This window comes from Choloepus didactylus, chromosome 4, assembly GCF_015220235.1.
Source record: "Choloepus didactylus isolate mChoDid1 chromosome 4, mChoDid1.pri, whole genome shotgun sequence".
Taxonomy (NCBI): Eukaryota; Metazoa; Chordata; class Mammalia; order Pilosa; family Megalonychidae; genus Choloepus; species Choloepus didactylus.
Window position 1 is genome coordinate 99,657,840 of NC_051310.1, and position 285,821 is coordinate 99,943,660.

Genomic DNA, 285,821 nt, shown 5'->3' on the forward strand with positions numbered 1-285,821 from the left:
CATCCCTTCCGCTCCGCCCAGGCTGCCCAAGGGAGGGTTTGGATTTTTTCTGCAGATTCACTTACTCAAGACTCCTATCTTGCATTAGGTGAATAGGGGGAAAGGATTGAATGGCCAGTGTTTGTGAGCTTTAATAAATTAGCTGAAATGGGGGCCAATGGATGTCACCTTCCAACCAGGCAAAGAAAGGCCAAAGCATCTTCTAGTGGGATTTCCTCCCCAGAGGAGCTTGTGGTAACGGGGCTGGAATTCCCTCAGTATATACCACAGACATTTTAAACTTAAGTCATATAAAATGTATACTCTCCTACCAATCATGTGATGTGGGGCCAAGGTCTTTCTTTGAGTAAGGATCTATTAATCAGAGTTTGGGATTGTTTTTCTTATATAAACTATACTCCTAGTGGATCACCTAAGATTTCATTTCCTGTTTTGTTTTTAGTGGTATGAAAAATATAAACATGCTTGGAGAGCAGTCTGCCTGAAAAATCCTCACTGATGTCTATGGTTTTTCTTTCTGTCTTTCATAGTTAATTGCCTACTAATTCTCAGCAATTGTTTTTAGCAATTAACCTTTATCAAGTCTTCCCAAAATATTCAATTTGATTTTCTTAGAAACAATAACTCTCCCTTTGTACTCCTATTTGGGTTTATCTATTTAACTAAATTTCATAATTAAAATAACAGGAGCTGCAACGTGTACTGGTTTGGGGACAAACCCAGGTAATTCTTGAGAAGCTGCAACCCAGTTGGTGGGAAGAGCCATGCTTGGCTCACTAGAGCAAAGTTTTAATATGCTCACCAGTCACCTGGGGGATCTGGTTAAAATGCAGATTCTGATTTAGTAGCTTGGGAGCAGGGCTGAGATGCTGCATTTCTAAACAGCTCCCAGGTGATGCCCAAGCTGCGGTCCACAGGTAACACTTTGTGTAGGGAGGAAGAGTATATTGTACTATGGCAAGGAGTCAGCATGCTGTGGACGTCAGTTTACCAGTCGAATGGCAAGGTCAGGGTTATCTGAGTTAGTGGAGGTTCCTGGAGAGCTTCCACTGTGACTAATATTCATATACAAAGCACTTCCACTGTATTAGTTGAGTTTCTCTAGGGAAACAGAATAAACAAGAGATATCTATAAATATAAGATTTATAGAAGTGTCTCACGCAACTGTGGGTATGCACAAGTCCAAATTCCATAGGGCAGGCAGCAAACTGGCAACTCCAATGAAGATGTTCGATGAACTCCTCAGGAAACGAACTGGCCACTTCAACAAACTCCTCAGGAAACACTTCGCTGGTCAGCCGAAGAAGTGAAGGTCCTCTCTCTGTCTCGCTTAAAAGCCTTCAACTGATTGGATTAAATCCAGCTGATTGCATTCTCCAATTGTGAAAGACACGCCTTTCATTGACATCTTCAGCCACAGCTGCAGCCAATTGACTGATGATTTAATGAATCAGCCTTCTGGTTTATCGAGCAGCCACAAACGTCCTTGCAGCAACGGTTAGGCCAGTGCTTGCTTGACCAGACACCTGGGTACCATCACCTGGCCAAGTTGACGCATGAACCAAACTGTCACATCCACATTTATCACTTCACATAATCTTCACATTATCTTCACATCATCATGGGGCATTGTTTAACCCCCCAGGGGCACACAGCTAGTCCGAAGCACAGCTGGGACTTGAACTTATGCACATCTGACTCCAGAGGCTGCCACCATCCCACCATTAGGTGGAGTTCACCTTGAGACCATCTCTAGATCCTGGATCCAGACCAGGGTAGCACCTGAGCTGATCCAAGCTTGTGGGTCTTTTCTGTATCTTTCGGTATTGCCATTTGTTGTTCAGAGGGTTTGCAACCAAGCCTTTACTGGTTCCTATATGTGTGTTAGGTAATCTCTCAATTTATTTGTTTTTTTGTTTGTTTGTTTGAAGACCTCCCTTCTGAGTCTCTGACTCCTAGTCCAATTTGGACTGGTGACTCACCTGGCCTACTGAACAGTAACAGTTGTGATTCTGGAATTTTCCTTTATCATTATTCTGGAGATTCTCTTCACTTTATGTTTGTGTTTGACCACCTGCTTCTTAGTTTCCAGGTCTTTCTCTATCTTGGCTTTCTTTTTCATTTTGCAAAGCAAATCCTTTAGTAACTCCCCGAGAAAGGTTACATGGAAGGCAAATGTTTTGAGTCCTTGTGTGTTTTACCATGTCTTTATTCTACCCTAAACTTGATTGAAAGTCTGGGAATTGAAATCTAGATTGGAAACCATTTTCCCCCGGAATTTTGAAGGTGTTGCTCTGTTGGCTTCTAGCTTGCAGTGAGTCCTGAGGTAGAGAATTCTGGTGCCATTCCGATTACAGAATCTTTATGACCAATTTCTTTTTCTCCCTTCTCTGGAAACTCATGCAGTTTTCTCTAGTACCAGAGTTCTTGTATCTCAAGATGTTTTGTCTTCAACCTTGTAAACGTAATTAACAGCAGTGAATTATTTATTCAAATGTGGTTAAAAGGGAGCATTTTAGGTTGTATACATGTTACTTGAATAAAAATTAAACAAACAAACCTAGATCTGTACAACACAGTGAACCCTAATGTAAACAATGGACAGTAGTTAATTGTACAATTATAAAATTTTCTTTCATCAGTTGTAACAAATGTACCATGCTAGTGCAGGGTGTTAAAAATTGGGCAGTATACGGGAACTCTGTATTTTATGCATGATTTTTCTGTAAATCTACAAGTTTTCTAATTAAAAAAAATAGGTGTGCCTTGGTGTGGGTGTTTTTTCATCCATTGAGCTGGATGCTCATGAACCCTTTCAAACTAGAAACTCATGTGCTTTAGTTCTGAGAAAGATTCTTGTACTATTTATTTGATAATCTTCCCTCTGTTTTCTCTGATCTCTGTAGGTCTTCTATTTTATGGATGTTGGATTTATGGAATTTTATGATATGGAGAAGTTTTTGCTTTTCATGTAGGTAAATCTATTAACCTTTTTCCTACAGATTTTGTTGTTGATTTCATCTTCAAAATATCTTTCCCAACCCCCAAATTATATAACCAAGTCTATATTTAATATTGATCATAGCAATTTCATAATAAGGTTCATGTTGTTTTTACTCATCTAAGCTCCACTGCAGGCAGCACAAGTGAGTATTTGTTGGATAAATAAAGAGTAAAATATTTATTGATTAAGAAAAGAAAAAAGAAAAATGACCCATGTAATTTCATTTTACCCAGCATCTTATTACCAGCAAAGATTCTGGTTTTTAAATGTTGTTTAAATTACAAAAGTTGAGAAAATACTAGAAAAAATGTTAAAGGATAAAGAATGACCAGAAAGAGTGACTAAACACACAGTAAATACAATAGGTAATCAAAAAGCTTTCAAATTATTTCCAGACACAAAGAACACACATTGTTTAAACAATGTCCTGATAAAGAAGAAAAACACAATTTAAAGAAGAAGAAAACAGCCAAGGCAATACCCAGGCTGAGTCAGGGACAGTAAGAGGCTTAAAGGTTGGGTTTGTGCCAGGGTAAGGCTGGGTCAGGAGGACAGGCCCGCACTTCCAAGGCAGGTTAGACTCTCAGTCAAGCCTTTCCTGAGATCCTACAAGGTGCCAGCCCATCAAACATGACCTGGCCCTCTGGGAGTTCACTGGCTGGGTGTAAAGACAAGATTTGACTGCAGGAAATTAATGTGATGGCCGTTACTAAGAGTCCTTTCTGGAAATCAGCATGGCTTTTGGCACCTGACACTTAATATATGTTCATAAATGAGGGTTTCCATGAATGTCCAGTGGAGGGGAAGTGACCTACTTCCCAGACATCTAGCTGTCTCCTCTAAAAAGAGGAGCATCGAAGAAACAGATCCTCTGATGACAGAAGCCGAAACGGGAAATCTTGGGGAGGCAGCGGCGTGTAGGGTTAGGGATCCAGGAACCGGAACCAGGACAGTCCTGGCTTACATCTCCAAATATGGGACCTTAGACAAGTTACTGAATCTCTCTGTGCCTCAGTTTCTCCATCCCTAAAATGAGGATAGTAATATCATCTGTTTCATTTTGGGAGGAGGGTGCATGACTTTGCATAGCACCAGCACACAGGATACAAGTGATCATTTAATACTGCAGTTCGCCTCCATCTGATCATTGTTCTCACTCCCTCAGTGACTGCTCGGGTGGCAATGGAAGCCAATCTGGGGCCTTTCTCCTGTCAGCTGATGGCTCCAAAATTTCACTGTGGGTAATGGACATGAACTCTTTCTGTGGCCTTCTCCCTCATGGCATGGGGGCAGGCTGCCCTCGCCAACCAAGCCACAGAGACGGGTGGCTGTGGCAGTGGGTTGGCAGGCGAAGGCTGTGGTGCTTCAGAGAATGGAGATTGAGAACATCTGCGTTTCCAGGGCTTCCAGAATAGTGGTTAATCAGGCCCCTTGTGGCAGCTCAGCATCCCCGTCCAAGACAATCATCATGCGCATCTCCAAGGCCAGCTCTTACTCAGCCCAGTTCTGTCCCACTGGAGGGGCTTTTTAGGGCATCTGTGTTTAGAAATCTGTACCCTAAACTAGTATTTCAAATTATTTTGCAATTCTTGCAATTTTGGGGGTGGAAGGGACCCTCCAAAAATAATACCTTTAATATGGCAATACCGATCTAGGAAAGTTATAAATACACATGCCCTTGGCACAAAGGATAGTCAAGGCAACAGATTGGAAACAATCTAAATATCCATCAGTAGGAGACTGGTTTTCTGGTGTATACACATAATGGAATATCAATCATTCAACATTTATTTGAATATCTATTGAGCACCTACAGTATGTCAGGCACTATTCTGAGTATTAATGATACATCAGTGAGCAAAACAAAGAAAGGCCAAAATTGCCCTTGGTTGAGAATCACTGTTCTAGATAACTTGTGAAATAGTGGAGTGGAAATCATCAACTCCATTAGATCGATAAGAAAGTTGATGCCCAAAGAGATTTCATTTTATTTTATTTGTATATGTGTGCCTCATTTTTCGTGGTTATCTAATGCATTTGTAATTTTAAATACACAGTGCTGCCCTGTACTTTCCTGCTTTTTAAGAAATCTGTCAGTATATAAATGGATATACAGAAGCAGAACAAACATATTTTCTTTTTTAAGTTTGATCAGTTTCTGACAAGTTCTTGGCTATGTTAAATTTTACCAGAAATGCTGAGTTGTGGAGCCAAACAATAATTTTAGGAATAAACACAATTATCTCTATCAAGATTTGAGGGGAAAACTTACTTAGATACTTGAAATTATGAGCCATTTCATCAGTTGTTGAAATATCACATCTCTCACTGTGCCCAAAATGTACACTTTGCCTCCCCCCAATTTGGAGTGTACTGGTTTTGTTTTTCCTGTTGGATTACTTGTGCCATGACAGCAGGACTAAAACTCATAATTCTTTTGTATTCCATGGTGTCTGCATCACTTCCCAAAGATGGTTTTTAAAAAATTTCCTTCCTTCCTTCCCTCTGTCCCTCCCTCCCTCCCTCTGGGCAGAGTAAAGGCAAGAAAGGACCAGAGACACCAATGGAAGCAAGTGGGGACTGCTGACAGCCTTGGTGCGTAAAAACACAAATTCCAAAGCTGCATTTCAGAAAAGCCTCTGAACTGTGTTTGGCCTTGGCAGCTTGCTGAGGGAGCAAGGGAGACAGTTTGTGGGGTTGGCTAGGGAGGGCTGTGTTTTCCTTCCCCGGATCCTCCTGATCTCTCAGGTTTACTGTGCTGGGGGCTGGAAACAATAAGACAAACATCTTACAGTGTGGTGGGGTTGACAGACCCATAAACAGACAAAAGCAGTATGGCATGATGGGAGCCATGATAGGGGTAGCAAAGGGTGCTCTGGGAACCCTGAGAAGGGGATTAGGGAAGACTTTCTGGAGGAGGCGACATATAAACTGAGCCTGAAAGGAAAAGTCCCATCCATTCCCTCTCACCTTCACATCATTGTGTCCTTCTTGTCATTTTGGTCTCACAGCTCAACTGTCCCCTCTTTCGGGAAGGCTTTCCCTGACCACCCCATAGAAAGTAGACCCCTCAGCCACTCCCCGTTTTATTTTCTTCATAGTACTTCTCAGTAGCTGGTCTTGTTTAGTTAACTGTCTACTTGCTTATTGCCCATTGCCCTCCTCCAGAGTGTGAGCCCATGAGAACAGAGGTCTCGTCCATCTGGTTCACCGCTGCGTCCCAAGTGCCCTGGGTGCACAGTGAACATGCAATATTTTCGAGTGAAGTGGGGATTTGCCAGGTGGACAATGGTAGAGCTGAGGAATAGGGAGGGGGAGAACACTTCCAAATGCATCGGGGAGGTTGAGGCCAATAAGGACTGAAAATGGTTCTATGGCTTTGGTGCCAAGGGGGATGGACGGGAGTCAGAAGGCACATGGGGGTGGGGTGGGCTGGGGTGGGGAGTGGCCTGAGGTACAAAAGGGAGGTGGGAAATCCAGACAACCCTCTGGATTAATTTGACAGAGAAAGGAAGGAGAGATGTGGGGTGGGATCTAGAGGCGCCATCCAGACAGTGGAGGAACAGTTATCAGTGTTTTTAATAGGAGAGAGACAAGAGTTAGGAGTTAGACTGAGGGTTAGGAGCCAATGGAGACCAAGGAAAGAAGGACATCCGGAGCAAAGTCCTTGGGGAGGCAGGCGGGGAGGGGACCACAGAGCCCTGGTGGAAGCATTTGTCTCTGACTGCCAGAGTGCCTTTCCATTGTGTCCAGAGGGAGGGAAAAATGGGTGGGTGTCCATTACAGATGCTCATACGGAGGCGGGGTGGTGGTGGTGGGAAGTGATGGTCTGAATTGTCCCTGCCACTGGACAGCAAGGCCAGCTGCTGTTAGGGGTAGGGGAGAAATGTTGGGGATAGGGGAGGTCAGGGGTGAGCAGTGAATGTAGCTAGGGAGGGAAGTAGGTGAGGCCAAGAGGAGATGGCAGGTGGGGAGAAGAGGAAGGTGACAAGGGCCTGGAGGGAGAAGACAGGGTGTGATTTTGAGGGTGCTGCAAGGATGGGAAGGGCAGCAGGATGTGGTCTGACAGTGGGGCATCTGATTTTCAGATTTCAGAGGTGGGGAAGGCCTGAGGGATGACACAGGTGTGGCTGAGGTGGAATGGAAGGTCTTTGGAGATGACATCAATGAACTCAGTGGCCATGTGCTACATGGGTCTCTCAGAAGACAGCAGGGCTTGGGGTGGAGAGGGAGCTGGAAGTGAGCCTCTGGGAATGAGGGAAAGTGCATGGGAGACAGGAAAATGACCACAACACAGAGGGGGGAGGAGGTTTGTGGGCCTCAGAGGGCAGGGGGCTTCACAAAGCCTGGTGAACGGGAGGAAGCTGGACAGAACTGTCTTGAGGGAAAGAAGGGTTCCTCTGGGCAGAGCTAGGTTTAGTGAAGGCAGGAGGTGTTGGGTGAGAGCCTTCCTTGAGGGGTCTCCTGGGAACCCAGGGGGCAGGGGAGCCGGAAACCAGAGCCAGGGCTGAGGCCAGCGGAGGGCAGATGGCAGATGTTTGGGGCGGAGGCTGGCCTGGGATTGAAGTTGGGGTTGGCTGGCAGCCAGGCCCCTGCTGAGAGTCTGTGGGCACTGGCCTGGGCGAGGCTGCAGAGCTCCCAGCGTGGGGGCCCAACGTTGCGCTGAGGTCCATTCAAACAGCCACTTGGAAACCGCTGCCCACCCAGGGGGGAGGGCCCAGGTCTCTGTCCAGATCTGGCGTGGGAGCAAAGCCTACCTCCAGACCCAAGGCTTTCTGCTGCTCAGCTCAGTGCCCCTGCGACCCTCGGGTGGCCTCCATGGCCCTTTTCCCAAAAGGGTCCAGTCTGCTTGGCCACGGAGAGCACACCGAGGGGCGCCTCCTTGAGCACAGTTCAGGTACAAGGCAGAAATTCCAGAAATTCCAGATTCTTTGGGGGCCTCCGAGGGCCCAGGGCGGGACGGCCCAGCCCGGTTCCCCCACCAGGGGGCGCTCTCGGCCCGGCGGGCAGTGGGGCGTCGGAGTGGGAACTCGGTTGGCGCCCAGCCGGGGACCCAGCCCTGCGCTCGGTGGGCGGCCGGCAGGGCCCGCGGGGTCGGCGGGGCGGGGCGAGGCCCGGCTGGGGAGAGAGGGCCGGGCCGGGGGCGGGGGAAGGAGCGCGAGGGGCGGGGCGGGGGCCGGCAGCCGCGCTTCTCTGCCTCTCTTTCTCTCTCTCCTTCGCGTTCTCTTGTCTTTTCTTTGCCTCCACCGCCAGCCGAGGGGGCGGGCCCTACAGCCTTTGTTGCCCGCGGACCGAGCGCAGCCGCCCGCCGGGCCGGAGTCGGGACCGCGACGCCGGGAGCCGCACGCGAGCTGGGCATGTCCTGAGCCGGACCCGGGATCGGGCAGCGACCGGACGGGAAGGACAAGAGTGTGCTCGTGGGGTCGCCCGGCCCTGGCCATGCCCCGCGGCCGGAGCCCTGGCAGCCCCGCGCCGCTGCTGCGCCCCCTCCTCCTGCTCCTCTGCGCTCTGGCGCCCGGCGTCCGGGCACCCGCACCAGGTGGGTGGCCGCCCCTCCCCGGCCGACCCGGCCCTGCCACCGCTCCCCTCTCCCGGTTCCCCCGGCCTCAGTTTAGCCCCTTCTCACCACCTCACGCCTTCTGATCTCGCGCTGGGTTCCTCCTCGCCTCGATCCCCCGTTCCCCAAGTATTAGGGACAGGGGTGGGGTCGGGGAGAGAGATCGTGCCGCCGGGGAGCCTTCCAAGCCCCCGGACTCTGCTCCTGACCCTGCCTGTGGTCTTAACCAAGTCCCTTCCGCTCTTTGAGCTTCAGTTTCTCCACCTCGGGGGCAGTAATGCGCGCGGCTCTCCCCGAGTATCTCTTGTCGAGATGCTGGACCGAGAGCGGTTGACAGAAGGATTCGGCTTCTTACCCTCCTCATCCTCAGGGTGCCTCATCTGGAAAGCGGGGAGGCCAGGACGCTGCGGGCGCGGGCACCGGGTGGCAGGTTACGCGGGTCCCCCGCCGCGCTCCCGGCCCTAGCCCACCTCATCTGGGCCAGGGCTCGCGCGGCCCTTGCACTTCCTGCCTCCCTCTCCCCCAAGTGTGAAGGCGCAGTGAGTGGGGCCGGGAGTAGGAGCTTCTCTCCCCAGCCACCCCTTCACCCCTGTCCTGGGCTTGACTTTCCCCGCTCCGTCCGCCCGGCCTCTGACGAGCCTCTGGCCGTTGTCCAGATTCCTGTTCCGCGGGCCAGGCCGCCGCGCTCCTAGAGCGTCCCGGGCAGCCGGCCTGGGAATTTAGCAGCCGGTGGTGTAGGAGGCCCCTGGCCTTGCGCTCTGGGAGCTCCGGATCTGACCGGGGCTGCCCGATAGCGGGGAGAGCCCTGCAGGCTGGGCAGTGGGGAAGGCTTGGAGGAGGAGGAGGGGGGACCTGAGGTTGGAAGAACTGGAAGGATGGATGGACTTTGGATAGGCTGGAAAGGATGATGTCCCCTCGGGGGCATCAGCCCAGGGACTGGGTAAGGCCGGTGAGCTGGGAATGGAGGAGACCTGCCTCCCCAGTAGGAGTGTGTCTGTGAGCTAGAAAAGAATATGGGCCAGAATACAGGGGACATTATAATCATACAATGTTTAAATCATTAAATGTTTGTGGAGCCATTGAGAGGAGTGGCTGATGAAAGTAGGGGTTGTAGGAGGGTTAAGTCTAGCAGCAAAGTGGAGGGAGTGCAAAGGGGGCAAACATTTAATGAGCACCTGCTATATGCCAGCCTCACCCTTACCACACTTATTTCTCTTCATCTCCACAACAATTCTGTAAGATAGGTGATGGAAAAGACCTTTTATGGATGAGAAAACAGACTCAGAGAGGAGAGTGACCCGCTAGGGTGAGACTCCTGGGCTGCAAGCTTGAAGCCTTGTTTTCATGCTGCACAGAGCTGGGGCTGATGAAGATGAACAAGATGGTGGGAATGAGGGGTAGGAAAGTGGCTCCCCAAGGAAATTGCCCCTGAGTCTGAACTTGGGTCCAGGCCCCCAGGCTGTTGTGGAAGAGGTGGGAGTAGGGTCTCCTGTGGTCAGGGGCCTCTCTACTTCCACTACAGATCAGGCCCATGTATGAGTTTGGCCAACTCCCGCTCCTCCAGGGCCCCTCATTTATTAAGTGGGGATAATGATACAATCTGCCTCATATAGTTATTGACAGGATTAAATGGGATATTGAATGTCAGTTGCTTGGAGAACAGAGCAGAGTGCCATTATTTTTATTAATTTTGTTAATCTGCCAGACAGACCCAGTAGAATTAGAGTCCTTGTGAGTCCTGCACCTTGGGCCTGCTATTTGGAAGTAGAAGCAAGACAGGCATCCCTCAATCTCATCTGGCACCCCCTTCTTCAGGGTGCAGTGTCTGTCCCTGTTATCTCCATCAGAATGTAGCCTGGGACCCTCCCCATTCTGCTCTCACTCAGGATCCTCCACCCTGAGACTGCTGAGTTGTGTGTTATTTTCTTTGCAGCTGTCCCGGGATCTAGGCTTGGGTCTTGCCCACTGACTGCTACCTTTCTTGAGACCAAAGGGCACATCCTGAGCTCACTTTTATGAAAGTGTATCCTGACTTCTTCTCCACCTCAGACAAACCCAGGAACTAGGACTGGGGCCTAGGCATGTGCTCCACCCCCCCTGCCCGGCATGAGCTATGGTCATTTGAAGAGCTGGATTGTAATTCAGGTTCTTGATAGGGAGGTGAGGATAAATACCATGTTGGCATTTCTCTGGTGGAGTTCCAGAGTGACAGTTCTGTCACCCAGGGGTGATATTCAAAATATTTAACACCCAGTGTGTCAGAAGCTCAGTCCAATTAGAATAGATCTCCTGGCCTGGTGGAATAGACTCGGCTGAGAACAATTGGCAGTTCAGCTGAATGACGCCTGCTACCATCCATTGTAGGCTTAGCTCTGCAGGCTCAGGTCTGATGCAGGTACATATCGTTCTAGAGAGTAGAACCTGCAATTACTCCTTGATGGCACTAGGTGGTGGTAGTTTCTGTCTTGCAATATTTGCCCAACATCTAGACCAGTGATTCTCAACAGGACTGCACATCACTGGGGACATGGCTGCCTCCCCAGGGATGATTTTTTCAAGCTCTTGGGGACATTTCTGCCCTATGAATCAGGTTCCCTGGACACATATGTGTCCACTTCCCCAAACCACACGTGTTTGAAGGACTCTGCTGTCACATGGCAGTGTTCCATGTGGCTCCTGTTCCTCCTGTCTATAGAGAACTTCAGGGCTGCTTGGCATCAGTGCCCCCCTACCTTCAGCTCGTTTTTAGTTCACTTGGGCATGATTTTCCATGTCCTGGGAGTGGCTGGTAATACTCACTTAAAACAAAGCTACGAGTGGAACTCGTGTCATATTCTCTGTCTCTATCATTTTCAGTACCTTATGTTTTCTGACCTGGATTCTCAAAGCAGATGGGGAAACTGAGGCCAGATGAAGTGACTGGGCGGGTCATACAACAAAGTGGCCAAGTTGAACTCTGAACCCCAGTCTTTCTGCTTTCAGCATCTATACTCTTCACAGTGTATCATTTTGTCACTCCATTGTCTCTGATTTCACAAAACACATGCCTTGGGCCACACATATCTTCTTGCTGTTCTCCTGGCTCCTAGTTTTTTCCCACTTTCCTGGCTTTGCTCAGATGCTGTCTACCACCAAGATGCACTCCTCGTCTCCATGGTTGAGTTTGTTTTGTATTCATATGTCAAGGGACATCGCAAATGTGACCTCTTTGATGAATCTTCTCTTCATCCCAATCCATCTGGTGGAGTGTCCCTTCCCCCAACTTGGAATTCCTTGAGCTTTGTGCCTGGGGTGGGGGTCGTGGGTGCCCTGCACACATTTCTCTAACTGATCTCTTTTGAGGGCATGGATTGTATCTTATACGTTTTCCTGGTCTTTGGAGTACTGGACACTCCCTCTCAATTAGTAGCCAAGGGTCAGGTTTCCAGGCAGACCATAAAGGAACAAACATGACTGGTGGTGAGATGGTATTTTCTTGAAACATGGGCCTTTTGGTCTATCTTTTGTCTTCCCATTTTTATTAGAGATTCAGTTCTTTACTAAGTGAAAGAACACAAGGGCAATGCCAAGGTGCAACCTACATTCAGCCACAGCGCTGGGAACACAATAGGGAGTGGGCAGATGGGAGTGCACCGGCCCTTTCTAAAGAAGGGCAGTCGTTGCTGAGCCCCAGTGACTTCCACCAGGTGGGAATTTAGGCCTGATATAGTTGGGTATTAAGACTTTTCAAGAAAAGACGAAAATTGATTTTTTTGTGGAGGATCACCTGATTTTTAAACATTGGCAACTGATAAAAACATTTTTCATTATCTGTGCCAGCCAAAGAAACCAAAAAAATCAACAAACGGACAAATTAAAAACAAATCCACAGGCTGTGATGTGGCGTTGCAGTCCCAAATGACCTTATTAGGATGTCACAGCAAGAGAAATATCCTTAAATTATCCAGTCCAGTGGCTTCCAAATGCCAGCCCCTGAAAATGGCTACATTAGAATCCCTGGGAAGGTTTAGAAAAATGCAGAAAATACAGATTCTGGGGCCACAAATACCTGGATCTATGGAATCAGAATTCCATAGGGCTAGCTCCTGGGCATGTGTGGTTTTTTAAAGTTCTCTAGGTACTTTAACCAGGTCCACTCCCAGTAAGGAATTTCCTAACTTCCCTGATGACCACAGTCCCCTGAGGCTCTGGTTAAAAAACACAGCTTCCCAGTGCCATTTCCTGGAGATGCTGATTCAGTGGGTTTGGGATGGGGCTTGGAAATTTGTTTTTAAAAAATATCTCCATGAATCTTATCTGGGATGTCTGATACACCCTGACGCTAGTGCCCTCCTGAAGCTCAGAGACAGGAAAGATTTGCCTGAAGGCACACAGCGAGTCATCCAGCCCCCCCTGCCCCCTGACTCACAGCGGGTTGTTGGAAACGCTTTTGAACATCTCTGATGGCCGGCCCGCTGGGGCAGTGGCAGGCTGTGGGGCTGTCCTCAGCGGGAAGTGCACCACTGGCGTGTGCAGGGCCCCCTACATGCGGTTTGACAGGAGACAGGCTGGAGGGAGGGCTGGGTTTCTGCAGCTTGACCAGGGTTGAGCCACAGGCTGGGGCTCAGCTTCCTTTACAGACGGAGCCTGGTGGGAAATCTACAGGGACCCCAGGCTCTCATGTGGGCTGAAGGGATTACTGCCTTGAGCTGCCAGGCTCCCAGGAGCCAGTCATAAACCCAGTCATTTGGGCAGGACCTGGGGCTGGGAGAAGCCTCATATCTGCCAGTTTCCTAATCGTGCTCCTCAGAGCCTGGGAACTGCAGAGGGAGAAGGAAGGACAAACGTGGGGGCCCAGGGTTCTTCACCCATAGCAGTGCTGCTCCAATGTGTTTATGTGTCCACGTGAGATTTCTTTTAAAGACCAGGCGTGGTGGTCAAAGAAATTTGAGAATCTTGATCTAGTCCAATTCCTTTATGTTAGCAATAAAGAAATAAATAGGCCCAGAGAGGGACCGACTGCTGAGAATGTAGAACAATATTATTGAAGAGACTGGAGCCATTTGGGAGACTAGGGTCCCAGTCTCAGCTCTGCCACTCTCACTGTGTGGCTCTAGGCTAGTCTCTCCACCTTTCTGAGACTCCTTTTGCTTTCTCACATAGGAGGTGTCTTCCCTGGGGTCCCTGACCTAAGCACTGTGGGTAGAATTCAGGGGGCCTGTGAACTTGCCTGGGAAAACATTACATCTTTGGTTCTCTTAATCTCTAGGTTTAAGTTAGCATTCTCTTCAATTATGAATTTTAGCATCAAACCCCAGTAGTATTAGCAGCACCTGTGACTTGATCACCAACAGGAAAAAAAGAAAAAAAAAAAAAAAAAAAACACACACACACACACAAATGTTTTTGTATCACATTGCAGTTGTTGCAGTTATCTCAAAATATAAAGTTTACACTCATCATTATTTCACAATTATGGTAGGTGTTAAATTTGCCATTAGATCTTGAATGCATTAATAAAGGAGTTCATAATTCTACACACCACTTTTTTTCACAGTACTATTATATATTTGTGCATTTATCATGCCAATCAATTTTTGAACATTTTCTATACTCCATTAAGAATAAAAATAAAAGTAAAAAAGAACACCCAAAGCATTCCATCTCCTTATCCCACTCTATTTTTGATTTATTTTTTGTCCCCATTTTTCTATACATCTGTCCATACACTGGATAAAGGGAGTGTGATCCACAAGGTTTTCACAGTGACACAGTCATACCATGTAAGCTACGTGGTTATGCAATCATCTTCAAGAATCAAGGCTATTGGGTTGCATTTCCATAGTTTCAGGTATTTCCTTCTAGCTATTCTAACACACTAAAAATTTAAAAAGGATATCTATATAGTGCATAAGAATGCCCTCCAGGGTGACCTCTTTACTCCATTTGAAATCTCTCAGCCACTGGTACTTTTGTTTCATCTCTCTTCCCCCTTTTGGTCAAGAAGATTTTCTCAATCCCACGATGCCAGGTCCAGATTCATCCCTGGGAGTCATGTCCCATGTTGCCAGGGAGATTTACACTCCTGGGAGTCATGTCCCAAGTAGGGGGCAGACCAGTGAGTTTACCAGCTGAGTGGGCTTGGGGGGGGGCACATCTGAGCAACAAAGAGGTTTTCTGGGGGAGACTCTTAGGCACAATTATAAGTAGGCTTAGCCTCTCCTTTGCAGTAACAGGCTTCAAAAGGGCCAGCCCCGAGGTCGAGGGCTCAGCCTACTGAATTGTTAGTCCTCAATGTTTGTGAGAATATCAGAAATAACCCAGGTGGGAAAGTCCAACATTTCTGCATACACACCACTTTCTAAAATATTTTTTGATAACTGCATTCCAATATAATTAGTTTTCTTGGTACTCCCACGTATTTTATTTTGTGTATTTAAAAACTTTATTCTGAGAAGGGGGTCCATGGCAGAAAAAGGTCAAGAATCCCAGCCTTACTGAGAAATCCTAGAGGAGAGTGACAGGAAGAGGGTTTTGCAAACTGCCAGGGCCTGAGCAAAGGTCTGCAAATTTTTTTCCAGCCCTGGACCCTTTCTTCAATTGAACTTTTGCAGGTAAAGAAAAAAATCAGAGCTGCTCCATTGAAGTGGTGGTGACAAGGGGGCAAGGAACCCCACCTGGGTGGTTCTCTGTCTCCCCATTCCAGGAGGCCTGGAGACATGTGCAGAGCCCTCAGTCACCTGAAGCACAATAATAATAGACCTATTAATCTATTAGCCTAATAATAGCCCTAATAATCATAATTTCCATCATGTTCCTCTAGTGGGCTAGGCACTCCTATATGGGAATTGGCTCAGGTCATTTAATCCTCACAACAGCCCCAAGAGTGTGCATTCCATTATTGGCTTCATTCTACAGATTCGTTTAACAGATAGTTATCGAGAAACTACTAGGTTCTAGGTACTCTTCTAACACAATCATGAAAATGCAAAGATTTGAAGATTTTTGCTCTCCACAAGCATATGTTGTGGGGGCAGGGGAAAAATAGACAAGTAGAAAAAATAAACATGTAAATATCAGTATGTCAGAAGTGCTATGGAGAAAAATAAAGTAGGGAAGGGGTATAGGGAGAGCCAGGGAGTTGCAACTTTAAAATAAAGAGATCAGGGAGGCCTCTCTGAGAAGTAGACATTTGAGTGAGGACTTGAAGGAGGTGAGGGTTTAGCCGTGTGGATATCCGAGGGGAGGTGTGTTCCAGGCAGAGGGAATAGCAGTGCAAAATCCTTGAGGCTGGAGAATGTCGGGCCTGCTCTGAGGATCATCAAGGAGTAGGGGGAACCAGGGAGGAGTCACTGGAGATGAGACTGGAAAGGCAACCTTGCATAGGGCCTCAAAGGTCATTGCCAAGAACTTGGTCTTTTGCTCTGAGTGAAATGGGAGCCACTGCAGGATTTTGAGCAGAGGACAGTTGTGATCTGAAGGAATCCCCCTGACTGCTGTGTTGGGCAACAGTGGAAGCAGAGGTTATTGCAATAATCCAGATGGAGAATTAGAGGCACAGAGAGGCAAAATAGCAGAACAGGCAGCACAGCGAGGATTCAAACCCAGGCACTCTGACCAGGCTGCCTTCCCTTGGCCACTCCTCCGTGGTCCCTGGCGACCGGTCAGGGCACCGTGTCCGCCCCGGGCCCAGGTGCCGTGTGTATGTGTGTGTTTTCTCCCCACAGGGACTGCATCCGAGGGCCGGGCAGCGCTGGACATCGTGCACCCCGTGCGCGTGGACGCTGGCGGCTCCTTCCTGTCCTACGAGCTGTGGCCGCGCGCGCTGCGCAAACGGGACGTGTCCGCTCGGCGGGATACACCCGCCTTCTACGAGCTACAGTACCTGGGGCGCGAGCTGCGCTTCAACCTGACCGTCAACCCGCACCTGCTGGCCCCGGGCTTTGTGTGCGAGACGCGGCGGCGCGGCGGCCTGAGCCGCGCGCACATAAGTGCCTGTGGCCCCGCCTGCCACCTGCTCGGCGAGGTGCAGGACCCGGAGCTCGAGGGCGGCGTGGCGGCCATCAGCGCCTGCGACGGCCTGGTGAGTGCCGGGGGCGCGCGTGAGTGGTGGGGGTGGCGGGACGCGGGTCTGCCGCCAGCCTCGCCTTGGACTGGTCTGGTGGCTTTGGTCACTGCTTTCCTCCCTGGACTCCCTTACAATGGGAGTGGCAGCGCAGGCCTTGTTCTCTGGGCCAGCAGTTCTCCAGCTTTAACGTGAGTCAAATCACCTGTTTTAACTCTGTGAAAACAGAGTTCTGATAGGGTAGGTCTGGGGTGGGACCTGAAAACTTGCATTTCTTGCAGTTTCCTAGGTAATGCTGATGCTGCAGGTCCAGAGACCCCACTGAGAACTACTGCTGGTAGACTAAGGAAATGAGAAAGCAGCTGAGCCCCTCTTTATTTGGGGCATCAGTTATGATATGTTCCCCTGGGAACCCCCTTAAGCTACTCTTCTCTGAGACATACACCTCATGGCCTTTAGCCATTCCCCAGGGAGTGGTAAAGTTACATCTCTCAGACCCTCTCTGTTCCCATCCGAGTTTTCAGAAGAGGAGATCTGGCTTCTGGGGGTATGTCTGGACTGCTTGTGATGCCGGCAATGGCTTGCCAAATGCCTCCCTCTGCTTGAGTGCCCAGTTACAGCAGCTCCCTCCCCAGGCAGGATAGGGCCCCTATCTTCTCTCTGTTTAGGAGCCCCCAACCCATCCCAGCTTGGGGGTGGGATGGGGGTGGGGGTGAGGTAAGAAGGAATGCATACACTCTTAGCCATCAGATGTTCCCAGGAGGGCCTTCAGCTCAGACTGCTCAGGCAAAAGCCACGGGCTGTGGTGAAACAGAGCAGCCCACCCTGCAGGCCCCAGGGTCTTTGGGAGCCCATCTGCCCAGCACACAGCTGCCCAGGGCTGCAGGGGTTTTGAGGGGACCCAGCAGGCAGATGGGCAGTTTGCTGATGTCCTATAGAGATGATGGCCACTTGGGGCAGCTTTGAGGAGTCAAAAGTCCAACTCCCCCGCCCCCAGAGCTTTTTCTTGGATGAGTTCATGGAGGTTGCTTTCTAATCAGCACTTAGTACTCACAACCACTCTATGCAGTAGGTGCTATCATTATTCCCATTTTACAGATGAGAAACCGAGGCACAGAGATGGGGATTAACTTGTGCAAGTTCACACAGCTAGAAAGTCAGTGTGGTGAGGAAGGGGCGAATCACCACACCTGGAGGAGTGGCAAGCCCCCCACTGAGCTGGGCCTCCCCGCCTGGGCCCACCTAGTCTCTGGGGCCTCCGTACTCTCATCCCCAGTCAGGGAATAACCACTCCCTCCAAAGGAGAGGAGGGGGTTTGTAGGTGCTTGGCAAACCCTGACCACCCAGATTCCAGGTGGCAGGATGTTTTTAGTAGGTGCTCAGCATGCGTTTGCTGAATGTATGGTATGAGCAAGGAGTGAGCCAAAGAGGGTGGCAGGAAAGCAGGCATGAGAATGTGTCTGACAAGAAAATGGAGAAACCTCCAGGAACTCATCCAAGAAACAGGCTGGGGTGGGGGCTTGGAGTTTTTGATTTCTTAAAGCTGTCCCAAGTGGCCAACATCTTTACAGGCCATCAGAGCTCCCACCCACCAACTCATTGTGTCACTATGCCCTCAAATCCCCTGCAGCCCTGGGCAGCTGTGTGCTGGGCAGATGGACTTCCAAAGACCCCGTGGACAGGATGGGCTGCCCTGTCCCGCCACAGCCAGTGGATTTTGCCTGAGCAATCTGAGCTGAGGGTCCTCCTGGGAACATCTGATGGCTAAGAGAGCACACACCCCTTCTTACTTTGCAGCCTGGGAGGGCAGGGTTGGGGGTTCCTAAACAGAGTGAGTAAAGGCCCAGTGGGAGGAAACATGTGTGTCAGAGGTCTGCTAAAGGTGGTGGGAGCCGTGTGGGCTTGGCTAGGCAGGAAGGGCCTCTGGGATGGGTGGGAGATAGCTGAGTGCTAAGCCTCCTGGTGTGACCCTGGTGCTGCTTCCAGAAAGGTGTGTTCCAGCTCTCCAATGAGGACTACTTCATTGAGCCTCTGGATGGTGCCCCAGCCCAGCCTGGCCGGGCCCAGCCCCACATGGTATACAAGCGCCAAGTTCCAGAGAGGCAGGCAGAGCAGGGCGCCTCCAGGGCTCTGGGCACCTGTGGGGTACAAGGTATGTCTCGCTGTTGCCAGCTTCAAAGTAGGGGATGGGCCAAGAGGGCACCTTCTGGAAGTCCCCCTCAACATTCCCACAAAGAAATAGATGCATCATCCCAGCCTGTACCTTCCAGATGTGCTACAGGCCTGCAGCCTCTGCCTGGGCCTGTCTACCCTCGCTTCCACCTCCCCCACTTCCCCTATCTTGGTCTCCTCCTGCTCTTTCTCTGCGTACTGCCTGGTCACCCCCAGCTCTGCCAACCACTCTTCCTCTAGCATGCAGGCAAAGCCGGGCTTTGTCCAGCCCTAGCAGGACAACTAGCTAGGAACCTTCCTCCCCTCCCCACCCACTCCCACCCTGGAATAGCTGACCCTACGGGTGGGACCTAGAGCATGGTACCCAGCACCTCTTCTGCAGAGTAGCTTTAGTGCCAGCCAGGCCAGGTAAGCAGCTGCCCACTAAGCAGCTAGGATATGGGGGCTTTGGCTGGCACACCAACCTCAGCACTGCTTTGCTGTCTCAGAGAGGCTCAAGGAGAGGCCCTTGAGACACGCGTCTTGGGCCAGTCCCTTTGGCAGCTCCCCCCTCCCCATCTGTGGCCCACAGAGTCCCCAGAGTTGGAGCTGCGGCGGGAGCACTGGGAGCAGCGGCAGCAGTGGTGGCCACGGCAGCGGCCCAGGCGTCTACACCAGCGGTCTGTCAGCAAGGAGAAGTGGGTGGAGACCCTGGTGGTCGCTGACACCAAGATGGTGGAGTACCACGGGCAGCCACATGTCGAGAACTACGTGCTGACCATCATGAACATGGTGAGGGGCTGCAGGGGGTGGGCAGAGGGTGGCGGGGACAGGCAGGAAGGCCGGCTGGCTGGACGCCAAGCAGGGAGAAGGGTGTCCAAACTCCTGGGTCCAGGAAGGGGTGGGGGCCTGGCAGGAGTCACTAGAGAGAGCCTGAGTGACGGTGGGACCTTCGGGGCTGCTGTGGGGACACCATGGGGCTTCACACCATCCACTGGCTCAGGAGGCGTTCGGCAGGCAGCTTCTACCCTCTGCCAGGACTAGAGCTGGGGGAGGGGGAGACCGAGGCAGCCTGGGCCTGCCCTGAGGGAGCTCGCAGACTGCTCGGTTTAGCCACACCCCTGTGAACAGACACCTCCCTCTTTTGTGCCAGGACCTGCGCTGAGTGCTGGGGACACAGAAATGCCCCACCGCACCAGCCCCTGCTTGAGACATTAGCACACATTAGAGTAAGAAGGATTTATAAGGATCTGTTCAGTTCTGCGGCCTGCTAGCTGGGGACCTGCCCCTTGGCCTGAGCCTCACTTTGCTCATCTGTGAACTGGGGATGACAATTGTGCCTTACAGGTCTGGCAAACTGCTCCCTGATCCCACATGACAGCTTAGATTACTGGACCCTGAGAGGGTGTGTGACTTTCTCAGGTCCCACAGTGATGCAGGGCAGAATTGGGTGGGATCCCGGGTCTCCTCAGGCCCACTCGGGGACTCTGGCTGATTGGAGCCGTGGGTTTCTGGAGCTGACTGCCATGCCAGCCACTCCCTCCCTGCCATCACCTGGCGCTGGGTGTACAGATGGGAGACCTCAGGCAGCCCAGCTGCTTCCTGCAGTGTCGGGGAGGAAAGACTCTGCCCTGGCATTCTCAGCAGGCCATCAAGTGGGGAGGCCACTACACAAGCCTGTTTGTGTCCTGGGCTGGGTTGCCGGGGCAAGGGCAAGAGGCATGTGCTCTGCAGCTGGAAGATGTCTAAGGGGAGCCAGGGGCCAGTATCAAATGCTACTGCTTCCCTTGTGCCAGCCCCTCACCTCCTACAGCCCTGAGATCATCTAGTGCCATTTGCCAGCTGGGAAGCCTGGGGCTCCGAGACAAGAAGGGGGCACCCCATACATGGCTGTTCTCCCTGCTTCTGGCCACCACATCCCCACCGCTTCAGTCTTCATCTGTAAGCTCAGCTCTGGGCCAGTTCTGCCTTGATTGACTCTGCCACCCTCATTGGCTCCCTGCTCCTTATGGAATTAAAGCCACAGCTCTCTGCCCAGCATTTGAGGCTTTAAAGGCCTAGTATGGGCCTTTCTGTTCAGCCTTGTCTGCCCAGAGAGGGGAAATCCTAAAGGCCAGGGTTCCTGGGGGCCTGGGGGCTGGACATCAGGATCTGGCCCCTGGACTTGGGGTGGTGCTGCAAGGCCAAGTTCCAACCCTGAGGTCCTAGCCTTTCCGTTCTCACCACTCAGGGGCTCAGCCTGAAAGAGGTCCAGGAACTTGGCTGGAGCCACTGATGGTTAACTGAGTTCATTTCATCTCACCTTTTGGGCCAGGTACTGGGCAAAGTAAGACCTACCCAGCCCTGCAGGCTCCCCTAGGCCATTCCCTGGATTACAAGGGTTGGACATTCTTTTCCAGGGCCTGACCCTCCTTGCCTCCACCATCCCAAGCTCACAGGACCCCATGGGAGAGGGGAGAGCCTAGCTTTCATATTCACCTGTCCTTGACAATATCAGGCTTTCCTGAGCTGACAAATCCCAGAATTGGTCAGGACAGAGCACGGGCACCTCTGAGCCCAACAGAGCCACTACAGTGGGGGCTGCAGGGGACATCAGGAGCACCGGATGCCATGCTGCCAGCCTCTGAGAAGGGCTGACCCGTGGGGCCCTGGTGGGTTCAGGGCTGGAGCCTTAGGGATACCTACGGCTTATCCGATGTTCACACCCAGCAGCTCCTCTAATCCTCACCCCCATTTTATAGGTGAGAGAACAAAATTTCAGAAAGGTCAAGGGACTTGGTCAAGGTCACACAGCTAGTAAACAGCAGAGCTGAGACAGGAGCCCAGGTCTGTCTGCCTTCAGAGTCCCACTCCATCCCCTGTGCCCCTCAGCCCACCCCAGGGAGGGACAGCTGGGTGGACTGTGGTGGCTAGAGAGGGCTGGAAGGATGGGGGACCAGTGTGGTGAGGATAGAGAGAACCTATCCCCTTTCCCCCTGGAGCAGATGTTTGTTCATTTAACCCTGATTTGCTGAGTAACAGCTCTGTGCCAGGGATAAGAGGATGGACATGTAAGAAGATCTCACCCTCAGAAAACTCAGTATCATTGTAGCATTTCCCAAAGAATAGTCTAGGGAGTACTTGTTCCAAGGGATACTAATAAATGTTCTGTGGAAAGGATGCTATTGTTGAATAAGCCTGGCAACACAGGATTAAACAAAGTAAAACAGACTTCTTACTGCTGGATTTCTCAGAGCCTTTAAAATGTGCATTGAAAATTACTAAGAGAGTTGGCAGGCAGCATTTTCCAAATTTAAGAAGAAAGAGCAAGGGCTTTGAAGGAGACAAACCTGGGGTTGTGACCCCAGCTCCACCCTCGCACTAAACCTTAGTTACTTCCTTTGTAAAATGGGATGCTGGTGTCTATCTCAGAAGTAAGAATTAAACGGGATGTAACGCTCCCAGCACAGGGCTGCACGAGTCAGGCTCCATCGCTGTTAGCTGCTGCTCTCGTGGCTGCTGTAACATCTGACCCTCAGCTCCACAACCACCTCAGGACAGCCTCTCACTGGGTCTCTAACAGGACCCAATTTATCAGTGTCCTCTTTGTGCCAGACCCAGATCTGTGTCCTGGAGCGCAGGTGGGTCTACCCCAGCATGTCAGGACTCCATTTTTAACCTTCAATTCCACTTATGCTCTCTGAGTCCTTTTTAAAGTGGTTCTTGTCATATTATCAGCTGGTGGTCACCTAGAGTCCCCAGATCTTACTTTCACAAACTGCTGTCCCTCCTGGCTTGCTCTCCAAGCCTGCACCAGAGCAGAGCTCAACTTCCCTGGGTGTCTTATATCCAGCTGAAATGCCCCACGCTGACCTCAGGCCATTAACAAATACTCCTTGGTTTAGTTAATCAGCCAGTTATGACAACGTCTCCCTCTGGGGTCTCCTAGCACCTATTTTGCCCCCATACTTCCTGGAAGACAGTGAGAAGTGTTGTGGTGGCCCTAAACTGTCCCCAGCCCTAACTCGGGATATGGGAGGGGGGTGTTGATTGCTGGGTCAGGTCTTAGCAGACCCTTGGGGGCTTCTCGACTTCTGCTGTGGCTTTGCTGGGAGCTGATGCCAAGTTCACCTTTCTGAGGTCTAGGAGACTTGTTCTTTGAATCTGACTTTCTCCAGGGTACTTTTTTCATTCTCTACTGTTTATTTTAAATGGGATAATGCATTGGAAATATTTAACACACTGTCCAAGACTGATTTATTCATTCAACAAATATGTCTTGCGTGCACATCGTGTGCCTAGAAGTAGACTGAGCACTGGGGTTATAAGAGGGAGCCCTGACAGATATGGTCCCGGCCTTCCCGGAGCTCACATTCTGGTGGGGAAGACAGATGTTAATCAAATGACCACCCTGCTGGATGTAAAGGTGCGATGGAGGTAGGTGCTAGGAAGGACAAGTTCATAATGCTTTGGAACTATGGGTTGAATAAAGGCTCCCCAGAGGAAATGATGGGGGATTGAGAGCAGGAGAGGGTAGAAGATGACTTGGGAAAGAGGGGAGGGAAAATGTTCCAGGCTGAGGGAATAGCATCTGCAAAGGGATTCTAGGATTTGTGGGATTCTGAGAGAAAGCCAGAGTGGCTGGAGCCAGGGGGGAGGTGAGGCCAGAGAGGTGGGCAGGGACCAGACCATGCAGGCCCTTGGGCCAGGTTGGTGACAGTTATCCTTACCCTGTCGACAGTGAAGAGCCACTTAATTGCTTTAAACTAGGGCAGGTGTGATTGGGTTTGCATTTCAAAGACAGGTGGCTCCAGCTGCTAGGCTGCAGGTGACCTGGAGGGGCCACAGAGTTTGTTAGGAGACTTGTTAGGAGGCCTTGTCAGCTGGCTAGACCAGAGATGGTGGAGGCTTGGACTGGGCAGTGGAGATGGAAAGAAGATTCGGGCAAAATGTAGGAGGTGACATTGGTCGGATGTAGGGGGAAGGTGGCAAAGGGGCTCCCAGGCTTCTAGCTTGTGATGGAGATAGACGGTGGCTCATTGTGTCACTCTTTATCGTCACCATTTCTGACCCTGGATTCTGAAAGTAATTTATCTCCTTTTCAGGACTTTTTGTGCCCTCCTAATACTGCCCTGTCCATTCCCATTTGAATATTATTTTTCTTGATGGAATTGCTAGGAGTCAACTCACACTCTCTGCCATCTCTGCCCACTGGGAACCTGACACCAGTCCCAGTTGTGGGCTGCCTCTTCCTTGTTCTGAGGGAGCTTTAAAAGAGCCCGTAGCTTTCCCTGCTCATTTTCCTGCCCCTTGGCCCACGTTCCATCTTCAGGGTGGCCTTCCCTCAGTGGGGAGTTCCCCTGTAGTCACGGGGGCCTCTGACAGACATACATACCTGTTCCCTTGGCCCTGAGGCTTTGTGGTCCAGGTGCCAGAGCCCCCAGGAAGCCGGGAGACCTGAGTGGTGGGGAAGCTTCCTGAGCCGTGTCTCATCACAGGGCTTACCCCTGTGATGCTAGTCTTGGCATCCCCGGGCAGGAAGGGGCTGCAGGGCTGCAGGGCTGCAGGCAGAGCTAGGGCCCCGAGTTGGGTCAAGAAACCAGCATTTGGAGGTCAGAACTGGCACTGGCTGGACTGGGTGGGGATAGGGGTTGGTACAGAGAAGCAGGTGCCAAACTGGTGCCAAGGACAGGCTGCAGGCCTGGGAGGCCTTTTGGTCCTTCCGGGATTCTGCCGTTGCTAAGTTGGGAAGTGTGTGTGCAGAAGTCAACACAGTCATGTGCGTTGACGGTCCTGTGTGCACAGCCTGTGGGCACCTGTGGGAGCATTCCTGCATGCCCATGGGTGTGCGTCACCACTACCCCAACCCCCCACTCCAGCAGGGGTGGGCATGGGCTTCGGCTCACCTTATCCGATATCCAGGATGGAGGCCTGACGCCTCATCTCTTGGCAGGTGGCTGGCCTGTTTCATGACCCCAGCATCGGGAACCCCATCCACATCACCATTGTGCGCCTAATTCTGCTTGAAGATGAGGAGGTGAGAGGTCATGTAACCCCATACTGTCTCCCTGGGGGGTGGGCATCAGCTGTCAGAGCCTTCCTGCCCTGCTGCTTGAGCTGCCTCATAAGGGCACAGCAGAGCCACTTGGCCTGGGCAGTGTCTCTGTCGTCCCCCCAGGCTCTGGTGGACCCTCTCTCAGGCTGCCGCCCCAGGAGGTGCCGCAGGAGGGGTCAGGCTGGAGGCTGCCCACTGGCCTGCTCCTTGTCCTCCCACTGCCCCCTCTGGGTCTCTGCCTCCCACCTTTGGATCAAGGGGAATTGGGTCTGTTCCTCTTGGAACTCAGGGGGAGGAGGCTTGAGTGACCACTCTCTCTGCCCCAAGGAGGACCTCAAGATCACACACCATGCAGACAACACCCTGAGGAGCTTCTGCAAGTGGCAGAAAAACATCAACATGAAGGAGGATACCCACCCCCTGCACCACGACACCGCCATCCTGCTCACCAGGTGCCACTGGCTGTCGGGGGTGTAGGCGGGGGGTGGGGGAGTCTCCAGCCGAGGTGCCACCTTACCCTCGGGGAAGCCCAGTTTGGGGAGACACAGGCCTGCTCTCAGGGAGCCCCATTTTGAGGAGAGTTTCGGCACACCTTTGGCCCAAGGCTGGATTCTGTCAACACTTGGGGAGGTCTTTTTTTATTTTAACTTTTTAATTTGAAATAATTGTGGATGCACATGCAGTTGTCAGAAATAGCACCGAGAGATCCCATGTAACCTTCACCCAGTTCCCCTCAGTGGTAACATTGCAAAACCTTAGTATAATATCACAGCCAGGAAATTGACACTGGTGCAACACCCAGGCCTTGTTCAGATTTCACCAGTTTTACAGGCATTTATTTGTGTGTGTGTGTGTGTGTGTGTGTGTGTGTGTGTGTGTGTTTAGTTCTGTGCATGATTATCATGTATGTAGGTTCATGTATCTACCTCCACAGTCAAGATACAGAACAGTTCCATCACAAGGATGTCTCATGCCACCCTTTTATAGCCCCAGCCACCTCCCTCCTTCCCCTCTTCCTAACCTCTGGCAACTACTAACCTGTTCAGATGCAGTAGTTTTAAACTCCGGGTGGAGTTCTTTTCCCTCTGCTGTGCTCCAGCAGCTTTTGTCAGCAGTCTAGCTGGGATACTAACCAAAACAGTCTGTTCCCCAAACCCGAATAGGCGACAGGCGGGTGGTGTGTGAATGAGAGCCGCGTGCTGGCAGGGGCCATGGAGCGGTGGGAGGGGCAGCCTTCTCATTCCCTTGGGGGCTGCAGGGGCCCTTTCCTGGCCTCCTCAGCCCTGGCGGGGCCTGGCCCTGGGCCGGATGAGCCTGAGGACCCACTTCTCTCCATGTGTGCAGGCAGGACCTGTGTTCAGCCATGAACCAGCCCTGCGAGACCCTGGGCCTGTCCCACGTGGCGGGCATGTGCCAGCCCCACCGCAGCTGCAACATCAACGAGGACACGGGCCTGCCCCTGGCCTTCACCGTGGCCCACGAGCTCGGGCACAGGTACCCTGCCCACCCCCACTGCCACACTAAGATCTCAATTTCATCTTCCCAATCTGTGGGTGCAGGGTAGCCAGGCCTGAGGGCCGAAAAAATCCCCAGGAAAGGAAACTGCCAGGGGGATGGGAGCTCTGACTCAGCCTGGCTGTGTGCTGTCCCTGCATTGTCCCTACCCCCATAACCAGGGCTGCTTCTCTAGTAAACAGGAGAGAGGTGCTGCCTGGGACACCTCTGGGCCTGGCTTGGAGTGTCGTTTTTGAAGGGGAGTTGGGATGGGCCAGAAAGTCACTGCAGGTCTTTAGCTGCCCTCAGTGCTTTCATTTTTGACTTTTGGTCTTCCCACTCCTATTCCTGCTTGCTGTATGACCTTGGGCAAGTGCCTTGCCCTCTCCGGGCCTGTGTGCTCCCTGTAGACTGAGGAGGTTAGGATTCAGTGATGCCCAAGGCTCCCTTCATCTGATACCTCTGCCTGAGGCTCTCATGTCCAGGGATGGCCCAGGTCCTCAGTCACTGTGCCTGGGCAGGAAGCAGGTGCCTGTTTAGCTGGTGGAGATACGTGGCAGCATCTTAGAGCCTCCACGAGCCGATGAGGGCAGGCATCCAGAGAGGCCTGTCGGTCAGAGGTGTTGGGGTAATCCTTCCAGACACTCTGGGTTCCCTGGGTGTTGGCCATGCAGGCAGGGCCTTTAGGCTGCTTGTGGCAGGGAAAAAGAGCACTCTGCTATTTCCTTAGCCTCCGTGAGCCTCACTGGGGATAATAGGGTCTCACTGCAGTTCTGGGGGATGAGAGAGCTGGGGTGTCTGAAAGTGCTTAGCATGGCACCTAGCACATAGTGAGTGCCCAGGGAATGTAAGTTTTCTCCAGTCCTTCCCAAGGAAGGTATCTTGAGATCTTTCTATGAAGCAGTAGGATCTCATTAGTTCTGAGTTCCTTAATTCAAATACACAGATTTGGGACAAGGACACGGGGGGTTGGGGGCCTCTGGTGCTGATGAGTTTGCTGGGATTGCAATAGGCTCCCATGTGCCCACCCAGCTCGCCATCGCTGGCCAACCCCAGGGCAGGAGCTGGGCAGCTCTGGGTCCCCTGGCACTCATCCACACTCAGGCTGGTGCATCTGGAAGAGAACCCCACGGGACACTAGCTGCACACCCATATTTCAGAGTAAAGCTTTGCGGCTCAGAGAGGGGATGTGACTTTTCCAAGGCCATACAGCCATTGGTTCCTGGGAGCCAGGACCTTACAGGCCTCGGGGGAGGGGCAGGCTGGCATCTTCCCGCCAGCTCACCCGCCCCTGGGGCCTGTGCTCTCACACAGTTTTGGCATTCAGCATGACGGAAGCGGCAATGACTGTGAGCCTGTTGGGAAACGGCCTTTCATCATGTCTCCACAGCTCCTGTACGACGCTGCTCCCCTCACCTGGTCCCGCTGCAGCCGCGAGTATATCACCAGGTTCCTCGAGTAAGTCCCAACCCCAGCCCTGGGGATCCACTCTGGGAAGTCACGATCGAATGGGGGAGATGAAGGCATTTGTCATTACAGTGTAAAGGCAGGGTGTAGTGTAGGGGACACCTGATAGAGATGGGAGCCAGGGTCCTGAATGTCCTCCCAGAGGGGCACCTGAGCTAAGACTTGGAGGATGAGCAAGAGATCACAAATGAATAGAAGGGAGCAGAATGGTGCTCCTGGGGGAAGAAACATGAGCAAAGGCCTGGAGACATAAAAAAGCAGGAATGGCAAGATGTTGGGTGAGGCTGCCTAAGCGAAGGCTGGATAGGAAATGAAGCTGGAGGAGGTGCAGAGCTGGCCACATAATTATCTGGATCCAGTGAAAAGCAGGAAAAATGTGCCATTAGAGGTACTAAATTATAAGTTAGAAAATCTAACAGTTTCCTTTTTTCCTGAAACTTTTCCTCAAATTCTGTTTGTTTTCCTGCTTCAGTCTAGACCAGATACTTTCTAGGCCTGTCCTAAAATTGTCGTGCAGTGTCCTCCTGTTTCCTGATTCCATACTACTGATTTTTTTTTGTATACTCCCTTGTTTTGGTGGAGCACATCCTCAAGTAGCTTTCTGAGGAAGGGTGCATGAAGGCTAATGGTTAGCATGTCTAAAACTGTCTTTAATCTTTCTTCATACCTGGATTGATAGTTTGATTTGGTACTGAATTCTAGGTTAGAAGTCACCCTGTCTCAGAATTTTGAAGGCATTTTTCTATTGCCTTCTAGGTTTGAACGTTGCTATTGAGAAATCCCACACCATTCTTATTCTCAAGCTTTTGCAAGTTCAAAATCTGAAAGCTTTTGGGAGTCTCTCTCGCTCTTTTTTCATGATTTGAATTTTCATAATTATGTACCTTGGTCTAATTTATTATCTTGGGCACCTGGTGGACCCTTTTAATCTAGAAACTCATGGCCTTCAGTTCTCAGATATGTTCTTGTATTATATATAATCTTCTCTTTCCCATATTCTCTTTCTGGAACCCTTAGTATTCAGCTGTCCTCTCATTTTATTTAAAAAATTTCTTTTACTTTTATTCATCTTTTCTATTTTCTGGGAGACATCCTTATCTTTACATTCTAACCCTTCTAGTCAATTTAAAATTTTTCTATTGTAATTTTAAATTCCTAAAATTTCTTATTCTCTGAATACTCACTTTTTTGGTGCAGTATCTTTTCTATCTGAGATTATTGTGTTTTATTTTTAACTTGTTCTATGCAATGACTTCCTTTCCTTTGAGTTTTATTTTTTTTCCTATAATCTCTTTCTTTCATGTTAAAGGTTTTCTTAAAATGCCTTGTCTGTATTGTCGACATGGGAAGGAGGCACCGAGATGCCAATTGGAAGGTCTGTGGCCTTGGGCAGGACTTCATGGCACTGCTGAGGGATGGAATCAAGCCAGGGCTTTTGCTCTGGGCCATCCTCAAATATCAGTATCCCAGAGTGTTTTCTGGGAGATTCAGCTTCCCCCGAGAGGAATCCTCTGGACTTTTCCTAGGAAGGTATAAGCCTGGCTGCAGCACTCTGGAATCCAAATGGGGAAGGGGTTTGGTGGGTGTCTCACCATCCATTGTGTGTACTTTACTTGTCCTCCTTTTCTCTGTAGGCCCCTCCACCTTGGACCCTCAACTGTGTCTGGTATTCTTGGCCAGATCCTCCTGGTTCACCCTGTCCAGAGAGTAACCTTGGGACCTCTTCCAGGCAGGGAGACGGCTGCCCCCTGGCTGTGCAGGGTTACGGAGGGGATCTAGGCTCACACCGGTTCTTACACAGACTTTCAGCCCAGCTCCTATCCTCAACCTTATTGTCCCCAGCCCCCAGGAGTCCCTGGGACCCTAATTCCTGAGCCTTTCCAAGGTTCTGCTTCTGGCCAGTTTTTTCCTGCAGGCATTTGGCTCTCAGCCTTCACTACCCCATCAAGTCAAATACTACTTGACCATCTGCTTTCCAGCTTCTAGAATTTTGTTGCCATCTTTCATCTGCCATCATCACCTCTCCATTACCCTTTGTGTGGATTTATGCCTTGTTTACTCCTTTACTGTCATCATCATGGGTTTGGGTAGTGAGCAGAGATAAATCTGTTTGCCTAATGTGCCATGTTTTTCTAAAAGTCCACTCACTCTAGAGTTGAAGCAGGGAAGTCCCCAGGTCCATCATGGATGTAGGAGCAAGGCCTCCATGGAGGAGGGATTACCTGGGGCAAGAAGCAGGGAAGAGTTTAGTTTGGTGGTTGAGAACCTGGACTCTGGTCCAGGCTCCCACCTGTGTTGGCTGACCAAGTTCCACCATCCTTTAAGCCTCAAAAAATGGCCATATGATGGGACTGCCTCATGGGTTTGCTGTGAGGATTAAATGAGAAAACGTGAAGTATTCAGCACAGTACCTCTAATGTGGTAAGCATTCAGGACATGATAACTATTTTTATTACTGTGGTTCCGGTTTGCTAAAACTGCCATTATGCAAAATACCATGCAAAGTGGCTTTTATAAGTGGGGTTTTATTAGGTACAAATTTACAGTTCTAAGGCCATAGAAGTGTCAAACTAAGGCATCAATAAGAGGATACCTTCACTGAAGGAAGGCCGATGGCATCCAGAACACCTCTGTCAGCTGGGAAGGCATGTGGCTGGCGTCTACTGGTCCTTTTCTCCTAGGTTCTGTTTTCAAACTGGCTTTCTCCAAAATGTCTCTGGGCTTCTGTCTCTTAAGTTTCTCTCAGCTCTCTGCTTGGTTCTCCTGGGGCGTTTCTCTAAGCATCTGGAGGTCCTCTCTTAGCTTCTCTGGGGCAATCTCTGGGCTTCATTTCTTAGCTTAGCATCTCCAAATGTCCTTCTGTCTACATCTCCAAGTATCAGGGTCTGTGTTAGCTCTTAGCTTTTCCCAGGGGCAAACTCAGGATTACATATCTTAGCTGCTCTCCAAGACGTCTCTCTCAGTTTCTCTGAGCTCCTTCTGTCTGTGAGCTCTCTTAAAGGACTCCAGTGATCTAATTAAGACCCATCCTGAATGGGCAGGGCCACATCTCCATGGAGATAATTTGATCAAAGTTCTCACCCACAGATGGGTGGGTCACATCTCCATGGAAACAGTCAATCAAAAGGTTCCACCCAAAAAGATTGGATTAAAAGATCACAGCTCTTCTGGTGTCCATAACAGTTCAAACCAGCACAACTATTTCTTCTATTACCAAGTGACATATGACATGGCCCTGAACTGGGGAAGTGGGTGCAGTGATGGCAAGGAGGGTTGAAAAGAAATCCCAAGCGTGTGTCTCCTCCCCCAAAGAGAGGCAGAGAATGGTTGGAAAATATGAACGGTAGCTGCCTCATAACACCCCTAGGGCTCGTTCTCTGTACCAGCTTCCCAGCTGCCCCCACTCAGGATGCTGCCCACCACCCTGGCTCCAGGACAGGCGGACAGACAGATGGGTCTCTGTCTTCATTCAGCTGCTGGAATGTGTGAAAGACTTGGCTTGGAGCCAGGGAGCCGCGGGCGAGGGTGGGAGGGGAGGGTAAGGGTCTGAGCCAGCCGGGGCCTCCCAGAGCCTTGGCACTGAGATGTCAGATGGAGGCAGAAAGACAGTGATTTGCTCCCCACCCATTTCAGGGTGCCTGGGAAGGAGAGGAGCCTCATCTCCACATGGTCTAACACAGTCACTTCTCTGAGTACTCTTTCCACCCTGGGAGTTAGGCACCAGAGGGATCACAGGGCCCAGGAAAAAGGTGGAAGGATTAGGGGATGCTCAGGAGAGTGGTACCAGCCTGTCTTCTAGACCTCGTGCCCCAGCCTCCTCGCTGGGGGTTGGGCAGAGCCAGAGGATGGGCAGGCAGCGTGGGGGCAGAATGAACGAGATTCATAGGTGAAGAAGGTGCTAAATGTGGGGGCAGGCAGTGCTTCTGGAGCTTGGGGTGTCTTAGAGGCACTCGCAGACCATTCCGCTGTCCCCACTGGACCCAATGCTCCCCTACCCCCTGCAGACAGATGTTATTGGGCCACACAGACCCAGACACGACAGAATCCCAGCTTGGTTGGGCTGTCGCTTTGTTAGCAAACACTTAACTAAGTGCCGATGCCCAGCAGGCCCTGTGGGGGAGGAGCAGGGGTAAACGAGACACATAGGGTGCCTGTCCTCAAGGCCCTTGCCATCTGGGGGGAGACAGGCATGTGACAATCCAGGGTGACTAACACTGTGGCAGGCGGCCCTTGTAGGGGTGGTTGGAATGTGGAGAAGGGCACCAACACTGCGTGGGGTCAGGGGTCACTCCAGGGATGTCACCTCTGAGAAGGAGTCTTGGAGCTGTCCTCTCAAGGCCAATTAGGGAAATCCTGGGGAAGGAGGAAGCTCTAGGTTGAGAGCACGGCATGGTCCAAGGTTGGAAGTGAGGGAGCATGAGGTGGGTTGAGGAATCTTCAAGAGATGGTAATGGGGCTGGAGGGAAGTTTCTGGAGCCTGTGGCTATTGACCAGTCCAAGAAGTATGGCCTGAAGAACTGTGAGAGCCTTTCTGTGCTGAGAAGTGCTTGAAGGGACCCTGTGGAGAGGCCATGGTGTTTCCTGAGCCTCTGCTGGAGACTCGGGGGGCCCTGCTTGCCCCCTCCTTGCAGCCACAGTCTTCAGGAAGAGAAGCAGGCAGATCCAGCCTACCCTGTCATGTGTCGGGTTCCCCTGCTTTGCTTCACCCCATGCCCCCACCATCCAACAACTCCACGACCAGAAGGGGCAGGGGGAGGAGGGACAGCACACAGGTCCCTCCCATGGTTGGCAGGTGGCTCTTGGCAGTCCTCAGGGTGGAAGTGAGGCTGTCAACCAGAGTCACCACCGTCTCCTCTGACCTGTTGGGCCATGCAGCCCGGCTATAATTAAGAGTATGGAGTGGCCCACGGAGGGGCAGGGCTGACGGGCTTAGGGATCCCGGTATCTGTCGGCAGCAGGAGGGGCCTGGCAGTGAGCCGGCCAGAGGAAGGAAGGGCTGGCTGCTGGCCCCCCGTGTGATTTTTTCCAAGTAGTCGCTGCTATTTATGCCTCTGCAACTTGGGCTCACTCAGGTCACCTCAGCCTCTTGTAGATGAGAATGTGAGGGCCCAGAGAGGGTGGGGGCTGGCCCAAGGCCACACAGCATCCTCACCTCAGTGGGCCATGTAGAATGAAGGTTTCTGACTCCCTAGTCAGCACCCTTTCCCCTGAATGTGGCCCTCATTCTGGCAGTGGGTCCTGTGAGAGCCACCTCGGGCCCCCCAACTCCCCCAACTGCCCCCTTGACCCCCAGATGGGCCGATAGGTTGCTGTTGCTCCAGCTGCCTAGGGGCAGGCCCACAGGATCTGCACACACGGCAAGTCCCAGCCGGGAACAGGAACAGCTGGGATTTAGCCTGGGAGCTGTCAGTGTGGGCAAGGCAGGGGTGGGGTTGAAGGGGCCCTCTTGGAGTGTCCCCCAGCCGGTTCTGAGTCAGAGGGGCGGTGAGCACCTCCACTCCACATCTGTGAGTCCCGGCCAGCCAGAGGGAAAGAGGAGGCCCTGTTCCAGCTGACCCTGCTGCCTCCCCAGCTGAGGTTCTGCCTCAGGGTGTAGGGCCAGGGACCCCCCAGCCCAGGCCATCACAGGGACACTTTCCTTTCTCTCCGCTAGGCCTCAGGTGCCATGTTTTGCGACTTGTATTTGGGGTGAAGTATTTCCAGCCAGGCTCGTAGTCAGACAACAGAAGCCCTTCCCTGAGGGGACATGGAGTGGACCCCAGCAGCCTGGGCCTGGCTTCAAATCCCTGTGACCCAGGGAGGGGATGTAGGCCCAGAGCCTGTAGGAGAAGATGATAATCGAGTCCTCTGCCTAGGATGTTGTGAGGGTACATGCCGAGCACCAGGCCAGCCTAGCAGCTGCTCATTTGCCCACCCCCAGGATAGAGGGATCTATTTCCAGCCAGCAGAGGTGATCTGGTGATTCCAGCAGATTCCTGGGGTCCCCTGCAGGAGCCGAGGTACTGAGGCTTTGTTCCCTGTAGCTCTGGAGGGGCCTGGGGACCTTGGGCCTGCTTCCCTCCTAGCTCTGCCCCCTTCTCAGCCCCCAGCCCTGGGGATCTGCTTCCTGTTTCTCTTTGCTCTTCTGAGCTCACTTTGGGGATCACCATGATGCCAATGCCGTCTTGTGTGGCCTCTCCACAATGGGCCCATCTCCTGCCCTCCCAGCCCCCTCGGGGGCCCTTCTAACTGCCTCCTCTGGCTGGGCTCTCCTTCCGGCCCCATACCCCACCCGGCCCAGCCCCAGTGCTCCCCCCATGCTGCCTCCAGAACCTTCTCCTTCTCCTTGCCCCATCCTGGAGCCTCACACTGTCTGTTCTTCCTGGATGGGCCACCGTCTCACTGCCCAGCTCCTCCCCCACTGCGTCCTCTGGCCCTAGGAGTCCTGCCACCGGCCAGGGGGCTTAGGAGACCACACTGACCATCCACCCCATGCCTGGGCTCCCAGCTCCCAGACCTCCACCTCTGAATCTGGGCTCCCAGCCTTTCCCACACCTGCCTTCAATAGCCCCTCCATCCTCTCCAGCCTGTCTGTCTCCTGTGGGGTCTCCTCCTTCCCTACCTGCCTGTACCCCAGGATCCATCACCCCTGCCCCCTTTTTCCTGAGCCCTCAACTCCAGCAAAATGAAGCCCTGGATTGAGCCATGTGGCTTCTCTGTGTCTACACTAGGCTGCTGGATACTGCTGAGCAGAAGTACACTGTTGGTGCTAGTGGGCACCAGCAACCCTGACCCCTCCTTCCCCACCGAAGTTGCTCCAATCCAGGAGAACATCCAGGCCTGCTGCTCATTGTACAGATAGGTAGACTGAGGCCCAGAGAGGCCCAGAGACCAGACCAAAGTTGCCCACTGAGCCAGAAGCCAAACCTGCCTGGGCTCTGGCCCTCCTGGTAGACACTGTCCCAGTGGGCATTGCCAGGCCAGGCTTGCTCATCCCCGGGAGGATGGCTGCTAGAACTGGCTTTGAGAAGGGTCCCCCATAGCCCTGAACTGAGGATGGGCAGCTGGGCTGGAGGGCAGAAGAGAACAGGCTGAGCATGGCATGCAAGGATCAGAGGAAGCATCTGGGGGGCTCTGGAGGCATCTCCCTGACCCGGGCATGAATCCAGCCCCATCACTTGCAGCTGTGGGGCCTTGGGCAAGTTGCTCAGACCCTCGGAGCCCCAGCTTCCTCAGTGTAAAATAGCAATAATAGCCTGCAGCTATTGAGGGCTTGTTGAGGAGTGAGTTCGTAAGCTGATCCTTGTAAAGCAGAAGGAATAGCACAAAGTAAGTACTTAATGAAAAGTAGTTATTAATGCATTAATAATAATGGCCTTGTGGGACTTCAGAGCAGGCGGGGAGAGCACATGGGCTGTGGAAGTGCCCTGCCTTGGGTCCCAGCCCCAACCTCATCTCTGTCCTGAGCAAGTTGCTGAGTCTCTCAGAACCTGTTTCCTCATTCAAAAAATGGCGGTCCTTCTGATGTGGGGGCGGTAGGTCCTGGAGTCTGAGCAGGTAGGGAAGGGGGAGACCCCATAGGAGGAGGAAAGCCTGAGAAAGGATGGAGGGGTCAGGTGTGGGGGAGGCTGGGAAGGAGGGTCAGAGCTCCTGGGCTGGGTCAGCCTGGGGTACTGACAGGATCAAGAAGGGGGCAGTTCAGCGTGGCCACGGCAGGCCTGGGGGCCGCAGGACCTGGGAGCAGGGGCCGAGCTAGGGCAGGTGGCTGGGCTTCTGGGCCTGGTGCCTCGGATGCTCTGAGATGGGCCAAGGCTGCTGCCAGGGCTGCTCTGGGGGAAGGAGGGCTGGGGGTGTAGCTGGAGAGGGAGGCAGGCTGGGTTGCCGACGCTCCCATATGTCTTCGTTTCATTGCACGAGTCTCTGGGGCTCGTGCCCCTCCCCTGCTTCATTCAACCAGAACAGCTGTGCTTTACTCTGTTTTATATTTTTATTTTAGTGGGGGGGAAACCCCAAACAGGTTTGGCTGCTAAAACCCAGAATTTCCTGGTGTGGGATTCTGTGGGAGGCCTGGGTTCCCTGCCCCAGCGGCAGATGTAGACTCTGAGGCAGGTTTGCGGGGGCCCCCCTGCGCCTCCTGAGCATGGCAGCTCTTCTGTGGCTCTTCTCCAAGGGGCACTAGGAGGAGTGATTTCCAGGCCCACACCGCCTTCCCAGGCCTTCTGCCCTCCCTGGTCTGCAGGGCTCCTGCAGGGCTCTAGTGCAGGGAACCTGGGCTGGAAGAGGTCTGCTCTCCTCCCAGCATCTCCTTATGACCCACAGCCATGGGTGGTTTTCCTCCTCCTGCCCCCAGCCAGCCTGGTGGGGTCAGTCGATCCCGGAGATGGATGTTCAGAGCCCAGAGCCGGTATGGGCTGCCTCTGTGGCCTGGGTGCTGGCTGGGGTGGCCGTGGGGGTCAGACTTGGTGAGCAGCCACGCTGGGTGGCTTAGTCCACGCCTGCCTGGGTGGGGCAGGACAGAGAAATGCATGGTCAGTGAGCAGCAGGGTGTGGCCGGGCCCCGGGCCCCAGGATGGCAGCGGCTGCCCGCCCCCTCCCCACGATGCAGGGCCCTTGTGATGAGGGAATGTTGTAAGTGGCATGGCCTGCTGCTCCTGCAGCCCTCCCTGTGCTGAGCCCCAGGCTGAGCCTTTCAGGATCCCCACTGCTTCAGGCATCTCTCTGGTCTGGGGACACCCAAACCTCCAGCTCCAATTGCAAAGCCTTATTCCCAGAGTGCCCCCAAATGCAACTGTCCCCTCCCCAACCAGGACCCTCTGCTCATCCTGGCTCCCTGACCTTGGCACTACCCTCCGTCAAACCCCCCAGACTGGAAAATGAGAGATTCTTCATCCGCTATCATACCTGGCCAGCGTCCCCAAGTCCCACAGATTCTGCCTCTCTCTGCCGCCTCTGTGCAAGTCCTGGCTGCTTGGGTTGGCCCCGCCCACCCCTTGCTCCCAGATCTGTCGTGGCTCTGCATGGCTCAGTTCTCTCCAGCCACCCCAGCCCTCGCTGCTCCAGGAAAACCCTGCCCTGTCCCCACCCCAGTTCCTCCAGGACAGCAGTGAGCACTGGTGCCTGCTCGTTGGCATGCTCCACAACTCATGCTGCAGTATGTCACTGCATTGGTGCTTGCTCAGGGCCTGGCAGGGGCAGCAAGATGGTCCTGACCGCTCCCTACCCCCCTACCTCGAGTCAGTGGCTCCCCACCAGCGTGCATCGGTGTAGAGATGGCCCAAACTGGGCCTGGGATGCCGTCCCCAAGGCCCTTCCATCTTCCTGTCTTGTAGCATAGTGTCTGGGACAGTCTTAACTTCATGGTGGGCCCCAGCAGGAGTGTGTGATGGACACAAATTGTGGCTGGCGTCTGCCTTTTTCCCCTGTCCCTGCCAGGACATGCTGGCTGGAGGAAGGCAGGAATAAATAAGGGAGTGAGCAGGTGGGGAGGCTAGCCCCAGTGGTGGGGAATGGGCAGGCAGGGCTTCCCCTGGGCTCATCTCCCAGCTTGGTGGCCGGGCAAGGGGCTGCTTTTAGTCCTTAGCCTTTCACAGATGACCCTAGGTCCTGGCCCAGAGTGGGGCCATCAGAGGCCCTCTGTTTTATCAGCTGTCATGTGATGTTCTCCAGATCCCTGCCTGAGACGGCCCTGTTGGGGGTTGGAGGCTGCAGGAGCTCAGAGCAGGGCCACTTGAGGGCTCAGCAGTCCAGGAGAACTGAGGGAAGGGTCTTGGGGCTGGAGGTGCGAGGAGAGCATTGTAGGTGAGGGGCCGGCGTGCACAGAGGCCTGGGCTTGAGCAGTGGGGTGAGTTGCTTAGCCCGGCTGGATTGCAGGGTGGGAGATGAGCTGGGAGCAGCCAGGAGGGCCTGTGACCCTGGGCTGGGGCTCCGAGCCTCGCTGGGGACAGGGAGTTGGCATTTCCTGTGAGATTAGGGCTTTATGCCCTTTCTCGCCTCACCTGCTCTCCTGGCCCACCAAGGCCTCCCTTCTAGTTCTCTCAGGCAGTCCCCTTACCTCCTGTTCCAGTTTGCTAATGCTGCCGGAATGCAAAACACCAGAAATGGATTGGCTTTTATAAAGGGGGTTTATTTCATTACAAAGTTACAGTCTTAAGGCCATAAAGTGTCCAAGGTAAGGCATTAACAATCGAGTACCTTCATGGGAGAAAGGCCATTGGCATACGGAAAATCTCTATTAGCTGGGAAGGCATGTGGCTGGCATCTGCTTGCTCCCAGGTTATGTTTCAAAATGGTGTTCTCCAAAATGTCAGCTTTCAATGGCTGTCTTCAAAATGTGTCTCTCAGCTGCAGCTCTTCTGAGGTCTTTGTGAGCTCTTTTATAGGATTCCAGTGATTAAATCAAGACCCACCCTGAATGGGCGGGGTCCACACCTCCATGGAAATTATCCAATCAGACTTTTCACTCACAGTTGATTCAGTCACGTCTCCATGGAAACAATCAATAGGTTCCAACCTAATCAACACTAATACATCTGCCCCTACAAGATTGCATTAAAGAACATGGTGTTTTGGGGGACATAATACATCCAAACTGGCACACCCCCTCATTGCATCCCCCTGTCCCATCTCTGCAGCCGCGGGTGGGGCCTGTGCCTGGATGACCCTCCTGCTGAGGACATCATCGACTTCCCCTCAGTGCCACCCGGGATCCTCTATGATGTGAGCCACCAATGCCGCCTCCAGTACGGGGCCCACTCCGCCTTCTGTGATGACATGGACGTGAGTGCAGGCGTGTGTGGGCGTGGGGGCCCGGCAGGCGGGAGGACTCGGGGGGCAGCCTGAGCAGCCTGTGGAGCCAGCCTCAGGGGACTCCGCCTGGCCCTGGGCTTGCCCTCTGAGGCCCAGCTCTCACGTGGCAGGACGAGCCACAGGCTGGGTGGCTACAGACCCAGATCTGAATTCTGGGTCAACCATTTACCAATGCGGGGACTTTGAGCAAGTCCTTCAACTTCTCTGAAGCTGTTTTATAAAAGAGGGAAAATAAAAGCTACTCTGTGGGTGCTGGGGAGATCACTGACATGACAGACCTGGGCTGATATGGAGACCCTGTGTCTTCTAAGGGGTCCTTCCAGACAGTGGGCAGTGGGCTTGGGCTTGGAGAGGGGGCTCGAGGCAGCAAACCCAGTCTCGGGGTCCCAGCCCAGGGCTCCTCACGCCACACATCCAGAGAGGAAGGGGGTGGGAGTAGGAGGCAGGAGCAGAAACAGAAGACAAGAGGGGCCTCTGGGAGCCCTCACGTAGCACCAGCCCCATGGAGGGGTACCCAGGGGACGCTCGGGGATGATGAGGGGTGGGGCAGGGCAGGTGGGAGCACCAGGAAGGGGGTGAGGGTGGCCCATCCCTCCTCCTCGCAGAATGTCTGCCACACACTCTGGTGCTCCGTGGGGACCACCTGCCACTCCAAGCTGGATGCAGCCGTGGACGGTACCAAGTGTGGGGAGAAGAAGGTAGGGGCGCCCCCAGCCCCAGCTGTGGTGGGGAGGGGCTGCGAGAGACCAGACTTCCTGCTCTGGGGTCGGCCTGGGCTCACCAACTCGCTTGTGCTCTCAGCAGGCCTCTGCTGTAAAATAGAGGCGTGAGGGGACAGGGCCTGATTCTGTGATTCTTGAGGAGAGTCAGCCCATGGGTTCTGTTGTCTCCCCTACTGAGCGGCACCAGGCGGCTTTGGTGTTGGGTGACTGGGGGGGACCCTCAGCCCTTCGCTCTCTCCCCACTGCCTTTCCAGCTCTCCCTGCCCGCCCTGTTCTCACTAGGTGAGGATGACGGACGGGCCTGGGGTGGGGCTTCTCCCCTCCCTCTGTCTCGGTAGTGGTGTCTCAATGGCGAGTGTGTCCCTGTGGGCTTCCGGCCCGAGGCTGTGGATGGAGGCTGGTCCGGCTGGAGTGCCTGGTCTGTCTGCTCACGGAGCTGTGGCGTGGGCGTGCAGAGCGCCGAGCGGCAGTGCACACAACCTGTGTAAGTATGGAGCTCGGGAGCCGGGAGCAGGGTGGGATTGAGGGCCCTGAGCAGAGTCAGCTGACTGGAGGGAGCTTGGCTCCATCCCAGACTCCCACTCTCAGAAGTGTTCCCTTAGAGAGCAAACCCGGAGCATCCAGAGCCACCTTGGGTCATGCCCAAGGAGTGCCCGGGAGGCTGGCAGGGTCCCCTCTGCTGACCCCATTGCAGAGAGGGCAATGTCCAGGCCCAGACACTGGAGGGACACATCAGAGGCCACCACAGAGCAACAGCTGGCTGCAGGGGGCAGTACACGGCAGTGGTTAGGGCTTAGACCCTGTGCCTTAGGTGGGTGAGGGTTCAAAGCCCCTCTCCTCCAGTCAGGCAGGGCCCTTAACCTCCCTGGGCCTCCGCCTCCTCCCCTGTATGTATGGGCAATGCAGCACCCACCAGGTAGAGTTGCTGTCGGGGTAAATGCAGTTAACGCAGTGAAAGCATTTACCCTGCACCTAGTCTGTGATGAGTGCTCAGTAAGCAGGAGCCGCTTAGCAGCCTCAGGGGTACAGCCCGGGCCTGAGACAAGGCTGGGGCACCTGGGAGAGTTGAGCAGCACCGAAGGGATGGTGTGGGACTTCACCTCCTGGGCCCCAGTTTCCCCACTTAAAGGGTGGGAAGAATATTTCCTCCCTTGTGGGGTGATGGGAAGGCTCAGTGAGATGCAGAGGCTGGTGGTACTGTGGACTGGGGGGCAGCCTGGTGACTTCAGATGAGCCCCTCTCCACTGGGCTGTCCCAGGGCAGATGGTGCCGGCCCCATCTAAGGCCTTTGACTGGGCCCCCGGGTCTGAGCTGGGGAGGAGGCGGCTGTACTGGTGCAGAAGCAGATGGGGTCCAGGTGCTGTGCTCAGACAGCCCCTCAGCCAGGTGGGGCACAAGGGGCTTCCTCTTGACTGGGTGCTACCAGGATGGTGGATCTCATGGACTAGAGACTCAGAGAGCAGACCCCTGGGCAGTGCCGGTCACGTCCACAGCTTGTTCCAGCCTCCCAGGGGCAGCACCAACCCATTTTATAGATGAGGAAACTGAGGCCCAGAGAGGTCGAAGATTGCCCAACATCACTCAAGGTTGAGGGCAGAGCCCAGCTTCCTGCTGCCCCCTTCCCTTGATCTTTAAGGGTGGGGTGAATGTGTCTGTCTGGGCTGGAGGGTGGGCGGCCCAAACGGGGAGAGCAGTGTGAGCAGAGGCGGGTGGCAGCAGTCTCTGGGTGTGAGGGATGCAGGAGGAGGCTGCTCACTCCAAGGGCCCATTCCTGAATCCAGGTATACAGTAGGTACTCACTGTGCCCATACTCAGCCTCCTACTCTGCCTCTCCCCACAGGCCCAAATACAAGGGCAAATACTGCGTGGGCGAACGGAAGCGCTTCCGGCTCTGCAACCTGCAGGCCTGTCCCCCTGGCCACCCCTCCTTCCGCCAGGTCCAGTGCAGCCACTTTGATTCTATGTTCTACAAGGGCCGACTGCACACGTGGGTACCCGTGGTCAGCGATGGTGAGTCCTGTCTCGACGTGTGGGGATATGCAGGCTCAAGGTCACCTGGGGTACAGGCAGGAGGCCCATCCCCACTCCCCTGGGGCTGCTGCTCCTTCCTAGCTCCCCAGTCTGCAGCCTTGCAGATAGCTACCAGCCCAGCAGGAGCCGCTGCTTGGGAGCCTCAGGCCTTCTGTTGATGCACGTCGCAGTGGGGTCTTCCCAGCAGCTTCGGTGACTCCTGCCCTGGCTGTCCCTGATGGCTCCTCCACTTGGGTCCCCAGTGAACCCCTGTGAGCTGCACTGCCGGCCCTCGAATGAGTACTTTGCTGAGAAGCTGCGGGACGCCGTGGTCGACGGCACCCCGTGCTACCAGGGCCAGGCCAGCCGTGACCTCTGCATCAACGGCATCTGCAAGGTGTGCCTGGAGAGGAAGAGGAGTCTCCCAGCACCACCTGCCCCTGGTCCCCCCGGTGGACACCAGCTCCTCCTCTGGGACCCTTCTGATCTTCTTCTGGCCACCCATCCCAGGCTGTCCCATTGGGCTTCCTGTCCCCAGCCCGTTAAGCCCCTCGATGGCCTCCTGTCACCTCTGGGGCAGAGCCCCTCCGTTCCTCCTGGCACGTAACACCCCTCACAGTCTGGCTTCACAGCCCCTGCTTCTGCTCTGCACCACCACCCCCACTTCATCCACGCCCGCTGTCCTCAGATCCTCCCCACGTGCCCGCACCCACCCTCGGTCGGAAAACCTTGGCTCTTGCTGGCTGGCTGAGCCCAGGCAACGGTTTCCTCTTTGATAGAAAAGGGGCTGATCTGTGCATCACCTCACAGGGTTAGACCAGGTGGTACAGGTGACATGCAGTAATGGTGGTGGCAGCTCCTCCCTGTCCTCACCCCCGGCCACCTTCTTGCTCCTGCTTCTGGGAAATGAATCCCCTGGGGGTGTAGAGGACTGGGCTCAGAGCAGGATCGGCAGGGAAGGTGCTAACCTCCAGTGACCTTGATGTTGAATCCTGAAAACCCCCGTACACCCCAGTGTGTCAGCTTCCCTGCCCACTCGTAGCCTTTCATAAAACTTCCCTGGTCTCTTGTCTCACGTGATCCTCAGAACACACCTTTAAGGTGCAGATGGACCTCCCATTTCACCTCTGAGGAAACTGAGGCTCAGAGAGGGAGAGGGGTTCCCCTGGGGTCAGGCAGCACCCCCAGGTGCTGTTCTGCGACTCTCTCCTCCGACCCCGGCAGGCCCTGCGGCCGGGCCCAGGAGAGGGCTGGCGGCCGGCGGCCCAGCACAGGGGGCGTCTCCTTCCGTGTGTTGCAGAACGTGGGCTGCGACTTTGAGATTGACTCGGGTGCCGTGGAGGACCGCTGCGGCGTGTGCCATGGCAACGGCTCCACCTGCCACACCGTGAGCAAGACCTTCGAGGAGGCTGAGGGCCTGGGTATGGGTGGCACAGCTGGCGGGTGGGGGTGCTCTTAACCCGGCAGCCCTTTCTCGTGTCTCCTGAGCCCCTCCCCTTGGCCCCCATGGTCCCCACCCGGGCTAGAGATGAGTCCAGGAGTCAGGGATGCTCCAGCCCAGGGACAGAGACCTGTCCTCATGGGAAGCCCCCTGCCCCAGGGGGACCTCAGGCTGGGTCACCCTGGCTTGTGGGTGGCCCTTGGCCCTTTCAGTGGGTTACTGTCATCTTACAAAGCTTCAGAGTGCCGCCAGCCCCACTCCCTCACCTTTGCACACCTTGCCCAAGTGCCACCTGTGCGCTAAGTGATGGGGACATGGAGGTGAAGAGCCCATAGTCTGGCAGGGTGTCCGAACAGACAGGGACCCTTTAGTGTGACAGATGTAGTGGAGGGAGGGCCAGGGGCCGGGAGGGCACTAAGGAAGAAGGTCCTGAGCTGGGGAAGTCAGGGAAGACTTCTTGGAGGAGGCAGAAGTTGAGCTGAATCATAAGTCTCAGGCAAGATGGGGATGGACATTCCAAATGGAGGAGAGAGCTGGTGCCGGAGCCCATAGGCAAGGGAGAACACAGAGCATGCTCTGTCTGGGGGCCTGTGAGGAAGGCAGGGCTGGGCTGTGGGGGCCTTGAATCCTGGGCCGAGAAGCCTAGGTTTCATCCCAGAGATACAGGACAGTGTGGTTGTTAAAGCGCAGACCCTGAAGCCTGGCCCATATTCCAGCAGGACCCACGGGCAAGTTACTTTGCCTCTCAGTGCCTCAATTTCCTCTTCTGCAAAATGGGGGTAACAATAGTACTTACCTTGTAGGGTTGCTACATACGAGATCACATCTGTAAAGTGCTTAGGGAGTGCCAGGCTGGTGGGGGTGCCAGACCAGAAGAAGGCCATGGGGTGGGGGTGGGGAGGAAGTCCCAAGGATAAGGCCGAGTCAATTTGTTTTCTAGAAAGGTCATGCTGGCGCTGGGTGAGGGGGAAGGGCCCAGACATGTGACAGCGAGACCAGCCAGGGCCTCCAGGAGAGGGGTGACGTGGGTCATGGGGGCAAGTCTTGAAGAGCTTTTCTGAGGTTTTGGTGCCCTAGGGCTGATCTAAGCATCTGCTTTTGCAGGGAGCTCAGAATCAAAAGCTAATGGCGGAAGGCAGGCAGGAGCAGATGGGAAGAGGTGGAGGGAGAGGGTGGGGACAGCCAGCCCTCTTACCCCTGAGCCCCCAACAGGGTACGTGGACGTGGGGCTGATACCGGCCGGCGCTCGTGAGATCCGCATTGAGGAGGTGGCCGAGGCCGCCAACTTCCTGGCCCTGCGGAGCGAGGACCCGGAAAAGTACTTCCTCAACGGGGGCTGGACCATCCAGTGGAACGGGGACTACCAGGTGGCGGGCACCACCTTCACGTACGCACGCACGGGCAACAGGGAGAACCTCACGTCCCCAGGGCCCACCGCAGAGCCTATCTGGATCCAGGTGCCTACCTCCCGGGGCCCGGGGCGGGGGTCAGAGAGGGACTTCAGGGGCCCAGATCCCCTCAGGGCAGGGCACTGGGCTTGGAGGAGTCAGCCTTGGGCAGTCACAGAGCCTGGCTCCAGGCCTGGCTCTCCTACTGGGGCCCCTGCCTCGGTTTCCCCATTTCTGAAATGGCTTCATGGTGTAGCCCCCGTTCACAGAGGTGCCTGGGGTGTGTTCCTATAGGGTGGTCCTCCTGGGTGGTAGGTGCTAGGTGGACGGAGAGGACGCCTCATGCTCACGGGGCCCCCACCCCCTGCCCCAGCTGCTGTTCCAGGAGAGCAACCCCGGGGTGCGGTACGAGTACACCATCCACAGGGAGGTGGGTGACCACAGCGAGGTCCAGCCGCCTGAGTTCTCCTGGAACTATGGGCCCTGGACCAAGTGCACAGTCACCTGTGGCACAGGTAAGAGGAGGGGCAGGTATGGCTGCTGCCCAGTGGGGCTTTGTCTCTGGGCAGAAACACTCAGCTTCAACCCCCAGCTCGCTGCTTATTTGCTGGGCTGCCATGGGCTTGGGACCGTGCTTCTCTGAGCCTCAGTTTGCCCATCTCTCAAATGGGAGTAGCAGTTGCCCCTGTCTCAGGTCTGTTGGGGGGGTTAAATGAGAGGAGGCAGGTAAAGCACCTGGCACATGGTGAGGATGTCTCAGCCGTTATCATCCTCCCTCTGGAGAGGTGCTCCCTTTGGTTCTCATTTCTCGGCTCTGGCAGGTCTTGTACCTGCGTCTCTGCTCCATACTGGCCCCTTCTGCTTCCCGTAGCCTCGCCTGAAGGCACCTGCAGGCTGGGCTCCTTCGCCTCCTCCACCTGCTGCCTGGGGCCTGGAGCTGGGCTGCTTAGGGGCTCCCTCCTCCCTGGGGCTCTCCAGCCCCTCCTAGGAGGCCAGGGCCTTGCTGCCTGGGCTGCTTCCCCAAAAGGGGATTCCCCAGAGAGGCAGAGGACGGGGAGCAGGGCCAAGGCTGCAGGGGCAGGAGGAGGGAGGCTGGGACATGGCGAGGAGCCTCTCAGCCCAAAAGCCATTCACTACGTTTACTTCTTTCTTTTAACTACTGAAAAAAGTTAGCAATTTCACTAACCCTCACTCTGCCTCCTCGCAGCCCTCCCCCGCCCCCCAGTCTCCCTCCTCTGCCCCTCAGACTCCCCATCTTTGACTCTTGGGGTCCAGGGATCTCAGTATCAGGAAACTAAGACAAGAGACATTTGAACATTCCTTAAAATGCTATTATGATGACAAAGTGAAAACTGGTCTGTTAAAACTTTGCAGAAATCTTCAAAAGCTTTCAAACTATTCTAGCCAGTACAAATGTCTTTAAATTTACAAATGTGTAAACAGATACATTTGGTGAACTAAACATTTGGGTTCAGCAAATTGGCTGCTTCCCAGGAGGAGCAATTAGGAACGTGTTGAGCTGCAAGTACCAGAATCCTGACCATTGGTGGCCGGAACAGATGAGGGTTTATTTGTTTCAGGCACTAAGAAGTCCCTTCATGCAGAGCCCAAGTTGGTGGGACAGCTGGCAAAGCCTTTGGGGACTGGGACCTTTCCCCCTCTCGGCTCCTCTGTCTTCCCAATATGGGCCTCTCCCCCCAGGCTCATCCCAAGGTGGCGTCCTCCCCCCCAAGCCTCTCACTCTGTTCCAAACAGGAAGAAAGAAGGAGCAAGGGGCTGACTCCTAGCAGGGACTTCTGCCTTTTCTTCCCAGGCCAGGACTGTGTCTCAGGCCCCCTAGCAAAAGGGATCTATGATGGGGGAGAGGAGGAAGTATTTTCAGCAGGTCCATTGTTTTCTTGAACAAAATGAGAATTCTGTTAGTAAGGAAGAAGAGGGGATAGACATGGGCCTCCCCTGGGGCATGGGGGGAGAAGGGGTGAAGGCAGAGCCTGCTAAGGTGGTTCTGCCGCCAGGCCTCAGCCCACGCAAAGGCCCTGCGGTGGGCCACGCAGACTGTGGAGGACAGGAACCATGACAAAGTTGGTGGTGGGTGGGCAGGGAACGGGGGGCTGTGGGGCTGGAGAGGAACACTGGCTAGATGTTCTAATGGCTTTTTTCTCCAAACTTTTTCTGAAAACTCTCTCTGTGTGTATGGGGAAGGGGTAGTGGGCAGTGGGGGGCAGTGTTTATGCCGTGGCTAGATTTGCACACTAGCAGCAACTGGCACTTTTTGAGCCCTTACAAAGCAGCAGGCACGGGGCTGAGCCTGCACATGTGATCCTCACAGCAGGGCTTTGAGGTGGTTTTATTACTCCCATTTTACAGATGAGGGAACTGAGGTTCAGAGAGGCTAAGTGAGCTGCCCCAGGCTTCCTAGCTAGGAGGTGATGGAGCTGGGCCCCCAACCCAAATCTGTCTCTGAACCTCCATCATCTGGTCCCTCCCAGGGACACCTCTGAGGGAGGCTGCATGGAAGTGGGCAGGGTGAAGGCTGGGAGGACAGTGAGGAGGAGGTGGTGGAGGCCTGCTCTTTCATCCTGGTGGAGGCAGGGAGGCCCTGTTCTGGGAGGGCCCCTGGCAGAGAGTGGTGGACAAGAGTCTGAAGGTGCAAGGGGGTTTGGGTGAGACATTCCGGGCACCAGGTCCGGGCTGACCCTCGTGGCCCCCCAGGCATTCAGAGGCAGAGCGTGTTCTGTGCTGAGCGGCAGGCAGGGCCCGTGGACGAGAGGCACTGTGACGCCCTGAGCCGGCCCGATGACCGTCAGAGGAGGTGCAGCGAGGAGCCCTGCCCGGCCCGGTGAGCCCCCACCCTGACCACTGCCCCCATCAAGTTCCCGACCCCAGGTGTCCTGGTCCTGCTTCCCGCCCCCATCAGGACAGCCCCAGAGGTCCCAGGGAACTGCAAAGAAAGACGGGCTCCTGGCTTCTCTTCCCAAAGCTGAAGGTTGTCCCCCCACCACCCCACTCTGTGCCTGGGAGCCCCTGGCAGCACACACCAGCCTGAGACACGCCTGGTCACTCCTCTTTGGGTCTGTAGACACAGGCCTCAAGTCTTGCCCAGGGTTCCTGGGGTGAGGGTGGCAGGGTTTAAACCCAGGCCTCCTTGGCGATGGGGGGCTATGCCACATTGCTGGGCACCCACCTGGGCTCGGAGCTCTGGGGGATTGTCCATTGGCTCAGAGCTGACCCTGCCTTGGCCCCGCGTGTCTGGGAGCCCAGCTCAGGAGCCTGCTGAGCCCCACACTGATGTCACCAGTTAACAGTGTACTCCACTCCCCCCTACTCCGCCAGGTGGTGGGCAGGTGAGTGGCAGCTGTGCTCGAGCTCCTGTGGGCCCAGGGGCCTCTCCCGCCGGACGGTGCTGTGCATCCGCAGCGTGGGGCTGGACGAGCAGAGCGCCCTGGAGCCAGCTGCCTGTGAACACCTCGCCCGGCCGCCCACCGAAAGCCCTTGCAACCGCGATGTGCCCTGCCCTGCCACCTGGGCTGTGGGGAACTGGTCTCTGGTGAGTGTCGGCGTGGGGCGGGGGGCAGGAGAACAGGACGAGCCCTCCACCAGCTCCTCCATCAGTCTGGGGCTGCAGGGAGGCAGAAGCAGACTTTGTGGAGCCTTTATTGCCTGGCACCCTGGGAGGGAGGGGGGTTGGATTTTGAGATCTGGCTCCAGGATACCCCTGGCAAGTCATGGCCACAAGCTGTGATCCTGAGCTGGGCAGGGTCACCCCGCCATGTCCCAGCTTGCCCTGGCAGCCCCAGGGCCAGAGTCCCTCACCCTGGCCTCCCTCTGCAGTGCTCGGTGACATGCGGGGCAGGCACTCAGCACCGGATTGTCCTCTGCACCAACGACACTGCCCTCCCCTGCGACGAGGCCCAGCGACCAGCGACTGAGGCCCCCTGCCCTCTGCCGCCCTGCCTGCAGTTCTTGGACATGCTGGGCCCAGAAGGCTCAGGCAGCGGCTCCCCCAGCAACCACCTCTTCAGTGAGGTCAACTTCACCCCCCGGCACACGGCCCCACACCCTTCACCCACCTCCTCAGCCGAGCTGACGAGCCTGGGCAATGCTATCACGGAGGACGACCTGGCGCTGGGCCCACCAGGGCCCGTGTTCATTGACGACTTCTACTATGACTACAATTTCATTAACTTCCATGAGGACCTGTCCTATGAGCCCCTCCAGGAGCCGGAGCCAGGCACAGTGGACGTGGGGATTTGGGCTCCCCCAGGCAGTCCTGCTGAGACCCCCACGGGCACCCCCAGGCCTGCCACAGGGCCACCTGGGGCTGAGGAGGAGAGGGTCCTGGGAGATTGGTCCCCTGCCCCCAGCCAGGCTGCCCACTCCCCAGCCCCAGCCTCAGAGCAGGCCCCTGGGAACCCCTTGATCAACTTCTTGTCTGAGGAAAATACCCCCACTGAGATCCCAGACCTTGGGCTCCCCAGCTTGCCTTGGTCCCCTGCTTCTGTGGGTGGCTTGGAGACACCCGCTGCCCCCAGGAGCCAGGAGGAGCCCCTGGGAGGGGAGGAGAGCCAGGCTGAGCCCCCACCATGGTGGGAGAGGACCAATGAGGTTTCTGAGGATGATGAGGAGGCCTTAGACCGCAGAGCACCCCACTTGCCCCAGAGACCCAGCCCCATGCTGCCTCCCTTGTCCTCCATCAGCCCCACCCACCCCTCTCCTAGCCCTGGTGTGGTGGAGCCGTGGCTGGGAGGTGCCATGGCCTGGGACCCAGCTCTGCAGGGGGGCCTGGGGCCTGTGGGAAGTGAGCCATGGCCCACTGTGGGGCCAGGGACTCCCAGCTTTTCAGCCTCAGGACCGGCCCTGCGGGGTCTGCAGATTTCAGCAGTGCCTGGGACCTTCCCCCCACCCTTTCTGGCTGGCCTAGTGCACACACCTTGGGTGACTACCCTGAGCCCAGGACCCTCGAGCTGGCCTGAGCCCCCCATCCCTGAGGTGCCCCTGAGTTCTGTGCTGCTGCCCTCGCCAGCTCAGGAGAGTCCCGCCAGCAGCAGCAGAGCCCCCGAGGCCCAGCTTCCGGACTCCAGCCCGGCTGAGGAGGGGCCCCCCGTGGACCTGCCGGCTGCCAGGAAGCCCAGCTGGGAAGTGGGAAACTGGAGCCAGGCAAGTGGCACAGCAGTCAGGGTGGACTGGGAATTTGAGCAGCTCATCAGTGACTCAGTTTTCTCGTCCGAGAATGTGCGAAGCAGGACACAAGCCCTGTCCGCCCTGCCTCCCAGGAGGGCAGGGATTCCTGGGATCAGGGAAATGACACCGCGGTGGGTGGAAGCCACATGAGGTGGGAGGAGAGCATTGCCCTGCCCAGTGGAGTTCTAAAAATGATCAAGTCTAGATGGCCCAGTCGTCCTGCCCACATGTTTGCCCAGTCAGGCCTCAGTTTCCCTTCTGAGCAGTGGGGTTGGGGCCAGGTACCCATCTGTCTCTGTCCCTATGGAATCCCCAGAGGCCCATTCCTGAGCAGCACAGGAGGCTGGGGGAAGGCAGTGACAGGAGCCAGTGATGGGAGGCCAGGAGATGTGAATCCCAACCCGAAGGGTCAGCTTGACAAGCCCGTTCCCTCGGTCTGGAGGCCTGAGGAGCCCCTCTCCTCACACTCTGGCTGGCATGTCCCTGACAGCTCTGTCTGTGGGGATGGGCTCCTCACATGGCCCCTGGGTGCAGCCTTGCTCAGCAGGGCCTGCAGGTTCAGGCTGCCCAGGGAGCTCCCCGGATCCTTGGAGCTGCCCGACCCCGACAGGGATCCCCGAGGCTCAGCTTGGCTCAGCCCTTTCCACCTTGTTCTCCCCTTAGTGCTTCTCCCCTCCTTTGTCAGGGGCCTGCGGAGGGGTCTGGGCTGCATGGACAGAAGCTGGCCTGCACCCCGCCCCAGGCCCCCACACTGTCGCTGTAGGATAGTGCAGATCCCTAATTTCGGGGTCAGAGGGGACAAGCTGAGGCCCAGAGGCAGGTTCTGCCCAGGGCTATCCAGTCATTTGCTGCTGGGGTTAGAACCCAGTGATTCTGGGAAGCAATGAGCCATGCCAGGACTGCTGGGTAGGGTGCCCGCAGGCTGCCCACACCCCACCCTGTCCCCTGGGAGCAGGGGCGCTTTGTTGCTAGGAGTATTTGACTTTTCATCCCCACAGTCTCTCTGGGAGGTGGGTAGAGGAGCCCATTTTGCAGAGAAGGAAACTGAGGTCCCAAAGAGGGGCCCTGGCTTGGCCCAGGTCTGTGGGCGACGAGATGGGGTGGGGATCTGCTGGCCCTCACAGGCCTCTGCCTGTCCCCCCAACCCTAGTGCTCCACCACCTGTGGTCTGGGTGCCGCCTGGAGGCCCGTGCACTGCAGCTCTGGCCGTGAGGAAGACTGTCCCCCCGCTGGCCGACCCCAGCCCGCCCGCCGCTGCCACCTGCGGCCCTGTGCCACCTGGCACACTGGCAACTGGAGCAAGGTGTGGGGCACGACTGGGTCGGTGGGGGTGGGGGGGGACTGGGGCACACTGGCTGGCGGGAGTGAGGCAACGTAGGTGGCCCCAGGGTGCACAGGGTGGGACCCCCATGGCCCCGTGTTCCCAGAGCAGCCGCAGCCACCCGTGAGGGCAGAGGAGGGCTCTGTGCTGAGCCCTTTTGTGCTTTATTCTTTGAGCCTCTTAACCTTCATTTCTTTAGTTTGACCTGTCCCTGCTCCCTTCCTCTACTGGCTGGATCCTTTTATCTGGATTTCATATTTACCGACTTCCCTCTGTCCCTCTCCCCGTCTGTCCCATCTGGTGGCAGCCTCTGGCAACACCACCCTGCTGTCCAGGGCTGGCCAACCTGGCCTCTCAGTGGGGCTCTTCAGGGACGTGGTCTGGGCTGGGGCGCTTGGGGGGGGTGGCCCGATGGCATGCACATGGCGGGGTGCCCACACGTGTCCCTGGGTCCCCAGTGCTCCCGCAGCTGTGGCGGGGGCTCCTCGGTGCGGGACGTGCAGTGCGTGGACATGCGGGACCTGCGGCTGCTGCGGCCCTTCCACTGCCAGCCTGGGCCTGCCAAGCCACCCGCCCGCCGGCCCTGCGGGGCTCAGCCCTGCCTCAGCTGGTACATCTCCTCCTGGAGGGAGGTAAGGTCTGGGGGCCCGGGAGGGAGGTGGGGGCACCCACAGACCCCGGCCGTGCCCTGGCCACTCCTGACCCCTCCCCGGCCCTCCCAGTGCTCCGAGGCCTGCGGTGGTGGCGAACAGCAGCGTCTGGTGACCTGCCCGGAGCCAGGCCTCTGCGAGGAGGCGCTGAGACCCAACGCCACACAGCCCTGCAACACCCACCCCTGCACACAGTGGGTGGTGGGGCCCTGGGGCCAGGTGAGTGGGGGCTGGGGGCACGTGCTCAGCGGGCACCTAAGAGGTCATCTGCCCCTTTAACCTTGAATTCTTGGTGTGTGCCGTGTGCCAGGCTCTCTGGGGCTGCTGCAGACGCAGTGGTGAACAGACGGGGCTGGGAGCAAAGGGAAGCCCACTAGGCCCAGGGTTGGCAGGAAGGCTTCCTGGAGGAGGCGGCAGCTGCCCCAGAGATGCCTGATCCCCACTGGGTGGCTTACCTCGGCATGGACACTCACCCTTTGCCTCACTGCCCTCAGTGCTCAGCCCCCTGCGGCGGTGGCGTCCAGCGGCGCCTGGTCAAGTGCGTCAACACCCAGACAGGACTGCCTGAGGAAGACAACGACCTGTGCAGCCACGAGGCCTGGCCCGAGAGCTCCCAGGCGTGCGGCACCCAGGACTGTGAGCTCACTGAGCCTCCGCGTGAGTGCTCCCACCCCCGGCTCCCTGTTGTGGTGGGGGTGGGGGATATGGTGGGAGAGAGGGGGAAGCATCAAATCTTCATCCCCAAAGTGCTGGCTGGTTCTGTCTGGTCTGGGCTCAGGCGCCACGTGACCACAGGTAACTGTGAGGCCTCACGGTGCCACCATGCTGGGAATCAGAGCCAAGGTGGTCCCAGCCACACGGGTACCTGGAGGCAGCTTTTTCCAGCCTCGGGAAGGTTGGAGGGAGCTGGGGAGGCTGAGCAGCTTCCACCCATCAGGTGCCGTATGACCTTGAGCAAGCTCTTTGCCCTCTGGGCCTCAGTTACCCACCCCCCCGCCCCCCACAGTGAGGCCAGGGATGTCCCCAAAGCTGTGTGAAGGCCAAGCCTGGGGAAACCCCTACCCCTAGCTCTGGCCTGCTCATTTCCTGCCCAGAAAGGGACTGCCCAGAGTGAGCAGTGGAGCCGCTGGAAGGGGCCTTCCTCCCAGGGTCCTGGCAGTTCCCACTGGCCGGCGGCTTCCTGGCCAGCTGGGTTGTCCTGGAGGAAGAGCCTGAGCCAGAGGTGGCTCTGAACACACACACATGCTTCCTTCCTGCAGCCCAAGCCGCCCCCAGCAGTGCTGAGCACGGGAAACAGTGTGGCCCCGAAGTCACACCTGGGCTCCCCTCACCAGCTGTGTGGCCTTGGGCTCCACTGCCCTCTTTGGGCCTCGGCTTCCTCATGCACAGAAGGGCTGTCACCCCCATACTTGGGGCCATGGTGGAGAGAGCATAAACGAGGCCTGGGGTGAAGGGCCCAGCACTGCAAGAACACCCAGAAAGGCTGGCCCCTTCCCCTTCCCCACTGTCACCCCCCAGCAGGAGGCTGGGCAGAGGAGACAGGGTGCCCAGCAGTGCGGGCCAAGGGAACCCAGACGCTGGGCCTAGTGTTCCTGAGGAGCAGTGGCTCCGGTGGCTTCTCAGCCATCTGCCCCTGCCCAAGGGCAGAGTATGTGCCTTCAGGCTGGCATTCAGGGCTGCCAGGAGCTGCCCCGATTTGCCTTTTCCCCTTGGCCCTGTCTACCAGCGGCTGGCTCCTTGGCAGCCCTCATCCAGACCCACAGTGCCCATGGCTGCAGAAGGAGGGATGCACTTCTTGTCTCAAATCCCCTTGCCTCAAGGCCCAGTGGAAATTCCACCCCCACCCCCAGCCCACATGCCCTCAGCATTCACTCAACAAGCATCTCTGGGAACAGCCTCGAGCCAGGTGCTGGCCCCACCACACCTGCCCGGCAGGCTCTGAGAGTGGGCCACAGTTCCTCTGCCCTCCCCTGGGCTCAGGCCCAGCAGGGAGTTGGGCATTTATGGCTCCAGGCAGCAAGGGCCAGATGCAGGGAGAGTGGGACTGAGGCCGGAGGGATCTAGAATCAAGGACGGGCCTGCACAGGAGGCCACCCAGGGGGCGGGGTGGGCTGGAGGGAGGGGACTGTGGTGTGGGTACTGAGGTGGCTGGACGCTACGCCAGCCCAGGTGAGGAGTTCTCTGAAGGGGCAGCTGGGGAGAGGCTTTGGATGCTGAGACCCTGGGATTTCCGGATGTTTTCATTGTTTGTGGGACTGTGTGGCGGGGCATTTGGGAAGCCTGGAAACCCCAGGGTTGCGGTCACCACGGTGCAGCAGCTGACACAGCACCACCACATCCGTTCTCCCTGTTGAGGTGGGGTTTATTTATAGAGAGGGGAACCGAGAGGTTAAGAGGCTTGCCCCAGGTCACACAGCAGGACTGGGATTAGGACCTAGCGGGTGGAGCTGCTGGCCTGAAGCCGGGAGGAGGAGCTCTCAGAAGGAAGCTGCCACCTGAGACCTGCCTGTGGCTTTGTGCCCTCTGCCTGGCTCAAGGGGTGTCCTGGGCCCAGGTCTGCCGGTTTCCCTCCTGTTCCTCCTCCCCTGAGATGTCTGTGCTGGAGTAAGCCAGCTCCGGTGGCAGCTGGGGGCTGTCAGCAGCAGCAACGCAGCAGCAGCAGCAGCAGGGAGCACGGCCAGGATGGCTGGAAGTGAGCCACTTCCCAAAATAGTGCCGATAACCAACCAGAGGGCAAGAGGGCCTGGCCAAGCCTCAACGCCAACAAACCCAGCCTGCAGCCTCCCTTCCTCCCCAGGGGCCTGGGCTCAGTCCCAGGTTCTGTGGCCCAAATCAGGGCTGGTGCTCTCTGGGTGTCAGTGCCCAGGTGAGAAGTGGGGGGCTGGCCTGGCCAATGGGACGTTGTCCTGGCCTGGGACCTGGAAGCTGGGGCTGAGTCAGGCCTGTCAAGCAGGGGGGTGGTCGGGAAGTCTGGGGGGACTGGTGCACTTGGCAGAGGGGAGGTGGTGTGGCAGGGAGGGGTCAGCAGCCCCTGCAAGCTGCAGAGAGGCACCTGGGACCTGAGTTGTGTCAGGGGGCCTCTGAGGGTGAGCAGGGTTGGAGAGGGGGAGGGGGCCCACCGCCCCTGGGCAGGCACTTTGGCTTCCTGTGGGCACCTGGGTGGTCAGGGGTGGAGCCTCGGGAACTTTCCTCCGGGGCCATTCTCAAGAGTCCTAGGCCAAGGACAGGTGGGACAGCGAAAGCAACGGCTGGAGACTTGCAACTCTGGGTCAGAATCTTTGGGGCCCCCGCCCTGGGGTGGCTGCTGCAATCTGCTTACAGCCGAGGGTGGGGGCTGCGGGTGGGGTCAGCCGAGGTAAAAGCCCAGGGAACTGGCCGATCCTGACCCGCCCCGCGCCGCCCGCCCCCAGGCTGCGAGCGGGATCGCCTGTCCTTCGGGTTCTGCGAGACGCTGCGCCTGCTAGGACGCTGCCAGCTGCCCACCGTCCGCACGCAATGCTGCCGCTCCTGCCCCCCGCCCGGCCGCGGCGCCCCCTCTCGCGGCCACCAGCGGGTCTCCCGCCGCTGACGCGCGCCCCGGCTCGCGGCCGGCCCACGACCCACAGGCAGACCGACAGACGCACAGACCTCAGCGCCCCACGACAGGCTGCGGCGGAGACCCGCCCCTCGCGCCCTAATGGTGCTAAAGCCCCAGTCTCCCCTGCCCAGCGCGCAGGCTGGGACACCCTACCCCCACACCTAGAAAAGGTATTTTTTTATTCTAAGTTTAACTAACATTTGTTGTTGTTGTTATTATTATTATTATACATAAAGGAATATCCACCTTTCCAAAGCACCGCCTGACTGCATCTTGGATTTGGGGAATTTCAAGTCAAACTCCTCCCCTCACTCCTCCATCCACTGCCTGAAGTTCCACCATTCAAGCCCCAGCAGATGTCTGTGCTCCTCTGGGTGCAGATTAGCAGGGGAGACGGGAACAGACTAACCCACCCAGAGAGAGTGGGAGTCTGAAGGGAAAGCTGGTTTCCGAGAGGAGGTGGTATCTGCAGAGACTCAAAAGATCGGGTAATGCGGGGGGTGGGTGGGATGTTTTTCTAAGCAAGGGGTACAGCCTTGCAAAGGCCAGAGGGTGGTGGCCCCTGCTCACAACTCCTTCCACACCCCTTCCTTCATGCCTCCTCTTGCTCAGGAATCCAGCCTTTCCCCCGACTCCCCTCCGAGGTCCTCAGAGATGGGTGTTTCACAGGGATGAGCCATGCACTCTCCCAAGCAGCAAGGCCTGTCTCATCATATGCAGGGACTGCGCCCCTGGGGTGATGGTGATGGGGTCTGGGGCCCCTGGCCCACTTCACTGAGCCTAATTCATCTGTACCAAGGGGGTAGAGGGGAGCATCATCTGGGCCTTTTACCCCTGTCCACAGGGGGTGATGGGGGTGGAGGAAGGGACAGTCCTCCTGTCCCCACTAATCTCCCCCAGTCTCCATGCTCAGGGATGGGGTGAAGCTGTGGCTATGACTCAAGGTGGCCCCTTCCCCACCATCAACCCCAAGTGCCAGGCTCTGCTACACTGACTCTCAGGCACTGTGGCCCAGCAGCTCTCTCCATTGCAAAGCCTAGCACCCTGGAACCAGGCCATGGTGGATGGGCCAGGGAGCAGATGGTGCTGTCCTGGGCCCTGGCCAGGGTTGGGGGCAAGGAGGTTGGGGCAGGAGCTGGACACTGTCCTCCTCCAAGGCCAGCTCCTGCTTGCTTATGTCTGTCCCCTATCTCTGGTCATGAGCCTTGGATTCAGGGTTCCCCTCTTACAAGTGGGTGAAAACCGACGCACACTTTCAGGGTACAACAATCACATTCTGTTCTATGACGCACATACCCCAGAATCAACCAAGATGGTGGCCCTGGAGCTGTGCTTGCGGCAGCCTGAGGGCACTCACCCCAGGCCACGTGGCTGCCTGCTGAGGGCTGCCTGTGCGTGCTGAGGGGCAGGCGGAGTCACTGACAATCACTCCCTGAGGTCTGAGTCCCAGAAACACTATCAGAAAAGCTGAACTGGTCAGCCATTGGCGCCTGTCCCAGGACTGGCCCCTAAGGGAAGGGAAGGGAAGGGAATGGGGGTGGGGGGGTGGGGGAGCAGAGGCCGCTGCCACCACTAGTAGTGGGAGTTCCGGTGTGCCAGCAGATCGCACCGTCACACTTCATCTCGTCATCAGGATGCCCCATTTTCAGATGAGATGCCTGAGGCTCCAGGAGGGAAGTGGCTGCCCAGGGTATATGCCCTGGTGATGCCCTAGGCCTTGTGCCCCCATCTCCTGCCTCGGAGCTCTGGGCACCCTCAGCAGCTGACCCCTCTGAGCAGGCCCCACAAAAGGCATGGCATGGAGAGGCAGCCTGTTTGTCAAGAGGTCACTCAGGAAAGCAACTGACTGGGGACTTGCGTGATTCCAAGCACCATCACACTCATCCGAGGGCGGGGGAGCGGCAGGCTTGTTTCCTGTCTGTGTTTGCAGCAGCCCCGCTGGCCCAAGGAGGCCCCGGGGATCCACACTCTGAGTAATGGCTTCCCAGGGCTACACCAAAACTGCCTGCAGCAGAGACTCCTAAGTAAAAAATGGAAGCTGGGGCTCAGTTTACATGCTCTGGCTCCTGAACCCACACCTTCAGCAGGGACTGGAGTGGTGGCAGGGCCGAGGTCCCAGTCCGAGCCCTGCCACTGCTGTTGCACTGTGTGACCTCAGAAAGCCCCCAGCCTTGATTCTGCATCCCTGGAGGAGACAGAGGCTCATCAGGCCCTGGCCTGCCCTGTCTGTCTGGGAAGCCTCTCTGAAGACTTGTTCCCTCCTCCTCCTTGTGGAAAGACATTTGGTCTTAATCATTCTCGTGTTTTTTTCCGATTATGGGGGGCGTGGTGTCCCCAGTGGCAGCTGGGCCTGAGCTGTCAGTCCAGCAGGAGGCAAACAGCCCCATGACTCAGGCAGGGCACATCACAGCTGGCTGTAGGAGGGGTGCCCACAACCCCCAAGCTGGGGGTGGGGGGGCACTCCGGACACAGGGGAACTCCTGGTTCTGGCTTGGGTCTGAGGCTCGGGTACTGGGCAGCTTCCACCTCGTGTCCCCAGCCTAAGCCCACAGCTTGGCTGTGGCTCTGAGGGCCTCCCAGGGCCACCGCTGCTGACAAAGGCATCCTATCCCACCGGCCCCAGAGCAAACCAAGGGCGGAGGCAGCCACAGACACCGGAGCACCATCCTGCTCTCCAAGCTCTTGGGGCTGAGCCTCGTCCCGGTAAGTGACCATAAGTGCATTTCAAGCCAGAATGTGATGCAAATTAGTTTATTTCTTCTTTTAGTATTACAATTCCAGAATGCAACTTGAAGATCAGCATAAAGACTGCTGTGATATAAAAGGAGAGTCACTTGGCAGCACTCCCTCGACTTCTCCAGTTGCCCTGGCAGTGGTGGGAATGCTCTGGGGCACGCACGATGTTGGCGGGCACCCTCCTACCTGCAGGCCCCCCAGGCAGGCCCAGCTGCCCAGAGGCTCCGTCACGTGCAGGGAGACAACACTGTACAAAGTGTGGGGCTGGGATTTGTGCAATAATAAATTTAGTTAAAAAAGAAAGAAACTGACTGGGAATATTTACCTAGAATACTTCCTTATATTGATATAATGTAGTTGAAACCAGAATCACTTCCAGCAATCAACTGTCTTGGCTGCTACCATACAGCTGTCAGCATTTCTACAAGTAGCACCAAGGCTACCTGGGGTAAGAAGTGATCCATGCATAAGTGAAAGTCAGTGGTGGTCAAGGCTGGAGGTAACAGGTGCACAAAAGAGGTTCAGGTTTACATAACTACACACCAGGGAGGCATGCACATTAACAAAGACTTGTTATACAAAATAAACATACATAATCTAGAAAAACCTTGATAACATAGCTTATGAAAATATAAACTGTCATGAAAATATAAAAAAGTATTAATGATGTTCAATCCATAAAAAACAAAAATCCACTAACTGAAAAGCTGTGTGTGAGGGAGGCTCCCCTCGGCCCCGGCATGTGTGTCTGGGCATGCAGCTGCAGGCTGCCCCTCGGCCCACCCTGCCAGCCTGCAGGGGCCACAGGTGAAGTCACGCGAGGCAGCCCATCAGAGGGGCCCTTGCCATGGAAGCGGGTGGAGGTTCAGGAGCTCTCAGGGGTCCTGGAGGGTATGGAGGCACAACAGGAGGGGAAGTGTTGGCTCAACATAGTGGGGACAGACTGTCAACTCCAGAGGAGTCAGTTCCATCCCCTGTTCCCAAACGACCCAGGTTGAGCATTCCCTCCCTCACCCGCTGCACACCCAGCACCTGATTCCAGGGAGGAGACCTCCACCAAAGTGTCCCCAGGCCACTCCCCTCTGCTCCCTGGCACCACTGATGGTAACAGCCCTGGAAATCCTAACACACTGCTGCCCCTTGGAGAATGGCAGAACCATGGCTTCCAGCCACACATGCAGGCCCCAGCTCAGATGCTTTTAAGATGCATCTTTTCAGGGCAAGCTGGACCACCTTGAGGCAGCATTTTAAGCCCAGGACAGGGTAGCTTGGACTGGCATGACCTAGGGGGAAATCAACTTGGAAACTAGAAAAGGAGGGAAGCTGGAGTGGATCCACAGGGCCCAGACCCCATTCTTACTGTACTTCCTCCACGGCAGCACTCCCCAGGTCCACGGCCTTCACTTCACAACATGGGGATGGGGTGGAGTGGGGCATCTCCACGCTTGATCCCGCAGCCCTGATGAAGTCCTGGCGGTCTGGGGCCAGCAGTGCAGCTGCTACATCCACCTCTGGGAGGAACCCAACTAGCACAGGGAGTTCTTTAAGAAGTCAGACCTTCAACAGCCACTCCCAAAGACAAAAACAATGATAAAACCCATTTTTTATACCTGAAAAGAGAACAAAGGCTTTTGGCTAAATACAGAGCTTAGCTTCCTCGATACAGTGATAAATCAAATCAACCAACTTAACTACAGACAGGAAAGTTGAGCTCAGCCCAATATATTCAAATACCAACTTAGCTATCGGGCTGCTAGAAGGCTGGCAGTGAAAAGTAAGAGAAAAACCATACTTATAAATAAGCACTTCTTGAAGTTACATTGCTTCAATTCTTAGTCTGAGTGTGTTTAACAGATACCAACTAAGGATTATTTCTGTTTTATTTTCCCAGGTAGTGTAAGGAATTCTACTTAAAACCGTTTCTCTTGTGTTTGAATAATACTGTGCCAGAACACGTTCTCTCAGGACATATACACATCAGGGATGATCCACAAAGGGATTAAGCAAAATAAGCCTTCTTGCTCGAAGGATCCCTCCAGGGCTTCAAAAGGCCGAGCTCCAGGAGCGCCTGGAAACAACCTGGTTGGCCTGATGTGCGGGAGGCATTAGCCTCACAAGCGAACGTGAGGACAGCTGCCGAGAACAAGGATGCTGCTGGGTGGCAGCAGGCAAGGGAGAGCTCACCGAAGCCTGGGTGCCAGGCGCTCGTAGCCCACCTCCCCATCCCCACCCAGCCCGGGGAGGAGACCCCGCAGCACTGGCTTTCCCGAGGAAGCCCCAGTTTCTGGTTGCCCCACAGCGTCCGCTCAGCAGCTGCACCCTCAGGGAAGCTTCCTCCGTCCCCTCACCCCAGGCCAACCCAGGGACGGGCCTGCTCTGCAGCGTGTTGATCCACAGTTTACTGAAGAACAGCAGCCCATCCACACTTGGAGAAGGACTTCTACAAGCCAACCCCCAGACAGAAAGAAGGGCTTTCTTCAAAACCCCCTGGAGATGCGGCCAGCCCGAGGGCAAGCTGGGGGCAGAACAGCCTGATGATCTATAAACACAGGCTGGCAGTGAAAAGGGAGGGTGGTGTTTGGAGAGCTGGGCCCTCTCAAAGCAGGCTGGGAGTCACTGGCTGAAAGGCTGTACATAAAAGGGCAAAGTCTATTCCAGAAATGGGGTGAGGGTAGCAGGCTGAACCCACCAGCAGATTTGTGGGCTTTATACACAAGCCATTTCTGAACATGGGATGTGCTTGCCTTTCTAAGGAAGTCCCTTTTTTTTCCCACTCACCTTGTGCCACCAGAAGCAGACACACTCTGGCCTAGGGGCATCCTGTGCAGGGCCACTGTTTTAAAAAGGTGTACAGGAGAAAGAAGAGGGGGGAGATGTCCAGCAAAGAAGTTTGAAAATACCAAGACAACTGATGGATGCTGTAAACGGGCTCTTGAAAATAGCCAAATGATAAGCAGGTTGATTCACCAATCAGTCAGAAAGCATGACAGTAATACATATAACCAAAATGCCACGGCATGAAAATGGCTGTAAACAGATTTGGTCCCCCATTCCGAGTGGAAATGAGAAAGTACAGTGTGGCTTTGGACATCTGCCCAGCAGATTCCCAGAGACCATGCAGGTAAATTCTGGCTTTTGACCAGGCAGAGACATCTCTGCAGTCCACCCTTTTGGCACACTTTGGTTGTGAAGACAAGAGCAGTGTCACAGTGGGTCCACTCAGGTGTCCTCTTCCTCGTCGCTGACCAGCTCACCCTTGTCAGGGCTGGTGTCTCGTTCACGCAGGAAGTCCTCGCGGATGGCCTCCAGCTCCGTCAGCTCCAGCCGGACCTTCTCCAAGTGGTAGGTACGCCGGTTCCGGATCTGGCGCAGGGGGAATGGGTTCAAGTCCCCAAAGGAGATACTGATGAGCTTCCTGGCAGGATGCAGGACAGAGATGGGGTATCAGTGGGCTCAGGCAAGCATTCACACACAGCCCTCACCTCAGCACAGCCCAGAGCCCTGTGGGGTGCAGAGCAGACCCCAGACCTGACTGCAACCAGGCAGCGCGTGCTGTGGGTTGTACACTGTGCCGAGGGCCCAACAGGAGGCCTGTCCTATCTCAGGCAGAGAGGCTGTGAATTTACCACCTGGCTTCCAATTCTAGCATTGCCACATACTCGCAGTGTGACGCTGGGCACGTTAATGACTTCACCTTTTCTGGCCTCGGATTCCTCATCTGTCCACTGGGAGGCTTGGGGTTACCTGAGTTAACACGTGACGTACTTAGAATCTCACACTGGCGCCTGGTCAGGGACGGGGAGGCGCTGTGTGGGTCTGGGTGCTCAGGACAAGCACGAGGCCGGCACAGATGAAGCGTTCAGAACTTGGCCATGGGGCTGACTGCCTGAAGCGGCACAAATGCCTGAGCAAAGCTGGTAAGAACCGCCAGACCCACCAACAATGTGACAAGTGCTGAGACACAGTCTACACAGAACTGTGCAGTTTGTGGGTTTCCACACTTGTTCTCAGGCTGAGGCACCAATTAACAACACAATTTTAAAAACCATGATAACTTGCCCCTAATCACTGAACAAAATAAAACTAAAAACTGTCCTGAGGCCTATGGATTTCCAGCACACACGGGGTCAGCAACACCAGTGTCTGGGGGTCACAACAGGGGGCCTGGCCCTCTCCCCTCTCTGGATTCTACTGGGCCCCAAAGACTTTGCTTCCCCACAGCAGGGGCTCATTCACATTCCATTGACCAAAGGCCCAAGAAGCTCACAACACTCAGGAGAGGCTCTGAAGACATGAAAATGTCACAAGGAACTTCTTCCCAGTCTACGACAGAAAACAAACCATTTTGTCTTGCTACTATTCAGACACTTTGGCTACTTTCATCCTAACGTATACATAACCAAGAAAACACAAGCCTTTAGCTTTTGTTCCTTTTACATTTGAAAACACCTATTCCTTAGATATGCTGAACTCCACACCAGAGGATTCTCCTGCAAGGAGATAAAAGGACAGAAAGGCCGGCTTTAAATGTCAAGTTCCCCAGAGTGTGTTCTGGAACATGTGACACCACAGAACAGCAAGCAGAGGCCTGAACAGGGCACTGCCCTGAAAGTGATTTATCAGGTCTGCCTGGGGCTCAGCTCCGGCCACCAGCCCTGGTCAGGCTGAGGACTGTGACCCAAGCACCCACACAGCCAGCCCCTCCTCTCCTACAGCTATTAGCCCACGGGCTCCACCGGAAACCTCAAATGTCTGCCCCTTCTTTGTGAAAGAAAACTAATACTGAAAGTACTAAATTAAATTGTGTTTCACTTACTCATTTGGTCGGTCAGTGCTGACCGAGGCCTTTTAGCCCGGCTGAGGGTACAACGGGAAGTCAGACCCTGCCTCTGCCCAGAGCCTGGATGGTCCAGGTAAGAGACGAGAAAGTGCCCTGTGGTCACCTAAGGTTAGGAGACGATGCTTAGCACTTCCACGGTTCCCAGAGTGTTGATACAAAGAGACCATGTAATCTCATTTCACCCAATATCCCCTGAACTCATCTGACTACAGAATTCCTTCTCTCCTTTTCTGTAAAGCCAATTAATGTACTGCAGAGCTGGCATTACTCAGAACCAGTAGTCCCAGGAGCTTATTAAAATACAGATGCTGGGGCCCTGCTCTAGAGATGGGTCTAGGGCATCTGCATTCTTAAAGACCACCCCCCCCTCCACCACCACCCCCCCCCACTCTGTCATTCTGCCGCAGCTGGTCTGGCCCTTGCTAATGCTTTGGGGAACCCCTCCTGCAGTGGACCTTCACTTTCTAAAGCAAACAGATGGGAAACTGTACCAACAGCCAGTCACAAGGTGGCGCTGCAGGACCATGCAAGCAAGCTAGGCGGGCCCTGGCCAGCTCGGTGGTGGGCACGAGAAGGCGACTGGAAGGCTCGGTGGGCTCTTGCCAGGCCTACCTCCCCTCGCATCTGAGCCACCCTGGCTGCACCAACAATCTAGCACAAAACTGGCAAGGGTGGAGCAGGATCAGTCTTTGGAACCAAGCTGCTCTCAACATTGCATTAGTTCTTGGCTTGAGATAATTCATTTAATGCCATTCTTAGTAATCCTGGCTCACTAAGAGATTAACAAGAATTCTCCAGGCTCATTTTAGGACTCAGAATCAATCTTTCGTGGGTAAATGTTTTTCCTGGTATCTTTTTTCAATTTGGCAAAAATCAGGTCACTGTTGTTGATATACTAATAAGCCTGAAAACATCTTAAAAACACACTCCCCAAGTAAAAGATCCCCCAGTGAGGACGTTGATGGTAAGACTCAGCCAGCACCTTCTGCTCCAATGTCCACGTTCCCGGCACCTGTGGCCTCCAGGGTGCAGTGATTCACTGTGGTCCTCACCTGGGGCCTTCACCCCAGCCCCAGATGCCCTCCGGCCACAACTGCCCCTACACCTCCTCCGGCTGACCTGTGGCCTGGGTGCTGCCAACTGCTTCTCACCACATCCATCAAGAGGGCACACTCCTGGGGAGCAGCTCCCAGGCCCCCTTTCCATCAGGTGAGCTTAAGTGTTTTTCAAGTATACTGTGACCCATTAGAGGATCAGGAAATCAATTTAATGAGTCATGATGAACATTTAAAATGATACAGAATGTAAAAGAAAATAGTGGAGTGCATATCACAGATTTTTGACAAGAACTGGAACACTTCAACAAATTTTTCTGCTTTACTTTCACACACTGTAGTATGTGTGTCCTAGATTGGGATAAATGTACTTCCTATTATGGCCTGTAGTCAAAAAAGTTTGAGAAACATTAATAAGCCCCAAATACTTCTTACGAAAAGGACTCATTTGGTTTTCACACATGCACACAAATTTGATGCAGAAATTCATCCCTGTGCAGGAGATGGCAGCCCACAGAGCCTTGACAATTCAAAGTGAGGTGCTGTCCTCATTTGCCAAACCAGCAGCGGGTCCACAGAAATCCCCGATAACAGTTCTAACCTCAGTAGGCAGGGCCAGAGCCACCTATCCCAAGCAACTAGTCCAGGGACCTATAGATACAAGGGAAGCCAACAACCGGCAATAACCGTGTGGCCAGGGAAGGAGGCAGGTGAAAAGGTTCCTTAATACTTCACTGCCCACGCCAGGAACCTGGGGTTCTTCAAGTTCAAATTCCTCCTCCTATATTCTCTTCATCGTGCTCCCTCTTCTCCACCTCTGGGAGCACTGGCTCCGAGCCACCATCATCTCTCCCCTGGGCCCCTCCAACAGCCACCACCTCATCTCCCAGCTGCTAGTCCTGCCCCAGTCTGATACATCCTTCTTTTCCGGAGCCCTGCAGTGACTTTCCAACACACTTAAGAGTATAAAATCCTCAAGAGAAGCTACAAAGGCCTTCCCAGGCTGGCCCGGCTGCACCCCCAGCCTCGATCCCAGCTGCTCTCCTCGCCCTCCAGCCACGTACGCGCCTGCCAGGCTGAACCACTTTTATCGTGTCCAAACCGCACTCTCACATCTCCGTCATGCTGCTCCTGAACACCCCCTGCCCGGTGGCCCTCTCCTCCCTGGACTCTCAGCCCTCAGTGCACCCAGCCTCTCCCCTGCACTCCCCAGTCTCCAGACTGAGCTTTCCTCTATCACAACACTGATCAAATGATGCTGTTAATGCCCCCCACCCCAAGTTCTTCAAGGACAGGGGCTATTCCTCACTGATTATCCCCAGTGTATGGCACAGAACCTGCCACGTAGTGGGTACTCAATAAATACTTAAGAGGACTAAAAACTCTGCTTTTGTTTGTTGTGATTTATGTTTATGAGATAAAGGACAAAACCATCTATATCAGTTCTTCCTTATCTTGGGAAGGCCACCTAGCGTGCACTCTCCTTCCCATTTCCTTTCCCCTCTCTCCCACACACAGCACACCCAGGATGGCTCTGAGTGGGACGACAGCAAGGACAGGCTTGTTCTCACGGGGACAGGAGTCAGGAGTCCTGCTCTCTTTGATGCCAGCCACCCAAGGCCTCACCTGGCATCAAGGACAGTGCGTGTGAAGTAACGGAGATACTTGAATATGGTCATCGAGTCTTGCAATTTCAGAATCTCTTCTTCCTTGTATTTAAAAAGTGCCAGGGCAAAACGGAAAATAACCTGCCGGAAGGACGGGAAATGTGTGAGCAGAGAAACACCACAACTCCAGACCCAAGCCTAGACTTCCGGGTTCCGGGTGTGAGTGCTGCTGCGCCGTCTCCTCGCGGGGGCAGGTCTACAAAACCCTCTCCTACAGAAAGTTAACTAGCTGGCAGTTTCCAACACTTTAGTTGAGACTAAAAAATTTCCTTATAAAGTTGACCTTTGTGGAATCCTTTCACATTCAGCTAACAATTTCACGCAATAAAGTAAAGGGAATTAGAAATCATTTTAAATAAAATCAAAAGTAGGGTTTTTTGATTCTGAAACTCCTAGAAAGTTTCCCTACCAGAGGCAGTTTCCATGTCAATTAGTGAACTAAGGTATGAATTACAGACTTTTGAATGTGGTAAAAGAGAACCAATTTTTTTTTTTTACTGATTTATTTTTGGGGTACTGAGTTTGATGCTAGAAGGAATGGACTCCTGGAGGAGTCCAAGCAGCTTTGAAACAAAGTGCTTTCCCCACATCTAAGGGCCTCGAGTGGCCAACACCAATCTGTACTTTTCCTTCTTTAGAAGGCATTATTTACACAGTTTCAGTTCATCTTTCTCTCAAAATTCTACTTATGGCTCAACAGGAAACTCTGTATAATAAGCCCTGGTTGAGAATTCCTTTTAATAACAACAGATTAGATTAAAAAGTAACTAACGTATTAAATTGGATAAAGCATGGGACAATACACACACTCAAACTTTTCTGGTGGGAGTATAAATTGGTAAGACACCTCTGCAAGGTAATTTGGCAGTACTTATCAAAACTACAGACACACCTACTCTTGACCCAGTACATCTACTTCTAAGACTACACTACTTCTTTCTATATTCATACACGTGTAGAAAGACATAATTATAAGGGCAGTCACTGCAGCACAGTTTCAAATGATGAGACTGGAAACAACCTAAGCGTCCAAATCAGGGGGACTATTATATTAATTTCTGGTTCATTTGTAAAAGGAAATACTATGCAAAGTTTAAAAAAAAGAGAAAGAAGAGCCAGATCAGTATATTCTGATATGTAACTATCTCCAAGATATAAAAATAAGATTGGATTAAATACCTTGAGAAGGATCTTTAATTAACTTAGAAGAGCAACCAGAATACTGGGGGTGGGGGTGGAGGGAGTTGATTAAAAATCTCCTTTTTACTTATACCCTTAGTTATATGATTTGAATTTATCATGTAAATGTATTACTTATTTGAAAACTGATTTTTAAAAAAATATACATCAGACTGGGGTGGGGTCATGGGCACCCAGGCTCTGAGGTTGGCTCCCGAGTTTGTTCCCTGATCTTCTGCTAATCAGCTCTCTGGGCCCCCGTCAACCTCATCCATGCAGTGGTGATGACACCACCGTCTGTTTTACGCGACTGCAAACCATCAAAGCTCCCAGTGCTTGGCGCAGGGATTGGTACCGACTAAATGTTTTTGATGAACGAGCAAATGATTGCTTCTTTCCAAGGTCTCAGACCACCCCTGGCAGCATGCTGTGCAGAAATCACTCTGGCACCAGTGACAACTCCCATAAGTTCTAGGGGAGCCGGACACTCTGCCAGCACTAATGCTGCCCACCAGGCATCAAGCATGTGCATCCAGGTCAGGTGGGCAAACCTACCTTTGGTCCTTCATAAAGAAAAGAGTCCCATATTTTAAAGAGGATGTCACTAACGACACTATCCACAAACACCACCAGAAACCAGTTGAACGTGATGAGGGTGTAGTCAACTTTGTACTGTTCGAAGTGGGCATGCAACCGAGGCAGCTTCTCACTCATGAGGTCTCTGAACACCCGCTGGTCCACCTGGAGAGGGAGCAAAGGAGAGAAGGGTATGGGGTTCATCACAAGGGGCGAGCAAATGAGGACAGGTGGTCAGTCTAGAACCCCACAAGCATAAGGCCCATTGTAATGCACATGGCACAGTTGTTCCAGACACCTGCTGTGGGGTGCACCAGAGACAGACTGCTCTGTGCCCCAGAAGCAACTGACCCAGCAGACTGCATGTGTACACCAAGGGCTAGCTGAATGTGGAGAAACAAATCAAGGACACCCTCTTTCTGCAGGGCATGGGGGTGTCTGTAGCCTAAAACCAGCTCCTATACTCAAAATGCCCTGTGAAAATAAGCAGCTGCAAAGAGAAGTTAGAACAGTTATGCTGATTCAAAGGGCCATAAACCTGAGTCCTGGGCAGATGCAAGTCTTGAGCAAAGAGAAAGCCTGGCATAACCACACTCGTCACCAAGCACTTACTGGGCTACATGGGGCAGTGAGGGTAGAAAGGACTCCAAAGTCAGCTCTACCTCTTACTGGCTGGGTGGCCTTAGGCAAATTATGTTCTTAACAGCTCTGGGCCTCATCTGGAAAACAGTTAATATCCTCCTTACAAGGAGGATTAAATGAGACTTAGGCAAACCAGCTATCAAAAGGTAGACAAGCAACAGGTGGTTACTACCACTCATGTCAGGCATGGTTCCAGTGCTGGGCCGAAGGTTGTCCAAAGAGTTAAAAGATGAGTGAGGAGCCTGTGGATGGGTCCCCTCCCAGCCTGGAGGAGGAAAGCACCCATGGCTGGAGGACACGGATCTGGGGAGGAGGGCTGGTTGGTGGGACAGCACAGCCTGGCCGAGGCCGGTCCTGGAGGGCCAGTGTGTCACACCAGGAGTCAAGGCATCATCCTGCAGGCTCAACCTTTTGTCTATGACCCATAAGAAAAAGTCCATTTTTAATCATCATCCCACCAACACATATCTGTGTGTGTGTGTGTGTGTAGAAAACAGAAACAAATGTGTTGCAAAACAATACTTAATCTTACACAGTAGAACATACTTTGATGCTTTCGATTCTAGTCTAATCAATTTCATTTGAAGAAATAAAAAACTAGTTTCAATCCACTAAACTGATTTCTCTACCCACAGTCTGAATTCACTACAGGCAATGACAAGCATTAAAAGGCTTTAAGCAGGGGAGTGATGGAGTTGAACTTGTACCTTGGGTCCACCTCTCCAGCTGCACCAGGGAGGATGCACCAAGCAGGGCTGGAGACAAGGAGCCCGGCTGGAGGCCCTGCCGGCCCAGGGCAGAGGTGGTGAGGGGCTGAACCAAGTGGGGTGATGGGGACGGAGAAGAGTACATGGATTCAAGAACTATTTTGGAGATAAACCTGTAGAACTTAACTTGCTGTTAGAGGTAGTGAAAAGAGGGTGCTCAGAATACCCAGGCTTCTGACCTGGGGCACAGGAGAGCGATGCTGAAGCTCCTCAGGAGCGGTGGGACCAGCTGAGCGTGGGAGCCAGCTCCCCAAAGAAGGCAGGCACTGGGGATGAACTGCCAGTTCTATAAGAACTGTGGAAAGATGTTAACCTCATTAGTATTCTAGGAAATGTCTGTGCTAAGAATGGTACAGAGGAAGTTCTCTTATAACTGCTAATGAGAGTATAAATTAGTGCGACCATTTTGGAGAGCAATTTGGCAGTATCTAAATACCCTACTGCAAGTCTGCCCTTAGATATTTTCTGGGAAAATATCCCAGTAACACTTGCAAATGTGTCAAAGGAGACAAGGGCAAGGATGTCTGCTGAACCCTGTTTATGGTAACTAAAGACTGGAGAGAACCGAGTGTCCCTCAGTGAGCATAAGTACGGGGTGGTATATTCATACAATGGGATACTATGGAACAGTTAGAATGAATGAACTACAGGCCTGTATCAATACGGATAATTCTCAGAAATACAATGAAGGAAAAGTAAGTTGCTCAATGACACTTCAAACAAATGTTACCATTTAGATAAAGGTTGCATCATTCAAAACAAAGCTACAAATCACAAATGGAACCAATATATAACATGGACATATAAAAAACAAGTATGGGAACAATAAACACATGGTGAGGACTGGGGCACCTCTGTGGGGGAAGAGAGGAAAGGGATCGGGGAGGGGGTACAGGGGGGACTTCAACTGTACCTCAACTTACTATTTTGTAAACAAGAGAAAAAATTTAAAGAAAATACGGCAAATACCAAGATCTGGTAAACTTGAGTGGTGGGAACGTGGGTGTTGTAGTATTTTATATACTTTTCAAGTATTTCATAATTTTTGAAAAGGAAATGAATTGATCAAAGCTACAAATTGGTCAAATCAGAGTATTTCATGTGTTTATAACTTTTGTGCACTGGAATTTCTTATGTACTGATAAGCATTTTTATCCTTTTTCAGATTTTTGTTAGAGAATTTTGTGCATAGGCTAATAACTTTTGTGACTTTATAACATCCTAGGCATTGGCCCTACCTATGTTTTTAGCAATCTTCTATACTATCATTCTTCTTTCCTTATTTTTTAAATTAATTTCAGCCAACAATGCTTGCCCTAACTTTATAAGCAATATAAACCAACCCAAGCAGTATCTAATTGCGTATCAGGTGACCTGGGATAAAAGGTGTGATATTCTTGGGATTACTGGAACACTAAAATAACTAGGAAAAAATCAAGACAAACGTTAAAATGAAATTTTAAAATGTTCTTTTTCAGGATAATCAAAAAGTTTTTAAAGTCAAATCTTTCTCCTTGTTGGAAGTTTTGTTTTTCTTTATAAAGAAACTTTCAAAAAAAAAAAAAAAAGCATGGTTAAATAGCTTCAAGTAGGTGTTACTGGCTGAAGTTAATTTAAAACACTAAAAGGCAAAATAATTTTTTAAAACCTAAAAGCCTTTGTTTTTTAGAAAAACAATTCTTAAAAAAGTTGTAAAATCACCTTAGGGTGAGTAAAAGGACCACAAAATACAGGAATTCATGATGGGGAACATGCACTTTTGAAAAACTTGTTTTCTGAACAGAATAAGAGACAAATTTTAAAGGTTTAAGTTGGCTGAAAATGAATTATATTTAATTTTTCTTAAGGACTTTTGAAAAACAAGAGGTTATAAAACCATCTCATTGGTTGCAAAAAGTATCAACCCTCATCCTCTCCCCTCCATAAAATTCCGACAACTGGACAAAATATAATGGCACTTTAAAAGCTGTTCAGACACACCCCAGTGCCCATGAGGTCCCTCTAAGTGACAAACCGTCCCCAATGTCCTCTTCAGTCAGCTCTCCTCGAAGCCCCGCTGCCCCCCAGCCCACACCCTCCTCTCTTCCCACTGAATTTTTCCCACAGGGCACAGAGTCAGCATCACTCACTAGCAACGGAACTTCTTTTCTGCCTGCATTCTTCCATTCCTCAGCACTCAAATGACAACTATACATTTGCACATACTTTATGCCTGGCCCTGGCTGGGGCTGGGGATGTGGATGACAGGGACCAGGTAGCTGCCATTAAAGAGCTGACCACAGGAAAGGGAGACAGATGGCTGACCAAAGAGGATGTGATTCGTTCTCCCTGGAGGGTCAGGGCTGAAGATATTCTAAACGAAAGGCATGCAAGCCTTCCTTGAGATGGGAGATGGTTGTATGTGCACATCTCTTCTTTCAATCAGGAAGAAGACTGTGCCTCATGGCCAAGGCTGTGTGGGGGCTTGGCAGAGGGCTGGGCGTGGAGCAGGCTGCCAGGGAACGCTTGCTCAGGCCACTGTTTCAGCCCCGCTCCTCCCAATGAGCTCTGGAAGACAAGAAATGACTGTGTCATTCATCTCGGTGTCCTCACTGTCTAGCAAAGCCTTGGCAGACAACGTGCACTCAAATGGAATGAATGGAAAGTTGGTAAGCATCTGGACTGCAGTAGCAGGGTGTGAGGGTCTTGGGGCCTGGTTCTAGCAGGAAGCAGTCTGACACGGTTTTGCAAGACAGCACTGGTGGTTGGCTGCACACACAAAGCTCTCCTTATTTTAGGATTAGTTTTATAAAATGTGCATCAATAGGAGAGTGAATAAATAAATTATATGCACCCACCAAACATGATAGTTAAAAAGTATATACTGACATAAGATGTTCATGCTATAATGTGAACCAGCCAGGATACACCATGCTATCAATTCGGATAAATACATGTACCCCCCTCACCCAGCCCCCCAAAAAAGGGGGGCATAAAGGATACATATAAAAATGTTAACTCTGGTTTTCTAGTTAGTAGGATAACAGGTGATTTTCATTTTCTTCTATCTTTCTATATTGCCCAAATTCTCTTTAGTGAGCATCTATTACTTTTATAACTAGAATACCACAATGGAATTTAAAAAGGTCAATGCTTCATTTTTTCTTACTCTGAAATACTGAGTCACTTGAGATTTTTAATTTGGGTCTTCAAAGCTATCAGCCTTCCCCACCTGGGGAATTAGGATACTCTCACAAGCATTGAAGACTACTAATTCAATAGGCCAAGCCCTTGATCTTGGGGCTTGCCCTTATGAAGTTTGTTACTGCAAAGGAGGGGCAGCTAAGCCTACTTATAATTGTGCCTAAGAGTCACCCCCAAAGAACCTCTTTTGTTGCTCAGATGTGGCCTCTCTCTCTATGTCAACTCGGCAGGTAAACTCACTGCCCATCCCCCCCACGTAGAATATGACTCCCAGGGGTGTAAATCCCCCTGGCAATGTGGGACAAGACTCCTGGAGATGAGCCTGGACTGGGCATCATAGGATTGAAAAAGCCTTCTTGACCAAAAGGGGGAAGAGTAATGAAAAAAGTAAAGTTTCAGTAGCTGAGAGATTTCAAATAGTGCCGAGAGGTCATTCTGGAGGCTTTTCTTTAGTATTATATAGATACCCATTTGTAGCTTTTAGTGCATTAGAATAGTTAAAAGGAAATACGTGAAACTGTTGAACTGTAATTCAGTAGCCTTGATTCTTGAAGATGATTGTATAACTATATAGCTTTTATAACGTGACTGTGTAATTGTGAAAACCTTGCGACTGAACACTTCCTTTATCTAGCGTATGGACAGATGAGTAAGAAAACAAAGTAAAAAAATAAATAATGGGGGGGTAAGGGGGGTGGGATGTTTGGGGTGTTCTTTTTTATTTTTATCCTTATTTTTATTTTTTGGAGTAATGAAAATGTTCAAAAACTGATTGTGGTGATGAATGCACAACTATATGATGATTCCATGAACCACTGATTGTACACTTGGATGATTATCTGGGTTATGAATATATCTCAATAACATTTCATTAAAAAAAGCTATTAGCTTTCAGGAACCTACTAATACATAATCCTTTACAGATTGTTCAAGTCCCACACAAATGTCACTGCTTCCTCTTCCTATTTGTTCATTCCCTAGTTTATTCACTATTGTGACAGAAAAAAGATACGTAGATTAACTAGTGAAGTGAAGTGTTCACAGGGAAACTGGATGAGCTTCTCCTGAAATCAGCTGATATCTGCAAAGCTGGGGCAGGAGACCCTGGGGTGGGGGCTGTGGGAAAGCGCACTCCCCACGGAGGCTGGAGTTCAGCACCCACGCACCATCCTCCCGTGATGTTCCTGGAGGCAGCAGGCGAAGTGCAGCAAGCTTGGGCCAGAACTGGAGAGGTGGGTGAGTGAAGGCAGGAAGAAAGGAGAGGAGGAAGAAAGGAGAGGAGTTGGGATGGGGGGTGGGTAGAAGTGGAGGGACAGACACGAAACCACCAGGCAGGTAGCAGTGATACAAACCGGTAAGTACACAGAGCCCACGGGAAAGGAATGAGGAGGAATCCAGAATGACTCAACTTTCTGGCCTAGAGAACTGGAGTGGTGGGTAGAGTGGCTGGTAAAAGGAGGCAATAACAAGGCCCCCATCCAAAGGTAGAAATGTAAATGCAAAGTCCCAGGAAAACAGAAACCATTCTAAATATATGTAACAGAGAATCTTCTCTGGGTAACTGATAACACTGGCGAAAGAAAAGCTGAGAAGCCTTCAGCTGCTGATGACAGCAGGGAGCCCCTGTCACCCACAGGCTGGAGGAACAAAGGCAGGAGGCGAGGACCCACCAGACAGGAGTGGGGGCCACGCAGGAGACAAAGCCACTGGCAGAGGCAGTGCCCGTGAGAGTGAGGGGAGAAATACCTTCACCTCCCTCCTGCAGCCTCCAGCCTCCTGCCAGTGCCGCCCACTGGCCGACGCAGGAACCTGGGAAGAGCCTGTGGCTCAGCCCTTGTGATCCTGAGCAGAGCAGGGGACGGGCTAAGAGTGGATCTGGAGCAAGCAGGCCAAGCACTGGAACAAACTTGGAAAGGCACAGACACAGGAACAGCTGGTGTCTAAGAGACAGAAAAGCTCCTGGGTGAGATGTGACTGAAGGTGAGACACACAAGGTGGCGTGGCCAGCCAGGAAGCAGAGAAAGGGGCCTTATAGATGCCTACTGGGCAGCAGCCCCTAGCCAGCCCTTGTGACCCAGAGCCAGGGGTCTAGTCCAGGGCCAGTACCATGCCAAGCAAAGAGACAAAATCTCTGGGCTTTCCCAGCCCAAGATATTCTTGCCTGTCTCCTGGCTTCAGACTCCAGGAGAACATGAAATGCTGCAGGGAGGGGACTGACGGCCCCAGCTGCTGCCCCTCTGGATCCAGCACCACATGGATTCATTCACTGAGGCCATGCATCCCCAGGGGCTGCTCCCAGCCAATGAGTGAGCATGGCAGGGGGACTATGGCAGGCCCATTCCTGTAAGACATGCGAGCTGGCCTCAGGATCCCCACTGGCTGGCCAGTACTTTCTTAGAGCTGTATGGAAGTCTGAGTTTTTCCTACCCAATTCTCCTCCTTTCCCCTGGTCTGTGGCTCCTGCCCCTTGATCCTTCACAGCTGTTTCCCCTCATAACTCTCTTGCACCTCTAACCCCTTTTTAGCATCTGGTTCTTGGAGAACCTGAGCTAGCACCCCAGGCAGGACTGTCCCCAGCGGGGGAGAGTGCCAGGCAGTGAACGTAAACGTCGGGTCTGCAGGACTGCTCGCCATGCCTTGTTACCCACCTCCTTCAGGGATCAGTCGCTGAAGTCACACACATGAAGCTTCCCCCACAAAAGCTTAACTCAGGTCACATTTGACCAGTTGGTGACTGAAGCACAATATTTATAGAAGTACCTGGGATCCTAAAAGAGTCTTTGTGTAATAGTCTCGAGGCATGAAAACTTCCACTATGGTAACTAGACACCAGAAAGCATCTTCTTGTTCCAGGTACAGGAGGGCCACTGCCACCAATCTACAAGCAAACGGAGAACAAGGTGAGCGCCGACCCCTGCGCCCGGACACGGACGGCTGCTGCCCCAGTCTGCAGAGGCACCTGCACCAGGCCACTTTCTCTCTCATGGCTGAAACTAACTGTAGTTCTCCAATGAGAACAGTTAAGTGTTCCTTGGCAAGGGAGGCATTTTCTAATGTTTGAGAAGCAAAGCTACATTTCCCCCTTTTCATCTGGTCTTTGTTCACAGAAGATCAGACTTTCCCAAGGATCAACCAGTCTCATTTTTAAAAAACTAAGCTCTGTTTTCATCATAAAATTTTTGCTAATGAAGCTAATTCTTTTAGTTTATTGTTCAAGAAGTTCCAACTATTTTATGCAAAAGAAATCCAGAAGCAAATGTGAATGTAACTGACAAAGAACACGTGACGCTTAAAAACAACTTTCCTGGTACCATTCTGCTTCTGCAATATCTTGCTGGAGAAATGAGATGGGGCATCAGATGAGGAACAAAGACTGAAAGGTCTTCTACAAGAAACGCACCACAGCAGGCACGTGAGCTAGGAAAGGAGGCTGTCCTGTTGCGGGGTGCCTGTGTAAATGTGGGTCCAGGTAGTCACAAGATGTCACTAATCAAGAGGCTACTTAACCAGTAACCCCACATGTCCCAAGGATGGCCCTGAGGGGACTTCAGGGCATCAGGGCAGAAGGACAGAAAGAAAGAGGTGAGAGAAAAGCCTCTTACTACACAACTGAAATCCAAGAACCTCTGCCCATGACATTAAGCTTATGTGCTTCCCTCATAGAAAAATCCCCGAAAGCCCATTCTCAGAACTTTTTTTTTGAACTTCCTTAGATAAAATTACCATGAATTCATCTCAAATTTAAAGGAAAAAAAAAAAAGATCTGAGGTTCTGAGAAAGCTGAGAAGGAGTTGCCTCAAGTAAGCGTGAACAGAATGGAGAGTGGAAAGGTGACAACTGGCAGAGATGGAGAAGAAAAGCAGGAAAGGCAAGCATAGAAACCAAATACCACAGCAGCTGAGGATGCCAGGAAAAAGGATTAAGAAACTAGCAAGGCAGCTACGCCTTTGACAGCACTTTAAATTATTACCTGTGTTAAAAATGATGGGCCTGACTCTCTAACTAAGCCACCTTAGCAGGCGATCTCACTGTCCTCCCCCCTACGTGGGACCTGACCCCCAGGAGTGTAAATCTCCCTGGCAATGCGGGATATGACTGCTGGGGATGAGTCTGGACCCCGCATGGTGGGAATGAGAACATCTTGACCAAAAGGGGGATGCTAAATGAAACAAAATAAAGTTTCAGTGGCTGAGAGATTCCAAATGGGAGTCGAGAGGTCACTCTGGTGGACGTTCTTACATACTACGTAGATAACACTTTTTAGATTTTAATATATTGGAGTAGCTAGAAGTAAATACCTGAAACTACCAAACTCCAACCCAGTAGCCTTGACTCTTGAAGATGATTGTATGACAATGTAGTTTACAAGGGGTGGCAGTGTGATTGTGAAAACCCTGTGGATCACACTTCCTTTATCCAGTGTATGGATGGATAAGCAGAAAAATGGGGACAAAACCTAAACGAAAAATAGGGTGGGATGGGGGGGGTGATTTGAGTGTTCTTTTTTTATTTTTATTTTTTATTCTGATTCTGATTCTTTCTGGTGTAAGGAAAATGTTCAAAAATAGATTGGGGTGATGAATGCACAACTATAAGATGGTACTGTGAACAGCTGATCACACACCATGGATGATTATATGGTATGTGACTATATCTCAATAAAACTGAATTTAAAAATACTTAAAAAAAAAATGATGGGCCTGAATCATCTAGAAAAGGCTAAAGTTCTACTAAAGTGCTGGGTACTCAGAAAGCATGGACATGGACAAATTATTTTAAGGAAAAATTCCATTAGGATGATTAAAACTTAGAGGCTTTAATACTGATGAGGGTAGAGGTGCAGAGAGTTTCAATTATCTGGAAAATTTATGTGTGGAACTGATTCCATGACAATACAAGATAAACAGAGCACACAGATTTTCTAAAAGTGTCCATACCAGGATCCCTTAGGTTTGAGATATTTTCAGCTTCCAGGAATTTTTAGACTGAGTATACAATGCGAATTGTTATTTCAGAAAAGCAGGTCTGCTTTGTTAAGCCGGATCCTATTTACAGGTTTTTGGGCTTTTGTTTTGTTTTGTTATGTTAACAGAGACTTAGAATCTAGGAGCAGCTGAAGTCCCTTTCACTTTCCAAGGGGCACAGAGAGAAGCCGCCCTCCCCTCTCCACTACAGAGGCGATGATTTCCTGTAAACCATTTCGTTTCATGCCCTAACCAAATAGTGTTACAGATTAAAAACCTTCTTCCTGCAATACTGTAGTTTCAGATGCAAATAGACAGCCTTTATCTGGAGGTCAGTGTCTGCTGCAGATCAGGATTAAAAAAGGCCTATGGTCCTCTCTCTCTAAGCCACCTCAGCAGGTGAACTCACTGCCCTCCCCCCTACATGGGACCTGGCTCCTAGGGGTGTAACTCTCCCTGGCAATGAGGATATGACTCCCGGGGATGAATCTGGACCTGGCATCATGGGATTGAGAACATCTTCTTGACCAAAAGGGGGATGCGAAATGAAACGAAATAAAGCTTCAGTGGCTGAGAGATTTCAAATGGAGTTGAGAGGTCACTCTGGTGGACATTCTTATGCACTATACAGATAACACTTTTTATGTTTTAATGTATTGGAACAGCTAGACGTAAATACCTGAAACTACCAAACTCCAACCCAGTAGCCTTGACTCTTGAATACGATTGTATAACAATGTAGATTACAAGGGGTGGCAGTGTGATTGTGAAAACCTTGTGGATCACACTCCCTTTATCCAGTCTATGGATGGATGAGTAGAAAAATGGGGACAAAAACTAAACGAAAAATATGATGGGATGAGGGATGATTTGGGTGTTCTTTTTTTACTTTTATTTTTTATTCTGATTCTGGGGTAAAAAAAATGTTCAAAAATAGACTGGTGATGAATGCACAACTATATGATGGTACTGTGAACAGTTGATTGTACACCATGGATGATTATATGGTATGTGAATATATCTCAATAAAAGTGAATTAAAAAAAAAAAAAGGAATGAAGTCCTGATGCATGAACAACATGGATAAATCTTGAAGAAATCATTTTGAGTGAAATAAGCCAGACACAAAGGGACAAATATTGTATGATCTCACTGATTTGAAACAATTAGAATCAGCAAACTCATAGAGTCAGAATCTAGAATATTGGTTGGTTACCAGGGTACAGGGAGAGAATAGGGAATGGGAAGTTAAGGTTTAAAATATACAGGGTTCCTATTTGGACTGACGAAGATTTTTAGGTGATGGTTAGTGGTGAGGGTGGCACAACATTGTGAACACAATTAACAGCACTGAAATTTATTATCAGAATATGATTAGTAGGGGGGATGTTAGATTGCATATATGGCAACAGAATAAATTTTTTTAAAAAATATCCATAGGACTACACAACAAAAACAGGGAACCCTAAGTTAAACCATGGACTTTAATTAATGGTATAATTATAAAAATGTGCTATCATCAATTTTAACAAATGGTCCACACCAATGCAAGGTTTTGGTGGTGGGGTTGTGTATTGGAATCCCATATTTTATTCATGAGAGTTCTGTAAACCCACAACTTGTCTAAAAAAAAAAAAAAAAAAAGATTGGGGTAATGAATGCACAACTATATGATGGTACTGTGAACAGTTGATTGTACACTATGGATGATTTCATGGTATGTGAATATATCTCAATAAAACTGAATTTAAAAAAAGGGGGGGCGCTATGAGCAGCTAGAATGAATGCCAGCATTCAAAACCTTGCGCTCATGCACTTAATTTACAGGAGAATTCCTTAAGTACACACACAGGGCTTCTTCATTCTTATTATATGCATATTTCTAACAAGTTTGGTTACTTAATTTCACTGCACAGAGAGGAAGAGAAAGGACAGCAGTTAAGTAGAAGCAGTAGAAAGTGAATCAGCCAGGGAAGGAACAGGTAAGTTGTAAAAGCCGTCACAAGCACTCAGCAAGCCCAGTGCTGGGGAGTAATTCACAGAGAGCAGACCTCAGTACCTCCTGAGGTCTTGTCCCATCTCCGCACAGCTTGAAATGTGGAGACTGAAGCATTAAGAAAAAGTAAGAGGCTTTTCAGCGTCCTCTGCTTAGGGAAGCAGGGAGGTATGCAAGATCTTTAGAAAGATTCTAACCCAAAAGAAAACAAGTTTGGATCCTTCAAGGGTTAGGTTTCAACCAGCTGACAAACCATTTGGGAAACTCCTTGGTGCACAATGATGTCATAAAAACAAGGAGTGAGCACCAGTTTTCATTTACGCATTATAAACCAATGAAATCAAACTTCTGATCAAAACCTGAGGTGATAAGAACAAGCAGAAAAAATGAGGAACTAAGTTGTTTAAAATGACTTTGATTTTGGAGTTCCTTCTGAAAGCAGGTTTGTTTCTCTCAATTACTCTAGAATTGGAAATACTGCATAGGTGAAACCAGTTTGTTGCAGCTAGTTCTTTTTCTTAAATACTGGCTTTTCTTGGCCTCCCTGGGAGGGGAGGGAGCTGCCAGACAGTGCCTGGCACCTAGAAGCTACCCTGATGACAAAGGGGAGCAGCCTGTGGGCTGAGCACCCACCTGTTTAGTCCTTGGCAGTAGCCGATATCTGGATTCCGCCAGGAAAAGGCAAGCAGGACGTTGCGTAACTTCTGTATGCCTTCCGAAGTGGGGCAGGAGTAATGTTTGTTGTTAGGCAAAGTCCGCAGCAGGTCTAACTCGATCTGCTTGGAGGCCGGGTTTTGTTTCTCAAGCGCCTTCTGAAGCAAGGTTTGGAAGTAACCAGGCTCAGTGCTGTCCTTGAACTTTCTCGTATGAAGGTCTACACACCACTTCCACACCTTGGAACGGTGCTCATGTGGAATTCCTGCACGGATCAGGTTTTTTAATTCTGGAGAACACATCATCTCTCTGTTCATTGTGCTTGCAAAATAGTTTTCCCATTTGACCCCAGTGGAAACTTCTTGGTTTTCTGTGAGGTAGAGAGTCTTCAGGTCCAATGCTCGAACTTTGGCCACCAACTTCTCTTCCTCGTCATCCTCAGGTACAGTCCTAAATCCATAAATATCATATTCACTGTTGATAAAAACAAAAGGAAATATTAAAATAATGTAGTCTTGGCAGGAAGACCAATGAAACAGAACAAAGAACTCAGAAACCACCCCATGTATATGAGGCACTTTGATATGTGACAAAGCCTTTGAAATCATTGAAGAAATAATGAACCTCTAGATGAACATAGCTGGGACAATCCATATGGGAAAAAAATTCAGATTCCTTCTTGATATCATATAGAAAAATCAATTCCAGGTAGATGAAAGCCCTAAATGTGGAAAGCATAAAAGAAGATACAGGCAAGCCTACAAAACAAGACCCAAAACAAGATGGGTAATTCGGCTACATCGATATGTGTATGTGTATGTATTTACATATCAAACACGCATGTGCATATAACTTCTCTAATTCAAAAGATATTTAAAAAGACTTGTTTGGTCAAACAGGATGGTGGTGTAACACGCACCAGGTTCTGTCCCCCAGAGAATCTTGAAACAACTAGCAAAAACTGACAGAGCCATCTTCCTCAAAATTACAAGAAACAGCTCAAGGGTTGTGGTATCTGGGTGAGTGCCGAATCAAGAAAATGCAACCTAAAACCAGCAAGAGAAAGCTCCCAGAGCCCTTGCTGTCCCCTCCCTGACTCTCTCCCTGCTGCAGACTGGAGACAGCCTGTGCTCCCACTGTGGGTCCCTGGCCCCTTAGACATAAGACAGCAGATTAATCTGTTCCAGATTAACCCCTATGTGCATACTAGGGTACCTGTATGTGGGTGCCAGTCTTTCAGGAGGCAGCTTGAAGGAGTGGCCCAAGACACTGGTCTCTAGTTTGCCCTCCCAGAATTTGACCTGCAGGCAGAAGCAGCTTGCAAACAGCTAGAGCAGTTAAGAAACAATTAAATCAAGGCAGCCTGAGGCAAAGGATTACCAGCTTTAAGACATGCAATACAGTACCAGCCACAGGAGGGTGGGAAATGGGGTGGGAGAGAGTCTATTTCATAGGGAGTAGAGGTGACGTTCAGATTTCTGTAAATGGGGGAATTCTTAAGGCCACGAATGAGAGCAAGCCTAGGACATGACACAGGCTCAGAAAAGACAGAGAGGACCCTGCACTCTATTTTTGCCTCAGGCTCATTTTCTGGATAAGAAGGCTAAACTCTGAAGGAGAACACCAGCCAATGCAGAGACAATTTGCAAAGACTGTGAAAGGTGTTTTCTGGGTTAGTTTGTTTTTTGTTAGTTCCTGATACTCAAGGAAATCTCTGTCATATCATTTCACACTCACTAGAATGGTTCCTATTTATAAATCAGAAAATAACGTGCCAGAGTATGTGGAAAAACAGGAAAGCTCATTGTCAGCAGGAATGTAAAATGGTACAGCTGTTGTAGACAATAGTTTGGCAGTTCCTCAGAAGGTTAGACATAGAATTACCATATGACCTGGCAATCCCACTTAACAGGTATATACCCCCAAAAATTGAAAGCAGGTACTCAAACAGATTTTTGCACACCAATGTTCATAGCGATATTATACATAATTGCAAAAGGATAGAAGCAACCCAAGAGTCCATCAACAGATGAAGGGATAAAGAAAATGTGGTGTAAATACACACATACATACACACATGATGGAATAGTATTCAGCCATAAAAAAGGAATGAAGTTCTGATACATACTACAACATGGATGAACCTAGAAAACAATCATGTTGAGTGAAATAAGCCAGGCACAAAGGGACAAACATTGCACGAAATGAAATAATTAGAATATGCAAATCCATGGAGTCAGAAACTGGAAAACAGGTTACCAGGGTGGGGGTAGTGAATGGGGAGATAATGCTTAACTGGTACAGAGTTTCTGTTTGGGATGATAGAAAAGTTTTGGTAAATGGATGCTGAGGATGGTAGCACAACAGTGGGAATGTAACTAACATCACTAAATTGCATATTTGAAAGCAATTAAAATGGGAAATTTTAGGTTGTATATATGTTAACAGAATAAAAATTTAAAAAAAAATCAACACATAGAACTCTAGAACACAGTGAACCCTAATGTAAACTATGGATTACAGTTAGTAATATGATTATAATAATATTGTTTCATGAATTCTAACAAAAGTATAATGCAAAGTGTTAAAAATCAGGGCATTATCTGGGAACTTTGAACCTTCTGCATGGTTTTTCTGTAAATTTGCAATTCTCTAATAATAATTTTCAAAAGACAAGGGAGAAAATATAAAGGATGAAGAGGAATTAAGATAAACAGAATAACTGCCTCCCCCAAGATGTCCACACCCTAAACCCTAGAACCTGTCAATATACAATGTTACATGATAAAAGAAAACTCTTCAAATTGAATTAAAGTTACAGAATTAAAATAAGGAGATTATCTTGGATTATACAGATGGACCCCATGTGATTATCCCAGCCCTTAAAAGTGGAAGAGGAAGGTAGAAAAATCAGTCAGAGAGATGTGACAATGGACAGAGGCAGGAGAGATGTGAAGCCCAAGAGGGGCCTCACCCACCAGCGCTGGCCTTGAAGACAGGGAAAGGGAGCCATGAGCCAAGGAGCAGTGGCCTCTAGAACCTGGGAAAGGCCCTTAGCTGACAACCAGAAAGGAAATGGGGACCTCAAACCTACAACCACAAGGAACTGAATCCACCAGCTTGAATGAACAAGGAAATACATTCTCCCTTGGAGCCCCCAGAATACAATCCTGCTGGCACCTTGATTTTAGCCTTGGTCGGACTCCTGTATCAGTCTTTTGACACACAGAACTAGAAAATAACAAATTTGTGTTATTGTGAGCCACAAAGTTTGTGTAATCTGTTATGGCAGCAAAAGAAAACCAATACAAAGGCTTTTCACTGTTGCTGAGTGTGTAAACTGACACAAGCACTTTGGAAAGCAGATACAGCAAAGGTGAAGATGTGCACTACTTATAGGTCAGGAATTTCACTTCTAGTATTTAACCTGGAGAAACTCTCTCACATGGACGCATGGAAACACATACTATGATGTGGGCCTGGAGAGGTAGAGTAGGAGAAGCAGACAGAACGCAGCAAGCAAGGCTACAGGATCTATGTCTGAGTGGCAAGAGGCACAAAAAGAAAATGAGGTTGAATTAAGTGAATTTGCAGATTTCTCTTACCTCCAATACTTTGGGAGTCTCATTTTTCAGGGAATAGGATATAACGATTCTTAACCCAAGATCCCAATGGGCTTCCAGGTTCTGGGAATTCCCCACAAAATATAAAAGCAGTATGGTGTGTGTGTAAACCTAATTCTAGTGCATTTGGGAGGTCAAGGTGTCTATGGCTTGTATCAGATCCTCCATGGGTTCTGGATCAGTGAATCAGGTTACCCAAGCATCTTTCTCTTACAAGGAAAACTCAGGTTCCCACTTAAGGACACTCTTTGCTTTCAACCATTGAAAATGCACGTGTGCAAGTGGGTATGGATATGTCTCAGGAAAGAGCTCCTACTCCTTGGAAGCCCGCCTCCTCCTGCAGGACTGAAGTAAGACTACCTTGATACAGTACCTAGGAAGAGGGCTTGCAATCAACAGACCTCAACTGAATTCTACTTCTATCATTTGATTATTGGGTGGATGATAATACCTGTTCGTACCAACTGGACAGGGGTTGTCGTGAGCATCAAACGAGACCCACAGGATTGTGTAAAACTCTGTGAATGGCTATTGTTGTTGAGAAAGGGGGGTTTCAGAAATGGGTTGCACTACCCCCAACAGTCACTAGCAGTCACTGGCACCTTTACCTGACGAGGTGAGGCTTAATGAATGCTTGCTCTGGCTGCTCCGGGCTCTCAACCTGCAGAGCATCCTCCAGCAACTGGGCTATGACATCCCGAGCAGGTCCCTGTTCCTCTGAACAAACTGGCGTCTTCATTTCTTGAAGTAATATCAAATATTTACTTTCTATTTGGCAGAGCTTGGCTTCTAGGCTAGAATACTGCAGAGAATGTGGTGGTTAGCACCATCCAGTCAGAGATATAGGAGAAGCTATCTGTAGATATCTCAGCAATCAATGCATGACAAGCCCCAAACTATTAGGACTTGAGCCAGAGACAGTCTATACCAAAAAGAAGAGATTAATTTATGCCATAGGCCACCTGTCCCCTTTAAAATGGCCTGGTGTGGCCACCACTCTTCCTTCTAGGGGACCTGCAATAGAAGGGGTGTTGGTAATCACAACTCTGGATACCAACACATGCATCAGCTCTGGGAGGGGAAGAGCAACAGACACCAGACTATGTGCCAATTACAGAGGTCAAGCTGGGGCCCGCTCAGCACAAGGGCCACCCCAGTGGCCACTTCATGCTCACCAACACTTTCTTCGGATGCTGTGACCCAGGACTAGCTCCCATCCACCACTTATCCCACAGATTAAATGCACCTCTGGAAAACTTGGAGCACAAGGTTTGGGAAGATACTCTCGAGGACTGTTCAAAAAGATATAGGATAACTGTCACATCACTTAATCTCATTTGATCATAACTAAGATATTTGTGGCATCTTAACACTTTGCAAAGCCCTTTCCATTCATAATCATAACTGACTCACACACCAACACCATCAGGTTCACAGAAGATGCATTAACCTCACCATCCCCATTTTACAAAAAGACTGATTTGCACAACTCAGTAACATAAATCAAAACCCAAATAACCTAAATTTGCGTGACTTTAAAACCGCACTTAATATTTTTCTTTAAACCATTGAGAATGCATATGTGCAAATGGAAGTCACATCTCAGGGTAATAGAAGTCTAAGTACATAATAGCTCTGTGGACTATATATATTTTAAATATATTTTGAAATTGGTAGCCACAAAGCACATCCATTTTAGAATGGTTTCCTAATCATATTCTCAGATAATAGAATATATCCATCTTGACCCACCTTTGCCATCAGATCTCTCTCCCTCCTTTCTGCATTTCTTCGTAGAGCCGAGAGTTCCAAAATCTCCTTATTTAGAAATTTGTTTTGGGTTTTGTACCCCTGTAGGTTATCCTGTTGGAAAAAAATCCCATCAATTCACCTTGGTCGAATATTGACCAATTATTACATGCAATTAATACCTTGCTGTGTTACCAATCAAAGAGCCCTGCTCAGTTCGAGTGAGATCTAAGGAACTGAAAGCTCTTTTCAGACACTTTCTGATTAATCCTAATGGCCACCCTTAGCAGTAAAACGAATGCAGGCATTACGTGCTGTAATGAAGGAAATGGGGAAAAGAATTTATTTAATGGTGGTGATTTTTCTCAACTGATTGCAGGAGAAATCCTTCCTTATTAGGACTTATTTCCTAAATCTATGCAAATATTTTATCTACCCACATTCATTGAGGTGGAACAATAAAGCAATACCTTTCACAATTTTTTCAACTACAGAAATTGAACATGTTTTCTGTAGGTTCTCATTTTTATCCACCCAGCTTATGTAGAAAAAGCTACACAAATATACAAAACCTCTTAACTAAAAAAATTACACTTGATAATGGATACCTATATGAAATGCTTAAGAAAACACCTTTCTCCAACTATTTAATGTTGAATAATTTCAAATTTATGGAAAAGTTCAAAGAAAAGTACCATAAACATAATATACTCTTCATCTAAATTCACCAATTGTGAACTTTTTGCTTCATTTGCTTAATGCCTTTAAAAGAACATATTAAGGCCAACTTAAAGTGCCAGTCTGGCAGAGGCAGCTGTCCTATGTTAGTTTCAGAACTTGAAACTCTGAGCAAGAAAAGTAAAAGGAGCCAACAAAAAAAAGGGGAGAGTTTTCAAGTGATATGCTGTGAAATAAAGTTCAGGGAACTTCATGAGACCAACCTAATAATAAAAACGACAATGAATTTAAGAAGCTTCTAAACAAATTCAGACAACTTAGAGCACTGATTTCTAAACATGCTCTTTACCAGACTTAGTCTTGTATAAATGTGTTTTCCCCGTTTCTATTTCTCTTTTATAATCTGCCAGGCTCGTGCCTGGAGTTCCTAAGAAATTTCTGATCCCTCAACCATGGGAGAAATTCTGCTTGGAGACAGCTCCCAGGGCAGGCCAGGGATGGTCGAGTACTGACTCCCGGGCTGTCATAGGAAGGAGACTGCTGACCTTCCCCAGAGATATGTCTGGAGATGTCACCCAATCTGTAACTAGATACCATAATTTATCCATAAATACTAAAGAACTAAAAATGTTTAAATGCTCTCTTTAACTGCTAACATAAATTGAGCACTTGTTAGGGGTTCAGGTGCCCCATGCCAAGCACTTTAGAGTCTTGATCTTATTTTAACCTCACAACTCTTAGGTAGCCATTATCCTATCTCCATTTCCCAGAAGAAGAAACTGAGCCATAGAGAGGATGCAGCTACTAAGTGTCTGGGCTGGAAACCAGATCTCTAAGAGCCAGGCCCAGCAGGCTCTTAGTTCTGCATGCTCAGCTCCACCTGAGCTCTGATATGCATCAGACCTACTCCAGTCTCAGCAAGGTCACATATCACTGCAAGTATTCCAAATATCAAACGGCAAACCCAAAAGGAGAGGTCCACTGCACTTCGTTTTCTGACCTCAAATCATAACATTCCCCTTTCTCCAGCTTCTTAAAGAGCTCATATTTGGAAACACTGAACAAACAAACCCAAAGGAAGATGAGCTAGAAGGCAACTAAAGAATATAATGAAGAAATGATGGACAGAGGCTGCGTGATCAAGGTGGGTCAGTGAAAGCCAATCAACTTAAAATTTTTGTTGCAGTCTAAATAAACTGGATCATTTATCTTAAGGACATTTTCTCTAGCATGATGATAATAACAGCAAGAATAATGCCTGACAGTTAAGAGCCTATGAGATGTCAGGCGCTGCATGACGGCCTTACGTGGATCACCTCCCTTAATCCTCACAACACCCTAAGAGGTGGGCACTATTTCACAGATGAACACATCGAGACACAGCTCTAGAAGTGAAGTGGCATGCCCATAGTCAGGGCCCATAAACGGGAAGAGCTGCATCTGAAGCCATTCAGTCTAAACCACCACCTTGTACTGTTCTACTTTCCCTTCCTTCCTATTACTTACTACAGTTGTAACCCTATTTTTATTTCTGTGCTTTCTAAACTAAACTAAACTAAACTAAACTAATGAGATCCTGGAGACAGAGACTGGGTCATCTTTGCTCTGTACTGTGTACCTCGGGCAGAGAACAAAGCCTGGAGCCTGGTGGCCATATGGGTATTTGCTGAATGAATGAATGAAGTAGTTAAAAGCAGGAAAAGTTGTGTGCGTGAAAATATTCAAGAAATAGCAAAACACGGGAAAGCAGTCAAAGATTGACTAAGTAAACAATGACATAGTCAAATGATGCATAATTCTGAAATCATTAATGGTAACAACCAAGAAAGGAAAAGAAAAAGGCTATAATGCTGAATGAAATAATATAAAATTCCATCTATTCCAAGAATGAAAGGATTATGTATACATGGAAGAGACCTAGAGGGAAATACAGAATAAGTAAAGTACTTTGATTCCTAGGGTGGGTAAAAGTTTCTGCTTCGAAATACTACAGAAACAAAAACTGACCATATTTTAGACGACAAAGGGAATATTAGCAAACTCCAGAAGGCAGACATCTTTACAGGCCATTTTTACTGACTTTAAAGCAAGAAAACTGGATAGTTACTTTGTAGTTTCCAGTGTGTCGGAATGGCAACCCAGTGACCTTGATTCTTGAAGACGATTGTTTAACTATGTTGCTTACACAGTGTGACTGTGTGATTGTGAAAACCTTGTGGCTCACATTCCCTTTATCCAGTGTATGAACAGGTGAGTGGAAAAATGGGGACAAACATTAGATGAAGAATAGGGTGGGATGGAGGGGATGGAAAGATTTAGGTGTTCTTTTTTGCTTTTATTTTTTATTTTGGAGTAAGGAAAAGGTTCAAATTGAGTCTGATGATGAATGCACAAAGGCATGATGGTGCTATGAATAGCTGACTATAAACTGTGGATAACTGCAGGGTGTATGAATATATCTCAAACTGTATAAAAAAAGTAAATGAACAATGAGGGGAGGAGGGGAATGGGATGTTTTGGATGTTCTATTTTAATCTTTATTTTAATTTTTGGATAATGAAAATGTTTAAAGTTTGTGGTGATGAATGTACAACTATATGATGATACTGTGAACTGATTGTACACTTTGAATGACTGTATGTTACGTGATTATATCTCAATAAAACTGCATTAAAAAAAGAAAACTGGATAGTAACAGCAACAATAAAAAAAAAGATAGTCAAAAATATATACCTGTTCACCTAGACATTTTAAAATGTGGCTCAAAAGAAGAAATCATTATGGAAACCATGCACTGTTTAGAAATGAAGGACCATGACACAAAACATAAAAATACCCACTTTGGCCCCAAGTTCCCTACTTTCCTCGCACACCTCTTCAATTCTTCCACTGCCAATGCAGAGGTGCTCGGATTAGGTGTGAATGCCTTCCACAGAGTAGAAGCAATGCCTTGGCACCGCAATAACAGGCCCAGGAAGAGCAGGGTCAGAAAACGTGAGGTCCCTGACCCAGGCAGGACTCGCCTGTCCCACATGGAATCCACAGGCCATGGGTAGGTCACCTAACAACCACTCTGCCTCTCCATAAACTGTGTCAATACTTAACCTGGCTGCCTGTTGCAAAATTTTGGAGCCAGAGGCTTTCAAAATTAACATGAGAAACGGCAGGGAAAAAAATTTCATGACTGATTCAAACCCACTCCACCTATCAAGCTGCAAAAAGAAAAGGGGGAAAATGGAATTCTGATCAACTCTGTCAGCTGTCTCCAAAAGGAGCTCTGCAGAGCTAGTAACACTAAAGGGACAGACCCTCTTCACACACAGCCTGGCTCAGTGAAGACATGCTCCACGTGTCCCTTCACAGCCAAGTAGCTCTCACCGCAACCTGGAAATCAAAACCTTCCCTATTATTTTCTAAACACTACAAAAATAGACATGCTTGCAAAATCTGAAATTCAGCTGACACGAAATAAATACAAAATGTGTATTACTGATAGAATGTATATTTAGAGTCACACATATTCCAGGTGGCATATATAAACAAAACTGACTCCTATTGACAACACTAATCAAGATCTCTTTTTTATAAAACATCAGCTATTTTTAGAATAGATATAAGTACAAAGTAATGAGATTTTTTAATTGTTTGTTGTTTTGATTTTTCTCATTAATAACTCCTTCTGACCTCACATGCCTAATGGATGTCATCACTTAGAATTGGTCACTACGGGAGACAATATACAGATTTCAATAGCTCAGTGTTTTAAAACTTCCATTTTGAAATTATTTTCAAGGCCCCTAGTATGTCCATCATTCATGTATTCAATTCCTTGCCAGTGTGTGAGCATGAAGAAAATGTTCAGTAATAACCTCAACAGTAGAAAATCTTTGCCCTTAAAGATAAACTGCATGTGTGTATGTGTGTGGGGGGGGGGGGCAAACACTCTAGGAGCTAAATTATTTGTAAGAAGTGGGTAGCCAAGTAGAAAGACTTTGGGGCTAGGTGGGACCTGCAGTCACAGACCCATGTGGGGTCACAGATTTCTCTTGGCTATACCCGATGCCTTACCTGCATCCTAGGAGACACTTCCCCAACCAAAACTTCTCCATCATTCTCAAGAATGAATATTAGCAAGAATTTTACAACCCTCGCTGGCCTCACTGGCAGTGGCCCAAAGCCATTCAGCTCTACCCTCTGGACTGGCAAACTTCTTCACAGGCACAAAAAAGTAAGGCTGCCTCTGCCTCCCACAACTGCCATGTGCTCCTCCTACCTCATCAGCTGGTCGCCACCCCAGGTAAGACTTGGAGAGTTACCCTGAGCAGGAGATAAGCCTCTTATCCCCAGTGCCAGCCCAGAAAGGGACACTGGAAGGAGAACTCTGTTTTCCCTTCTAAGAATGTTAGCACCCTCCCCTCTCGGGTGTGGGGGCACTGACACTGAACAGATCCTCCTCCCAGGCTACTTGGAAGCTGGGTCCATCTCCCCAGCTCACCCTTTACTAGCTACTGGGGACAGTGCTCCCTCACCTGACCCCCAAGAGGTCCTAAGACAGGCAGTAAGTTTGTGTGTGCATTCATATACACACTTAACCTATAGGTTAAGTGGGTGATAAAGTTCAAGTTCTCAGGGTGTATAAATAGAAGGCTGACCTGCCTGAAAGCAAGAGAGGGGAAAGAAACTGTTCCAAGGAATGGCAACATCAATACACTAAGAGGTTCATTTTCCAAGGAAGCTCCTTAGAAGACTGATAATTATTTCACTGTAAGCCCTGTTATACTTAACAAAAAAGAAGAGACATAGCTGATCCCCCATTACCCTACACTGGCTCACTGAGGCCAATATCTCTAAGATGACATCAGGGGAGATAATGGGTTTTGTATGTCTCATGCCACCACTCAGAGCCCACCCCTGCTCTTACTTTCAGCCTGTCCAGCTCCAGCTGGTCCCTGATGGCTGGGGCGGCAGAGGGAGAGCTGGGCACAGAGGCTGGAGAAGACGCGCTGCCCTCACACTCACTGAGCTGCCGCGAGAGCTTTATGATGACCTCGTCCTTGGCTTGGATCGTTTCCATCAGCATTCCCAGCTGCTCATTGAGCTCACCCACTTTGCTCTTCAGCGTTCTCACTTCCTGCTGAAGACTCTCTTTTTCCAGGTTGAATCTCTCGAGTTGGCTGTTGAGGCCCAAAATCTGATCATCCTTTTGATGCAGAAGCTCAAGTGTATCCTTTGGGACTCCTTCGCAGAGTCGGCTGCTCGTGAAGTATTTGTCATACTGGGAAGACCGGACTGTCTGCTGGAGCAGCCGGACCAGCTCCTGAGAGCCAAAAGGAGGATGGATTGAAGGGTGAGGACAGCAAGGGAAAGGAGGAAAAGCAGACATCATGGCAAGTCTCTAGAGAATAATCATTGGGACTTGAGGAAATGCAGAAACTTTACTGGAAACATTTTAATACTGAACTTCCTCTTGAAGGAACTCAAAAATAGAGAGGAAAAAACTATTTACTCCATAAAGACTGTCTGTAGAGAACAATAATAGGAAATCATGAACAAGCACACTAAAATTAGCAATGGTTCCCGGTAAATGTTCATCAGTATTAAAAATGTGAGCTCTAGAATTATTGATTTTGAGCAATTAAGTGTAATGAGGTCTGATTAGCTCAGAAGGAAATTGTGCTGCTTAACATGATACGGACATTCTTTTAATGACTGTTGAAGAACTCTGGGCTGAAGGTATGTTCAGAGAGATTCAATTTCAGGGGCAGGACTGGGCGTGGATGCAGACAATGCCCTCCTCTGACTTCCTCTAAAGGGTCTTCACTTGCTTTATAAATCCAAGCACCTTTGAACAAAAGATCAAGCAAAGCAGTAGTGCCTAGGATGGCAATCAGGGCAACATAACATTTTTAGGACAAAAGCACATGTTGGGAAACAAAGCTGCCCCCTAAAAATTCAGAGAAACATAAAAGCCAGACTTTACTCCTCTGGTCCTTGGCCTGCTAATTTAGGATAAGACAGAAGATTAAAGAAGAAAAATTACCTTCTGACTGGACAGGTCCTTCTTTAACCGTTCTAGTTCCTCTTGCTGGTTCTGAATCTGCAGCTGCATTTCGGAGGCTGGCTTGCTGATGCTGCCACTGCTCAATGTCCCCTCAGCTGAAGGGTCAACAGTACTGTGACGGTTTTTATACGACCCAATCATGTCTTTCAAGGGACGCTTTCCTTTGTACGGAATTCGTCCGAAATCAAAGGGGAATCCCACGCCAGTTCCTCCTATGTAAACACAAAACTTGTTTTTTAACTGCAGGCCAAATCTTCCTTTTGGAAACTACAATAAAACACACTAGCATCCTCACACACCAGCCTCCAAGTAGTTTTACATTCATTACCTAGAGAACACAGGGAGGCAGAGACGCCTGTCTGTGCTCCCACCTTGTTCTTGATAATAACCAACACCATTAGTCACAGAGGATGCCTCCCACCGGAGTCTTCCTTACAAGAATCTATCATGTGATCACTTTGCGAAGGAAACTTTCTCTATTTGACTGCTCAATCTATGCCCTAAGACAGAGGAAAAAAGGCAGACTGTAAACTGGCACTAGTGAGGAATTTCTGACAAAACTGTATCACTCCTCTCTCAAGATTCTTTTGTAATACTAAGCTTATTTTCCAAAATCCACTTTCAAAAAGCTTGGCGATACACCTATGTGTTCTCATTGCCATTTTCCCATTCCAAGCACCTTCAAGACCAGAGAGAATGGAGAAAAGGGCCAGGGAAACCATGGCTGCTCCAAGCTCCCACCGCATTAATGAAAAGATGGACATGTCCCTTCCCCAGGGCACCACGGTGAGGACAGGGTCCCTGTTTACAAAGTTAAACACGTTTCAAGTATAGGATATACTAGGGATCCTTGGTTTCCTATCTTTGCTAATCTATCCCTAGAAAAAAAAACAAACAAAAAACCCCACAAATGTATGTCTTTTAATGTTAAATGCATGTTTTAAAGCATGACTATATCCTTTTCCTAAAAACATGGGGATTAAAAACACTGTGGGAGTCAAACATATTTTAATGTAGATGCATTCAAACATATACTTAAAATACAAAGGGGGACACAAAAAAGTGCATACTACATAGATTTCATTCATATAAAGTTAGAATCCAGGCAAAACGAATGTATGCTGCTGGAAGTTGGGACGGGGTCACCCTGGGGTGAGGCTGTCTCCTGAGGTGCTGGTATTTCATGGTCCTGTTTCTCCAACAAAGTGCAATTTACATGCATGGGTGTGTTCACCTTGTGAAAACTCAACTGTACAGTTCTGATCTGGGCACCTTTCTATATGTTATACTTGATAAAAAGTTTACATAAAAAGGGCAGAAAACTCAGGAAGGATAGTTCACTTCCTGTAACTAATATGGGCAACAAGCTGATAGGCTGATTCTTAGAGACATTATTGGAAATACCCGGAAATCAACAAGATCTAAGTCCAGAGACATCTTTCGGCCTCTCCAGGTCTTTCACACAAGTCCCTCTCCGAGGGGATAAGGGGCTGGGCAGCAGGCTGAGGAGGCTGTTACCAGTCAACAAAATGTTTTCCAGTGGTGCTGGGAGTGTGTCCACCCCTCCCAAGTCACTAAGCCCTACTGATTCTACCTTCAAAATCTTGCTCATATTCATCTTTTCCATTTCATTCCTAGAGTCTCTACTGGAGGTCAGAGCCAACACTATCTCTCTTCATTCAACAAACCAAATCCCCCTTCCTCCAGGAAGCATTCCCAGTTTACAATGAGCTCCTCTCGTGGCTACACATCCAGGTTATGCCTACAGTGGGTAATTAAGCATATTCAGCTTGGCCACATATCGCACCATGTCAACCTCGACCAGTGAGCCCCACACCACTCTCTTGTGGAACTCAGGTACGCGCCCCCTCAAATCAACTCATGGCAGTCCTTCCCCAGGGCAGAGAAAAAATATTTCCTTTAGTAAGTACTCTCTCTCCCAATAAAGACTTCCTAAAATCCTGCCTCCTACTCCTGCCAGTCCATGCCAGAATCAAGCAAAGGTGGAATTCTCAAAATCATGTATTTTATGCTTGAAACATCAATATTCTCTTAATGAATTAATGAATCTAGTTTCATCAATGGCTGCTAAAGCCATTAGGCAACAGGCTGATGAAGAATTTTTGACTGAATCAAGCTGACAGCCCCAAACTCTGATCAATCTTAGTATCACAAAAAGAGAGGGAACCAAACATTATGTGGCTCCAGATGTGATACAGCAGGAAGCACAAAGCCTACCCCTACCCCCTGCCCCCTGCCCAAGTATTTTTTCCATAATCAAAAGTCTACCCTGAATCTGTGCAGGCCTCTGAATTTAACCACCAAAATACAGGAAATAGAGGGGAATGAGGAGCATGTTAAATGGCACCAAGGAAATACGATTAGCAAGCTCCAAAATGTGGGAAATTCATCAGCACAGAAGAGCCTGTTTATCCAACAGATATGGCAAGGGAAAGAGAAGGATAAAAAAAGACAGGAAATTAAGAATCTAAAAAAGCCTATTGATTAAACGTAACGTGTTGACCTTGTTTGGATCCTCATTTAAAGAAACCAACTATAAACAGACATTTATTGAATAACCGTAGTAGTTGTAATATTAAGGTAAGGACTACTATAACTGTTTTTAGGTGTGTTAATGAAGCTGTAGTTAAAATTTCTTTTAAAACAGAGGCTCTCTCTTAGAAATACATACTTGAGTATTCACAGATGCAATGGATGGCTGCCTAAATTTACCTTACTATGATCCAGCTGATAGTGGGGTACAGGGAGGGTAGGAGTTTAGAGGAGATATTAAAGAAATGAGAGAGGCGAATGTTCAAAATTGTGGAAGCCAAATGATGGATACTCCAGAATTCATACTATATTCTCTACTTTGGTATACATTTCAAAATTTCTATAATAAAAATTATTTATTTTTTAAAAATCAGTATTTCTGTAAAGAGCACCATGACTTCTGTGTGCACTAGTTCCTCAAAAAGCTTAAGAACCAGTGGACTAGACAGTTATTTACTCCTTGTAATACCTAATTTTTTGATATTTTATCTCCCCAATAGAGAATGCAAACCCCCATTGAGCCTTACACTTCTAGAATATCCTGCTATTCAAGAGTCTCCCTCGGCACTGATGGCTAACAGATGGAGCAGAGGGTGACAGACACGGGAGCCACAGTGTACCTTTGCTTCCTTCAGGGGGCTGCTTCTTCTTTTCTTCCTGTGCCATGGACTCCTCCAGGTCCTTGGGGGGTGGGTCTAAAAGTTCCCACTCTTCATTGGTATAAAACACACTTTTTCGACTATCATTATTCCCTCTGCCAGGTCGGAGAGAGGACATGGAATTTCTATTGGGAAAAAAAGAAACGTGCTACTTTAAAAAAAGTTACAAAACAAAACATAATTTCACAGTATAGGATTGGCAAAAATTCAAAGATCTGATAACACCAAATGTTTGCAAGGATATGACAAAATGGGGACTCTTATACACTGCTGGTGGGAGTATAACTTGCTGCCATTACCATGGTGAGAAATTCAGTAATACTCGGCTAAGTTGAAGAGGCACCTGCTCTAAGACCGAACACTTTCTAAAGAAATTCTTGCACATGTGCACAAGGAAACAAGCAAGAACATTCACTGCAATGTTCAGATTGGTGAAAAAAAGTGCGACAGCCTAAACATCCGCCCAAAGGAGAATGGATATATTACCGCATTCATGTAATCAAATACATACAGCACTTCAAAAGAATTCATGTGTTTGAAAAATATTTATTGAGTGACTATTATGTGCCAGGCACTATTCCAGGTGCTTAGGATACACTAGCGAACAAAACAGAGCAAGACTGTTATCCTTGTGAAATTCTAGCTAAACCCACATGTATAATAAGGATAAATATTTTTAAAAACCTGAAGAATGAAACGTACAGCATGATATTGTTTTAAACCTTCAAGTCAACACTACCAGTAGATATTATTTATAGATGCATACATACATAGTAAATGTATTTTTTAGAAAAAACAACTCTGCACATGTATGATAACTATCAGATACAGAATAATGGCTACTTCTGTGAAGGATAAGAGAAGAATAAGATCAAGGAGAAGAGATGATTTTTAACTATATAATGTTTTAATTCTTTATTGCAGCATAAATAAGGCAAAATTATGAAGCTGAGGAGGGGCTACTCAGGTAATCAATAAAGTATATTCTATATTTTCCTATATGCTAAAAATATTCCATTAAATGCTTTATAAGCTAGGATGGGTCTTTCCACTTCCAGCTAAGATGGAATAACAGGAACAGGATTTACCCTTTCCACTGAAAGGACTAAAAAGCTGAGCAAAATATAAGAAATAATGGTTTTCAGACACTGGTTCATCAGGTATCACCGGAATGATCCCTGAGAGAAGGGAGACAAATGAGATTGGCCTGGCTTCTGCCTGGAGCCAGTTTCCCATTCACAGTGCAGGCAGGGGGAAGCCAGGCAGAGCCCAGAATCTCCATGAGTCGAGAAGACGGAGCTGGGGTTCCCAAGGCAGTCAGAGTTCACAGGAAAGCATACTCAAGAGAAGAGAGCTGCACAGAGAAAGCAGCACAGATCCTCAGAGAGTCCCAGAGTCCAGCTGAGTACTGATTAGGGCTGAGAATTAGGAAGCCGAGAATGGGGCAAAACCACCTGAAAGGGGCTGAGGGAACAATCTCTGAAGCTCACACAGGGGCCAGGAATAGTACCTATCCTGGCAGCCAGAGTGGAAACCTCATAATTCACAGGGCATCGAATAAAATATTCAGAAAGGTTACCAAAATTATCCCTAGACACAAGACTGCTCTCATCCCACCTGACAAAGCTTAAAATCAAGTTTCAAAAGTATCAAACTGTTTCTGAGTAATTTAATTGCATCCCAGAACAAAGCTCAAGAATATTTATGCAAATACCAAAGGGAAAAAAAAAAAAAAAAAAATCTAGTACCCAAAAAGGTAAAACTCACCATATCTGGAATCCAATAAAAACTTAACAGGCATTCAAAGAAGTAAAAAAACCCAAAATGAGGAGAAAAATTAATTAACAGAAAAGAAACAGACCCATCAAGACTCATCAATGACAGATGCTAAAATCAGTAGACAAGAACTGTACTCCCCCTGTTCAGGAGGCTAAAGCAAGACTGAGCATGTTAGAGAGATAGAAAGTGCAAAAAAGGCCCTAGTCAAACCTCTAGAGATGAAACTACAATGTCTAAGATGAAAACACGCTGAACTAGATTAACAACAGATTAGACACTGCAGAAGTAAACATGAGTGAACTTGATGACATCACAATAGCAACTATCCAAAACGAAACACAGAGCAAAAGATGAAAAAAAGAATGAAAGAACATGTACTTGGACTCCCTGAAGGAAGAGGAGGTGAGAGATCAGAAAAAAATATGTGAAGAAATAATGAATAAAATTTTTCCAAATACAATGGAAATTCTAAACCTACAGATTCAAGAAGCTTATCAAACCTCAAGCACAAGAAATATGAAGAGAACTACACCAAGCACATCATAATTAAATTGTCTAAAACCAATGACTGAAATTGTTTTCATATAAACCTAATTTGCAAAAAGAAAAAAAGGGATAATCAAATAAATTTTTATTGTTAAAGTACCGAAAGGTAAGTGCTATGTATTTATTATAAAGAGCCATCACAAATTAATTTGACTTTTCAACTAAAAATTGTCGAGCAGTTAGTGACTGCAGCACCAAGGAGGGCCCTCCCACATACCTTACCTTTCTTACCCTCAAATCACTGGGACATGGGAATAGCATTCTCAGTCAACAGATGAAGAAAGAGATGCAGAGATTACCTACTTTGGTCTAAATCATACAGCTAGCCAGTGGCATGATTAGACTGAACCCACACTTTCCAACTCCAAAGCCCTCTTTATCACACCATGCTAACATCTAATAGAGCACCCATTGAGTACGAAAAACAGGACTAGATCTGCTGTAAAGACCAAGACAAGCAAACCAACACTCCTGGGAGGAATGTTCAACAAGAAGCCTCTGCTCCCAGGGAGGGGGGTGGCCTATGCCAGGCAAATTTTTCGCTACGCTGCATCCAGTTTCCTCTCTGGGATTTGGAACCTCAAAGCTGGCCATGACATAAGATATATAATTAAAATCAAGGAGGAATTCAACTTAACTAAGGGCTTCTACAAAAACCTTCAACCATGTTCATCAAGAAAGGCTCGATTCTTTCTACCAAAAAGGAACAAAGCCAGGAGGACATCCACTCTCATTACCTTTATTAACATTATGGTGGTTCTGGCCCATGAAGTAAGGCAAGAAAAAGAAAATGCATAAAGATTGGAAAGGAAGACTTAAAACGCTATCTGTAAACATCATGATTGCGTACTTAGGAAACCCTAAGGAAACTACAAAAAAGCTAATAGAACCACTACAAAGTAACTTTAGCAAGGTGATAGGATACTAGGTCAGTATTTAAAAATCAATTCTATTTTTATATACTAGCAATAAACAATTTGAAAATGAAATTTTTAAAAATTTCATTTATAACAGTATAAAAATTACTTAAGAATAAACTTAAAGACTGATGTAAAATGTAAACAATGCACAGGGAAATTAAAGAAGACCTAAATAAATGAAGAGATATACACGTTCCTAGATGAGAAAACTCAGTACTGTTAAGAAGATAATTCCCCAAAAATTGATCTATAGATTCAAAGCAAATCTAATAAAAATCTTACTGAGCTTTTTGACAAAATTTATAAGCTAACTAAAAAATTTACATGGGAAAGCAAAAAATCTAGAATAGCAAAACAATCTTGAAAAGAACAAGGTTGGAGGACTTACACTACCTGATTTCAAGACTTACTATAAAGCTAGAATAATTAAGACCACGCAGTACTGGTATAAAAGTAGATATATAAATCAGTGGAATATAATGAGACTCCAGAAAACCCTTACATTTATGGTCAACTGATTTTTGACAAGGGTGCCAAGAAATTCAATGGAGAAAAGACAGTCAACAAGTGGTACTAGAACTGGTATGGAAAATAATGAACTTCAACCCTTTTCTCTCACAAAACATAAAAATTAACTCAAAATATATCATAGACCTAAATGTAGAGCTGAAATTATTAAACTTCTAGAAGGTAACATAGGAGAAAATATCTGTGACATTGGGTTAGGTGAAGATTTCCAAAACAAGACACAAAAAGTATAATCTACGAAAGAATAAAATGATCAAACGGACTTTATCAACATTCAAAACTTTTGCTCTTCAAAAAACATTTGTAAAACATATATTTGACAAAGGGTTTGTATTTAGAATATATAAAGAACTCTTACAACTCAATAAGAGGACAAATTAAAAATGGACTCAATTAAAAATGGATAAAAGATGTGAACAGATACTTCACAAAAGGATAAATAAGAATAGCAAATAAGCACTTGAAAAGATGCTCAACATACTAGTCATCAGGGAAATGCAACTTAAAACTACAATGAACTACACTAACTAGAATGGCTAAAGTTAAAAAGACTGGCAATACCAAGTGTTGGGGAGGAGATGGGACAACTACAACTCTCATGTACGACTAATGGGAATGCAAACTGGCACAATCATCTTGGAAAAGAGTATAGCAGTATCCTATAAAGTTAAACATACACTTGACCCATATATATATACCATATGACCCAGAAATCCCAATGCCAGGTATTTACCTAAAAGAAATGAAAACATATCTACACACAGGACTAATACATGAATATTCATAGCAATTTTTTTCATAATAGCCCCAAACTGGAAACAACCCAAATGTCAATCAATTGATGAAAGGAAAACCAAACTGGTATATCCATACTTACAGACTACTACTCAGCAATAAAAAGGAATAAAATATTAAAACGTTCAGTATGGAAGAATTTAAAAAAAACATGCTAAGCAAAAGAAGACAAATATAAAACACTACATATAGTAAGGCTGCATTCACATGAAATTCTTAAAAAGGCTAAGCTATACTAACAGAAAGCAAATCAGAGATTGCCTGGGGCCAGGGATTAAGGCAGGAGACTGAAAAAGGGCGTGAGGGAAGTTTCAGGGTGATAGATATATTCTATATATTGATTGTGCAGGTGATTATATGACCATATATAATTTCTAAAATTCATCAGCTTGTACATCTAGAATAAATAAATTTCATTATAGGTAAATCATACCCCAACAAAGTTATTAAAATGGATGAATTAAAAAGAAGAAGAAAAATTTTGCATTATTTGGCATTTCCTGAGTTGGATGCAAAGCAAGGTGGGGGGGGGAAGGCTTCACCTTCAGTTTGAACCAGATAGCTGACACATTCTCATGTAAAATAGTCATTTCTCAATGTGTTTTTTTATGCATGACCTTTTTTGCCTTTCTATTTGAATTTCATTAAATTACTTTAAAAATTTAGAATAAAGCAGAGAAATTACATAATTCACCTGTGTTCCCATCACGTGCCCACATTACACAGGTGCATGAATTTTTGCTGTTTTAACGAGGAATCACCAGGAATGAAGCAATTACATCTGTTTAAGATACACTATATGTTTTCTTACAGTTTATCTATTTGAGGGAAAGGGAGTTACCAATAAACAACATAGAGCATCTTACAAGTGCTATTTCCTAAGTCTCTCCTAGTGCCTGGAATCTTCACAGTCAGCTGCATGGAGATTCTAGTCAATTCCCTACAACAGCCCAGTGGGCAAGGCAGATGTGGTCAAGTCCGATTTCACAAAAATTATAGAATCATGGAGAAAGCTATTTCAAAACAGTTGCTGAGGAAGAATTAGGAAACTCGCACAAATGCTTGATAAACTTCTGCTCACTTCTTTGGCATGACTGGTTTGGTCACTGGCTAAGCAGGGACCACGGGGCCCAACACACTACAGAACTGCAGGAGCCTTGCCTATGGCAAGGGTTTCCTGGTAGCCTCCACTCACGTATGGGATGTTGCTACCATCGCCATCAATTTTAAGAGTTAAATTCTCCTTTCTATCTGCCCCAGCCTTCAAACTGTGCTACTCAGCTCTGGTTCTAAAAGGACAGCCGGTGGAAGGAGAAATAAGAGAACAGGGAAGACTCAAACAGGGCCTGGGAAGAAAAACCAGGTATTTAAATGACAGAACTTCCATACACCCCCTTTCCCCCACCAAACAGTTTTGGATTTCTACCGTCACCAGGCCCACCCGCACAAAAGCCAAGTTCTCACCTGCAGCTGTGGGACCGAGCCTTGGTGGGGTGCGTGGCACCTACCATCTGCCAAGCTTTGAGTAAAAGAGAAACGGGATCAGCCTCAAAGCGCAAGCCTCTTTAAGCTGAAACCCTATCTAGCCAATCTGTGTTTTAGATCTTAGGTGAAGAAACCCAAGTCTGTGACTGCAGGAAGGGGTCACTGGTGCACACATTTCTCACACACACTGGTCCTATTGGCTCAGGCTGACAGAGGTCTCAGCGGTGACCACCCACCCTGCCTGGACACTCGAATTCAGTTTCAGAGTTCACAACCAGTCTCAGTGGAGCGCTTTGGCTGATGTTAGAGGCTGCTCTTTGACAGCACTTGCTCTCTCAAGTCCCCACTCTTGTGTGCCAAGTCCTTGAGCAGGCCTTCTGTGTTCCAGGCCCTGTGCTAGGTGCCTGCTGTAGTGTTCAATAAACACTCCTGCTCTCATAGGAAAGGGAAACAGCTGGACATCACCAGGCAGCAAAACAACACCCTGACAGCTGCAAGTTCAGCCTGAACTTTTGTAAATGAACAGCAGCAATCTGCATCATCGCTAAAAAGAATATCTTTTTCCCAGTTTATATATTTTGGATTGATTTCTGCACATAGATTTTAAAAGGTCCAACTGAAACTAGTGATTTATTCAACATTCATTTGAATTCTGATAATCAGCTAGAATTTTTGTGTGTTGGTTTGTTTTTTAGTCTTTTTGTTGAGATATAATTTACATACAGAAAAGCAGATAAAATATAGTATGTAGTTGAAGGAATTGTTTATTGTTATAAAGTGAACACCCACGTACTCACCACTCCAGTCATGAACTAGAGTGGCCATCATCCCAGAAGCTTCTCACATATTGTGCCCAACCACAATCCCCTCCACATACACCCAAAGATAACCACCATCCTGATGTCTATGTTAACCACTCTCTTGCATTTTTATCAGACCTACTACCTATATCTGTCTCCTTAAAAATAATAGTGTAGTTTTGCATGAGTTTGAACTTTATATGAATGGAATCATGTATTTCATTTTGGAACTGGTTTCTTTTGCTCAGTATTATGTTGGGGTTTTTTTTTTTTCTTTCATTTTTTAAAAAACTTTATTTTGAAATACTTCAAATTTACAGAAGTTTAAAAGAAAACAATACAAACCCTATACAGAGAACTCCGACATAACCCTACCTAGCCAGGTACCCAGATTCACCAATTTTAACATTTTGCCACATTGTATCATTTTATCTACTCATATACCTGCCTGTTGACCAATCTATTGTCTGAACACCTGAGTGTAGGTTGTATACATGATGTTCTCTGAACACTGAATACTCTCATGTATGTTTCCTAACAACAAGGATATTAACTTACGTAATCACTTTAAGTGCAGGTATCAAGTTAAAAAAACTTTAACATTGATATAAAGCTTAGAGTCTATATTCCAATTTCTTCACATGGTCCCTATAATGTTCCTTGAGCCCTTTTCCTCCCTTGCTGGAGCTCATCCTGGGTCATGTATTGTGTTTAATTATCATTGTCTCTTCAGATGCTCTTTCTTCTTTTTTAAAAAAAATTGTGGGCATATATATACAACACAAACTTCCCCATCTCAACCACTCCCAAGCATACCATTCAGTGGGATCAGTCACATTCATAACACTGCGGTACCCCAACCAAAACTTTCCCACTTCCCCAAAAAGAAACCCTACATCCATCATGCATAAACTCCCTATTCCCCCTGTCCCCAGCAACTTGTACTCTAATCTCCATCTCTATGAGCTTGCACATTCTCCAACATTTTCTCTGTAGTTAACGTGGGGCTAAATTTAACATCCAAAATTTATAACAACCGCATTTGCCTTGATGCCAGCTTAACTTCAACAGTATACACAACCTGTGTTCCCATACCCCTTTCCCCCACCTTTATGTAGTTCTTGTCACAAATCACATGTTTATACAATATGGTTCAAAACCACTGATTTATCATTACCTTTTATACATTTGCCTTTTAGATCCTGGAGGAAGTAAAAAGTGGAGTTACAAACCAAAACTGAAACCCATGTTGTTACCCTCACTAGAGATCTTTATTTCTTCATGGGGCTTCGTTCTATTGTCCTTTCTAAAATTTCAACATGAAGCACTCTTTAGATCCCTTGTAGGGCTGATCTAGTGGTAACGAACTCTCCCAGCTTTTGTTTATCATGGAATGTCTTAATTTCTCTATCATTTTCGGAAGACAGTTTTGCCAGATACACAATTCTTGGTTGGCAATTTTTAGCTTTCAGCACTTTAAATATATCATCCCACTGCCTTTTTGGCTCCATGATTTCTGATGAGAAATCGACATTTAATCTTATTGAGGCGTCCCTCTCTTGTGACTTTCAGAATTCTCTTATCTTTGGCATTCGACAGTTTGATTATAACATGCCACAGCATGGTCTATTTTGGTTTATCCTATTTGGAGTTCACTGAGCAACTTGGATGTGAATATTCATGTATTAAATTTAGGACGTTTTCAGTTATTATTTCTTTGAATATTCTCTGCCCCTTTCTTTCTTCTCCTTCTGGGACTTCTACAATACATATATTGGTAGGCTTGATGGTGTCCCACAGGTTCCTCAGGCTCTGTTCATTTTTGTTCATTCCCACCAGGTTTGGTGGGAGTTACCTGAAATAACTATGTATCAAAATAGTGTGTGTTGCATGATCCCTTCTGGGTAAAACACACACAGAAAATGTCAGGATGCATACCCAAGTGACTTCAGTTCTTGTAGTTACTTCTGGGAAGTAGACCTAGAAGGACTTTCAGTTTTAACCGTATGCCCCTCAACAATGGCTGATTTTCTTTTTACAAGCATGCATAACTTTACAATTAAAAACACACAACTAAGAAGGAGGCCAAATGTTCTGAAGCGATGGCAGCAAGTCGCCAAGGCCAGAGATGGCTCCTTGCTCTTCTAGACCAGAGGGCTGGAAATCTAACTGCAGGGGGAGGAGGAGGCACTCTCAGGTGATGGAAAAAGCTGTGCCCTCCTTCTCCATGCCTGTCCAACACTCATCACAGACCAGCACTCCATTACAGAGTCAAGAAGTGACTGCCAAGGAGGCAAAAAGGACAAGGAGGGAGAAAGGACCACTGTGGTGGGCTAAACAGTTCTCCCCCAGATGTATGTGTCCTACTCACCAGAATCTGTGAATATGTTACGTAACATGGCAGAAAAGGAATCTGCAGATGCAATTAAGTTAAGTATCTTGAAATGGAAAAATTATCCTGGGTTATCCAGATGGGCCCTAAATGTAATCACAAATGTGGGAGGCAGAGGGAGATTGGTAACAGATGAGAAGGCAATGTGATGAGAGAAGCAGGCACTGGAGGGATGTGGCCACAGGCCAAGGGATGTTGGCAGCCTCTGGAAACTAGAAGAGGCAGGGAAGAGATTCTCCCTTGGAGCCCCCACAAAGAACCAGCCCTGCCGATACCTTCGCTTTAGCCCAGAGAAAGAGATTTTTGGACTTCTGGTCTAACTATAAGTGAATAAATATGCATTGTTTTAAGCCACCAAGTTCGTGGCAATTTGTATAGTAGCCTCAGGAAACTAACACAACCACTCTCCAACAAGCTACTGCCCTTACAACCAAGGATTTTGATCGACGGCTTTTTGCTGTGGTCCAAACCTTAGCAGACATCCAAGCCTGGAATATCAATATATCAAGTTAAAATATACTTAATTCCCATATGATGTCATCCTGTTCTGAAGATCACCTGGGAAAATAGTGTTATAACAAAGACTCCAAAATCCCCTATATGTTAAACATGGATGGATCAGCACACTGTCCTTCCAATTCTAGAGAAGTTAGGGGAAACATCTAATAAAATGTGCACTGCCTCAAAGAAATCAAAGCAAAAATACTAATTGTAGCACTTTCAAACAGGTGTAGTTCCACTTGCTCTCCACTGCCCAAAGGACAGACACCACCCCTCATCTCTTCACCCTGGGGCCTCCCTGGCCTCTTCAGCTCCTCTTTTATTATCAACTCCACTCAGTACCCTAAGCTCCTGCAATTGTCACTTGTCACCACGTGAACCTGTCACTGTTCTGACTTCCATGCCTTTGCACAAGCGAATCTCTGTACCTGCCTTTCCCTTTGGCAGGACCCTCCTCATTCTTCAAGTCCTAAGTCAAAACACATCTTCACTGCAAAGCCTTCCCTCACCATCTTCTTCCCTCCACCTCCAACCCTACCAAAGAGTCAGCCATTTCCTCCTCAGTGCTCCGAGGGAGGCAGGGACATGCAGAGTTTGGCTCTCAACCGTCTCCTACAGTTCCCTGTGACAGGACTTACTTGCTCATCTGCTGCCCATTTGTCCGTCTCTCCTGGGGACTGTGAGCACCTAAAGGGCAGGGAGGAACAGTACTTATCCAAGGGAACATCCTCAGCACCTGTCCCACAGCGGCGGTGAGGAGGGAGGATGCAAGGAGACTGGAAGGAGAGCCAGCTACACAGCCCAGCAGCCTTTCAGAGCACCGTTTCAAGCTACAGGCGATGACCCATAGCGGGCCATGAAATCAAATTAAGGAGTCATGAAATCAAGTTTGAGGGCCATGGTGAGCACTTTTTAATGGAATGGAAGAGAAAATAGTAATTAGCTTTACTACATATAGTAGTGAAAGTTTTTATGAAATTTGTTTCAGTATGAATGCACACCCAAACAATATATACACTTATATATGAATATGTATATTATCTCCTGAGGGTTCCCAGTCAAAAAAGTGAACAATACTGCTTTAGAAGATAGCCCCTCTTCCAGAAGGCCCAACAGAAAGGACAACAATTAGAGGAACTACACTCCTGGCAGGGAAGGGAGCAGGGCACAAGTGCCATGGGTGTGGGACAGTGCCACCCACACATGCATGCAGAGCAGAGCAGACAACCCCACGGAGCAGGAACAGGGAGCCTTCAGAGTCATTCATTCATCATTCACTTCTCAAACACGTCCTGGTCACCCACCACATGCCAGCCACCATGGGAGGTGCTAGGGATACACCAGGGACAAGACAGACAAGGTCCCTGCCCTGGGAGCTCCCAACCTTGCTACACAAAGAAATGTAATAAATACAGATGGTGGTTAGGGCTGTGAAGGAAAGGCACAGGGGTGAGGGGTAGGAGGAACAGGGAAGACTTCCCTGAAGGATGAAGAAAAATATCCAGGAGAAGAGAAGAGCCCTGTGTTCAAAGACCCATAAGAAGCCAAGTGTGCCTACAACAGAGGAGACGAGAGGGGACAGACCCCACTGGACCATGAAGTCCAGGTCAAGGAGTACAGCCTTCAGCCTAAGGTGTCAAGAAGCCTCTGAAAAGCTCGGGGTAGTGGAATGAATTGATGTGGGTCACTCAAAGTAGGGTCCCTGCAACAGGTGGGCCCAGGACTGGCAAATAAGCCCCTCATTCCCATCCCTTCCTACCTCTAAATACAATAAGGAAAAACAAATCCCAGGAGACCTTGGCAAAGCTCTGCCCTGGTAGCCACGGACAAGGCACTGACATTTTCTCAGCCTCAGTTTCCTATGCTGCATCAGGTGAGCTACACTTCCCAGCCAATGTTAAAGGTCTCTGGATATACAAGCCAAAGTCCTCGCTTCTCTCAAGACTGCAATGATTTTCATGGAACAGGGTCATTGCCTTCTGATGCTTGGGCCCCTGAAAAGTTTGTGCACAGTATGGAGAGGAATGCTGGACAGAGAACTGCTAAGCACAACCTCACACTCCCTGGGAGCCGACAGAGAAAACTTGGCAGTGATGCCAACAATGTGCAAAAGGCCCAGCCAACCTCCCTGCCAGCATCAAGCTCCACAAGGGCCAGAAGCTGGTCACCTCCCTTCCTGCTTTCCTCTCCAGGAGGCTTGGCTTTTAAAATGCCTGTTGGGGGGAGCAGCATGGTGACTAAACTCACTGTCTTTCTTGGCAAAGATACAGGTGTACCTTACAACAAGGAAAACCACAAATAAAGACCACTTACAGCTACTGGGCATGAATGACTTCCTCAAATGTGCCAAACATCTGGTACCTGCTTCGGGCTGGGCTGGCCCTCTGCTATGAACTAGGGCTGAAGAAATGACTCCTCAGGCACAGTCCTAGACAGCAAAACCGTTAAGTTTCCTGGGAACACCAGCCAGGTACACAAATACCACCAGGCCTGAGGGAAGTCAAGAGGGCAGCAAAAACGTAGGGCCCAAGTGAGGCCACCCATGGGGCTGGTGGAAGACCCATCAGAGGCAAGCCTGGAAGGATGAACACATGGTCCCAGCCTACGTAGTCTGTACATCTACCCTGGAGAAAGGCACCCTCCCAACCTGATGGATAAGGATGCAGAGACTCGCTTGACTTACTGGCTCCAAGGAGTACAAACAGCACTAGCAGCAACACTGGCTGAAGCAGACTGGATTGGCCACCATTTGTTGTGACTTACAGTGAGTCAGATACGGTGCTGGGCAGTTCTTATTTATAACCTTAACACCCCCACCCACCCAGTGGGGTAGGGTATTTTCTCATACCCACGTACACACACATGCACGCCAATTTACAAATAGAGACAATGAAGCTCAGAGAAGTTTAAAGAGCTGGGATTCCAAAGCCCAGGGCAGCCGCAAGGAACCCTCACCAGGGTATGCCCACCCCTGAACAGAGGCAGACTTGTTCAGACCCAGGGAGCTGCCGAGCAGGCATCAGGTGCAGCCCAGCACCCAGCGGTGGACCCACAGCCCACGCTCACAAGAGTCAGACAGCACTGCTCTCTGCAGTCATGTAAACCTGCCACACTGCTGCAACTGCCCAACATGCTCACAGGCACAGGCTCCAGGGCACACACTCGCAGGTGTGCTTGGACATGTGCCTTCTCACACACTCATGCTCACACTCCCGGCCCTGCTGGAGGTTAATTAAAAAGTTGGTTAAAGCAGAACATCATTTAAAAATAACTTAAAACAAATACATGTACCTATAAAGGTATACGTAAATGTGTGTGGATCTGCCACTAATGTAGGGCAGCCAAGGCCTTTTCTTTGAGGCTGGGCTACGGACCGCAGTTCTGTTATCTTCCTGTATAAACCACACCCATAAGACATCATCTCACTTTTCCAATTTTGTTTTCCTTCTTGTTAAAAAAGTGGAACAAGGACTGAGAGCTGAGAAACAATGTAAGCAGAGAAACTTCACAGGTTTTTATCATTTTTTCCTCCAATCTTTCGAAGCTGTCTCACCCACATCCCGACAGCAATTATTTTTAGTGGTTCATCTTCATCAAATTTCCCCTAAGCATTCAACTTATTTCTCATAGAAACAATTCCTTTTCATACTTTATGGCTTTACTAAGTATTTTGTTAAATTATGTAATTGCCAAAGCAAGTTCATCAGACATCAACTAGTAAGGAACCAACCCTGCTGACTCTTGGCAAGTTTGCAGCTTGGCTGAGTGAGCAGAGGACAGGGCACCCTGAAGTGGCCCATCAGCTCTGAGCAGTCAGTGGGAACCATGGCTCTACCAGAGGAAATCGAAAACATCAATTACCCAGGGGAGCTGGGGAAGTGGAAGCTGGTTAAGAGAGTTTCAGCTGAGTGAATAAATAGAATAAAAGCACAACAGACAAGTATTCAATTATCCTTTGAGCCCTATCTTTTAATTTTGGTAATGTTTTTTGAATCTATTAACAAAAGACAATTTTTGAGCCATTAATTTATAATACAGGAATAAAATAATATTTTACTATTTCTATGGTCATTAAAATCTCTCTGCACCAAAAACATTTCATTTAAACCTTCCTAAATTTTGCTATTAAAAACAAAAAAAAACAAAAACAAAAAAAAAAACCCACAGACACCTAAGATCTATATGCCAATAAGCATCGGAGTTTCTAAGGTGAGCAGCCCTGACCCACGTGGTGAATGGCTTTGTCAGTCACACATGGGCTGTGTCTCCCCCAACAAAGGCAACACTACCAACAACTAATCCTTATCAGTACTCAGTAAGTACCAGGTACCCTTCTAGGCAGTTTACACATACTAACTCATCATTCTCACACCAAACTCATGAAGTATACATGACTATTATCCCCATTTTACAAATGAGAACTGAGGCACAGAGAGTTAAGCAACTTGCCCAAGTTACCCAGCTAGTAAGTGGCATAGGTAAGAATTGAAACTCCAGTATCTGCTCTTAATCACTCGGCTACACTGCAAAGGCAAAGCTGAAAGAAGATAACCCCCAAGGACGTTTAACCCTGAATGTGACCCGCCAGCTGTCACAGGCACTCGTGACATGTGCTCACTTTCCTAGGCAGGATGCACTCAAGATCGCCCTAAGCTCAACACATGGAAAAATCCCAATGCAATAGATCTGCCTCCATCTCATTCCATTATCCAACTCTGGAAGGCAGATGACGCTGGTTAGATATGAGAATCTGGCAAATCAACAATCCCCCAAATATGTTCTTGTTATGAAAGGTGATCTGGTTTGGGAGGAGCACTGGGCTCCCAGCCAGGGACCTGGGTGTGCATTTCAGCTCTTGCTGTGTGATCTTGAGTAAGTCACTTTACCTCTCTAAGCCTCAGCTTTCTAACCTGTAATATGAAGGAAGAGCCCTTCACTGGCTTTCTAACATTTTTAGGAGCACAAATCCTTTCTTTACCAAGAAGCCTGCTAGGTTAAAACATGAAAACAGAGCAGCTCTAGTGGCAGGCACCCTGGGGAGGCAATCCTGCCCCCCTCTCCCTCTCACCTTCCCCTGGGTGTTAGATGAGTGGAACAGAATCAGAGAGAGACAGAGCACACCAGGCAGACGGACACATGGCGAGAAAAGGCCCGGGGCAGAAGAACAGGGTACAGAACAGCTAGAACATACAAGCTCAGCAAATGAGAATATAGGAAAACAGACTAAGATCAGACTAGAGAGAACCCCAAATGTCAGACAAGGAGCTGGGAGCTGACCCTGCAGGCCATGGAGTATCAGCAACACTTCTGATACAAGGTGACAACACGATCAAAGCTCCATTTGAAGATGAATCAATGCAGATGGATAGGAATGGAGCAGTCAGGGCCCGCTGCAGCCGAAGCAGGGTGTGGAAATCTCCTTCACAAGTACTGATTTATGAGGTATGGGTTCCCTGCCAGCCTTGCCACAGCCTATTTAGTTGCAGTACCAATGTGAAGTTTATAAACCTGACGACTTATCTTAAGATCTAAAAACACACAGAGAATGAATTTTTTTTTGGTCAAAGTGTATTCAACCAGAAAGATACAAAAGAGAGAGCTTTATAAAAATCATACAAAGCATGCTCTCAGACCACAGTGGAATTAAAGTAGAAATCAACAATAGAAAGACAGCTGGAAAATCCCCAAATATTCAAAGATTAAACAACACACTTCTGAATAACACAAGGGTCAAAGAAGTCCTCTCAAGAGGTCTTCTTTGACTACATGAAAATGAAAAGACAACTTGTCAAAATTTGTAGGAAACAGCAAAAACAGTTCTTAGAGGGAAATTTATAGCATTGAATGACTATATCAGAAAAGAAGAAAGATATAAAATCAACAATCTAAGCTTCCACCTTAGGAAATCAGAAAAACAAGAGAAAATTAAATCCAAAGTAGGCAGAAGAAAAGAAATAATAAAAAATAGAGAGAGGTTAAAGTAAAGAGGTCATTTTCAAAATAGTGTCCCTGGGTAAATTCTAAGGCCATCTCCTAAGGCCCAGAAAACCCAGTGGGACCACTGAAGGAGCCAGCTGCATACTGACCAGTAGGCCGGGCCTACAGGAGGGCAAGAAGCTGCTAAGTCTCTCCAAAGAAGATAAACAAATGGCTAAAACACATGAAAAGATGCTCAACATCATTAGCCATTAGGAAAATGCAAATCAATACCACAATGAGACACCACTTGACACCCAGTAGGCTGGTGAGAATCAAAATATCAGATAATAAGTATCAGGACATAGGGAAATTGGAACCCTTATACATCGCTGACGGAAATGTAAAATGGTTCAGCCACTTTGGAAAACAATCTGGCAGTTCCCCAAAAAGTTAGACACAGAAATACTATATGACCCTGCAATTCTACTCCCAGGTATAAACCCAGGAGAAATGAAAACATATGTCCACACAAAAACTTGTACACAAATGTTCATAGCAAAAAGTGGAAACAACGGATAAATAAAATGTGGCATATCCATACAATGGAATATTATTCAGCCATAAAAAGAAATGAAGTACGATACATGCTACAACGCAGATGAATTTTAAAAACACTATGCTCAGTGAAAAAAGGCAGTCAAAAAAGAATACATATTAATGATTCAATTTATATGAGATATTCAGAAAAGGCAAATCTATAGAGACAGAAAGTAGATTAGTGGTTGCTTAGCAATGGAGGGGATGGGGGATAGGAGGGTGATAGCTAATGGACATCAATTTCTTTTGGGGTGATGGCTGCACAACTCTGAATTTACTAAAAAAACACTGAATTGTACCCTTTAAATGGGTGAATTATATGTTATGCAAATTGTATCTGAATAAAGCTGTTATTTTAAAAAGACAGAGACAGAGCAAACAAAAATACTTCACAAACAAGGATGGAAATCTAGAGCACAGAACCCACGCAGGCCTGGTGTCCTAAAAGGGGGCTGGCCCTGAGGGGCAAGAAGCCCCAGTGCTGTCCCCTGTGAGCCCTGGGACCTAAGATAAGTACTCTCCCTGCAAGTTTCTGTCACTATAAAATGTCAAATATGATCTACCTCACAGAGCTGAGCAATCAAATTAAACAATAAGTGTGAAAGTGTTTGGGAACAGCATCAGGCACATAATAGGCACTCTATACAAGTTAGAAGAATAATGCTGTATGTGAAACATACTATAAATGACAAAGACCTTCACAAATAAAAGGTGATTTTATGATTTCATATATAAAATTATAACATATATTATAATCCATTCCCAGCTCCCATGTTGCTTTCCGAAGACTCACTTGAGCTCGGTGCCCCATTGTTTCAAAGAGAAATTAATGGGATTTGGATGGCCTGGGGCTGGTTGGCTTGCAGCCTGTTCTCCCACCAGCTCTCCGGGGACAGTTTCCACAGCTAAGACATTTCTGGCTTTTTCTGCAGAAGCATTTGGATGTGGGTAAATTAAATCTGAAAGAAAAACAAATGTTAGTCAGTCAAACATGGATTTGATATATTATATATGTCTAATAGACATATAACGGTATGCTTTAAATGTCTGCTATATAAAAATACAATCTGTGGATACAGCTTCAGCGTTCTGAAGCCATCTTCATCTACAGATGATCCCTGTTTATCAAAGGAAGGTTGTGACATGCTCCAAACCACCAAGTTGTATTAGCATCAACCCAGGAAGAAGAGAGACCAGGCTGTCCCTGTACTTAAACCCGGAACAGAGATCTATTCACCTGCAAGGAAAAGAAGCAATTTCCAGGATATATTGTTAGGTTAAAAAAAAAAGCGAAGTGCAGATAAGATGATACTATGCTATCTTTTCTAGAAGAAAGTGGGGACAATACAATTATACATACATCTTTGCTAATTATTTGTAAATAATGACACTGGAAAGATAAGTTTTCATGTTACAGAACAGGAGCTTAGTAAATTCTAAGGGAAATGCACTGATGCTAAAGCATAATCAAATTTTAGAATACAATGCCTTTAAAATTTAAGTTTTTGAAATATTTAAAGTGGAAATGATATGATATCCAGGATTTGCTTTAAAATAAGATGAGAGGATAAAGAGGATAGAAGTATCACTGAAACAAGATGAGTCACAAGAAAAATGTTGAAACCACCCAATAAACAGGGAAGTAATATCACGCTACTCTATCTTGCATACATACATTTAAAATTTCCCATAAAAAAGTTACCTTTTTTTTAGTTTTGAGAAAAACATTTCCAACTATAAATTCATTGTATTCTTCCAAATGATATAATCTCACTGGGAATAGGGAGTGTTGGTAAATGGAATTTAATATTACCACTCAATAATGAATTTTGTCCACACTCCCCTGTAATAGAGTCCTTACATCAGGGATATCAACTGTTACTCTTTCTGTGACAACAAAAGCAGAATGGAACTAGTGAACACTGATAAGGAAGGGAAATTTTCCAAGGAAAAATTATTTGTTAACCAGAGGAGCACGCAATCTGGGGTCATTCAGGTTAGACCTCTGCAAAGGTCCCTGAACTCAGGGAATCCTGGCCTGAGGGGCCCCTGGAAATCACTGTCCTACCTGAGGACACCTGCTAGGGGCTCGCACTCTGTAGACAGGTTACTAACTGGATCACGGTCAGCAGTGGGAGGGCCCCAAGAACACACTGCGGGAAGTATCCTGGGCATAACATGAGTAAGTCACTGCTGAGTACCTGTCAGGGAAATCTGGCTCTGGCCAGAAGCTCCAAAGCACCGCTTACAGTAGGGTTTGTCAGGAAAAACAAGAAGGTGTGTAGCGGGGACAGAAGACTTGGTAATAGATTACAGGCTTGAGTGAAGAAGGCAAGCAGTCATAAACCACCACAGATTCCCAATTCTTAGCTCAAATGATTATCCCATACCAAGCACTAGGCTTTGGGGGCACAACCACCAATGAGACACAGTTCTTGCACCAAGAGAGTGTGTCTAGAAAACAGACATAATATAATAAAACGTCAAGCCACAAGTCACCACAGAATACACCGAGTCCCTGGGATGCAGACCCTTCCTCTGAGCCCTAGGATTCCAGGAGATGGATTGGAGACTGAGGGAGAGGTGGAAGGGGGTCCCACCCTCAGCCTCAACCAGAGCGGTTCCTCTTTTCACTGTTTTATATATTGGCGCCCCCTTAAGATTTCATCTGAAAAAGGGATTCCAGTAAACAGTTCAAAACCACTAATCCAGTCCAGCCTCCTCCACACACTGTATTTGCCAGGATCCTAAAGCCCAGAGTGGGGGCCAGCACCCAGCCACCTGCCCCTGCAGCACACATGCACAAGGTAGGAGGGGTGATGTACTTACAGAGCAGGCACTCAGCATCTGCAAGAGCATGTGCCGTCCTCCGTGGGCACACGGGCACCTGGGAGGCTCCCACGCCTCTATTTCAGACAAAGGTGAAATGCCATACAGGTTTCACCAAGGCTGGTCTTTCACAGACCCCTCAAGGGCAAGGCATTACAATTTTAAGCCAAGCCAGGAGACAAATACAACAAACTGAATTCGTTTCTGTAACGAGCCGAGCCCAGTCCCTTCTTCCTGTGTGGGCTGGTGGCAAGGTGATAAACTGCTCCTCTGCAGGCACAGACTGTTAATTGCTCTTGTGTGGCAAAGCGCTTATTACCAAGAAAACCCCAGACCTTGCAGCAGCCCTCAGCCCCTACTGGAAATACTTCCTGAGGAACTTGGAGGCCCTGGGGCATGGGGTGCAGACCAGGAAGATGGTAGAGAAGCAGACAATTTCTAAAAATAATTATTTCATTTGAAAAAGGCAATTTCCTAGCATAATACATTTTTTGCTGTTACTGGTTTTTTTGTTCGGCTTTTGGTTTCAAAAGACCACGTGAAATTTACTTAATGAAAAGCAGAGCTATGGCTTCTCCTCAGTACGTATCCTAATATTAGCATTCAGGGAATTGCCTCCCGACGAACATTAAGAGAAAACACAAACAAAACCAAGGCAACATTTCCTTGAAGTCTTTCAGAGGTTGGACTTTGAGGGGATGGACCACTGGAGTTCGTGAACACAGGCTTTATCTTGCAGCTTTGGTAGTGGGAAAAAGTCTGTGCTTGAGGCTTTTGTTGTTCAGTGCTCGGATCTCCTCTGTTCCTTTAAAATATTTTCAAATGCCTAAATAACATTTCTGAGTTTTAGACTGTAATTTTTACATTTCCTAGGTTCTAAGTCCAGCTCAGCCTCTTAATTCCAGTGTGACCTGGAGGCAAATTCCTGCTCCCCTCCCTGGGTCTTAGCATCCCTGATCTCCAAGAGCCCTTCCAACCTGACAATATGCTGACATGGGGGATTTCCTGCTCACACCTGGACTGCCTCGGCGAGTCTTCCCTCTCCTGTCCCACCGCGCTTTCTTCAAACACGCACAGGTCCTCACCAGCAACTTCTACAGCCAGCGGAACTGAGGATCATGAGAGAATACCCCATAAAACCAAACCCAGAGCTGCAGGGGCCTCCCAGAAACGAGAAAAGAGCACTGGGAAAAGGCATCCCCACACGTGCCAAAGAACACTGCAAAACGGCTTGGTGGAAGAAGGACAGGGTGGGGTTAATCTGAAAAACACCTTGTTTTTTTCTGGATCAAAGTGAGTTTTCAACCAGATTGTGAAGGAGTGGTCAGGAGCAGTAAAGATTATCTTCTAAGGGCATAATGTGTACCTAAGCAAAAGAGAAAAACAGGCTGCCTGGGGGAAGCAGCAGGTTGCCAGGTTCCGAGAGGCCCCAGGGTGAGCCAGTCCACCTGTCTAGTTACTTGTCTTTTCATTCTCCTCCCACCCACCAAGGATATGAATTTTGTGAGAAATTTTGCTAACAGATGCATACCTAACACCTAGCATAGAGAGGTACTCAATAAATTCTGGTAAAATGGCCAAATGAATAAACAAAAGATGGTAACCAGCTAACATGATATGGCAGGGAAGGCCTTCTGGGGTTGAGGCAGGCAGGCAGGATGCAGCAGAAGCCACTGCAGTTCTGTAATGGGGTTAGAACTTCTGTCCCTCCTGACCTCCCTCTCTCCTCTTCGCCACCTCACCTCTGACAGTCTCCCTGAATTGGGGTGAGGGGTGAGTACCCGATTCTTTGACTTCCCTCTCTTACCCTCCCTGTTACCCTGCAATCTGGCTCAGGCCTCCCTCTCCATAGCAACATCAAGCCCCTAGGTTCCCGTGTACCCACCTAGATCTAGGCTCAGGGGTCTCTTGTGGCACCAAACCCCAACCCACTTCGGAGTTCTCCTTTCAGACCCTTCTCCAGCAGACTTGTAGGCAGCTCCTCCCAGATAGAGCTGGAATCTAACCTGGACATTGCCTCCCTCCTGTCCTTCCTCTCATATACTCACCCACCTTCACAAAACCTTCACACCAGAAAGAAACTCAGAGAAGGAAAATGAGTGATGTGTTCCAGGCCCCAGAAGCTTTCTCCACTATATCATGCTGCCTCTCAGATACTATGCCGGTAATGATATGAATTACTCTTTGAAATAATGCACAGTATTTTACAGTATTTACAAAAGGAATTACATAGAAGCACTACTTTTTTGATCATTTATGGGATCATGGCATTAAATGATTACATGTAACCCTGTGGCTCGGCCTAGGCTAGGTCTCTACTCCGCCCTGCTTTTCCTCTGGTACATCTCGTAATGCACACAGAGCACCGCATGGGCTGCAGGAGATGAAAACAGCAGCTACTTCCCCTCCCTTCCCCTTCTCCACCCCCTGTCCCACATCAGAGCTTAACAGTCACACTGCAATGCTACTGCTTCTGAGGAGGAAAGGCATGGCTGTCACTCAAACCGTCTTCACAATGCAATTTTCTGCAAAATACGCCATCCATATTCAAACCCAGTCACTTTTAAGCCTACTGGGATCATGAGCACTTTCCTGTTCCTGAACTCTCAAGAAGTCTTAAAAACAAGGTCTTATACCTGGTATATTTTCTTACTAGTTGGTGCAGGAATGAAGTAAACAGAACATGCTGGACATACATCTTGTAAGAAGGCAATTAGCTCTTTACAGATGCCTCTTTGGGGCTCTGGCACTCTCATTCCCAACAGCTATGAAGGTGCTGTTTTTAAATCTTGGCAAATTATTCCTCTGTGCTTAATCTAGGTCTTTTATCTATCCAAACACGGAAGACAATGCAGAATGATGTTTGAGGCATGGCCTACTTTCAGAAGCCAGGCTGTAGAACAGAAGGCAGAGCACAATAAACAGACTACAAACCCATCTTACTTTCTAATACTTGGTGACTAATGTAAAGATGCAAATTCCAATCACATAGGTAAGTCTCTTATTCTGAAGACATGTATCCCAGAAAAAAACTTTTTAATGTTGGCAATTATGTGACAGTGCCAGTTGCGTACCCAGTACCCATTCCAGCTGCTTCCTTACTCACAGAACCCTGATTCTGATGGTGGGTACACGCTCAGCTAAAATACTTTCCTCTCCAGGGGAAAAGACTCCCTTCTAACCATGGATAGCCATATGACACAGTTCTAGCTAATGAGGCATAAGTTCAGGGTCGTGAGAAAACTGCCCCCAGAGACAGCATGAGAATAAGTTCTCCACACACGAAGGATGGAAAACGAAAGTTAGAAACAGCCCGGTTTCTTCAATGGCACTCATGAGTTAACTACAGCAGCCATGGACTGTCTACCATGTAAGACAAATAAATCCCTATTTGCTTAAATCCCTATTAGTGAAGTTTCCTGTTAATTGCAGCTGAACATAATCCTAACCAATTCAAAATGATAATATCTGCTCTCTATACATATAGCTTTTTACACTTAACGCATTTTCCCATTGAGTTTCCCACTTGATCCTCGTAACAAAGCTATGAAGAGGGAAGTCAGAGAATCAGGTACTCACCCCTCACCCCAATTCAGGGAGATGGTCAGAGGTGAGGTGGCGAAGAGGAGAGAGGGAAGTCAGGAGGGACAGAGGTTGTAACCCCATTACAGAACTGCAGGGTCATTGTTAGCATTTTAAATCCCATCCAGCCTGGGCCTGGGTGGCACACTCTGACCTCTAGATCCTCCTATTCTCCCACCTTGGGATCTCCCAAGTCTGTCCATTTCTTTCCATCCTCTCTACCACAACCCTAGTCGAGACTGCCATGATTTCTAGCCAGGACCACCACAACAGTCTTCTAACCAGTGTCCTTGCCTCTAATCCATCCTCTACCACTCAGCCATCATTCTCAAAATGCACATCTGACCCTATCGCTGCCCCCCTCGCCATGCGCCTGCCTGTCTTATGAAGCCCTTCCAAGTCTGGTCCCTAATCATCTGTCCAGCTTTATCTCTCTGTCACCCCTGCCCACCCATCAGTCCACACTCGACCCAGGCCCTTGGCCTCTAGTACCTCTGATCCTTTCCTTTCCCTGATTCACAAGGCTGACTCCTTCTTGACCTTCAGGACTTGGCTTAGGACTCCAGTCCAGGACATTTTCCCTGATATTTCCCATGTCCTACATTCCAACACTCCAAGTATAGGCAAAGTACTTGTGCTCATCATATTGCATTTTACATATTTCTTTCCCTGTCTGGGTCACTCACTAGACCACATGCTCCTACAGAATAAGAACTATGATTTATTTGTCTTTATATCCCAAGCACCTGGCACAATACCTGAACACATGAATGCCTGGAATGAAGGACTGAATGAACAGAAGAAACTGAGGCTCAAAAAGACACAGATGTGCCTATAACACTAGGATATGCCTAAGACACTAGATTAGAGGTTAGTAAAATTTTTCTTAAAGAGCCAGATAGTAAGTATTTTAGGCTTGTGGGACATATGGCCTCTGTTGCAACTACTCAACTCTGCCCTTGTGTGAAAGCAGCCATAGATAATATGTAAATGAACGAGCTGGGCTGTGTTCCCGTAAAACTTCATTTCCGCAGCCTGTAGTTTGCCAACTCCTGTGCTAGAGGATAAATGACTTACTTGGAGTTAACAAGTAGGAAATATCAGAGCCAGGACTTAAATCCAGGGCCACAGGATTTCTTCCACCAATTGTGCAGCCTCCCAAAATATACAACTGGCTATCAGTGGAAAATGTTCATTCCTTACGTCTTTTCCCCATACTGACTTTTGGTGCTAGGAGTGACATCCATCAGACAACAAATCAAAGTGTTCCAAATAACTGGGAAACTAGGAGGGAAAAGTAGGCAAGTTTTATTTTTTAATGTAGCTCTGAGTTAAAATCCCATTCATCTTCAATTCTAGCTAGAGTTAGCATGGCTAGGCTAAGCTATGCAGATAATTACAAGCAGGGCTTAGAAACATCACACAGCACTGTCACATAACAAGCACCATCATAACACAATTCTTCTTCTAACCAGTTTTGAACTCTGATGATGAAACAAAAGGGCTTAAATAAAGCCTTTTATTCCTGACTTTCCGCTTTAGACTTTTTGACTTCCTGATTAATTATGGTGTCACAAATTGCCCAGTGGTCCAAAGTCTCAACATTTGCTCCTAGAAGCTATCTAAAAATCGGCAGAAGTCTGAAGTGACATTCATTTCTATACACAAAATCTCCAAAGGCTCTCCACTACTTTCAGGATAAAGTCCAAAAGCTAAACCCAGCCATCAAGGCTTTCCCTGCTCCGGCCCTGCATGCACCTCCAGGCTCAGCTCACACTCTGCCCTCACTGCTTTCTACCTAGAGCCACGTTGGCCCTCTTTCAGCTCCCCAAAGGCACCATGCTCCAGTTCTCTCACCTGAAACTCCCTTCCTCCCTCTCTTTACCTGGCTGCCTTCTACTAACCTTCAGGCCCCAGCTTAAATGTAACTTCCTCACAGAGGACCCCCACCACTCCGAAGCTATGGCTGGCCACTCATGGGCCCTGCACTCTCGTTCCCTTGCACTTATCTCGCTTTTTCTTCACACAACCACCCTATTTGACTAGAAGCTCCAAGAGCGGAGGGACCAAGCCCATCAAGTCTGCCTACCCTGCCGAATGAATGAGTAAATATCAGACGGCACAGGTTCTACAGTCTCAAACTTAAAGGGTCCCAAAAACAAATGAAAAGAACTAATACAGGCTTCAGATATTTCCTCTGGCTCTCTAGCCACAAAATTTTGGCTTAAATGAAGAAAGAATATGCCTTTTAAGAGACTCCAGGGTTAGGTGCTGCTTCTTTCCCTCCCTTCAGTTGAACATCTCTGAGTCTTTGGTTAGAGAGAAAAGCACTTTCTATCCTTGGGATAAAGGAACTGCTGAGGCAAGTCGAGTGGCTTCTGCACCAAAGGCATCCACCACCATCACGAATGCTGCAGCTCCCTACAGGTTTTCAAATGTTCCAAATTATTCAGAAACTAAGAGAGTTTATTTGATCAAAAGCACTGTAACAGTGGGTTTTAAACAATTCAGTCAACAGCAAGTAGAATCCTAAACTAAACACAGAAGAGAATAAACTTGAAAATGAAAGTATCACTTCAGCTCCTGGTACAGAAACCCATGAAAATGACTTAAGAACTCTCAATGGACAACATATCAACAGGTACAAAGAATATACAATAATTGCTCACTGGCCAGAGAGTTGACCTGCTGAAAAATACTGTGAATGGTAAAACCAAGGCTGGCAAGACAAGGAGTCATAAGAAATGGAGGATTTGGAGAAAAATAATAGCCCCAGAAGGCATTTTTTCCCAAAACAAATCAGTTGCATGTATGCCAACACCATCTTTGGCTTGACAAGGAACACGAATGTAGCACCGTGTTTTGCTGAGCAGAGGGTCCCACAGGTTTTATGAAATGCAGACCATACCTTATTATAAAAAGTGTTAGAACGAGTCCCTACTGGCTTAAATTTTAACAGGCATTCCTTTGCGTCCTTAAAAAAAAAAAATGCTACTACAATGGCTTGGCTTTTCCACACCTTACTCCAGGACTCAGAAGCATATTTTCTTCTCGGACCGTTCTTCTGCAGTATGAAAATAGAGGGCCACAAAAACAGGCCCACCCCCCATAGTCTTTGCGGGGGGAACAAGGAGGGGGAACAGAGCAAATAGTTGTCCTGTTCTTCTATTTAAGAGGGTTGACACAATCAGTCATGAGAAAATCATGGGTTTTAATTTCTCATATCCAAATATAAAACCACATTATCTCTAACCTACAATTGGCCAAGGATTACCATGAGCTATGGAAATTCCTGAATAAAATGGAATCAGAGTGTTTGCGAGTTAATGTCTTCTACCTAAGAAACACAACTGAATCACAAGTAGAATATTTTGAGAATCCTTTCCAGTGTATTCAAACATCTGTAAACTCTAGCAATTTTGTCCAAGCATGAATATGCAGGTGTGAGTACATCTTCAGGAATGGTGGAAAGCAGCTTGCCCCAGAGCCAGACCTGGGGTTACAACCATATTAACTCTTCAGTGCGCTTAGTGCTGGCTTTGCCTGACTCTCAAGATCATGATTAGGCTTGAATATGTCTCTGTATACGGAAATACACAGAAAGGTATGGAGTGCTGCACATTCATTATCTTCATTCTAAATTTCACTACTAAGTTGACTTGTTGTGCCAAGGGTCCCCTCCTTTCATAACTTACCTGTGTTATCTCTGGCTACAAGACCCTTAGAAAAGTCCCCAGGAGTTGGGGAGGTCTTGCTGTCCCACTTCACCATGTCGAGACCATTGCAATATTCCCATCTCTTCTGCTGAAGCTCCTGTAACCAGTAAGTCATGAGTTGACGATTAGGAGCCTAGAAAGACAAAGGAAAAAGGGTAACGGCCATCAATAAGAAGAGAAACTTAGGGAAAAATAACATTTTGTGAGGATGAGCTGACTGTACACCTAGCTACGTGAAAGGGGGAGTAAAGAAGAACATGACAAGGAAATTTCAGTTACAAGATTAACAGCTTTTGATTACAACGAGTTGGTCAAGCCAATAGCAATTCTAATATAAAGAATTTAATCCTAATAAGAAATCTTTTTTAGTTCTAAAAAGTAGAGAATGATACAATGTGACATTTCCCCAAATGAGGAAGGTTTAATAATCCTGCTCCCTTTCACGTCGAGCACCTATAAATTCCATCTCAAGAAATCAAATCTCACGTAAGTATGGATGACATCCTTGCTGTCATGATAACATCAAGTAGTTATTTCAACTCTGTCAGCATCTGGGAGAGTGTGCAGATGACTGCAGATTAAAAACTAGATGGCATACTTATTAGAATGGTTGAAATTTTTTAAAACTGACAATCTCAAGTGCAGACAAGAATACAGAGCAACAGAACTTTCATACACTGCCAGAGGGGATGAAAATGTGGCAGCCACCGTGGAAACGGTTTGGCAGTTCCTTATAAAGTGAAGCACACGCTTACCAGCTGACCCAGCAATCCCACTTCCAGGTATTTACCCAAGAGAAATAAAAACATATATTCACACAAAAGCTGCATGGGAATGTTTGTAGAGGTTTTATTCATAAGTGCCCTAAACTGTAAACAACCCAAATGTCCTTCATCTGATGAATGGATTAATAAATTGTGGCACATCCATACAATGAAATACTATTCATCAATAAAGAGGCACCAACTATTGATTACAAAACAACATAAATAAATATTAAATGCATTTTGCTAAGTGAAAAATGCCAGATCCAAAAGGCTACATACTGTGTGATTCCATTTATGTGACATTCTGCAAAGGGAACATTATTGGGACAGAAAACGAATCAGAGGTTTGCAAGGAGTCGGGGATCAGGGGAGGGGCCGCCTACCAAGGGACAGCACAAGCTAATTTTGGTGTGATGAAACTGTTCTCATGAATGTAGTGGTGGATACATGATTCTATGCATTTGTCTAAACCAACAGAACTATACTCCAAGGGTGAATTTCACTCTAAGTACATTTTTTAAAAATTAGCCAAGATATGGGGGGGGGGGGGTGTCCAAAACAATGAACCTAACTGTAAACAAACAAATTAAATGGTAGATGTGGGTCATAGGTCACCAGGATGCCCCTCAAAAGGAGTCTCAAGAAGGCTACTATATGGCACGATTATGGGGAACTCACCAACAATGGCATTTGGGCATTCACCGAGGTATGTAGACCTCAGACAGTGGTTCCCAGGATCAGAGAGTTCTGGCCATCTGGAAAACCATTCCACAGGCCTCACAGCAAGTGACAGACCTGGAGATCAAATCACCACTGTCTATAAGCAAAGGACAACCTCTGAGTGCTGCAGCTTTGACCTGGAGTCTTTTTAGTAATGCTTCACACATGGCCCCAGAACAGGAAAACCATCCACCACAGCCACCATTTCATCCATTCACTCAGCCAGCATTTACTGAGCACCTATCATGTACTTGGAATTAGGGCTTCACCCTAAAAATAATCTAGTGTGAAAGACAGGAAAAACAAACCAGTAGTCTCAATAGTACATTAAGTGCTATAACAGAGGTCAGTTGGGGTCAGGTGTGGTTGGCATTTAGGAAACCTGCCACTGTAGATTCAAAAGCTTCCAAGTACTGGCTTAATATCTATCTTCCCCAATAATCACAAAATCTAGGATGTCTCCATTTTCCTAGCATCTAGTTCAGTGCCAGAGACATAGTAGGCCAGAACGTCTTGAATAAAGAAGTGAAGGAATAAATAAATGAATAATCAGGAGGTGACACAGGAGTTTGATCTTAAAAGGGAAGCAGGCATTGGCCAGAAGGACAAGGAGGAAAGAAGGGGGTTCCAAGGCAAAGAGAAGAATGTCTGCAGAGGCCCATGGGCAAGAGAGCATGAGTGAGAGGAGGCTGAAGGGGACCAGTGGGGAGGTGAGGCTGGGATGCCGCAGGGATCAGGCCTCAAAGAAAACTCACGCATTACCCTAAAGTGATGGAAGAGGAAACTGCTGCGGGCTTCTTAGGAGGGCAGTGACATGATTAGACAAGGTCACTTATCGAAAAGAGTGAGGGTGTGGGGAGTAGCACAGCAGGTTTTGGATTGGGGAGGAGATTAGCACCTGCTGAGAAGCTATGAGCACACCTGAGAGACCCATGAGGCTCAGCTTGGAGTTTGAGGGGTAGGTGAGTTGGAGGGTGGATGGTGGGAGCTCGGCCCGGTCCAACGGCAGGACAAAGAGAACACAAGCCTTCCTACAAGAGGGGAGAGGAGAACTAATGGATAGGTGATGGACTGAGAGGCACAACCATACCCAAAGTCAGAGCCCAAAGACCCCTTGGTCCACCTTCCTCCTTTCACAGGTGCGGTGACAGAGGCCCAGGAAGGGCAGTGACCTGTTCAGGTCACACAGCGAGTCAACGATAGAATCAAGATGGAGACCTCAGTCTCCTGACCCCCAGCACGGAGGACAGGGGGGAGGTGTCTGCTCCTCCCCCTGCTCCCTGCCCGCCTGCCCCTCAGTCCAGCCACATGGAGAAGACCAGAACAGGGAGGGCCAAGCCCACAGGTGCCTCTCTGAGGAGGAATGAGGAGCCCTGGAGCACCACCTGGAGTCCTCGGCTCAAACCAGAGAGGCTGTCAGACACTTGAGCGACTTCCTCTCCTCCAGCCTGTTCACACTACTCTTTTTCTATTTGTGCTCAGTAGCAAGAGGCTGCTCAGAAATTCTGGCACATGCTCATTTGGTCAGATCTCTTCTAATCTTTCTAGCTGTCTCCTGCAATACAAGAACCATGAAAAATCTACTTTTTCACCAGACACTCTTTCCCTTTAAATCTGAGTGTTAAATCTAATTGGGAAACAATCAGTAATATGTTAATCATCTCTCACTAAATTCCTGAGCAAAAAAAAACTTTCAAATCACATGCTTCCAATGTCTAACATATTATTCATGTTATAGAAATCTGGTCAACAACAAGGCAAGCATAACTAACGACCTCAAGACACTGATTAACTGAGGTTTGGTTCCTTGATAAAAATCTACAAATTCCTAAGAGCATCTCGTCTTTAATCTCCAAGCAACCAGCAGAAGGCCGCCAGGGGTGAGGTAGAGTCTGCACATGGCTCTGGTCTTATGCTACCAAGGAGGCAGAAAACCCAGAGAAAAGTCCCTACCAAGAGAGCTGAACCCCAAAGAAACACACAGGCATCCAGAGGCAGGGCACCATTAAAAAGTAAAGCACAAACAAAATCAGCAGAAATCTGAAATGCGTCTGAGTTTTCCCCTTGGTATCTTTCAAAAAGGTACCAAACTTTCAAAAAGTTTCCTAACATGTAAAATTAGTCTAGATCTGCCCTGTCCAACACAGTAGCCACTAGCCACATGTAGCTGTTGAATACTTGAAATGTGGTTAGTACCACGTGTTGAAATAATAATATTCTGTATGTACAGAGTTAAATAAAATATATTACTATTTACTAAATTAAATTTCACCCATTTAATGTGTGGCTATTTGAAAACTTAAAATCATGTATGTGGCTCATATTATATTTGTATGGAACAATGCTGGTCTAGATCATGATGTCAAATAGATTCCACTTTGAGAGTCAAGGTTAGTGGGAGAGCTGGCTTGGTGGGAAACCCAGATGGACGGGATCACTGATGATGTTGGCCAGGAGCATGAGGACATGCGGGTAGGGGGCCAGTAACACTATTCTTCCACAGGACTTTATGAGTCAAGATAACTTATTTAAAAAGGCGTCCCCGTATCTCCAACATCCCATGCTCCATTGACGTCTACGGAGAGGCCAACATGCTTTAATGACCCAAATACATGCTGCTTCTGGCTGATAGCACAGTTTCAGTATCTTTATTGTCCTCTCCCAGAGTGGGGCAAGTAGGACCGCAGAATGATCTGAATTCACAGCGCCTCAAAAAATCTAACACTAGGTCTTCCCCTCTGTTGGGCTCTAGCTTAACTGGTGACAAATGAGCCAGTCAGCACTGAAGCAGACTGCCACACCACATAGTATTCACCAAGCACCCACTGGCCAGAAGGGGTGAGGAACATGGCTGGCATACAATCAGTATATGTGTACCACCCCATGCCCAGGACTGGCCATTAAAAATGCTTTAGTGTCAAGTTCTACAGAGTCAGGCAGACATTCCAGTCATGCTGGAAGGGGCAGAAACCAGGTAAAGCTCCACAGCTCAGCAGACAATTGAGAGTCAATGCAAGGCAAACATCCAGGAGGAGACCAGGTGACAGCAGCTGCTGCCTGCTGGCTCACCAGGCCATCCCCTTAGCCAGAGATCTACCCATGAGTCTCCCATCTCTCTGACTTCTAATCATCTTTCAAGGCCCAATGCAAATGCCACCTCCTCAGAGGAGGTTTCCCTGCACTGTGCCTGCATGGTCTCTCCACCCTTTGAATGGGGACTTCACACCACTCTGCAGCTCAGGTTACCTCCTATTTTAGTTTGCTAATGCTGCAGAATGCAAAACACCAGAAAAGGACTGGCTTTCATAAAAAGGGGGTTTATTTGGCTACACAGTTACACTCTTAAGGCCATAAAGTGTCCAAGGTAACACATCAGCAATCGGGTACCTTCACTGGAGGATGGCCAATGGTGTCCGGAAAACCTCTGTTAGCTGGGAAGGCACGTGGCTGGCATCTGCTCCAAAGTTCTGGTTTCAAAATGGCTTTCTCCCAGGACATTTCTCTCTAGCAAGCTTGCTCCTCTTCAAAACATCACTCACAGCTGCACTGAGTTCCTTCTCTTTGAGTCAGCTCATTTATATGGCTCCACTGATCAAGGCCCACCCTGAATGGGTGGGGCCACGCATCCATGGAAATATCCCATCAGTTATCATCTACAGTTGGGTGGGGCGCATCTCCATGCAAACAACCTAATCCAAACGTTCCAACTTAATCCCCACTATTATGTCTGCCCCACAAGATTGCATCAAAGAATATGGCTTTTCTGGAGGACATAATACATTCAAACCGGCATACCTCCCCATGTGGGTGTGGCATTCTCTGCTTGTTCCCCACTAGTCTAAATTCCTCAAAGGCAGAGGCCAGTCCTGCCGGTTTCAATGTGGTCCAAGATACCTAGCACAGTGCCTTGCATAGAGCTGATCTCCCAAATATCTGACTCAGTCTCTCCTTAAGTTTAACTGTTGCTACTGCCTCAAGACTGCTAAAATCCCAATTCAAATACGACACCAGCCCCCAATAAGAGACCAAGCCAAACACCTAGGAAAGCCATTTTGTGGTCTCCTACAAGGCTGCATGAACACCCAGGGGGTGGGGGTGGAGGGAGGTAGACAAGGACTGGGTGGGCACTGTGCTGATCCGTCAGCCATCTGCTGCCCTGAGGTGCCAGTCCAAAGAATGAAAACCAAGCCATCCCTCATCTAGCTTGAGGTGGAATTTGGTCCTTGACAGCTGGCTGAGAAGGACCATGCGAGACCCCAGCTGCTCCCACAAGCCTTTGTTCCCGGGCCTCCTATAAACCAAAACCCAGAAGCCCACTCAGGTTAGAAAGGCCCCAGTCACCTGTCCCTTCTCTTGGGCCCTAGGGATACTCCCTCTCCCAGCTCTCTCCTTGGAGCTCAGGATAGTCCCACAGTAAAGACATTTGAGGAAGAGCTAATTTATTTCAATACATTTAAGGGCCCACTCTCAGCAGGGCATTATTGGGATAAGGGGGACTGGAGCAGAAATCCAGTAGCATATAGCGGGTGTCAGGCCTCATATCTAATTACATTCTCCAGTATACAACCAATTTTTTTTTTTTTTAATTCAGTTTTATTGAAATATATTCACAAACCATACAGTCATCCATGGTATACAATCAACTGTTCACAGTATGATCATATAGTTATGCGTTCATCACCACAATCTATTTCTGAACATTTTCCTTACATCAGAAAGAATCAGAATAAGAAAAAATAAAAGTGAAAAAAGAATACCCAAACCATCCCCCCATCCCACCCTATTTGTCATTTAGTTTTTACTCCCATTTTTCTACTGATTTTTTTTCAATTTTTTAACTTTGTTTATCAAAAAATTAAAAACAAACAGGCAAACAACAACCAAAAAAACCCCACAACATTTCAAACAAAGCAATGGATTAAGGAAAACAAATAACCTAAAATAACTACTTTGCTTCCAATATGTTCCTACCATACCCCAAGAAAATTAATAAACCATGTCCAAACAGAGGAGTAAGAAAAACAAATAATCTAAAATAACTACATTGCTTCCAACATGTTCCTTCCATACCCCAAGAAAATTAACAACCCCTAAGAAAACAAAGGAATAAGAGAAAAAAAAAACCTAAAATAACTCTATTGCTTCCAACTTGATCTTACTATATCCAAGAAAGTTTACAAACCATAATCATTCCTGAGCATTCCCATAACATTGAGATTACCCTCCATAGTTTATCTGTTCTTATTAGATTATCATTCCCCCTCCACTAATTGGTATCTCTAGGTCCCCTACATTCTACAGTATAAAACACTGTACATTTTTCACAGAATTCACATTAGTGGTAACATACAATATCTCTCTTTTTGTGCCTGGCTTATTTTGCTCAGCATTATGTCTTTTTTTTTTTTTTTTTTTTAAATCTTCATTTTATTGAGATATATTCGTATACCACGCAGTCATACAAAACAAATCGTACTTTCGATTGTTCACAGTACCATTACATAGTTGTACATTCATCACCCAAATCAATCCCTGACACCTTCATTAGCACACACACAACAATAACAAGAATAATAATTAGAGTGAAAAAGAGCAATTGAAGTAAAAAAGAACACTGGGTACCTTTGTCTGTTTGTTTCCTTCCCCTATTTTTCTACTCATCCATCCATAAACTAGACAAAGTGGAGTGTGGTCCTTATGGCTTTCCCAATCCCCCTGTCACCCCTCATAAGCTACATTTTTATACAACTGTCTTCGAGATTCATGGGTTCTGGGTTGTAGTTTGACAGTTTCAGGTATCCACTACCAGCTACCCCAATTCTTCAGAACCTAAAAAGGGTTGTCTAAAGTGTGCGTAAGAGTGCCCACCAGAGTGACCTCTTGGCTCCTTTTGGATTCTCTCTGCCACTGAAGCTTATTTCATTTCCTTTCACATCCCCCTTTTGGTCAAGAAGATGCTCTCCGTCCCACGATGCCAGGTCTACATTCCTCCCCGGGAGTCATACTCCACGTTGCCAGGGAGATTCACTCCCCTGGGTGTCTGATCCCACGTAGGGGGGAGGGCAGCGATTTCACCCTTCAAGTTGGCCCAGCCAGAGAGACAGGGCCACATCTGAGCAACAAAGAGGCATTCGGGAGGAGGCTCCCAGGCACAACCACAGGGAGGCCCAGCCTCTCCTTTGCAGCAACCGTCCTCCCAATGGTAAAACCTGTGGTAGAGGGCTGAACCCATCAAACCACCAGTCCCCCATGTCTGTGGTCATGCTAGCAACCATGGAGGTGGGGTAGGCGAATACCCCTGCACTCTCCACAGGCTCCTCAAGGGGGCACCACATCTTTTTTTTTTTTTCCTTTTTTTTTCCCCTTTTTTTTAACCCTCCCTTCTTTTCTAAATCAACTGTATGAAAAAAAAGTTAAAAAGAAAACAAACATACAATAAAAGAACATTTCAAAGAGACCATAACAAGGGAGTAAGAAAAAGACAACTAACCTAAGATAACTGCTTAACTTCCAACATGTTCCTACTTTACCCCAAGAAAGTTACCTAATATAGCAACATTTCTGTGAACTTGCTCCTACTATATCCATCAGAAATTCACAGACCACAGTCATTCCTGGGCATCCCCAGAACGTTAAATAGCCTATCTGTTCTTCTTGGATTATTGTTCCCCCTTCCCTAATTGCTCTCTATTGCTAGTTCCCCTACATTCTACATTATAAGCCATTTGTTTTACATTTTTCAAAGTTCACATTAGTGGTAGCATATAATATTTCTCTTTTTGTGCCTGGCTTATTTCGCTTAGCATTATGTCTTCAAGGTTCATCCATGTTGTCATATGTTTCACGAGATCGTACAACCAATTTTTGTAAGCTTTTTTATTTTTTTCGTCCCCAACACTTTAGTAAAGAATCCCTCTCAAAGCTTAGCTCATTTTACAAGTAGTAATGCTTACCTTCTTTAACCCACAATCCCATTCTTGGGAATCTATCTAAAGTAATCCAAAAAAAAAGGAAAAGGGAAAACACCTGCACATAAAGACATTTGCTCATTCACATGACAAATATTTATTAAGAGCCTCTCAGGCCAAGTCCAAGCAGTTAACACCATGAGAACTGGATAAGAGCTGATCAATTCTGCCACTGACACACTCCCAGTGAGCGAAAGTTTTCCTTTACATCATCAATAAACATTAAGACAACATGTTCACAAATACAATCAAAACATAAAATGTATAGGAATACATTCAATAAAACTTATACATTACATAAATTTTTAAACAGTACAAAATACTAAAAGGTTTTCTTCAAAGCATGACAAAGAGATTATAAAATTCACCTAAAGTTTCAACTCTGAGAATTTTGTAAAAATAAGTTAGAGGTGGGGGGGTTTGTCCTGAGACAGTTAAACATATTATAAAACCACAATAATTCCTTGTATTACCAAAGATTCAATATACAGAGCTAAGTACATATAAAAATATTTATGCAGCATTTCAAATCAAATCAGTAGGAAAAAATATTATTAAATTATGCCATGAAGATAATGGGCTAACTATTTGGAAAGAAATAAAACTACAAGGAATTGTGATCTAGGTAAAAAACCTAGGTCATAATATAAAATAAAAACAAAGTTGATTAAAGATTTTAATATAAAATAAAGCCCATTAAATTACTAGGGAAAAAAAACATATAAATAAAACTAAGTTACTGTCTGTTCAGCATCTTGTGACAACAGCTGGTTCTGCCCAGTTTTAAAGGTACACAAGGGATTGTCCAACTTAAAATGAGGCAATGTGGTACAGCAGCGATTCTCTCTGTAAGGTTTTAGCAGGCACTTCAGAACACAATCAGTGACCACAAGACTCAGACTCAGAGAATGAATGCCATGCGCACTACGATGCCATGGACAAGGAAGACAACCCACTATTTCAAAACTGAATCCCAAACTGAAAGTTCCAAGGACAGACCAAACACTTCAGACTGTAAGTGACAGAGCTGCTTCTCACCTGGGCAACTCTATGGGGCTAGCTCCAGGCTGAGCAGCAGGCAGTCATGGATTTTAACAGGGTTAATTATTCTCCCCAACAATGGAGAACAAGCAGCTGATGTTACCTTTCTAGACTTTTGAAACGTAGGTCTTCCTAAACCCACAAGGAAAGAAAGCAAAGAAAATTTCTACTTGTCCAAAATACTATAAATAAACTTAAAAGACAAATGACAAAGTAGAAAAAGACCAAGCAACTTCCAAGTCTCTGAGCATGGAGTTTTATGCCTCTGTAGCTTTGCAGAAGCTCTTACTCTGTTTGCTTCATGAGCTTCTATATTCATCTCTACTATAAAACAAACAAAAACAACAAAAATCCATAGCTTAGACTTTCATTTTAAAAGATTATAACAGCACATTTCCGTGGAAAATTTGGAGAACACAAAAAAACAAAATAAGACAAACTAAAAAATAAGATAAAATAAAATGAATATAACCATATCACCAGAAATAACCCCTATCAACCCTCTGGTGTGCATCTTTCCAAACTTTTTCTATTCAAAAACATATATACCAATTTTCTTTACAAAATTAGAATGACTGTCTAGACTCTTCCATGATCTTTATTTTCTTATTGGTAGTAATATTAATTACACCATTAATGGAACAACTGCCATGTGCCAGACACTGTGTGCTAAACACCTTATAACAATCTCATGGGGTTCTTGCCCAGGGACCATGAAGCCTGACAGCCTGGGTTCAAATCCCGGCTCTGCCACTTGTCAGCTGTTTTAGACAAGTTATTTAACTTGCTCAGGACTTGGATTCCTCATCAGCAAAAATGGGAATGATACTAGGAAGCTACTTCATGGTGTTGCTGGGGATTAAAAGAGTTAATACATGTTAAGCTCAGAATAGTGCTTGGTACACAGAAACTATCCATATTACCACCATTGCCCAAGATTTCACAGCCTGTTGGCACTACAAAATTCAAACCTGGGTCTGTGTTATTTGCTGTGAAGGGGAAGGATGGGAGGGCATGTCCAAGGACAAAACCCCTACTCTCAGCATTTCTGCAGGAATCAGAAGTTCCTCTATGGTTTTTCTCAAATACTGAAATGTCTATGACCTCACTGAACAGCAAAGTTCAATCTAAACCCCTGTAAATGTGTTGGCTTCAGGGACAAGGACAACTCCCACATCAGAGGCTGGCTAACCCACCAGTGAGAAAGGTCCTTTGGACATCAAATCTACAGGGGTCAGACAGAGCATTAGTCTATATAGTGCTTTTACTGTATGCTTTTAGCCATGATTCTGCTCTAAGGACATTTCTTAAAAACTGACTGCAGTGAAGGAGAGGCTAAGCCTGCTTATAATAGTGCCGAAGAATCTCCCCGAGTGCCTCTTTGTTGCTCAGATATGGCCCTCTCTCTCTAACTAAGCCACTTGGCGGGTGATCTCGCTGCCCTCCCCTCTACGTGGGACCTGACTCCCAGGGGTGTAAATCTCCCTGGCAACGCAGGATATGACTCCCGGGGATGAATCTGGACCTGGCATCATGGGATTGAGAACATCTTCTTGACCAAAAGGGGGATGTGAAATTAAACAAAATAAAGTTTCACTGGCTGAGAGATTTCAAATGGAGTCGAGAGGTCACTCTGGTGGACATTCTTACACACTATATAGATAACACTTTTTAGGTTTTAATATATTGGAATAGCTATCAAACTGCAACCCAGTAGCCTTGACTCTTGAAGACAATTGCATAACAATGTAGTTTACAAGGAGTGACAGTGTGATTGTGAAAACCCTGTGGATTGCACTCCCTTTATCCAGTGGATCACAATCGCTTTATCCAGTGTATGGATGGATGAGTAGAAAAATGGGGACAAAACCTAAATGAAAACTAGGGTGGGATCGGGGGGTGATTTGGGTATTCTTTTTTTATTTTTATTTTTATTTCTTATTCTTATTCTGACTCTTTCTGGTATAAGGAAAATGTTCAAAAACAGATTGGGGTGATGAATGCACAACTATAAGATGGTACTATGAGCAGCTGATTGTACACTGTGGATGACTGTATGGTATGTGAATATATCTCAAAATCAAAAAACAAAAAACAAAAAAAACAGATTGCAGTGAAGCAACAAGACCATACATAGACAAATACGAAGAAGACAGAAACCATTCTCCAGCGTAACAGACTTGCCAGGTCTCCAAATCTTAAAGTCCCCTTGTCAGTTTCTCAGATTCAGAACTCAGTCTTTCCCTTCACCAAACCTTCTGGCAGCTAGCTAATGAAGTCATTTGTATCCCATGCTTAAAACTCAGATACCAAGAAATTCGAGGTGGTACTCTGGCCCACACTGCCCCACACAACACAGGACTATGACCTTACTCCAAACACAACAGGCACGCTAAAGCCAGTTCTGTTTCCCACCCCTTGCCCCAACTGCACCTGACAAACTCTTACTCATTCCTCAAGACCAGGTCAAACATCATCCCATCTATGAGGCTGCCCCAACTTTCCTTGCAGAACCTTCCTCCAACCTCCCTCCAACATGTTATTTATGCTGACCATATCTCCTCAGTCACCACTAGGGGTGTGGACTCTGGGTTCCTCTCTGTTGCAGTTTGCTAATGCTGCCATTATGCAAAATATCAGAAATGGATTGGCTTTTATAAAGGATATTTATTAGGTTACAAATTTAAAGTTCTAAGGCCATAGAAGTGTCCAAACTAAGGCATCAACAAGAGGATACCTTCACTGAACAACGGCTGATGGCGCCCAGAACACCTCTGTCAGCTGGGAAGGCACGAGGCTATTGTCTGCTGTTTCTTTGCTCCCAGGTTGTGTTTCAAATTGGCTTTCTCCAAATGTCTCTGGGTCGCTCTTACCTTCTCCAGGGCAAACTCTGGGCTTCATCTCTTAGTTTAGCATCTCCAAACATCCTTCTGTCTGCATTTCCAAGCATCTCTAAGCATCAGCAAGCATCGCAGTCTGCTCCTAGCATCTCTGTCGGCTCCTAAGCATCTCTTAAAGGATTCCAGTGATCTAATTAAAACCCACCCTGAATTGGTGGTGCCACACATTCATGGAAATATCTAATCAAAATGTTTCACCTACAGTTGGGTGAGTCACATCTCCATGGAAACAACCTAATCCAAATATTCCACAGTATTGGATCAAAAGATCATGGCTTTTGAGGGGACAGAATAAATCCAAACCAGCACACTCTCCAAAGGGTCAGGTCCTACCACGTTTGTAAGCCGGAAGACCAGCATAACCAATGGTCATAAAGCGCCACAGAGAGGAGGATACTGATGGGTTAGGTTTGCATACCTCATAAAAAGCAAACTGCACGGACAGTCCTACTCACCCACATTTCCTAAAAGGATGCAACCACTGCACATAATGAAGGTTTGTTTCTTAAATCTAAGGAAGGATAGTTCAATTTCTGAGAAATATTTAAGACAATTCTTCCGCAAGCACTAAAAAGCACAAGAATATTGAAAGCAGTCTGATACTAAAAACAGAACTCGGATGGAAAACAGACTACAACCCTAAATCTGATAAATAACCTTTGCTTCCAAATTTTCTTTTGAATGTTTCAAAATCATGAGCCTGAGAACAATCTCAAGGGATCACCTGGCTTAGTCCCAACGAAAAAAAATACGATTTTTCTCTGGGAAGGTTTTGAAATCTTCTGTCTCAGCCCAGCAACTGAGACAGAGAAGGAAAATAATACTGGATCTCCCGATTTCTCAGAAAATGGAATGCAATTTCATGAACCTCAATTCCTCTAGTGAACACAATATGTTCTCTTTTTATATCTTTTAAAATTGCTATCTTAATACAAGCATTTTCACCCACCTGGATTATAATCTGAATCCTTTCCAAAGGCTGAGCAAAAACCTAGACTGCACCCACAATCAATTTCCCTGAACAGTCCAAGTCAGGGGTAGACATCCTTTAACTGGAAGGTTGCCACACTTCTCATCCATTTATGGGGGTGGTAGCCTGAAAAGTTTTGCCATCTGTAACACTCAAGCACAAACCCCTTTAAAAAGCAAACATCTTGAGAGAGAAGCCATTTCTTAAACCTATTTTCAGCTAACAACATTTTCAGCTGTTACCAATTTAAGAAATTAGCAACTAAGTACAGTGCATTAGGAGAACAGCACCTACAGAGAGAACAGAGAAAAGCAAATGCATGCTTAAAGGAAACCAGACAAGAAAGACAACCCTGCCTGTGAGTGCCTGGCTCACAAAGCTCTTGCAGCACAGGCCACCCACCTGGACTGGGTGAAAGATTTCATCAGGACAAGGGCAAGGACAAGGCCTCTCTCTGGGCCTGTTCTTCCCTACAGGAAACGTGGAAGCCTGTCAGAAATGCTTTCTGTTTCAGAGAGAAAGGGAGCACGTGGCCTCCAAGTGACCACAGGGCTACATTCCTTTGGTTCCCTATCAGCTCTGGCATTGCACAATAAGAGAGCACCATGGTTTTATGAACACAGGAGAAATAAAAACTCCTGCAGCCACAGCCAGCTTACTGGAGGGGCTCACTCCACCCTGGCCTGTGATGGTTTCCATACCATGCAGCACTGCATGATCCTGGCTTCATGCTTTTTAACTTAAAACCAGGACACAGGAATGACTGACTTAATATGAAGTCTTAGGAACTAGGGGTTGGGGAAGGACAGATTCCCAGGCTCCACCCATCAGAGATTTGGGAGGGGCAGGGGAGCCAGATACCAGGATGTGCCTGGCTTTTCTGTGAATTTACAGGCACGTTTCAGAGCCATGCTGATTTCTAACAGTCTTCTAAGGTAGCGGTGTCTCAGGAGAGAGTCAGATGGTTCTCCTCCTAAATCATTCCGTTGTTCACCCCTCTGTGGGTAAAAAATGGCAATTCCTAAAACTCACCCTCCCAGAAGGGCCCCGAAAGATGCCCAGCAAACACGACCACCCTCTAGGAGCCTCCTTCTGCATCACCCTGGAAGAATCTAGCATGTGGGTCCCATCCACCACTAAGTGGTCTGCACGGGAGACAGGCACCCAGATGGGCCCACTGGGGGGTCTGCAGGCCGTGGCAATAGAGGTGCATGGTGGGACAGAGAACCTGGCCAGAAAACCACTGCTCGGGAGCATAGAAACTCAAAATGCAAAGAAGATATGCAGATACAAACCACAGAGTGTAAAACTAAGGATAAAGGGCTCATGCTTCACTGGTCTCTACCCACGCAGTTCAGATATTTCTGCTCCACTTAGAAAACCATCATCACACAGGGCTACTCTTCTCATCATAGCCAAAGAGAAAAGTCATTCAAGACCTGGACAAAAGCAGTGTTTCTCAGAGAGGCCCACAGAGATCTACAGCAGAAGGGCCCAGGTTGCTGGGTAAAAATGCAGATTCCTGAGGCCCACCCCAGCCCACCAGAGCAGACTCTCTGGGGGTGGAACCTTTAATCTGCCTTTTAACAGCATCCCAGGAGGTTCTTCTCCACAATGATTTTGAGAACCACAGTTCTGACTGAGACGTTTCCCTTTTAAACAGAAATGAAAGAAAACCTATCAGCATGTTACCTCTGGACATATGTGAGAGAGCTGTGTAAACTGTAAAGCTTAAAAAGCTGGTGCAGCAAGAGAAAATTCAGCCAGCAGCCAAGGGTTTGTTTTCTTAAGCAAAACCATTCTCTGGCGAATCCCTCCAAAGAGAAGGCCTCCAGACAGAGCCGCCCAGGCCCAGTCTCTGCAGGGTAACATCATTAAGGTTCGTCATCACAGCAACCCCCACTGGAAACTTATAACCCACACTTATATTTAGAACTTTCATGTGACTAAATTTCTCAAATCTATGTCCTGATACAAAATAGTGAAATGTACAATTTAAGTATCTGTATGAAAGCAAAAACAGAATAAGCCTAATTTCCTACTAATGGATTAAGGAACTATGAAGCAAATATCATCATACTGCTGGGTTTAAACCAGTAAAATATTGTTCACATGTCTAGAAAACGTTCTAGAGCCAGGGCTGCCATTAACCAGCTGTGGGACTCAGATTCCTCACTGAATCATAAAGGCACAGGGCAGGCTCAGAAGAAACATACCAAGTGACTTCCTGCAGCTTCAGGGCCACTTAATGAAGTGTCCTAATCACACAGAAGGCGCAGAGGACAAGTTCCCTGAGGCAACACCTGACTCCTGCTGGATGTCGATCATGTACTTGCTCAACACAGGTCTGCTAGGTGAAGGGCTGGCTAGCTGCATCACATTGCAAAAGCCAGGCCACCTTCTCTGCAAGCACAGCCTGCCCTGGACATCTGAGGGCTGGAAAGGGAAACGAAAGCTGGGCTTGCTGCCTAGAAATAATTCCTATAATCCAAGATCAACATCTCTGATAACACCGGCCTGCCTGCTTCCAAAGTACTGCCAGGCCTGTGATCTGATACTCACAGGATGAAGTCCTGGCCTGGGCGGCAGTCTGTCCAAGAAAAGCCTGTTTTCTCAAGGAGGGCTAGCCCAGGAAATGGGCAGAAGAGGAGCCCAAAGGAATCTCAGCCCTTGAATCTCATCCTTCTCTACCAACCCCAGTTCCCCCACCCAATCTCGGCAAAAGTTAAGCAAAAGGCCAAGCATACAAACTCACCCATCTGATTGGGAACACATCTTGCTGACTCAAGAAGAACTAAGCCTTTAAGCAGCTACACAATTATAATAAAACCTACCAATTTCCTCAGTCCCATCTTCACCAGAGAGTTTTTCTTGATAATCAGTCATACAGAACTTTCCAATTCTGAAACACCCTCACAAATTATTATATAAACCAAAGATTTCTGGCTCTAGGCCATATCCAAATTAGTACTTACATACAGGATTCCCCCTCCCCTTCATTTACCATGGAAAGATTCCAGACCTCCCTCAGAATCAAAATATTTGCAGACATTTGATATTTTCTCCCAACACAGAATACTATAGCAAATATGGTATCTCAACCAAACTTTTTTCAAAACTTTTGCAATTCTTCTGATGCTACCAAGTGCCAAACAATTTTCCAAGTCTTCTTAATATTTGGTAAAAAAAAAAAAAATCAATGGAGTTTTTTACTCTTCTATCTGCATCAGGATGCATAATGCTTAGAACATGGTAGACATGCGATAATATTTGCTGAATGAATAAATAAACACTGCAAACCTCCTTTTAAGCATAAAACAAGAACACACCATACACACACACACAGACCAAGAGGGCATGAAGGCCTGAATCATTCATTCAGTTAACAGATACCTACTGAGCACCTTACATGAGCCTGACATTCTTCTAAGAATTCAGCAGCAAATAGCACAGCAAACAGCCCTGCCCTTATGAAGCGTGTCTTCTAGTCGGACACAACAACAGATGCTCAAGGACAGGAAGAAGACTAGACTTGAAATCAGGGAGCTTAACTCAAGTACACTGTAAATATGAAAAGCCATCCTGAATTTGGCGCTTCTTGTGTTGCCTGGTGTTTACTGAGCAATCATGAAAACTTCAGTTTTCCCAGAGACCATCTCAGCTTCATACCCCTCAGAGCGCCTCATACATACAAGTACCCAGTGTGTTTGCTGAACCGAGTTATCCAGGTAGAGTATTTAACAGGACACTAGTTAAAAGCAGCATAACCCCCCAAACCACCATTTCCATATGGCAATCACTCTATGAACACACACAAAAACCTGCCAAGGACTCTGCCTGGTAGGATTTGGTAAATATGGCTCAAGTGTCATTAAGATCCTACTACATTCAGTGGCAGAGAGATTCCAAAAGGAGCCGAGAGGTCACTCTGGTCGGCACTCTTATGCACAATTTAGACAACCCTTTTTAGGTTCTAAAGAATTGGGGTAGCTGGTGGTAGATACCTGAAACTATCAAACTACAACCCAGAACCCATGAATCTTGAAGACAATTGTATAAAAATGTAGCTTATGAGGGGTGACAATGGGACTGGGAGAGCCATAAGGACCACACTCCACTTTGTCTAGTTTATGGATGGATGAGTAGAAAAATAGGGGAAGGAAACAAACAAACAGACAGACAGACAAAGGTACCCAGTGTTCTTTCTTACTTCAATTGCTCTTTTTCACTTTAATTATTATTCTTGTTATTTGTGTGTGTGCTAATGAAGGTGTCAGGGATTGATTTAGGTGATGAATGTACAACTATGTAATGGTACTGTGAACAATCGAACGTATGATTTGTTTTGTATGACTGCGTGGTATGTGAATATATCTCAATAAAATGAAGATTTAAAAAAAAAGAAGAAAAGATCCTACTACATTAATTTCTACTAGAACCAGAAATTCCTTATCAAAAACTCCTTCCTCTACCCCAAACTGAGAGTCATTTCTACAATATTAGGGTTCTTGTTTTTCTTTGGCAGGAAGGAGGGAGGAGACAGAGAGGGAAGAGTTATTTTCTGTATTTTGTTCTAGCAAAAACGTGCACACAAAGACAGATGACTGGAGATGGGAAGGCTGTAACCTAGCGGCTGACAGGTAAAGGCACCTGACCAAGGACATTTGTCTCTGAAGCCCCTAGAAAGCTCAGTGAGGTGGAAGCTGGTATTCAACCTCTGCATTTGACTCCTCCCTCCATTTCTCAAGAAGCAGTTAGTTACCTCCAAGAGGGAAGGAAATTGGCAACCCGCAAATGTGCAAAGCAAGAAAGCCTGAGAGGTCAATGAAGGTGGCCATCAAGAATGCTTCAAGAAAAGAAGTCCACCAAGGCTGGGCAGGCCCTGGCCACACAAGCCCCCCAAGCCAGCTTCATAAGACCACAGTGCCCCAACACTCAGCACACCCTACTCAGAAATAATAGCACTTAAGAAGCAATAGACCAAGATATTTTCTACTTTGCATGTATCTACTTCTAAACCTGTGTGTCAGTACATAACAAACACTTCAACCCTTAATACACAGAAAAGAGAAAACTCCAACACAGGTAAAAACACTTAATGTGACCCAATCATCAGTTTAAGAGGTAAAAATGCAAAAAATGCAAAAAATGCAAAAAATTGTCAATCTCTACTTAAAACTCTTCATTGATTCCTACTCCTCTTAGGACAAAGACCAAAATCCTGCCCTGGCCCTAAGAGCCTGAGCAGAGAGGCCAGACACCCCCTCCCCAAGGCCCTGTCCCCTTCGTTCCCAGCTGATATCTGGCACTACTTGAGTTCATGCAAAAACAGCCTTCCCATCCAAAGACCTCTGCTCATGCCATCTCTTCTCCCTAGAACTCTCCACCTCTCCTCCCCACTCCCCAATTAACACCAGCTCATCTTTTGTATCTCAGCTCAAGTGTCACTTCCTCAGGGAAGTCTTTCAATCAGATCGATTTGCATCTCTTTCCTTTCCAACTTCACAGCCCTGGTCAGAGTTTGCTATATTTTTATTAATGTCAGTCTCCTCCTTATACTGAAAGCACCACAGGGACAGAAGCTGTGCTTGTCTTGTTCTCTCTATATTCCCAGGGCCTAAAGCACACAGTCAGTGAATGAATGAATGATAAAAGTCATTGAAGCTCTCCAATAACACCAGAGTCAGCAAACTACAACCTGAGGGCCACATCAAGTCCACTGCCTATTTTTGTATGACTTACAAGCTAAGAATGGTTTTTACATTTTTAAAAGGTTGGGAAAAACATGAAGGAGTATTTTATGACATGTGAAAATGATATGAAATCAAATTTTAGAGTCCATAAATAAAGTTTTGCTGAACATAGCTATGCTCATTCTATGGTTGTTTCAGTACTACAATGGCAGAGTAGAGTAGCTTTGACAGAAACCATATGGCCGGTAAAGCCTAAAATATTTACTACCTGGCCCTTTATATAACAAGTTTTCCCACCCCTGGTATAATAGTGTCCTCAGACTCCAGGCTGTGAATAAGAAATATGAGACCTGAAAATGCGGGACAGTCGTACTCTCTGGGGAAGAGTGAATCATACACTTTTATTTTTTTGTTGTTGTTTGTTTTTGATTTTTTGTCTCTTTCTTTAATAAACTTTATTTTTTTTAACTTTATCAAAAATTTTTAAAGAAAGAGACAAAAAATCAAAAACATTTCAAACAAGACCAAAACAAAGGAATAAGAAAAAATAAATAACCTAAAATAACTACATTGCTTCTAACGTGTTCCTTCCCTACCACAACTCAAGAAAGTAGACAGACTATAACCCAAAAAAGATACACTTTTAGATTTCTGATACCTATTACACTCGGTGGGCATTTGCTGAACGGCAGCCACTTCCATGACATGAGGCGAGAATGCCATTTAATACACCAGTGTACTTGAGAATTCTGGCTGATCACTTCTAAAAGGTCGGAGCTCACATGATAAACAATGCTTACTGGACGATCATGTTCTACTCATTCATTCAACAATGTCTTCCTGGATGCCTACTTAGTGCTAAGCACTGTTCTAGGAGCTGAGGAGATCCCCCAGCAGTCCTCATGGAGCTTACACTCCATGGGCATAAAATAGGGTAGAGACTACCCTATAATGAGGCCCTGTGTCACAGGCAATGGGGGATGGAAAGCCTGTGTGGTATCACAGGCATGATACCATATCTGCCTTTGGGGAACTTACTAATTGGGAAGCTATGGCAAGCCCATGAAAAGTTAAGTCTCCATGAAAGACTTAATACTTCAAGACCCCTGGGCAGATGCCCCAGAGCTGAACAGCTTAGCCAGGAAGTTGGGTCACCACATCTACTTTGTACTGAATGCACTATGATTAACGAAGTTAACAAATGTTTGTCATTAAGCTGAAAGCAGTTTCAACACCAGAGAATGTGCATCCTTCCCAGAAAAAGGGGACTAAGAATAGGAACGCATGACTGCTCAGTTACATGTATGACTCAGAAACCAACACACACATGCATTTCAACACACACATGCACTTCAGCATCAAATGCCTTCAAGAAAGGGAGAAAAACTGATTTGTCAATAGCCTGATGACACTCCTTGCTCTGGAGATGGCAGAGATCTGGCAGGGCATGGTTGTTCAAGCTTTCCCCTCAGTCAGTTATATGCTTTCCTTCCCTTAAGGGCCAGCTCACTCCAAAGCTATCTCTGGTGCTCAGATCCCAGCAAAGCTGGGTTAGCAGCCAGCATCTCCCCTACATATACACATCACAGAAAGCATCAACCTCTGCCTGATCCTTGCAGCAGTTTCCAAATGTCCAGTAACAATTACTACACATTCTGGTTAAAAAAAAAAAATTGGGCAGTAAAACGTCCCTGGTACTTTCTAACTCATAAAATGGGAAGAAATCTGTGAATTCAGTTAAGGGGAAAACCACCACTTGATCTAATCCAAAAGAACTGATTTCCAAAGTCAAAAAAAGTAGATAAGTCAGGACAGATATATAATTAGATGCTCTGCATTTCAGATACTGACTGGGGGTTTCCATCTAGTTTCATGATCTCAAACAAATCACTTCCCCTCTCTGGCCTCCTTTCTCTCATCTGTAAAACAAGGGAATGGATTAGATCCCTGAATTTAGAAATAGAGAAGTTTACCAAAAAATTCCAATATTGGTTTTCATTAAGACTCAAGCAGTAAAACATTTTGGGAAAGCCCAAAAAACCACAGCTTCTCCAAAGAAGGCTGAAAGATGCTTTAAAATAAGAAGCATATGATAATACAATAAGCAAACTGCTGAATTTCCTTTTCTGTCAAAAGAAATGGCATCTGTAATATTATATACAACTAGCTCAAGTTTGGGCAGGCTTTAATCCTCACTAGCCTACAATCCCCTTTGAAAATTAGGGTCTCCTCTTTGGCTGGGAGCCCTAAAGTGACATATTAAAGCTCATGGGAATCAGTTCTTGAATCCAGATGGTAAGAAGGAAGATAAATGGCTAATTTTCACTTTCCAACAAAATTTTTACTCCTGCAGCTCAAAAGGAATCACAGTACACTGAAACTCATCCCTGTTAAAATGTGCTCCTACTCTGAAACCTATATGTTAACTGCTTCCTTCCTTTGGAAGGCCTTGCCTACATTTTCATGTCCACTGCTTTTGTAAAGCAGACACTTGGCCTTGGTTATTCTGTCTTATTCTGTGACTACTTTAACTTTACATATCAAAATATTCCTGCATAGTTGGTAACCCATATGAAAATGGATTTTTTAAAAGAAATATTCTGAATATACAAAAAGATGGATAGAATAATATAACTAACTAGTGTACTTACCACCCAGCCTAAGAAATAAAACATTGCAAAGACAATGGATGCACTGATCATATTGCCCTCCCTTCCCACCAGATGCAACCACCATCCTGAATCCAGGGTTCACTGCCCCCATGCCGGTCTCCACACTTACCACATGGCATATATCCTTAAATGATATCTAGTGTTGTTTTGCATGATCTTCTTGATCTTCATATAAATGGTATCATTCTGTAACTTTGGTTTTCTTGGCGGATTTTGTTTATTAGATTCATTCAGGTTGACACATAAACTTCTAGTTCCTTTACGTCAACTACTGTACAACATTCCTTTATATTAATACACCACATATTTGGCCAAAGACTCTGTTTATTTTTTCATACAGCTGCCATTTGGTGCCTACTATATGTCAGCCATTTTCCATAACATTTTCTGGGATCTTCACAACCACCCAATGCTGGGGGTGGGGTGGGGGTATAAGATTCCCACTTGACCAAAGAGGAATCTGGGACAGAGAGGTGGTGTAACTTGCCCAAAACATATGAGTGGCAGACCTAGGCTGCAAGCTCAAGTCCATCCCATCCAAATCTAAAGCCACACTCCTGACATTAAGCTTTACAGCCTCACTTGTATAGATAACTCCATTATCAGATTTTTTTTTAAATGAAAATCTGAGAGAGAGCTCCAAAGTCACCTGAGAAGATCTGAATCAGAATGCTGTTTTCTTTTTTAAACAATTCCACAGGAAATTCATCTGACACAGGGAAAGTCCACATGTTCACTGAGGACAAGCCTCTGCCTTTGGCCAAAGTCCCTGTGTACTCACTCACTAGGGTCGTCCTGAAGTTTATATAAAAGGCTCTCTAAAAAAGCCTGAGACGAACTGCAACTCAGCTTGGTTTTCTTTGGAGAAAGAGGCTGTTTGCACTCACTTAGTGATGGAAAGGAGAAGAAGCCTGAAGAACATGGGAATCAGACCCTGCAAGCAAAAGCTGAGTTAGCAAAGCCCCTAGAATGAACTCAGGGAGCAGCTCCTGGTGCTGTCAACTCTGGAGGTCCCAGGGCAGTAGGCACAGCTGTTGCTGCTCTCCACTTGGCTGGCCTTGCCAAGAGTTTTTATATACCCCAGCCCAGCCGTGCTGCTCTGCAGAAGGCCCGCTTTGCTATATGGAAGATACGGGAGAAGCAGGAGTGAGGGTGGAGACTCATAGCAACCAGTCAAGGAACAAAGCAGGGAACAAGGCCTAGAGCTGGGCTGCCTTGCCAGAGTACTCTAAGTGAGAGAACCCCTAGATGATGGAGTCTAGTCCCCTAGGAACCCCAAGGACAGGGGAGGCCTCTCTACCCCAAGAGTCCCCGATTCTACTCCAGTGTTTCTACACTATACCCCCCCCACCACCAATGTGTCTCTCTGCAAAAAGATTAAGGAAGTCTGGAATGAGCAAGGCATAACTGATCAAAGCAACCCCTTCCCACCTCTCCCAGACAAAATAAGAGCAAGAGAACAGGTTCTGCCACTTACTGACTGTGTGACCTTAGCTGGAGCATCCCTGCCCACCCTAGAAGGGATTGCAGTAGATATCTCTAAAGATCCTGCAATCTCTGATTTGCTCTGCCTATAGCAAACTAATTACAATATTTACTGGGCACTTTACAGCATAATTCATTTGATCCCAACAACCCTATGTGGTAGTTCCTACTGCTATGCCCATTTTACAGAAGAGGCAGCTAAAATACAGAGAGGTTAAGTAATTTGCCCAAGGGTCACACCCAGTAGTGGTAAAGGGGCCCCTGGGCGTGAAAGCCTACAGTCGTGGATGTCTGGGAGCCTTGGAAAACATCCACGGGGCGGGTAAGTGGAGAGGAGAGGAGGGCACGGACAGAGGGGTGGGAGGGAAGGCGCCAAGGGAGATGATGGATCAAAGTGTCTGAGGAAAGGGGAGGGAACACTCTGGCATAAACCCGTATAAAAGGCATGAGATGGGGACACGGGAACGAAATCTGGGGAAAATGTGGGAGGCGGCAGACCAGAACAGGATGTGAGGAGGCTCTGAGAAAGGAAGATGGACGTAGAAAAGTCCGATGGGCAGAGCTAGCCTGAGCTGGGGGGGTGGGGCAGCCCCGGAGGTTAAGGAGGGGGAGACAGCTGAAGGGCATGTGGCGGGTTCCGCCGGCAGGGATAGGGTGAGGGGCTGCAGAGCGCGCGCTGTCCCACCTTGAGGACGGTGACGACTCCCGCGCTGTGCACCTGGAAGTGCGCGGGCGGCTCCGCGCCGGGCTCCGCCGCCTCGTCGGGGCCCTGGTAGCTGAAGCAGGCGTCGGCGATGTCCAGGTGACCGAGAGGCAGCGCGTCCTGCGGGCTCTTGAAGTAGTAGAGGTAGCAGCGTCGCGCGTCGAACACGAACCAGCGGCTTCGGTAGCCGCGCAGCGGGCCCTTGCCCGACAGCTTCTGCAGGTAGCCGCACAGCCGCGCCGGCTCCCGCCCGGGCCCCGCCCCGAGCTCCGCGGCGGCCCCCGGGGCGGCGCCCTCGCTGCTGCTGCCGCCGCTGCCACCGCCGCCGCCCTCCTCCGTCTGGGCTCCGGCACCTGGCATTGCCTGCCTGCCAGTGCGCGCCAACCGCCGGCGCCCGAGCCCCAGCGCCGCCGCCGCTGCCGCTGCTGCGCCCCTTCCCGGCAGCCCCGCCACTCCGCCGCTCCGCACGGCCCGCGGGCGCGCAAAGAAGCCTGGGACTTGTAGTTCCACCCCCGCCGCTCCCTCCCACCCACCCCCGGGAGCTCCCGCCCCAACCCCGCCGGGTCCCCGCGGCGCCCTAGATGCTAGGTTCGCAAGGGATTCCTCACCGCTGCGCCTCAGTTGCCGTCGTGGAACGCGGGGTTCAAAATCCCCGCCCTCCCGGGCTGAAGGAAATGTTCTATTCCTTTATAGGGATATGAATTACATAGGAATATGCATTTTTAAAAACTCATCAGACTGTCTACTTAAAACTGTGCATTTCACTGTATGCAAATTATACCTCAATATAAAACAATTTTTAAACCTCGGCCCTGACAGATTCACAGGCTAATATTGTAAAAATGAGGCAAGATGAGGGAGGCTATTGCCAGGCCCTGAGTGGGTGGGTGCTCAGTAAATATTTGTAGAATGCATGAATGAAAGCCAAAGTATTTCCCGCCTCTCCAGACCTCAGTTCCTTCATTGAACTCAACAAATATTTGCTGTGTGCCTTCTGTGTGCTGTTTCAGGCGCTGGAGAATACAGCAGTGAACAAGCCAATCATTTCCTTACCCTTATGGAGATCATATTCTAGTGCCGGAGAGAGACAATACACAAATAAGCAAATAAATAAAACATATTATGTTGTATAAATGCTGTAGTGAAATAGGAATGCTTTAAATAATTAATAATTATTTAACACTAATTGATTTATAATTAATAAGTGCCAGTAATAGCACTTATTACTTACCAGTGTTTTATATATTAACTCATTTGAACTCTCCCAGTAACCTCAAGAGGAGAATACTATTGTTTTTGCAGTAAAGCAAAGCAAGAGGATGGGAGTTGACAGAGGGCAGGGCTTGCCAGCCATTTCCCAAAGGGTGTGGTCAGGAAAGACCTCTCCGACATTGATCGGAGACCTGGATGATGTGAGGAAACAAGCTATGCAAAGATCTGTTGGGAAAGTCTTCCAGGCAGAGGGAACAAAAAGCAAGTACAAAAGCTCATTTATCCGAAGAAAAAAAGAAGGTTACATACATTTGTCAGAAGACCAAGAGAAAACAAACAAATATCCTACCTTCATAGTTTTGCATGTTTTTACACAGACACAACAAAAGGCACAGGTAGAAAGCCAAGCTTTCTGAGATGGACAGGGATGCCAAATTAGACTGCCTGCTTGGAGCCAGTCAGGTTGGAAGAGCAAGCTGCGAAGTCTCCACCTGCCATCCATCCACAGGCCCTACCTTAGTTGCCACATAAACACCCCTTTCCTGGGGCCTGGTCAGGATGGTGTCTCCCGTGTTAGGGCGCCTCAGCTTCTTTGAGCACAGTATAGAATAGTGCTAAGAAATGGGCTCTGGAGCCGGACAGTCAGGATTTGTCTTCTAGCTCTGCCACTTACCAGCAGTGGGAACTTGGGCAGGTTGTTAACCACTCTAAGCCAATCACTTCATCTGTAAAATGAGGATACTACAAGCAGCCACCTCATACCATCATTATCGTAAGGAATAGGTGAGAAATGCATGTGAAAGCACTTAGCCTAGTGCCTAGCACAAAGTGAGGGCCCAATGAGGGTCAGCTATTATTATTCTTATGCAGATAACATTGATGTCCTCCTCACTGGCTCGGTCAGCAGACCCCAAGAGGGGATCTTGCCACCCAACCAGCCCCTACACATAGTAGACCATAGAAAGCATGAGTAGGATGGGCCAACCTCAGGAGTGACGGGACCAGACTCAGTTCGGGCCTCACCCTGTGGGTAAGAGGGGCTGTGATTAATTGGCTTGTGGGGGAGGCAGCCAGGGTGGGGTATGACCAGGAAATCCTATGGAAAGGGGAAGAGCAAGGAGAACTCGGTACGTGTGGCCAGGGTTCTGAGAGGCTGAGGGGCAGTTCATCTGTCCTCAGCAATATCAGTGAATTGTGAGACAGTAGCCTGTGGTCCCAGAGGAGACAGCCAGGCCCCAGGTAGGATCACATGGGGGCAGATACCTCCTGCTGTGCATGAGGAAGGCGTTCCTAACCAGCAGAGCTGAGGGAGTGAGGGAGTGAGGGAGTGAGCCCCTCTCTCTGGGGGTAAAAGCCTGGGGGGCTGGCCAGCCGCTCAGCAGACGGTACTGGACACTGGAGCTCCGGAGTCCCTCCTGGAAACAGTGTCTGTACTTCGCAGTGGACAAGCTAGGCCACAGACCTGACCCTCCTGCCCTTGAGCCTCGACTCTGCTGCCCGGTTGCCACCATCCCCAGGCTCTCAGCAGAGGATCTGGGGGCCATTTTTAAATGCTTGCAGGACCCCTACATGCTTCTTTTTGGAAGCCATGCCCCACATGATGTCAAATGCACCCATATCCCATAGTAAACATATATGCAATTTTATTTTTGCACTAAAAATGTTTTAAGGTATTTCTATAATTGTGCTCTTGATATTATCTAATTATAAGTGATTCATTTTGATTTACTATTGACTACAATTTCTTGGCAATCATCATGCCTAGGTGGGAATTGCAGCCAAATGAGAAAAATCTATCCTGTGAATTGTTTTTAAAGGTAATGACATTTTTATGATTATTATGAATTGATATAATGTTATACTTTGTAGATATTTTAATGTTTATTATTTTGATTCTGCTTGGGTTTTGGTGCCAATACAATTTTTTTCAGACCTCAAACATTACACAGGCCTCTGAAAAGCTGGCAGGTCTGGGTGCTGAGCCTGTAGTACCTAAAGGATAAACTGGGCTGGCCCCTGCCCTACTCTGGCTGAGCCAAGGATATGGGCGTCAGAGAAGGCTGCTCAACCACAGACCCTGGGACCCCAATAAGAGGAGCAAAGTACGGAGGCCTCAGAGTTGGTACAACATGTCAGCAACAGCCCCTGGAGGGCTCCGAGTCTCTGTCCGCCCATCTGAGCCCAGGAGCAGCAGCCCAAGCCTTCCAAGTCTCCCCCAGCGCCTCCAGGATCAACGCCAACACCCTCCCGAGCCTCCAGGTCTCTCCCAGGCCTTCCTCTGTCCCCCAGCCCAGAACTCTCTCCAGGCCACTCTGGGATGCTGGTTATTTCATGAAGAAACCCCACACCACCCCACCGCCTCATTCCTAGAGTCATGAGTTTCCCTTCTAGGGGCTGAGCTGAAGGGGGCTAGGTGATGGGGCTTTACCTCATCTCTCCGAGCATCTCTCCCCCTTCTTTGATTCAGAGTGTTTTTATAGTTTCTGGAAAGTGCTAAGCAAAAGCAGCTTCAATTTCCCATTTCCAACCAGATCACACACCCCCACGTGGAAGTTGTGGAGCTGCCTTTGGTTGCTTCTAATGACTTAGACTATTTCTTAAATGGCTTGTTGACATTTTGCAGTGCTCGGGGTTTCTCAGATTAAATGTCAACCTCCTTGTGGTCCGGGCCCAGCTTTGCACAGCCCTGTGTGCCTCCCCTGTGTCTGGTACCATGGTGTGTGTTGCCGGAGTGTCTACCCAGCATGCCTATATGTGTCCCTGCCCCCTCGAGCCTCCCAGGAAACCAGTGACCAGAAGGAAGCGGCCAACTGAGGAGGAAGTGGCCACTGTTCACCGAAAAGGGGAAATGTGGGCAGTGAACTTGCTCCGACATGGCCAGCCTCTGGGCAAACCCTGGAGGAAGACAGAGCCAGTGACTCATCCTAGGCCAGCTTCTCCAGAGAAGGGTGGGATGAGCCCAGATTCCTCCAAAGAAGCCACCCCACTACAAACTGCCTTTGTGTTTGTGGACTTCACGGCCTGGGGTGGGGGGTGGGGGGATCGGGGGGTTGCCAAAGAGGAAAACAGGCCTTACCACCTGCCATGCTGTGTGATCCTGGGCGTGCCCATGCCTTCTCTGGGCCACAGTTCCCCACCTGTGCAATGAGGGAATGGGTCACTAGGTGATCTCCAAAGGCCCTGCCCCTACCTGCTCTGAGATGAAACAGCCCCACCAGGGAAAGCTGGGAGCACCAGCAGTCATTCCTCGTGCAGCTCCCCCAGGCCTCACAGTGCCACATCTCCTTAAGCATCCCCCACCTGCACCCCATGCTCTAAGTCCTCTTGATTCTTCCCCAGCCATCAAAACCCACCTGTCACTTCCCCTCAGGGCTCTGCTCCTTCCTGCAGGCTGGGCGGCTCACTGTGGTTAGTACAAGCATTAACCACTTTAGGGGACCACATATGTGTCTTTCCTGGGCCCTGCTGGAGAAACCACCCTACCCCCACCCCCAGCCCCCCTGCACAAATGGCACAAATGGAGGCTTTCAGTCACTGTGGCAAGGGTGCAGGCAGAAACGACTCTGTAATTTGGGGGGGGCGGGGGAGGGGATGGGGAGACAGCAGGACCCAGTCCTGGGAGGGCCTTGCTAAACCCAGAGCACATTCTGAGGAAGCTGGCCTGGATGGGGAGGGGATGGAGGTTATTGGGGGGGTGGGGGTAGGGGAGGGTGGGCAGCTGGGTAGGAATAATAGGCCTGGGGAGCAGAGCTGTGAATGGGGCCGAGTACTACCAGGCTGGGGAGATGGCAAGGAGGAGCAGGGCTACTTGGGTACAGAAGCCACTTTGACCAGAGTTGGCAGCTCCCGCAGGGCAACCCCTGACCAGGAAGAGGGCTTTCCATGTGCTTCCACACAGTGCCTTAAAGGGACACTCTGCACCACACCACCAACCCTGTGCAGGGTGGGTGGCAGAACGAGCTGGGCTGCTGGGTGGGGGTTCTAAAATAAGACTAACTATGCCAGGAGGGTGTGTGTGACCTTGGGCCACATATCCAGCCTCTCTGGGCCTTAGTTTCTTCATCTGTAGAATGGGAGATAATAACAGCATCTACCCCCTAGAGCTGTTGGGAAACTGAAATGAGAAATTTACTGGTAAATCCTCAGTATGGTAGTTAATTCACTCAACAAGCATCCATTCCCAGCCCCTGCTATTTGCCTCCACCTGGTATTGTGTGATGCTGAGCACTCAGAGAAGGACTGGACCTGGCTCTGTGGCTGCAAGGTAGGGTGAAGTGAACCTCAGAGAAAGGATCCCCACCAGGGGACCCAGGGCTCTCAGATCTTCTCAGCCTAGATTTGAGGTCTCTGGCTTCCAGTGGCATCATTTCCCTACCAAATTGGCAGGCAAATCTACACACCTTGTGGCTCTCTTCCTGAGAGAGAAGGCATCTGTAGTGCTGGCCAAGCCCTCAGCCCCAGGGCCAGGGGACCAGGGCTGGGACAGGTAGAGGCCTGGGTGACCCTGGGAGCTGACAGAGGGTAGAGGGTTGGCCCCATGCCCAGGACACACAAGCCCCACTGCCTTCACCACCCCCTTTTCTGGAAGCCCTTGTGCTCGCCCCTTCCCAGCTCCCCACCCACACACCTCAGTCAAACCTGATCTCAGATTCCTCCTACTCTCACACATGCACTAGGGCTGCAGCCCCCTTTGAGGCTCAGTCTGGGAGGCCAGGGCATTTTAACTGGAGCCTGAAGAGATGATGTTCTAATGGTGGAAGTTCAAGCACGAAGGGGTCTACAAAAGGCATAAAAATGTATTTATAAAAGCATTGAAATAAGGGGACAAGATCTTGGAGAGAAGACTCCAGAAGGCAGTCAGGGTTTGCTAATGGGCAGGGAAGAATCCTGGAGGATGGGGGAGGGGAGGATGTATTTTTAAATTTGTTTTGTATTTTGAAGTTTGAACATATGAACTAAACACTTATTAATTTTGATTCAGTGTGTTTAAGTCCCTACAGGATTTGGGTAACAGGGAAAGGCAGGAGCAAAGACATGGAAGGCAGATGCAGCTTGTGTAGGGAGAGGCAGGATGGGGCACCCATGTGTGTGTCTTGGCCCTGCCACGGTCTTATTCTTTGTCTTGGGTAGCCATTTCCAGCCCTGAGTCTCAGTCTTCCCATCTTTAGAATGGGACAAGTGGGGCGAGTATTACTTAACCTTGTAGGGCTGCTGCAAAGATGAAAGGAAATCATATATGTATGGATTTGAAGTGCTTGGCACATGGCAGGGGCTGAAAAGTCATTAGTGATCTACCCTGGGTCTCTGTTTTCCCAGCTGCAGAGTGAAGGGAGAGGTGACAGGGACAGGACTAAGTGAGGGGAGCCCCTGGGGCCCTGACTGTCCAAGCTGCCAGGTGCACCCGGCCTGGCGGAGCCCCAAGGTGGCTGCCTGGACTCCAGGAGTCTGTAGAGCAAGGGGTCCCAAGGACTGGTCCCCAGCCCCCTGATCTCCCCAGCGGGCTCTAAACTGTTCCCCAAATGCCCGTCCTTTCTTCAGCTCTCATGAGCTAATGGCGTGCAAGTCCACAGACTTGCGGTTTTACCTGGGTCTCAGGATGGCTCACTTGTCAGGCCAGATAATCTATAGAGAAATTAGTGTCTTGTTCATGCTGCCCAAACTGAAAGGTACCCCCATAGGGGAGCCTCTCTGATCTGAGGGCTGGTTTCTGTTTTCTGTGGGGAAGTCGGGAGCCCACAGACCCAGAACACCCCAGCTGGGGTGCGTCATGGACAGTTGGGGCTGGCAAGTATTTTTAAGGCCTTGGTAGGCCCAAGACACTCTTACCTTTGGGGTCCTCATCTCACTACATATCAAACTTTTTTTTTAAATGACAGTCATGTCTTATATTAAATATATATATATATAGTTTTTGCTTTAAACCCTTTTGAAAGGATTATTTTATAATTTTGCTTTTGAAATTATTCGGCTTGGAGGAATTCACTTAATTTACAATTGGGAATGACTTCTTGGCAGTCTTCCTGCCCATATGGGGATTCCTATGAAGTAAGATAATCTGGCCTCCAAACTATTTTCAGATGTGATGGATCTTCTATGAATACCAAATGAAGCTGATGCAATGTTGCATCGTACAGACATTTACTTGTACATTTATTAATTGTGATTTTTGGATCTTGGAGCCAATACTTTTTTTTTTTTTTTTTTTTTAATTTCAGGTCTCAGACATTTTTATAGGCCCTTGCAGAGTTCCTAGGCCCTGGCTATCATCCTGTGAGCAGAACAGAAGAGCCTGTGTTTGTGGGGAAGGATAGCTGTGAGGGGAATCTCTGGATACTGCTTCTTTGCGCCTGCAGCCATGCCCAACAGACGACAAGACGAGCTTGCTCAGTGGTCTCAAGGTGCCAAGTCACAATAGAATTGGTGACCTTGCTGGACCACCATCAGCCCCCTCCCTGTTTTTCTTGCATGCAAAATGACGGAGCTTGAAATTATTCATTTATTACATATTTACTGATCTTAAATTAATACAGCTCCTCCAGAAGGCAATTTGGCACTGTCAAAATTACAACTGCAAATACCCTTTGATCCAACAATCCCGCTTCTGGAAATGTGTCCCATAGATGAACACTTGTGCATAATGAAATCTGTATGAGGTTATCCATTGCAGCATTATTGGAACAGAAAACGATCATCAATAGGTGACTGATTAAAAAATTCTGGCACATCCATACAACGAAATATTATGAAGCTGTGAAAAAAATGACAGAAGCCCTCTATGTACTCTTAAGGAAGGATTGCCAAAATATGTTGTTGATTTTTTTTTACAAGGCAATGTGTAGAACACTGTATAGTATTTTCCCTGTGTAAGAAAGGAAGGAAAATAAGAATATACATATTTCCTTGAATATTCATAAGGAAACCCAAGAAGGAAATTAAAGAAACTAATCATAATTACCTGTGAGACTAGGATGGGGAAGGGAACTGGATAGGTGAGTTTTAGTGTTGGAATGAGAATACTTTTGCTGATACATTTTTAAATTTTATTTTTTAAAACATGTAGATGTATCCTCTTTTTGAATAATAATGTAAATATACCTATTGAGCCTACATCACTGTTCAAGGCATAGAGTTCAATGGAGAGTGAGGCAGAGCATGTGAGAAAAAATTCTCCACTGCCCAGTATCATGGAACAGATTCATGTCTACAGATTCATGCCTAGTAAAGGAATGACTGTGCGGTATGAAAACGTGGTGTTCTAAAACTGAAACAAGCACACGACTAGAATTTATTGAAAAGACCACTTTGGCATTCTACCCGAGCAGCTGGCTGCCAGCAGCACTTGGCCATGTTCAAGGTTCCCACTATAAATGCTCAAGAAAGGAGGGATGGGAGGCTGGGAGCTGGGGTTTGGTCACACTTCTGGGGAGTATGTTTCAGCTGGGGAGGGTTTATTTCTGAGCATCTTTCCCAAGAAATCTCAGCCCCAGCTCCCTGAGAGGGTGAATCAAGCTGAATGCTCACAGGAGAGAGTAATTTATTACATAATCCATTACCATTTATTAGTCCAGGAAGATAAAGACCTTGAGGGAGGAAAACCCAGGACAGGGAAGTTTTGAGAGGGACAGAGACTTAGAATTCTGGGGACTTCCCAGCCTGCAATGCCTCGGAGCCAGGCGTGAGTAATGATCACCTGCTGAAGTCTATTGCATGGGGACGGTGCCTCCCAGCCACTGTACTCCACGGATTAGCTCATTCAATCTCTAAGCCCTCCCCTCCATTTTTATAGATGGAACAACTGAGATGGTGTGAAACTAAGTGCCTCACTCAAAGTCATGAACCCAGCAAAAGGAGGGACTAGGATTCTAAGGCTGACTCCAGAGCCTGGAGCCTCCTAATCCCCTGTTAGGGGTTGAATCATGTCCCCCATAAAGACATGTTCAAGTCCTAACCCCCAGTCTGTGCGTGTGAACTGATTTGTAAATACAATTGTCCAAGATCCTATTAAGATGAGGCTGAATTGAATCAGGGTGGGCCTTAATCCTATATAACTAGAGTCCTATAAGCAAAGGAAATTTGTACATGGAAATAGAAGCCGCATGTGACAGAGGCAGAGATTGACAGCCGGCAAGCCAGCATAGACGCTTCAGAATTTGGAGAAGCCATGACCTGCCAATACCTTGATTTTGGACTTCAAGCCTCCAAACTGTGAGCCAATAAATTCCTACTGTTTAAGCCAAGAAGTCTATGGAAAACTAAGACACGTCTCTCCCTACCCCTCTGGACACTCAGGGTGGAGAAGTTGGGCAGGGATGCTCTGATGTCCTCTCCATATGCCAGAGCCCAGCACCCAATAGGTGATGGCAAGTAATGGACTGAGCAGTGGAATGTGGAACAGTATCAGAGACAACTCTGCCTACCCCCCAGTCCTTCACAGAGCCCACCTAGTCCCCCAAACTGCGCCTCGCCTCTCTTCAGCCCCACATTTCCTCTGAGTTTAAATATAGACTCCCTGATTTGCCTGCCTTTGTCATCTTCACCGCTGACCTCACAGCTGTCCTGGACTCTTTCCCCTCTTTTACACAAAGCCTTTGTCTTCTTATGCAAATGACCAGGTTCAGCCCATAAAAGTTTCTAGTCTGAAAGGGAGGTGGAGAGAGAATGCCTCATGGAAAATTATAGAAATGCATTTCTTTGTATTTGAATACTTCCAGGACCTCACTTTGCAGAAAGCCAACTGTGGCTCAAACCCAGCATCATTAGAAATTTTTGTGTCATGGGCCTCTTTGGCATCTGGTGAAGCCTAAGGACTCCTTCTCAGAATAGTGTTTTTAAGTGCATGAAACTAAATACATAGGATCACAGCAGAAATCAATCATACTTAAATAGGGGATGATCAAATATTTGCAATGTAATAATATGATGTACTTCTTTCTTGGGATGTTATATATCAAGATCTCACAGTAGGTCCCTTTACTGGAATTCTGAAGTAGCAATGAGCAAAAATTGTATCTCGAGACGTCTTCAACAACTATAATGTGATATGAAAACATCTGTGATTTCTGTTATTGACAAAGTCACAGGTATTGCTAACACTGAGGGGGTTTGTTGCCTGTATCCACAATGGACGGAAACACTGAATTTCAATTAGAAGTTAGGGAAAATAAAACTGTACTTCCCCACTCCATCCAACCCCTGATTTAGAGAATTCCAGTTCTTGTCCTTGTCTTTCCTCTAAACTAGTTGTGTCACATACCCTGCCTCAAATGATTTGAGATGACTCATGATGAAGTTATAATAATAGTAATAATGATAACAACTACCAATGGGGGAGGACCCACTGTACTTCAGTCTTTAAATCTTCATCACCTTCACATCAAAGTAATGGCTAATATTGATTGCTGAAGTAATTCAAACACTGTTCTAAGGGCCTAAGTCATTGAACCTTCCTAACAGCAGGTCTTATTATTGTCCCCATTTCAAAGATGAAAAGACTGAAGCCCAGAAAAGTTAAGTCATTCACTTAAGGTCACACAGCTGGTAAGATGGAATTTGAACCAAGTAAATCTGGTGGTATCACTCTCATTTTTTTAAAAAAGTAAATTGTTTTATTGAAGTAGAACTTATATAAAGAAAACCGTGTAAGTGATGAACTTAGAACTCAATTAATTTTCACGAAGCAAACACACCCATGTAGCCCAATGCCCAGATCAAGAAATAGAATGTCTTCAGCACCCCAGAAGCTCCTCAAGCTCCCTTCCCATTCATCACCTCCCCCAAGGTAACCACTATCCTAACTTCTATCCATCGATTACTTGTACCTGTTTTTGAAGTTTGTATTCACACTCCCCCAATTCTTAACCATTATACTATTTCATTTAATCCTCAACCCTAGAGTCTAGAAGTAACTTCTTATGACTCCCATTTTGCATATGAGAAAATCAAGGTATCAGCATCAATTTGGTAACTTTCCTGAGGCCCCAAACCTGTGTGGAATGGAAGCAGGATTCTATCGCAGATTGTTGGGGCTGACTCTTTTTGCAACATCTGCTACCGCATTGTGAACTAAGCCTGGATTTCTGCTGGGCAACTCAGAAGCACATTAGAGATTCAGGGACATCTGCATGAACAAATGGTCCCCTCTGCCCTAACCAGTCCAAAGCTTCTCTCAAAGGCCTTATCCCAGCCCTTCTGGGGGACTTGCTACTCCAAAGACCTCCCTCTGTTCCAGCCATGAGGGCTTCCGTTTTTTCTTGGGAATCTCCAGCAAAGTTCCACGTCACAGTCCTTGCACATGCTGTTCCCTGCCTGGCAAGCAGCATGTTTTCCCCTATATCCCTGCTTGGCTCCCTCATTCGCTGCTCCAGGGTTGCCTCCTGGGTAAGGCTCTCCTGAGCCCCAATGCTTGACCCCTATCTAAATAATTCACCTCCCACACTCTCAATCTTCTTCCTCTGCTTTTTTCTTGAGTACTTATTCTACTTGATGCTATATTCTCTATATATTTGTTCATTGTCTATCTCCTTCCTATAGAATGGCTGTGCCCTGTCGTTGGCACAAACTTCTGACCTCCACCAACATACAAGGAGCCTCCCTGCAGAAGTATAAATAGAATTTAGATTCACTCTTTGCTAACGGTGGCAGTGCTATGGACTTTAGACATAGCTAATGTTTAATAGGAAAGCTGCTCATGTGACCCTCCCCGCAGTTTTTCCAAGGTCCCCACCCCGAAGCTACAGAGAGTTGACAATAGGGCCCCTGTGTACCACGGGCAGTTGGGGAAAGCATGGGCTCAGGCAAATGAGCTGGAGCACACACAGATATAGAGACGTGGTCTGTCCGGGCTCTGCTTCCACTTCAGTGCTTGCCAGAATGGAAGGCAGCATTGAGCAGCTCAGCCTTGGGAGGGAACCCGAGGGGGTGAAGGACAGCCAGGCCCTGGCCCAGCTCCAGGAGTTGGCCCTGGAGTGGTTCATGGAGACGCAGGCCCCCCTCATTCTGCAGAACGGCGCCCTGCCCCCCTGGTTTCATGGATTCATCACCCGCAAGTAAGGCTGCCCCTATCCACATGCCCAGTGCTGCCCATAGCCCCATGAGGCCAAGGAAAGGGTCTGGGGACTCTGGAACAAGACTGGTTCCTGCCTTCTCCCTGGACTAGGCAGGGACCCCCAGAAGTGGTGGGTAGGGAACAGATTTAGGTGTTCCATGTCCTCTAGTGGCCACTTCTGTGGGTAGGGTGGGTGAGGACATGGGCCTAGGATGGGCTGGGGCTGCCAGGCTGCCAAAAGGACAGAAAGAGGGGCAAATGAGGGCAGGATATGTTGAGACCAGCTCTTTGGTGAATAACTAGAGGGGCCATTTCACTTACCATCCCAACTGGGTCACTATTCTTGATTAAGCTAGGACACCTGTCACAAACAGGGACTGTCCCAGACAAACCTGGATGCACAGTTAGCCTAGGAATAAAGGCTAACGTGTGGGGTTTGGCTTTCTGAATGGGAAGGATCTCCAAGCTGTCAAAGCATTAGATGAATGAATGACAAATGTAGCCAGTCATTAGGGCCTGGCACAGCATGGGGCATAGAGCCAGGACCAGCTTCATGGGCATCAGGCCTTTGTAATCACACAGGGCCCCAGGTTCAGAAGGCTCAACTGTCTCTGTCTTGAAGTTCTTAATGCTTTTTGAACAAGGATCCCTGCATTTTCATTTTGCACTGGGCCTTGTGAATTATGTGTCTGATCTTGCACAAAGCAGGCACTCAGTAAGTGGTGAGTAAGTGGGTGAGGGACTATCTGGTCTATATACTGCCAAGCCAGAAGACAGGTGGATTTCCACCATGCTCCTCAAATACTTGGCACCATGTAGAAATATCCACAGCTGACTGAGGCTGAAGGAGACACAAAGGGGAGTGGGTCCTGTGAGCTGCTATTGTAGCCAAGCTCCAGATATAGCAGTACCTACTCCTCCAAGACGCTATTGTGGAGTGTACAGCCTGCACAACTGCACACCATGGCCCTGAGGCAGAGACCCCCAAAACTTAAAAATCTCCAGCCATATGGATTCATCCAGGTGGAGAGTGGTGAACAGAGTTAGTGGCTAGTGTGTCTGCTGATGAGGATGCAGTGGGGGGGTTGCATATGGCCTCAGACTCCAACCCAGCCCCAACGTGAGTCTTGATCTTCCTCAACTGAGCCCAGACAGGACACAGACTGAGCCCTAACAGCCTAGAGACCCAGCTGAAGGTCTGAGGGAGTTCCCTACATAGGTAGGGTTAGCGATCTATATATTGGGTCTGGGACTTAAGGATGTGGCCAGCAGGGACTCTGAGGTAGGTCTAAGTCATACAAGTCCTGCTGATATAAGGGCAAAGACTCCAGCTAATGGTATGTCCTCTGCCCAGGCAGACGGAGCAGCTGCTCATGGACAAAGGTCTTGGCTCTTTCCTCATCCGCCTCAGTGACCGGGCCACCAGCTACATCTTGTCCTACAGGTAAGAGGGGAAGCCCTCTGCAAGGCAGCAGGTGGGCTCAAGCACCCATAACTCAGCCTTGCAGATAAGCACAGAGGCCCACCAGCCCACACTGCCTGGCTTTCCCTGGGCCCTGATTCCCTCACTCCCTCATTCATCTAACACGTGCTCAACAGAGACTTCCTAAGCACTGGCCCTATGCTGGAGCTGAAGCCCCAGCCTTCAAAGGGGATAGGTGGGGAGCAGGGGAGAACATCCTTCTGGTGGCCTGGGAAAGGCTTCACAGAAGTAAACTTTAGGCTCAGGATAGAATTTGAGAAGGGGTTGTGTTTGGGGTTTAGGAGGGCATTTCTGGTTGATGGAACTGCATGTGCAAAAGCAGGAAGACATAGAAGACAGAAGAGATAAAATGGGGCTGCACAAAAGATATGCACACAAAACAATGGGACAGAATAGAGTTCAGAAACAGTCCTACATGTTTGTTCACCTGATTTACAACAGAGGCACCACTTCAATTCAGTAGAGGAAAGAACAGTCTTTTCAGCCTAATGCTGGAGCAACAGGCTCTCTAAGTGGGGAAAAAAATGACACCTACCTCACACCGTACACAAAAACTAATTCCAGATGGAGTACAGGCCCAAGAGTGAGAAGCAAAACAATAATATTTCTAGAGCAAAAACATAGGAAAACATTTTCATGAGTAAATGAAAATGCCTGTGAAAATAGGATAGGCAAAGATTTCTCAAACAGGACACAAAAAGCACTAACCATGAAAGACAAGATTGATAAATTGGATTTCATTAATATTAAGAACTTTTGTTAATCAAGATACCGTTAAAGTAACAATGTAGATTAGAAGGGGTGACAGTGTGATTGTGAAAACCTTGTGGATCACACTCCCTTTATCTAGTGTATGGATGAATGAGTAGAAAAATGGGGACAAAAACTAAATGAAAAATAGGGTGGGATGGGGAGGATGATTTGGGTGTTCTTTTTTATATAAGGAAAGTGTTCAGAAATAGATTGTGGTGATGAATGCATAACTATATGATGGTACTGTGAACAGTTGATTGTACACCATGGATTAGTGTATGGTATGTGAATATATTTCAATAAAACTGAATTAAAAAAAAAAAAAGATACCATTAAGGGAAAGAAAAGGCAAGCCACAGTTGTGGAGAAGTTATATACTGTAATACCTGTGACTGACAAACGACTCATATCTAGAATATATGAAGAACTCCTACAAATCAATAAGATAAAGACACTTCGATAAATAAATGCAAAAGACTTGAACAGGCAGTTCACCAAAAAGAATATCCAAAAGGCCAATAAGTATATGAAAAGGTGTTCAGCATCATTAACATATCAGGGAAATGCAAATTAAAACTAAATAGCTAAAATGGAAAGACAGATTGTACCAAATAATTGGTAAGGATGTGGACCAACTGGAACTCTCATAACACTTCAACAATTTTGGAAAATGATTTGCCAGTATCTACTAAAGTGTAACAAAAATATACCTTGGCCCATCAATTCTACTCCTAAGTATATTCTCAACAAAAATGAGTATATATATTTACCAAAAGACATGTACAAGAATGTTCAGAGTGGCTTTATTTATGGTAACCCAAATCTGGAAATAACCTAAATATCCATCAACAGAATAGGTAAATTGTGGTTTTTTCATTAAAGGGAATTCTACACATCAATGGAAAGATATAATGTTGAGTGAAAGAACCCAGAGACAAAAATAGAAATATGGTATAATTTCATCTGTAGGAAGCTCTGCAATGGGCAAATCTAATCCATGTGATAGGGATCAGAATGGTGGTTACATTTGGGGGGTATTGACGAAGGGTGCATAATGGAGTCCTCTTGGGAGCTGGGAATGTTTTATAACTTGACTTGGATAGTAGTTTATGGAGGCATTCATATGTGCAAATTCTTCAAGCTGCACAATTATGACTTGTGTGCTTTTCTGTGCATAAGTCATTCCTCCATAAAAAAAGAAAAGGATGGGACTTTACAGCTGGAATGAATGAGGGTGGGAGCTAGAACTCCATCTTCTTAGCAGGGCTGGGTTTAGGGTGGGGAAAGTGAGGTTGGGTCAGGCAAGAACAGGGTCAGATCTTGTCTTTATTTAAAACTTTTATATTTTGTTCATCATGAATTTTTTGCATCTTGATTTTAAAAAATATTAGTACTTTATTACTGAGCTTTTTGGCACCCCCCTAAATTTTGTGCCTGAGGTGAGTGACCCACCTGCCTCACCCTAGTCCCAGTCCTGCGCTCCCTGATCCACCAGAGCAGCCTTAGGTAATTCCCAGTAATCCAGGGCCCCATGGTTTGTAAATTACTCCCTAATTCCCCATCCATTCCCAACCACCCTGCAAGGCTGGGCTTGCCAGCTAACAGTTTCCACTTAGAGAGGAGTCTCCCAAGGCTCCACGTGAGGCAGAGCCCCAGGTCAGCCTGAATCTGTACTGGAGGGAGAGCAGAGGCCCCTCTCCTATACCCAAGCCCACAGCTTAGACACCCAGGGCTGAGGCTAGGCTGCCTGTGGCCAGCAAACCCCCAGCCACAAGTGCTTGTGTTGCAGGGGCAGCAACCGCTGTCGGCATTTTGTCATCAGCCAGCATCAAAACCGGCGCTACTTCATCTCAGGAGACACCCACAGCCATGGCACCCTGGCTGAGCTCGTCCGCTATTACCAGGAAGTGCAGTTTGAGCCCTTCGGGGAGACCTTGGCTGCTGCCTGCCCCCGGGCAGGCACCCCTCTTCCCCAGGTGAGGGTGATGGGGCAGGCGGCCCAAGCCTCGGGCGTCCATCACTCAGGCACACATTTTCCCTCCTTCCCTATTTACTACCATTCAGGGGCATTCAGTACAGGGTAATGGTCCCCGTTTGAAAAGGGGAGACCAAGGCAGCATCTTACCCGAGGTCAGGGATCTGGTGGGAGTGTTTCTGTCCCTTGCTGGTGGCCTCTGGCAGATGGCTGGATGTGGCCAGAGGTATATGACCACACACCTGCTGTGCCCCTGTTGCCCCAGCTCGAGGACAGTGATCTGTATGATGCTATCACTCTGAGTCTCCACCAGACCAACCCAGGCTTGGAAAATCATCCTGGCACTGCAGCCCCCATGGGGATCCCAGACAAGGCGGCCAGTCCCCACCCCTCTCCAAAGCCTCAGGTTTCCTTCCTCCATGCAAAGAAGAGCCTGGATGCGAGCCCCTGGAACCTCTCCGAGGAGGAAAGCACGGAGGTGAGGAGGATTCTGCGCCACGCAGGGTCAAGGTCACCAGCCCAGGGATTTGGGGGCCATGTCTACAGTCAGGCCCTGAGAGGCTATGCTGACCAGTCCCTTCAGGCTGTGGATGGTGAGCACCAGGCCCAGAGGGGAACCCACTTGGAATCACCCCGTGGTTCGCCCACACCCATGGCCTGCCTCTGGCAGGCTGGAGTTGGTTCAAGCCTTGGCTCAGCTGGTTTCTAGCTCCGAGCCTCAGTTTACCATTCCTGAGGTTGCTATGAGGCTTGAATGAGAGAATGGATATGAAATGTCTTAAAATCCCTTTCTAAACTTTAGAGAGGGGTGCCTATGAGTCAATACTTTATTCTCCTCCGCAGCACCTCAGAGAGATTTTTCTTAATATATTCCTGATCACAGCAAGCCAATGGCTTCTCTTCACTTTTAGAATACAACCTAACATCTCCACAAGACACTCATCAGGTGCCATACTGCCTCTCCCTGATCCTCACTCTTCTCCAGCTTCATTGGCCATCTGCATCATCCTTGAATTCACCAAGCTTGTTGCCACTGCAGGGTCTTTGCACTTGCGGAAGCTTCTGCCTGGAATGCTCTTCCCACCAGCTATCTGCATGGCTCACACTCTCACTTCCATTCTCTGCTTAAATGTCACTTCCTCGGAAAGGCCCACCTTAACTAGAGACATCATCCCCTTTCCCTGCTTTGTTTTTTGTAGCATTGATCCTGGCCTGAGACTATTCTATCTTGTGATATATTAGTATATCACATATTACATAAAACCACATTATATTATATAACAGAACTGTGAATGCCCATCCCCCAGCTTAGAATGTAAATCCCCTGAATTGGTCTTGCACCTGAGTCCTTGGCTCCCAGAACAGTGACTGGCACACAGTCAGCACTCACTAAACATTTGTTGAATGAATACACTTGACTGATGGAATTTGGGATGGGCCATTCTGGTGGGGGAGGGAGCAGTGAGCAGGTGGGTTCAGAGGGCTCTGAGGGACCAGTGGACCACAATGGAGCAAAGAGGAGCAGGGCAGGATGAGCTTGATGGAAGGTACAGCTGGTGACCCAAGGCCTTGAATGCCAAAATAAATAAAGATAGTATCCAGAGTCCTAGAACATGAGAGCTGGCAGGGGTCCTGCATGTGACAGTCAGGTAAACTGAGGCTGAGCCCAGCTTACCTGACAGTGCTTCAGTTTACCTGAGATCATCTTAGAGGGTACCCTTTAAGAGGCTCTCTGACCTTTCCCGCCAGGTACCCATCAGTGTGCCCCCGCTCCCTGAGAGGCATGCCTCCCTCATGGACGAGTCTCTTGGAGGCCCCAGTGACATCATGTATGCAGACCTGAGGAAGATGAACAAGGCATGGCTGGGCCCGGACACAGCAGTGTCCAGTAGGCATAGTCCAGTTCCTGCTGGCAGTCAGGCCTGCTCCCCAGCCAGGGAGGTCCCACAGGGACTCTTGGATGGAGACCAGAACAGGCCCGAAGACCTAGGGCTGGCCTTCTCTGGGGTGAGTTCAGACCAGGGCCCAACAGGGTCTTCCACTCTCACTCTCCGGGGACTCCTCCCGCCCCCCAGTTCTGAGGCCCTGGGATCTCCAGCTGCTAACTGGAGCCATAGGTCTCCGAAGCTGAGCTACAGGGCTCAGCTCTACTCCCAGGGCAGTTCTGCAGACACCTACGAGCTCATCAGTAGAGTAGGCCTCCTACAGGAGCCCAGCGATGCCCCAGACCAAGGAGAAGGCAGTACCTACGAGCAGATCCCAGCCTGCTGGGGCAGCCTGGCCAGGTCCCCACATCCTGGGGCCAGCTCCACATACAGCAAGCCGTCGGGGCCCACGGACTGTGGCTACGAGAAGATTCCGGAGGCCCGGGAGCTCCCAGAGCCCAGGAACACCTATGAGCAAATCCCAGCAGCCAGGATCAAGGAAACTGAACGGACACATAAGGTGGGCTCCATAGGGGGAGGGAGGAGGGTGGTGCCAGCCCTTAGGGAGTACCTGGTGGCAGGAGGGGACCTCTGGCCCTCAGGCATGGGCAGGCAAGGTCACTGTCCCTGCCTAGAAATGCTCAGAATTGTCCAGCTATACCCAATGCCTGGTTTGAGTTACGGTGGGGGCTTCCAGGCCCTTCTGAGGGCTTTCTGTGCAGCAGACCAGGGCCTCTTTGCCTTTTCCTTCTGGCCACTGCAGGGGGATCTCAGAACCTCCAAGAAGCAGAGAAGGGGGCCTAGTTCCGGGTCTGGCTTGCCTGTGCTCCAGGCACTGCTCAGCCAAATCCTGGCTACGTAGCTTCTGGCAAAACAGACTCCCCCCAGAACTAGGACTGCCAGATTCAGCAAGATAAAATAATTACCTTTGAATTTCAGATAAATAAGTACTTTTTTTTACCATAAGTTTGTTCCAATCATTGCAATTATTCCTTGTTTATCTGTAATTCAAACTTTAACTTAGCATCCTGTATTTCTTATTTGGCAACCCTGCCCAGGACCTCCATTTCCTCGTCTGTAAAATGGGCTGGTCCTCTGGCTGTGTCCCAGGGTGGCTGCCCAGAGGAAAATGCAAGTTGTCTTTGCTTGCTCCTGGCACAGCCCAGAGACAGCTCTGTTATTTATGAGGATTTCTGATGAGGAAGGAAAAAAGGAAAAACAGGGATCAGGAAGGCGGCAAGAGGTGACCAGAGGGGGACTGGCCCCGGGTTCCCAGGGAGGCAGAGGAACCCTCCGGAGCCCTCAGCACCAGCTGCTCTCCTCCTAAACTTGGAGATGATAAAATGGGAGCAGAGCCTCGGATCTCAGCTCGTACCCAGACCTCCTGGTCTGAAAGGCTGAAACCCCAAGAATCCCAGCTGAAATCTGCCAGCCTTCACGGGAAAAATGCCAAGCCCTCCTTCTGGGCAGGGCTGTGCCCATCCACCCTGGGGGCAGGGAGCTCACACCCTCCAAGGTAGCAACTCTCCCCAGGACCTCAGACCCTGCCAGAGAACAGTCCTTTCAGAACCAGAAACCACATCCATGTCTGCTCTTTCCCTGGCTGCAAAGTCCCCCGCCCTTTATCACCCCTGGTGGCATCATTTACAATCTCACCTCCATCCTGGGTAGGACTCCAGTGCATCCGTGAACCCAGCTAAGGTAGAAAGCTCTGGGGGCCAGGAGATCACCAGGGCACTCCAGTGAGGCAAGCCTGGGGCTACACCTTTATTCCCCTCTTCTTTCCCTTAGCCTCCTTAGCTAAAAGAGGGCAAAAGCTTCATCCACACATGGAGGGTTGATGGTAGAATTTCAGGCTTGTGGGAGGAGGTGGAGTAACCATCAGTAGAACCAACTTGGCCTCATGTCCTGGGCGTGGGCCCACACCCCAGGTCAATGCTGAAGGAGCCTCTCAGCTAGGGTCTCTTCCCTGCCCAGGGAACCCAGGTCCCAGCATCTTCTCCCCCCTTGCAGCCTGACAGGCTCCGGAGGCTCTTCTTCACGGACAAGAAGCATAAATCCTGAGGTCCTAGCTTCCAGCATGGTGGGTTTCCTGCTACCTGGACTGTACCAGGGGCTACAGGAAAGACCCCAGCTCACCTGAAGTCACCTCTCGGATCCTTGGACTCAGCAATTCTGCGTGGAACCAGGCTCAGAGACACAGCCTACGGTGCCTTCCTGGAGAGGGGCTGCCTGCAGCTGCTGGCTGTGCCTTGCTTCCCCAGTGCCTGCCCCACATCCAGGAAACCAAGGCCTGCAAGGCATGGGGATTGGCTGAATGCAGGGGTCAGCAACCCCATTTCCCAGATAAGTATACTGAGGCCTGGGTGACTGACTGAGCCTGCCTCCCACCCTTCCAGACCCTGTGCTAGGACAGACATTTTCCTAACTGGCTGAGGGACAACATGCAATTGCTCTTAAGACCAAAACCAGTTCCCCTCTTCATGCCCCTAGCAGCAGGAAGGAGGGGGACGGGCAGGAACACATCCCCTGCTCCTGCCCCATGAGGACTGGGCAAGAAGCCAGGGAAGTGGCAGCAAAAGCCCGGTCTCGGAAGTGACGGTTCTGACCCTGGAGCAGGCCAGGTTCCCAGGGACCGTTGTCTTGGTTCCTCTCTAAGCTGGGCAGACTCTAAAGGGCATCCTGTCTGATCCCTTTGTGCTGCACATGGGGAAACTGGGGCCCAGAGAGGAGCAGCAACCTGTTTGGGGTCACACAGCTGGTCAGGGTCTGAATAAACAACCCCAAGAAAGGCAGGCCCAAGCTTGGCTGGTTGCTTTGGGGTGAGCCTGGAATGCACCATCAAATGGTTTCTGGAGCTAGCCAGGGGGTGTGTGATCACTATTGCTGTCTGCCCAGGTCACCTTCACTGCCCTCTGCCTGCCAGGCTGGTCTTGACCTTTACAGGTGGCTCTCAGACCCCTCCCATGGGACCCAGCCCAAGCTAGGGGCCCTGCTCTCCCTGGCCTGTGGGCTGGCTCCTCGGGATCATCCCCATTTTGTCTCCACCTTCATAAAGACGAGCAGTTGGCCTGCTGCCCCCATTGCCTCCAGGCCCAGGAGGAAAACAGAACTCACCATTCCCAGATAGAAAACCATAGGTGTCCCCCCACCCCCACCCCCCAACCTCAGCTCCTTCCAGTCCCTGCAGAATTGGCCCAGTTCACATTTGCAGGGAAAATCTTCCCTTCGCTGCCTCTTGGCTATGCAGCTTCTCCCTCTGAAAAATGGGGTTATGAGTCCCTACCTCCTAGGGGGGTTGCAGGGATGGATGGTAAAACAGCTAGCCCTGTGCCTGATATGTGGTTCCATAAATGTTAACCGGAGTTACCTTTATGGGGGCAATGGAAACAATTCTCACTCAACGTCCCTGATGAGGCTCAAGTAAAGACTGGGGGCACCGGCATTGAAGAAAAGTTCATGCCTCAAGTGAGAGGGCGATGCTTAAACCAGAGAGGTGAAGTGCTAATGGTGGGGTTTCAAGGGCCAGGAGAAGAAGAACCAATGAATGTTTCCTAACATTGGCAGACATAGGAAACACAGGGACATGAAAATGTTTTATCACCAGGAATTCACAAACCTGTGGACAGTACACACCAGTGAGGATTCCGTGTCACGGGGGAGGGCAGACAGGGTGGTGCTCATGATCTGGAAGCAGAGACAGGGACAGAGCCCTTGACCCCACTGTTCACACAGCTTCACAGTGGGTGGTTGGAGGGAGAAGGAGAATGAGAAGGGTAGTGTGGCCCAGCCTTGGGTGTTGGAGAAAGATTGCATAGCTCATTAAAACCCCATCTTCTTTTTTTTTTTTTATGTGCTCTGCTATGGGCCCAGCACTTGAACAAGTCAGTCCCCCTCACCCCACCCCACTGTTAGGTTTTCTGCCTTCCCCTCCCAGTGGAGACATTTCTGGGTGGGGTCTGGGGGAGGTAGGGGGCCAGAAGGAGGGCTTGTGGTGGGACCCTGGGTCCAGGGCCAGACCACAGGGTGGCCCGGGAAGAGCACTGCTCCTCACATCCCCCTTTCCCTGGTTAAGTTTTTTTTTGCTGAAAGGGCCACAGGAAATGTTTTTGGTCTAAACCCCATAGGCCACAGCTCCTTTCCTGGGGACCTGGAGGTCCCACCTGAGTGGACAACCAGGCTGGATGGTGGGCTTCTGGGCCCCTGTAGTCTCAGCAGTGTCCTCAGATCCGGATGTGAAAAGTGCTGGAAAGAGAAAAGGGCAAGAGAGGGTGAGTGCTCTGGGCTGGGCAGGTAAAGACTCCTTGGTGAAAAGCTACCTAGGTCCCCAGACCAACCTGTGCCAATCCCTCAAGGAACCCTATAGGGAAGATGCAATTAATCTACTCTGAGGGAAGGAAGGCTTAGAGGATCACCTGTCCCCAGGGAGCCAGCCCCAATCACAGCCACAGGCCTCCTAGGTTCTCATCCTGCAGAGGGGACTTCCCAGTCACACGTGGAGGGGAGGTGGGTCTACATGTGGCCTCCCGCCTCCTGGTGCTGCATGGGGTCTTCAGAATGCCACTGCTGCCACCAGCAGTGCAAACAGGGGCCTCAACCCGCGGGGTCCCCTGAGGCCAGGCCCCCTGGCTGTGGCCCCAGCATTCAGGCCTGCCTTGTCCAAGCCCAGCCCCCCTGGGTGGCAGCACCTGAGAAAGTCAGGGGCCTTGGCAATCATGTCCTCAAAGTCGGCGAAGCCCAGCTTTCCGTCGCCATCCAGATCGGCCTCCTCAATGACCTTGTCACACACGAGCACCACCTCGTCCTCATCCAGCTCTGACTTGGTGAGCCGGGCCAGCATCAGCTCCAGGTCCTCCTTGCAGATGAAGTTGTCGGTGTTGAAGTCTGTGGGGCAGGGTCGGAGATGCTCAAGCCCGGGCTGGGTCCCCTCAGGGATCCCCAAGGGTCCTGACCTCCAGCACCCCTTCCTCTGAGCTGCTCGTGCCTGAGTCCCCCGCCATCCTCTGGAGTCCCCAAAGTATCTCCATGCACATTCTGGGGACACTGGATTCTTGCCCCCAGCTGGATAGGGGTCAAGGGGGCTCACCAGCAAGGCATATCTTAAACACCAAAATTAAAAAATTACTATTCACAGCACCCACAAGGACTGGATGCACAACCTCATCCTGAGACAATTCAAAAGTCCAAATCTGAGGCTTCTTGGGAGTTCGGGGCTCAGGCCAATGGCCCTGCTGATCAGTCAATAATGGACCTTGTTTTCCTTCTATAGCCAATGAAACCAAGGCCCAGAAAGGCCAAGTGATTGAACCACAGTCTGGGAGCTGCTCAGAGATGGGACTGGAATTCTGGCCTGGGCATGTGTTTTCTAAATTGCACCACACTGCCTTGGGCAGACCCTTGATCACACATCAGGTCAGGAGGCTCAGAAGCCTCTCAGAGGTAAGCCTCAAGGCTGTACTTTGTGCACACACACACAAGGGAACATGGTTTCATTCTATCTGGCAAAAGGTACTACCACTGTCCAAAGCAGAGCAAGATGGTTCAGAGAACCGAGCCATGTCAAGGCTCATCACAATGAGTTCTAACACCCTTCTTACCATTTTCCCACCCACCTACCATCTCTTTGCAGATGCTATTTCTTCTGCCTGGGGTGGGTACCCTTCCCATTTATCTGTCCAGCAAACTTCTATTCATCCTTCAAGTTTAAGCTCTACATCACCTCCTTGGGGTCTGGGGTGGGTTTCCCAGAAATGGGGTTCCCCTACCACTGTGAGCTCCCTTTGCCCACTGACCAAACCCTGGCATTAAAATTAGCAATGAAGATCATAACTACTAATGTTATTGAGAATTTTCTGTGGCTGGGAATGTCACATGCTCTATCTCATTCAATTTTCAAAACAATACATCAGGAATCCCCATTATACCGATACAGAAACAAAGGCTTGGAAAGGATGAGAGTGACCTGCTTGAGGTCACATCCATGGTCAGTGTTGGACCCCAAGCCCAAGCTCTTGACTGGTGCCCTGCACTGTCCCTGTCTCACGCTGGCCTGTGAATGCCCCCAGGGCAGCACTAGGTGGGGTACATCTCTGTAGGTTCTCTGGAAATATTTCTGGCTGGCGAGATACCGGTAGGGTTGGTGAGATGGGGATTACTGTGTCCATTTTAAATGAGGAATAGATCAGACCCTGAGCCTCCCCAGCACCAGATCCCAGGACCTCAACTGCCTTTCCCCACACCACCCCAGCCCAGGACAGCAACAGAGCCATGGTTCCTCTTCACCTGTCCCCATGCCAGCCTGGCTATGTGCTCTACCTGTCCTCTCTGGCAGACAATCGCCCTTCCTTGGAGCAATGTCTGCAGGGTCAGAGGCTAGAGGGACAATGGGCTGGATTTGAGAAGCTTTGTTTGTAGTGGGTAGACAAGGTGGTTACTATTTTCTGAGAAGCAAGCACAACATGGGTTTGTGCACAGATGCATCTAAGCCAAAGTCCTCTGAAATAAACATATGAAAACTATAAAATGAAAAACAGCCAGGTAGAGAGGCCCTGTTGCCTTGGGACCCACTGGTTGAACACAATTGCTGAGAAGGGAGATTTGTCCGTGGCTCCTAGGGCCCAGGACGTATCTCAGCCCCTCCCTGGGCCTTGGGGTCCCCTGTGAGGACTGAGAATTTACCTGCAGCCCCTGCAGGCCTGGTGGCTCACAGCTCCGCAGTGAGTTCTGCTGGTGTGAAATCTCCCCATCACTGTTGGAGAACCATCTCTGCACGGGTGCCTGGCGCCACCTGGTGGCCTGTGGGACAGTGGTCCCGAGGGCTGGTCCAGGACAAAGTGAGGGGGCCCATCTCTGAGAGCATTTGGAAGGGGGGCCTCTGGAAGCCTCCCTCCCACCCGGGAGACGTAGAGCTGGATGCTTGGCCTCACTCTGGCTCTTCCAGTTCAGACCTCCCAGGATTTCTAGGTGGTCTTTCCAGGATACAGAAGTGCCCTTCCCCATATGAAAACCTGCAGTGGCTCCCCAGTACCCTGTGCACCAGGGCAAAATTCCTTGGCTGATTCCTCACAGCCTGGCCTCAATTTCCCTCTTGAGACTCAAACTACCCCATAGTCCTACCATGTTCCAAACCTCTCCCATCTCAGCTAGCCCTGCACTTTCTCGAGTCCCTGAATCATGCTGCTCCCTTTGCCAGGCGTGCCTGCCCTTCTCAATTGATATATCATCTCTTGTCCTGCCAGGCCCCTCTTAAATGTCATCTCATGGGAAGCCTCCTCACACTACCCTCCCCTGCCCCCAGTGGGGCGTGTCCCTCCCTCTGTTCTCAGGACCCCACAGGTGCCTCTTGTGCAGGTTGTCCCCATTGGCCACCCCTCCCCAGGTAGGTGCTCTTCAGGGGACAGATCCAGCTCACTGCTCTCAGTGTCACCAGCATCCCCCAGGGTGGGAGCAGCAGCGGGTGCCCGAAGGACCCAAATCCCCCCACCCTTAGAGTCATGACCCCCTCCTCCAGGCCCTTACCATAGATCTTGAAGGCATAGTTCGCCTTGAGCTCACGGGGGGCCGACTCGCAAAGCACGGAAAACATGTCCACAAAGTCGTTGAAGGTGAGGTTCCCTTGGCCATCCTCAGAAAAAGCCTCCACAATCCTTTCCTTGAAGGGATTCTCCTGTAGAAAATAATCACAGTGATCACTGGGCACAGGTCAACAGGAAGGGCTCCAGAGAGAGACCTAATCCCTCTGAGCCTCAGTTTCCTCATCTGTAAAATGAGAATAATAGTAATATCCACCTAATTGGGTTGTTAGGAGGATTGAATGATTTAAAGTACATAAAGTGCTTGGGATGAGACCTGGAACAGGTAAGAGCTCAGCAAGCCATGTCATATCATCAAGATGAGCACTCAAAGCTTAGCAGACCCAACCTCATCTGAGGCAGGAGCAGGGGGATTGGTCCCATTGCCCAGAGGAGCATATGGCGGCTTCTGCCTCGACGTACAGGGCTCTGATGCCAGAAAGAGATGGCAGCACAGGGCACCACAGGCAGCCCTCAGCTCAGGTGTGCCAGGCCAGGATCGTGGGCGGTGGAAGTGGGGTTCAAAGGATCAGAAGCAGTGGGAGCCACAGAGCTGGCCGTGGTTCAGACTCCAACCACCCCAAAATCCATGAATTCTCCTAGACCAGATCAGATGTTGCCTCCTGCTGGGACCTGTACCACCTAGTCCTTCCTCTGCTCCCAGAGCACTTGGGGCCCACCTCTCCTGGAGTCCTTCCACTCCAACTGAGCTGGTGCGCAGCCAGCCCCCACGCTGTGCCCGGCCCCAGCCCAGCGCAGGAGGCCCCAGAGACAAACCACTTGGTCCCACTCAGGGGTGCCTCACACCCACAGTGACCCAAGCCTGGTCTCAAGCCCCTCTCTGGACCTGGTGGGGTGCTTTTCCAGAGGTGAGCTGGGGTCTCCCTGTCTCTCTGGACTGAAGTACCCGTTCACGACAGGACACAGGCCCCAAGTGGATGCCTCATAGAATTCTGATCTTACCTTTAAGCCACACACCCCAGGCCCAGTGAGAGGCTATTTGCAAAGCCCCACATCAGTGTCAAGCTTTTCACCAAATGCCCAAAGGCTTTCTTAAGGTCAGAGTGCACTTCACATAATAAAAGTAGCAGATTCTTAAAATGAAACTTTTCTTTTAAATACGTATGTGGTCTGCAGACCAGACAGCATCAGGATCACCTGGGAACTTAACAGGAAAGCAGAATCTTCGGGCCCCTCTCCAGACCTGCTGAATTGCCATTTTGACAAGATCCACAGGTGGTTCATGGGCATGTTAGCTTTGAGAACTGATGCAATGGATAACTGGGGTGACTTCAGTGAGAGTTCACTTTTTTTAATCTAAAAAAAAAATGACATGAGGTCTGCCAAGTGCGCCAGGCTGGGGCCTTTTAACAAAAGAGCAATCAGGTGCACACAGGCCAGCAGACAGCCAGGCCCTGGGGCAGCACTGAGTCTCAGCACCCTTACCCAGTACCCACAGACATAGCTTATTTATGGAGTGCAGAGGAGGAAACTGAGGCACAGAGGGGTTCAGTGAACCGGGCAAGGCCACAGAGCCACTAAGGGTAGAGCCAGGGTTCAACCCAGGCCTGGCTGCTTCTGCTGCCCAGACCCAACCAGAAGCGCAGACGCCCTCCTTTGACCCCAGCCCACCTGCCTGGCCTTCTCTAGCAGCTTCTGCTGTCCTTCCCGGCAGCAGTGGCCTCCCACGTACCCGGAGCTCAGGCATCTGGATGATGAGGCTCATCGGCACGTGGACAATGGGGCTCTTCCTGTAGTCCATCGGGACAAGGTTGGGGGCCAGCTCGTAGAACCGTGCATGGAGCCTACGAGGGAAGCAGAGAAAGAGCACCAGAGGGGGCGTGACCCCTAAATGCCAGTGGCCTGATGCTGTCCCGCCTCAGGTGCTGGAGCTCCACCTTGGCCAGGACCTGACCAAGGAGCCGAGGGGAGGCCATCTGCTCTGCCCACAGGGTGTGGGGTTTGCAGAGAGGCAGGTTCTGTCCAGCCCCTCTGCTGACAACCAGGTTGTGACCTTGGACTGTTTTGACAACACACACACACACACACACACACACCACCCTGGGGGCCTCAATAAGATCTTTTTATTTTTTCTCCTTTGGGCTCTCATAAAGACCTTCTATGTGCCAGGCACCGTGTGCAGCACTTAACACACTTCACCTCATTTAATCCTCCCATGACCATGTGAACCAAGGCATCATGACCTCAGTTTACAGCTCAGCAAACTGAGGGCCAAAGAGGATAAGAGTGATTTGTCTAAGAGTGCACGACTAGGAAGTACCGAGGACCATGCCTGGAACCCAGGACTGGAAATCCACAGGAGAAACTTAACTGCTCCCTGTCCTGCCGCTCCTGCCACCTCCCTTCTCCCGCGGCTCGCCTGAAGGCTTGGCCCAGTTCCTGGGCATCCCGAACCAAGGCCCATAGGGTTGTGTGTCTGCAAGACCTGCCAGCAGCCTTCACATCCTCTGGAAACCCCTATGAATGGGCCACCCACAACCCTGTTCCAGCTGAGAGCCACTGGGACCAAGTCTGCAGCCCTGGGCCTGGCCCTCCCCACTCATGTGTCAGGTTTCTCTGACCTCATCCCATCTTTCTGCCTCTACTTGACAGCCCAGTTCTCAGGAAGCCCCATCCTCCTGGAACCCAAGCCCACCGCATCACTGTGGGTGGTGCCTCAGGAGTGTGAGATCCTGGCACCATCTCTTTTAGAAGCCACCCCACCTCCACACACAGTCCTGCTCTGCCCTGTGTCTCCTTCTGCAGGTCTCTGCCATCCCAGAGAAAAGCCTCCCCCACCCCATCGCAGGCAGGTACAAAATGTGTTCAGATGAAATTGTGTCCATGAACTGCTGCTGGATGGGGGACTAGTGTGAAGGGCATCGACTGGGGGCTGAGGCAGGTAACCTGCCCAAGGTGGGGCCCAGGGCTGCTGGCTACTGGACGAAGGTGTGACCCCCCCTTATCTTCCAGGCCTGGTCCTGTCCTGCCACCCCCAATGCCAGATCAACTCACCTTCCTCTAAGTGGCCTGACCCAGTGATACACCCCCAGGCCCACGCTCAGTGGGCTCTTCAGCACAACCACCCAAGCATCCATCAGGTCCCGCCCTCTCACCATCCTGCCGCCTTGCCTTCTATAGCAGAGGGAACACAGAGAGTTTTACCTACTTGCCCAGGTCACAAGGATAATAATATCAGCCACTGTTTAGCAAGTGTACACTCCACTGTATGGATTACTTTATTCAATCCCCAAACCACCCTGAGAGGATATCAGTATCTCCATTTTCCAGGTGAGGAAGCTGAGGGTCAGAAGGCTAAGATCCCACCCTAGGATACAAAGCCAGTAAGCAGTGGGGCAGGGCTTGAACCCAGACCCTCCAAATTCCAAATGCTTGGCTCCTCCCTGCAGATCAGGACACTTTGTTGACTACATCAGCACCTGGTTCGGAGCACATCTAGGGCAAACACAAAGCAACAAGCCCAATTTCTCAGTCACGCATCCGTGCAAAAGAGCCTGGAATCACCGGGAAATTCCATGGGCTATGTGGAGGTGGGGAAAAAAACAGTGACAAAAAGCTATCCTTTGATGGGAAGGGGTCAGCAAATACTAGGGCAACAGGATTAAGCTGGAGTTCTCCATAAGTCAGCACTCAAGGCCTTCCTTTGCTCTTATTTTCTGTGTTGAGGACATTTTTGCCCTTTTGATACACCATCCTCAAATGATGGAACCAGGATTTCTATTTCACAAGTAGGCGTGTGGTTTCATGTTCTTTTGACAGATCCACTGTGTTTCCAAAGATTACATTCCCCACCTCACCTCAACCCCTGCCCTGTATGTTGGGGTATTTTCGGGAGATGATTTACCCCTTCAAGGTTATGTGGGGTGGCTGCAGCAGAAGCTTGAAATCAGGCCCTGCCTACTCCTCTCACTAGCTGTGTGGCTTTGATAAATGGATAACTCATCTGAAAATAAATTTCCCTATCAGTAAAAAGAGATTGTCGTACTTTCCTCACACTTGTAAGGATTAAGTCGGACGAGGCTAATAAAACCACCTGGCACTCAAACAGGGGGCTGTTAGCAGTGTCTGCCAGGGCAGGGGCTCCCTGGAAGGGTGGACGTGGGAGATGGGCTGTGGGTGCTCTGGCAGGGTTGAGGAGGTTTCTTCTCGGATGGGAAGGCCAGCATCTGCCCTGGTAAACATGTCCATTTTGAATCTGACTGAAGCAACCTTGGATTGTTAGGAAAATAAATGATCACAACTGACTCGAGAATTTGAGAATCTGAATCACTGTGGGAGAAACTCCAAAGATTGTCAACCAACTGCCTCCCTGTCATCCCTGACACCACCCCCCCCACCCCAAGAAAGGGCACTGCGGGTGTGCGGCACTCATGGGCAGACCCGTGTGGTTTGTCTCTGGGGCCTCCTGCGCCGGCCTGGGGCTGGGCAGAGAGGGGCTGGCCAACACCAGCTCTTTTGGGGTGGAAGAACCCCAGGAGGGGTCCCGAGTGCTCTGGGCCCACGGCACTTACACACACAGATGCAAGAACCTTATAAAGTAACAAATTGGTAAATCAAGCCAACAGTTTTCAAAAGAATATTATGTTAGGACCAACTAGGATTTATTCCAGGAATGCAAGGATGGTTAGATGTTTGGGAATCTGTGACTATAAATCATATTAATAGGCAAGAAAATATTTTATCAAGTTGATAGATGCTATAAAAGCATTTAAAAGACTGAACAGCCATTTATGAAAAAGTGTCTGAAAAGTTATATACCACAGTGTTCCCACTGATTGCCTCTGTGAGGTAGGAGTGGAGAGGGGTGATAAGAGAGAAGTCAACTTTTATCTATTATTTTATCTATTTCTGAATTGAATGAATTTTAAAAAGTAACCATGTAGTATTTTTATCAATTAAAAAACCACTAGAACTCTTAGTAAAACAGAAGCAAAAGGATACTTTCTTAACATGATAATGATCTCAAATCAATATTCAGCATCACATTTAAATGAAAAAACTAGATATATTCCCAATAAAAGTGGAATGCACACTCTTACTATTAATATATAATTTTCCCTAGAAGTGTGTTATGGTTGAGTTCATATGTCAACCTGGCCATGTTATGGTGCCCAGTTGTCTGGTCAAGCAAGCATTGGCCTGATTGTTACTGTGAGGATATTTCATGGATTTAAATTATCAGTACCTTGATTACATCTACAAACAACTGAAGAGACCGTCTTCAACAATGAGAGAAATGTCATCCAATCACTTGTAGCCCTTAACAGGAGAAGTGATGATGTCAGCAGTCAGAAGAGAAAATTTCCGTCTCTACTTCAGCCAGCCAGCTTCTCCGGGGAATTCATCAAAAACCTTCACTGGACTTCCCAGCTTGTGGAATCCCTATGGAATTTGGACTTTCCCAACCCCACAGTCACATGAGACAATTCTTATAAAAGTCTCATAATATCTACAGGATATAAATATACACCCTGCATCCCAGGTTCTCTTTCCCTAATACAGCTTTGGTACCAGGATTGGTTCTTGAGAATTTTAAGGATGAGATTTCTGAATTGGTTCTGGGGTTTTGGGAATTGTCCTCTAATCTGATTAGATTGAACGGCCTTATTTCCAACAATCAAGATGGCACTGATAGTCCATGTGTGAGTTGGCAATGGAGATATACAAAATATCACCACTGGATATGGCTACAAAAATGCTTGTAAGAGGCAAGGCTCTGGGTGAGGGTATTTTTGATACCTTAACAGAGTTTTGTGGAGTTAAAAGGTATAATGATGTTGAATAGTGTTCCTAAATACACTGGAAACAGCTGTAAAAGAAAGGGATGAGCTCAAGGAATCAAATTCTTCTCATGACCTATCCCTACCACCCCTTTTTTCTTCTAGACCTACAACTAAACTGAAGTCCCAACAGGCCCCAAAATGTTAGATAAAAAGTGACCCATGAGGACGTACACTACACTCAAAAGAACCTCCTGATTTTTCCAAATTATATAGACAGAAATTGGGGGAATATGTATGGGAATGGATATTAAGGGTGTGGAATAATGGTGGAAGGAATATAAAGTTGTATCAGGCTGAATTTACTGATTTGGGACCACTAAGCAAAGATTCTGGATTCAATGTTGTAGCTCAAGGGGTTAGAAAGGGCCTAACAATTTGTTTGGGTGGTTGGCTGAAGCATGGACCAAAAGGTGGCCTGCACTGCCTGAGGTCAAAATGGCAGAGCTCCCTGGTATAATGTAGATGAGAGGATCCAAAGGCTAAAAGAGATTGGAAGGTTAGAATGGATTTACCATGTAAGACTTACACACCCACTCCAGGAACATCCAAAGGACACACCTTTCACCAGGACTGTAAGGAATAAATTTGTAAGACTAACTCCATCATCCCTGAAGAGCTCTGTAGTTGCTGTTCTCTGTAGGTCAGATATTACTGTGGAAATGGGAACTACTGTCACTGAACTTGGATTCTTGAACACAGTGGGAATGATCAGATCCCGGGTTGGCAGAAGCCAAGTGGCAGCATTTAATGGCCAAAGACAAGGTGTGTGTGGCTACCATAATGGTCAGTGGACTCAAAGCAGTAATCAAAATAGTCTGACTCACAGAGACCTATGGCATTGGCTAGTAGATCATGGGGGCTAGTAGAAGTAAAATAGTTGGGGCAGTCTACTAAATTCTTACTTGGTCTGTATAAGCAGAAGAGGTCTAGGTCAAGTGAACAAAAGTCTAACTTGAATTATAAAAACAGAGAGTCACAGTCCCTTAATCAATTCCCAGACTTGAGATAGTTTACAGACCCAGAGCCCCTTGAATGAAAGGAAGGCCGGGTTGTCTTAGAGAAGAGAAGGTTGTCTAAGATTATACTCTTAATCTTCCTCCCAGCCTTCCCCAAAGAGACCTACAGCCTTTTTCCAGGGTGCATTGGGGAAAAGGAAATGATCAGATATTTGGGGGATTATTAGACACTGACTCAGAAGTGAATTAATTCTAGGTGACCCAAAATGTCACTCTGGTCCAAAATCAGAGTAGGAGCTTATGGAGGTCAGGTGATCGATAGAATTTTAGCTCAGGTCAGTCTCACAGTGGGTCCAGTGGGTCCCCGGACCCATTCCGTGGTTATTTCCCAAGTTTCAGAATGCATACTTGGAAGAGACATACTCAGCAACTGGCAGAATCCCACACTGGTTCCCTGACTCATGGAGTGAGGGCTATTATGGTAGGACAGGCCAAGTGGAAGCCACTAGAACTGTCCCTACCTAGCAAAGTAGTAAATCAAAAGCAATACCAGATTCCTAGAGGGATTGCAGAGATTAGTGCCACCATCTAGGACTTGAAAGATGTAGAGATGGTGATTCCCATCACATCCCCATTCAATTCTCCTGTTTTCTCTGTGCAGAAAACAGATCTTGGAGTATGACAGTGAATTATCATAAACTTAACCAGGTGGTGACTCCAACTGCAGATGCTGTTCCAGATGGAGTATCATTGCTTGGGCAAATCAACACATCCCCTGGTACCTGGCATGCAGCTACTGATCTGGCAAATGCTTTTTTCTCAATGGCTGTTAGTAAAGACCACCAGAAACAGTTTGCTCTCAGCCAGCAAGGCCAGCAATATATCTTCACTATCCTACCTTAAAGGTATATTAACTCTCCAGCCTTATGCCATAATCTAGTCCACGGGGAACTTGATCATCTCTCCCTTCCACAAGACATCACACTGGTCCATTATATTGATGATATCATGTTGACTGGACATGGTGAGCAAGAAGTAACAACTGTTCTAGACTTATTGATAAGGCATTTGCATGTCAGAGGATGGGAGATAAAGCCAACAAAAATTCAGGGGCCTTCCACCTCAGTGAAATTTCTAGGTGTCCAGTGGTGTGGGGCATGTCAAGGTATCCCTTCCAAGGTGAAGGATAAGCTGTTTCATCTGGCTCCTCCTACAAACAAAAAAAATGTACAATGCCTGGTTGGCCTCTTTGGACTTTGAGACAACATATTCCTCATTTGGGTGTGCTACTCCGGCCCATTTACCTAGTAACCCAAAAAGCTGCTAGTTTTGAGTGGGAAGTAGAACAATAGGAGGCTCTGGGACAAGTCCAAGCTGCTGTGCAAGTTGCTCTGCCACTTGGGCCATATAATCCAGGAGATCCCATGGTGCTGGAAGTGTCTGTGGCAAATAGAGATGCTGTTTGGAGCCTTTGGCAGGCTCCCATAGGAGAATCACAACACAGACCCTTAGGATTTTGGAGCAAAACCTTGCCATCCTCTGCAGATAACTGCTCTCCTTTTGAGAATAGCTTTTGATCTGCTTCTGGGCCTTAGTAAAGACTGAACACTTAACCATGGGCCACCAGGTCACCATGAGACCTGAGTTGCCTCTCATGAACTGGGTGTTGTCTGACCCAACAAGCCATAAAGTTGGGCATGCACAGAAGCACTCCATCATAAAATGAAGTGGTATATAAGAGATAGGGCTCAAGAAGGTCAGGAAGGCACAAGTAAGTTACATGAGGAAGTGGCCCAAATGCCCACGGCCCTCACATCTGCCACATTACCTTCTCTTTCTCAGTCCACAGCTATGGCCTTTTGGGGAGTTCCTTATGATCAGTTGATTGAAGAAAAGAAAACTCAGGCCTGGTTTACAGATGATTCTGCATGATATGTAGGTACCACCTGAAAGTGGACAATTGCAGCACTACAGCCTCTTTCTGGGACATCCCTGAGGGACAGTGGAGAAGGGAAATCTTCTCAGGTCAGGGGGTGGAACTAAGAGCAGTGCACCTGACTGTTCTTTTTGCTTGGAAAGAGAAAGGGCCAGAGGTGTGTTTGTATCCTAATTCATGGGCTGTCGCTAAAGGTTTGGCTGGATGGTCAAGGACTTGGAAGGAACATAATTGGAAAATTGGTGACAAAGACATATGGAGAAGAGTAGGCAAAAGGCATAAAGATATTTGTGTTCCATGTGAATGCTCACCAAAGGGTGACTTCAAAGAAGAAGATTTTTAACAACCAAGTGGATAAAATGACCCGTTTGGTGGATACCAATCGGCCTCTTTCTCCAACCACACCTATCATTGCCCAATAGACTCATGAACAAAGTGGCCATGGTGGTAGGGACAGAGGTTATGCTTGGGCTCAGCAACATGAACTTCCACTCACCAAGGCTGACCTGGCCACAGCCACTGCTGAGTGTCCAATCTGCCAGCAGCAGTGATGCCATTCCCCAAGGTGATCAGCCTGCTACCCAGCAGCAGGTTGATTACATTGGACCACTTCCATCCTAGAAGGGGCAGCTTTTTGTTCTAACTGGAATTGACACAAACTCCTTCCCTGCATGCAATGCATCTGCCAAAACTACCACATGTGGACTTATGAATGCCTTATCCACACAGCATTGCTTCTATCCAAGGAACCCACTTCATACCAAATGAAGTGCAGGAATGCGCACATCGTCATGGAATTCACTGGTCTTATCATGTTCCCCATCATCCTGAAGCAGCTGGATTCATAGAATGTTGGAATGGCCTTTTGAAGACAATTATGGTGCCAACTAGGTGGCAATACCTTGCAGGGCTGGGGCAGTGTTCTCCAGGAGGCTGTCTATGCTCTGAATCACCATCTACTTTTTGGTGCTGTTTCTCCCATAGCCAAGATTTATGAGTCCAGTAATTAAGGAGTGGAAACAGGAGTGGCACCATTCATTATTACCCCTAGTGATCCACTAGAAAAAATTTTCCCTCCTGTCCCTGTAACCTTAAGTTCTGCTGGTCTTACAGATCTTAGTTCCAAAAGGAGGAGTTCTTCCACCAGGAGACACAACAAGGATTCCATTGTACTGGAAGTTAAGGCTGCCACCTGGCCACTTTGGGCTGCTCATGCCTCTGAATCAACAGGCAGAGAAGGGAATTACTGGAATTGGCTGGAGTGATTGATCCTGACTATCAAAGGGAAATAGGACTGCAACTACACAATGGAGGTAAAGAAAGAGTTTGCCTGGAATACTGGAGATCCCCTAGAGCATCTCTTGGTACAACTATGCCCTGTGATTAAAGACAATGGAAAACTGCAACAATCCAATCCAGACAGGACTAATGGCCCAGAAACTTTGGGCATGAAGATTTCCCCCGCCAGGCAAAGAACCACGGCCAGCTGAGATGCTTGCTAAGGGTAAAGGATGGAATGGATAGTGGAAGAAGGTCGTTATAAATATGAGCTACAACCACATGACAAGTTACAGAAATGAGGACTGTAATAGTTACAAATGTTTCTTCCTTGTTTTGTTGAGTATGTCTGTATTATACATAAAGTAAATGTCTTCATTTTCTTCCCTATCTTATCCCCTTATCATATGACATAAGTTGTATTAACTTCACGTCATAGTATTTAAGTTATAGGATATAAAGTTTCACAGTGAATATTACCCAAGGACTTGCACCCTATTCTGGGGAAAGTTAGTGCATTTATGGTTATATGCAGGATGGTTGAGTATTCTATTTTTACTCAGATTATGGTTTAAGGAGATGTGTATGGATGCCAAACTGACAAGGGGTGGACTCTGATGGTTAAGTTCATGTGTCCGCTTGACCAGGTGTCCAGTTGTCTGGTCAAGGAAGCACTGGCCTGATTGTTACTTCAAGAAAATTTTGTGGTTTTTAAGTCATCAGTTCATCAGTACCCTGATTGCATATATGGTTGATTACATCTACAACCAACTGAGGAAATTGCCTTCAACAATGAGAGACATCTCATCCAATCAGTTGAAGTCCTTAAAAGGAGAAGTGATAAATGTCAGCAGTCAGAAGAGAGAATTTCCATCTCTACTTCAGCCAGCCAGCTTCTCCTAGGGAATTCACCAAAAACCTTCATTGGAATTCCCAGCTCGTTGCATGCCCTATGCAATTTGGACTTGCCTGTCCCCACAGCCATGTAAGACAATTCTTTAAAAAAATCTCATAATATTTACATTATATATATCTCCTGTCATTTCCATCTCCCTAGAGAACCCTGACTAATACAAAGTGCTAAACAATTTAGTCAAGAAAATAAAATAATACATTTAAATATTGAAAAGGACAAGACAAATAAGCATTATTTGTTAGAAAACCAAAAATAATTAGCTTAAAAACAATTTGAATTAGAAAGAGCTCAGTAGCTTTTCTACACAACTTTTTTTCTACACATCAGCAATAGCCTTTTCATAAATATGATAAAGAAAATAAATCTAATTCACAATACAAAAATCAAAAACAACTAAGGATAAAATAAATTAAAAACGTATATGAAGAAAACCATGAAGCTTTACCAAGGAATGTAAGATATTTAGGTAGGTACGTAAATATTCTTATTTTTCTGATAAGAAAACTTTAATGCTATAATCCTCTCTTCATTTTCCTGTAAAATCAATATAATCCCAATCAAAATCCACAAAGAATCTATTTGGGAACTTGCCAACATGATTCAAAAGTTTATGTGTTGAGGGGGTGATATATGGGAACTCTGCACTTTCTACATGATTTTTCTGTAAACCTTCAACAGCTCTAATTTTTTTTTTTTAAAGTTTGTTTGGAAAAACAAATGTGGGAGAGTACAGGAAAAAAGAACAATTGGGGAAACATTTGCCCTATCAGATGTTAAAACAGTTTAAAGCTATAATCAATAAATAATAAATAAATAAAACTGCCTAGACATCCCTGAAGATAGGGAAAGTTATTAAACTAGTGGAAGGGTTAGCAATAGACAGGATGAAATTTAACAAAGGATTATGAATACTGAATCTCTATATAATTTGCTTTTTCTTAATTGCTAGGGTATTAGAATAGTTAGAAGGAAAGAATTGAAATGGTGAAACTGTAACACATAGCATCCTTTGAAATGTGTTCTATAGCTACTTGTTAAATTGTAATTTGAAAGCTATATATTTTTGTATGTATGTTGTATTTCACAATAAGGAAATAACTGAAACTATGGTACTATAACTCATAACAACTTTGGAAATTTCCAAAGTTGTTAAATCATACTTTGAAAAATATCACCTTTTTTTGTATATATGTTATATTTCACAATAAGGAAATAACTGAAACTGTGGAACTGTAACTTATAATATTCTTTGAAATTTATTCTCTAACTACTTGTTAAATTCCACTTTGAAAGTTATCACTTCTATGTATATATGTTACATTCTACAATTAAAAAAATATGATAAAACAAACAGTATGAAACAGACACTGGCATAGACAAGGCGGACTAGAGAAAGAGGCAGGTCCAAATATAAATGAAAATTAGTCCATGATAAAGAATATTTGAAATCAGTGAGGAAAGGATGGATTCCTTTGGAAATTACAAACTGGTGGCCCACATTCCTTCCTGGCTTTCACACAGCATTTTAAAATCTGAAATTAGTTGTCAACATTTACAAATTAAAAGATTTTACATTAAAAACCTGGATTTTCTGATGACGCTGGGTCTTGGGCTTAGGAGCAGCTGTTCCTGCAAATACCAGTTCTCCAGTGTTCCTACTGGGCTGGATGGCTACCTTCATTTACAGTGCATGTTGGCCTTTATAGGCAGCTGAGTTTGAGATCCTTGGATTATTCAACAAATAATTTGGGGACAGAAGCCAAAAAACATATAATAATCAGTGAGATTTAGGAAGCAGGGAAATAGGAAGTCATACACAGCTGCTGGAGGTGTATATCAGTTCAGTGCCTCTGGAGGCTAATTTGGCAATAAAAATATAAAACCTTAAAAATGTCTATTTATAGCATATGGTCCAAAAATCTGTTAGAAATTATCCTAAGGAAATAATTCCAGAGGTGTGCAGTTATTTTCATGGTGCCACAAGGATATTCTCTGTAGTGCTACGGAAACAACCCAAACATACAACTAAATGAATTAAGGAATATCCATTAAATGCAGCCATAAAAAATGATATTATAGAAGACTATTGACCTTGAAAGTTATTCATGAAATGTTAAGTGAAAAGAGCAGAATGTACAGTATGATTCCATTAAAAAAAAAAAAAGCTCGTACACATTTATAGGCCTAAAAGGAAGGCTGTTCACTAAAATGTTAGTGATTATCTCTAGGGAGATTTTTTTTTTTCTTTTTAGCTTATCTATTTTTACAATTTGTCTAAGGAAAATCAAGTTTAAGTAAAATTACAAAACAACACGATCTGACTTTTTGATAAACACATACAAAAGTACTGGCAGGATATATACCAAATCCTGCTATTTGCTATTTCTGGACAGTAGGATTAAGGATCATTTTTTCTTTTCTTCTCTTGGATTATTTTCAAATTTTTCTACAATAATCTTATATTACATGTGTAACAAAAAAATTACAAGTAATTAAAATAGACTATACAAAGTTTTTTTTTAGAGATTGAAAAAACAAAATAAATAATAAAGTATCAATAGGCAAACGACTTGGGGCACTGACTGGGTGTGCCTCTGTCTATATAAAGGGTACACGGACTCCTGACCCACAGCCTAATTGTGGGGTAGTGGAGAGTCTAAGCCTTAAGCTCTTATCCACAGAAAGATGAGACCTGGATTGGATGCGGTGGACTGTCTATCCAGGCTCAGCATGAGGCTGGAAGACCTGGGCCCTGGGGAGCAATTGGATCTACCTGGAGTGTGGGGAGGCAGGGGCTGGCCCGATGGCTATCTGTGACTTGGTATCTGTGACCTAAGTCTGCCAGAGAGCTGGGCCCCAAGCTGCAAAGACGAACCTGCTGCTCAAGTGTCCTCCTCGTCATCTGGTCTGTACTCAGGGTGCAGCTTACCAAGAAAACCATCCAGTCGGTGGGGGTGGCGGGGTGGGGGATGGGGGCAGTAGCACTGAAAGGCTCTTCTGGAGGAAGGCAGACAAGCAGAGGCCTGGGTCTGGCCTGCCTGGCTCTGCTGCTGACCTGCTGTGTGTTGCTGGGAAGGTCCTAGGTCCTTGCTCCTTGCCCTCTCTGGGCTCTGGGCCTCAAAGCCTCAGTTACACCCGGATGGAGGAGGATGGACTGGAGATGAGAACAGTGGAGGGGACTCGAGGGGCAGGATGGTCAGTCATGCTGGCCCTTGTTGTAGGCTGGGGAGAAGGCTGGAGAAAAGTGAAGGTGTAACTGAGAAATTAAGATTTAACAAATAATTATGACAACTGAATCATTATATAGACCCCTTTCTCTTACTTTCTAGTATATTGTGGAATAGCCAAAAGGAAATACCTGAAATTACTGAAACCCACTGAACTGCAAATTGTAAAAGCCTCCTGACTGGTCTGCTTGTACCCCTTTATTTTAGGATCACAAAGAAAACCCACTAATGTTCATGAAGGAACTTGAGTCAGCCTACTAGTAAAGGGCTGACTGCAGTGTAGTTACTTGTTATTATAATGTTAATCTAGCTTAGTTCTATAGCTTAGGGCCACTCCTTTACATTTGTAAATTGGAGTTGTTTATACTTGTTATTGTAATAGTAACAACTCCCTCTCCCCTTGCTTAAATCCATAAAAACCCTAAACTCTTGAGACAGTTTTTAGGCCCATAGGCCACATCTGTTCTCCTTGATTCCTTGCAATAAACTCCTTCTCCCTTTGAAACCCCTGTGTCATGGACTGGCTGTAACGGGAATCAGAGGGGCTGAAACTGGAATCAAGCTGTCTTGCCCAGCCTGGTGCCTCCAGGGGCAAGTAATCCCACACCCTGCCCATCTCACTATCCTCCCCCGAGGGTGGAGAAGTGGGCAACAAAACTTTCAGTAGACCTTTGCTGTGTTTAGCCAGCACTGTGGCTCTGGAACCTGCAGACACAGGGGTGTATGAGAAATCAGCTCCAGTGAGCCCTGTCACCCTACACGTCAGGGGCGGCAATAGAGGCACAGAAGCTGCTGTGTAACAGGGTCGAGGGAGCAGGAACCAGATTCCAGGACTTCTGTTCCCACTGCAGTTTCACCCCCCCCCACCCCATGTGACCACTTTGCAGAAAAAGCACCAGGACTGAGTCCCTTGGGTCCCCAGTGAATGCTAACAGAGGCAGACCTGAATGAATGCGTGAAAGAACAGCAGGGGAGGGGCCTCAGGAATGGGTGTCCAGCTGCCTGGAGGAGTCCTTTTCCCCCTTCTTGGACCCCAGGCTTGTCCTCTGCTCCAAGCTCAGCTCTGAGGCCTCCGAAGCACCTCCAGCCTCCAGATGTGGAGCCACAGAGGCTGAAAGGGGTGCTAAAGGGTCAGAGTTGGGCAGGGCAGGACTATGGGAGTCAGACCACTCCCCACTCCAACCACCACCTCAAGTTCTCCCTCCCCACCAAGGCCTATTACATTTTCATGTTGAGTCCAAATCCTGGCCCTCTGGTCCTCTTTGGCAACCCTGCTGCCCTAACTCTGACCACTCAGGGATGTGGGGAGAGCAGGCCCATGCCTTTGACATTGATGGTCCCCGGCGTGGAATGCTCTCTCCTGGTCCACCCTACCCATCCTTCACCCACCCACTCCTGGCTAACTGCAAGGCATGGGGGGCTGGTACTGGGACCCACCTAACTGCAAGGACCTCCCAGTATAGGAAGGAGCTGGGCACAAGAGCCCATGATGAGCCCATGGAGCTCTAAAAAGCCTGGAGGAGCAGCTGTGTGAGAGCTGGGTGGCGGAGAATTGGGGGACATGGCTTTGGAGCTGGATCTTGAAGGATGCATTGGAATGTTCCAGGTAGAGGAGATAAGAAAGGGCACACCAGCGGGCAGTGCAAAGACCTGGAGGCAAGGGGGTTTTGTTGCCAAGATGGAAATGGTCATAAGTCTCAGGAGACAAGCAGCCTGTGCTTGTCATCGACGGAGGTGGGCAGAGTAGGGGGAACTCCCTGTGGTGAGGCTCAAATGAAGATTTGTGCCAAGAACTCTGAAAGGTAAAAGGTACCACAAGAATGCCAGGGGTGATGGTAGTGTAATTATAGTTCTGAGAACCATCCTGTTTGAATACGGACCCCACCCCACACAGCACTCAAGCCACAGACCAAATCTCATTTAACAAATAACATACCCCGTGTTCCTGCCTTTCAGCAATGCTATAAAGACAGGTAACATTATCTCCATTTTACAGAAGAAGAAACCGAGGCCCAGGGAGGGGCAAATGCTTGCCCAAAGCCACAGAGCCAGGAAGTGGGAGTCCAGCCAGGTCTACTGATGCCAAGGCCTGGGGCCTTTGCCCCTCACCTTCCTCTCCCTCCACCCACCCAGGGGACAGCCTGGGGGAGCTCAGCCCTTGCGGGAAGCTGGAGCAGGCTCCAGCCCAGCCTGTCCATCGATCTCCAGGAAAAGTGATCCTGAGACTTGTTGGCTTTCAGTGCTACCTGATACCCTGGGCAGAGGGGCTGAGCAAGGCCTGTGGGGGCCAGGTTTCCTGCATTCTGTGATTCCTGCCCACTGAGGCTGCCAGCCTCCCTCTTCTCTCCAGTCTGGGCCCACCTCCCACCCCCAAGGAGAAGGGTTGCTGGAGAGGGAGGAGACCCCTGGTGGACAGCTCAGGGGTGGAGGGGGAATTTCAGTCCAAGCCCCTGACTTTCAGGCCTTCCAGGAATGGGAGGATGTCAGAGCCAGAAAGTCCTTAGAGACCCCTTGCCGTAACAGACAGGGATTCTGCTGACGCCCTGGGACAGTGGTGCACGGTGGTGCATGATGTTGGTCAATGGCTATGTGATTTTGGCCAAGTTGATAAGCCTAATCTGTAAAATGGGAATTAAAGGATTCCCTTTCACAAGGTCACAGTGAGAATTAAATGAAAATGTGCCTGAAACCATCCCCCACAGAGCCTGACAGCCAGTAAGCAGGAGCTCAATTTCTGGCAGAAAGATCTGGGGCCTCCCCCGCAATGGGGCAGGAAGTTCTTGAGTCCACACAGCAGCCCAGTGGTGGAGATGAGGCCTGATCTTGGCCTTCCAACAGAAACTGATGCATTTCCTCAACTCCAGCTCATAACGGACAGCCTAGCCCAGGTCCCCTAGCCCCACCCTCCCCCAGGCCCAGCGCCAAAGGGGTGAACAAGAGGCTAGCACTTACTTGAGGATGTCCTTCTTATTGAAGAAGGTGCAGTCCTGTTGAAAGAAAACACAAGCACACAGTTGGTTGTGCATGTCCCAGCTCCTTCCTTCCTCAGAGCCCTTGACAGGGCCTCACGGGGACAGCCCTGAACTGGGGGCAGAAAGATCACTAGTACCCTGCCTCCCCCCCCACCCCTGCTTCCACCCACTGCGGACAGCAGATTCTAGTGGGTCCAGAAGGTGCCTCCTGAGGCTTTTGACAGAGCTAAGCTGGACCTGTGAGTTGCGTGCATGGGGAGCTCGGCAGCATGCTTGGAGGGCACATTTAGAGGGAAAATGGAGAATTCAGAGGTGGATGGGTCAGTTTAAGCGCCAGCAGGGTACCCTGGGGAATAACAGGGGAAGGGGCTGGGAGACAACTCAGGAGATAAACTTAGGAGTAAGGACGCCCAGGGCCACCACACTGTGCAGGTGGTGCCACTCCCTCAGAGCCCCTGAGAACGGTCTCCCTGGAGCTGGGCGGTATGTGTCCCAAGTGGCCACGGGCAGCAGACCCGCACTCAGAGACTGAGAGGCCCAGACACATAGACAGAGAAGCATCAGCAGACACCTGGTAACTGAAACCACAGGAGTAGATGAAGTCACGCAGGGGAGTGGAGAGGCCTGGGGTGTGGGTGAAGGAGGAGAGGAGGAGAAGAGGGGCAGGAGAGAAAGAGGGTCAAGCCCTGAAGAGGAACCAGTAGCCTCTGGACACAGGCTGAGGGCAGCAGCTGTTGGGGACCCCAGGTAGGCATTACTCAGGGTGGGGGCAGCACTTGGCTCCCAAGCTCATCCCAGATTATAAGCTCATTTTGGGGGTCCTCTCCAGAATCACCTGGGGAGCTTTTAAAAAATCACTGAGCCCCAGTCTGAACCCAGACCCATTAAATCAGAATCCCTTAGGGTAGGATCCAGGCATCAGCAGTTGGCAAAGCCCCCTAGGTGACTCCCATGTGCAGCCCAGGTTGAGGACCAGAGCATGGGGGCCTGGCATGGTGCTGGGGGTTTGGAATATCCAAGTGTGTTTAATCCTCACCACCAGCCTATGGGAGCAGACATTAGCTCCTATTTCACAGATGGGGAATCTGAGGCTCAGCAAAGTGGAATAACTTGCCCTAGGTCGCACACACAGCTTGGGAGGGTTGAGACTGGAATTTGGGCCTGTGTGCGGCTTGACCACTGTCTCAGGACCACAAACAGAGCTGCAGCCCACCCATGACCACTGCACACCAAGTACTCCATGTTCTGCTTCTGCTGTGTATTCCTAGTACCTGGCACACAGTAGGTGCTCAGTACAGACTTGTGGGATAAGTGAACAGACCATTTCCACATATACCATCCAGAGCAGTCATATTTTCATTTCAGTGGCTGCAGAACATCCCACTGAGGGCATCTGCCCCTGCTTAATCTAACCTCTCTCCTCTTTCTGAGCATTTGTCAACAGTAATGTCCACGTTTTCACCGTTACTGTTAAAGCTGCTATGAACCTGCTCATAGACTGATGTTTTACTTTTTTTTCTGTTGTCTTGTTTCCCTGGGACTCATCCCAGGGAGGCAACTCACAGGGATTAACATGACAGATGCCTTTAAAAGCTTTTCAGGCATCCAAGTATCTGACAGCACGGCAAAGGAAAAGGACGGTAGGTTTACATCAGATTCAAATTCTAGTTTTGCTTTGGGCCTTTATGCATGTCATTCTTCTTTCTGAGCCCTGGTGTCTGCATCTGCCAAACGGGGATAGTGGCTCTCTGAAAGGGACATGTGAGGGGCAAGTGAAAGAAGGTGCGGGAAGCCGGAAGGTCACGGCTGGTGGGGGTTCTGTCTTCCACTTTGGTGCAACAGCCCTGTCTACCCCATGGCTGGGGCATCTCCCCCGAGTCTGTAGCTATGTGCATGATCCACTCTGGAGTTATCAAACAAAGATCCTGCTCCCCTCCACCCACTTAGCTGCCCAGGGAGCTGCAGCCACATGTCTGCAGGAATTCCTGCTTACACTTCTCTCAGAGAGCAAATGTTCCCATCACTGCGTGGCTCCTGGCAGTTCACAGGGATGGGCCTTCAGGCAGGTCAGGGTTATGAAGGCTGGGAGTGGGGTAGGGAGGGAGCCTAGCCCAGGAAAGGGGGCCTCTTAGGACTCTGGCAGCAGAAAATAGCCCAAGAGGGCAGGCTGGTTCTTATAGTAAGAATTCCACTTAAGGCTTGAGTTCAGCCTCCAGGCCTATCCACCACCTGAAGTGCCTTACCCTTTTTCCAGCTTGTCCAAAATCCTTCTCAATCTTCAAAGCTCAACTCAAGGGCTACTCCTTCCAGGCAGTCTTCCTGCCCTCATCTCATACACACAGGGTCGCCTGTGCCAGTGGTCAGGAGCCAAGCCCCAGCCAGTGGCTGCTCTCAGTGGAAGCCTGCTCTCCACCCAGCCTTGCCAGCTCAGGCTTCACATTGCCCACCTGACCGCCACACCAGCTCTCGGTCAGGCTCCAAAGTGGTCTCAGTTTATCCCCACAAGAGTCTTGTGATGTGAGCATAGTAGGGTGAGCAGTTATTTCCATTTTAGAGGTGGCGACGCTGAGGCCAATGTGCTGGTTTGAAACTGTTATGGACCCCAGAAGAGCCATGATCTTTTAACCCAATCTTTTTGGGTGGAAACTTTTGATTGAATGTTTCCATGGAGATGCAACTCACCCACCAGTGGTTAAATTTTGATTAAATTATTTCCATGGAGTTATGGACCTCACCCATTCAAGGTGGGTCTTGATGAGTTCACTGGTGTACTTAAGAGAGTTCAAGAGCCAACACAGACACTGACACTTGGAAACACTTGGAAATGCAGGCAGAAGGATGTCTGGAGATGCTAAGCTAAGAAATGAAGCCCAGAGTTTGCCCTGGAGAAGCTAAGAGAGGACCCCCAGATGCTTAGAGAGAAACACCCTGGGAGAGAGAAGCAAGGACACACAGGAGCTGAGAGAGAGGAGTGAAGACAGAAGCCCACAGACATTTTGAAGAAATCCATTTTGAAACACAACCCAGGAACAAAGGACCAGCAGACACCAGCCACGTGCCTTCCCAACTGACAGAGATGTTCCAGATGCCACTGGCCTTTCTTCAGTGAAGGTAGCCTCTTGTTGATGCCTTAGTTTGGACACTTTTATGACCTTAGAATTTTAAATTTTAACCGAATAAATCCCCTTTATAAAACACCACTTCTGGTATTCTGCATAACGGCAGCATTAGCAAACCCGAACAGCCCAGAAGGGGACAGTGACTTGCTAAAGCCTACAGTATCAACAGCCCAGTGATGACTTGAACTCAGGACTTACCCTCCTTAAGGCTGTGCCTTAACAAGTGTTCCTTTGTTCATTCATTTTACAACACCCTCCGAGAGCCTCTACTGTGCCTGGGCAGGGGACACACTGGGAGGGAGGTGAATTGTAAACAGATGGTAATGACCTGGTATGAACCATTCTGTGGCCACAAGAAGCATGGTGTATGTGCGTCATAGGCCCACTGAAATACACCCAGCCAAATGAACAAGCATAGGATAAGTCAGAGACACCTTCCCAGGGAGGCAAGGCCCGGCCTGGGCAGTCTGGGCTAGTCCAGGTTATTGAAGAGCTAGGAGGAGGCACTAGGGGATCAAGGGCAGAGCTGAGGGAGGGCTTGATTAGAAGTCCTCAGTGTATCTAGAACCTGAAGTGCCAGGGATGGGATGAGAAAAGAGGCTGGGGGCCAGCTGAGCCCAGACCAGGCTGTGCCAAGCACTGCTCTGGACTTCACTCAGGTGGCTCTCCCAAGACAATGGAATTACAGGGAGAGGAAAGGGTCATAGCTGTATTTTAGACAGAACCTTCCCCCTCGACCCTGCATTTCTGTTCCCAGGCATCCTAGACAATTCCCTAGGGTCTTCCAAGGCAATAGGGTTAATAGACACACATTGCAACTCTTTGTCCATGGGTTATTTTTATAGAAAAAATTGTTTTATAGTGGTGATGCATATTGTATCTATTGAAGGAAGGAAGGGAGAGAGGAAGAGAGGGGAAAAGAAAGGAAAGAGAAAGAGTGAGCGAACAAGGACTGTGGCAGCCAGAGGAGAAGTGAGGAAGGAAGCAGTGATAATTTCAGCTCCCATGAGACTGAGGAGGCCTGGCCCAGGGCTGTGGCTGTAGAGATGCAGAAGAGGTGACTCCAGGTGAGATACTGAAGAGGCCAAGCCACAGGTCTTGTTCTTAACTGAAAAAGTGGACTTAGGGAGAACAGAGAGTTGGGACACAGGGTTCTGGGGAAGGCTGTTAGGTTTGAGGGGTCTGGGGGATGGATCTGGAAGGCAGAGGAGTAGTCTGGGAAGAAGACTTAACTTTGGAAATCATTACCACACAGGGTCTGGGGAGGGGGGCGCCCGCCTTGGGAGCCCATCTACCACCAGGCTGGGAAGACAGAAGCAGCCTTGGAGGTCACTCCAGAAAAGGGGTGGCTACAGCCCAGGGTAACTCCCAATCTCACCTGGCCTGTGGCTGTCTGGAGAGCCAGAGGGAGGATGTGGGGCTCTCAGGTTTCATAGCTCTCATTTCTCCCACCCTGCTCTGGCAAAGGATCAGAAACCAACACCAGACTGGCTCCAATGGGTAACCCAATGCCAGGCTGGTCTGAGTCCCTGCCCCCATGGAGCTACTCTTCACTTCTCAGCACCGTCTGCCTGCCTGCCTGCCTGAGCCCACCTCCAAGCCTTTATCCAGGCTGATCCCTCCACCTGCAATGCCTCCTTCTGGGCCCCTTGGGCAAAATCTCATCTATCTTTCAAGGGGTTGCTCAAGTGAGGCATCGTTTCTGAACCTGAACTTGTCAGTCAAAGCACTGCCCACCAGCCTCTCCTAAAACACACTCTACCACCTGCCTCTATCACAAGGGCTACACTGGAGGCCAGGGTTTGTCTTTCTAGACTGGAATGCTTTGAGAACAAAGTACACATAGGGCACATCCCAAGTGAGATGTGAGAGCCTTGGATTCACCATTCAAATTCCCATGTAAGCTCTGACCTGGCAGGGTACTGAAGGCTCCTTGGCCTCCATTTACTCCTCTGCAGAATGGGGTTAATACTCCACCTCACTGTGTTGATCAAATGAGTTGATGTATGCAGGACATCAAAGTATAGTGCCTGACACACATAAATGTGGCTGCCCCCTTTCTTCCCAGGGCCTCCCATGGGGAGCTGACCAATCTGTACCACTGACAACTAGGCTTCCAGGAGGAGAAGGGGCCTTTATCTTATTTCCACCTACATCAGAAGACCTACATTTCAAGCCCCCTTTGGCAACAGGCATTTTTGGAGACCCTGCTGGTGCTCATCTCTCCTATGTTCACAGGAGCCAACACAGTCCAGGCCCTTCTGAGTTGGGGAGTACCGAGGAGGCATGAGAATTGGTCCTTGAAGGATGAGAAACATATCATGGAGAGAGAGGGAAGAGGCATCCCAGGCTGAGGAATCAGCATGGGCAAAGGGAGGGAGGAAAGAAACAGCCTGGCGAGTCAGGGGAACTGCAAATAGTTGTGGAGTGGCTGCAGTGCAGAGGGCAGGGGAGAGTCCTGGGGAGGCTGAGACTGGGGGTGGGGGGTGGGGTTGGGGCTGGTCTGGTCTGGGCCGAGGCTTCAGGAAATGGACAACCGCAGAAAAGTTTTTACATGGGCGGGAGGGCATTACAATCTCTGATCTGGAGAGCTGGCTCTGGAGGCAGGGAGATCTGGGTGCAGAGGATGTGTGTGGGGGGTGTAAGGGGGTGGCTGCTGGGGGCCTGAAGAAGTTTGGAGAAATGGCCATGTAAGGCGGGTACCTGACTTGACCTCTTGTTCCAGTTATTTCCATGCTGCCAAGAAGCTCTTGGGGCAGAGAGAGAGACCCCAACAGAAAAAAACAAGATGCCCCCAACTTAAGACTGCATTTGGGGGCTGATGCATCCCACTCTCATCCACATATGGCCCCAGCTGATTTCTGCTTCACAGAAACACTCTCCTGGGCTGCCTCTGCCTTCCCAGGATAAGGGGGAGATGTGGGGGATGGGGGAGGGTGGTCTACGGTCCAGCCCATGTTTCCTAATCCTCCATCTGCGTGCCAGGGTGGCCGCTGGGATGAGCGGCTTGTAAGGGATTCTGGTCCAGCCTGGGGCCGGGAAAAAGAATGCTGAATGGGGGAGAGAGGTGGAGTAGCTGGAGGGAGGCGCGCCTGAGAGAATCTTCCAAATGGAAAGCGCTCATTCCACAGATGGGGAAACTGAGATTCGGCAAGGGGAAGGCACAGGCCCAAGGTCATGCCGCGAGCAGAAGGCAGAGGCAGGATGTGAATCCAGGTGAACTGCCTTTCGGGAGACCTCAGCTAAAGGCAGGGGAAAGGGGGGAGGGGGGGAGGGGGCGTCGCTCTGGGGGTCCGAACGCGCCGGGCTCACCTGGTAGTTGTCCAGCTGCTCTTCAGTGAAGATAGTCTGCTTGTTTCCCATGGTGGCTGCGGCGCCGTCGCTCGTCCGCCCGGGCGCCGCCTCCCATCAGCGGCCGCCAGAGCCCCGCGCCCCGCGCCCGCGGCCCTCGCCAGGCCCACAGCCGGCAGCATCCACCACGGCCCGACCTGCCGCCCCGCCGCCCTGCTCCGCCCCTCCTGGCAGCTCGCCCGGAGCGGGGCGGGGGTCTCGGAGGTGGGGACGCAGACCCGGAGCAGCGGCGACTCCGCCCGGCGGCGGGGAAAGCGGGAGCGGCCAGCCCCGCGACTGCTGCGCGCCCCGGGCCCGCCAGGGGGCGGCCTGGCCGCGGGAGTTGCTGCCCAGCACGCTTGGTGCCGCGCGCGCGGCTGGAGGAGCGGCCCGGGACTTCCGGCCGGGGGGAGCTCGGATTGCTCCGGTGGGGATGCTGGGCCTGGGAGAGTCCCTCGGAGGGTGTAGTGGAGGCGTGTGGAGTGATCCTTGGCGACCTGTGACCTGGAGCGGAAGGAGTCAGTGAGGACGCGGAGTGAAAGCCTTGGACCAAGAGTGAGGAGACCTGGCCCGGGCCAAGCTCCGCCACCGTCTCGCGTAGCGACATTGAGCAAGGCCTTCCTTGCACCGTCCCTTCGCAGAAAAGGAGGGTATCGGTCGAGCTGACCTACAAGGCTGGAGAAAGCTGATCCACCCTTTGACCACGGCCTGGGCAGGCCATCTCAGGCCCTCTGAGCCTCTTAGGTTGGAGGACAGAATTTGCTTGGCTGTCTATGAGTCCTTGGATACAAACGTGAGACTTGAGAGGACTTAAGGGATTTAACTGTGTCCAGAGAAGTGTGACAAATTCCAGGACGTTTTCTGGGGTTTATAAACAAACGCAGTCTAGGCTAAATACCTTTTAGTGGCACAGTCCGTCCATGTGTTATTTCTAACCTCAGGGCAGTTGATTCCATAGGTATTATCTCCCTCTTGCAGGTGAGCAAACTGAGACTGAGAGCAGTTCAGCTACTTGCCCAGGTTCCCACAGCTGGGAAGTAGCAGAACCTGGTGCGGACTCATGCACTGGCTCAGCCCAAACCAACCCCAGGACCTTGATGAGCAAGTCAGGACTTTGTGCTTTAAAAGATGTTGGTAGTTTCTTTAGGATAATGGTTCTCGAATTTGAATATGCATCAGAGTCACTTGGGAGGCTCCACTCCCAGAGTTTCGAATGATTTCCTGGATCTGGAGTGGGGCTGAGAATGTGGCTAACAAGTTCTTGGGTGATGGCAATTGAGAACCACTGCTTAGGCTGAAGGCAAGGAGTTACAGTAGAAACCGGGTCCAAGTTTGGAAGGTGATCACTGGTGCTTTTAAATTTTCCTTTGATACTGAAGTTTCAAGGGATTTTGGTTGGGGTTTTCTGACATTATTTTGTTGCTCTCCAGCGATAACAGTAGCCATCAGACAGGCCGTCCTTTATTACTGACCCTCCATGGTTTGGGCCCTGGAAATGGGTCTCCTATACGGTGTCGCATCAATAGAAAGAAACGAGATTTGGTGAAGCAAAACAGAACTTTAATTCTTTGGTCAAAGAATAGAGACAGGTGGAATCATCCCAAAGGCAACCTCTCCTGAAAAGGAGGTGAGTGAGATTATTTTCTCTTTTTTTCTTTTCTCTTTTCAATGACTTGTTTATTGTGCCAATGTAAGGTCACATAGGACCTGATCTTCCTTGAGGTTCTGGTAGGAGTTCTCACATCAAAGGGAGGGAGGAGACTCAATTACAGGATGATTACTAAGAGGCTTAAAATAGTACATATACTTTATTCATGATGACAGTGAACATTTATGCCTAGATATATGGGTAAATATGTATGAAGTTTCTCAAATTGTGGAAGTGTTAGCATCGATCATTTTTGTCCAGTGGGTACCTGCGGTTGCAAAGAAACCTTTCCCTGCAGTTCCTCGACATTTTACTTGCCAGAAGGGAAGGCAGGGAAGACATACACGAAAGTCCTAGTCTCCTCACCTGGGTTCAGCAACAGTTCTTGGATCATCCAGAATGCCAAGGACATGATGATGGGTAGGTGGAGGCAATCGTTTTCCTAAAAATGCTTTTGTTCAACTGAGCTTTGGCCCATGTGTCCAATGCCCGGTGTCCATGGTGCCCCCAGAAGTAGTTTGGAGCTGGGAAACCATCGTTTACTCAATGAAGTCAATAGAGAGGGCACTTGCTGACTACAGGCCAGAGTCAAATCCTCCACTGGGTGTCTGGGTCATTTCTCCTTCTCTTTGGCTTGGAATTGAGTGAGATTATTTTATAGGGGATGAGGAGGCATGGACTGGGCATGTACAGATGGTCGTTCTGTGCACTTGGCACCATCTGCACTCAACACCTGGTACCTTCCATCCACGCTCATCACTTTAGTACTTTCTGTCTGCACTTGGCACTTCTGCACACAGTGCATAACCGTGATCATTTGGGCTGCTCTTATGGTTACTGGCTTCCTGCACTTAATTTCTGAAAGCAAACATAGCTCAGACAAAGGTTAGGTGGAAATTCTTATGAGTGCTGATCCTGGGGTAATGCTTCATCTTGGTAACACTGTTACACAATCAGCTCTATCAGATGGGCAGGAAGCAGTTCAACAGTTCAAGGGATTTTTAACCGAGCCTTTAGAGGCCTCCCCCCCATTCTTTGTTCATTGTGGACTAGTGCTGTTAGAGGCCTCGGCCATGGGAAAGAGGGCAGGAATGTGACCAGAAATTCAGAGAATGTGGAATTTTAGACCAGAATCAGATTTTTTAAAGATTCCACCTGCACCGTTCCTTTCTCCTGTGTTAGAGTTGGGGAAACTGAAGCCCTTTCCAAACCACACATCATTACTATCATGTAATTTCACTTGGATTAGATTCCCCATGGCCTGTGCACAGGCCAGAATTCTGTGTCTTCTGTTCCTGCTCTGGTACATTTTTTTTTTGCCATTTCTAACGTGCTGCTCATTTGCATACCAAGTGTTCCAGGTAGACAAGCCAGAACCTCTGCAAAGAGGACTATGTTTTCAGTCCTAGGAACCTCTTCTCTCACAGGAGATGAATAGAGGCAGCTAACCCAGCCACCAAATTGCCTTTAAAAATCTTTTTTGTTCACTATTACCACTGCCTTAATTGAGGCCCTCTCTCTTGAACTATGACAACAACCCCGTGAGAAAGGCAAAGGTACAATTCCCATGTTACAGTTGAGAAACCTGAGGCTCAGAGAGGCAAAGTGACTTGCCCAGTGATACCCAGCTAGGAAATGGCACAGCAGGGCTTTAACCTGGTTCTGTGATTCCAAATTCTGTGCTGCTTTGGCTCCCAGGTGTTGGGTCTGGTCCCCGAGGAAGACAGTGTATGTGTTTGGGGGGAAGGCGGAGAGGGGGAGAAGAAAGAAACATTACTGATTATCTCCTCTGTGACCAGGATCGTTTTGGATGCTCTGCATTTACTGAATATGTTTATTCTACAAAAACTTCATAAATCTGTTGAATTTGGTATCATCCCACTTCCCAGATGAAGAGTATAAGAGAAGGTGACTTGCCCAAGGTCACACAGGTGGTAGTGGGTGGATTTAAAGGAGCACCTTGAATTTTCTCTTGATCACACTGCCTAGGGCAGGGGAACATGGGGTTACCACTGTTTAGAGGGGACCAACTCCTAGTTATCTCAGTCTTAAAATTATCTAACCAGCAGCTATCGCGGTTAGCGCCTGGCACTATTTTCAACTACCCACTAAATGTTAGCTTTCTTCATTTTGGACTCACACAATAAAGTTAATTTTTAAATTTGCAAGGAAAACAAGAGGAATAAGTGCTACAAAGTACCCAAGGAGTGAACTTGACAGGAGGTAAATGGTACGAGTAAATATAATAAAACATTAATTTCTTTCCAACTCAAAGGTGTCCCACCTTAGCTGGCTGCCATTCTTTTAATATTCTTAAATTATTTTATTTTTTATTATAGAAGTTGTAGGTTTACAGAAATATCATGCAGAAAATACAGAGTTCTCATATCCCCCACTCCCCCTGTACATAGTTTTTCCTGTTAGTAACACTTTGCATTATTGTGGTAGCTTTGTCACAATTGATGAAACAAAATTATTATAATTATACTATTAACTATATTCCATAGTTTACATTAGGGTTCACTGTGTTGTACAGTCCTATGGTTTTTAAAAACATTTTTATTCTAATAACATGTACAACTTAAAATTTCCGCTTTTAACCGCATTCAAATATATAATTCAGTGGTGTTAATTACATTCACAGTGTTGTGTCAGCTGTGATTAAATGTTGATCTGCAAGTTGTCCTTGTAAGACTTAGACTCTAAGTGGATCTTCCTGGCATAGATGCAGTAGCATGGGCCCAAGGCATCTCCAGGAAAAGATGCAACAAAATTTGAGGAGCAAGATTCAGACAACCTTTAATTTGGCAGAATTAGGCAACAGCATCCTCATTCAGCGGCTTGAACCTGAGATCAGATGGGCTTCTGAGGTCTAGTGCCCCATTCCGAGCTCACTGGATTCTTCTGTGCTGCTCGGGTGATGGCAGAGGCCCAGCGACAGAATTTCACGCATCTGGAAGGCTGCTTGTTTGGCCAGTGGACAATTGTTTCAGCCATCTGTTTTGTTAACAAACAGTCCCTCCTGCTCTGATGACATTAAGATAATTGGAGCCCTTGGGGAAGTGCCTCTGGAGGGTGGAGGCTTCTGGGTCAAGTCCCTACCTGCCTCTTAGGCGCTTGTTCTCGAAGTGTGGTCTAGGGTCTACTGGGGCCCCTGGGACCTTTTCAGAGAGTCTGTGAGGTCAAAACTATTTTCTTAATAATACCAAGACATTATTTGCCTTTTTCACTCTCACTTTCACAAGTGTAGAGATTTCCAAAAGTTACATGTGTGATATTCTGACAGATTCAGTGGAGAGCAGACGTGAGAATCCAGCTGTTTTCTATTAAGCCAGACATTAAAGACATTTGCAAACATGTAAAAACAATGCCTCTCTTCTCACTAAATACTTTTTATTTTGGAAAATATCGTTATTTTTCATAAAATATGTTAATTAAGCTAATAGATAATGGGCTGTTATTTTAACATTAATAAGTAATTTTAAGTTATCTCAGGTTTAATTTCTAATATGGTAAATATCGATAGCTCTAATACCTGTTAACAAAAGCTCTTTGGGGTCCTCAGTAAATGGGTATAGCTGTGTTCCAATAAAACTTTATTTATGGACACTGAAATTTGAATTTCATATAATTTTCATATCTCATGAAATATTATTCTTTTGATTTTTAACAACCATTTAAAAATGTAGAAACCATTCACACTTCCCATTTCAAAACTTAACCACAATGCTACATTAATTAAAATGGTGTGTTATTGGCATAAGGATATACATATAAACCAGTGGAAAGGAATTGAGAGTTGTGCCAGTTTGAATGTATTATGTCCCCCCAAATGCCATTATCTTTGATGTAATCTTGTGTGGGCAGACCTATCAGTGTTAATTAGATTGTAATTCTTTGAGTGTTTCCATGGAGATGTGCCCCACCCAACTGTGGGTGATGACTCTGATTGGATAATTTCCATGGAGGTGTTGGCCCACCCATTGAGGGTGGGTCTGAATTAAATTACTGGAGCCATATAAATGAGCTGACAAACAGAAGGAACTATGTGAGTGACATTTTGAAGAGGAGCTACAGCCAAGAGGGACACTTTGAAGAAACCACAGGAGCTGCAGATGAGAGACATTTTGAAGATGGTCGTTGAAAGCAGACTCTTGCTCCAGAGAAGCTAAGAGAGGATACATACCCCAAGTGCAACTAAGAGTGACGTTTTTGAGGAACTGCAGCCTAGAGAGGAACATCCTGGGAGAAAACCATTTTGAAACCAGAACTTTGGAGCAGACACCAGCCACATGCCTTTCCAGCTAACAGAGGTTTTCCGGACACCACTGGCCATCCTCTAGTGAAGGTACCTGATTGCTGATGTGTTACCCTGGACACTTTATGGCCTTAAGACTGTAACTGTGTGGCCAAATAAACCCCCTTTATAAAAGCCAATCCATCTCTGGTGTTTTGCATTCTGGCAGCATTAGCAAACTAGAACAAGAGTTCAGAAATAAACCCACACATCTATGTCTAGTTGATTTTTGGCAAGGGTACCAAGTCTGTTCAATGAAGGAAACAATAGTCTTTTCAACAAATATTGCTGGCACAACTGGAAATTCACGTGCAAAAGAATGAATTTGGACCCCTACTCTCACCAAATATGCAAAAATTAATTTGAAATGAATCAACAATCTAAATATAAGTGCTAATACTTTAAAGCTCTTACAAGAAAACATGAGAAATATCTTTAGGACCATGTATTAGGTAATGGATTCTTAGCCTTTACACCAAAAGGTGAAATCAATTTTAACAGTGTTTTTATTTAACATGATATATTTAGAACATTATTTCAATAAGTAATCAATTTAAAAATGATGAATGAAATGTTTTACATTCTTTTGTTTGGACTGTTTTGGGATCAGTGTGTATTTTACACTTACAGCACACCTCAGTTTGAACTAGCCAGATTTCAAGTGCTCAATAGCCACTTGTGGCTTATGGCTTCATTATTAGACAGAGCAAGCCTAGAATGTTCATTTGATGATGGTATCAATGACTTCCTCTTAGAGATGGTTAGGTTGGTCACTGCCCTGGGAGCAAGGAGGACTTTTATAAAGGTATTTACATGTGGTCTTGGATGTAAGTGATGAGCCTCAAGTTTGCTCACTGTCACCTTGGGCAGGTAACTGTCCCTCTCTGGACACCAACTTCTTCAGCTGTGAAATCATTTTTATGGTCCCTCCAAGGCTTTAGTATCAGAGAGGGAGGTGGGGTGCCATGGGAGTAAAATTGCTCCCCAGATGCCTTATCTCACCACATATTTAAAGAGCAGGTTGTTCTCCAGCACTAAAGGAGCTCTTATCACACAGCAAGTCGGTCTTGAAGACCTCTGGGAGAATTCCAGTGAACTGGGGGTTTCTTTGGTCATGACTGAAAAGTTACCTGTCTAGGATCCCTCCCAAGCCCTATCAGCCAGGACCACCTGGATGCCTCCCGAGCAGCCCCTTCCTCCCACAACCATCTCCCAGAACTATCTGTGTAGTTCCCCCTGCAGACTGTGGGTTCCTCAGAGGCAGGCCCCACAAAATCAAATATCCGTTACTGTGTCTGGAGGATTGTTTGAAATTCTGTGTAGAAGGATTCTGATTTAATTCACCTTTCTGGTCAACCTGGGAGAATGGGGGATTCAGCAGGTTTTTACAGTATTATTAGCCCCTGCTTGCTCAAGCATTTTTAAAGATTTATAAGTTGCCACTTATATTATTTGTAGAATCTTAAGAACGCTCTTCAGGGTGTTTACTTCATTTTACAGATGAGGGAATAAAAGTTCAAGTTCATACATCTAGAAAGTAGCAGCATGAGCACAGGGACCTAGGTTTGCCTGAATAACTTTCTGCTATAGCCCTGGTACCTTTGCTGAGAGTGGACATTTGAAAGTGGTAACAATTTCTCTATCTACCCCTGCGACCGTGGGAATGGGCTTACAAATGTTCAGTCCATTAACCTCATAGCCCAGGGCTTGGCTACTCTAGAAAGAGCACTGGGAGTCATTATCTGTTGCGGGAAGCTTTATCACTGTTTATAATGCAACCTCTGTACTTGACTTGTGTACTTGGGCAGAGAGAGCAAAGCCAGGCCCTGCAATGTGAGCAAACAGGAGTTCAGTCAGGTCAATTCAAATCAATCAACACCCCTGGATTGCATTTCCAGCCCTTGCTTCTGGGCCTCACAGGGACAAATGTTTGGCCCAGATTCATTAAGCAAAATGATGCACTTACAAGTAAGACAGAGAGTGTATTAGATGGCTCCCCATTACCTCCCCAGGACTGAGCCCAGGTTGCATACAGTGACAGGTGTGCGGCCTCGTTCTCCGGCCTCTTTCCACTGGCCCTTTGAGCTTCAGCCCTGCATCTCCCCACATACCTTGTAGATTGTCATTCACCTCCATTCCGTTGCTCATGCCTTCCCGTCTGCCTGCATCCTTTTTCCTTCCCTTCTTTCTGTTTGAAAAACTGGCCTCCCTAGAATCTCGTCTGCTTGTAAATCTGTCTGCATTGAGTCCTGTGAGCCTCTTGCCTACTTCCTCTTGCCTAGTTCCTAGATACCCCAGCTCGGAGCTCCCGCACTCCGTGGAATCTGTTTTACAGCACATGTTACCCTGGCTTGGGATAAACTGTTTGAAGACTTCCCTGGTAGACCAATGTTATTAATGGAAGGGATCCTGCTCTGGCGTCTTGAACTGCGTGGGGTGTTTTGGTGGATGCGATGACTGGTGGTGCTGATGCCACATGTCGCACGGGGGCTGGCGATGCTGGATGCCCTGCAGTACCCCAACAGTCCTGCCCAGTGGAGAACTGTGCCATGTCCTGTGGGCACAGTCGGACACGCCTGTAGGTACAAAACTGTTTATAATTATCTGAGCCTGGAACCTAATTCTGTTTTACAGAGTTAAATTCTAAAAAATTTCTTACATGGTTTTGACATACGCTGAATTTTCCAGGAAGTCAACTACTGTGAAAAATCAAGGGAGGTGTGAATTCTGCTTTGTTTGCAACTTTAACAAGAGTTCATCATCATTTTGGAAAATTATGCTGTCAATGGCAACATAGCTCATGACTGAGAAAGAAGACATTACCCAGGATTCCTGCTGGCAAATCTAATTGTTTGTGAATTTTGCTTGACTGTGCTGTGAGTCCCTAGACCCCACTCCTGTAATAGTCTTCATTCTCTCTTTGCCAGAGTCGTGGTAGTTCATGTTAAGTGTTGCCTGAATATTATCTTACTTCTCTGAAATCCACATTTATTCATTACAAGTAGGTGCAATCATCTGACTGCTTCATTATGTCTTCTGCTGTTTAGGTCTGAGCACGTACATATAGAAGTGCATATTATTTTATTCCAATATTCCTTTTATTTCTCTTTTATATTGAAGTTTTAAAATTTAATTGACTTTGTTTTTTCATTATGCATATAAATAGTTTATATTATTCTTGAGTTCCTTTTCAGGAAGATAAAGAGGATATTCCAAATGTTTGTTATACAAAGTAGACATTGGTTCTGACCAGTTAGAACCACTCAAAGGTCTAAGAGGGCAGGGACTTCACTTCCTGGTGTCATCACTTTCTCCCTGTGTCTAGCACTTCTAGCACAGGGCCTGGAATATAGTAGATGCACAGAGAATCTTTTTTTTTAATCAAATGATGGCGTGGAGGGTGGTAGCCAGGCTTAGGTTTGGACACCTAACTATGTAGTTTCCTAGGGCTGCCAGAGCAAAGAACCATAAACTTGGTGGCAGAAAACAACAGAAATTTATTCTCTTACAGTTCTAGAGACCAGAAGTCCAAAATCACAGTGTCAGCAGGGCCACTCTCCTTCTGAAGGTGCTAGGGAGAGTCCTTCCTTGCCTCTTTCTAGCCAGCAATTCTTGACATTCCTTGGCTTGTAGCTCCATCACCTCAACTTCTGTCTCTCTGTGTCCTCTCCTTTCCTTGTAAGGACACCAGTCATTGAATTTAGGGTCCACCCTAAATCCAGGATGCTTTCCTCTCAACATCCTTAACTAATTATGTCTGCAAAGACCCTATTTCCAAATAAAGTTATGACTTTATTTGGGGAAGACACTATTCAACCCCTACAGGGCCCTTTGCTGAGATGGGGAACACAGGACAAAGAGCAGATTTGGGAGGAGAGTGATGAGTTCAGTTTTAACTGTGCAAGTTTGGCAAGCCCTGCGACTTCCAGGCAGAGGTGCCTGCTGGGGCAGTTGACTCTGCAGGCCTGGATCTAATGCCATCAAAGAGTTGGAAGTGCAAAATGATGGAATCAAGTCATTGGTTTGATCTATTAATACTGTCACCTCTCTCCCTATGGAATGAACAAACCAGCAGTATCTGCACAGAGGGCCACACGATGCAAGTGTGTTTCCTCCTGCAGTGGTTTGTGCACCTGCCCAGGCCCTCAGAGACCAGTGGCTCCTCCAAAGTAGGGGATGGGACTCCTTCATCTCTAGTTCCTATGGCTTCCAGCCCTGGCATGGCTGAGTACACACTCAACAATGATTGCCAGAGGGATCTACACAGCAAAACCCACTGGAAACACCAGGCACCAGGGCAACTTTCTTTCACCTGAAAATCCAGTACAGCAGGAGGGAGCAAGTTTTCCAAGGCCCAGCTTCTTCCCAAGAGGCTCTGTTTTGCCTCCTTTACTAACAGGGATGGTGTGAGAAGGGAGAAATCGCTGGATTAGAAGATTTATCTCAAGCATTTTTTCACTTTTCCAGGGATGGGAACGATTCCAGGCTTTAATTCCATATGGTATATGCATGCACTTTGGGCAATACGTATGCTACTGAGAAAGTCAAGGTACAAGGATTTTTGGGAGACTTATAATTTTTATTACACAAGAAACATTTCAGGAGGGGTGGGAGGGTTGGAGTGCAACATGCTGGATTCCTTCTGCCTGTCTCTTAAGTGGTCGTGTTCACTTTGAGTACCACGATCCGACTGTAGGTCAGTCCTGGCTGTCCTTGTGTTCCAGGGCAGCAGCTTCCTAGCTGACCTTACCTCCAAACATTCTCACTCCCCTTCCTCTCGTCCTCTCTGCTGCAGCCGAAGCCCAGATGTCTGCACATACTGCACGCCACTGGCAGGGACCCTCCTGAGATGCTAGTCCAGCTCTGTCACATCCCTAGTCCAGGTGGTGTAAAGTACTGACTAATTGCCACTGAACATAATTGAAATAGAAAATAGGAAGATGGCAGCAAACCCTCGAGGACAAGTTATCAAGTTCAAGAAATTTAACATTGGGGCGTGGCCACAGAGAACGAGCACAGCCCTGCCTCGGCACTGATAGAGGAAGAGGAAGAATCTATGTCCGAACCACTTGTCTGAGATCATTGGCTTCTGGAGAAGATGGCAGAGTAGGGGAGCTACAGGACATACTAGCAGCTACAAAAGCATCTAGTGGACAGGCAGAAACTGTCTGAATCAACGGTTCTGGGGCTCCAGAGGCCAGGGAGACACTGTACAGCATCCAGGAAAGAGCAGGATGGAGAGACTAAGAAGCTGCAGCAAAAAAGGTGAGTGAATGGCTCCTGCAGCAGTGGCCAGCACCCATCCCCCACTCTCAAGGCTTGTCTCGGGTATGGACCCTGGCTGGGTGTGAAGGCCTTCCTCCCCGGGAACGGGGGGACACGGTGGAATACCGAGTGTGGCTTCTGGCAAGTTTGGATTGCTGAGTTCTGGCTCTGAATTGTGGTTCTAGCCTGCTTGGAACAGGAATCCCTACATCCATTGTTTCAGCACCACCGGGTGGAGGTTAAAAATACAATCCCTGCTTAGGGCTGCAGGGAAAGGTTTGCTGAAGAGCACCATCTGCTGGGAAGCCCAGGAAAGTGCAGCTTCAGGGAGATGTAAAAAAAAAAAAAAAGGCTTTTTGGCATCTTTCCTGACCCTCTCCCCAGAGCCCTTTGGAACTGGTCCACACCTCCTTCATGAGTCCCTGGCCCTGTTTTTATCAGTTAAACATGAGCAATTTTAAAGATCTAGAATAAGCTGAACAAAGTGTCAAAGAAGAGCCTTAAAACAAAGCCAATTAACAATAAAACTCTAGATGAGAGAGCTAAACTGACCATCAGAGTAAACACATCAAGATAATCAGATGCCTAGACATCAGCAAAAATTTATAAGCCATACTAAGAAACAAGAAGATACAGCCCAGTCAAAGGAACAAATTAAAAAGTTGGAGGAGGTATAGAATTTGGAACAACTAATCAAAGATGTTCAAACAAATCTTCTAAATCAATTCAAGGAGATGAAGGGAAATATGGCTAAAGAGATAAAGAATATTAAGAATACACTGAGTGAGCATAAAGAAGAAATTGAAAGCATGAAAAGTAAAATAACAAAACTTATGGGAATGAGGAGGCGGGGCAAGATGGCAGCATAGAGAGGAGTGGAACCTAAGTAGTCCCCCTGGAACAACTACAAAAAACCAGAAACAACTAGTAAATAATCCAGAATAACTGCGGGGGGACAAACGAGACCATCCACTCATCATATACCAACCTGAATTGGGAGGAATGCCCGAGAATGCAGCATAAAATCTGTAAGTAAAACCTGCGGATCCAAGTCTCGAGACCCCCTCCCCCATAGCCCAAGCTGGAAAGCCTCATGGTGCCAGAGAGAAGTTCTCTCCCAGCAAGCGAATATAGCTCAGCTGAGCTCCAACTGGGGTTTTAAGTAGCGAGTATGAATTGATCACTACAGGTACACATCCCCAAAAAACAGACAGAGGCTTTAGGTGACGACTGACCTTGGAGAGCCAGAGGGTTGCCTTGGACTGGGTCTGAAGGGGACTATCTGTTTCTTTTTCGGCTCAGTGGAGAAAGCCCCAATTATTTTCAGTTTCCAGGGCTGTGACACGGGGAAGGGTGGAGACAGCACAAGCAGGGAATGAGACCATCAAAATGCTAATGACCTCCACCTAGAGGGTCTGTCTTCTCTAGGAGGAAAGGGGTGGGGCCCTTTCCATTCAGAACCAGACCCCAGAGCCTCGGGGAACATGGCCACACCTCCTCACACCAGTCAAGAATTATAGGCTAACAGGCATCACCTGCTGGGCAGAAAAGCACAGTGACCTGAGGCATCAAAGGGTGGAGCAATTTTCTAAGACACACCCGCAGGGAAACCAGATACTGAATATTTCTTCCCTCTGGGACCTGAGCCTGTTCTGGTCCAGGAAAACCTGATTTGGATAACCAAGGAAACCATGCCTAGACAACAGAAAATTACAGCCTACACTAAGAAAAACAAAGTTATGGCCCAGTCAAAGGAACAAACGTACACTTCAACTGAGATACAGGAATTTAAACAACTAACGCTAAATCAATTCAAAAAGTTTAGAGAAGATATTGCAAAAGAGATAGAGGCTGTAAAGGAAACACTGGGCATATATACTTCAGAAATCAAAAGTTCAAAAAAACAACTAGTAGAATCTATGGAAATGAAAGGGACAACACAAGAGATGAAAGACACAATGGAAACATACAACAGCAGATCTCAAGAGGTAGAAGAAAACACTCAGGAACTGGAGAACAAAACATCTGAAAGCCTACACGCAAAGGAGCAGATGGAGAAAAGAATGAAAAAATATGAGCAACGTCTCTGGGAACTCAAGGATGAAACAAAGTACAATAATGTACGTTATCATTGGTGTCCCAGAAGGAGAAGAGAAGGGAAAGGGGGCAGAAGCAATAATAGAGGAAATAATCAATGAAAATTTCCCATCTCTTATGAAAGACATAAAATTACAGATCCAAGAAGCTCAGCATACTCCAAACAGAAGAGATCTGAATAGGCCTACGCCAAGACACTTAATAATCAGATTATCAAATGTCAAAGACAAAGAGAGAATCCTGAAAGCAGCAAGAGAAAAGCGATCCATTACATACAAAGGAAGCTTAATAAGATTATGTGCTAATCTCTCAGCAGAAACCATGGAGGCAAGAAGGAAGTGGTGTGATATATTTAAGATACTGAAAGAGAAAAACCACCAACCAAGAATCCTGTATCCAGCAAAGCTGTCCTTCAAATATGAGGGAGAGCTCAAAATATTTTCTGACAAACAGAAAATGAGAGACTTTGTGAACAAGACACCTGCCCTACAGGAAATACTAAAGGGAGCACTACAGGGTGATAGAAGACAGGAGTGTGTGGTTTGGAACACAATTTTGGGAGATGGTAGCACAGCAATGTAAGTACACTGAACAAAGGTAACTATGAATACGGTTGAGAGAGGAAGGTGGGGAGCATCTGAGACACCACAAGAAAGGAGGAAAGATAACGACTGGCACTGTGTAACTTGGTGAAATCTAGAGTATTCAACAATTGTGATAAAATGTACAAATATGTTCTTTTACGAGGGAGAACAAGCAAATGTCAACCTTGCAAGGTGTTAAAAATGGGGAGGCATTGGGGGGAGGGATGCAATCAGCATAAACTAGAGACTGTAACTAATAGAATCATTGTATTATGCTTCCTTTAATGTAACAAAGGTGATATACCAAGGTGAATGCAGATAAGAGGGGGGGATAGGGGAGACATGTTAGACACTTGACATTGGTGGTATTGTCTGATTCTTTATTCTACTTTGATTTAAGGTTATTTTTCCTTTTGCTGCTTCCTAGCTGTCATTTTTTCTTCCTCTTTCTTTTGCCTCTCTACCTTCTTTGACTCTCCCTCCTGCCTTGTGGAAGAAATGTAGATGCTCTTATATAGATAGTGGTGAAGGTGGTGAACACATAAATGTATGACCATGCAGAAAACCATCCATTATTTACTTGGGATGGAATGTATGGTGAGTGAACAAAGCCATATTAAAAGAAAAAAATAGGTTGATGACAAAACCTCGAGGGCAATATACTGAGTGAAATAAGCCAGACACATTAGGACAATTATTGCAGGTTCTCACTGATAGGAACTAATTATAATATGTAAACTCATAGACATGAAATATAAGGTACCGAGATATAGGATGAGGCTTAAGAATGGGGAGTGGTTGCTTAGTATGAGCAGAATGTTCAATTAGGATGAACTTAAATGTTTGGAAATGAACAGGGGTGTTGGTAGCAAAATGTGAGAATAACTAACAGCGCTGAATGGCGTGTGAATGAGGTGGAAAGGGGAAGCTCAGAGTCATATATGTCACCAGAAGGAAAGTTGGAGGTCAAAAGATGGGAATGCAAAAAACTGAATCCTATGGTGGGCAATGTCCATGATCAACTGTACAAATACTAGAAATCACTTCCATGAACCAGAACAAATGTATGACAATACAATTAGAAGTTAATAATAGAGGGGCATATAGGGAAGAACTATATACCTATTACAAACTATATACTACAGTTAGTAGTATTTCAACATTTTTTCATAAACAGTAACAAATGTACTGTATCAATACTATGAGTCAGCAATTGAGAGGGGTTGGTTAGGGATGGGGAGGATTAGAGTTTCCTTTTCTTTTTTTCTTTTTTCATCTTTCACTTTATTTCTTGTCTGGAATAATGGAAAGTTTCTAAAAATTGAACAAAAATTAAGTGTGATGGATGCACAGCTATATGAGGGTACCCAGGGGCAAGTGATTGTACACTTTGGATCTTTGGATAATTGTATGATATCTGAACAATCTCAGTAAAAATGATTAAAAAAATAGATTGAGGTGATGAATGCACAACTATATGATGATGCTGTGAAGTGTTAATTGTACACCATAGATGACTTTATGGTATGTGAATATATCACAATAAAACTGAATTAAAAAAAAAAACAAAAAAACAAAACAAAACAAAAAAACTTATGGGAATGAAAAACACAATAAATGAGATTGAAAATACCATAAAGGCATACAACAGCAGATTTGAACAGGGAAAAGAAAGCATCAGCAAACTAGAGGACAGGATAGAAATATTATAGACAGAAGAACAGATAGAGAAAAGAATGGAAAAAATTAAGCAGTGTCTCAGGGATTTGAGTGATGGCATGAAGTACACAAAACTCTAACTCACACCTTATACAAAAATTAACTCAAAATGGATCAAAGATCTAAATGTAACATTTAGACCATGCAACTCCTAGAAGAAAATCTAGAGAACCATCTGCAAGATCTTGTGGTCGGCAGTGGTTTCTTAGACTTTACACCCAAAACACAAGCAATGAAAGAAAAAAAGAGATAAATGGGACCACCTCAAAATCGAATACTTCTGTGACTCAAAGGACTTTGTCAAGAAGGTAAAAAGGCAGCCTTCTTAATGGGAGAAAATAATTTGGAAACCACATATCTGATAAGGGTTTAGCATTTAGAGTATATAAAGAAATCCTACAATGCAAAAATAAAAAGACTAACAACCCAATTTAAAAATGGGCAAAAGACTTGAATAGACATTTTTCCAAAGAGGAAATACAAATAGCTGAAAAGCACATGAAAAGATGCTCATCTTCACTGGCTATTAGGGAAATGCAAATCAAAATCAAAACAAGATATCATTTCACACCTACTAGAATGACCACTATTAAAAAATCAGAAAATGACAAGTGTTGGAGAGGATGTGGAAAAATAGTAACACTTATTCACTGATGGTGAGAAGATAGAATGGTGCAGCTGCTCTGGAAGACAGTTTGGTGGTTCCTCAGGAAGCTAAGTATAGAATTGCCATATGACCCACAAAACCGCTACTAGGTGTATACTCAGAGAACTGAAAGCAGGGATGTGAACACACATTTTCACACCAATGTTCACACAGCATTATTCACAGTTGCCAAAATATGGGAACAAACCAGGTGTCCATCAACTGACAAATGGATAAACAAAATGTGGTATGTACATATGATGGAATATTATTCATCTGTAAGAAGAAATGAAGTCTTGATGCATGTGACAACATGAATGAACCCTGGGGACATTATGTTGAGTGAAATAAGCCAGACACAAAAGGACAAATATTGTATGATCTCACTAATATGAACTAAATACAATGAACAAACTCATGGAGTTAATGTCTAGAATATAGGTTACCAGGAGATAGAATGAGGGTAGAGGATGGGGAGCTGATGCTTAACTCATGTAGAATTTTTAATAAGGTTGATTTTAAATTTTTGGAAATGGATAGAGATGATGGTAGCACATTATTTTTTTAAATTTTTTAACTTTACTTGAAAAATTAAACAAACAACAACAAAAACCCCTATAACATTTCAAGCAAAAACAAAGCAAAGGATTAAGAAAAACAAATAACCTAAAATAACAACTTTGGGTAGCACATTACTGTGAATATAATTAACAGCCTTGAATTTTGTGTGTGATTTTGGTTGAAAGGGGGAAATTTAGGGTTGTGTATGTTACTGGAAGGAAAGCTGGATAATGAAACATGGGATTGTATAACATAGAAAACCCTGTTGTGGACAATGAATGTGGTTACTAATACAAATATAAGAATGTTCTTCCATGAACTAGAACAAATGTATGTCACTATTATAAAGTGTTAATAATAGGGTGGTATATGGGAAAAAATACAGCTAATGGAAACTATGGACTATAGATAACAGTGATATTTTAATATTCTTTCATCAGTTATAACAAAGGTAACACAACAAGGCTAAATGTCAATAATAGGAGGTATAAGAGGTATGGGGTTTTTCTCCTAGGAGCAATAAAAATATTCTAAAATTGATTGTGGTGATGAATGCACAACTTTGTGATTATGCTGATTGTGCACTTTGGATGGATTGTATGGGTGTGTGAATGAAACCACTTTTTAAAAAAAGAAATTTAATGTTGATTTAAAAAAAAGACAAAAAAAAAAAGAGAGAGAAAGAAGGGAAGAAAGGAAGGAAGGTTCCAGGAACAATAAAGGAAATCAAAAGAAAAGCATGTGTTGGTAAGAGCATTATTCATAATAGCCCAAAAGTGGAAACAACCCAAATGTCCTTCGACTGATGAGAGAATGAATAAAATGTAGTATATCCATACAATGGAATATTACTCAACAGTGAAGTACAGTACTGATACATGATACAACATGGATGAAACTTGAAGATGTTTTGGTAGTCACAAAAGGTCACCTATTGTATGATTCCATTCATATGAAATGTCCGGAATAGGCAGAAAGTAGATTAGTAGTTGCCAGGGGCTTGGGCGGTGGTAGAGAATGGGGAGGGACTGCTTTTGCATATGGGTTTTTTTATTGTTGGGGGTGGGGGTAAGGGAAATGTTCTAAAATTAGATGCTGATGACTGCATGACTCTGAATATAGTAAAAACCATTGAATTATATTCTTTAAATGGGTAAGTTTTTTGGAAATATATCTCAGTGAAGCTGTTAAAAAAAAGTAACACAAATGATGGTGGTGTGAAAATCACAAGCAAAGGACCACATAAAGGAAGCAAACTAAATATTAGGTGAAAGGGCTTGGAATTGAATTCTAGTGACAGCATCATACATTGCTATGTCTCAGATAACTGACACGGAATAAAGACAGACCGTTCCCCGCAGGGGTGGAGGTGGGGGGAGGGGAGAGGAACACATAATGCGCTTAGAGCCTGCCCCTAAACGATGAGATGTTTACTCTCTCTTTTTTTTAATTCACTAATTCACTCAGTAAACATTATTTGTTGAGCACTGCACTGGGCCTGGGGCTAGACTGATGAACAGTCAGCCTCTGCCTCATAGAACTGATAAATGGGAGACAAAGACAATAAGTAAGAAAAAAATTTAAATACTTGCTGTAAGAAAGGGATAAGTTTAGTTTTCACATAGAGACAGCATGGAATAAGGGAAATGGAGGCAAAACCAGTTTAAACAAGCCCCGTGATAAAGAGAAGAATCTGCCAGCCCCTTATATGGAAAAGTAACCATGGTTACTGGAATGTAAAGAAATATGAAGTAAAATCAGAGGCAGGAACTCACAGCAAAAAGAAAAACTTTTTTTAAACTAAATAAACTCTCTGGGATTGGCTGTACAAATTAAAATCTCAAAAGATGAATTAGTTAGTGTTCTCGGATAGGCTGTAACCTCTGTAGTACCCAATCAATGGGGAAACAGGGGAGGGACTTGCGAATTAGGAGTAGGAAATTTAAAGATCGCCACTCTCTTCCTCTGGCGCGCCAGCCTTCCTTCCATGTGTTTGGCTGGACGCCCTATCTTGCAAGATCGTAAATAAATTCTTTTCTCCTCCAGAACCGAGAGAGCGTTTATTCCCTTACAGGTACCGCTTTATTTCCGACACTTGCATTTTACAAATATATGTTGTGAAGGAAATAAATAGGGTGATAAGGTGAGAGTAGCTAGGGTTCAGATGGGGAGGTCGGGGAAGACCTCTCTGTGAAAGTCAAGGTGACAGCGGAGTGAGCTCTGAAGGAAGCTGCCGAGCCCTGTGGAAGAGCTTTCCAGCTGAGGGAACCCAAGGTGGGAGGAAGCTTGGCCTGATCAAGAACAGCCAGCAGACAGGTGTTCCTGGAAATGAGTGATCAAGCGGGCAATGGTGGGAAATGGGGTCAGAGAGAGGGTAGCAGGGGCCAGACCATTTAGGGCCTTGTGAGCCACTGTCAGGGTTTCCGCTTTAATTTGAAGAGAGACAGGACATCACTGGCAGTTTTGAACACAGGTGTGGTGTATCCATCTTAGGTTTTAACAGGACCCTCTAGCTGGAGATGGACCATAGGGGTGAGGGTGGAGGCCAGCAGACCAATTTGGAGGCTACTGCATTGGTCCAGGCAAGAGATAATGATGGTGGGACCAAGGTGGGAGTAGCGGAGGTAGAGAAGTGGTCCGGTTCTGGATCTGTCTTAAAGATGGAACTGACATTCAAGTTTTTTGGTCTGTGTAACTGTGAGATAGTAGTTGCATTTGTTGAGCAGGGGAAGACTGTGGGAGGGAGCGTTTTCCCTTCTAGTGCTTGCTCACGCATAGACAGAAGTTACAGCAGGTATAGGCAACATTTTATATTTTGATTTTTTTTAACATTAAACCATAAACATTTATCAAGATGCTAAAGCGTCTTCATAATAATCACTTTTGAGGGCTTCCATTCAATTCATTTACCCTAAATGATGTAACCATTGTCCTCTGTTAATCATTTAGATATATTTTTTTAATGTTCACAATTATAGATAATCCTACAATGCATATCTTTGTGCCAATGACTGTTTCTTTATGAATTTTTTTTCAAGAGATTAATTCTCTGAAGTGGATTTACTACGTGAAAAAGGAAGAGCACTTAATGACTGAGACACATTGCCAAACTGTTTTCCAAAAAGGTTGTGGAAATTTGTAAGGCCAGCCAAAACTTAGTGTTTTAGCAGTTTCATCATAAACTGAGTAGTGTAGGATTTTAGCATTTTATTAATATTTTCTCACTAAAGTGTTAAAAGAGTATGTAATTTTTAAAAATTGGTGAGGTAGAACATTTTAAGTTTTTTATTTGTGTTTCTTTGTCTGTGAATTGATTGTTCAGATTCTTTGCCCATTTATTTACTAAAGGCCTATTATTTTCCTTACCTATTTGTTGGAAGTTTCCCTAAAACAGAGATAGGGATTAACCCTTTGCCAGTCTATTTTTAATGAAAATAATATTTTCAATAAACTAGGGAAACTGTTGAAACGAAGTTGAGTTCCTTTTGTAAAAAACACAAACATTTTGGTATGTGAAAAATTATACCCTATTTTGCTGATTTATTCATTTAAAATTGCTATCTTGATTTTTTTTTTTTTTTAATGTCTTAGAGTGAAGCACACCTGGATTGGGTAGTGTTGTTGTCACACATTCTAGATCCTTCTCCTGAGTAGCAAATTTTTCCCACCATCTTGTCCCAAACATTACTTTTGTGGCTGTATCTATTCCCACCGGTGGGTGGTTCTGTCATTGACTCTTGAAGCGTGGACTCCACAAGGGAAACCATCAGGGCTGAGCGGGTGCCTCCTTCAGGTGCCTCCTGCATTAAAAGAAGCAGTGTTTCCACAATCAGGAGGCGATGGTCACATTCTCCTTCGTGGTGTCTGAGGCATGGTAGCAAGTTCTGGGCCTTACACAGCACAGGGGACCTGGACCAAGAGGCTTGTCCAGAGGAGCGGGACCTGCATCTTGGAGGAAATCTGAGCACTGTTGTATGAGGAAGAGTGAAGGGCCTGGGGCCTCTGGAGTCGGCGAGCTGACTCAGGGAACTGGTTCCGACTCAAGGTGAGGTAGCCGTCTGTCTCCTGATGTCCCTCAATGCCTGGGAGGCAGCACCAGGCCACTCTGTCCTCCGAGGTCCCTCTCGGTTCTGAGAACCTGAGGTTCTGAGGATTCTACACTTTTCTGCCTCTGAGTCCTTGCTGGCGCTGGAAATGTATCATGGAATGCTCTTTCCCCTATCTCAGACTGCTGAAATTTTACCCGTTCAAATGCTGTCTCCGTAGTGGAATCTGCCCTGATCACCTGCCCCAGCCCCCTTCACTGTTTGAGCACCTGTCACTATCTATCTGAATTTTGAGGGTGTTTCCCTCACTAGACCTGGAGGGCAGGACTGGGTGCTCACAGTGCACTTGCCAGAGGCTCGGCTCGGAAGTCTCTGTTGAACTGGATGGCCTCTCAGAGGAAGCTTAGCAATGTTGGGAGCACTGCCTTAGTGATTAAGGGGCTTCGCAGTGTGAATGCTGCCACCATCACTTACTGGCTGTACCTCAGTTTCTCCATCTGTAAGGGGCTAACATAGGGTTGAGGTAGGTCCTATGTTAGGGTTGTTGTGAGGATCACATGTATATTGAAGAAAGTCACTCAGTTTATGTGTTTTATAATTGCTCGGTAATAGGCTCTGTTCCAGAAACAAAGACAGAAGAGATAGTCTCTGGGATGGAAGAAGATCTTCTCAATGGTTCACAGCAGGAGAGAATGTGATAAGGTTCCCGGAGAGGTGGGAGCCAAGTACTAGGAGGCTCTGAGTAGGGAGAGGGGACCTGTGGGTGGGGCTTGGGGGTCTCCCAATGGAACCAACATCTGAGTCCGGTCTTGAGGAGTGGCCGGAAATGGAGCAAAAGGACATTCAGGCGAAGGGAATGGCATGAGCACAGGGGCAGAGAGGGAAAATACGGGAAGCATTTGGTAGCTGGCCAGCAGTCCTACTTGTCTGGCATTCCAGTTTTTGGGGGGCTGGAAGGAGTAGCAGGAAATAAGGCTGAGAAAAAAACTGTGGTGAGAGAAGAATGCAAGGGAGAGCCAGGAAATTTTGGAGATAGGGTGGGCCCTGGTCAGAGCTGTGTCTGAAGAAGACTGTGGGGAGAAGGGGCCAAAAGGGGCAGGTGGGTAGATGAAGAGGCAGTTGCACTAGTCTGGGGACGAGATGGTCAGGCCTGACGGAGGGCAAGGGTGGCAGTGGGATGGAGAGGAGGGGACAGAGAGGCAACACTTCAGGGTGGGACTGCTAGGGCCTGATCAGGGGAAGGACCAAGGGGGAGGGGTTGACAAGAATCTTCCCTGCTGACAAAACCAGAGACTTGGCTGCAGTTTATTTATTTCATCTCATGAAAGCCTTTGACATCACTCTTCCACTGCATTTATCTCCTTTCTGAGTGGGTGGGTAGCTCCTTTCCACAGTGGTGAGCAGAAGACCTGGTCTAAATCCGCCTACCTCCCTGTCATGCAGCTAGGGGCCCTGCAAACAGCAGGAGCTGGGGGATGTGGTTCAAGGGGAGAGAAGGAGGGGAAAGTGAATATGGATGTTATTTCCTCAGGGAAACCTTCCTTGGCCTTGCTATTCGATTTGATCAGGTCCCTTGATTTTGCACTTTCATAGCTCCTTGCACTTTTGTTTCTTGATCCTTACCTGTTTTGTGATACTTGATTGATGCCTGTTTTTCCTCTGGGACTGTAAGCTTCATCACTTAGAACAGTGTCTGGCATCTAGTTAACACTCAAAAAATATCTATAGAACTATAAAGACAGAAAGCAGATCAGATCCACTGAAAACAGTGACATGAACAGATATTTTGTACACCGATGTTCATAGCGGCATTGTTCACAATTGCCAAGAGATGGAAACAACCTAAATGTCCATCATCAGATGAGTGGATAAAGAAAATGTTATATATACACACAGTGGAATACTATGCAGCAGTAAGAAGGAATGAGGTTGTGAAACGTTTGACAACATGGATGAACCTTGAAGACATAATGCTGAGTGAAATAAGCCAGACACAAAAGGAGAGATAGTGTGTTACCACTAATGTGAACTCCGAAAAAAATGTAAAATAAGTGTCTAATATTGTAGAATATAGGGGACCTAGAGATAGACAGAAGCTAGTGAAGGGGGAATGGTAAGCTAATAAGAACAGACAAGAATTTGAGGATGATCTTAATGATATGGGAATGCTCAGGTGTGATTGTGTTTATTAATTTTCTTTTGGTATGGTAGGAGTATATTGGAACGAATGAAGTTATTTCAGGATATTTGTTTTTCCCGTTGCTTCGCTTTGTTTTGTTTGGAAATGTTTTTTTCTATTTGATAAATAAAGTAATTTTAAAACAGAAAAGAAAAGAAAAGAAAGCAGATCAGTAGTTGCCTGGGTCGGGGCATGAGAACCGGGATTGACTATGGGCACCAAGGAATTTTTTGAGGTGATGGAAAAAGTTCTAAAATCGGGTTGTGGTGACGGTTGTGCAACTGTTTACATTTAATAAAAAGTGTCGAACTGTACACTCATCAATGAGTGAATTTACGATATATAAATTATGTCTCGAAGAAGCCGTTAAAAATAAAAACATATTTGTGGAACGAATTGTCTCCCTCCACAGGATTGTTAAGTTCCTGAGAGGAGCTATAATTCCCAAAATTTAGAAGAGTGATCAGCACGTAGTAGACGGCGAGCGAAAGTCTCATCTACATAGCGAATCCATGAATGAAGGAGGAAGGCCCCCGGAGACTTCCCGGGAACCCGGGGCAGGCCGCTTCCCGGCCGCCACTCAGCGCTCGGCTCCGCGCCGAGCCCGGCGATTGGCCAGAGGAAGCTGGTGCTCAGGGGCGGGGCAAGGAGCCAGCGCGGAGACTCCCTAGGCGAGTTCGAGGGGCGGGGCTACGGGAGGGCGGGACCAGGGCGGAGGCGGGCTCCCGGAGCAGCCGCGCGATTGCGCAGTGCTGTCTCCGCTGTCGCCGCGGTGAGAGCAGCGGGCAGGATGGCCGGGCCCGCGTGGATCTCCAAGGTGAGCGCGGGGCAGACCGGCGGGTGATGGGCGACTGGCGGGCAGGGGGCTGCGAGGGACCTGAAGCGGGTACGGCGTGAAGGTCAGGTGGAGGCGTCGAGTCGGCTCCGGCGAGGCCCGGGTGCCTCTGCCATTATCCGTTCCGGCCGGAGTCCAGGCCTAGAGCCGAACCCGGGAAGGTCACAGGAGCCGCTGCCCCGGCTCCGCCTTCCCGGCCGCCTCCGAGGCTGCGGTCCCGCTGCGGTGCTGATCGCGTGGACAGGTCCCCTCAGCATGGCCCAGGCCTACTGTCCGGTGTCCGCTCGGCCCTCGGCCCGCTAACCTCAGGGGCCGCGGACACGGGCGTTGGCGTTGGGAGGTTTTCCCAAGTGAGGGAATCCCGCCGCTGACTTCCTGCCAGGTTATTTTTCCCCTGGAGCTCTTCCCAGTCCGACCTCTGGTGTTCTTGTAGCTATTTCCCGGTTAAAGGACGCAGGGTACCTTACATTTTGGTACATCTGAACCCTCGGAGGCGGGAACTGATCAGCAGTGCCTTCCTCTGCCTTTTATATGTGGGAGCCCTGCGGTCTGTAGAGCTTTAGCTCCCCTTGACAGCTCTGATGCGGATGCTGGAAAGGACTTCACATCATCTCTGCAATTCCTTGCTTCACATCATCTCTGCAATTCCTTGGTTCGGAAGAGGAGGAAACTTGTACCCATAGACACTTGCTCAAGGTCACACAGGAATGGTATCAGAGCTGGTAGAGAAACCCAGGTGTCTTGATTCCTAGTCTCAGTCCATTCCTCCTGTTCTATGTCCAAGGTCACATAGCAAATTCTGAGTACAGGGGAAAGTGGGCCTCAGGTCTCCTGTTGCTGTTAATGCCCCCTAGAAATGGACCAGAAGCAATTTTATTTTATTTTTCTACAAAATTTGATTCTACATTTCTCCTTTGTTTGGGTTTAAAGAGAGAGGTCTAGGGATGCGTTATTTAGTGAGAAGAGCTCTACACTGGAATTCAGGAATCCTAGGTTTAAATCCTGGCAATGCCACTGACTGGCTGTGTGACTGTGTGGAAACTATTTAACATCTCTGAGCCTTAATATGCTCATCAGTGAACTATCTGTACTTGCCTCACAGAGTTGTTTGAGGATTAAAATAATATATGTGAAAGTACCTAGTACATGGAGAAGGAACACAAAAATCTGAAGCTTTCTCGGTAGTCAGTTATTTATCTGGTGGTCATCAAACAGGTGGTGGTGGTTCTTGGACGTAAATAACTGGGTTTTACTCAGTAACTGCATTCTGTTTTGTCATCCTCTTCAGATCTGGACTTGCTTGTGATGGTAACTGTTATGTCACATTTGCTCCTGAAGGTAAAACAACTTCTGTGATATTGTCAAAATACAAATCAATTCTTTAATCACTGAGTTTGCACTCAACACCTAATTCATCCTTGGTAGGTACATTAAGCCTTCAGAATGAGGGAGTAAAGCAGTGCTAATGATAATGAATGTGCCTTAAATTTGTTTTGCTTTTAGTATGGTCTATAAGAAAAAAAGCCACATAGTAGGTTTTCAGAAAGTGTTGAATTGTGGAGTCAGAAGATATTTTCCTTCTCTGATCAACTTCTGTGACTTTTGGAAGAGTAATTGGAGCTCTGTGGGCCAGTTTCTCCCTTCAGGAATTGGCATAGAAGCTGCCTCAGAGGCTGACCCCTGCGTGATGGGGAAGATAAGCTGGATGTGGGTTTCAGTAAGAGCAGTTCCTCTATTGGGCTTCCATTAAAAGTTTTTTTAAAAAGGGAGCTACAGTTAAAAAAATGCTTTTCGCTTGGAGAAAATAGTGGGCTTTTAAAGACCTTTTTGATTCTAAAATTCTATAATTATAATGAGTCAATTCCCCTTCAGCAAATAGTCATTGAGTGAGTACCTCCAAAAGTCCAACACTGTATTTATATTTTTTAAGTTGGAGTGAGAAGGTAAAAAGGAAATGAGGAGCTGTGGATTAAGATGGTCCAAGACCTGGAGTCAGAAGTTCTCTGTGAGCCTGCCAACTCCTGAGAGCTCTCTGAAAAGGTCCATGATACGTCTCTCTTTCGGTTTTATAGAAACAAAGTGATACATGAATATTCATATTATAAAGCAGGAGACCATCTGTGCTTTTAAAAATCTTATTGTAATTTATTTAAAGTTCTGGATCATGCTAATGTCTTAGATATAATATCACCTTATTCAAAGATATAAGGAGAGATGACAAGCATGGAAAAGACTGGTTGTTAAATCATTGTATTTTAAGTATTAAAGCCATATGTTAGGTGGGGACTCATCAGATAGAGATGATGACTGAAGCTGGACTCAGTCCAATTTATTAAAAAAATAGTTATTGAGCATCTATTATTATGAGTCAGGCACTGGAGATACAACAGTGAATAAAACAAAACCAAAAAAAATCCCTGCACTCATGGGTTTACATTTTAAATTATTTGTCTTGTTTGGGTCTTCTGTCTCAAGGATATGAACCTGTTTTGTGTGAATGTCTGCTCCCTCTTTTTTGGGTGTGGGGAGAAGGATTTATGCAAAATTGTATAACGGTGCTTGTTACAGAGTAGCCTTTAAATGGCCATCTTTCTAACAGCCCATTTGCTGGTGGAGGGATCTCCTAGGATTAAGAATTTAGCCAATGGTTTTGGCAGAGAGTATTCTTTTGGGTCTGGTCCTATATTTAACTTCAGGCCAGGGACATGACTTTAGCAGATGCCAGAATGAAGAAATAGAGAATACAATTCATTCATACTTCTTGGCTGTTGGTTGGCGTCTCAACGTTAGTAGATGCCAATATCTCAGCAAAGATTCACTCCTTTTAAGAGTTCCTCTCCAAAAGAAAGACTAAGGCAGGATGTAACATATATCTTTGCTCATGTAAAAAATTAGCATGTAAAAATTTTTATTGATTTTAATACCTTTTGTGTATGTACTCAATCGCTGATTATATTCTGTTTATTACAATGTAATTTGATTTTGTACTGGTTCTCAAGGACTGAATTGTTAAAGTTGTAAATAACCTTTAAAAACATATATTATAGAATATAAGGGACCTAGAGATAGACAGCAACTAGTGAAGGGGGAAACGATAATCTAATAAGAAGACATAAGGTATTGAGGGTAATCTTAATAATATGGGAATGCCCAGGAATGACTATGGTTTGTTAATTTTCTTGGGGTATGGTAGGAACATATTGAAGCAATGTAGTTATTTTAGGATATTTTTCTTATTCCTTTGTTTTGTTTTGTTTGAAATGTTTGATTTTTAATTTTTTGATAAATAAAGTTTAAAAAAAACCCATATTTTTGGTGTATGTTAGAGTGTTAAATGGAAAGAAATATACCAGTGGTAACATTTGGAAGTGGTGGGATTACTGAGACTTTTATTTTCTTTTTCTATCTTTCATCTTTCCCTAGCAAATTAACAATAATGACCACACGTTACCCTTCTTATCAGAATAAATAAATAATTTATTGAAAATCCTTATTCTTTATGGCATAGTTACCAAATGGTATTAAATAAGCCTTCTTTAGATTTTTTTATGAAGTGTCATTTCTTAATATTCATGGAGAGGAATAGGCACAAGGTGTAATTGAAAGAGCCCTGGACTAGGAATCAGGAGACCTGGATTCCAGTTTCCATTTTGCCAATTACCAACTGTGTGACCTTAGGCAAGACTCACCCTGTGGGCACAGTGTTCTCCCCTGTAAAATAAGGGATTTGGGCTTTGGGTTCTATAAGAACCCTTCTGACTCTAAAATTAGTGATAATTTCTCTAGAATATGTGTTATCCCCAAATTGACTCCTAGTTGGGAACAATAGCACAAAACCTTCCAGATCATCTGAGAAATATCCGATGTTTGAGCTAAAAAGGTATAGCTTCACTCTACCCTCAACATCTTTTGACAATTTGTATTCATAAAATTGGCTTTGAAAGTAGATAACATTAAATTCTCAGAGCAAAGGTAAACTGAAGGTTTAGGTTTTCAGTTTTTAGATAGCATGCCACACGAGAAAAGTATTCCTGGAGAGCTCCCCAAAACATCTGCAAACTTGACGTATTATGAGCCATCAGAAATAGGAATGCCATCATCTCCACCTTTTACTATATGTGGTTTTATGCTGTGCGTGACATTTCTCTATTGATATTAATGTAGGTCTCTCGGCTGCTGGGGGCCTTCCAGAACTCAAAACAGGTGACCAGAGGTTTTGCTAGTGGTGTGAGTATAATTATGTCTTTTTTTTTCCTTTTGGAAGTTTCTCAAGAAAGATGCTCTAATACATTTATAATGTAGCATTTCATTTCCATTTATTTAAAAGTAGGGAAAATTGGCCATACTTCTACTGAATAATACAATTGTTGGTTAACATGCATAAATCTATTAGGTCACTTACACATTTAAATGAATTAGATTACAGCTGACTAGGTAAGCCTGTCACATTAATATCTTGAAGGAGCCTTGTTAAAAATAGAGCCTGTTACTTTATTTCACAATTGCATTTTGGTAAGACAGTTTATTCAAAACTAGTGCAAGTTGAGAGAATATTGTTGAGAATCTTCAAAACCTGCTTTGCATTTTTGTTTTGTGAGCTTCCCTAAAAACAGTAGATTCATTGCCAATTAGGAATGCCTCAAACGTCTATAAGCCCTATAGGCTTATACTTTCCATATATATTGGTCATGGACCGTCATGTTAGTGGATCATCTATTTCCCTTTAAATCTGCTGCTTTTAGAATTCCCAGCATTAAAATTCTGTGCTTTAAAAACTGACACCACATTTTTAGAGCATTCTAAGGCTGTGGGTCAGTGACTTCCCATTCGTTTTTATTTCATCCCTTTCTTAAGGACTCTAATTTGGATTTCATTATTCCTATCCTCCCATATAACACTTTATGCTATGAGAGATTTATAAGACCGTAGAACACTTTTTTCCCCATTTGCTTTCTGTACTGTGGAAGAAAAATAGATTTCCTGGTAATCCAATGGCATTTATTTATTACACATTGGGAGAACAGGAAGAAGAAGCCAAAGGGTTCTTTTGACTCTGCTTATGCAAAAGCTGCAAAATGAGGCTTGCACTTCAAGAACAAGAATAGCTAAGCTAACATCTCAAGTGCATTTTGAAAGCTAATGAGATATTCATTGCTCTCTGCTACTGTTTAATTTTCAAGCTATCCATTTAAAAAAATATATTAGCATGCTGAAGGGGATTATATTTGGAAAAAATAAGAGATGTTAATTTTTAAAATTACTTATTCAGTTGTACAGAATAATTAGAGTTCACCTGTCCAGAGGGTATCACTGGAAGGCAAAGACCGGAGAAATGTGAATCAGTGACTTAAGAAAAGTAGCTCATGCAACTAGAAATGAAGAAGGCCAGGGACCCTTCCTAGGTGGGGGAATGTCCCCAGAAAATGAAATGGATGGTTCCCAAATGGAGAGGATCTTAATAGTATATTAACTCATTTAAATCCTCCAAAGTCACTTCCCTTTAACATATTTTTGTTTCTGTGTTTGAAATGCCTGCTTCATTTAGTTTGAAGCCATTGGAATACATCATTGGTGTTACACTAAAAATACTTACTGTCATTCTAAATGTAACTTAGACTTTGCAGATTGATTACATATGCTATTCTTATTGCTTAAAAATAAACTTTGCTGAGCTTAATTATTCAGATTACATTTATCATTAAGGAGTCAATTTTATAGCAGAATTAAGAAAAATGGACACCCTCTTTTGATTGAAGTCTGATTTTCCTGGAGGTCTCAGAGATAATCTGGAAATGTGTATGAAAGTGTTTTGTAAGGCTGAAGAAGTTTCATGAGAAATTAAACTTTCCAGGATCACAGTGGAAAGGAAAGCACTTGCCTTCATGAGAAACCCTCTAAATTTTAGTGAGAGAACATTGTTGATATTTTTTGTTGTCTTTGGTTTTACAGACATGAATTAATTGGTCTCTTTGTAGCTCATCTGAAAAGAAGGATCTGTTGGGAAGTCTACTTGCTAGTTTAATTTATTTTTGTTTTATCTAAAGAGCATCATTTTAATTCTTTTAAAAACCTTTAAACTCACATAAAGGGTAGAATTGTGGAATCCCATGTTCGTTTATGCTTCTCTCCACTTTGATGATCCCTTGGGAGGTATGTCTGTTTTCTTAACAGCATTTGGGTGTTCCTGAGACCTCCCCCAGAAAGTAGATTTCTTTGTCAATGATCCTTTTTTTTAAACCTTCAAAGATCAATTCTTACCATCTTCTTTGATGGTTTCTTATATTTAGGCTCGGACAGTAACTCTAATTCCAGGAGATGGTATTGGTCCAGAAATCTCAGCTGCAGTTATGAAGATTTTTGATGCTGCCAAAGTAAGTGGGTTTTAAAGCACTGTATATAATAATAATTCATAGAAAAGTTTTCTTAGCCAGTTGAATTCTATGAACTCTTGGGATGAATCAGGCATGTTTCTGTAACGTTGGTAAGGTCTCTTGTTAATTTTCACAGATTTTAACTCTAACGGTTGCAGTTTCAATGTTATTTGCTCCTGTCATTGTTGACAGCTTAAGCTACTGCACTGGCATCAGTTATATATAAAGTATTCAAAGTATTACTGCAGTATCTGTAAATCTCTGAATCCTGCCTGGATTTAAGGTCTTTAAGCCCTGCAAAGTCACCTGTCCACCCTAATTCTACCTTCCTACCAAAAAGAGGACAGAATTGATGTTTCAAAAAATTATATAGGAGATTTCAAAATATTCTTTTTCTTTAAATTTCTAATGGGGTATTAGCATCAAGAATGGGATATGATTACTTCTAACAGTCCAGCCCTCAATACAAGTAGATATTTTTAAATATTTTAATTTTGGAAATTGGTCTTTTGTTTGATGTGATGCTTTATTCTTACCAGGCATAGCTTCTAGGTGAAATACTGTGTAAGGTTAAATCAGTTACTGTTAGGATACCAAAAGCTGTAATTTGAGGAATTCAGTTGATTTAAATTATATGTACAATACTTTTCTCTAAGAGTCTCTAATTAAAACTGCTAGAGAGGAGATGATGCTTATAAAGTGGCAGATTCCCCCAGTTAACTGAAATGTGAGCTCTCTCTCAGTTGTAACCTCCTCATGAGCAAGGACCATACCTTATGGCAATTGTTGATTTCAGCTTCAGGTGTTAAACTTGCAGAAGTTTTTGCATTTAAGCTAAATAAGCCTTGACCATCTGTTAGTGCATGCACAGCCCGTATGCTGGCTTTCTGAGTGTGTGTGTACACACCTGAAGGATGTAGGTAGAAAGAAAGGGTGGCACTGTGGTTTATGCCTTAAGCTGCTGCTTTCAGAGGTTATGTATAATATTTCTTTTTTAAAAAACAGCTTAATTGAGATGGAATTCACATACAGTAGAATTCACCCATTTAAAATGTACAATTTAAGTCAGTGGTTTTTTAGTATATTCACAGTTGTACAGCTATCACCACAATCCAGAACATTGTCATCACCCAAAAAGAAGCCCCCATATCCATTAGCAGTCACTCCTCATTTTCCCCAATGCCCCTGCCCCCACCTCTCTTGTCCTTGGCAATCACTGGTCGTCTCTCTGTCTCTATGGATTTGCGTCTTCTGGACATTTCATGTAAATGGAATCATACAATGTGTGGTCTTTTGTGACTGGCTTCTTTCACTTAGCTTAATGTTTTCCAGGTTCAGCCTCGTGGTAGCACACATCAGTACTGTGTAATGTTTCCATGGACCATATTTCTCTTGCTCTGTATCATATTCTAATTATAGCTGTCTTAAGAGTCCTTGTGAAAAAAAGAAGTGGGCAGGTGGCAGCTGAGAGTGGATGGCTGGGTAAGGGTAATGTAGAGAATTCCTCTGGGCACACTAGAGAATGACGTCTTGTGTGCCAGGACCTTTCTGGACCTTTATTCTACATGTTTTTACCAGTTGCATTCAAAGTTGAAGTGTCAAAGACTGAATGTCAGGCTTTCCAGTTCTCTGTGCTCTGTGGCATCTAGGCACCTATTCAGTGGGAGGAGCGGAATGTCTCTGCCATTCAAGGACCCGGAGGAAAGTGGATGATCCCTCCAGAAGCCAAAGAGTCCATGGATAAGAACAAGATGGGCCTGAAAGGTAGCGCTGAGCGGATAAGATGGCAATTGTTGATTTCTGCTTCAGGTGTTAAACTGGCAAAAGTTTCTGCATTTAAGCTAAATAAGCCTTGACCGTCTGTTACTTTTAAGAAGCAACTTACTCATAGTAAGATGCTTTATTTTTCACTTGGGGTCCTTTTCCCCCCCCATAGTAAAAATATTACAGTATTACCAGCCAGCATCAAATGACAGTATATATTTAACTTTGACTAGATTTACTTTTTGCTTTATTTTTAAATTTTTATTATTATTTTAATCAATACCTTTTTAAGGTCAAGATTTAAAACATAAGCATGTGACAGATTTAAATTCAGCACAGGCTTTAAATTCAGACTGATCCAAATTTGAATCTCATCTCTGCTGCTTATTGGCTGGGAGGCTTGGGCACATTTCCTGCTTTTGTTTTTTGTTTGTTTGTTTGTTTGGGTTGGTTTGGTTTCCATTTTAAATAACAGTAAAAGTAGTTGCAATCTCCTAGGGTGGTAGCGAGGATTAGATAATGTCTAGCACCTGATACCGTGCTTGGTGCTCAAGAATGAGGAAGGCAGTTAATGTTCCAGAAAGCTTCCAGAGGAAATGCTCTTCCTTCATTTGAATCTGAGGGAGAGGGTGAAATTAGACACTAAATACTTGTTACAAGGTAGCCCAGGAGAGTTAGTAGATGGGTACTTAGACTAGAGTATATCCTAGTGTTGAGCGAAACAGAGAGTTTTGTCAACTGGGTATTCTTCTTTATTACAGGCCCTTTAAAGACCCCAATAGCAGCTGGTCACCCGTCTATGAATTTATTGCTGCGTAAAACATTTGACCTGTATGCAAATGTCCGACCATGTGTCTCAATTGAAGGCTATAAAACTCCTTACACGGATGTAAATATTGTCACCATTCGAGAGAATACAGAAGGAGAATATAGTGGAATTGAGCATGTGGTATGTTCATTTCAGATACTTTTTTATTCTTAGTTGAGTGGCTTTCTGTGCACTTGGGACAGTTGTACTGGTTTCCAGTTGAAAATCTCTCTCAAAGACAGATCCATCTGTCCCAAAGACAGATACCAACAAGTATTTGTTTGGATGCTGGGATTTGGGCCAACAGTGCTCAAATGGATGCCAGGGGGAGCAGGGCGTGGGGGTTCAGAGCACAGGCTTGGGAATTTGTCCTCTGTTTGACTCCTGAATCCCCCCACTTCCCAGATGTGCTCTTGGGCAAGGGACCATCCTTGCACCTCAGATTTCCTCATCCCTGTGTTGGAATTAACACTTACTGAGATACGGTATGCATGGTAGCTGGCACTTTGCAAGCATGCCACATACGGTATACTGCCTCTGCACAGCCAGGTGTCTAGTACCACGCTGTTGCCACCCCTTTTCCAGTGTGGCAACTCTTCCTCTCCTCCAGATCGTCGATGGAGTTGTGCAGAGTATCAAACTCATCACCGAGGAGGCTAGCAAGCGCATTGCCGAGTTTGCCTTTGAGTATGCCCGGAATAATCAGCGGAGCAATGTCACAGCTGTGCACAAAGCCAACATCATGTGAGTCCTTGTGGGGGTCAGCTCTTGCTTTGTGGCGGGAGATTACCAGGGCTTGCCTTTCTTCTCTCCAGCTTGCTCATTGATTTCTAACATCTCTGAAAAATAGCCTGACAGCCAACTAGGGGTCAAGTGTTTCTCTTCTCTTCTCCTGTTGTGATCTCCTATTTAATGTGCCTTATTGGGTGAATGGCAGGAGCATATTTGGAGGGGGCAGGAATTCAGGTCCTGGGAGTTATCGGAAAAGGAAGCTGGAGACGCTGGATCCCCAGATGCTGTGGCCAATTAGCAAAGGCCACAAAGGCAAAGGGGCAGGGTTGTTTATGCTTTAGAAATGGAATAGTAGGAGTGTTTCTGAAATGGCCACTTAGAGGCTTAAAATCATCAGTGCTAATGGTGCTAATATTATCTGATGCATTACTTGAGCAGTTTGAATTCTCTTCATTCCCAATCTATTAACGGCCATCTCCAAGCTCAGAAAAGTGTTGAGCATGCAAAATATTAAAACTGTGTAAATAATTGAATTAACTTAATCTTCAAAACAATTCTAGTATTTTCTTATGAATGGGTATTTCTTAGTTCTTGCTGGATAACACTATAAAAATATTTTCTTCTGTATTATGTTCAAATATTTTACTTTTTTACCCTGTTGTGCTTCCAGAGGTATCCCAAAATATTTTTGACTTGCATTTCATTAACAGTCTAAAAAAATATTTTATTGTCATTGAAATCAGACATCTTGACTTCTAGAACTTAAATTTTCTTGAATTTATTTTACTTATTTGATTTGATCCTTTTCTTTCTGCAAGTCTTTGTTTTTAACGATTTTTGTTTGATTAAATACAGGAGAATGTCAGATGGGCTTTTTCTGCAAAAATGCAGGGAAGTTGCAGAAAACTGTAAAGATATTAAATTTAATGAGATGTACCTTGATACAGTATGTTTGAATGTAAGTATATATTCTCACTTATCTGCTACTTTTTGTGGTGTATAGTGTGTATGTGTATATGTGTGTATGTGTGATATACAGTTTTTGGTTGCTAAATATGCAAACGCTTTCCTTGTAGATGGTACAAGATCCATCCCAATTTGATGTTCTCGTTATGCCAAATTTATATGGTGACATCCTTAGGTGAGTCTGGCTGTACTCTTTTTCTTTTAGCCTATGTTTTATTTATAAGGGCCCTAAAATAAATTATGGCTTAAAAATTTCAATCAAGTATTGTAAAATATAGCATTTGTTATAAAATATTAATTGAATACTAACAATTCAGGTGGTGATAGCAATGATTAAATGTTGGATGAGTTGCTCCTTCATTTATTTACTCCATCAGCTCTGGGCTGTTGTCCCCTAATCATTAGTTCATTCTTCCCATTTTTCAGATGTTTTATCAGTTAATTTCAGTCTGTTTTCTGTATAGCTAGGTAAGAGGATGATCATTTTTATACTTAAAAAAACCTTTTTGACATATTTTAGATTGACAGAAAAGTTGCAAGAATGGTACAAAGAATTCCCATATACTAAGCACCCAGAATCCCCAAATATTAATGTTTTACCACATGTACTTCATTATTCCCTTCTTCCCTCTTTCTGTTTCCCTCCTGCTTTTCTTCCTTCTCATCTTCCTCCTTCACGTCTCTCTTTCTGTCTGTCTCCACACAAACACAAACACACAGTGGTGGTTTAAAATATGTCCACAAATTTTACAATACTTTTCCCTTTTAGAGGAAGAGCTTATTTCCCTTCCCCTTGGAAGTGGACTAGTCTTAGTGACTTGCTTCTAATGAACAGAATATGCCAGAAGTGATATTTTGTGTGTGCATGTGTGTGTGTATCTACAAAAAGAGAGACATGTGAGGTTGACCAAATGGTGATTTTCTATCTCCATCATTCCTTCTATATGCATTTGTTGACATTCTACTGTAGGAAAAGCTTTCCTTCTCCTTTATTTACTTGTTTGTTTATCCATATCAATATGGACTCAAAGTTTTCTGTTTTATTCAATGGTTATGTCCATTGCTCTTGATATTTATTTTATAAATGCTCAAGTTGTCCCCGGCTTGGCCAGTGGGAATCCCTTCTAGTTATCTCCTGTGTTTTTGACATGGCCCATCATTCTCTGAGCCTTTTCCTCGCTTTTTGGCACAGTGTAGTGTTCCAGGCTCATCCTGGATTTTTTTAAACTCAGCCCTGGAAACAGCCATCTCTCAAGGAACCCTGGTGCCTCTTAGTGGAGAATGGTATTTAAAACCAAAATCTGGGTTCTTGGTGAGATGTCTTGTTCTTCAAAATATCCTCTGAAATGCTTTTCTGCCACCAGTGACCTGTGTGCAGGATTGATTGGAGGTCTTGGTGTGACACCAAGTGGCAACATTGGAGCCAATGGGGTCGCGATCTTCGAGTCGGTAAGGACCCTGACACCTGAAGCAGAACTCTGGTCAGAACAGCTGGAGAACTTAGGAGGGGTTGTCTGCATAAATACTTTTTAACTCTTAAGTCTTTCAAATTGTCAAAAGAAAATGACTCTTTGTTTGGGTTTTTTATATAAGCTTCGTGTGTTAATTCATTTCCCCCCAGATATTTCTTCATTTTATGTATCCTTTCTCACATTAAAAAAACAACAGCATATTTACCGAAAGTTGACTGGAAAAGATTGTTGACCCATAGTTTTACATCTTCTTAAATTTTTATTACTTTAGCTCTTTATTTATCTGAGACTTTACTTCTAAGATCTGTCTCTGATGAACTGCACATAGTAGCTATTTAGTAAATATTTTCTGTTGGTGAAAGAAAGAGGATTAAGATGCCAGCTTCCCCAGAAGAGGGTTATTTGTTCTTTTTCTCTTGCCTAATCACACTGCTTTTCACAATGTGTAGGTCCACGGAACTGCCCCAGACATCGCAGGCAAGGACATGGCCAATCCTACGGCCCTTCTACTAAGTGCCGTGATGATGCTGCGCCACATGGGACTTGTTGACCACGCTGCAAAAATTGAGGCTGCATGTTTTGCTACAATTAAAGATGGAAAGGTATCGGTAATCTTGAGCGACTTGTGCAGGGCAGAGTGCATTTTTTTCCCCATGAATTCCATCTGTGTGAAGGGAATCAATGACAGTTCTCAAGAGGGCTGAAGGATTTGGTGTTGAATAGGGATTCTTAACATGGGCTTCTTGGTGGAACATCAGGGTGTGTGTTTTCTGAGGGGAGGAAATGTTTACTCAGAAAAACGGTTAAGAAGAACTGCTAGGATTAGTGTGAAATCCCAATGCATCCCAAAGTAATTTCAGCAGAGAATAAATATATATTTGCAGGCCCCCCCTGAGGAACTGGGGAAAAATGCAGAAATGTTGGACTTCCCCATCTGAGTTATTACTGATATTCTCACAAACTTTGAGGAGTAACAATTTGGTAGGATGAGCCTTCAATCCTGGGGCTTGCCTTTATGAAGCTTGTTACTGCAAAGGAGAAGCTAAGCCTACTTATCATTGTGCCTAAGAGTCTCCCCCAGAGAACCTCTTTGTTGCACAGATGTGGCCTCTCTGTCTCTAAGCCCATGTGGCAGGTGAACTCACTGCCCTATCCCCAACATGGGACATGACTTCCAGGGGTGGAAATCTCCCTGGAAACATGGGACATTACTTCCAAGGATGAGCCTGGACCTGGCATCACGGGATTGAGAAAATCTTGACCAAAAGGGGGAAGTGAAGTGAAACAAAATAAAGTTTCAGTAGCTGAGAGATTTCAAATGGAGTAAAAAACTGAAAACTAAAGAGGGATATCTGTATAGTACATAGGAATGCCCTTATGTACTATATAGATTCTTATGTACTATATAGATTTCCCTCTTTAGTTTTTAGTGTATTGGAATAACTAGAAGGAGATACCTGAAACTGGTGAACTACAACCCAGTAGCCTTGATTCTTGAAGGCGACTGCACAACTACGTTGCTTACATCGTGACTATGTGATTGTGAAAACTTGGTGGATCACACTCCCATTACCCAGTTTATGGACAGATGAGAAGAAGACTGGGGCAAAAACTAAATGAAAAATAGGGTGGGATGGGGGGGTGGTGGTGGCGGTGGAATGTTTTTAGGTGTTCTTTTATTTTTATTTCTCTTGGAATAAGGAAAATGTTCAAAAATTGATCTGGTGATGAATGCACAACTATATGATGGCACTGTGAATAATTGATTGTACTGTGTGGATGACTGTAGGGTATGTGACTATATCTCAATAAAACTATATTAAAAAAAAAAGAAGCACTGCTAGGAGGCCTCAGTGTGCAGTGGAAAGTACAGTGGTTTGGGAGTCAGAGTCAGGTTTAGGCTCCATTATTCTGTTAGCTATGTGATCTCAAACAAGTCCATTAATTTTTCTAGACAGCTTTTTCCTCCTCTCAAGAAACATCTATTAGGTGTACATTATTATGGGTGAAAAATATAATAAAATCGTAAATAAAATGGTAAATAAGTTCCTGAGACCCTCAGGAACTCAGAATCTAGTGTTGGCTAGAGGTGTAGGCAGCTGTAAATACAATGGTGTTATACGCTATACTCTGTGTATCTATAATAGAATGTGTTTTATACCATATGCTATGTTTTATAAAAGGAATAAAATAATGGTTAATATTCATTGAATACTTAGATAATACTGAGTTATTTATATTTATGTCATCTTAGAAATTTTCTCTACTACTCTGAAATAGATACTGTAATTAATCCCATTTTATAGAAGGGGACAGAGAGATTAAGTAATGTGTCCAAGGTCTCACACCTCCTAAATGGAGCTTGTCTGGTTTTTACCTAATAAGCTTCATTGCCTCCTTAAGCAGCTGTGGCCATGGGAGGGCAGGAGAGGGTACAATGGATTGTTCTGAGAGGTAAAAGAGCAGAGTGTGTGTTACAGTTTCACAAGGCTGGACCTTGAAGACTGATCCCTAAGCTGTGGCCCCTTTTGCTTTAAAAATTCTTTAATTTGAAATTACTTCTTATGGCCAAAATACAAGAAATCCAGGCTTGTTTGTAATAGCCTAATAGTCACACTGGAGGGGATATGATTTTGGTTTTTTTATTCCAAAGCTATATTCAGGAATTTATACTATCCAGCCCAGGAGAGAGAAGCCTAATTTACAGTAGGCCCCTTTAATCATGCAGGATGCAGTGGCACCAGAGAATTATATACATTGAGGTCTGTTTGGGGATAAAGAGAAGATAAACTGGTAGAAACAGATTGGCCTTATAGAAGTCTTTCCTTCCTAAAAAGGGTGGTTCAATAGTTAGTGGTTTAAATATTTCCTTGGTATTTGTTTCCCAGCCTCTAAAAATGGATCAAAACATGTCTTAAGATTTTTAAGCTTTAAAAAATTCCCCCAGGACTCTATGAAACCTCTTGTTTAGTCTTGCTTTCATTTAAATATCTATAATCAACAACAATTTTTTAGGGTCTGTTGTACATGCAGAAGGAACATTTTGTGAAGGCTTCTTGCTTCCCATTGTAGTGAGAGCACTTTATTCTTTTCAAAGTGTTTTTGTGTACACTCTCTAATTGGATTTTCCCTGTCTTCCTGGGGTGGGACCTCACTTTGAAATGAGGAACTAAATGAGAGACAGAGCAGTCAAGCAACTTGCCCAACTGGTATCTCACTGAGGTCTTTAAATAAAAATACCTTTGGTTTAGTTTAATGTATGTTTACATTTTTATTTTTGCTTTTTGCTTTTTCCTTTTGTAGAGTTTAACAAAAGACTTGGGAGGCAATGCAAAATGCTCAGACTTCACAGAGGAAATCTGTCGCCGAGTAAAAGATTTAGATTAATGCTTCTACAGATGGAATTCCCATCAATCACTCCCAAGGGACATCACATAAACCTATATTTAGAACACCTACCATATGTATGTATTTGGTTTGCTTGTTCCTTGACAATGTCAATTTTTAGATCTGGCCTTTTCTTAACAAAATCTGTGCAAAGGATGCAGGTGATGTCCCTAGGCCTGCTTTCAAAGGACTTTTTCCAAGTGCTTGTTTTATTTATTAAATGTCTGTCTGGGAAACGTTTTTTGTAAGTTTTAAGTAGATGGTATCATTTGCCATTGATAACCATTTTACACTTTGGTTAAAACAGTTTTTCCTCAGCTGTAAATATCATGATACAGAATTAATAAGAAAAAACATCTAATTTTTTAAAGAAAAACTCTGTTTTCCTTGGTTTATGAAAAACATAATGGAAATAAAACAATACTGACATAATAGCACAAGATGATATTCTTATAAAGCTAAATGGGCACAAGAGAAATTTCCTGGCACAGTTCACATCAAAAACAGTGAATATGGTATTTTTCTTAGTGATGTGAAAAATAAAGACAGATTATCCTTTACATGAATTACTGAGTATGAATAAAGACTTCAGATCCAAGAAATATATGAGAGATGTAATTTTTGTTTTATTAACAATATATTATTTAGATATATTGTTAACAATATATCATAACAATATCTAAACAATATATTATTTAGATAATATATTGGGTACAAACACACAAGCACATTGTGTGCTCAAATTATATTATTATCTTAAGATGTAATATTCTTTTTGAGAGTTTTAAATGAAACAAACATGTACTTCTTTTGAATTGGACACACACTGAGCATCTTGAGTAACACACACCTTGAGCCACTGTCCTGAAATCTCTGCGTTTGGCCATGGGAGCTGGTGGGTGTGTCTGTTTACTCTTGGGCAGTGTGCATAGCTGTCTGGAAATGAGCCACCCTCCAGCTGATAACTGCTGGGGGTGAGATTGCTGAAGGGCTTGATCACATACATTTTGGCTGCAGTTGAGGAACTTGGGATGTTGGCTGTTAATTTTATATTTTGGCATCTGCTCCTTCCACTTCCCCAAAGCACCAAATCACTGACTCCTGCCTCAACACACCAGTAAGAGAGGAGACTGCAGATTCTAGAGTGGACTCAATCTGAATTGATTTACACAAATTGTGTCAAACTGGGGCTTGGGCTCAGCTTTCGACCTTTAGGAACCTAACCCCAGCCCCCGCCCCAACACCAAGTTTCTTAGCATGATTTTTTTTACTCTTCAGCCCTAAGTCGCCACTTTCAGGATCCCTTTGGCTCCACACCAAAGGTAACTTGTCCTCCCTTGGCCCTTGTGTAACATCAAAAATTGGTGACATTACATAATGCACCCAGGTTACAAGAGAATTTCTTAACGACTGTCTCCATCCGGGTCCTTTTTTAAGCTTATATCCAGACTTATAATCTTCTGTTTTGCTTTGTTTAAGCTGATGCTTCCTCTATTTTATTGGATTGTTCTAAGTATCAGTGACTCTTGGATTCATACTAATAAAGAATTCCAAAACTGGTTGAGATGTAAGCTTTCTCTACCTGTTTCTCATTCAGATACTGTAGGTCGTTTTGGCTCAGCTTGCTCCTAAGAATGGGCTGCTTAAGGTTTTCACAGGGGTGGTGTGGTGGTGAGAGGCTAACGCGGGAGTTGGCTGCCCTTAAGAAAATGCTCCACTCACCACCCCACCCAAGCCCCGCCTGTAACTTTGCTAATTCTAGGGCAGTAATGATCGCTTGGTGCCAACTGCACACAGTCCCATTCTACTTAACCCACTACTCTCTGGACTCAATTGACAGAAAATTCAGGTATTTGTTGACAGTTCTGTTAAAAGGTTTAATATTCAAATTGCACATTAAATACAGTCAATTAGACAGCAGCAGTTTTGTTAAGCGAGTCAGTTGGCATGGGCATGGTTGAGGTGTACCTGGGGATGGAACGATAGGGTTGGCCGTGTCCAACATGATGCCAGGTAAGTGAGGCCGTTAGGTGAGTTACAACTGTTGGCTCTCCTTGCAGCATGCACTAGCAATACAAGCCCTCTTCTCCCCATCTCCACCTCCACACCGCCTGCTTCTGGCTTGCCTGTATGTGAGCTAGAAGCTTGTTAACGCTACCAAAAATTATCAACCCTTTAGTTCTGGCAAATGTAGGTACCAGTTCTGTGCCCTGATCTGCAGAGAATCTGGAGTTCAGAAAAGTGCTCCAAAAGGCCTGCCATCTATTCAGTAGAAACTGTGGAAGTACGGCCCTGGATTACTTGTTTTGCTCTTGGTAAAAGGAATCAATTATATCTTTGTACTTGTCCAGAACTATGAGCCGTTTCAGTTTCATTGTGGGACCTAAAAGAGAAATTGGAAGAAATGAGTGAGGCCTGGGGTCTGAGAAATCTGAGAAGGTGATTGGTAAAGACCCTGTCCTACTGAGTCCAGAATTAAGCCAGACCCCAGGCCTGCAATGCTCTCCACCCCTATATTCACATGCATGTGTGGTCTCCTCCCACAGTATATCCGGGCTGCTCTGTGTGACCAACAATATGGCCGAAGTGACGGTATGTTACTCCGAGAAGAGGTGATAAAAGACTGGTTTCTGTCATGGGCCTCTCTGTTTCTTTTTCTCTCAGATAATTCTTTCAGGGCAAGCCAGCTGCCATATTGTGAGGCCATGGAGGCATCCTTTGGAAAGGTCCACTGGCAAAGAACTGAGGTCTCCAACCAGCAGAGAATGGAGGCCTGCCAACCACCACACGAGTGAGCTTGGAGCACACCCTCCAGCTCCCAGATGCCTGCCACCCCAGCTCATATCTTGACTAACCTCATGAGAACCCTGAGCCAGAATCGTAGAAACTGAGATAATAAGAGTTTTAAGCTACTAGGCCTTCGGGTAATTTGTTACCAGCAGTAGATAACTAATAGACAAATCATCTCTGCATTTCAGTGCAATTTCACAGATGGATGTTTTGCTTCAATTGATAATCATGGGGCTAGGGAAGGGCTCTGCCACTGTCTTTATGGAGAAATTGTTCCGAAATCACTTTTCTTGGCCTTGGTTCCCCCATCTAAAGCAAGGTTGAGAGGACTCTGATTTGAGGTCCTGGATAGCTTAAAGTCCTTTTTGTGCCTAATTAGCACTTGGTTGTGTAACTGGAGATATCAAAGTCATTTATATTAAATACTTAGAAAGGACGTGTTCCATCTGGTTGACCTTCCATTCAATCTGAAATCACCAGCCAACCAGACAAGCTCAAGGGTTCTGAATGCATCTCAGCATTTCTGTGGAGAGTTGCATTTGGGTTCAGCTTTGATGAACCCAGATGTGCCATGAATACCCCAAGATGATACAGCCAAGAGCAACCTCATCCAGCTCACCCAGTTGATGCTATACCAGAGGTCTTTTTTTGATTCTGTAGACCATGGTTCAAGGCAGCTTCATTCTCTTTACCTGTCACATGAGCTGACTTCATGAAAGTCTACAGTAGGGGTAGAACTTTTTATGATTTGTCAAAATATTAAGAAAAAAAAAAGTCTACAGTAGTCTCAGCCCTGGGCGCAGGTGACTCTGGCCCAAACACTAGCAGGGCCTTGGTATTTGCCTGATGGTCCCATTGTGATTTCAGGGGAAAATGGTCCCACAGTCAAGGCAAAGAGAAATGTCATTTGTCCTAATTCATAAATCCCAGCACATATTTTGTACAATTGACAGGTTCTATATACAACCATAAGCCCATGCAGGAAGCAATCAATGTCCTCCCTTAGGAAAGAAGTGAGTGTCACTAAAAGTGCTGTCAGTGACTTTCTGCTGGCCATGCTGCCCCATTTAACATTTAACCTCCCAGATACTCCCAGCCCCTGGAACAGCAAAAAGAAAAAAACCTACCCAGCTCTCCACCTGAAATGGAGAAGTCCCTTTCTAGAATGGCCCACTTCTGGATGTGGTAGGGTCGGGCGGCTGCGTTCAGGTTGACCCTCTGGATCCCGTCTTCAATGGCCTGATACACGGCCTCATCCTTCTTCTCCACGATCTCGGAGACCGTGGTGGCTTTGCTGCCCACCCTCTGGCAGAACTCCAGGGCTTGTTCAGTCAGATTATTGGTGGGTTCAGAGGTGTCTGGGTCCAGAGTGCACTGAAAATCCAGAGATCAGATCAGGACCAAGTTTCAATCTACAAGACCCAGCCCTATCCTTTGAGGAAGTCTGATTGCTAATGTCAAGGATATGAAGCACTGGGAACTCTGTTTCAAAGAGACAGTTCTAGAATGGATAGATGTACTGAGTAGGAAGTGTTGGGCCCTGTGGTGTAGAAGGAGCTGTGGCCTGAGAAATAGAACTTGGCCAATGAAGTCGTCATCTGTAAAACAGGGATGACAACTCCCGCCCTGTCTACTATCCTGGGAGACCATGAGTATCTGCTGAGGGGAATGAGAGCAGCAGCATTTTGTAAACTGGAATGTATTGGGACCATGTAAAGGATCATAGCAGCATATTAGTTGTCCCACTGAGGACAGAAGGAATTTCCATGGGCTACGGCTCCCCACCTAGTGTAGGCAGCTTGACTGTGGTTATTCCTGGTTAAAGCCATGGGATCCAGATGTGCCTTGAGCTGAAGGTGGCTTCTGTGCAGGCCACCACCCACCAGCTACTCTGCCAGAGCCAGAGTCCTCCAGACACACCTTCAAGGTGAGCAGCATGGACAGGAACTTCCTCTGGTCTCCGATTAGCATGGCGTTGCTGATGATGGGCAGTTCCATCTTCACAGCCTCCTCGATGGGTACAGGGGGCACATTCTCCCCGCCAGCTGTGATGATTAATTCTGGGGAGGCAAGGCCCCCAGCACAGGCTTTAGGCCAGATGTCTGGCTGAACCAAGATCCAACCCTCAGGCCCAGCCCAGAAAGGCCATCTGATGGAGACTCTGGCTCAGAACCTGGAGATGACCTCTCTCTGGGTACCAAGAAGCAGTGCCAGTTCTGGGCACCTGCTGAGGGATAGTGATGGTCCCCAGAGGACAAATGCCCACCCAGGGCTCCCATAACTCTGCTCATCCTCCAAGACTCTGCTCAGACAGCTTACCCAAGGCTCTCCTCTGCTAGACCAAGTTCCTCAGTGGATTCCCATCCCACCCCCTGAACAGCCTATGCTCGTCTCCCCTCCCTGCCTTTGCTCAATAACAGCCTCCCCTATCACTTCATGGGCTCACCAGGTGCCAGGCGCTGTGCTAAGTGCTTTACATATAGTAAATCATTTAATAGTCACGATAAGCCTGCAAAGAAGTGAGCACTCATCATTTTATAGATGAGGAAACAGAGGCAGCGAGAGGTTAAGTAACCTGTCCAAGGTCCAAGGCTAGTAAGTGGCAGAGCTAAGATCTGGGTTCATGCAGTCCAGTTCCAGAGTCTATGTCCTTACCCACTCTGTGTGGGGCTGCTTTCCTCACCTATGTCTCTCCCCGCTGGAGAGCCCTCTCCCCTTCTTTCCATCTGTCCTACAGACTGCCTGCCTTTCAAGGACCAGCACAGTTTCCTCTAAGAAGCCTCCTCCAACTCTTCCAGTCCACGCTGACCTCTCCCCTCTTTGAGCTTTTCCCAAAGCATCCGTCCATCCATCTTTCAGTTCATTCTTTCATTCAAATATTTATTGAGTGTCTATTGTCTGAGACCAGTGTGCTAGGCACCCAATGCACTGGTCCTCTGTTCTCTGAACAATGGCTTACTTCCAGGCCAGAGGGTAATAAATGGTTATTGAGTAAATGCATCTTGACTGATTTTAATTAGATGGCATTCCTGTTCCCTCCGATTCTATCTAATTCAATGAAGATTAGTTGGTCATGTTCTGTGCAGAGATTCTGTGCTGGACATCAGGGACAGGCTAGAACACGATGGTCCTTGGCTGCAAGGAGCACACAACATAGGGGGTTGGGGACAAAGGGATGCATGGGGGCTGTAGTGGCCAGTATGAATGTGGCTTTGGAAGGCAAAGGGTATAACATATGCAGAAGCACAAAGGCCTTTAGGGAGCTGGAGAGAGAGCAGGACCAATCGCATGGAAACCCAGCGCTGGCTGAGGGGCTGGACTGCAGGTTAGTGGGAATCACTTTTAGTCTCAAAGTTTCAGGAAACTCTGGTGATGGGGTGAAGAGTGGTTAAGGGAGCAAGCTGGTCAGAGAGGAAACCATTACAGGAGTTCAGGTAATCAGGGCTCATCCAGGGCATCTGAAGTTGGATGGAGAGGAAATACCTTCTACATATACATCTTGTCATTACTACCCATTTTCTTTTGTCCACCTTACCACCATTCTTACCAGCATCTTTTACAATTAGTAGAATAACATTCATTCATGATCAGGAACAAAACATGGATGACCAGTGTGCCAGTTTGTATATTTATGCCCCCCAGAAAAAGCCCTATTCTTTAACGCATTCTTGTGGGGGCAGATATAGTAGTGTGGATTGGGTTGGAACCTGTTGGTTCAGTGTCTGTGGAGATGTGACCCACCCAACTGTAGTTGATAACTCTGATTGGATAATTTCCATGGAGGTGTGGCCCCACCCACTCAGCGTGGGCCTTGTTTAGTTTACTGGAGCACTTATAAGCTCAGACAGAAGGAGCTCATAGTGAACTGGAGCTGAGACAGACGTTTTGCAGATGGCCGTAGGAAGCTGATGCAGACATTTCGGAGAACGCCATTTTGAAACGCAATCTGGGAGTGAGCAGATGCCAGCCACATGCCTTCCCAGCTAACAGAGGTTTTCTGGATGCCAATGGCCTTTCTCCAGTGAAGGTACCCTTTGTTGATGGACACTTTATGGCCTTAAGACTGTAACTTTGTAACCAAATAAACTCCGTTTTATAAAAGCCAATCCATTTCTTGTGTTTGCATTCCAGCAGCATTAGCAAACTAGAACGACCAGCAACACCAGTTCTATTCAACACTGTTCTGGTTGTCCTAACTATTGTAACAAGGCAAGAAAAAATTCATAAGGATTGGAAAGGAAGAAATAAAACTGTTGTTATTTGCAGATGGCCTGTGTCCATAGACAATTCAAAAGAATCTACAAAATACTAGAATTAATAAGTGAATTTAGCAAGGTCAGGGTACAAGGTCCATATACAAAAATCAACCACATTGCTAAATACCAGCAACAAACAGAAAACCAAAAATTTTACATAACGCTATTCACGTAAAAAATAAAATACATTAGAGTAAATCTAGGAAAAGATGTGCAAAATCTCTGCACTAAAAACAGAGAAATTAAAGAAGACCTAAAAAAGTGGTTGGATATCCCGTTTATGGTTGGAGGATTCAATATTGCAAAGATGTACATTCTCAACAAATTAATCATAAAAATTCAATCAAATCCCAATCCCAATCTCAGCCAGGTTTTTTTTTTTTTAATGAGAAAATTGACAGAATGATTCTAAAATTCATATGGAAATGCAAATGGCCAAGAAGAGCCTAGGTTGTCTCAAAGATAAAACACCAAAGCTATGGGACTTAATACCACCTGTTATCAAGCCCTATCACAAAGCTTCAGAAATGAAGACCCTGGGGTACTGGTGCAAGGATTGGCAAGTAAAGCAATGAAACAGAGTAGAGTCCAAAGACAGACCCCCTCATGGACAGTCACTTGGTTGATGACAAAGGCAATGGGGAAAGGGAAACGGGGCAGTGGAGCAAGTCATGCTGGGTCAGTTGGATATGCATATGGTGAAAATGTATCTGGACTCCCAACCTCTCGCTATACTAAAAGAAGGACCAACTCTGGTTGCTTGTTTTTTTCTTCTGACTACTATTTCTCCCCTTGCGACGTTCCGGGTCCATGGAGAGCCGCGGGCATCAGCAACTGCCGTTTCCAGGGAGAGCACTAGGCGGCGCACCAGGCACATCCAAGCAGCCCGGAGGTTCCATCAGGGGGTCTCTCCGCCCCCCTGTCCCGCTCTGAGCCCGGACCTTGAGCGAGGGGATGGGATCACGGGCCTACAAATCTCAGTTCCCAAAGGCCAGGGTGGCTTGCCCCTGCCGTGGCGCCGGCCGAGGACGCCCAGACTCTGCCCGCCCCCGGAGCCGCCGTGGGCAAGAAGTTTGAATTCCTGCTCCGTCGTGCACCTTACTGCCTGATGTACGAAAATTCATTTACTTTCTCACAGAGCTTCAGCTTGGAATTCTCACATGGATACCGCGGGTATTCTCCTTCCTCAGGCAAAGCAAGCATCCTTTCTTGGAAGAATTCCCAACTGCCCCGGGAAAGCCAAGTTCTAGGTGGGAAATTTCTTTGAAGTCTCATTTTGTATTTTTAATTTTATATCCAACTTGTGTTCTACTCCACTTCACATCCGTGTTCGCGTATAAAAATACATAGTATGTATGCCCTCAAATCTTCCGGAAAGACTGGCCTCTTTTTCTAGGGATGTTGAACCCCAGCTCCACCATTTACCTGCTGGGTGACCCTAGGTAAGTTGCTTAACCTCTCTGGTGTCTTCATCAATTAATTGGGGTAATAACAGTATGCCCTACAGAAGAGTATTGCATAAAATGATGTCAGCAAAGGTGCTTGACACTTAACTTACTCAATATTTAACAGTGGGTTTAAGCAGTGGTAGTAGCCTGTTAGTCTTCCGCGCCCCACTGCAGCCTCGAACCCCTGCGGCCCCATGGGGCGCGCTCACCTTTGAGGCGGCCGGTGATGTAGAGGAAGCCGTCGGCGTCCAGGCGGCCGGTGTCGCCCGTGTGCAGCCAGCCGTCCGCATCGATGGCCTCCCGCGTCTTGTCCTCCTTGTTGAGGTAGCCCATGAAGATGGTGCGGCCCCACAGGCAGATCTCGCCGGTGCCATCCTCATCCTGGTTCAGCAGCTTCATGCGGCAGCCTGGCACCACCTTGCCTGAGCTAGGAGCGGGGAGCGGGGAAGCTGGTCAGGGGGGAGCTTTCACTGGTGGCCAGAGGTGTCCCTGGAACACCTTCTGTATTTTAGTAGAGGACTTGGGACTGAAAAGTAGGGTCGTTAAAAGCTTTTTAGGTGAGCAAGTGAGTGACTGAATGAATGAATGAAATGCTAATGGTGGAAATGCAAGCACTGTGATGGGGTTACAGGGAGGAGAGGGATTTAAGCACAGCAGATTATCCCCAGAGCCGACTGTCCTCTCCCCTCACTAGAAGGCGGGCCCTGTTCCCCCACTCCCACTCCAGCTGGAACCTGGGCTATCCCCACTGGAGGGAAGGGACAAAGGGAAATCCCTCTATCATGTTCAGGGTGCCTGGTCTGTTAAAACTGCTTGCAACCAGATTCACGCGACATACTAGCAGCAACTGCCCATGCTTTGCATTGAGGCTCCGAGATGCTGGGGACATGGCCATGGTGATATTAGCACTCGGGAGGCCCCAGAGCCCAGTCACTCTGGGCACACTATCAGTGTGGAAAGAGGAAAGGGTCCCCAGGACCCGTTGGCTGTACCCGGGGGTACAGCAACGGCACGTGGGCGTGGGTATGTGCCCCAGCCCTGGGCCTCACCTGTAGAGCCGGTAGTTGTGGTGGCTGGACATGAAGTGGGGGCCCGAGGTCTCACTGAGGCCATAGCCCGCGTACAAGCGGATGTTGAGGCCCAGGAAGAAGTGTTGTGTCTCCGCAGTCATGGGGGCCGCTCCGTAGAAGCTCTTCTGACACTTGGCAAAGCCCAGTGCCTGGCGGACCTTAGCTAGCACCAGGTAATCTGCCAGTCTGGTCGTGAAGGGCTTCAGGTCGCTGACAGGAGAGGGAGAACGGTCCACAGAAGAAAGCACTCACACATTCAGAGGGCTGCTGTTAGGGGGTACACACTGGCCCGGCCTCTCCATTTGTCTCTTCTGATGGGTTGGTGCTAACGCCATCATTATATATTTTGAATAATGGCCCTGCCCTTGAACATGCATGAAATCAAATGCAGGTGGGCATGCATGTATGTGTGTGCCCACCTGTCTTCAGCCAGGAAGGCATGCAAACAGATTCAGCTCTGTGTGGGTGCACAGGCAACAACACAGGAGCATGCAAATTTGCACACACAATAACCCATGTGCAGAGACAAAGTATATACACACAGACACACTTATGCATAATCCCATTTGAGGCCTGTGAATGCTTCATTTGTGCATACCTGCTGTTCATGTCTATGCAAATGAAGCTGTAGGTGCACAGACATGTGTACACATCTCAAGAAACATGATACAACCTCACAGAAATACTGGTAATGGAAAATATTTCTAAATTGAAACCAAGCCAGGATTTTCCTCATTAACCATTCCACAGGTCTATGGGAATCAATAAAGCAATCAAACGGGTATGAGGGAGAGATCTGAGTGGCCACCTGGGATGCTCTGGGGAGGCTGGCTGGAAGTGCTAAGCCCCTACCACTGTGGTCCCTTCTCTATGCACCCACTGAGGTCAGGAGACCATGGCAGGAGCTGCTCCCAGGGTGGAGAATTCCACCTCAGAGGAAGCAAGTCAGTCCTCTCCCAGTTGGATCCCAAAGTTGGGGTGACTGCCCCCAGTGGGGCCTGGGAAGCAGATGGGGGCTCAAGCCCAGCCCTTGACAGGACCTCTGCACAGATGTCCCCAGAACTGACAGGCCAACGGGATGGGACAAGCCTGGCCTATCAGGTCCCTGGCGGAGTACTGGGGTTTTGACCCTCACCTGCTGTCTCCCCGGGCCTCTTGCCCCCTGGCCCTCTGTACCTGCCCGGGCAGCTGAGGTTTTGCTCCAAGGTCACGGACATGGCCCACAGCAGCATCTTGCGGCGGATGAAGCCAGACTGGGCCGCCACCTCCTGGATCCGCTCCATGATCTTCTCCCACACCCGCGGCACCCCCATGTGGGATGTGGGCTCCACCTCCCGCAGTGTGTTCACCAGGCTCCCCTGTTCACCGCCAAGGAGAGGGCAGACCTTCTGGTTCAGAGCCAGCCAGAGAGCAGGAGAGCTCTCTCACCAGAATCAGGTGTGCACAAGCCACCACACACACAGATGCTCATACAGGTACACACACACCTGCATGCAACTTGGGACGTATACTGTTGGCTATGTTCTCCACAGCCATCCCTTCATCCTTCTTCTTTGCTAACAGAACCCTGACGTTGTTTAGGTGTCAAGGTTTGTCCAGATGATTCAGCACTGGAGGTGGGGACTCTACATTAGCCTAACCCGAATCTGATAATCCCATTCCCCCAAGCAGTGACTGGTTTAGGAATGGACATGTGACCCCATTTGTATGAGTGAAATTTTGGGGGAGTTCCCTAGGGGGCTTCTGGGAAGTTTTCCTTGCTGTTAAAAGTAGGATGGGAAGAATAGATGTAGTTGTATGAGGCGGGGATGCAGGGAGGGGCTGCCCATCTTGTGAACCTGCCGTGGGACGGCCCGCCTCGATGGTGTCGCCAACTCACTGAACTGCTCTGACTCAACTTTCCTTTACGTAATGTCATCACTTTCCCTTCCTGTTTGCTCATTTAATTCAGGCTGTGCTACCTGCAGCTGAAAGGATTCTAAGTGATAGAAGCACAGGGGGCCCAGCATACACACGAAGGCCCCCGCATCCCACAGATACGAGTGCACACTCAGATACGTCCTTGCACACACACTCGGACACCCACCTGGGCAGAGAGGGATACCGACCTTCAGGGCATCGGGCTCAGCAAAGCAGACCTGGGCCCCCCACTGGATACCCGTCCACAAGTCATAGATCTGGGCTGCAATGTGGCTGAGGGGCAGGTAGCTGACCACCACCTCCTGTAGGACCTCTGCTGGCTGGATGTCACCAGCCTGACTGCCATACCGTGCTGTCCATGTGATCTGGAGGACAAGTGGGTGTGCCCAGCAGTATCCATGAGCCAGCCCTGGCAGTGTTTCCATCTGCACCCACACTGGGGACTTGGGGCTAGTTCTTAAGGGACCCCCGGAGTGGGTGTCCTCCCAGGCATCCCCGCAGGCCCTGGAAAACCCCAGGGACAGGACTCCCTTTCCCTCCGTGTTCCCTTTCCTGGGCTCAGTCTGGACCACAGATTGACAGGCTGTCCTATCATCCCAGATCCCAGAGCAGCGGGATCAGAGGAGCCCTCCTTAGGGGCTCTTGGAGTAGGTCCATGGCCCCAGACCCACCCACAGCCCACCCCCATCCCTCTGGGGCATCCATCCTACATTGTCTTGACTCAGCATCACGCCCTTGGGGTTTCCAGTGGTGCCGGATGTGTAGACCAGCACACAGCACTGGTTGGGCTGCTGGGCATTGATGATGGTGTCCAGGGCCTCCTCGGGCTGCTCGTTCCCCAGCTCCATGAATTCCTCCATCTGGGCGAGGTGGGAGGTCAGGAACTCCAGGCCATCTGGATGGGCCCCCATGGGCCCCACCTACTGCCCGGGGCCCCACTGCCCGTACCGTGTACACATTGGCCATCTTCTTTGGAGGAGGTTCCCCATATATCACTACTGCCTTCAGATGTGGCAAATTTTTCCAGATCTGTGTTGACAGGAAAAACAAATGGAGTTTCAATGAGGAAAAATGTCACCTCCCAAAAAGAACCCCAATTACAGGTGTTAGGACTGCCAGGTACTTTGTGGCAAAGGTTGTTTAATTCCTCAGACGTCAGAACCTTTGACCCCAGCTGGACAATTGTCACCCTCCACCATTCTCATTTTTGCATCATGAGAACTTTGGAGCAGTAAAGGAGGGATAAGCAGGGACCACGGAATGACTCCAAACATCCTGAGACCTGGTTGAACAAACTATGACACAGCCACACAACGGAGAATTATGCAACTGTATAAAAGGAAAGAAAGAGAGAGAATGAGAGGGAGGGAAATTTCTATGCACTGACATGGAGTAGTTTCAGGGATACATTATTCAGTGAAAAAAGGAATGTGTAGAATATGTATATAGTATGCTATCTGTATGTAAAAAAGGAATATAGTCTGAATATATGTATATGTATATAGGCATGCATTTGCTTATATCTACAAAAACAAACACTGGAAGGCTAAACCCAAAACTAATCAGATTGATTTACTATGGGCAGAGGAAGAAGACAGGGGTAAGAAGAAGTGGATGGAAGCAAAACTTCCCAGAGTGTATCTTGTTACATAATTTTGCCTTAGGAATCATGTAAATGTTATAATCATTATATGTAAAGGGAGGGGGAGGGATACCCTAAAACTGGAAAACTAACAGAAAGAAATGAACTTGACCATATACCAAGTTGGTGACATAACCACACACACACACAAAAGAATTATATCAAAGAATTTTAGAACACTGCATTTTTATTCTCCTTTCTTAGTGACAAATATCCTAAAGGAAAAATGGAATTCCAAATTTCATCATTGTTGGTAATAATATTGACACTATTTTTGACATTATTTACTGTATCATGTAGGATAAAACAAATAAGTAATCAGGTTAATGTTGCCAGGAACCAAGATTTTAAAAATAAGATAAAAGAAATGCAAGAATAAAATCAAAGAAAGTAAGATAAAACCACACAATGTAACATTTGAATCAGAAATATCATTATGAACTCATGGTATTTACTTCCTTTATTTCTGAGTTTTCTGATTCTGGCCTCAGGGAGTAACACGTATCCTCCTACTGCAAATACTAGATTAAAAAAACACTAGATAAAACATGAGACATAGTTTTCAGACTCTGGACTACAGGCAGCACAGGGCTGTGATACCTGAGAGAAAGGAAACAATGACATGAAGGCCTGGCTGCCCCGGCTTTCTCCCGAGGGCAGAGGGAGAGGGAGATTCACCCAGAACCGGGCTGCCCCACTGAGCTGAGGTGACAGAAATCACAGTCCAGGAAAGCCAAAGTGACTAGAATACCAGAGAAGAGAGAATGACACAGAGAAAAGTTCCAGAAATCTGCTTTCAGATCCTCTTGAATCTTTGGCTGAATACAAATCTACACAGGCATAGGGTGAAAATCCACAAATCTGGGGAAGGAACAACTTCTAGAGAAAGAACAGTCACTGGGAGCTATACGACAGACATGAGCTCATAGAGGGTCAGGAATTATTCATGTTCCCATCAGTCAGAAAGGAGGGACCTCACTGACTGCACAAGGTATTCAGCAGAGACCAGTCATGGGGCTAAACTAGTCTTAAAGGCTATATAGACCTGCTCTAAAACACTTAAACAGTAGTCTAGAAATTAAGTCAGAGAGAAAAAGACTGGAAAAAATTACTGTGGACAATGTCAAGAAGTCTAACGTACTTTAATTAGCATCCCAGAAAATGTTCAAAAATAATGGCTGATAATTTTCCAAATTTGATTTAAACCATAAATCTACCAATCCAAGAAGTGCCACGAGCCCCAAGCAGGATAAATACAAAGAAAACCGTTTGGAGGCCTTAAAAGGAGAATTGATTATTTCAGCAGTTAGAAAGAAGAATATCTCTATTTCAAATAGAAATACGTCTATATACCTATATATCTCCTGTTGTTCTGTTTCTCTGGAGAACCCTAACTAATACACTAGGGATAAAAATAGATGTTTCTTAATGATAAAGAAGTTGATTCATCAAGAGTTGATGAATATATATCAAGAGTTTATAATAGGTATATACATCAAGCTAAATATGTATATATTCAATGACAGTTTCAAAATACATGAAGGAAAAATTGATAGAACTGAAAGGAGAAATAGATAAATCTACAATTATGGTTGGAGATATCAATAGTTCCTTTCTCAATATTGGATAGAACAAGTAGACAGAAAATGAACAGGTATATAGATGACTTAAACAACACTATAACATTATCAACCAACTTGACCTAATTGACATTTATAGAACATTCCACCCAACATCTGCAGAATACACATTCTTTTCAAATGTACATGGAACATTTACCAAAATAGATCATATTCTGAGCCATAAAACAAGACTGGATGAATTGAATTTAAAATTACATTCATACACACACACACACACACACACACACACACACACACACACACACACACACACACATCCATACATATATTCCCTATCTCTGTCTAGTGAAAAAGACCAAAAGTAGTGACAACCCAGTGACAATAGTCACATGGTGTCAGGTTGTCCAAATTGTGATCTCTAAATATCATTCCTCACTAAAAGGAACCACTGTAACTTGGAGAAATTGTTGATTCCAGGATTGGAGCAGGAAATTTACAAGATGAGCCTGGGATATCTTGTTATGCCAGAAAATAAGAAAATGCTCAAAGGATGGTAGGGACATTTTGAAAGGACACAGACATCATTTTGAAGGGGTTCCCACTGAATAAAGCTGGGAAAATTTGAGCATCTAAAAGAATAGTAACTATGATTGATGGAAACATTGAATTTTTTTTAAATTCACAAGTTCAGGATGACACTTTAAGAGAGGAAAAAGTGAAAAAAAAAAAAAAAATCGAAAAACCCAAAAAACAAAACAAATCAACTAAACCCAAACAAAACCCCAAACAATTGTTGCGCACCAATCCTTCACTCCTGTAACTGGTAAATAAAAGGAAAGAATTAAACATTTAAATTGCCTGTTGTATTAATTTCCTGTTGCTGCTGCAGCAAATTACTATAACATTAGTAGCTTAAAACAACAGAATTATTTTGCAGTTCTGAAAGTCAGAAGTCAAAGATGGGTTGGTAGGGCTGGTTCCTTCAGGTGGCCCTAGGAGCCACCTACATTCTCTGGCTTATGACCATTTCTCCATCTTCAAAGCCAGCAGCATCTTCATCTCTCTCTCTCTCTCTCCCTCTTTCCTTCTCTCCCTCTCTCCCTCCCCACCCCCATACCTCTGCTTCTGTGGTCACATCTCCTGCTCTTACTCTGACCCTCCAGCCTCCCTCTTTCACTTCTGATCTTGCGATTACCTTGGGCCCCCCAGATAGTCCAGAACAAATGGACCATCTCAAGATCCTTAACTTAATCACCTGCCATCTAAGGTAACACACTCACGGGTTCCACAGATTAGGACGTGGCCATCTGTGGGGAGCATTATTCCGACGACCACGCTTGCTCTGTAGGAACAGGGTGCTTCAGGTTCTAAAGAGCCCCGGGTGATGAGGGAAAGTTCTTCTTTTGGAGAAGAATCCCAGCTGATGGATTAGAAATTCAGCACTTTACTGCCCCTCATGGAATAATTAATTCGGGCAAATACCGTCACTGCCTGCTAAAACCATTAGGAGGAAGGTCAGGTGGTCACACGTGAATCCACTGCTGAGTCTCAGCCTCATTAAGAGTGGGACAACCTTCTCCAGGTGGTGCAAGAGGAAGTACAGACAGCGTCACCTATGGGCTGTTCTTGCAAAAAAAGTTTACTCTGAAACACATCAAGCCTTTAGCTCAAACAGGAAATACAGATGTTAGAGGACAAATTAAACAAGAGTGAGAGGAGGCAGTCTGACGAATCCAGTACGTGGGCCATTCTCCCTCGTGGCTGACCTGGTTTCTGCTGCGTGCATATGGCAGCTGTTCTCACACTTGGAGTGTGTCAGACACACCGGGAGGGGAGGCTAAAATGCAGAGTGCTGGGCCCCACACCCTGCGTTTCTGACTCAGTAGGTCTGGGGTGGGGTCTGGGAATTTGCATTCTAAGCTCCCGGGTAATACAGAGGCTGCTGGTCTGGGGACCACATTGGTTTACAGCGCAGGAAATAAAATGTGGGGGCTTTATTCCCAAGTAAAAGACACTTCAGAGACATAAGCACATGCCACATGTGGGCCTGGTTTAGATCCTGATTCAAACCAACCAACTGTAAAAAGACATTTTGGGAAGATGGAGAAATTGATTTACTTTTGTTAGGTGTGATAGAGTTACTGTGTTAATTTAAGAAAAATTCCATATTTTTTTTAGAGATGCTTATTGAAGTGTTTAGGGGATGACGTGGCATGACTTGCCTTCAAATACTTCTGCCAAAAAGGGGGATCCAAGAAGACAGTGAGGTGAAACGTTGATAATTGTTGAATCTGGATGATGGATGTATGGGGGTTCAATACAATCTTCTATTTTTTGTTTGAAAACTTTCATAATACAAATTTTATTTTAAATAATGACCTAGGGTCATTTCCTAACTCCGGACCTCAGTTTCTTCAGCTGCAAAATGGGAAGGAGGGCATTTAGATTTTATCAATTAGCTATGCCTTGGGGGTTTGCCTCCCTGAGGAGCATGGCAAAATCTATTGGGGGGCTTTTAAAAGCCCCACCGCCCCACCCTACCCCAGATTCTGTTACAAGCACTGATTTAGGGGACTGTGTGACTCCCTGGGTGACACTGAGGAGAACGGATGACCATTGAGCTACATGGCAGCTAAAAGCTTGGTTCTCTAGCAAATATTAAGCCAGGGAGGCCTCAGGCTGAAGCTGGCCTGGGGGGGGACCAGGGTTGGTTCTCGGCTGGGGCTGAGGTTAGACCCCTGGGAAGGGGGCTCAGGAACTGACCAGAGACTCATTTGCCTCAGAGGCCACTGGGGTCCATGAACCCTTTAAACCTGAAGAAACCAGGCCCCCTCCCTCCAAGTCCTAGGGTGCCCAGGCAGGCCAGTAATGGGGCTTTCCTGCTGACCACTGTTTTCTGAGTATTTATCCCCGGTCTATTTAGTGAAGGACCTTAGGGTTTGGAGGTGGAGAAAGTGAGAAGGAAGGTGCTGGGAATGACTCAGGGTCTCCTGTACCCACAATCTCCTCCCCAAATCTCAAGCATTTAGACAAGTCAGACAGAATGGGGATGCTCAATGTACCGGGCTGAAGCGTGTCCCCCCAAATTCTTGCCAACCCCAGAATCTCAGAATGTGACTTTGTTTGGAAATAGGGTCTTTGCAGGTGTGATCAAGGTAAGATGAGGTCGTTCTGGATGAGGATGGGCCCTAAATTCAATATGACTGTTGTCCTTACAACAAGAGGGAGATTTAGACGTGGAGACACAGCACAGAGGGAAGACAGAGGCCAAGACTGGAGGGACGCTGCCACAAGCCAAGGGAACCTGGCCCCCAGAAGCTGGAAGAGGCCAGGAGGGACCTCCCCCCCCCAGGGGCTCTGGAGGAAGTGTGGCCCTGCCAGCACCTTGATTTGAGACTTCTGGCTTCCCGAAGTAGGAAAGAATAAACCTCTGTTGTTTTAAGCCCCCCAGTTTGTGGTACTTTGTTATGGAAACACTAGGAATCCAAGGCACTCAGAATGAGAAAACACAGGGTTCAAAAGGAGCCAAGACAAGAAAAGGACCCCACAAGGATTTAAGACAATCCCCTCATTGGTAAAGTGAGCCCCTCTGACCTACAAAAGTAGGTCAAAATACCTGTGAAAAGAGGGTTTTCAAAATTAATCCTAAAAGGGCAAAGAGGGAGCACAGACGGATTAGAACAAATCCTCACAGGGTCTGGAACTTGAGGGCAGTACTGACTACATGATTTGCAGGGCCGAGTGTGAAACGAAAATGCAGGGCCTGTTCAAACAGTACGAGTGTCAAGACGGCGGCAGCAGAGCAATGAACCGAGCCGCGGGCCCTGTGCGATGATGCCCGCCCTGCTGCAGAGTATCAGCCCTTAGCCACGGACCCATTTCCATGCCCAGACTGATGCAGGGCGAGAAGCCGGCCACAGCCATATGTATTTCCTTCTAGTCCCCACAGGGCAACAGAAGGCAGGGTGTGCTCAGGCCTCAGTTGCTCTATTAGATCAGAGCAGGTCCTGGCGCTTCCTAAGTGCTCAGTGATTTCTATTAGCATTATAATCCACCTGGGCCCACCAAGGGCTCTTATGGTTCCCCAGTAAGAACCTGGAGGCAGGTCAGCATCCTGGCTAAGGGTAAGGAGCAAGAAATTCACTGCCCTCCCCTCTATGTGGGATATGACTCCCAGCGGTGTAAATCTCCCTGGCAACACGGGATATGACTCCCGGGGATGAATCTGGGCCCGGCATCGTGGGATTGAGAACATCTTCTTGACCAAAAGGGGGATGTGAAATGAAATGAAATAAAGTTTCAGTGGCTGAGAGTTTCTAAATGGAGTCGCGAGGTCATTCTGGAGGTTATTCTTATGCATTATATAGACATCCCTTTTTAGTTTTTAGTGTATTGGAATACCTGGAAGGAAATACTTAAAACTGTTGAAACGTAATCCAGTAGACTTGATTCTTGATGACAATTGTATAACTATAGCTTACACGGTGTGACTGTGTAATTGTGAAAACATTATGGCTCACACTCCATTTATCCAGTGTATGGACAGATGAGTAATAAAATAAAGAAAAAAATATATAAATAATAAGGGGGTAATAAGGGGTATGGGATGTTTTGGGTGCTCTTTTTTATTTTTATTTTTTCTTTATTTTGGAGTAATGAAAATGTTCTAAAATAGATTGTGGTGATGAATGCATAACTATGTGATGAAACTGTGAGCCACTGATTGTACACTGTGGATGGATTATATAGTGTGTGAATATATCTCAATAAAATTGCATTAAAAAAAATTGCTAAGGAACTTTGGAGTGAAAGGGCTGGAGTAAAAACAGCCTGTGGATGGGGTGTGAGGCCTGCCTCTCCGGCTGCTCTGATGTGTTCGGGGAGCTCAGAGGCGCTGCTGCTCCGCGACCAAAACCTCTGTCACTATTGCCACTCTACAGTGTGGCACCCCCTCCTGTGACTTTGCACCGGGCTTTGTGGCTCTGGGTCTGTTCTTTAGCGTGTGCAACGGAGAGAAGCAGGGCATTGGATGAAATGCCTTTTCCAGTCCTTCTGACTTGTAAAAGTGCCCTCAGTTTAAAAAAACACCCCCTTTCTTTCCTCTCTTGCCTTATTCCCCCAAGTCAACACTTTAATAATGCAACAAACTAAAAGCACTTATCTGGTGGGCACCAGTGCCAGTTACTCATTCAAGTGCTTTTAAAGAATTTCCCTCAAATCAGCCCCTTGAGGCTGCAGAGGCCTGGGGCTCAGACAGCCCAACCTGAGTCTGTGTCTTCAACCACTTCCCTACATCATTTCTCAGCTTAAACCCGTCGAGGGGCCTGGATGTGAGGTTTTTCTTTATTTCTCTTTATTTCACTGTGAACCAACAGTTCTCTGCCTGGGCTGCTCACAGCCTTGCCTATTTTCAAATGTCCAGACCTTTTTTTGAGACCTCCCTCTGAGAGATTCTGTCCAGGGAGGGGAAGGGGTGGTGTCTGGGCTGCAGCCTGGGACTGCCCCAGGAATTTTTTTTTTCCCAGCTTCCTTAGCTTTTTTTTTTCTAATTCAATTTTATTGAGATATATTCACATATCATACAATCATCCAAAGTGTCAATTGTTCACAGTACCATCATAGAGTTGTGCATTCATCCCCCCAATCTATTTTACGAACATTTTTCTTGTAGCAGAAAAAGTGAAAATAAAAATAAAAAATAAAAGTAAAAAAGAACACCCAAATCATCCTCCCCATCCCACCCTATTTTTCATTTAGTTTTTTGTCCCTATTTTTCTACTCATCCATCTATACACTGGATAAAGGGAGTGTAATCCACAAGGCTTTCACAATCACACTGTCACCCCTTGTAAGCTACATTGCTATACAATCATCTTCAAGAGTCAAGCCTATGGGGTTGCAGTTTGATAGTTTCAGGTATTTACTTCTAGCTTTTCCAATACATTATAACCTAAAAAGGGTTATCTATATAGTGCATAAGAGTGCCCACCAGAGTGACCTCTCGACTCCATTTGGAATCTCTCAGCCACTGAAACTTGCTCTGGCCCAATCCCCAGCCTGCGGCAACCCCTACTTCCACACCTCCCCCTTACAGCCAGACCTGAAGGCTCAAGGTCTCAGATCCCTCAGCCACCCACATTGCACACTGCCCTTTGCCAGACAGAGGTCCCCAGGCCCCAGGCCCCCCTTACCCTCAGGGGAGACCACATCTCTGAGGGAAAGCCATGGGAAGCAGTGAGCTAGTTGGTGTCCAAGCCCAAGACCCTATCACCAACTTCTTGTGTGACCTGGGACATGTTCCTGGGGCTTTCTGGACCTCAGTTTCCTGACCCGTCAAATGGGTAGATACCATTGCTCTGCCTTGTTCAATTGCATGAATGGAGCAGGGGTTGCTAATGAGGACAAAGGGAGATGAGGCCCCCCAGTCTCTGCCCCCCCAGCTTCCCCACAACAAACCTTCAGGATCTTTTCCAGCTGCTTCTGCGTGTCGACCATGATGATGTTGGCGCAGCAATCATAGGCAATATACTGGCAGGCCTCAGGGGAGCTGGTCGTGTAGATGCCGGTGACGATGCCTCTGCAAGGGACCCCGGGAATTCTTGTCTGGGCGAGTGCAGAGGGGTGGAACTCCCCTCCCCAACATCTGCCCCAGAAAGCCTCCATGGCCCAGATAGGCAGGGGGCCCACACCATCTCAGAACATCACCGGGACAGAGAGGAGGCCCCAGGGGAGAGATGAGAGGTTGGGGAAGGGGTGGGAGCCCTGAGAGAGGAGGGGACAGGTGTGAGGTCCACAAGGGCCCCCTAAGGTGACACATCCCCAGGCCCACAAAAGAGATAATGCCACTCGCTCTATTCTCTGCCCACCGGCAGCCCAGTGGAGACCCTGCGCCCACTCCGGGCACTCACCCTGCGAACACCGTGCCCACTGCCGAGAAGAACCACTCCGGGGAGTTGAAGCTGAGGATGGCCACGCTGTGGGCCCGCTCCAGGCCGAGCTCCAGACCAAAGGCAGACAGGCAGGTCAGCCGGGCAGGGGGTCATGCGCTCCCATCCCGCCCTCCATGGGGCCCATCCCAGAGACCATGTTCCCAGGGTCCACCCAGTCAGCACCCTTGCGGCCTCTCCCAGAGCCTCCCGGGGAGGCCAGCCCCTCAGCCCAGCCCACTTGGCTTCCTAGCCCACCCCACATGCAATAACAAATGAGAAACTCTTATCAAGGGCCTGGCACATAGTAAGGACTCAGTAAATATAAAACACACAGCATTGGCTCAATAAATCACAGTGGTTTTTATAGTTATTGTTATTATTTCAAAGGGCCTTGCCCAGCAGGGAGTTTGGGAGCAGGGCCCGTGCAAGCCCAGAGCTGGAAGGCAGGTCAGGGGCTGAGGGAGCGGAAAGGCTGTGCTTCGAGGGGCCCCCTCACCTTTAGGAAGCCTTTGGCGGCTTTGCGGGCGAGCAGGTAGTACTGGGAGTAGGAGATGTGCTCCCACTTGCCCTGGCGCTTGAAGCCCAGGGCGTTGAGGTCTCCATACTTGTCCAGGGCCTCGTAGAACATGCGGTGCACGGTGTAGGGAAGCTGTGAACAGCTGGGGTCTACGCGCAGGCGGACCCGACCGTCGGCCTGGGTTGTCCACAGCGCCTCCCCTGCAGGGGTCGGGGAGAACCACAGCTTGGATCATGCCAACCCAGGATTGTTCCCAGAGGACCCGGGTCCTACCCTGAGCAGAGCTCCCAACCCTGCTGGTGCTGCCAATGCCCGGGACCCTGGGCCATGGGGGCCGGCAGGCAAGTCAGGGACTGGGGGAGGCTGGGAGGCTGCCTGGAGGAGGAGGTCTGACTCCAGGCTAGTCTTGGGGATGCAGCAAGGAAGAGGAGCAGGAGGAGAGGTGGAGGGCCTATTGTGGGTTGAATTGTGTACCCCCAAAAGATGTGTTGAAGTGCTATAACTCTTCGTACCTGTGAACATGACCTTATTTGGAAATAGGGTTTTTGCAGATATAATCAAGTTCAGATGAGGTCCTACTGGATTAGGGAGGGCCCTAAATCCAATATGACTTGAATCCCTACAAGAAGAGGAGAAGAGATAAGAAGACAGACACAGGGCAACTGGCCATATGATGATGGAAGCAGAAACTGGAGTGATGCATCTACAAGCCAAGGCACACCAAGGATTGCCAGCAACACAAAAAGCTAAGAGAAAGTCACAGGACAGATTCTTCCCTAGAAACTTCAAAGACAGCATGGGCCTGCTGGCAACTTTTTTCAGACATGCAGCCCACAGAACTGTGGCATGATAATTTTCTGTTGTATTAAACCACCTAGTTTGTGGTACTATGTTTTGGCAACCCTGGGGAACTAATATAGGCCTCTCAACCTTTTCCTGCCATTGACCACTTCATCTGGCTGGAATTTGCCCGGTGAGTTTGGGCAGCCAGGAGTGGAGCTTGGGCCTCAGAAGAGCAGGATTGTCAGATCTCAAGGGGCCTTCCCTGGCCTCCTGGAATGGGCTTGGAACAAACCCAGTTGGACAGGACAGAGTAATAAAGAGGAGCGACCCTCCTGAGGATCTAGAGGAGACGAAAAACCAGCAGGCCCTGATTTCCAGCCTGAAAAGTCTTCCAGTATCAGGAAATAATAAAAACAACAACAGCAGAACAATAGTATTTTCCAGTTCTTGCCAAGTGCCAGACACCATGCTGAACCCCTTATCTAGAGTGTCTCATTTAAGCTTCACAACATAGGTTGGGTTAACCCCGTTTTACAGATGGGGCAGCTGCAGCTCAGAGAGGTTCAGTTGATTCCCCAAGGTCACACAGTGGGGAAGTGGCAGAGTCAGGATTTGGATCCAGTTATGCCTGATGCCACAGCTCACACTTGGGGCACTGTCCCAGGCCCTGAGGGTCAGGCGGCATACTACATTCATGGTGGGTAGGTGGCGACAGAGACATACCATTTAGTATGTGAGACTTCAGGCAAACCACTAACATCTGAGTCTTTTTCCTCAGAGGTAAAGTGAGGATTCAGTTTTCAGGGTTGATATGAGGGTCGAGAGAAATTATGCACATGGAAGAGCCTTGGTATACACTTGGTGCTCAATAAATGCATGCTTCCATTCTTTCTCCCTTTTCCAAGTTCTCCAGATTGTTTGCAAAGGAAGCCTAGAAGTGTGATCTGGACCTTTTGGGCACTGTGGGGCCTCCTTTCCCTGGGGCCAGAGTGGTCATGCCAAGATGACCCGCAGGATGGGGAGGGAGGGCTGGCTAGACCAACTAGGGCTGCACTGCCCCCTACTGGCCGGACCCACGCTGAGGCGGAGAGGCCCCACCTCTTCAGGCCTCCAACTTGGAGGTGGTGCCAACGAGGTACCCTGTGACCAGTCCTTCCCTGAGGCAGGCAGATGGGCTGATGACCTTCACCCTCTCCTTTGACACTCTTAGATTGCATGTGCACCTGGAGGTTGGCAGAAAAGATGCAAAGATCCCGGGGAGGGGGGGGAACCCATTCCTCCTCCTCTGAGGAGCCAGGCATGGGGGTTGGGGGAAGGGAGTATATCCATGCCCAAAGAGAAGGGATTATATGAGTTGGGGGCACGGCATCCTGCGGGAATGTAGACTGGGGTGGGGGCGTACGCCAGGGAGAAGTTTTCTCATAGACAGGCCTTAAGTATTGGTGGAGGACAAGACCACATTGGCTGGTGTCCACTGGCTGCTCCCCGAGTCTGAGTCCACCAGCCGCTGCTGGAGCTCTGAGCCCTCTAGTGGAGGCATGAGCCACTGAGAGACCCCTCCAATCACTCCTCAGACTCCTCCAAGCTTTTTCACCATATCCCAGGACTGGCAAACCCCAACGGTAGCCTCTTCAAAGTCAACAACTCCTGCTTTGGCTCACAGTCCATGTCCAGTGGAAAGAGGACAGGCCATGGAGGCAGGTGGACCTGGACTCACATTCGGGTCTGCCACGCACTGCTGTGTGACCTTGGGCAAGTCATCGTGCCCTCGGCCTCATTCTATGCATCTTAAAATGGGAGGCATCAGTGAGGATGTGGAGAAACTGGAACCCTCACACATTGCTGGTGAAAATCAATGTAAAAAGGGAAACAGTTTAGCAGTTTCTTAAAAGGTTAAATATAAATTTACTATATGACTCGACAATCCTATTCCGAGAGAAATGAAAACATATGTCCACAAAAAAGACTTGCACACAAATGTTTATAGCAGCATTATTTGCAATAGTCATTGAGTGGAACAACTCAAATGTCCATCGTCTGGTGAACGAAAAACAAAATGTGCTATATCCGTACAGTGGAATACTACTCAGCTATGAAAAGGAGCGAGATGCTGATACATGCTACCACATGGATGAACCACAAAAACATGTTCGGTGAAAGAGGTCAGATACAAAAGGCCACATTTTGTATGGGTCTGTTTGTATGAAATATCCATGCCACAACATGCGTAAACCTCAAAAGCATGTTCAGTGGAAGAAGTCAGATGCAAAACACCACATTTTGTATGACCCCAACTATATGAAATGTCTAGAAAAGGCAGAAAAGATAGCAGATCGGTAGTTGTCTGAGGCTGAGGGTGGGATTGGGGAATGACTGCAAAGGGGCCCGAGGGATCTTTTCGGGGTGAAGGAGATGCTCTAAAACTGGATTGTGGTTATGTTTTATCACTCTGTAAATTTACTAAAAGTCACTGAACTGTACACTTAAAATGGGTGAATTTGATGGCATAAAATTATACCTCAACAAAACTTTTTAAAAGAGTGGGAGGAAGAATGCTGACCTCCCACACTGGTGCAAGGATTTTGCGAGATGGCCTCTAGAGGGTTCCCAAGCCTGGTATGGATTCACTCTTCAGCAGTTGTTAGTTTTCTGCCCTTCCCTGGTCCAGGAAGGGTGGCTTTTTCCTGGGGGCATTTCCCACCACCACACATCTAGAGGCTCGTGTTCCTCGGCATTTACCTGTTCACCCAGGTTGCCAAGATCAGAGGTCAGTCTTGTGATCTGTTGCTAAACTTCCCTCCGTCAAAAGTTTTAACTTTAACATTTATAATCTTTTTATGTCAAAAAGAGCATATTTGTTTTAAGAAATATGAAACAATTCAGAAGTATTTGCTATAAAAAGGGATAGGCCCTTCTGAATTCTATCTCATGTAATCATTTGATATTTGGTGTGTGTACTTCATGCTTCTACAAAAATATATACAAGAAGTTGAGTTTTATTTTATTGCTGTTGTTGTTGTGTTTTGTTTTGTTTTTTTTTACCAAAATGAAGGGAGGGGTTTGCTCAAGAGGAGCAAACCCAAATGACTGCAGGAGCCAGGTGGGTAATGTCTCATCATCGTATTAAATAATGTATAGTAATAATGAGTAAATGAAGTACACCGGGATTTGCATGTGAAACACAGAGGCACATTTTTCATTTCCACAGAGAAATAGTCTCTCTCATTTTCCTTGAGAGACATGGCCCTCTTAGTAGACCTTTGGTTTCCCTGTTTTTTTACGGAGAAAAAAGACAATGCAATATTTATCTGTTACGAGAAATGCTACGACACCCGAGCAAGGGTAACTGTGCCAACCCTGGCCTTGGTGTCAGGAAGGCACTGGGGAGGGGTGGAGGATGTGGAGATGGGGGGCACACGCCTCATCCAAAGCGGGAGGCCACTCCTCAGCCCTAGGATTCAGTACCCGGAAGGAGGGAATTGTTGCCAGAAATCTGGGTGTTTAGGTATAATCACTTGGTTTTTAAATGTTGCCTCAAACTTTAAAAGAATATTTTGTGAGCCGAATAAGGCATAGCCATTAGCCAAATCCTCCTTCTTTAACTTTTGTTACATTAAAATGTCTCCCTCCTTGTGGGTGGGTTTGTGCGGCTGCAAAGGACTCCATTGTCTGACTGTATCATAATTTACACAACCATTTCCTCACTGAAGGACACCCAGATTATTCCCGGCTCTCAGCCCTTGTTGCAGGCTTTCCAAAAGGATAGATTTCTAGAAGTGAGTTTACTGGAGCAGAAGAAAAAGGCATTTTAAAATGTGATGGACATTTTGGGCAGAGTTTCTTCTCATTTCTCCTCTTTCGTTAACTGCCTGGTTCTTTTTCCTGTGTTACTAGTTAATTGTTTTGTTTTTTGTGTTTTTGTTTTGTTTTGTTTTGTTTTTTAATCTCTTGGTGCCTTTGCTTTGGTGTTAAATCATTTCAAGTTCTTTGGGGAAAGAGGAAAGAAAGAATCGAAAAGAGAAGGAAGCTGTTTCATGAGGGGGCGGGAGCCGTGGCCCTGGAGGAGCCCCGGCCCTGGAGGAGCCCCTGTCTCTTGGGAAGGGTGACAAGGCCTGCTGGCCATCTCGGGGCTCTGGCACGGCCCACCGTCTCTGCATTCATGCCACAGGCTCACAACGACCTCTCCGAGCCCCCAGATCAGAAGAGAAGAGCCTGATGGGAAAAGAGCCTGGGCCCTTCCTCTCCCAGCCCCTCCTCCAGGAGGACCTGACCATTCTGCTCCCTGGGAGGACATTGAAATGGTCACAGCTCCTGTTTACTGAGCATCTGCCATGTGCCAGCTGGACTTGTGTGCCATCTCTGGCCTTATCTCATTGTACGGTTAAAGCTATGAGCCACAGAAAGGCTAAGTAACTGCTGCCGGGTGGCATGGCTGGGGCTCAACCCACACATCTGACTCTCAAATCCACACTGTGCCAATCGGGCATTCTGCCCCTCACAGCAGGTTCAAGGTGGACCCAGCACCCTCACCTCCCACCCACATCCTGGGCTGGGGCTCAAGCTGGGCGACCTTGGGCAGCCACGGCCTCCAGCCACTGGCCTCTCCCACATGCCTGAGGCCCCCGGAGTGACCTTTCCAACCAGACCTGATCTGCTGAAAAGCCTCCATGGCCCCCACTGGTTACAGTGTGGCCTTGAAGGCAGGCCCTTCCCAGTGGGGCTCACCTTTATACCAGCCTCACCTGCTCCCAGTTCCCTTCTTTCCCCACCCCAGTGCCTTTGCCCAGGCAGGTCCTCTGCCTCTAATGCCCACCCCTCATCACATGTCCACTTGCCTCTGCCCTTCAGGGCCCCAGTGCCAACTCCTCACTAAGGACCCTAGGGTTTAGCCACGGTCAGTTCTGCCTCTCCTGCTAGGCTGGGGGACGCTCGAAGGCAGGTCTGGCTCCTCTCTGGGTCCTGAGTGTCCAGAGGAGGGGTCAGTGATCCTTTGGGGAAGAACGAGCAAGCCTCCCTTCCCATCCCAATCACTAGAGGGCGGGACAGGATGAGTGGGTGTCTAAGGCATGCAGCCTTCATCTCTCTCCCCCAACTCTGCCCACCAGGATGGCCTGGTGATTCAGGACACATTTGCTGCCCAGTGGGAAAGAGATGGGCCCAAGAGTTGGCACCTGCCCATGCAGACACGCCAGTTTATATAACCCCCGTCCTGTGTACCTGAGGGCCCCAGGTAGGGCCGGAGGAGGCCCTGCCCTGTTCAAGCCTTGTGGTCTGGGCCTGCCCATAGCTCAGTGTCTCTCAGTCTCTAGTGCCAGCTGCTGAGCCTGCCCTTGGTCTTTGTCAGCTAAAAGAAGGGAAGAGAGAATGACAGCCTAATCTAGCCTGGGGTGCTCCCCTCCTTCTCACTGTGTTCCCACCTCTGGGCCTCTGCTCTCGCCGTTCCCTCTTCTGACCTCCATCTCTGCTGGAGAAGGAGAGAGAGCTCTGGGCAAGCTGAGTGTCCGGGCAGAGCAGTCACAGGGGTCCCTTGCCCACAAGGTGCTGTGCTTTGGACTTTGCTCCCCTGATCCCATGAACGAGACAGAGCTCCGGGCTCTGGCCAGAAGCCCCCCGAGGTGGCCTGCCTGCACCCCACTGCTGCTGCTCAGCAAGAGTGCTTCTTGTGGAGGTGACTGAAACAATCAGAGCCTCTCTCCTGCAGATTTGTGAGTGACTTGCAGAGATCAGGACAGACAAGCTGAGGCAAGGGGGTGGTTGAATTCACAGCATAGTCAGGGGAGTGGAGGGAAACAGGGAGAGAGCAGGAGACAGAAAAGCTGAGTCTGAGTGGAAGAGGGAGCCATGGAAGCCTGTTTCTTCCCATTCCCCACCAGCCACGTTCTAAGCTTCTTTTCTTCCTGCTTGTCCTCATGCCAACCCCTATCTCCCCAAAGCCATCCGAACTCACCAACCTTCTAAAATGAAAGGACTCGAAGCAGTAAAGATGTAACCAGAAACACAGACAATATCCATCGTTGGCAAGGGTACTTTGCAATGTGGGAGCACGAATTGGTACAACTTTCCTGGGGATAATTTGACAATATCTATGAGAAAGCTTTAAAAAGCTTATCCTTTAACCTAGTAATCACAGTCTTAGGAAGCTACCTGAGAGAAACAGTTGGAGATTTGTACAGAGAATACGCAAGGATGAATTTTCTTTACAGCTCTGTTTCTATTAGCAAAGTCTGGTAGGGGGGCTGGTTAAATTCATTATGACACAACTATGCCACAGATTCCTATGTAACCCTTAAAATCAAGGATAGAAAGAATATTTAATGACATGAGGACATGTTCACAGTATAACATCAATTTGAAAAAAAGGAGCAAATTAAAGTACATAGATAAAACTGGAAAGACATGCCTCAACTTATTATTATTAAAAGCTTACCACATTGTGGGTGCTCAAGAAATCTCTTTCCATCCTTCCTAACTAGACTCTCAGCCTCTGGTGCAAGCATTGGACTTGCAAAATAAAGTTGGCCAAAAGGAAATAAACGTAAGCCTGTGATGTCTCCAGCCCCCTGAGGAATACAGCCAGATGGGGCATCCTTGAGAAGTAGGGATAGGGTAGAGGAGCCCTTTACAGAGGAGGAAACCAAGGGTCAAAGTGTCAGGTATGGCCAAGGTCACAGCAAATTAGGGGCAGATTTGGGACAAGACTTGGCCTCCTGCTCAGAAGCAAGCAGGAGGGAGGGGTCAGGAGTCGGCGCAGGTCTGCTGTGGGCTCCTCTCAGCCTGCCTCTCCGAGGTCGGGTCCCCGGGGGATGGGGCAGGCTGAAGAAATCAAGACGAGCTGCTAGATTCTTAAAAAGTTCTCTCCCCACCCCCAGTCTCCCTTCCCCCATTAAAGCTCAACAAGGGCACAATCATCAACTCCGTCTCGTGCCCCACCAAGATCACTGCTGCAAAACTGACCGAGAACACAGCCAGGACCCAGCCAAGGTCCCCATCACTCAACGAGGTATCCAGGACCCCAAGGCAGCTAACAGGTCTGCGATGCAATGGGGATCCCCGCTGACAGGCATCCTACAGCTGACAGCCAACAAGCCCACTCAGACTCAGCCACGATGCCCACCAGCACAGCGACACAAAGCCACGTCAGCGAGCGTGGGGCTGGGCTTTCCCAAGGCCCTGCTTGTACTTTCCGCCACCTCCCTCACCCTGCTGCCTTGTCCTTCTCGTGTTGCTACTAGTTTTGGCCTGACCCTAGCCTGCGTCTTATCAATCCACGCATTGTGCTGGGGGAGGCTGGGGCAGGGAGCTCTGTTCTCTGGGGCTCTGGAATAAAGGCGTCCAAACAGCAGAGGAAGTCATTCTCAATTAGCTGGGAAGGGGAAAAAAAAAAAACAACTAGAGTAGAGACGAGGAGGCCCGGGTGTTGTCTGTAGTCTGTGGGAATGCGCAGTGGGAATGGTGCTTGCTGTTCAGACAGAGGGATGCGCTGGTCCTGAGGAAAACGTGGTTCTCAGGCTTGGGCCAGATCTCTGCAAGAGTGTCCCTTAGGGCACAGGACCTGGCAGCCCTCTCCCCCAAAGGTCAGTCTGGAAACAGGCCCAGGAGGGTCCCTCTCTCCATTTGCCATACGGTGAACCTTTGCCAAGGGCCTCTCTGTCCTGGTCAGCCCAGTCCAGGCATCCTTGGAGATACGTAAGATGAAGAGGCTACAGTGGCTTCAGGACATGACCAGAGATAAGGTCAAGGCCTGGGACAGAACAGTCTGTCAGGAGCTTGCATGAGTTGTACACAATGTTACCACCGAAAGGCCTGCAATTTCAGCCCCACTGCATCTGAGGCTTCCCGACAGCTGGGGCTAGTCCAGGGGGACAGTCTCCCTGCAGCTCCTGGCCACTCACCAGCCTTCTCACCTAAAGTCAGGAGCTCTGAGTTCCAGCCACCGCAGCAGGTGGCCCTTGCTCCCTGGGCCTCAGTTCCCCATCTGAATTATGATTAGGATGGACAAGATGGTCTCTACGAGCTCTCCCCCATGGTCATTGTTTAAGCTTTTTTATCCTGCCCCCAGGGTTTTACTTGTCCAGGCCTGGACAGCTGATTGTTGGGGAAGGAGGGGAGGCCTGGAGAAGGCTTTTCTCACCCCTGTGGTGGGAGAGCTCAGGAAACACACAGAGAGGAGAGAGGCCTGGGAAAGGGGGTGTGAGCTTCCCAGCCTGGAGCCCTAGGGCAGGGAAGCCCTGACCTGCCAGTCATGGGCAGGGCCCCAGGAGGGGACACCCAAGCAGGGCACACCCTGTCAAGCTGCAATGTCCAGACAGGGGCTGGGTGGGTGCCCTGACCCCTGTGTTTTCAGCCTGAGAGCCAGTGACGCCTGCAGTCACCACTGGCCCTGAGGATTGGGGGTTATCTTTCCTCTAAGAAGCTCCTGAGACTTCTCAGCCCCGCTGAGCTCTGCTTCTCTCTGCCACTTTTAGGGGCACACCTGGGCTGGACCCAAGCTGCCTGAGGCTGTTCTCATGTCATCTGGGGGATGAGTCCAGCTTTCCAGGCCCCTTCTTGCACAAATACATGGTTGGCACCTTGGGGACAGAGATGGGCAACTCTGGGCCTGGAAAGAACATCTAATACATACCATGACTTTGCAGGACTGAGAAGTTTGGTTAGGAAACGGTCTGTACAAGGATGCCCAGAGGCTCCACTTTTTTTGGCCCCCTGGCTTGGGATACCACCTGTCCCTGTTTCACAGATGGGGAACACAGACCACGCTGAACCATCTACACTAATTTCCTCTGACCTCCGGGAAGCCTTTCTGACCTTCCCCCGAAGCCCTTTGCCACGCCCCATCCCCCAACAGCAGCTGAAGTGGCAGAGGGTCCTCTGCTCTCCACTGCCCCTCGGGCATCTTCCTGCTCCCCAAAATGAAACTGTGAACTGAGGACAGTAGTGGTATCTGGCTCCTTTCTGGCTCCCCAGTTCACAGCTCCAGCCTGGCACATTGCCCACATCCTGGGAACATTTGGGAAGGGCCGGGAGTGAGGGACAGACAGAGGCCCAGACTCACTAGGCTGGGCCAAGCACCCGGCCTCCCAGCCACTAGCCCAGAGCTCTCCAGTGGGTGTGGGTGTTTCCTAGGGAAAGGGCAGGTGGGAACAGGCCCCGGCCAGCACCTCCGCTAGCTCCATCCCCAGCGTCTGCTCTCTCCAGCTCTCTTCCTCTTTCCTGCAGTCCAGATACTGCCCTGCCCCAGCTGGGTTTCATGCTCAACCTAGAAGGGCTAAACAGAAATGTCTCCCAGGCCAGGCACAAGGCTGCCTTTGTGTGGAGGGCCAAAGGGCAGCTGTGTGGTGTGGCACGGGAGAGCCACCCCCTGGAAGCAGAGCCACCTGGGCAGCACGGAGGTCAGCCTGGGGCCAGTCCATGGGGACCCCCAAGCTTCTTGGGGAACTTAAGAAGAAGGCCCAGAAAGCCCCTGAGGGCTCCAGAGTGAACCCTGATTCCTGGAGGTAGAACTCCAAGAGCTCCCCAGAGGTGATGCCGGCTCCGCAGGCAGGTGGAAGGGCAGAGGACTGGCCTGGCCTCAGGCCACAGTGCCCCATTCGGTGCCTGATGCTGACTAGGTCCCAAAGAGGCAGTGTAGCCTCTTACTAGGACATCACTCAACCTCCCCAAGCCCAGTTTCCTCATCTAATGGGAAATGTAAAAGTTAAAATGGCTGCCCCACATGTCTGCTATGAAGATAAAATGAAGCAATACAAGTGGGGCTGTTAGCACAGAGCCCAGCATATAGTAAGTGATCAGTAAACATTTGCTCTTCTTCTGTGTGGAGGGGGAGCTTTAACCCCTCTCCTAATCCCACAACTCACCCCCCCCAGAATAGTCTTTGATAGGAATAGTTGCTTTTTCAGAACCTTATGAAAAGTGCCTCAAGACCCCTGCCAACATGTGCCTGCACCCGTCACCCCCTCATACAGAGGCTGAAGTCCAGCTCCCAGGCTGCTGGGTGTCAGCAAGATCAAGGACTCCAACCCATGTCGAATCTGGATCTCCTTACAGCTCCCTCCCAGGCACCGGGGGCCATGTCTGGGTGGCTGGGCAGAGCGTGGCCCACATGCCAGGTCTGGGGGAGCCAAGGAGCCTGCGTGGCACCCCCTGGGCAGCAGTTGGGGTCTGTCAGGGGAATGCTCTGGGTGCCTGCTGAACGCAACAGTGCCAGGAAGTCCCTTTAGCCCCTCCCCAGACTGTCCCTTCCTGCTACACTAGCCCTGGACACTCAACTCCCAAGAGCAGACCACCCAGCCCGGGCCCAGGTCCAGAGGGGGCATGAGGTTCTGAAGCCAACACCATCTATGAGGCCAGCGGGGTCCTCCTCAGCAGGAGGCCCCCACTGGCTCCCCTCCCCAGGTGGGCCTGCCCTCCTCAACCTCAGCCTTCCCCAGGACATGGCTGCCCCCCAGCCTGGGAGTTCATCGAGGGCAGGAAAGAAGGCTTGTCCACGTCAGTATCCCCAGCAGCCCTGCTCCCCACACGGCATGGAGGGAAGGAGGGGGTCACACGCTACCCTCCATGGTCCCTGCTCACACCCCACCTGAATGTCCCTGGCCAGTTTCCCAAAGTCCTGCTCAACAAGATGGCAATGGCCTTGCCTCCCCTGCCCCTACCCCACCAGCAGGTGTCTCCCCATCCCCCCCACACCCAGCGCCCCTCAGTCCCTCGACGCCCAGAGGGTCCAGGCCAGCCCCCTCTGATGAGGTCCTCTGCCTGTTCTGAGGGTCCCACTGCTGCAGGTGGCCCGGTGGCAGCCAGTCAGATTGAACAGTTGAAGCCGCAGGGCTGAGGATTTCTTGCTCCTCCCTGGGGACACCAGAGGCTTTTCTGGGGCTTCAGGGGACACTGAGCTTCTCCCACATTTGCTCCCTTCCTGACCCTCAAACTACAAGAAATGCCATGGCGGCTGCCTATGCTCAGAACTCCCCAAACTCTGGGGCTCCCCTGTGTGCACATCACCCCTGCTCCCGATGCTGACACCTGCTCTCAGAGCCTGGGAAACGAGGCTGCGTGAGCCGATGGGACTTGCCCAGTGTGACACAGCAAGGCAGGGAGGCGTCCTGGCTCCTGGGAGGACAGACGTGGGAGGCTGCCTGGGCCTTTCAAACCCTCAGAAACCAGTCGGTCCTCTCCATGGCCCAGTTCCTCCTCCTTTACCTCCGGAGGGGCATGAGAGGCCTTTGGCTCCTGGAAAGCACAGGCCCCTGCCCCTCAGGCCACATCCCTGCCAAGGGCCCCTGAGGCCCTTGGCCTGGGAGGGGGCAGCTTGTCTGTTGGTGGAGGCAAAGGATTGGATTTGGCTTCCGAGGAGCCACGCGGCCTGGGGAATGGAGAGGCCACAGCTTTGGCCAAGTGTCTCCCCTCTTACGCCTCAGCTTCCCGGCTGAAAGTGGGCCGCATGCCCTCCCCCGCCCCAGACCACAACAGTGCTTGTGACGGGGGGTGGGGGGAGGAGGGAGAGGGGGTGCCTCACACTAGGCCTCCTGCCCCTCCTGGGTCCCCCGAGCCGGTTGAAGAGGACTTGGAGCAAAGTCCCAGCATCTTCTCCTCCTTCTTCCTGTCCCCTGGCTCCAACCCCACCATTCTGCCCCACTCAGGGACTCTGGAACTGGCCTCCTCTAGCCACTTCCTCGCCAGCTAGCCCCCCTTCAAACACTACCACCCACTCTCCAATCCAGTCGCCCCTGTCCAAGACGAGGAAACCTCAGGCATCCCAAATTGAAGGGCGTTCTACAAAATACCAGCACTCTTCAGACACTACCACCCAACAGCCAACTCACCACCTCCTCACCCAGCTCCCACCCAAACCCAAGGGAGTGGGGCATCATGGGGCTGCAACTCAGCTACTCTGAGGAGCTGCAGCTGGGGAAGTTCCCATCCAGGAAGACAAGCAACACAGGGGATGCTCTTAGTCCCCAAGAGGTGAGACAGCCAGAGACAAGATGGCAACACCAGATGACCCCAAGGACAGCGCAGACCCAGGAGGCAGTGGCCCTCTAGAGCCAGGCTCCTTTTGTCCCTCCCCCCTTTTTTTTTCCTTTTTTTACTTCTGCTGTTGCTACAATATTGTTGCACAGCCAATAAAAAGTGAATAAAAGCTGTATTATTATTATTGTTTTGATGACTCCTTGGGGTAAATGCTAGCTCTGGCACTGTTAAGGCACAATTATCTGTGGGTGAAGGTCATAAAAAGAGCATGTGACCTTCCAAGCCTCCAAAAAACTCTGCCAGCCTCCACCTGCCTGCCTACCCCTGGCCCCAGTGAACCCGGCCTAGAACTCCAGGGCACTGATTATCTGGGCCACGTCCCGCCTCCAGCAATTCTGACCTCAGGATCCCAAGGATCCACAGCCCCAGATAAGGCTGTGAGGCAAAGAGGCCTGGCAGGGTGTCCCTGGGGGCAGGGAGATCCGTGGCATTGTGCTGTGGCTCCCACAGGACCTCCCCCAGCCACCTCTGCCATACCCAGCACAGCTAAGCCCTTGCCCCACCCTGTCCCAGCAGCCTCCCTCTGGCTCACCTGGATATTCCAACTGGGCATCCTTTGCCTTTGCCACCGACGAGTGCTCGAAAGCATGGCTCAGGGACTCTTTGGAGAGCGTCTGCCTGTCAGTCAGGGAGCTGGCGGGACACAGGAAAGCAACATTTGTTAGAACATGGAAGGTGGCCTGGACTCCTGGTCTCTGGCTTGGCATACATTGCAGCTCCCCCAAAGGGCAGAAGCTGGCATATCTGCCTCCTGCAGACTCCCAGGGCCATCCGCAGAGGGAGCCCCGCCTGGGGTGAGAGGCAAGACCTCAGTAATTGCAGGGGCTGTAAGGGGACAGTCCCTTGGTTCCCTGGTTTGATTCCAAACCCTACCCCCTCCCCAGCCTCTCCCTGCAGGGACACTGAATCCTCAGGGGGTTCAGTAAGAAAAATCAAGTCCTGCTCTGCTCTAATTTGCTGTGTGACTCTGGGCAAATGCATGCCTCTCTCTGGGCCTTGATCATTTATGGACAAGGAAGGGGCTGGGTTCAGGCACAATGGGGAGCACTACCCCATTAGAGTGCAGGCTTTCAGGGTTGGGAAGAACCCCCTTCCCTGCCCCAACCCACCAGTCCTCAGGCTTTGAGAACAGGCATCCTTAGAAACTCTGGGTGGGGCTGAGGACATTCCCTGGGCTTTGTGGGTCCTAAGCAGCTCCCCAAATGAGCATCTCCCCTCCTTCTTGATGCCTGTTTTTGCACCCCATGGAGAGAACAGACATGGGCCAGAGAGACTTGCGGCTCAGAGCCATCTGCCTTCACTCCTGCCCCAGATCCCCCTTGCATCCCAGGCTTGGGGGCCCCTGGACAATAGGTCTCTTCTTCAGGCCAGCACAGCACAGGGCTGAGGCTCAGCACCATTCCTCCTCAGGGTTCAACTGGGCAGACCTCAACCCCCTCCGTGGATGAGCAGATGGGGTTCAGTGAACCCCTCAGGACCAAGTAGGTCTGAAACACTACACAACCCCAGGGACAGGTGTCGCAGTCATCGGCCATGTAAACAGAGAACGCTGGAGTTGTACAGTGCACAACCTGTGCAGCTGGTCGTGGCAGCCCCGAGGACAGGAGTCCAGTCCGTCAGGATGGAGCTAGCCCCAACCCTGCCCAGTTCCCAGGCAGCTGGGCCAGTTACCTGCTTCTCACATTCGGCCTTACTTCTTGTCCATACTGCAGGTTCAAACTAAGTTTGCGAACACACCCAGGCCCACCTGGCAGCAGTCTGCTTAAGAACCTGAGATTGGTTTTAAAGCAAAAGACATCAGGAGGTTATGAGGGGAGGGGAATGGGGAGAAGAGGGACAAGTGTAGGGCTGAGCATAGTTCCCCCTTGGGAACTTTGTGGGCAAGGCCTGGGCCACAGGGCTAGAGCAGCCCTTCTGTCACTATGGCAACCTGCTCCAGTGAGATTGCGGGAAGGACTGAAAAGATGACAAAGGATGTTTCTGGGTTGAGGCCTACTGTGCCAGGCAGAGGGAAACAGATGTTTCTGAGCCCTGTGGAACTTCTACTGACTACAGCTCACCAGTCACTGCCATTACTGTCTTGGGTTGTCTGATAGGAGCTGCCTCCAACTTGGGATAAAAAAGACCATAATGTTACTAAACGGCCCTTGAGCTCTGGGTGGCTGAGGGGACACACACAGCTGGGCTCAGGGTCCCACACTGTGTGTCCTAGAGAGACCCTGCTTCAAGCGGGTGGAAGGATGGGACTTCTCAGAGTGGTGTCAAGTCCAGACTGCAGCTCAGCCTGTGTCCTCAAAAGATGGGGCCCAACCATAAGGCTCACCCGGTGCTCAAAGTCAACCAGCCTTTGAAATCATCGGCTGGGCAGCCAACCCCAAATTAGCCAAGTCCTTCGTTGACTGTGATCTCCCACTATCTTTTAGTGCTTTTAAACCCTTGCCTTCAAAAGGCACAGGCCTTAGCATTTCCCCCACCTAATAAAGTTTTTGTAAACTGATTCTGGGTTTTAAAATAGCTAAACAGAGACTAAAGGAAAAGGCAGCCACCCGAGAAAGCCGAGGGCAAAACGTTCTCGACACAATTAGAACCTTCTGTTGATGGGGAGGATGATGCTGTTTGAAGTAGCTTCTCCCTCGTGGAGGACTTTCCTGGCAGGTCTTGCGCTATTACTGCTCAGTACTGTCCTTGCTCAGCTCCTCTTCTCTGTCTTTCCCCTTCCCTTCAAGGAGAGTGTGCACCCTGCCCCTCTGTCAGTACTTGGTGTGACAGGGACGCCTCAGTAATCCTTGCAGATGACCCCACAGAGAGTCTTGCTCAACTCTACATCCTGTGCCTAAAAATGTTGGGTGCCCGATTAAGAGCCTGTCAAAGTGGACTGAAACCTATTTTTTTCCAAATAAGCAAAGTTTGTCCTTCCACGAGCCAGAGACTTTGCTATACGTTCCTTTAAGCAGATGTCACACTTTCCCTTTACCTGAAACAGAATGCATCGTACCTCCCTCTACCTTTGTCACTCGGGGTTATTACTTGTAACAGACTTTACTGGCTCCTAGATTCACACTGCTGTACACCTAGGGTTGTCCGCCCCTGCCCCGCCTGGCTGCTGCCTGAGTTTTAACATGGCATTTGTTTCCTTATTTTTTTAATCCTCTCCTGCATTACTAGTGGTCACGGTGACTTCTTGCCATTGTCATTGTGCTGGCCTCTAACAACTCGACCCAACTTGCAGTGTCTCTTTGTAGCCTTATTAATTTGCAGGGTCTCATTGTAGCAGACTAGGAAACAAGATAACCAAGCTAGATAACTGGGCTTGTCAGAATTGTAGGTTAAAGCAGAGGAGGTGAATTCTAGAAGGGAAACTGCAATGTTTTGCTCAAAGAAAACCTCCTGAGGTTTAGGGAGCAAACACTACTCTCTGTTTTGGCTCCTCAAAACCATTTTGGGCCCCTCTCTTGATTCTTGCTGTGAGTCCAGGGAAAACAGGTGGCCGGTAAATGACCCCCAAAGGTGAGGTGCTACAACTGTCATTGTGATCATAACGAGCCTGCCGAAGGTGATTAACTTATTATTCCTGTCATGCTGGAAAATTATACTCCTGGAATCCAATACTTCAGAAGTTGGCTACAGTCTCAGAGGTGTATCACCTAACATAGTAGGATGACAATAATAGTGGGAGATTAGCCCGAGTACCAATCACACATCAGGATGTGCAAACAAATCAAACTCACCTCTGTTTTCCTAATTTCTAGGAGGGAGAAGATCATCCTAAAAGGGTGGCTCCCTTTCACCTCGATGTTCTCATCCCCAAAGCATGGGCGTGCACACACACCTACACGTGCCCACACATATGCACACACATAAATACACACGTGTGTTCACACATGCCCCACATGTGCACACATCTTGATCCACATGTCCCCACACATGCACCCATGCACACACACACACTATAAATACCTTGCCTTGTACTCCTTTCACAAAAAAAACTCCTTTAGCACCTACCCAGTAGCACAGGAGCAAGAAAACCTTAACAGGTGTGTTTGAGCAAACATGATGTGAGGTTGTGGTGGGATTGAGAAAGGAGTCTGGCAGTAGGGAGTGCCCTGCACTCTCCCTTTTTCGTACCCGCCTCTTGGTTGCTTGGTCCTCTCCTTATCCTTCCTTCCTCAGCACTATCTTTCCAGATGAGCTGAGGGAAACAAGTTTCAAGACAGAACCTCCCAAGCCTCCTTCAACTCCTCCTTCAGGAAGCCCTCCTGGATTATCCCTGACACCTTCTCCCCCTTGTGACTCTTGAATGCTCAGGTTTGGGCTTTGAAGGCCACACAGACTTGGGAAGCTCCTTGCAGGCAGAGGTCAATCTTGATTCCCCTCTGTCCCCTGACCACCAGTACTTGAGGAGGCACACAGTCGGAGCTCAGGTGGGTTCAACCCTTCTTAAGTTGTCACCGTGTGCTGTTGAGGGGAACTCTCATTTTGCCTGTGAGCCTGTCAAGGACAGGGGCCTGTCTCCTATTTATTTCTGCCCTTTTTCCCATACGGCTCTCATTGCCAGGCCACTGTTCTATATGCAGTAGGGGCTCAATACATGCTTTCTTGAAACAACATAGCATTGAGGTTCATCAGAGTCTCCCTGCCTTTACAAGCTGTGTGAACTTGGGCATGACACCCTATTTCTCTAAGCCTCAGTTTTCTGTCTCTATCCTATGGCTTCTGTGAAGATAAGAGGATATGTGAAAAGTGCTTGGTATGTAGTCAGCTCTCATCATTACTACTGATGGATGCTCATGGATCTTTTGGGGAGTGAGAAGAAGAAGCAAGATTCTTTGGTGAGATTGGGAAGGAAACTTAGTGGGGTGAAAAGCCCAAACCCAAGCTTGGGGGTCCAGGTGCATTGCCAAGCCCTGGGACTCTCCCTGGAGGCAGGATGGGGTCAGGAGGCGGGCAGGAGGGTGGGATCCTTGCTCCTTACGCTGTCCTCAGGATGGAGCTGGCAGACCTGAACAGGAGCGCCTCTGCCATGGTACCTGCGGGGCAGCTGCACCCGTGAGCTCACCCCAGAGAGAGGGAGAACCTCAGGGTGTCCCCTGGGAGAGCTGCATCAGCCCCAGAGAGGCCCGGCTCCGCCAAACTGCCCTGCAACAGAGACACAGCATGAGTCACGGCCCAGCCCGGTGGGGCCAGGGGGCAGCTGCCCTCCTTCCCGGGCATGACTCATGGGCTCCTGGGGCCAGGCACCTGCCTGTAATTTACCACCTCCTAAACCCACACGCTTGATCGAGAGCAACGCACACCATGCCAGAGGTGGCAGCCTGGGGATCTGCTCTCCATTCTCAGGGCTAATTGCTCACCAGGATATGCAAAGAAATCGGATTTCCAGGATCCTTTCTTGGCAGCCTTTCCTGTTATTTATTTTAGTTCTCACCCTCTCTGCTCAGGGGACGGTCATAGGGAAAGCTCTTCTCCCAGAACACTGAAGAATGTTCTCAAAGAAGGGCATCACCTAAATACTTCCCCGTGTCCTAAAAACCCCAAACAGAGATAAAAGCAGTGCCTCCTCCAAATCCTGGCCACATGAGCCAGTGCCACTGCACCTTCTGGTGCTCCCAATACTGTCAACCTATTCTGCACACTGGCCTCTCCATTACACTGCCTGGCCCATGCGCCTCACTGCTCTGTAGTCTGCCCTGGCTGTCTCCCGTCCAAGGTCAGGCCCCCCGACAACCCTCTCCTGGCTCCCAATGCCCACTCCAAGCCCCCCACAGATGACTCACGACGGAGGCTGTGTCTAGGAGGGTCTGGCTGCCTCAGGGTCCTTCCCTTCTTCCTCCTTGCGGCTGGTAGGCATAGGGCTGGGCATCCCCTTCGCTCCCCCAGCTAAGGCAGCATGAGTGTGGGAGCGGCTGCCACGGGTGCCCCAGGTTCCAGGGGATGAGGTAGTGGAGCTGGGCGTGATTGGAGACCCGCCCCAGTCCGCCCTGGGGCTGCCGGTGAGGTGTGGCCCCAGATACCTCTGACCCACCTGGCACGGGCCCCGGCTGCCCACCTGTGTGACTCTTACATAAGAGGGTCGGCAGGCAGGACAGGGACCTGCCTGAGCTGGTTAGCAGGAGGGCTGCCATGGGTGACAGGGCTGCTGGAGACACTCCTCCCGCCCCCAGGCCCTGCACCTGGGAGCCAGCCCTGGGGCCCTGGGGATGGGCGAAAGCTTTACTTGGCCTTTTCTGCTTTTCTTTAATAAGCCAATACTGTGCCAAGTGCCCTCTGTTTAGAATGCCTTGGCTCATGGCATCCTCAAAGTGTCCTGCTGTGTAGGGTTTATGAAGAGCCCCACTTTCCAGAAAAGGCGATATAGTCCCAGAGAGCTGCAGAGTCGCTCAGTGTCACACGGCCGGTCTCTGTGACCAGCTCTGAAACCAGGATACCAAGAACACTAGGTTCACCCATTACTTGCATCAGAAAACTGAACCAACAGCTCTAATTTGTTCCCATGCCTTGAGAGCCCCTACTCCATGGTAACAAATGTCCCCATGCCTTGCCTTCTGTCCCCTGAGGCCCCTTCCTCTTCCTCCTCCACTCAAGAAACTAGCAGGCTTGTGGCAGCAATAAGCACCCACCAGCATCTTCTGAAACCAGGTGTTCTGCTCCCTGGAAGTCCCCCTTCCCACCTACCAGGCTGTCACCCCTCCCTGACGGCCACCCTAGAATACCCTGGGGGCCATCCCTGGCTCTCTGCTCCCCTCTCGCCCCCCTCTCCACCATGGGGAACTCACCCACCCCATTCCAGGCAGCCATTCTTCTGCTTGCTGTCATACATCAATTATCACCTAAAGCAACAGCTCCCAAGCTGCCAGTGGGGTGAGTGGGGAAAAGTAAGGTGAAATAACCGAGGCAGCCTTGATCCATGCGCAGGGGCAATTTTAAGGCCAAGCGACAGAGCATGAAGGCGAGATGGGGGTGGGGGATTGTTTGAAGACCCTACACCCAGTTGGATGACTGCCAGGTTGCCACACAAAGCTGATGGGTTGTAAACCCAGATTTTCACATAGGTCAATGCCAGAGTCACCAACTCCAAGAAATTCTGCCCTCCAGCAAATTCCAGTTCCACAAAACCTCTTTTCCCAGAGATCCTTGCCCATTGCCGTCTCAGGACACCTTGACAGTTTGGCTCTGGGATGCTGAGCTGCTGACGGGTCCTGAGACCTTTTGAGAGCCCGCCCTCATCCGCCAAACAATGCACTTCAGCACTGAGTTACTCTCTTGATGTTCCACTGTCCCCGTGGGGCTTCAGAAGCCCGTGTTATATTAACAACCCCAGCCCTAGGGAATCCCAGCAGGGAACGCAGACCTTTCTTCTGTCCTAGAGAGCTGAAGATGGAACTTTTCCTCAACTCCTCCTGGCTGTCCTGGTGAGGGCTGCGCTGTGATGTTAGTGATGGGAGATGGTACTGGGGGTGGATAACGGTGGAAGGTGGTGGTGGAGCCGTCCTCACTTCAGGGGCTGACAGGACCCCCACACCCAGAGTCCTGAACCCTCCAGGGCAGCTCAATGGCAGCATCTCTGGATGTAGAGTTTCTGAACTGATGAGATTTGGACACCCCACCTGAGAGCCCAGGCCCACGACAGCTCCCCAGCACGCATCATGGGCTCATTCCAGCATCAGAAGAACTTGGGAAACGTGTGAACTTCCCTTCTCATCCCCATGGAAAACCTACAAGTTGGCCTGCCCTCTCTTTGCCTGGGACTGACCTGGCAGAAGCCTCTCCCTGTCCTGAAACCCTCTGGGAGGGCCCCCCAGCTCCCGTGGTTCCTCCTGGAGCTGCCTTGGTTGATCCCCTCCTGGAGAGCTTAGCATTTAGAGGTTGGATGTTACTTTTTCCCATTGCCTGCTATGAAATAAAAATACCAACTAAGTCCGTATGCCCAGAGTTGGAAATGAGCTCCTCTGCTCTGTGACTGGTAGTTCCATGAGGATCCTCCTTCCTGCCACAAAGATTGCTTTAGCTCCTCCTCTGGGCTGGAGGTTGCACTGGGGAGGGGGATGGAGGAGAGCAAAATGGACGTGGCCCCTGCCTCATGGGCTTAGAGAGGACAGGGTTGATCACCAACGAACAAAGATACACTCAAGGTCGCTACGGGGTCACCTGACCCACCTGACACTGGGGGAGGGCAGCAAAGTTACAGGGAGAAAACTGGCAGGGGGTGAAGTTTCAACCATCCCAGGACCCGGGAACATGGTGTGCAGAGTCTGGGGGTGGGCATGGCTTGGTGGGCCACCAGGGCATCCTCTGGCCAGCAGGGGAGCCAGGCTCTGGGCCCAGGCACAACATGGGTGGGGGGGCCTCCCGTTCTCAGGGCCCTCTCTTCGGTCCCTGCTGTCTGTCTAGGTAGTCTGAGGTGGCAGAGCCCTCTGCTGTGGGTGGGAACAGTGAAGTCCAGAGGAGTCAGGTAGGGACACAAAGAAGCCCTAACTCTCTGACTCTGTCCAGTGCTTTCCCCAGCCTCCTCCCTTAGCCTCTCTTGGCCTCCTAAGCTCTCACTGTGTCTTTCTGTGTCTCCTGCTCCTCTGCCTTCATCCTTGATGACTCCACTGTCATCCGTAATCTCTATCTCCCAGTCACCCCCTTTCCAACCTCAGATGTCTCTTCCTCACACTCTCTCTGTCTTTGCCTCTTTCCCTCTCTGTTTTCCAGCTGGCTGCCCTCTTTCTGTTCCTGAGCCTACTGGTATGGAAGCCAGGTGGTTCTCTAGAGGTGGGAAGGAGAGAGAGAAGGGGGAACCCACTCTGCAGGCTCCTGACAGGGAAGGTCCCAGGGGAAAAGGACAGGACGAGATGGAAGGGGAAGGATGGGGACTTCCATGTGTGTGAGGCAGAAGGCGAGTGCCCCAAGCAGTGGGGCAGAGGGTGCAGCCAACACCAGAAGGAGAATAGCTGAGGCCCTGGTGATGGGCCCAGACTGTGGGTCCTCCAGATGCCCCCAGCTCACAGGGGTGGGACCTTGGCCGAGGTAGAGGCTGGGGCAAGTCAGCTGGGACCTATGGTTTTCCAGAAAGGACGAGGGCAGGGCAGGGGTTGTCCAAGACACATCCCCCATACCTGCCAGGAGGAACATATCCCAGGCAGGCACCTGGGAGCCTCTGACCCATGACTGAATTCCTAGTTCAAATGCCCAAATGGAATGTGTTTGCCGAGAGGCCTCAACCCTTAAAGCCTTGATCCAGCTTTACAAGCTTGGACCCTGCCATGGGGGGTGGGGACAGCCCAGCCAGCCAGCTCACTTTTAACCCAGTCGGCAACACCCAGAGTGTCCAACCCTTCCAAGTCAAATTATATAGCCTGCTATACGGAAATAAATGCATCCATCAGTCACCACGTCCCATTGCAAAGCCCAGGAACGCAACCTGCCCAAGACAAAATGTGCTGGGCACTAAGACATCTGGATTCTAGCCCAGCTTCTTCCTCAGCTGTGTGAACTTGAGCAAGTCCTTGATCCTCTCTGGGACTCAGTGCCCACAGATAAGTCACAGATAAAAGGCCTTCCAAATTTCTGTCTGTGGTAGGTGATCTGGCTGTGGGCTGGGAATCTGCTGCACCACGAAGAGACAAGGCTACGAGTTGGGTGTGTCCAAAATCCCAGGCCTGGGGGTGAGGAGGAAACAGGCAGGAGTAAAAATAGTAATAGCTACCAGCTAACAGGTACCCAGAACTTGATGTGGGCCAGGCAATGTCCTGTGCACCCTGCATATATGTTAACATGTTTAATTCTCACAACAACCCAGTGAGGTAATTCATATCACTATCCCCACTTCACAAATGAGGAAACTGAGGTGCAGAGAGATTATGTAACTTGCTCAAGGTTTTTTGGTTAGCAGAGTCTGTATTCAAACCCAGGCAGGTGGGCTCCAGAGTTTTTACTCTTAACCAATGGTCTCAGGCTTGTTGGGTGATTGGGGTGGGGCACAGCAGGAAGGGGAAAGTATAGGGAGGGGGCAGGTTCAAGATCCTCAAATCTCTGTTTCTAACCATTTCATCATCAGACCCATTTTATTACAACTTTCCCCCAACCCGTGTTTAGAACACTTTTGTGCAGGAGCAAGCTGCACGTATTAAATAATGAAGCCATTTTCTCATGTTGTATTGGTGGCAGACACAGATAACTGCCAATTAGTGTTTCTAGTCATCACGGGGAGGGCAATGTGGCACTTAGGTTTACATAATTCCAGATCAAAGCAAAGACTCTGATAAAAACATCATCTCCCATTGATGGGCATTTTTATTAGAAGTGTCATAAAGTGTGACTTTGGATGCATCCGTCTTGTTAAGGCTTTAATCACCCCATCTGTAAAATGATGGGATGGCTCTAAGGACCAGTTCTGATGACAGGTCATTCTGCACGTTTCTTCTAGGAAGGGGAGGGAGGGAAGAACGCTGCCTATTTTTCAGGTGCTGGGCAGAAGGCGAGTGCCGCAAGCAATGGCACAGAGGGTGAGGCCAACATCAGGAGGAGACGAGCCAAGGGTCAGCTGGAGGAAGTTCAAGGTGTGGGAGCAGGGTGAACGTGGGGGTGAAGCTGCCGCAGGGAGGGCTTCGTGCCCCTGCAGTGTGCTGACGCTGATTCACAGATGTGGTCCCTGCCCTGGTGGGGTGTGCAGTCTGAAGAGGAGGGTGAAAGACAGGGACACATCCAAGATCTGTCTATGTGAGGGGCGTTTGTGAACACGGCAGGCAAGGGGGTCATGTGTTGGGGTGCCCGGAGCAGGAAGAGCTCAGTCTTTCAGGGGAACCACATTTCACGTCACTAAAAATGAGAACTAACATTTACTGAGCATTTAGTGTGTGCCAGGCACTACTCCAATTTACATGTGTTAACTCATTGAATAATTTTAACATTCTTATGAGATTGGTACTGGATCATAATCCTTATTGTATAGATGAAGAAATGGAGGCACAGGGAGATGAAATAGCTTGTTGACAGTTTCAGGGCTAGTGATCGGAGTAGTTGGGATTAAACTCAGGCCATCTGTCTCCAGACTCCACGTTCATAACCACTACATGCACTGCCTAAAATTGGGTGAGGCTCTGGGTGACCCCTGAGAACTCTGTGCAAACCTCAGCAACACAGGATTCCCTGGGAGTAATTGACCTCAGTAAGGCAGAATACTGTGGCCTAGACATAGTTTAATATGCATGGAGTTTTACAATATATTCATGAACATATGCCTGATTCCCTTCAACACATCATCCGCAATACCCAGCACGCAACAAGAATGACTATACAACTGGAAAAGCAAGGACACACGATTCATAATCAAGAAACAAACCCTGAGATGACACAGATGTTGGAATAACATGAGGACTTTAAAACAGTGATTCCACATGTTTAAGAGTTTAAAGTAAAAGGCAGACGTAATAGATGAACAGATGGAGAATCTTCATTTTCAGAAAAAATGGAAAATATAAAAAAGTACAATCTCTGAGATGAAAATTCACTAGACAAAAATTCACACAACAAAAGATTATTGAAAGAAGTTAAAGAAGACCTAAATAAATAGAAAGATATCTTACGTTCATGTATCAGAAGACTTGCTATTGCTAAGATGGCACCACTCCCTAAACTGATCTACAGATTCAGCATAGTCTCTAGCAAAATCCCAGCTGGCCTCTTTTCAGAAATTGACAACTGATACTAAAATTCATATGGAAATTCAAGAAACCCAGAATAACCAAAACAATCTTGAAAAGAAGAACGAAGTTAGAGAACTCACACTTCCCAATTTCAAAATGTACTACAAAGTTACAGTAATCAAGACAATGTGGTACTGGCATAGGGATAGAACAACAGAGTAATAGAATCAAATTTAGAATCCAGAAATGACCCTCACATTTACATTCAATTGATTTTCAGCAGGGTGTGAAGACAATTCAATGGGGGAAGCATACTCTTTTCAACAAATGACACCAGGTAAACTGGATATTCCCATGCAAAAGAATGAATTTGGACCCCCACCTCACACCACATACAAAAATCAAGATGGATCATAAGCCTAAATGTAAGAGCTGAAACTTAAAATTCTTAGAAGAAAATAAAAGAATAAATCTTTGTGACCTTGGGTCAGGAAAAGCCTTTTTAGATATGCCACCAAACAAGCAACAGAAGAAAAAATAGATACATTGGACTTCATCAACATTAAAAACATTTGCACTTCAAATGACACAATCAAGAAAGTGAAAACATAACTCACAGAATGGGAGAAAATTTCTCCAAATCACGTATCTGATAAAGGAATTGTATCAAGAAACAAATAACTATTGCAATTCAAAAATAAAAAGTTTAAAAATGGGCAAAGAATCTGAATAGATATTTCTTCCAAAGAAAATATCCAAATGGCCGATAAGTTCATAAAGAGATGATCGACATCATAAGCCATCAAGGAAATGAAATTCAAAACCACTATGAGACACCACTTCACTAAAGACTATAATAAAAAAGACAGATAATAACAAGCGTTAGTGAGGTTGTGGAAAAATTGGAACGCTCACATAGTGTTGGTGGGAATGCAAACACTTTAGAAAACATCGTTTCAGTACCTCAAAATGTTAAACATTGAGCTGCCATATGACCCAACAATCCCACTTACAGGGATATACCCAAGAGAAATGAAAATACATGCCCACACAAAAACTTGTGTACAAATGTTCATAGCAGTAGTATTCATAATAGCCAAAAAGTGGAAACAAGCCAGATGTTCATCCATCAACTGAAGAATGGATAAATAAAATGTGGCATATTCATATAATGGATTATTATTTGGCAACAAAAAGGAATGAAGTGCTTATACATGCTACAACATGGACAAACCTTAAAACATTATGCTAAGTGAAAGAAGCCAGTCAACAAAAGACTATATATTGTATGATTCCATTTATCTGAAATATCCAGGATAGGAAAACTATAGAGACAGAAAGTAAATTGGCATTTGCCTAAGGTTGGAGACGGGTATGACTGGGGGAAATGGGGAGTGACTACTAACAGGCATGGGGTTTCTTTTTGGGGAGATGAAAATGTTCTAAAATCGCTTATGATGATGGTTGTACAGCTCTGTGGATATCCTAGAAACCATTGAATTGTACACTTTAAACCTCTACTTGTATGGCATGTGAATTATATCTCAATAAAGCTGTTATATTTTAGAAAGCAAATGGAGTGACAGTGACCTGAGGCATAATATGAAGTGGTCTAATACACATATAATTGGAGTCCCTGAGAAGCAGAAGGAGAGAATGGCGTATGTGCCATTTTGGATATATTATGTCCCCCAAAACACCATGTTCTTTGATGTAGTCTTGTGAGGGCAGACATACTAGCGGTGATTAGATTGGAACTTATTGATTGAGTGCTTCCATAAAGATGTGACTCAATCAACTGTGGGCAAGACTTTTGATTGGATAATTTCCATGGAGGTGTTACCCCACCCATTCAGCATGGGTCTTGATTAAATCACTGGAGCCATATAAAGGAGCTGACAAACAGAAGGAACTAGTGTGCTGCAGCTGAGACAGACATTTTGAAGACGGCTGTTAAAAGCTGATATTTTGGAGAACACCATTTTGAAATGCAACCTGGGAGCAAGCAGACACCAACCACGTGCCTTCCCAGCTAACAGAGGTTTTTCCAGATACTAATGGCCTTTCTCCAGTGAAGGTACCCTATTGTTGATGCCTTACCTTGAAAACTTAATGGCCTTAAGACTATAACTTTGTAACCATATAAACCCCTTTTATAAAAGCCAATCCATTTCTGGTATTTTGCATAAAGGCAGCATTAGCAAACTGGAAAAAAATATTTGAAGAAATAATGGTAATTTTTTTTCAAATTTGGTGAATAAATCAACTTACATATGAAGATTAGTGAACCCAGCCTAGAGAATTACAAAGAAACCAAAATTTACATATATCATAATCAAACTCCTGAAAATCAAAGATATAAGAGAGTATCTTAAAAATGAACCAAAGGAAAAAAAGACAAATTGTGTACACATGAACAATAATAGAAATTATGTCTGATTTTAATCAGAAACAATGGAGACCAAACAACTATGGAACAATAAATTTCAAAGAACTTAAAATAAATAAATGGTCACCCCCAGAATTCTAAATCCAGTGAAAATATCCCTCAGAAAGAGGGTGAAATAAAGACATTCTCACTCAAATGAAAGCTATGGTGGTTAAAAATAATCTCTGCATATTCTTTAATACTCCTCCCATCAATAAGTAGAGTTTAATTCTCCTCTCTCTGAATAAGGGCTAGCCTTAATGGCTGGTTCCTAACAAATACAATGTAGTAAAAGTGACACTGTGATATCATAAAAGATGATAACGTTTCCATCTGACTCACAGGGACATACTTTTTGGATACCTGACCTGCCATGTAAAAAGTCTGACTACCTTGAAGACACCCTGTTGGAGACCATCTGGACACATGGAAATAGAGACAGATGCCTGAGAAGTCTCAGTTGCTACAACTCCCAGCTGTTTGAATACTCCCAGACATGTTGAGTGAAGAGGCCTTTGAGATAAGTCCAGCCCCAGCCAGCAGCTGCCATGTCATGAGGATACTCAGCCTATGGAGAGGTCCACTAGCAAAAAAATTGGTCAACAGCCAGTGTGGTGGGCTGAAAAATGACCCCAAAAGATATTCATACCCTAATCTCTGGAATCTGTAAACATTACCTTATATGGCAAAATTTTAAAAAGAAAGAACTTTGCAGATGGGATTAAGCCAAGGATCTTGAGATGGGGGAGGTTATCCTGTATTATCTAGGTGGACTCTGAATGAAATCACATGTGTCCTTCCAAGAGGAAGGCAGGAGGAGACTTGACACACACATAGAAGAGAAGGCGATGTGACCACAGAAACAAGCCAAGGAATGCTGGCAGCCACCAGAAGCTGGAAGAGGCCAGCAACAGATTCTCTCCTACAGCTTCCAGAAGGAGGATAGCCCTGCCTACATCTTGATTTCAGCTCAGTTCAACTGATTTCAGACTCCTGGCCTCCAGAACTGTGAGAAAATAGATGTCTGTTGTTTTAAGCCACCAAGTTTGTGGTAATTTGTTACAGCAGCAATAGAAAACTAATACAGCCAGTGAGGAACAGAGACCTGCCAACAACTACAGGCGTGAACTTGGAAGCAGACCCTCCAGCTCCAGATGTCTTCTACCTGGCTGATATCAGAACCACCCAGCTAAACTGGTCCTGAATTTGTGACCTAAAAAACCATGAGTGATAATAAATGTTTGGTGTTGGTTTAAGGCAGTAAATTTCTTAGTTATCTGTTATGGAGCAACAGATAACTGGAACATCTTCACTACAAAGAAATGCTACAGGAGTTATTCCAGGCTTACAGAAATTCTAATTGTACGAAAAGGAATGAAGATCACTGGAAATGCTCAATATGTTGGGAACAATGCAAGGATGTCCACTCTTCTCCCTTCTATTCAACATTATACTGAAAGTCCTAGCCAGAGCAATAAAAGATAAAATGACTAGAACAGAAGCAGTAAAACTGTCATTATTCAGAGATAGCAAAATTGAGTACATAACAAATCTAGGGAATCTACTAGAACTAATACGTTAATTTAGTAAAGTCATAGGATTTGTTAGCAAAGAAACAGAACTATATAAATGATAATTTTGGAAATAGATAAGAAAAATTACCTAGAATCTAGTACAAAGAAGCAAAGATACAAAAAATTTAAGAAGTCAAAATATATAGACTAAGTTATAGAAGGTTTAAATTATGTCTGACTGGAGTGCCAGGAGGAGAAGCAAGATAGAATGAAGCATAGATTAAAAAAAAAAAAAAAAAATCAATTGTATTTCTATATGCTAGCAACAAATAATTGGAAACTTAAATTTAAAAGTACAACTTACGTAACATCAAAAAAATTCTTAGGAATAAATTAAAGAAAGAATGTGGAAGATATCTACATTGAAAAATACAAAACATAGTTGAGATAAATCAAAGAACTAAATAATTCAAAATATATACCATGTTCACGAATCAGAAGATTCTCCCCAGTTTGAAATATAGAGTCAATTCAATCCCAATCAAAATTACAAGTCTTTTTTGTAGAAACTGACAAGATGAAAATAGAAAGGGCCTCATTTTAGTAAACTGTTGCTACACAACAAATATCTCAAAACACAATGACTTTAAAAAAATAAACAACATTTATTACCTCACAGTTTCTGTGGGTTAAGAGTATAGTTGTGACTTCTCTGAGTGCCCCTGGCTCAAGGTCTCTCATGGGATTGCAAATTGCTGACCAGGGCTGCAGACTCATCTGAAAGCTCAACTGGGGACGACCCACTTCCAAGCTTGTGCGTTGGTTGCTAGGACTCCCATGTCGAAGGCTGTTGGGCTGAGAGCCTCAGGTCCTCACTGGCTGAGGGCCAGAGGCCTCCTTCCTTGGCACCTGGGCCTCTCCATAGAGACTTATAATAGGGCAGCGGGCTTCCCTCAGAGCAACCAACATGGAAGCCACAGTCGTTTTGTAATCTAACCTCGAGTGAAAACCCATCACTTCTGCTATATTCTACTTACTAAAAATGGGTCAGATATATAAGTACAGCCCACATTCAAGGGGGAGGGGAGATTACACAAGAGCCTGAGTCCCAGGAGGCAAGTATCATTGAGGGGCATGTCAGAGGCTGCCTACCGTACCCAGGATATGGAGAAAGGAAAAAGAACAAAGAGTACCAACACCACCTGGAGCCGAGACTAAGCAGAAAACCACAGAGCTGTAGGCAGCAAGGTATTGACATAAAGATAGAGAAAGAGCTCAGTGGAGGAAAGTTCAGATATATTTTTGGTCAACTGATTTTTGGCAGAGGGGTCAGGAAATTCAAAGTGGAGAAAAAAAAAGAAAATATTTTCAACAAATGATGCTGGACCCACTGGCTAAATAAATGGGAAAAAATGAAATTGACCTTTACCATATACCATACAAAAATTAATTTGAGACAGATCCTAGACCTAAACATAAAAGCTGAAACTATAAAGCTTCTAGTAGAACACAAAGGAAAATATCTTCAAGACCTTGGAATAGACAAAAATTTCTTAGAGAGGACCCAATAGCAGTAAGCATAAAAGAAAAAAATTAGATAAATTGGACTCGATCGAATTAAAAATTTTTGCTCATCGAAAGATATCATTTAAGAAAATGAAGACAAGCCACAAACTGGGAGAAAATATTTGCAATT

At 47.5% G+C, this 285,821-nt stretch overlaps 6 protein-coding genes across 12 annotated transcripts in view; 3 read left to right on the top strand and 3 right to left on the bottom strand.

The window, feature by feature from the left end:
* Positions 1–8,221: 8,221 nt before the first annotated feature.
* Positions 8,222–55,280, top strand: ADAMTS7 (ADAM metallopeptidase with thrombospondin type 1 motif 7). Of its 3 annotated transcripts, XR_005216394.1 has the most exons (25): positions 8,222–8,544; positions 16,269–16,624; positions 18,593–18,758; positions 19,350–19,549; positions 24,690–24,773; positions 25,119–25,243; positions 26,136–26,285; positions 27,600–27,743; positions 38,363–38,507; positions 39,143–39,235; positions 39,598–39,743; positions 41,100–41,269; positions 41,533–41,666; positions 42,570–42,690; positions 43,923–44,167; positions 44,472–44,613; positions 46,811–46,937; positions 47,432–47,645; positions 47,930–49,255; positions 50,430–50,582; positions 51,059–51,232; positions 51,323–51,469; positions 51,745–51,907; positions 54,661–54,997; positions 55,084–55,280. XR_005216394.1 is itself a non-coding variant. In XM_037833267.1 (24 exons), the coding sequence occupies exons 1-24, from the start codon at positions 8,445–8,447 to the stop codon at positions 54,816–54,818; spliced, it is 4,983 nt and encodes a 1,660-aa protein (XP_037689195.1). In that variant the 5' UTR covers positions 8,222–8,444; the 3' UTR covers positions 54,819–55,068. The 3 variants fall into 3 exon arrangements, 2 of the variants coding, with proteins under 2 accessions (XP_037689195.1, XP_037689196.1); XM_037833267.1 differs by lacking the exon at positions 55,084–55,280 and having other exon boundaries at positions 54,661–55,068; XM_037833268.1 differs by lacking the exon at positions 55,084–55,280 and having other exon boundaries at positions 25,122–25,243; positions 54,661–55,068.
* A 2,293-nt stretch (positions 55,281–57,573) lies between these two features.
* Positions 57,574–145,091, bottom strand: TBC1D2B (TBC1 domain family member 2B). 2 transcript variants are annotated; one of them, XM_037833270.1, is made up of 14 exons: positions 144,699–145,091; positions 120,777–120,930; positions 111,464–111,629; positions 94,370–94,533; positions 91,176–91,408; positions 90,057–90,452; positions 84,461–84,571; positions 83,317–83,510; positions 79,065–79,559; positions 74,233–74,350; positions 66,860–67,045; positions 65,085–65,206; positions 60,818–60,978; positions 57,574–57,638 (listed from the first exon to the last, which is right to left on the bottom strand). In XM_037833270.1, exons 1-14 carry the CDS (start codon positions 145,074–145,076, stop codon positions 57,574–57,576), a joined length of 2,943 nt encoding a protein of 980 aa, XP_037689198.1. In that variant the 5' UTR covers positions 145,077–145,091. The 2 variants fall into 2 exon arrangements, with proteins under 2 accessions (XP_037689198.1, XP_037689197.1); XM_037833269.1 differs by lacking the exon at positions 57,574–57,638 and having other exon boundaries at positions 60,478–60,978.
* Positions 145,092–156,782: 11,691 nt separating this feature from the next.
* On the top strand, positions 156,783–165,871 carry SH2D7 (SH2 domain containing 7). The gene is made up of 6 exons (XM_037835360.1): positions 156,783–156,973; positions 158,327–158,416; positions 160,998–161,184; positions 161,449–161,661; positions 162,933–163,628; positions 165,122–165,871. The coding sequence occupies exons 1-6, from the start codon at positions 156,798–156,800 to the stop codon at positions 165,170–165,172; spliced, it is 1,413 nt and encodes a 470-aa protein (XP_037691288.1). The 5' UTR covers positions 156,783–156,797; the 3' UTR covers positions 165,173–165,871.
* An 830-nt stretch (positions 165,872–166,701) lies between these two features.
* CIB2 (calcium and integrin binding family member 2) lies at positions 166,702–194,458 on the bottom strand. 2 transcript variants are annotated; one of them, XM_037835361.1, is made up of 7 exons: positions 194,200–194,458; positions 187,749–187,783; positions 172,373–172,484; positions 171,838–171,996; positions 170,627–170,774; positions 167,797–167,992; positions 166,702–167,353 (listed from the first exon to the last, which is right to left on the bottom strand). In XM_037835361.1, the coding sequence occupies exons 1-7, from the start codon at positions 194,248–194,250 to the stop codon at positions 167,332–167,334; spliced, it is 723 nt and encodes a 240-aa protein (XP_037691289.1). In that variant the 5' UTR covers positions 194,251–194,458; the 3' UTR covers positions 166,702–167,331. The 2 variants fall into 2 exon arrangements, with proteins under 2 accessions (XP_037691289.1, XP_037691290.1); XM_037835362.1 differs by lacking the exon at positions 171,838–171,996 and having other exon boundaries at positions 194,200–194,434.
* Positions 194,459–194,626: 168 nt separating this feature from the next.
* On the top strand, positions 194,627–235,153 carry IDH3A (isocitrate dehydrogenase (NAD(+)) 3 catalytic subunit alpha). 3 transcript variants are annotated; one of them, XM_037833272.1, is made up of 12 exons: positions 218,040–218,076; positions 219,383–219,432; positions 222,259–222,321; positions 224,382–224,465; positions 226,115–226,229; positions 226,991–227,178; positions 227,648–227,781; positions 228,625–228,727; positions 228,846–228,910; positions 230,100–230,184; positions 230,657–230,809; positions 233,511–235,153. In XM_037833272.1, the coding sequence occupies exons 2-12, from the start codon at positions 219,400–219,402 to the stop codon at positions 233,592–233,594; spliced, it is 1,107 nt and encodes a 368-aa protein (XP_037689200.1). In that variant the 5' UTR covers positions 218,040–218,076; positions 219,383–219,399; the 3' UTR covers positions 233,595–235,153. The 3 variants fall into 3 exon arrangements, with proteins under 3 accessions (XP_037689203.1, XP_037689201.1, XP_037689200.1); XM_037833275.1 differs by lacking the exons at positions 218,040–218,076; positions 219,383–219,432 and adding an exon at positions 194,627–195,844; XM_037833273.1 differs by lacking the exon at positions 219,383–219,432 and having other exon boundaries at positions 218,007–218,076.
* Positions 235,154–235,450: 297 nt separating this feature from the next.
* Positions 235,451–285,821, bottom strand: part of ACSBG1 (acyl-CoA synthetase bubblegum family member 1) — a 56,095-nt gene continuing 5,724 nt past the window's right edge. Inside the window, exons 2-14 of the mRNA XM_037833271.1 lie at positions 269,089–269,189; positions 255,729–255,949; positions 255,212–255,300; positions 254,760–254,880; positions 246,027–246,107; positions 245,789–245,938; positions 245,267–245,443; positions 244,335–244,516; positions 243,138–243,368; positions 242,298–242,515; positions 238,305–238,444; positions 237,512–237,758; positions 235,451–235,977 (exon numbers count right to left, since the gene is read on the bottom strand). Of these exons, the coding sequence (XP_037689199.1) occupies positions 235,892–235,977; positions 237,512–237,758; positions 238,305–238,444; positions 242,298–242,515; positions 243,138–243,368; positions 244,335–244,516; positions 245,267–245,443; positions 245,789–245,938; positions 246,027–246,107; positions 254,760–254,880; positions 255,212–255,300; positions 255,729–255,949; positions 269,089–269,189 (2,044 nt within the window). The 3' untranslated portion in view covers positions 235,451–235,891. The remainder of the gene's footprint in view (positions 235,978–237,511; positions 237,759–238,304; positions 238,445–242,297; positions 242,516–243,137; positions 243,369–244,334; positions 244,517–245,266; positions 245,444–245,788; positions 245,939–246,026; positions 246,108–254,759; positions 254,881–255,211; positions 255,301–255,728; positions 255,950–269,088; positions 269,190–285,821) is intronic.

What these genes read in the sequence shown, in the direction of transcription:
- IDH3A (XM_037833272.1), top strand. Translation starts at nt 219,400, where the DNA reads ATGGTAACTGTTATGTCACATTTGCTCCTGAAG. An exon ending in ATAGTGGAATTGAGCATGTG is followed by an intron (nt 227,179 to 227,647) that starts GTATGTTCATTT and finishes CCTCTCCTCCAG; the next exon opens with ATCGTCGATGGAGTTGTGCA. An exon ending in GGGTCGCGATCTTCGAGTCG is followed by an intron (nt 230,185 to 230,656) that starts GTAAGGACCCTG and finishes CACAATGTGTAG; the next exon opens with GTCCACGGAACTGCCCCAGA.
- TBC1D2B (XM_037833270.1), bottom strand. Translation starts at nt 145,076, where the DNA reads ATGCCAGGTGCCGGAGCCCAGACGGAGGAGGGCGGCGGCGGTGGCAGC. An exon ending in TGGAGCTGGACAGGCTGAAA is followed by an intron (nt 84,572 to 90,056) that starts GTAAGAGCAGGG and finishes TTTTTCCAACAG; the next exon opens with GATAACCTACAGGGGTACAA. An exon ending in TACTGCCAAGGACTAAACAG is followed by an intron (nt 74,351 to 79,064) that starts GTGGGTGCTCAG and finishes GTTTGCTTGTAG; the next exon opens with ATTGGTGGCAGTGGCCCTCC.
- ADAMTS7 (XM_037833267.1), top strand. Translation starts at nt 8,445, where the DNA reads ATGCCCCGCGGCCGGAGCCCTGGCAGCCCCGCGCCGCTGCTGCGCCCC. An exon ending in ACCGCCATCCTGCTCACCAG is followed by an intron (nt 25,244 to 26,135) that starts GTGCCACTGGCT and finishes CCATGTGTGCAG; the next exon opens with GCAGGACCTGTGTTCAGCCA. An exon ending in CTGTGGGGAACTGGTCTCTG is followed by an intron (nt 47,646 to 47,929) that starts GTGAGTGTCGGC and finishes CTCCCTCTGCAG; the next exon opens with TGCTCGGTGACATGCGGGGC.
- CIB2 (XM_037835361.1), bottom strand. Translation starts at nt 194,250, where the DNA reads ATGGGAAACAAGCAGACTATCTTCACTGAAGAGCAGCTGGACAACTAC. An exon ending in AGCAGCTGGACAACTACCAG is followed by an intron (nt 187,784 to 194,199) that starts GTGAGCCCGGCG and finishes TTCTTTCAACAG; the next exon opens with GACTGCACCTTCTTCAATAA. An exon ending in TCCAGATGCCTGAGCTCCGG is followed by an intron (nt 171,997 to 172,372) that starts GTACGTGGGAGG and finishes TTTTTTTTTTAG; the next exon opens with ATTAAAAAAAGTGAACTCTC.
- SH2D7 (XM_037835360.1), top strand. Translation starts at nt 156,798, where the DNA reads ATGGAAGGCAGCATTGAGCAGCTCAGCCTTGGGAGGGAACCCGAGGGG. An exon ending in CATGGATTCATCACCCGCAA is followed by an intron (nt 156,974 to 158,326) that starts GTAAGGCTGCCC and finishes TCCTCTGCCCAG; the next exon opens with GCAGACGGAGCAGCTGCTCA. An exon ending in AGCTACATCTTGTCCTACAG is followed by an intron (nt 158,417 to 160,997) that starts GTAAGAGGGGAA and finishes CTTGTGTTGCAG; the next exon opens with GGGCAGCAACCGCTGTCGGC.